Raw genomic sequence first — 274,429 nt, 5'->3', positions numbered from 1 at the left:
AGCATTTCACCCCTGATGTGATCCCCTTTTGCGACCTTCAAACAATGGGGAAGCCAGATTCACTTAACAATTGTGCAGTGATTCACTTAACTGTGGCGAGAAAGGTTGTAAAACTCACTTAACAAGTGTTTCATTTAGCAACATAAATTTTGAGGCTTAATTACCTGTATTAATACTTTCTATATTTTTCCCAAAAAGAGTCTGGAAATAAGCATAGACTGACAATATATAGATACATTATGCCTGCAAGTTTTTTTTTTCGAATTTCAATCCATGTTTATACTTCTAAACTACATCAGTTTAATACCTCAGTTATAGCATTTTCCTACAAAGAAGTAATAAAGCCACCACAGGGGGAAAAAACATAATAACCATAATCAGCAATGTGAAGTGTACACAGTAAAACAATTCCTTCCAAATAGCAAGAAATAGCAAAAGCTAGATTTTAAAATTGGCACAAATGTTTGTTTTTTCTCTTAAATATTTGGGAAAATAAAGGTCTTTACCTGAGGCCAGGTACTTTGTGATTTCAGCCCCGCACATCTACTGGTATGTCAACTACTACCAGAAACATGTATCGATAATGACTTATTTTTGGTCAGTGACAAAGTCAAGAAGATGGCTACATTCTGGCATTTTAAAGTTTGATCTAGACACGTAAGAAGAAGAAGATTTCAGTTCACTACTACAAATTGTCCATTCAGCATTCTAATTAAGTTTGCATCTCCCAAGTACTTTTGTGTCCACATGGAAACCACTTCTGAACTTCATGCTTGATGTGGAAAAGAATGAAACATTGACTTTGGGTTTTGCAGATTAGATTGATAGATCTTTATAGAAATGACTTGTTCATACTATTGTGGAAAAGCAAAAAGCTGTGATTTGATGCTAATGCCTTATTCTACTGCAATAGAGAGAGTTGGAAGATAATGCTGCTTTTTCTTTTCTTTTCCCTACTCTCCTCGCTTTTCTTTCCCCTTCCCCCTCACTGCTGTTTTGTTTACTTTTATATTTTGTATGTTATAATATAGTACAATTTAATAAAAATGTTTTTTTTAAACGTGTACCTTTCCCTTGACTATCACTTTGCATGTACTGTAATGGCCATTAAAGGTACCATTTCTCCTTGTCCCAATAATGTCCAGCTGTGTCTATTCCACGCCACATTGTACGGCAGGAGGATTATTCCACTTTCCATATAATAGTTCTTTACAAGCTGATTTGAATATAAAACCAATTCACTTCTCCATGAGAATTGCCTGCATATGACTTAGCTGGAATATTATAAATAACAAATTGCACTTGTTTTATCAGTACCCGATAATACTTGTTGAACATTTCATTTTTAATCTCACTTTTTGGACATGTAACTATTAAATAGCAGAACAAGCTAAAGTTAAAGGCAGCAATAAAATATGATTGTTTTACAACAGTGGTATCAGCAGTTGAGGCAGGCATACATGGAAACAGGCTTTTGAATCTTTAAGAAGGAAGTCCGCTTTACACCAGGGGTGTCAAACTCGATTTCATTGAAGGTCACATCAGGGTTGTGTTTGACCTTGGACTGCTGGGGTGTGTATGTGGCAGGGGGTGGGCATGGATGGTAGGCATGAGCAGGGTGGGCATTTGACACAGGCTCAAGATGCATTTTTTGCCCTTCTTTCTTTCCACAGTTCTTTACTATAACTATTTTCCTATCTCTTCTATCAGATATTACTAGCAAACATTTGTTACTTATTCCACTAATTTTTTTTATTTATAAATTCATACTCCATTGTTTAATAGTAAATTGCTTTTCCAGGCAAAAAACTATTTATACTATTGTATTTTTATTATTCAACTAATAATAAAAAGACAATAGCATAAATGACATGATAATGCAAGATCTGACAGCAGAGGTAAATTTCCAAGATAGGACATAGAAATGGCTGTCAATTATAGATTGTTGATTGTAGATTAAATGGACCCTAACCCTAACCCTCCAGTATGTAAATCTGGCATTAAACTGTAGTAGTAACATAGGATGTTGCTTGTTTTCTGTCCATATCAGGCAGTTACCTGAGGCCACATAATTGTAATCCAGTCCTCCTGCAGCACTCTGCTGGCCAACAACGGGCCACGTAGAAACCTTGTGTGACCCGTTTTCATCCGGCAGGGTGCTGCTGGAAGTTGTGGAGGTCAAAAATGCACCATTGGGGCCAGCAGAGTGTTGCAGGAGGTCGTGGAGGCTGAAAATGGGCCAGGGGGGACACACACAGCCCACCCCCGGCCTGTTTTGGCCAGCAGAAGCACCGCGGGCCATTCCGTTGATATTTCCAGGCTAGCCTCATGGGCCAGATTTAAGCACCACGCTGGCCGGATACTGCCTGTGGGCCTTGACTTTGACACCCCTGTTCTACAATGAAACTTTGGAAAACTAGCACGTTTCTTAAGAATTCGGAAAGGAATATCCTTTCCTTGTGCCCCTGCAAGTACCTGAGCAGTTGCTAAAATGAAGCAATTCTGAAAGATATGTTCATTATGTATTGCTTGCTAAAACGGTTCTACCACAAAACCGCGGACGACAAAATCGCGGTCGACGAAAGCGCGTATGTGACGTCATCACAGCGCGACGAAAAAGATCGAAAAAGATCGAAAAATGTAAAAATAAAGCTAAAACCTTCCCCTAACCCCCCCAAACCTAACCCTAAACCTAACCCTAAACCTAACCCTTAAGCTAACCCTAAACCTAACCCTAAACCTAACCCTAAACCTAACCCTTAACGTAACGAAAAACCTAACGCTAACCCTTAACCTAACGCTAAATGTAACGCTAACGCTCTAACCCTAACCCTAACCCTTAACCTAACCCTAACCCTAACCCTTAACCTAACCCTTACCTTTATGTGAATCGGCTTGCTGTAATTTAATTTTTATTTCAATTTTTCGATGTTTTTCGTCGCGTTGTGATGACGTCACATACGCGATTTCGTCGACCGCGCTTTTGTGGAACGCGCTTTTGATGGGTCACGGTCTCTTAGATCATGTACCAGGATAGCTTTTACTGGAGGGGAGAAATACAGGCTTAGATTCCAGCAAGACAGAATGGTTGTTGATTCAGAAGCCTGTGGACTCTGATAGGTTTCACTTTTGGTCCTGCATTGGTTTATTCCTCTATCCAAAACGAGTTCACAATTTGGGGGTGGGAGGAGTCTGAGATGGTCCTGTTCAACTCAATGCTAAATAAGCAGATAAAAGCTCTAGCTGGGAGATACTTTGTACAGTTCCATCCTGCTGCCAATTTTGGACAATTCCTAGACTAAGAAGTACTGTTGCCACTAACTCATGCCTGTGTCATCTTTTATTTGACTATTGCTGTCAGAATAGAATAGAATAACAGTGTTGGAAGCGATCCTGGAGGTCTTCTAGTCATACCCCCTGGTCAGGCAGGAAACACTATACCATTTCAGACAAATGGTCCAATCCCTTCTTAAAAACTTCCAGTGTCAGAGCATTCACAACTTCTGGAGGCTAATTGTTCCATTGATTAATTGTTCCAACTGTCAGGAAATTTCTCCTTCATTCTACATTGCTTCTATCCTTGAAGATCAGCTGTATTCTGCAGCTACTGCAAAATTAGAGGCATCTACAGTTACCATCCCTGTGTTCAAAATGGCAGGCATCATCTCTTGTTTACACCTATCATTTTGAACCCAGTGACCATCAATGGGGACACGCCTATTTGGAATGCAGCATTCCGAGTATTAAAGAATTTACTGCATTATGTTTGTATTATATTTGTACTATGGCAGCTGCACAGGCTTCCAGTGGGTTTTTAGGAGCAATTGCTCTCTTTATAGCTTAAGATATGGCTAACTTTGAGACCACTTTCTCTTAGTAGCTTCTGTCCAACTGGAATTTAAGAGAGATGGCTTTCTGTGGGTTCCAACCTGTAGGTAATGTCCTCATCAGGGACTGAGGAAGAGCCTTACAAGGGTGTCCCTCTCCTATGAAAAGATAAGGATGACGCTATTCAGAGATAAGGATTGCACTATTCCAACCAGTGTCAAGAAAAATGTTAAGAAATAGCTCTTTTGGAGTGTCTTTGTGATAATTGTAGATAATAACTCTTGGGGTAAGTTGCTGATTGGATTTTATATATATTGTATGTTTGACCGTATTAAGGTACTGAGGAACTGTAAATTGGCCAGAGTTGCTTTGATTGGAGTAGCATATAAGTTAATGAAATGAATAAATGTTCATATTGCTTATGAAGGCGATTCAAAGACCACTCTAATGAAAAAAAATAAGACCATCCATGTCTTCTAATTGCTTCTAACTGGAGCAAAGGTGATACAGGAAGTTCAGTTTCACATGTGATGGCATCTAATACCTTTCTAGCAAAAGCATTTTCTCCTGCCTTTTTTGGTAATTCTGGATGTATCTGAAATGGAGCATTATACTATTAGAGTATGATTGAACTCTTTTCAGTAAAAGTCTATCAGTAATCTGTCAGGCAGGGAATTGCTGCAAGGAAATTGCATGTTTGGACTGTAATCAGCCATTGTTATAATATATTATCGTCTAAATATTAGGCTCAATTCACTGGCATTTCTTTGAAAATGTACTTTAATAATATATTATACACATTTCTTATTTCATACAAGCATTACTCTGTGAAAACAAAGTTATAATGACAACTCTTATTAAAGGATTATATACAGTAAATAGAACAGATTTTAATTTTTGATTGTTTGATCCACCAGTATAAATTCTGGCTTCCATATATGTCAAAGTCATGTCACACATGTAGACATAGCAATATAAATAACTACATGTATTTATTGTATCACAATTCAGTCAGCATAAATGAAACAACTGTGATTTTATACTTGAAATGCAATTAGGAAAATTTGAAACATAAATTATTATACCTTGAACTTCCTTTACTCATGTTCAGTTTTGATCTGAGTCATTCTTTCTCTCTTGTTCCCTTTCTATCTTCTGGGTGAGATATTTTGATCTTTGTCATATGTATGGATATAAAATGAATGTCTTGTTGATATCAAATTCTTTCTTTTCTCAGGATGGAACAGAGGTGGGTTGCTCCTGGTTTGGCCCAGATCAGGGAAACCGTCAGCGGGAGGCTCCGCCCACCCATCCAGAGGCTTCTGTGCATGCGCAGAAGTGCAAGTGTGCCTGAACCGGTAGTAAAAAAAATTGGCAACCCACCACTGGGATGGAAGACCTCTACCTACAGTATCCTCCATTTCCATTTATGAAGATCAGTAGAAGGCAAGTTTATGGATTTTTTTTGTGCATGGAAGCTGCAGCATTGATCGGCATGCACTAGTAGAACAGACTCACCTCTTTCACTCATTTTTTTCAACTTCTGATGCCATTCAGAAGTACATAACTGCACGTATTTTCTTGGAAAATGTTAGGAAAATGCAACCTGGATTGTTATTCGATAAGGTGTATACAAGGTGTCAACGGAAACCAGGAGAAATTCCTCCTTCTCTCCAAACTGGTTTCCTGTTTATTATTTTGTTGCACATGTGTGCTATCTTGTTGCCAAAAAATGAGAGTCTCATTATAACAGTCTGTCAGTTCTATACCAAGAGGATTCATGTCTTCTCTACTCATGACTGTTATTTAATTATTTGTCAGATTTAGGTACTACCCAACTCACTTTCACTTTTATCATCTTATAGAAATAAAAATCAAGAAGTCTATCTGAAGTAAAATCCTTTTCTTTAATATTTTGAAATATTATCTCTATATATATTTCTAATTTTCAGCCGATAGATTCAATTTCAGGTCCATTTTTGATTTTAAAAAAAATAAAACTCATAAGAACATGAAAATACAACCTAAAATGAAATGAGCAACATTTATGATAGCATCATATTTGAAGTTTAAGTTCTGCCCGAAGTCTTTTTGGCAATGGCTACCTAAAATTTAGAAATATGATTTCTAGACACCACCACCAACTAAAATATCTTCCCAATTACGCCAACATAATAAACTATACATAGAAAAGCAATAAAACTGCCAGAATTTTTATGATAAAAAGGCATGAACACACGACCTTCACCCCAAAAGAGATGATGTCAAAAGTGTGGGAGTTAATCAAATTATTGAAACTGACACAGCCTGCAAAATCAATCTTCCAAGTAAATGTAAGACATAAATTTCAATCTGTACCAGCTACTGAAGAATGAGATAGGATTTAAGACAGCAAGAATTGCTGTGCTTATAGATGTAAGGACAAAAATGTCAACTTGGCTGATTATGTATATATAACAAGCAGATATTTGTTTATTGGCTGAATTTATGTTCCACATTCTTGTTTTTCTTATTAACAATAAAAAGAACTTAATTAAAATGCAATGGAAGCACAATTAAAATGCTATTAAATCACAGTGAAGAATAAAAACAAAAGTAATCAGCATCCTCCGTTGCCAAGTTAGCACTAAAAATTTACTCACGTATCAAAGGCATCTCTAAATGAACTATTTCTGGCTGTTGGTAGAAGAATAACAGAAAAAGGGAAGCCTGAGCTGCTTTCATTAGAAATTCCAAAGCTTAGCAGCAGCCATCTAAAAGTTCTCTAAGGACGATATGCTTAAAGAAGTGCTTTCTTAAGAACTTAAATCTTGTATAGAATTGTGAGGGGAAAACACCATCTTAGAGCGCAAGATCTCAGGTCACATAGAGCTTAACTAGCACTTTAAATTACATTTAAACTGTGTTAAGAAGTTCTGCAGTACTTTAGATTTTGGAAGTCATATACTTTTTTTAGAATGTGTATATTCTCCCTGCACAAAAACTCTTTATCTTATTGATCTGAATTTTTTTTTCCACTTTAGGGACTACTCTTGTTGCAAGATTCTTTATTTTCTCTTCAAACAATGAAATTATCACTTTAAAGATTTTAAAGCTAGGTTGCTCGAAACACCCCCCACAGATTTTTATTCGATTTGGCACACATTGTATCTCAACTGTATTTAATATATCCTATATTTGAAAATTGTTATGAAGTTTCAATAAACTCATTCCAAGCAAATTTACCTGAGGTTCTAACGTCAGATATTTTGGTTGAATTGTGTGTGCATACAGACTATGTACATTATTAGTGAAACAATAAACATAAAAGCAACTGAATGGTGTGTGTGTGTGTGTGTACACATACAGGTAAATCACAGAACATCAACTTAAAAAACCTATAATTATTTATTCATTTCTTTTTTTATTCATAAATATCAAGAGAAAGTTAGTATGAACCTCTCCAGAGGAACTAATATGGGTTTACCAGTAGTAATTTAAAGAAATTAAAATTGTTTTTGATCTTAACATTTTGAAAATAAAGAGGGGATAATTATTTATCTTTCCCCAGGGCTGAATGTCTAAAAAAAATTGTTAGTTTTCCTTCTATGGGTAACATTCAGGAGATGACCATCGAATATATATGTATTAAAGCTACTTGGCAAATGAACCTTGTTGATATGTTGATAGCATAAAACTATAAAGTCTCTTACAAGCAGCCTCATCTGTTTTTCAGGACTTTGTATATCAGTGAGTTTGAAACTATTATAGGATTTTTCCTTTTAGCTTTGCATTTTTATTCTTAATTTTAGTGAAGCATGGTTCATTGTCTCTGAAGTTGATGCTGTGGTTGCCTTTTTTATAATTCCTTCCTTCCTTCCTTCCTTCCTTCCTTCCTCCCTCCCTCCCTCCCTCCCTCCCTCCCTCCCTCCCTCCCTCCCCAAGGGAAAATGTTTAGGATTCTTCAGGAAAAAACATAACATTTAATCACTGAACACTAGAGGGAACTAGAAGGAACTACAGATTACAATTACAGGAGAAGAACTTTCAAACTTTCATTAATAATATAGAATGAAGCAAAATATTTTAACATTGCATATATTGAAACAATAGTGAAGTTATTTTTAGAGTGTCTGCCTCTATAGATAGATTATGTTTAAAATATGTTGTGGAAAAGGAGCAGGTTTTACTTGACAAGATTGCAATTGATTTGAAAGTGGATTTAAAAATAGCAGGCTACAAAAATGACATGACAAAAGATGTTGCACTGGACATAGAAAAGAAACCAACGAAGGCAATAATTAAAAGGAATGTTCAAATTATAAACCAAGAAGATGACCTGGGTAATTTTTTAATATTGGATTTACAAAAGAGACCTTTTAAAGCTTTGAAGAATATTGTGAGAAGGGAGAAAGAAAAAATGAAAAGAACATGTTTTTAGAACATTATTTGCAGAAAGTAAAGAGCAAGTTTTTTAAAAGTAAAATGAAGGAATATAAAGTTTAATCAAGGTTGATCACCTCTGATCAAGGTTAAAATATGTATACTCTTATCTATGTTAATCCTAAATGTACTTTTACTGATCAGGACTGAAACGATAAGGCTTTGAAAATTTGTTTATAGATTACTATTAAAAAAAAGATGCTGATACTACTCAATTCCAGAGCAACCCTGAGAGATTCACAATACAAAAACAAATAAGGTAAATGTTCCCCTTGCACATATGTGCTAGTTGTTCCCGACTCTAGGAGGTGGTGCTCATCTCCGTTTCAAAGCTGAAGAGCCAGTGCTGTCCGAAGATGTCTCCGTGGTCATGTGGCTGGCATGACCAAAGGCTGAAGGCACATGTTACCTTCAATGTATGCTGTTACCTTCCCACCAAAGGTGGTTCTTATTTTTCTACTTGCATTTTTACATGCTTTTGAACTGCTAGGTTAGCAGAAACTGGGACAAGTAATGGGAGCTCACTTCATTACATGGTGCTAGGTATTCAAACAGCTGAACTGCCAACCTTTCTGATCGACAAGTTCCATGTCTCAACCACTGAGCCACCACGTCCCTACAAAAACAAATAATAGAACACTGGAAGAAATGGCAACCTTGACAACTAATATCAACGCATATATCCAACACCTCTAACAAAGAGGTAACCCAAGGACTCAGACAACCACCATGTCTTTAAAAACCTCACAAGTATCATGAGGGTAGAAACCATATCATTTCGGAGGTCAAGCATTGTGACAACAAAGCACTCTTCCTAGATCTCAAAAGATGATATTGTTTGATGGAAAGGGCTCAATGTTGACTACCTTGACAGCCTTTACAGAAATTTCAGGAGCTAGGTGATCCCTTAAATAATTGACCATGTGCAACGTAGAGCTTTATAGCTGATAAATTCAACATCTTGAATTGCCCCTGGAAGAATACTGGCAGCTAGTGCACCTCATGAAGCAGCAGTTTCACACAGATATGCCAAGGCAGGCAAATCACCCTCACACCACTGTTGCCAGTTGCAGCTACCAAATGGTCTTCAGGGAAAAGTGTAGAGTGCATTGCAGTAGTCAAACCATGAGGTGACCAGAATGTGAGGAAATGTCTTGACATAATTGTTTATAACTGGACTATATTTCTCCTCATAATAACACATAAATGTACCAGAATAACAATTTATGCATGCAACAAGTGAATATAGTTCACCTGGGGTTTTAGTCATAAAATTACCTCAGGGTTAGAGGCAGAGAAATCATATGCTAGGTTATATTTGTTTTCAAAATACACTGTATGATGTAGTGGCTCTAAAGGAGATTTAGACTATTTCAGAGTAAATACCTCATTTTCATTTTAAAGAAGAATTCAAGAGCATGATAGATGTATTATTATATGTAAATTTTCCCCAACAGTGGAAAAGAAGAGACAAGCCTAATTTAACTTGCACAGTTAAGAATGGGAAGGAAGTTCTAAAATTCTAAAATCCTAGAATGCTGGTGAAAAAATAGATTTTTCCTTTTTTATCTAATACAATATACTGGGAACAAGCCTGATAGGAGAAGAATATTTCAAGCATATCCTCAGAAATGCAAGCCATCATAACCTTTATTTTGCTGTTAAACATGAACTCTCTCTCTTTCACACACACACTTCCTTCTTTTTCTTTATTATAGGAAGACCAAGTGAGAAGGAGAAATATGAACAGATTGAGAAAGTTCCTTAAATGACTGACTAAATATTGGACATAGTTAATTATTAAGCATAATAATTTCCTTGTTATGGATTTACTATAGAAATATATTTTTGAGACTTTTGATCACACCAAAAGAAGCTAAATAACTTTTCACATTCAATATGAAGATTTTAACCTGCAATCTAATGTTATCCCATCCTGTTTCTGCCCTGAAAATTAGGAATACATGGCTTGGCTGAACAGTCAATTTCAACAATGCATTGAATGGGCCATCTAGGTTTCATGCATTGTCTAAATTATTTTTCTATTATGAAAATTCCTATTACTATTGTATAAAGAAAACAGATTACATTTTATAATATTTCATAATCTAGTGCTCAAAAACTAGATAACTAAATAAAGCAATGGCACAAATTATCCACCATACTAAATAAACTGAAAAAGATAAGGAAATGCATAATGGTTGTGCATGTAATACCATTGTTTATGAAACAAACAAAAACAAATGTGTCAGCAGATGGCCAGCCCGGATAAATAAATAAGAAAGGCTAGAGTTTAAGTTTGAGAATGAACAATAGCCTTAGAAGAATGCATATTACCCCTTTTGACCAGACTTCCATTCAGGAAACCCAAGACATAATACTGTTGTCCTGTATCCTGTCCTCTATCTAAGGGCATTGATTCAGTTCCACTTAATCATGCTGGCCATTCTTTCCTGTACATGTTGTGGGTTATAGACACCAAACAGTTACAATAGGAAAAGTTTTTTAACCGAGGACTCGTTTACATGGTTTGAAAAAGAAAGAAAAACTCCAAGGTGAATATTTGGAATACGAGACAGCATGGCCAATTTAAGATGCTTCATAGAAAAAGAGACCAATATTTCACCTATTGTCTAAACTGACAGTGGTTTTCCAGGTTTTGCAGCAGAGATCCTTTCTAACAGCTTATGGGGATTGAATCTAAAAGCTTTGACATGCAAAATGTGTACTCTTGTCTGCTGAACTAAATCCATAACAATGTGTGGGATTTTGGCTTCTCGTTTTACTTTATCAATCATATTCATTCAATGATTCTGTGCTATTGACCTTTTTTTATGTTAAAGCAAAGTCAAACATTGCTCTTCAAGAAGACCAGACAAAGCTTTTGTGGAGGTAAAGTTTGGCACAAAATATTGTAACTCCTATATTTTTATTTCATTTATTTTAAATGTACTACAACATTCTTTTATCCAGAAAAATTGCAGTGTTGCTTACAAATATATAGATCTGGTAGCCAACTAATGGTTATGCCACCAGGTCTGGAATACATGATGGAGCCCATGGGATACTTGTGGTGATAGCTATGATTTTTTTACTTCACTGCTAATTTCTATTTATAGTACTATTTGTTATCTAATGTTTTTAATTGTGGTTTCCCACCCAGAATCAAGAAGTTGAGATGGACATCCATGTAAATTGAAATAAATGAACCAATCCAAACAGTCTTATATCCATCTTTTTAAAAAGTAACCTTTTTCAGTGGTTTGCTAACCAGGACATATTAATTGGCGAGAAAAGAGTATCTTTTCCCAGAGGGAGTACGCTATTGAACTTCTTTGAAATTTTATTTTTTAGGTAGCACAAAGTATAGCATCCCATCCCCTCTCTTACCAGGGTCAGGAAGTAGATGCCAATGAGATGCTCTGGAAAATAAGTGGTGGCAACAGGAATTAGCAAACTACTACTCCAAAATAAGCAGCAGGCTGGCATGTGAGTATATAAAACACTTCTGGGAGAGGAAGCTAGAAATCTTTAGCTTTCTACCCCACAAGCTCATCAGCACTGATAGAAACATTATACTTTAATGCAGGAGTGGGTTCTGGCAGTCACTACTGCCAGTTCGCTTGTGCGAATAAAAAATGTTCTGCACATGCGCAGAAGCAAAAACCAAGATGGCGCCTATGGCGCCACCAGGAGAACCAGTGCAGGGTCGTGGCAGGCATGGGTTGCTGCTGGTTTCAGCGACCCAGGCCGCCAAACTACTACCGGTTTGGCCAAACCAATCCAAACCGGTAGGAACCCACCACTGCTGTAATGGGAAAACATGTGTTGCTGCAGATGAAGGGTTCTGCTATATTTTATAATGATCATCCATATTATTAATCAGATAAAAGGCAAAGATTAAGATTCCCTTCTCTCTTACTTGATTTAAGAACAACTTATTTGGTGTTTTAAGGAAGAGCAGATTGACTGCATTTAACATGCTTTTCCAAAGCACTAAAAGAACTCCTAGCTAGAGATAGTGGAAATTCAATCACAGAAGTGGTGATAATTTGAATGTAAAAGCAGCCATTTTAAACTTATCTGCCTACATACATAGGGCTATATTAAGTATATAATGCAAAAAGGTGAGCAGAAACCTGATAGTACAATGTATAATTTAGCTTTAGCTTGCATGCTAGCCATTTTAAATGAAATGCATTCTTTTGTTGTAAGTAATGAGTTCACCTTTTTTTTCTGCATAGTAACGTTGGCATCTTTTGGTGAAAATAATATATAATCATTTCAGAGCGGAAGGAAAATGATGGACCATATTCTCGCCTCCATTGTAGACAGCAGAGCAAGACGATGCTATTTTTATGTTTCCTAGCAGGAAGAAAGAGAGGAAAAACGATCAGAGACTGTTTTCCTGAGCTAAACAAAACAATGCATAATGTTGTTTTATAAAGAACTGTGTTTCCATAAATGTTCATATCAGCAAAAATGATGCATATATTTGCTGGGTACACATTCGTCAATAAGCACTGCAATATATTTTCCCCAAAGGTATAAAAGCAATATTTGTTTTGCATAAATTACTGTACTAATTTCTTCTACAGGCAAATAACTTGCTTTTAACTTGAAGCACGTTTCACTTTCACATCCTAATATGCTTCTCTGTCTGAAGAATAAACAATCAAGTAAAATTAGATTGAATTAACAAAGAAATCTCCTATTTCATTTAATACATAAAAAAGCATTGAAGTGAAATACAGGTTGTATTAACCTACAGGTTGCGTGTGATATGCACGTGTACCCTTAATATAATCCCTGTGTGAGGAACATATTACCATATTTTACTAGCAGCAATGAAATCCTAAGTAGGATGTGATGGCTAGGCAACAATTTTGTATTTACCATTATGTGTATGTTAGGACTACTTGTGCTTTAAAATCTTCCCTGATGTGAGTCCTGGTGCTGTGTGACAAGATCCCTTTTATTGAATAAGGTTTTTAATTACATTCAGAGTATAATACCCTCATTGTGACAACTAGGAATGAAATCAGCTTCTTTGTTCAATGTACTAACAACAGAAAAACAAAAACGTTACATCCCAAGGAGATGGCCTGGCTCAGATTGAGGAAAACTAAAAACAAGAAGAGCATTTTCAAAAGTCTCATTCTACACAGGGAATTTCCAAGGTGTATAGGGATATTGGCAGTCTTAGAGAAAATGGAAGTGCATAGACTAACCTTCTTTTATATGCTGTAATTGGTTCCTGCATAAAAAAATAATCCTCCCTTATGTAAACTACAAGAACCTGGTGTTAAAAAGGAAAAACAATAATAAACTTCCCTTTCTTAATGGGATGGGCTTTCTCTGTCATTATTTACTTATATGTATTGAAGGCATTAGAGATTCTTCCAACTAAGAATTGGAGTTCTCTCCAAGCAACATGGCAAGAGAACTAGTATGTTGCAGGTTGTGGAATTAAGTGGTTTACACAGCAGTTCCTGAATCTCATGTAATCGCTTCCTTCCTTTTATATATCCTGCATTACAACATGAGTTCAAGTCCTGCCTTAGTTATAAATAAGTAAATAAATAGCAATGGCATTTAGACTTATATACCGCTTCACAGTGTTTTACAGCCCTCTCTAAGTGGTTTACAGAATCAGCATATTGTCCCCAACAATCTGGGTCTTCATTTTACCAATCTCAGAAGGATGGAAGGTTTTGTGAAACAAACAAACAAATACACACACAATTCAGAATCAACACCTTCAGCTTTCCAGTGTAACAAGGAATCAAGGAATCCTACCAGTAATTCTACTTTATGCCTACCAGGAATTCTGACTTGCTAATACCAAACATGCCACCTTATAGCTGGTTCCCACAACCTACAAAGGTAGACTTATTTTGCGCCATACAGAGAACCCCAAACAGCCCAGTCCATTTTAATTGAGTCAAGCATATGGTACAAGCCCAGCCAATATCTCTTCATCTCTAACCAGAGCTGATAATTAATTTTTATATAAAATTTGGCATCATCCCACTTTTCTAATTCATATATATTACCCAGAGCCACTAACGAGTCTTAAAATCAATACAAGGTTTTAAAAGCTTAGAAAGCTTAGACAAAGCTATTACTAACATAATAAATTCTTGATTCGGGAACAGGGATTAAGATAATGAATTGCTACATAGTGGTTACTGCTTTTCACACTAAATAAATTATTTACTGCTTTTCACACTAAATAAAATGCCTGTATTAATTTGTGCTAAGCAAGCCCCATTAACTGCATAATGATCTATGGTTAGAATAAAACATCCATTTGAACATCTGGCATATTCTCATTTGCAAAAGAGACAATTGTTTCATCTGCTGCCACATTCTATAAATGTTTATTTGGTCAGAGTCCAGAATATTTTTGGAGCACTACTCTCCTTAAATTTTCACAGAAGACAGGTTAAACCTAAATTTTATTATTACTGCTATGCCTAATTTCAATATTACAAATCCCATAACTGCATAATCTTAACTAACTTGTAGAATGAATAGGTCTCCTGTTCATTCCAGTCTTGCATAGAAAACATTGTAATTTATGTGTAAAAAATGTTTCATGCCAATAGGCACATTTGGAAGTTTAGAATAGAATATGTTTTGGACAGTCTGAAAGAATGGCTGTTCTAAGACTTCACTTATTCACAATATGGATTCAGTTTGGGTGTGGCCAAGACCAACACTAGAGGGCTAAAATTAAACTTTATACAGTGCTAATATTCCATATATAAGGAAGTTCCTATTGCTCAAATAAAGCTTAGTTTAAACAGGAAGTCTCTTATTAATTGACCAGACTTAATAAACAAAGTTACTTGAAAGCTCTGGAGGAGCCTAAATCTGCACATCATTGGTTCATCCATAGAAGTCAACAAAGAATAATATTGTGCTGACATTCTGATAACTGGAGTCAAGGATTCCACTACTTCTTTCACTGGGAGATGGCTTTCTTGGGTACCTACTCATTAATTAAAATCCAAAAGATGGTATCTGAGGGAATTCTTGCAATAGACTTTTGATTTGTATTTCAATCAGAAGGAATGGAAAACTAGGGGAACTGCAGAGTGAAGGAAATAAAATCAGCAGGAAAAAATTAAGCAAAGCAAGCAAATAATCAGAAATTTGCAGAAACACCAGCCTAGAAAATTCTAAGGCAAACTTTTTCTTATGGGGAAAAAACCTGGGGGAGGCTGAAAAATAGATTTTATTAGTTTTAATATTCCTATAAAACAATTAAGTATTCAAAAGAAGCACTGATATTTCAATGGAAAGCTTTAGCATGTGATGAATGATAGTGCATTTAAACCAATACGGTTGAAAATACTGAACTGGGATTGCACTATGCCGATAGACCATAAAAGCTGACCAAAATCTTACAGCTATAATTCAGTTCTTGTCTGCTGTGCTCCTTTCCCATTCACCTTGCCTATATGCTCCTCAATGCTTTTAGAAAAGAGTATGATGTTATATGAATCTAATTCACTGTTATGGATTTATCAATAAAATTGCAAGGCTGTAAAAAGCACATTTGAAGAGCATGAGTTAAGTTCCATCCAATACATGCAATGCAAAGTACATCCTCTGAGAGGACATTTTTATTCTCTAGTTCTGCTATTAAATAGTCTATGACAATTTGATGCCAAATCAACATTTCTGCACCTTTCAGAATTTAAAATCTAGTAAGAAATAAAATAATGGCTAATTTTCCATCAGGGATACCTGCCTACGAATGTAGCAGGCCCCGAAACACTTTCTCTACAGCTAAATTTACTATTTTAAAACCGTTTTTTTTTCTGGAAGGAGCATTAAAACAAAGAAAAAACTGAGGCTTTCAATAGCAACATTCATTTATAAGTCTGGTTGTTTATTTCCAGATTTTATCATCCAAGCAATACTGTTCGATTGTGATTAATTATGTTTTATTTTCTTGTTAATTATAAGGCAAAATAATGTGGGATATATGACCAATGGGGGAGGAAACCAGTGACATCTAGTGGCAAAGGTTGGGGGTGATGAGATTAACAAGCTTTGTAAACTTTCAGTACTAGAGCATTTTAAAAAGTAGATTACAGCAGTGTTTTTCAACCTTTTTTGTGCAAAGGCACACTTTTTTCATGAAAAAAATCACGAGGCACACCACCATTAGAAAATGTTAAAAAATTTTAACTCTGTGCCTATATTGACTATATATAAAGTGTTTTTCCCACGGCACACCTTACACTATGTCACGGCACACTAGTGTGCCGCGGCACAGTGGTTGAAAAACACTGGATTACAGTATATTGTGCAGTCCAGTTCTGGCTATATGATGCATTATTCATTCATTTCCCTTTACTAACTCTTAGGGTTTAATGTGAGTATGACTTTCAAAACTGACATGTGTATCTTCAAAGAGGACCAGGATGACATGCATCATTTCCCCCTCCTTTTAAAAAAAATCTTCCTAAGAACCCTGCATAAGTAATTAGCTTCATGGTTGCATAAAATTCTAATCAATACAGAACCAGAATGCTTACTATTATTGTTATTGAAATTATCACTATCACCACCACGGTCGTCTATATGCTGCTTTCACCTACAGGTAGTCCTCGATTTTTTCAAACTACCCGAAAAAAGGAACTTATGATTCCTATCCAAAGTACCAACAGTTGTCCCACTCCTGTGGTCACACAACAGCAATTCAGGCACTTGGCAACATGACTGCATTGACAGCTGCTTGCAGTGTCCCGTGGTCCCGTGACCATGTTTTGCCAAAAAACATCACTTATTTCCAGTTTTCAGCAAAATTATGCCATAGCAAACAATTTCATTTAATGACTGTGGCATTCACTTTATGATAGACACAATCAATCAATCAAAAGCTACATTTTAGATTGCTCATTTCAAATCAGTTTGAAAGATCTTCAGCGACTTTAAGAGAGCTTTTCTAAGTGATCAATTTGCTAACCAGATGCACTGTCATAGCCAATGTTTCTACAATGACCTTCTCTTAATATACCTGTTTCAAAGAGTTCAATAACAAATAGTAGTACACTGAAAGAACAAAGAAGGGAAAGCATGGATGCACCACTGCTTCCAGAGGTCCTTCCAGAGGTAATCTACAAATGTAACCAATGTCTTTTCAATCTAATATAAATATAATATCTAATATATTTATATCTAATATAAAATTCATTTATCTAATCCAAAGTTCTTTGGAATAGAATTACACCAGAGGTGGTATTCTGCCAGTTCACCCTGGTTTGGGCGAACTGGTAGTGGCAGCAGTGGAAGCTTCTGCCCACCTGCCCAGATGTCACGCACTGTACATGTGGAGAAGCACCCTGAGCAAGCTCCCAGTTCCAAACCACTAGTGAAGACTACTGGAGCATTTCATGCCTGAAGTACACCCACCTTTTCAACAATGTTATATTAAAAGGAAAGGAAGAATCCTTTTCTCTTAAGGAAGAGTTGACCACTGGTACAACCCAATCACATGTCACCTCTTGTAAAACTTTAGCTAGCAGGGAGAGATGGATCTCATATTACAAGCTAGCAATTCTGAAAATCCTGCCCACTACTTTGGAAGTAATACATTTTTCCCAGACAGCCAAGCTAAACTGAACTTCAGTTATCTGCATGGGACCTGCTTCAAAGTCAGAGTCCAATTTATAAACTCAGAATAGCCACACCATGATCAGATATTTGAGCCATTACTCCAAGAGCAAGGCAGAAGCCAACTATGAAGCTTTACATGCCTTTCACACGGTGGTGGAATTCAAATATTTTTACTACCGGTTCTGTGGGTGTGGCTTGGTGGGCGTGGTGTGGCTTGGTGGGCGTGACAGGGAAAGGATACCGTAAAATCTCCATTCCCTTCCCACTCCAGGGGAAGGTTACTGCAAAATCCCCATTTTCTCCTGATCAGCTAGGACTCAGGAGGCAGAGAATAGATGGGGGTGGGACTAGTCAGAAGTGCTATTTACCGATTCTCCGAACTACTCAAAATTTCATCTTCCGGTTCTCCAGAACTGGTCAGAATCTGCTGAATACTACTTCTGCTTTCACACTCATAAATCCTGCTTGTTACCAGAACCAGCTTTAAAGGAGAAGAAAGAATGTTTAATGGGTTTCCTTTTCTTTTCTAAAAAATAGAGCTGAAAAGCACTGTTTTCCAAATGAGGACACCATAGTAATGAGCAGTTTATGAGAGTGGAAAAGAAGAAAACTCTTTTGTATGAGTGGATATAGAAATATGATTGATACATCTGCACCAGTAAAATGAACCCCAAGGTTCAACAAGTATCTAGTGGGACATTTTTTTAGAGGCACATTTCAGTACCTTGGAATTTGTTTTAGTTAACTTAAAAAAAAATCAGAATGTCTACTAGGTCCCTGAAGGACATTTTGAACTTTCATGGCAGAACAACCAATACGAATATGCTATAAGCATTAAATATGTATTTTTTTTGTTCTGCCTGAATACAATCAAGGAATTTATCTTTTAGCCCAAGGGTTTGGGGCGTTGTTGTTTTTTCAGACAGAGAACCATGTGAAGTCATGAGATAATGTACAGCTTCTAGTTCAGAAAATTAATAAATCATGCATTTAAGCTATGAAAATATATTGCCATCTAGTATTATAAAGGTGATGTTCAACAAGCACATTGGGGCTTTCCATCAGTTATCTCAATCACATAGACCCCAGATCTTTTTAGAGGATTTCTCTCTAGGGAACCAGTACCAATTGGATCCCCAGGTGGAAAGTAATAATAATTTCCTCAACAGAATGCCACCATTGAATACAAACCAAGCTATTTTGATTTGGAAATGAAGCTTGTAAACCCACCAATCAATTTAACTCAATTTGGTGTCTGGCAAATATAGTATAGGGCAGCTCCCTAAAAATGCTTGCCTTCCTCTTGTCAGATTAAAGAAATTCTTTACATAATCTCCTCGAAGTCTGTTTAATGTCCTAAAGAAATCTACACAAGTAGTCTTTCACAGTGGATCAATCTTAATGAATTTCAAGATGCCAAAAATTATAAAAAAAGAATGCCACATTATACAGGTCATTTAAAGAAATGGAAAGGGAAATACAATCTGGGTGTTCTTTTTTTTTTCTTGCAAAGGAACTGAATTTAAAACAGTGTTTTAACAAAGGAAAGCCCAGTCCTTTAGGTAGTTTTTGAACTAATTGCATTCTTGATTTATTTCAGGGGAAAACACAAATAAAACTTGCATGTGAATAATTTCAAAAATACTTCCTGCACAGATTATAAAAAAAAACTTTGAAATATATAAAATGCTGATGCCGAGACAGTGAGAAGATGAAATAAGTATAACATGAGACACTTTTGTTCAAACAAATAAGTTTCAAAGCTTCTCTTACATTGGAAAACTTTCTGTTCTGTAACTTAGAATCTGTAGATTAAAATGTTTATATTAAGGTATATCATACATAGGATCAATATCAGAAAATTTCATAGTTTTAATGCCTATTCTCTTACTCTTTTCAGACACACTCTATGCCTAAAAAATAAGCCATATATTTATATGTGGTATAAATCTATACCATTCCAATGTCACTTTTCTAATTCTTGTTCTTTTTGAAAAATTTAAGAGCTAGCTTTTCTCTGTTTTTTTTAATTGGAGAATATTTTAATTTGCACAAAAGGAAAAAAGTGTTTCCTGAAAATGTATTTTCAAAAGATAAATGAAAAACATATGACATTTTGACATTAAAATCCTCTACTCATTTAAGAGGATTTTATAAATCCTCAATATAAAACTAGCATATCAGAAAGAACACAAAATATAACTATCACCAACTTTTAAAGTGACTCCAAGCCATTTCACATATTACAGAATGCGGTGTGAAGATGCTTCCCAACATATCTCATTATGCCTCAAAAGGAAATAATGGTGCTGTATGTAACAAGGGCTAAGGAAGAACTTTCAAGGAACCAGTGTTGAAAGAGGTCACATAAGCAATTGCATTGCAAAAGCTGGACATACAAAATACGCTTGAAGGCATTTACAATTCCATTTCTTCAAGTATGTAAAAGCACCTCAATAAATACAGTGTTTAACATTTCTTCTCAGATTGGTTCTCATTCACAATAAAGTACAGGGAATGGTAGCTATGGTAATTGTGGCAGCAATACCTATTCTGAATACTAAAGACTAATATAGCATTAACATTAGGAAGCCCTCAAAAGTAGCCACTGCCTACATTAGGAAGCCTTCAAAAGTAGCCACTGGCCTTGAGCACATGCATGCACACACAAACACACAGGTGCAATCCAATCAGAATGCTATAGTGCTGCAGCACTTTTTTGTATGACTTAATTAGGACTGAGGAACCCCATCATAATCATGGCCAAGGTGCATATGGTCTTCTCAGAAACATCAAGTGCTTTTGCAGTTGCCTTTTCTTTGCTTACAGACACCAAGAGGGCTACACAGATTTGTGATCTTTAAATTAAGTTTAAACTCCCTTCAATGGCTTGCACTACAACTTCCGGAAGCCCTCACAAACAGTGATCTAAGATTTGGGGCGGTTCAGTCAGTGCATCCAGAGGGCACTAGCACGTCGTCTCCTTCCTCGAATTCCCCTGCAAACTCAATTCATTCACCCAGCAGCTCTAAGCCACTTTCCAAGCCGGTTAGCAATAGACTACAACTCCCAGACTGCAAAGCAGCATCAGACCTTGCCACGTGACTCAAATTATTTTCTCTTCTTCCAGTGATATTTCGTCTCGAATCACATGGGAAGGGAAATATGGCTGCATTGGATAGGGAAGTGTTTGCCTCGCTTCAGTTCTTACTGAAAGTAAGTGTGTACTTATTTTAATATGGGGAAAGCAGGATGCCGTGGAACAGCGATCAGCTGCAATCGTTTTGCTCTAAAGCACATTTAAGTGACAGAGCACAGAAATGCTCATGCTTATGATTTGTATCCGTGCTTCTTATTAACAAAGTGATGTCTAGTTTTATTCTCCCTTTCACAATTGCCAGGTGAGGCAGGGACATGGGTAAAAAAGAAAGCACTTTCCCTTCTTTTAGGCATCTATAAATCTAAGCCTAAAACGTTCCGTCAATAACACATTAATTAAAATATATATAAGAGGTTTTAATCAGATTATTATCTAAACGTCATGAGGTAAATAATGATGGGGAACAAAGCAAAATCAAACCTGGTCTCTTTCCTCTACAACATCCAACTTCACTCTCCCTTCAAAAGATATTATTTGTTCACTCTCGCAGTCAAGAAGTACATAGTTGTTATATCAAAATACAAGTTACCAGATGCCTTAGGATGGATCAATATGTTGCACACCGTCACCCAACATTGTAGGTTGGGATTATTGAGAGCTGACTGCATCTCAGAGCTATTCCTGTGCCATTTCTTAGACATTTATCTAAGATGTATTTCTAGACTTATTGTTCTTTGCCTTGACTTTTTTGTGTTGCCTTTATTTTCAACTTCCATTCTTGATGATAGTGTTTCAGAAAGAAAGCTCTAAATTCAAAACCCCAGAAAACTTTCTTCTATTTCATGTGAGGGAACTGATGTGTCTACAATGCAGACATTTAGGTTTCTAGAACTTGTCGCATCATCATCATCATCATCATCATCATCATCATTATTATTATACAATTGTATCACAGCGGCCAGTTGTTTTGCCGGATTTGGCATTGGTTCCTAGTCGGGCCCCACCCAGGGGCCTAGGACGTCGTAACGTATTTTCGTAATATGCGTGCAGATCCAAGCAGTGCGGCTTTTTGCATTTGACTGATGGTGATTTTGTCAATTTTTAACTGTTTTAAATGTAATTCCAGTGCTTTTGGAATAGCACCCAGTGTGCCAATTACCACTGGAATTACCACTGCTGGTTTATGCCATAGTCGTTGAATTTCGATTTTTAAGTCCTGGTATTTTGCGATTTTTTCATGTTCCTTCTCAGCGACCCTGCTATCACCTGGTATTGCGATGTCTATGATTGTGACCTTATTTTTCTCAACCAATGTGATGTCTGGTGTATTATGCGCCAGTATTTTGTCTGTTTGTATGCAAAAATCCCACAAGATCTTGACCATCTGATTTTCGGTGACTTTTTCAGGCTGATGTTCCCACCAGTTTGTTGCTGTTTTAATATTAAAATTTTTGCACAAATTCCAATGGATCATTTGCACTACTGAATTGTGCCGCAATTTATAATCAGTCTGTGCAATTTTTTTACAGCAGCTGAGTATGTGATGATGATGATGATGATAATAATAATCATCATCATCATCATCATCATTATTATTATATTATTTGTGAAGCATCACTATTTCTTTCTCTCCTTCAAAGGCTCCTTCAAAGAATGTTGTTCGGCAGTTATGCCAAGAGTGCTTTTCTAGTTCAGGAATTATCTCTGAAAAGCTCACTGAAAGTACCTGCTCCAATCTCTCAGTAACTCCCAATGAAGCAAATCAGGTAAGCCACTGAAGTATATTCAATATTCTATGAATTCTTAAAGATACACAGTATTATACAGAAGAAAAGCATTTGTTTACAGCATTTGATTCAGAACTTCTGAAGCGAATGAGAAGTACCCTAAGTTATATAATGGTGGTGGTGGTGATTAAAGAGCAAGGATAAAATATAAAAGCCTAATAGGGAATTGGATGGACATAGATTACATAAATTGATGTGCATGTGTTCTTTAAAAAATGTGTAGAAGGCAAAAGAAGAAATGCTTTGTTAAATGCAATGTGAAATCCTTTATCTCTGTCATTTTTCTTGTAGTTAATACAGTCTTTGCATAACCTTACAAGGCACATCGTTTACCATGGCCTAACGTCGCAAGAAGAAATCCTCTCTCTCTTTCCAGAAGGATTTCACCAGAATCTTAAAAATCTTGTAACCAAGATACTCCTGGAAAATGTGTATGTTTCAAGTTTCTAACTTTGGGCACAGACAAAGGGGTTCAGTTTGAGGCTTATGATAGATCAGTGATGACAAAACGTTTTGGCACTGAGTGCTGAAAAGGGAGCACACGCTCATGCGCTTTGCATGTGCTCATTGGGAACAGAATGCGGAAGAGGAACTGCCCAGGGTCATGCGCATGCTGGAAAATGAACTTCATTTTGGTGCACACTTCCGTTTTCGGCGCATGCACTTCCGGTTTTGGTGCACATGCACGTACAATGATCAGCTGGCCAGCGCACATGTGCATGCCAGAAAACAAGATCAGCTCTTCAGTTTTTGTCACTGCTGCACATGCGAAGGCCAGCTAATTGTCGCATGCGCATGTGCCCTAGAAACCTGGAAGAGCAGGAGCAAGAACAGGGCGCGCGTGCCAGGCAACATGGGTATGTGTGCAACTTCAGGTACGTGTGCCATAGGTTCACCATTATAGTGATAAACCATGGCTTAAGAAAGTTAACTGAGATTTGATAGGTCAAGCAATTGTTATGGCTATATATATATATATATATATATATATATATATATATATATATATATATATATATATATATATATATATATATATATATATATATATATATCTGAAAAATGAAAAAAGTAAAAAACTCCACTTAATGGTTTTTTATATGGTATCAGTCTAAACTGAAATTATAGGCAAATCTCATGACTATAACTTTGAAATCTAACTGACTAGCTGCTACATATCTATCTAGACCCATGGTGTCAAGAATCTGCCAATGTTTTCAGCAACCACACATTATTTTGAAGCACACACCCACAGGTATTGTTTGTCACATATGGGAAGCGCTTCTGTTTCCATACCAAAATACATCGAAAAAGGAAACCTAATAACTTCAAATAATTCCCCATCATTCCAGTTATATGCATCATCACATGTATGCGAAAGATATAATTTGAGGGTGACACATTCTGGCCATAGCTTCTTATGCTAGTCTTTCTCAGAATGTTGCCCTTAAGATATGTTGGTTCTCTGAGTTTTAGATTTCCTGCCAGCATAGCAATTTACACATTTTAGATTTTATTATAAGATTCTGTATTTGTCTATTTCAGGTCATGTAGCCGTGGTTGAGCAACTGGATATGATCTTTATAGTAAATTGGCCATAGTTATTTAGATTTCATGTCATTGCCAAGTTGCCCTTTCTTTTTGGGTGATTGTTTGTCACAGCATAACTCTGATTTTCCAGCTACAATATTGCCAGATGAAGGCAGATAAAAGCAACTTGTCACTCTCAATGAACAAGAGACATTTGCAATTACTGAGCAAAAGAAATAATCTTGCAGACTGTCAGCTGTTGAAGCTGTAAGTGACACTGAAGTCCAATATACATTAGATCCCTTCAGATTTCCTGGCAACAAAAACGTAGTTTGTGGAGTGAAAATGGTTTTGTGGAATCTATTGCTGCTTCCTGCTACTATTCTGCCTTGCAAAGACAATTATATTTTTTTAAAATATTTTCTTTCCTCTTTTTAGCACCACCTGGAGAAATGAAGCACAAGCCAGTCAAAGTGAGTAGCAGGATACCGTGTTTCCCCAAAAATAAGACAGGGTCTTATTTTCTTTTGACCCCTGAAATAAGCGCTTGGGCTTATTTTCAGGGAGGTCTTATTATTTTTGAGGTGCAGAAGGTGGCAAGCATGGTCACCTCATGGCTGCTGCTGTGTTGCAATATTATGGGGGTGGGCTTATTTTTGGGGGACGGCTTATTTTAGCACATGCGCTCAAAAGTCCGATTGGGCTTATTATCCAGGAAGATCTTATTTTCAGGGAAACAGGGTATGTCTTGGGATAATTCTGTGTTTTCCCAAATATAAAACAAGGTCTCATTTTCTTTTGCCCCCCCTCCCCCCAAATAAGCACTTGGCCTTATTTTCGGGGAGGTCTTATTTTTTTGAGGTGCAGTAGAAGGCGAGCGTGGTTATCTCATGGCTACTGTTGATTTGCAATATTTTCAAAAAGGGCTTATTTTGGGGGGAGGGCTTATTTTAGCGCTTGCGCTCAAAAGCCTGATTGGGCTTATTATCCGGGAAGATTTTATTTTCATTGAAACAGGGTTGCTAGATATATAATATCACACTTCTATAGTATAGCACGTCTGCATTTAATTTCACACATTTGAGTTTAGGGCTATTGCACATAAAGAATGTGCCTAGCATAGAAATTGTTTCCTAGATTATGTCTAAAGCAGCGGTTCTTAACCTGTGGGTTGTGACCCCTTTGGGGGTCGAAGGACCTTTTCACAGGTGTCAGTAAGACCATTGGAACTCTAAACTTTAGACTCCCCCTCACATTCCTCGAAATCCCCCGCGGATGGGCTCTGGAGTTATCGCTGGCCGCACAGAGTTCCATGCTCTGTGGAAAACATAGGTGCGCACGTACACACCATACAATTACAGCCTCGGAGACTTTGTAATGCGGGAACTTGTTTTCACTCACCCCGGCTTCTGCAGAAGCTGCCCTCCGAAGCTCTCCGAAGCCCTCCGAGGGTACTGCCAGGTACTTTTAACAGTGAGTGATTAAGTGAATGAATGAGTGAGACAGGCAGACCAGGGATGGGTTGCTCTCTCTTCTCTGATTTGAATGCGAGCGGGCGTTTAGTGGCCCGCCTTCTTTGCTAGTTCAGGTGGGTGGAGAAAGGAGGCATGTAATAGTCGATGGCGAAGTTGCTCCTCTTCGCGCTTGGTGGCAGGGGTGTTTTCTCTGCCTGCCCGAATGAGCGAAGGAAGTGCTGGCCCCAAACCGCTCGCTCACTCGCATTCAAACTAGCCCCCCCTCCTGTCTTTCGGCATGGAATGTCTGGAGGGGGCGGGAGGTTCTTTCCAAAGACTGGCTTCTTTCCTTCCCTCCTGCGGCTGGAAAACAGACATTTTAAAGGTGGCGCAGAAACAGTCCTGGGCAGTCAGTTCCGGCTCTCCCTTCCCCAAGCATGTCCTGTTGCTGTTGGAGCGGCTTTTGCTGAATCTGGCATGGCGGCGATGGCAAGAAGCGGCTGCCAGCGAAGCTCTCAGCGATGCACTGGATTCAGCAAAAGCGGCTCCAGCAACAGTGGGACCAATGGGGGGTGGGAAATCCATGTAGAGGAAGGAAAACCCATGCATTCCCCACCCCTTCCATTGGAAACAAAGCAACTGTCAAGAGAGAAGAGGGAAGTGCATGCCACGTGTGCTTGTGCAGCAGCCGAATAACAGGAGGCAAGGTGACCACAATGTGTGTGTGAGTGAGAGAGACAGACAGACAGACAGACAGAGAGATGCACAGAGAGAGAGGAAGGGATGGGAGAGACAGACACACACAGAGAGACAGAGATACAGAGAGAGAATTACAGAGAGAGACAGAGAAAGAGGAAGGGACTGGCAATGAAAATAATTTTATGGTTGGGGGTCACCACAACATGAGGAACTGTATTAAAGGGTCACGGCATTAGGAAGGTTGAGAACACTGGTCTAAAGCAAACCTCAACAACTTTTGCCATTGGAAGAGTCATGAATTCTTGTAGTATTTCTTCTAGTGTTATGCTCAACGCAGAAATTAATAAGAAATATTAAATCAAATAAATGAAAGGCATAAAATAAGAAAATGAAGCAAATGTACACCAACACTATTTACTATATAGTACTTCACACCAACACTGTTCACCGTGCTTCTCCACAACTGTCTTGCAAACCATATTTATTTTCATTACATTAATATACCACCACATGTATTGTTTTATTTCCCTTTAAATTCTCTTTCTTTTGAAGATTTCACTCCATCCATTCTGCTATTCATCCCCGTCCTATTCTATTAAACAGATCATCTCAGTATATTTATATATTCATTGAGCAACCGTTCACTTTTGATCCTATTCTTGTTTTACCATATTCACTAATTAATTTCCACTGCGTCCTATTTTTATTTTCTGAAATATCCAACTCTCACTTAACAAAGTGGACAGAAGCATACTCTTCTATTCTGCCATTCTGACTTATTGTAATATTCATTCCTTGGAACAGATCTTATATTACCCATTATCAGTATTTGATCTTCTTAAATTATTTCTGTCCACTTTCCTGTCTTTAATAAATATCCTAGGAAGGGCCACAAGATTCATCAAGTTGCTCAGTTTTTATCTTTTATAATTTGCAATCACTCCTTCCTTTTTCCCTGTAAGATTCTACATTTTTGTTTTTTGATGTATTAATTTTCAGATGTACACTCTGCATTACATCATATAGCCTAAGGTTCCCTACAGATCATTTTAGTTTCAACATACAAGGCAGTGGTAGTATACAAAAATATGTACATGCTCATGTTTCTAACCAACACGCTCCAATATTTCTACAAACATTCCTTATGTATTTATCCATAAATGCATTAAACAACAAAGGACACATTGCATGTCCTCATCTTAATCCTTGTTCATTGCTGAATTATTTTTAAGCATTACATTTATTCTCATGCATGCTTTATTTCCATTAGGTGTTGCTCTGGGCACATGCAGGAATCAGCCTTTAGTTCCATTTTCAGCCAAATATTTGATAATGCAAGTTTATTCATATTATCATACATTTGACCAAATCCATAAACACAGTAAGATTTTATTTCTCTTACTGATGCATTTCCCAATGGCTATTCTCACATGGGATTGATAAATGTGCTGGAAATATTCCTCCATGAGCCAATACTTAATAAAGGCTTTTCTATATTTAGCAGGGGTGAGAACTCTCATTATTAAATCATTGTTGGTTTATGAAAAGATTTTTTTTTTCTTAGTATGCATTAAAATGATATTAGTATTAAAATGGCATTCAATTTCTTTCATTATTGTGTATATTTTCTCCTGCCTAATTCTTGTAGATGGCAATACATTGACAATCCAGGAAAATGCAATAGTGGATATGACTTCAACACCACACTTTTGTTTAACAAGAAATGAAATGCATTGTTTCCTACAAGGAAGTTATTTTTACAAAAATGTTGTAAATGTACAAAAATGCTGTTTTATGAATGTCAATATTAACAGAGAGGTACTATGTTTTTTGAATTAGAGATTTTGATTCTTGGTTCATATTGAACATTTCTAAACCCAGGGAAATTTCAGAGGGTTATACAAAGTCAGTTGGTGGTTTATCTATTTTAATATTATTAAAGACAAAACAATGTTTAAAGTATGCAAATGTATTTTACTGCCAGTATGTAATGACTGATAGCTCCTTTGTTCAGATGTTGTGTATCTAAAAGCTTCTCCCCCCTCCCCCCCACCCGTCTTTCATACTTGCCTCATTTCCTTCCTTCTCACCAGGATCCTTTTATGTGTTATTAAATACTGAGTCGTGATGGTCTTTTGATCAAACTTTTTGACCCCTGAATGAAACTGTGACATGGTGTGCTAATAATTATTTGCAAGAAGGACATAAAAACAGATGGGAGGGAAGCAGTTTAAATTAGCAAGTGAGTCATGAATTGGGACACGCATGAAACAGAGACCAGTTTTGCTACAAATTCAGGGAAAAGGTTATCACTTTCTAGAGAATCTGCTGTATTTGAGATCAGTCATGGTTCTCCTAGGTTGGAAATGAAACAAAACCTAGTAAGTAGAGCAACTCTGTCTGATCTGATAAGATATTGCCATGCAGGCAAAGTGGCAGATGTCTGGGAGAAAATTGTTTATTGAATATTACAACCATGGTGAAATTAAATGCCAATGAGTAGACTGGATATTTGTAATGCCACTCCAGACAAGGAGAAAACTAGAGATTTCCCACAATGCTCCATACATTAACTCCTTGTGAGAAGGCCACGGTGGATTTAAGAGTTCTGGGAAATGTGGGAATAGCCATCTTTTTGCTCAAACTATGGTCAACACTTAAAAAGGACGTAAGTTGAGGACTATCTGTATAAGAATTCTACCCATGGGAAAATGCTTTTGATTTGAATTCTCTTTAAAAAAACATAATAGGGTGAGATGTTGAATATGGGACAGAATAGGAAGAAACTAAAGATTACAAGTTAAGGGTAAACACTTTTGACTTACTAGTACAGAATGGAGCAAAATATTTTAATTGTTGGACATATTGAAGAATATTTTTGAATAATTGGTCCACACGTTTATTTTAAGAATGTCTGCCTCTATACATAGACTGTGTTTAAAAGATGTTATGGAAGAAAAACACGTACTGTTCTTGTCAGTCTCAAGTTTAGATTGAGACTGATCTGAATGTAAGTTTTAGAAATAACAGGCTACAACAATAAGATGGAAAAGGTTCTACACAGGGCTTACAAAAAAAAATTGGCAGATGTCTTAATAAAAGGTACACAAATAACAAATAAAGAGTGTTGAATAGTTTTCCTATTGTAGAAGGAAAGGGACAAAAAAGTGAAAGGAAATCAAGTTGTAGGACATTATTTGAAATGACTAAAGATTAACATTGTTAAAAATAAAATGAAGGTATATAAAATATACCTTTATTTCATCAAAATTAAAATAGATATGTTTCTATGTCTGGTTATTCTAAATCGATTTTAGCTGATCAGCACTAAAGTGGTGAAGCTTTAAAGATTTGTTCATAGATAACGTGCTATACGGGAAGAAGAGAAAATTTGTTCTATTTTAACAGAAAGTAATAAGTTACTAAAATTGTTTATAGTTGTGATGAAGGGAGATGTAATTTCTTTATATATTTCTTTTCTTTTTATTTACTATTTTTCTTTGTTTTTATTTTCTGCACTTTATTTTTTATTTTTATGCTTTTATTTTACATTAGTTTTTAATCTGTGTAATTGCAATTTTTAATAACAAACACACAAACATAGACATCGCATGGACATAGTGTACATTGAGAATATTCAGACAATATTTGCCAAAGTAGGATGAACAAACAGATGAATGGGCTCTCACAGAAAAAGGAGAACCCGTTCTTTAGTAAAAACCATTTAATGCATCACTTTTATAAATAAATAAATGGGATGTGGTTATAAGTCAATTGTAGTGCAAAACAATAGAAATGTTCTGTGGGCAGACAAGACAAAGTGATTACTTAGAAGAATTAATTATTTTGAGCTGGTTTTCTAATGTAAAGCTGTACATCTTTATTAAATGTATGTGAGAGGCAAAGGCCCAGGGTGAATACAGGAGGAAAACATATTTTCCCCCTCCTCCCCCCCTCATCCTTACCCCGCCCCTTGAGAATACTTAATGGATAAGAGAAAAATTATATCCACTTCCTCCATTTTTTGAGGAAAATTTAGATCTTCAGCACAATTGATAGCTTTTCCAGCCATAGTGTGAGACATTTATGACTAGATTACACTAGGCAATGGTCGTTAGCTTTAAATGGAAATTAGATATTAGACTTTTGTAATGGTGGTAAATAACAATTTTACCAATGAACATTGTATAAACTTTGATCCAGCCTCATTCTTAGAAGATTCAGCTTTAAATATAGGTGTGCAAAATGTTTCAGATTCTAAATTCTTTGAGCTTGAGATGACACTTGTTTGAATTGCCTCTTTTCACCTTATTGGAAGTGTTTGAAACACGAAAACACCTCAGTTCTGAGTTTGAAATGAAGTCATTGCAAGGTCTGAATACTTCTGAAATGATTGGGAAATTGTTTTGCACTTAAATTGGGACATTTTGAGCCTGAAACATTTTGATTTTGAACTGCTTTACGAACCTGTCATTTTAAGTATACTTCTTTGGAAGCAATTCACATTGAGGTGAATTGGATTCCTTTGCAGCGAGTATGTTTAGGTATTCTGAAGGAATATCTAGGGTTTCTTGCACTGTAAGCATCTGTGCTATTGCTGGGGTGGGTGTGTTTTTGTTTGTTTTTGTTTTGTACCTTGACTTCATTAGTTCTAGTCTGCTACAAATAAGGTCAGGAGCCTCTTCCAGAGTCATCCATCAAATAGAACTGTCCCTGGGGCTCTAACAAATAGATGAGGCATATGAAGGTTGCTATCCTATACACATGCCATGCATCAGCATGCTTTTGTTTGCAGGCACCAAAACTGCAGTTGTGTTTTTTCTATTAATTGCCTTTTGGAACAGTCTTGATCTTTGGCTGCCAAGTGAGCTGATGGTGGCTGCCTCTTTCTCAGGAATATTGAAACTGTAGACCAGTAGAGCTGAAGCAGTTTCTACGTGTGAGCTAGTTTACAGGTTGATTAAGCCAGACTTGGATGGAAGAAGATGGATGGATGAAGAATGCAATCTTTCTGTGTATTTATAGTCTATTTTTAAATATTGTCTGATGTGACATTCATAACACTCGGAAATGTAACCATCAGGATTATTTCTAGGTTCTGCTCAGGTGCAGAGTTTTGTAATCCTTGTGGAATTTGGAATGGCAATTACCTTATTAGAAAGCTAGGTTTCTAATTAGATTTAAATGAATCTCAGTTGAATTAAAACAAATCAGGGTAGGGCTTTACAGGAAATTAACAAACAGAATAGTTTACCACAATCTAATCCTTATTACTTAGAGTTAAGACTACAACTGCCTTCTACTGTGCTTTTGACGTGCTTTGCTTCTGGTCACACTGTAATCCATTATTATTTTTCTGACATGTAAAGATCCAATCAAAATGGATGACACAGTCTAGGTTCTCCCATTCCTCTGGGAACATACTGTAATGAGTCGAGTTCTTGTGGGTTTTTTTTTTAAGATGTCAGAAGGGAAGGTTTATCTAAACTTTGAGCCTTTCATGACAAATTGAACTGTCCTCAGTTCAGCCTTTTTTAATAACTTGTCAGTCTTGTCAGAATTATGAGGCGGTACCCTTTCTGAGGTAACAAGCCCATATACTGTAGAGTGATCAATACAGAGAAAACAGTTTTAAGTTTTTGAAACCAATAACAAATATTTAGAAATCAACTCTATAGAGATATATAAAACAAAAAAAATGTGGATATTCTGAACAAAATTGTTAAACTGTTCAGGGCCAAATATGGATTTTGCATCAGAATTAAAAAAGAATTCTGTAATTAGAGTCAATAAAATAAGTAAATATAAATGGGAACCGCAATATAAATCCCATGCCTTGGCCTATTGACAGGAAAAAAAAGAATTCCATTGTTACTGAGCCAGTATAGTTTTCATTGAACTGTTTTCTTTCATTCTCTCTTTCTTTTCTTCTTTCCCTCCTTCCTTCCCCCCCCCTCTCTCTCTTCCATGCATTCAGAAAATTCTTGTCTAGATTGAACAAAAGACAAAAGAGTCACCATATATATGATACAGAGCCACAGAAGATAAATATAACTTTCCAGAAATGGAAAGAGAAAATAGCAAATTATATTTCTTCATTCTAGATTTCCCCCCTTATATTTGTTTTCTAGAGCCATAAGGGTAGGGGAGGCTATTTTAACAAGTTTTCGTCTGCCCCTGGATTATTGATAGTCTATAATATGAGTGGTCAGCCTGCTGTCCTCTAAATTTTGTTGGACTAAAGTTTATCCCCCAATTCATTGCCATTGGTTAATGGGAATTGGATGAAAACCCAGAAAGGTACCTTAGTGCCTAGGCATCTTGTAAAGTAATTTATCTTATTACAAGTAGTAGGATACAAAACCTACAAAGTGCTACTTTGTAAATAACAATTCTCCATATCTTTGACATTAAAATAATGGTTGCATTCTTGCATAATAATGTAAGCCACTCTACATATAAGAGCAGAAAAACAGGCGCAGCAGTATGATTGTGCAATAAATCTGTCTAATATTGAACGAAGCTATTGATCTGCCGTTCTTTATTTAGTAATATATACTGTCATGTCTAGCAGCTTTTAAGATTTCTGGCAAGGATCTTTTCTAAATCTTTAACTGAAAATCCACTTAGGGAATGATGAATATGAGACTCCATACATATGGCTGCCAACAAATTAGGGGACTGGAGGCTAAAACATATGAAGAACTGTTGCAGGAACTGGGTATGTCTAGTTTAAGAGAAAGACTACAGGAGACATGATAGCAGTGTCCCAATATCTCAGGGGTTGCCACAAAGAAGAGGGAGTCAAACTATTCTCCAAGGCACCTTGGAGGACAAGAAGCAATGGATGGAAACTAATCAAGGATTGAAGCAATTTAGAACTAAGGAGAAATTTCCTGACAGTTAGTACAATTAATCAGTGGAACAACTTGCCTCCAGAAGTTGTGAATGCTCCAACACAGGAAGTTTTTAAGAAGATGTTGGATAACCATTCGACTGAAGTGGCATAGGTTTCCTGCCTAGGCAGGGGGTTGGATTAGAAGACCTCCAAGGTCCCTTCCAACTCTGTTATTATTAAGTTGTCTGATTGGTTGACTCTTATCCACTTACAAACTTACTCTCTAGGGTTTAACGCAAATGTTTTCCATATCACGTTTGTAATCATTTTAACTGGTCTGGAGGTACCAATTAAACCCAGACCTTGTATATGTAGAAAATCCATTATGCCCACCAAGAAATAGATGGGATCAATCTTGCCAAACCTGGTGCTCTCTGCTTGTCTTGGGTATGGCCAGTGCCGGAAGATTATGGATTTTGTAGGTAAATATATTTAAAAGTGATAAATTGAGAAAAGTGTGTTCTGCTGTTGAGCTAAATAAGTTAATCTGAAAATATACTTATTTTCATGAAGCATATTAACGTAAGTGCTCGACCTCTAGAAAGAAGTTGGTGAACTTCAGCTTTTATCTTGGTAAACCTTTGAAGAATTCTAGGATTGTTTAGCAAACCTGGTGGTGGTTGATGGTGATTTTCAAAAACAGAAGTGTCTTCTGATAGGTACAGTTCAGACTTGAATGTATTCAATCAGTGATTCCATTCTATGTCCTTTCAATTTTCAGTTTCCCTCCCAAGGCTAGTAGATATGGATTGGAGAGTGGATATCAAGACATCTTCAGACAATATCAGCAAAATGGCTATTCCTACCTGCCTGCTACAACTGAAGGTATTGTCAGATGGATTTTCATGCATTGTTATTTGTTTGTTCTTAAAAAGAGATACATAGTATTTTCTTCCTATGAAAATACACACATAACCACACACACACACTGTCAAATGGTCCAGGCCCGGACCAGGGAGAAGTCGAACAAATACACAGGAGACACAGGAGTTCAGGAATCCAGGCTTTACTTTTCCTTACGAGAACACAATACACAGATCCGTACAGAGTCAGTGTGGGGACCTGTCACCTCCAAGCATGTTTTATGGCCTGGGGCCATGCCCACTAACCGACCTGCCACGGCTGCTGGCAAGCAAGCATCCGGCCACTGGCAGCCAACATCCGGTAGCGCGGGCCCCAGGTCATCGGCAAAGTCTAAAGTGTAAAGTCCTGGGAGGCAGGGTGTCCACGAAGGCAAACATCTGCGATGATGGCAACTATGGTGTGCTGCTACCAGAAGCCCTGATGCTGCCTCGGCCCACGTTGCCGGCATTCCCATGACTCCCACTATCCATTGGCATGGCCGGAGCCGCCTGGGAGACCGCCTGCTTCCCGGTGTCATTGTGGTGTGCTCACCGGCGGTGGCAGTTCCTAAAGCACAATGCACCCAGTTGATGGACAACCAGCCACCACTGAAGCTGCCATCACTGAAGCTGCCATCGCTCCTCTCCCTGCTGAAGAAACCGCCACCATGCCCCCCCCCATCACCACCACCACCCCAGATATGGTGAGCCCCAAAGTGGGACTACACACACACACACACACACACACACACACACACACACACACACACACAGAGTATATTTCAGATCATAGTATTTTATGAATAAATAACATAGAGCAAGTTGAACCAGTCTCAGAGTACTGCCCATGACTGTGGGCCACGCATCCAGGTATAAAGAGTTCCCCAACTTATGTTTTTATGTATAAATGAATTTAATTAATCTTTATTTATTTCTTTTATTTATTTGCTGCCCATTTCATTTCATAACAACTCTGGGTGGCTTATAGCATTAAAAGCATCAAAATCAAAACCAGTAAATATTTATAAAACAATAAAAATAGAAATTACAATCAAGAACAATTATAGTAAAAGATGGGAGGAAAGGAGGATGATGCACGGGATGAGGGAGGTGGGATTGCTTGTGTAAGTTGATTTTCCTGTGTGTCAGTTCTCACACTACAAGCATCTACAAAATGTGGCTGTCAGTTTTGCAGCCAATGCATAAATTGTGTATATAAGTCAGGACTTGCATAACTTGAAGATGTGTCGTAATCATCAGCCTTACCACCGCCTCATCTCATTATACAGGCATTAAACCACTGGTTGCCTTCTATAAGTAAAATCTATTCTAATGAGAGTCAACTGGTGCCTGGAATTTAAATTTTGTGGAAAATTTATGAGGACGAATCTCCATTTGTATGCTGTTCTTCCCATTGAAATTCTTCCCTAAGCAGACAGGGAAAATACGATAATGGTGGCCACTTAGGCAGGTTGCATGGAGAGCTTTCATAAGCTGCATAAAGGTGCAAATTGCGTAAACATTTGTAAAGGTTTGTGAGTGAAGTTAGGTTCCATGTAGGTCTATACAGGCCCCGATTAAATTATAAATGTCTTAATAAATGTCTGAGTCCTAAGACTGGTCTGAGGGTGGAACGGTGTAGTCTCTGCCAAGCTACAGTACACCAATGGGAAGACTGCTCCTCTGGGTAGTTGTATACTGTGCAGGACAGTGATAACAGTATAATTTCCTAGGGCTGTTTTTCATTTCCTCTGGTTAGTTTCCAGTTGGCACTAAAAAAAATGCAAAACCCACATGACCAGAGGAAGGGGCAGAAAGTGAAAAAATAGTATGTCTGAAGTGGTTTTGTCATACACCACATATATGAGCTGGAGAACTTGTCATTAAGTGAGGCACTTAACCACACCCAGTTTTACTTTTTTTGCATGGTCATTAAGCCAGCCACTATGGTTAGTCAGTGAGACATCATGTGACCTTGACTTATGATCTTCCCTGCTGGCTTACCCACTGACTTTGCTTGTTGGAAAATGGCTGAGAAGATCACAAGTGTTAACCATATGGCCACAGGATGCTGTTACCATAGCAACAAATGCCAGGCAATAGCAGCAGACTTATATACCGCTCCATAGTGCTTTACAGTCCTCTCTAATGGGCTTATAGAGTCAGCAAATTGTCAACAGTAGCTCCTCATTTTACCGACCTCAGAAGGATGGAAGGCTGAGTTAACTTTGAGCCCTATCATGATTGAATTCCAGGCTGTGGGCAGAGTTAGCCTGCAATATTACATTCTAACCACTGCACCACCAGGGCACCGAATCACAATCATATAACTGCAGGATGCTGCAGTGGTAGTAAGTGCAAGGATCGATTGTAAGTTACTTTTTTCACTACCATCCTAACTTTGAGTAGTCACTAAATATAAATGGTTGTTAAGCAAGAACTACCTGTGGTATCTTCAGAAAACATAAATAGGTCCAGAAAGCTACATTCAGGTTTCCTAAATCGTAACAATGTAAAAAAATTTGAATGATTGATTTGATTTGATTTGATTTATTTGGCTTGTATGCCGCCCTATTCCCGGAAGACTCAGGGCGGCTAACAATAAAAAGGGGAGGGGGTACAAAAATAAAAACACCATATGCTAGCTTCACCTCAACCTTCCTATTAATTTGGAAGTTCTCAAGGGTCATTGTACTCATGTTAGATTTCATATCTTGTTCACTGTGGTAATTGAAAATACTGTAAGCATACTCAGCAAATCTCTGAATGTGGTTATTATATCGCTCGGGACTTAACAAAGTTTAAGTTAATTGTCCTAAATACTAGCTTAAATCAATAGGATTTTGGATAGGAATGGGACTTCTCACATTGACTTCAGTGGAATATGTGTCACCAAGGCAGGATCACTCATACTGTTTACATATTACCATCTCTATGATTATGACTTATGAAGAAGCACTTACTCAATGATTAACAGCTACTGCAATGATACTGTTTTGCATTACAATGAAACCACATTCAGACAAAACCAGAATATATATGGCAGCCTGACAAGGAAAGAGAAACCAGCTGTTTGGCTTCTTCTAAGAAATTTGTCTAGCTTTTTTGAAGCAGGATTAAATTAAACCCAAATGGAGGGAGCATGAGCAGTAAGTAAAGACAATGAACCTTTGAGCTCTCTGACCTACACCCCAGAACTATGTATCTTATCTGTTTTTGAAGAATATGCAATAATGAACAACTCATATGTGCCTAGAGGGTAGATTGCTTTTCTATTTACAGTAGGACGACTAAAAAATCTGGTTTTCTTTCAGATTCAAGAAGATGCTGGCTTGTGTGGGAATGACTTTGCAACCTCTGCATTAACAGTAGAGCTGAACAAACAAACATTGGACACTATGCTGGATGGTCTAGGGAGGATTCGGGATCAGCTTTCTACGATTGCAAATAAATAATACTCCAAGTAAAAAAAAAACCTTCTGCATCAGTCATTAGTATGCATAAAAGTATTTTCTTTCTAACTCCAATATGTTATTTCATAAGGATTCATTTAGCTGTTCTATTTTGTTTCACCCCCTCAAGGGCTAAACAGAGTTTTAATAATCTAGATACTTTCCAAGAAGATTGTGTTCTGGGTGCGCTGCCTAAGATAAGCTTATAATGTCACTCAGGCCCTCAGTTTGCATCTATTGCTACAGAAGTTCATAGCTGTGGTTAATAGGAAAGTTTTAAGAAGAAAAAGGAGCAGCGAGTGAAGCAGATTATTTACGTGGACTCAAATTGTACCACTAGAAACACAAATGCAGCTAATAGACCAGCTTCCAATTCACACATTTGAAAAGGATGTGCTGAAGAGCATGTCACCAGAGACATTTCATCTTCACTGATGCATCATTTTTGACACAGGACAATTGTGACGCAGTGTCTTTTGTCATTGCAGAATGTCATTTTTCAGTAAGCCAATTCCTGTTTTATGATAAATAACTCCAAACTTTGTAATAACAAAAAAAGAAACAAAGAAAAGTATCACCTCATATTGACTTTTAACAGGAATTGAGAGTCCTTGCAATTTGATGATACTAAATAAGATTCCTAACAGCAATTCTAGGTTCCTGTAGCAACAGTATCATTGTCAACTCTGAAGTGAACCTGGCTGGGGCCATTTTGGAGGCTTCAGGGTTGCCACAATGTGAAGAAAGGGTAAACAGTGGGAAAATGGTTAGATTGGGGGGGGGGGGGGGTTTGTAGCCAAAACAAAATAATTTCCTGTGGGAAACAAGGACATTCAAACAGATGACTGGAAGAAGGAGGGGTGAAGTAACCAAGACAACTGGCCAACTGATTGGACAAGGTGACTGATTGTTTGGGGAAAGAGGGAAAGTTTCATTTTTAATCAGGTAAAAACTGCGGGAAATTTCAGAGTCGGTTTTCACCAGCTTGTGCCAATATGTTATCTCCGATAAAACTGTTCTTTGAGGAACCTGTCTGACTTGGAATTCAGCTTTCTATGGGGATATTACTTGGAACGTTGACAGTCATTGCAGCATATATGAAATATTAAGATTTCATTAAAATGCATACCTTCTAACAACTGGATGTTATTTATTTTCATTTATTTTAAGCAAATTATTTTTCTCTCAAAGGTGCCATGAGAATAGATCTATTTTGCATTTTTTTGTTTTATTAAGGCTTAAAGTTAATGTTATGTTTTCTCGATATTTTCAATTATCCAATTTCATGCTGTGATTATTTTTCTTTATGAACACCCACATGGTGAGTGAGAATACCTGGCTAGTTTCCATTCTGGTATCTTTCAGATGTGATTCAACTTACATGAACTTTTTCCAACTTTGTAACCTTAAGAAAATCTGGAAAGACACCTGGATGCATATGGATGGTAGGATTGAAGCTAGCAAGGCAGGAACCAGCACAGTTTGGTCCAGTCAGATTTATCGGAGCAGAGGAATTCCAATCTCAAGTGTGGAATAGTCTGTTGATTCAAGTGGATGGGAAGAAAAGGTTTAAGATTTAAATCCCAAATCAGATATAAAAAGGGTTTTAATTTCTGATTTTCAGCAGGTAGATGTTCTGCATATGGTTTTTTTCTTTTCTTATCAATAATAATGATGCCTAGAACTATCAGGTTTGTGAGCCTTTTACCATTACTCAATTCTTGAATGCAGAGTTAAGTTTCCAGAAAAGTAGAGATGTCTAACCATGCCTCACCTGAGGTTTGAATTGGTAGCAGAATTGATAAATTTGAGATGATCAGGAATTGGAACTGGAGCATAAGTTCAACATCCATTGGACATAGTTCCCACTGATTTCAATGATAAATCAATAGAAGTTTGTGGTGGTGCAGTGGTTAGTACTGCAGTTAACTCACTGCTCACTCCAGGAATTTGATCCTGAGTGGCTCAAGGTTGACTCAGCCTTCCATCCTTCCAAGGTCAGTAAAATGAGGACCCACATTGTTGGGGACAACTCTCTCTCCCTCCCTCTCTCTCTCCCTCTCTCTCTCCCTCCCTCCCTCTCTCTCTCTCCTTCCCTCCCTCCCTCCCTCCGTCCCACCCTAACTCTAACCCTAACCTTGATTGGGATAATCTTCCATGTGTTTCCTCCTTTGTTTTTAATCATCAGAATGCTGGTAACATTGTCCATTGTCTTGCCTTCCACTGAGCCCTAAAAATATCTGTTGCGTGCATTTTGATCACATAATGCTGAATCCCTTGATTTCTAGCACTTAAGCTGGCATTGTTGAAATGCTAAAATATTTCTTTCAGACCTGGAAAGGCAATTGCTCCCTGTCCAGTTACCATAGTGATCATCATACCTCTCATCCCAAAACAAAAATAATGTCTCGCCTATCAGTTCATATCAGAAGTTACAAAAAAAAAAAAAAAAAGCAAGAAAGTGTATTGTTCACATTTCCTTCTTTTTCTCCTGGGTTGTATACTAGTCCGTCATTTTTAATGACTAATCAATCCTGGCTTTTAAAAGGTATTTTTGTTAAAATTTAGAAAAGCAAACAAAATGTATAAACATAACCATCCTGACATCCTGAAATTAAACATGTGAATGCAATGTCTCCTTGCATTGCACCATGATATCATCCTAATGTTTTATTGTTTAATAATACTTTCCTCTAGCCTCCTAATACATCACGTATATACGTCTCAATATTTATAACTGTTGTGTAAGTGACGGTATTGAGAAATAATGCCTGAGGACAATTATGTGGCAGATCTGAAGCATGAACTTTTTTTTTTTTGTTCCAAGCTCTTGGCTATGATTTATCTTGTTAGGTCTAGCAGAAAATCATTTTATATACCACAGTGAGCTGTTTTATATAACATTAAATCGTGGGTCCTTCTAATTCAGTCATCTCTGCAATAGTTCTCAAGATATTGAGGCTAAATGCAAGTGTTTGCTTGCAGGGCATAGCCTTGACTGGGTGATATTTGTTCTGCTAGAAATGAGCCAATGGAATAATCTGATCCTCTTCTTTGATGTTTACTCAGCTGTATACCTTTTAATAGGAAGCCTCAGTTGCTAAGTCTTAAGTGTTGAAAAGCAGGTATATGTTTGCCTGAGATGCTTTTTTTTAATTCTTACATTTTGCTGTCTTCAGCTGAAATCCTTCCCATTGGCATTCAGGACGTTAATCCTGTGCTATTAATTACCCTAATTTTCCTGCATCCTCTCGTTGAGGGCAGTTTTGTATATAAAATGGTTGGCTGATTTATTTTCTGCAAGGCCTTCTGAGGCTGGAATTGCTCGAGTTTTATTGACTAACCGTCTCCCACTCCATGTAACTTGATTAAGGTTTAATAATTCAGCTGCCAATCGGCTTGAAGCTTTCCAGCACCACGTTGCAGATTCTGACCACCAGACTGGCAAATTCCACTTCTCCCCAAGCCGTGTGGCTGCTATCTGTATCTTGAGGCAAATTTAGTGTTGGCTAATGATGCTAATATGTGGTGTTTATGTGGCATCTATTCAACTACTATTAAGGCAACTATACAAATGGGGAAGCTAGATTTGTCTGAATATCAGGTGGAGAATCAAGATACCTCTCACAGTGAACCCATGGAGAGTGCCAGCATGCTGGCTGGGGAATTCTAGAAGTTGAAGTCCATGCAATTTAAAGTTGCCAAGGTTGAGAAACATTGCCTTGGAGAACCTTTGCATTGGCCTGACTCATTCAGAAGTGAATGATGTTCTTTTCTTTCAACAACTTCCCTTGCAGAATGTGGAAGTATGCCTTCTAATACAGAAGTGGACAACATGGACCTCCTGAGATTCCTGGATTACAGCTGCCATGATCCCTCACCTTAAGTTTGCTGGGGACAGCAGAGGAATTGGCGTGCAGTCACTTCTGGAGAGCCATACTTTGTCCATCCCTGTTTTAATAGGACACTCAATTGGAATTTTTAAGGTCTAAAAAAATGAAAAGATACATTCTCAAGTTCTGCAGAATTTATCCCCCGCACGTTAGCCTTTGACCTAAACATTATACACAAACCTGTATATTATGGTATCAATTATAAGAGGCTATTGTCTTGGGTGGAATGCTATCAGGAGAGCAAATATGTTTAATCATTAGTCCTTTGGCATTTATTTTTTTGCTCAAAACCACCAGGTTTCTTTAATATATATGTGTGTGTGTGTGTGTGTGTGTATGTATATGTGTATATGTATGTGTGTGTGTGTATATATATATGTGTGTGTGTGTGCGTGTGTATGTATGGGAAAAAACCAGTACCAGAGCATATTGTGTGGCAGCAAAATTCTGCTTATTCCTAGATTCAAGATAATCATAGTTTGAAGCTGCTCTTATAGAAAGGATGTCCTCCCTTCTGACCATTGACCTAGAACAAGTAGTGGTTATGCTGGGGTTTAGCAAATGAATGACACAACACTCCCTTTTTCATGAGGAAATATGTGGGCTGACTTCATTGTGCCATAGCATGTTAATATTATGCAGATTGTCGATATCAAGTATTTTGCTTCTACGTTTATATCAACAAATCATTAAAGTTTAGGGTTGAATGCTTTAAAGAACTTGATCTTCAAGGAACTGCCGTAAAAAAGCTAGGAAAGTATCAGGAGAATATAAAAAAAAAACCTCAGTAGAAAAGTATTGGTGCTTTCTCAGCTTGCTTGCAAACATTTCATTATTTGACTAGGTAACATGAATGTGGTTTGCTCTCTATTTACCTATAGTAGCTTTCTCTGCCAGTGTTCGTGGGATGACAGCATGGAATTTTCCTCGAAGATTCCTTTATTATAATATTGTTTTCTGCTGGACTGGCTGTTCGACTGTCTGTTTGCTTAGGAGTTCCTTGAGTTTCCTGTAAGCTTGGCATTCAGACAAATCATCCATCAATAGACACATAGAGATAAACCACATTTACACACCATTCAAAAAAGAGAATAAGAAAGCTAAGGAAACAAAAAGATCAGAATATAACTTATCCAACAGCCTACACTCAGATAAGCAAGGATTTACACCAGACAAATAAGCAGAAATACTCTAATCAAGGAACCATCAAGGAAAAACCACCCACGAACACTGCCAGGGCAAGCTACTGTATATAAACAAACCACATTCATTACTACTGTTGATGTTACCTAATCAGTTAATGAAATGTCTGCAAGCAAACAAGCTCAGAGAGCACCAAGAATTCCACAATCTCAAAAATATCCCTGTAATGACAGAAACATGACACTCTGAAAAAGTAGCTTGGCATATGTTTTCATGATTCTGATTCAGAAACAGAAATACTTAAGTTTGACATTAAACAGTTCAGAAGGGCCCTGGGTAGATGGAGACAGGCATGCTTTCATGAGAAACACCTCAGGCCTAATTCTTGACATCTCCAGGCTGACAAATTCCTGTCAAAAAGCCAAGAATTGTAGATCTGGAAAATACTGATGTCACAGTCCACACAGCCATAGGTTGAGCAGTGAGAATAAGTGAAGCCCAAATGGACAGGGTGAAAAGTAAAGCACCCATTTTTCTCCTATGTCTTCAAATAACACATTCTCCATCAATTCAATTTTTTTCTTCTCTTATCCATATGTTCCATTTGTCCATATGCAAACATTTAGCCTGCCTTTCACGCAGCCTCACACATATACTTTCCTTCTAGTATTTCCTGAATATCAGGTTCCATTTACAGTGGTCTGACTGCAGAACAATGACAAGATGATCTTTCTATAAAATTTCTATCTCCCAACTGTTGTGATTTCCACTCGAGATCTTTATCAGGATGCTAGCAAGAGATAGGCAGGTATACTGTTTTTAGAAAAGACAGAAAGAGTTATCTTGCAGCGAGATGGGTAGTCAACAAATGTAATAAATACAAATAAAATAATTTATCCTGAACAGTAATTTCAGCTTAGGGTCTGTGTCACATACTGCTGTTTCCCATTTTCCAAAATGAAAAGTTTTATCACTATCTTTAAAAGGTAATGAGTCTTACCATTGGTCAAGGAGAGAAGATGGCTCAAAAAGGGGGAAAAAAAGACCAAGACTGAAACTAGAAGTGATGTAGAGAATCCATGAGGAAAGGCAATCCTCTTTTCTTTGAAAAAAAAATCAATAGCAGCCACTACATATGGCAGTTGGGAGAAGTGTTTTTCTATGTGAAAGTATTCCCACAAGCTGTACAGCTATTGATGTTAGGGAGGGAGAGAATATGACGGAAAGCTTAATTGTTTTCATGTTCTGCTTTGTCAACCCTTTCAAGAAAAAAGATTCCTCAAGAATTATTGGAACTTTATTAATATAGATTATAGTAAGGGAATTTTTAAAATTTCATCAGTGTTTTATTTCCCTCCCTCCTTATACCCAAGAGAGTTAAACCAGTCAGTTTAAGCTGATTTCTAATGTGTTCTTCTTGCCCTGGACTTAAATCATTTTTGTAACTACTGTTGCATAGTTTCTCTGGAGTCATCTTCATGGTTCCTTGCCTGCTTGTGCCCTTCTCAGAACCAGCTGACTATTAGCTAGGAGAAGACACAAATTAAATCTTCGTTGGATCTATCATGTTATATATCTTATCTAGTTTGATCTAAAATTAGAATAAGTTCATACTTGACATTTTCATAATTGGTAGAAATCACTTTTGTGTTAATTGATACCTACACACACACAGTTTATTTTGGAGGGAGACTTTACTTAAGTTCCATATGTGGATGGTCTGTCTATGGTTCAATTTTAAGAAGGAAAGTTCATGTAATCGTATCATAGCTACAAATCTTATAGATCTCTTCTTAGAATCTTGCCATTCAATTAAGTCTCACTTGTAAATATTCTCATAGAAATGGATAAGCCTAATTGTGGAAGCTGAGGAGGGGAAATCAAAGTAGTTTTCCAAGTCGCCATCCAGGTTTTTACCAGAAGATGGCCTCATTGCATTCCTAATTTTATTGTGTTGTCTCAGAAAGTCTAGACTTCCCTCCGAAAAGGCAATAAAGCTGTCACATATCTTTCCTTCATTCAAACCACTTTGGAATTCAGAAACAAGAACAAAACATAATTGACTTTTCCACTTATTTAAAAGGCCTTTTCTTCTTTCCATCTGGCTGGAGGAAGAGATAAGTAAGGTGTTCCCATGAATGTAACAAACAGTTTCAAAAGAGCACCTGGTTGTCAATTGACAATTTTGTTTAAAGGAAAAAAAGAGACTGGCCAAATTCACATCTTCCTAGTAATGCTCCAACCTCAGTTCAGATGCCACAGGAGTTGATCTTGGCTACTACAACTCAGCAATGTGGTAAGATAGTTAAAAGTGAATTACATCCTTGGGGGGGGGGGGAACCCCTTCGATTTAATAAAAGGTGCCAATTTATATATTATCTGTGTAGATGGTGGAAGAAATGTCCTTATGGGTTCATTTCCAAGTGGGGAAGAAGACACTGGATTCATGGAAGTTGCTTGGAAAGAAGGTTTATTGATGGTGGACAGGACCACATCAATGGTGGGTTTGTAATTTTTTTCCTACCAGTTTGCTCGTGTGAAAAAGTATCCAGGTGGGTGGGTGGAGCCTCCCACCACCGCTATTACCGGTTCACCCGATCAGGGCTGAACCGGCAGCAACCCACCTCTGGACCACATGGTTTGAGGTCCTGGGGAAAAAGGGGGTCACATTCCTTGAAGATCTTGAAGAAAAAGGACAGAGATGCTGAGAGTCCCTGGGTTTTATGCCCTGTCTGGGCTCCACCTTAGAGTTTCCTGTTCCTGTCCAAGTCAAGTATCCCATTGGCTGGCAGTGAGAGAAGGTCTTAGCAAACTTTGTAGGCTGTCTGTTTTTGAGTTCCAAGCTTGGTTGAGCTGTTGGTGGGTGATGATGTAATGAAAAAGGGGATTTCTATTATGGCTCTGCCTGAAGTAGCTAGATCTTTGTTATGTAGCATAGACTGCCTCAATGGGCCTTAATGGCCCATTGACAAAGGTGGGTGGTGGTGGTAGGAAGCTGAAGGGAGCTGCTTTGTCTTTAAAACATGTTTCTACTTTTCTCATCCAGGGAATTATAATACTCCACCCCCTTAACATTTCCCAAAATATTCCTCTCTAAGAGAGGGAGGGGTGGCTGCTAACTTCCCACAATGGGAAAGTAATACCGAGATTTAGTTTTCACAAATTGTGATTGTCAAGCTACAGAGATGGGTTTCTAATGTCCAGGGAGCATCTAACATAGACAAAGGTCTTTCCCTTTTTCTGCAGAAAAGAGACATGGATATTGTATCAAAAACCAAGGAGTTTTCTTACAGAGAAGCAAAACAGCCCTGAGGGCAGCTGTGTTTGTTAGTACAAAATAATGATTTTGGGTGAACACATATTCATCACATTCACAAACGTGTTTTTCCCAGTTTACATACACAAACACGGTGGAGAGAATAGGCTACAAACAGTCCAGAGAGATGCAAAAAAATCCACACAGTATGTATGATCTACATATATTGATGTATGATCAATAATAAATAATCATGCATTATCAGTAATATATTATCAATAATAAACACTTACAAATATTGTATTGTGTTTTCTTTTCCTGATAAGGGATTTGCTCTGACCATTGAATGACGGTCATGGAATGCTTTATTAGTCGAAAAGAAAAGACTGAAATTGGTATAGCCAACCACAAAATCTTGAGAGAGACCTTTCTGTGGGCTTCTCCTCCCTCTCTCTCTCTCCCCTCTCTCCTGAAAGAAAGAAGGAAAACATGCAGAGGTGGAACAGAGAGTGGCACAACAATGCCAAAATATAATTATGTTGGGTGTGAGGTGGGTTTGGGGGAGGAATCCCATCAACTTCGCTTGGAGGGGCAAGCTTAGCATTACCTATCCACCAGCAGCCTTTTCTGGAAGGAGCTGAAAGGTGGGGGGGGGGCAGCAGTGGTAGGATCCTCCCAGTTTAATAACTGGTTCATTGATTGCACTATTTGCTATGCATGTGTGTGTAGTTTGAAGAAATCCTCACTTCTGGGTTTCTTCGGAGGAGTAACATAGCTGATTCACGTGGCAATCTACGCACAAATCAGCTGAGAAGATAAAGGTAGGAAAATAATGTGGGCAGGCTAGTGGGCCCATCTGATCATCGGGGTGAACTGATTAGCTCCCAGCTGATCGTTGGAGCTACCGGTTCGCCCAAACCAGTCTGAACCGGTAGAATCCCACTCCCTGGGGGACAGGCATCTGATGGCTGCAGAGACCAAAGGTAAAGTGGTTAAAGAGACATTTTAACCCATCTTTAAAAAAATTAAAATATTTTGACTGGTTTCCAACATTGTAGAGTTAGCAAACTCTCTTATTTAGGCTGAATCCTAAAGAGAGATCACTGCTTCTCCCCCCCCCCTTTAAAAGCAGAAAAACATGTCCTCTTCTTCCATTTCTTCCGTGAAAATATTTGCCTCCCAACAGATTTCTGGGAATGAAAAGTCTCATTTCTCCTTGGTCTCATCATTTTTGGGGCTGCGTGGCAATGAGACTAACCACAGATTCATCTTCTGGGTCATTTGTTTCTCAGGTAGACAGTACCCCTTTATGCCGAGGAGACAGTGAAAATTTAGGACCAGCTACCAGCCACAGAATTATAATAGCATCCATTAAGGTGGTTCAGTGAAATCTGTCAGAGGTTCTGCTCGTAATTTAAAAGTAATAACTCAGCCCTGCAAATAAGATTCAGGAAGCAGTATGTATGCTTTAACAACAACGAGTGGCAAAAAACATTGTCTAACAGGAATTAGGTTTGACAGGTCCCCATGGAAATGTATAGAAGCTGCAAGCTGGAGTAAAATGTTCTGTGGTTAAAATAACCAGAGACAGAAGAATGATAAGCTAACTGGAAGCCAAGAGTACCCCAATTTTTCTTTTTCTATGAAATTTAAGCTTTGCTGGATAATATTAGATGCATTTGTTCTCTAAAAACTGATATTCAGAGACATGCTGCTTCCAATATGCAGCTAATATGCAATTATCATAACCATTATCATTTCTATGCCATTTCATCCTCAAAAATTGATGTAGTTTGAACTAAGGGAAAGTGGCAGGTTCAAGGTCATCATAATAAAAATGGGGATTTGAATCTAGCCTGTTGCTTTAATCCAATGTTTTTCAAACTTGGCAACTTTCAGGTAAACAGACTTCAACTCCCAGAATTCCCTAGCTAGCATACAAAGTTTTGGGGTACTTTACACTATCACAATACTGTTGAAATTATGCCTCTAAATTGCCTCTAATCCTTTTGAAAAGCAGAGAAATAGAGATGACATCATCACATGGTATATTTATGGAAATGTCTAGAGTGAATTGGTAGAGCTCTAAAATGAGATATTCATATCTGAAATTCCCCTAGAATAGCAGAAAGAATGTGAAATGTTTTGAATTATAGCATATAATGCTATTGTTATGACAACTAGAAATAAAATCAGCTCCTTTGTTCAGGGTAGCAATAAGAGAAAAATAATGTATAAAATTACCTTCATTCCAAGGAGATTCTTTTGTTTGACTGAGACGGAGAAAGATAAAACAAGATTTTCCAAAGTTCCTGCTTCAAATGCTGCTTGGATTTCAAACCAGATATACAGAACAAACACTTCTTGGGCTGGGAATAGTTCGTTTCTTTCCCATTTTTGTATTCAGGGTTTTGAAGTATTTTGTCTACTTTTTCTTTCTCTGTGCCACAGAGAGCTGGTGCAGAAGAGAAAAATATGAATTCAGAAAATGTTTCTATGGTGCTGTATACAGTCAGTCAGCCTCTGCTTTTTTCAGATTTTATAGTTAGTTACCTTAGTTACCCCCCCCTAAAATTATTTCTTGACCTTCCAACCCTCCTGCTTCCTTCCCTTTGTATGTTTCTCTGCTACCCCATCATACTCAGTGGTTACCAGCTACCTCTGATTATTGCTGTTGTTTTAATTTACTTTTTTGCCTGACATGGACCAGGAAATATAACAATGGCTTTGCCAGCCCTTAGAAAGAAAGTGTGCTTCAAATACAGATGCCATGCCAGAGCAACGATCAGGGGGCTGGTTCTGGAATCTGCAGAGTTAAGGATGTTAACATTGATAAATGAACTTTAAATCAAAATAAATCTCATTTGTTGCAGCTGGAGGAAGGAGTCGAGATACACGCAGCCATCTGTTTCTTAAGCAAGAAATCCCCCCCACCCACCTAAGCACAGATGGCCATATTCCCATGTAAAGCAACAGCAGTGTGAAAATCTCTAGGCATAGGTTTCCACCCATTGATTTCCTATGATTTTATTTACCATTTTGGCTTTGGAATGAATTTAACAAAAGAGCATGCAGCTTTCTCTGGAGGCCAAGGAAGGAAAATGTTGTTTCTAATCAAGGAAATATACTTTTAAAGGATACTGGAAGAATATTACAGACTGGATACAGATTATAGAAATCCAGGGCATTAATTGGAAATAGGGATATTGAAGGAATAATACTTTCTCTTGGGGGAAATTGTAAATTGGAAACTGCCTTCTACCATTCGATTTACAGTTGTATTGAGTATGCTGACTAGGTTTTATCAGCAATTTTCCTTTAAGTGGACACGCTAAGGAGTTTCTGCATACAAAGCATTGTTCTACTACTGAATGTCAGCCTTCATCCGTAACAGGAGTGGTGGAAAGAATTATAATCAAGAGGCTCCATTGTATTTAATATGTGGACCTGGAGAGAGGAAAAAAATTAAACTTATCCATTTGTGACGTTTCGCTAAACTAGATAATGAATAGTTTCAGGCCACATTAATGCAAAGTACTATGGAGAATACTATTTTGTCTTAGTGATATGGGTTGATGCTTATCCTTTAAGTGAAAGCACAACCCTCTGAATTTTCTTCTGATTGAATGGAATTTATTCTCTAGGACTATAATTGCAGTCTAAGGATTCTATTAGCATAGACTCCATGTGTTCACGATGCTCAAATATGATAGAGCACAGGGAGCTACAATCTGTGTGTGTGTGTGTATATGCTGGTCTTGTATTCGGGTCTTTTCCCATGTAAGATTGAGATTGTCTTGGCAACATTTCGGCAAGGTCTCACTCGCCATCTTCAGGCTGGGTTTTGGGCTTTAAGTGTGGTCGGAGCTTCCATCTTTCTATAAATCTTGGTGGGGTTGTGTGGAGTGCTGGCTTTGTTTCAGTAAGTGGAATGATTGGTTATGTGGTTGAATCATGATTGGTAGATTGGTGCTGATTGGTGCTGACTGTGTGTCCCTTGTTGTTTCACATAACTGCCTGGGTGGTGGATGGGGCTCATTTGTTGATTAGGGCTGGTTTCCAGATGTCTGGTAGGTGAGAGGTATCATCATGTTTATTCATGTTGTGGGGGTGTTTCTCTATTTCGATAGCTTCCATAATTATTCTCTTGCTGAAGTGTTCAGTTTTGGTTCCTTCAAAATTAATTTCATGTCCTGTAGCTTTAAGGTTCTGGAAAAGGAAGGAAGTTTTTTCTTTTTTTTTCTTACTGCGTTCTTGTGTTCCGCGATGCATGCATTTATTCTCCTGTTTGTTTGTCCTATCTATGTTGCAGGGCAGATTTTGCATGGTATTTTGTAACTCCATCTATAATGTTCCATGTATAAGTTTGCGATGACAGGCAAGAGGCGGGATCCCATGGGTGCTCCTTCTATCTGTTTGTATCTTTGTCCATTATGGCTGAAGTATGTATTGGTTAGGCAATGGTTAATCAGGTCCAGGATATGTTTAGGGGGGGTTGTGTTTGTTCTGGATAGCTGTCAAGGCTTCTTTAATAGGCACTTGGTGAAGAGGGATATGATATTGAAGCTCACGAATAGGTCGCTGGGTTGTAGGTTTTGTTTCTTTATTGTTTCTATGAAGTGGAGTGAGTTTTGTACATGTGAGGTGATGGATTCTGTGTAGGGTTGGAGTTTTTTGCGAGGAATTTGGCAAGATTTTGTAGAGGTGAGCCTATAGAGCTGACTATGGGTCTGAGTGGTGTTCCTTCTTTGTGTGTCTTGGGGAGGCCATAGAGTTTGGGGCATCTGGAAGATTTCTCTCTGACAGAACCCTCGCCACAGCTGAAACCAATGCCCTTTCCAGAGGATTCAACTTTGTAGTCGCCCCTAAATGCATCCCCACTGAAGACATAATATGCGGAGTTGAAGCTACACTCACCAAAATCAACCCAGGTGAAGCTAATAAAATCAGACTTGCAGTCACCAACATCCTTTGCTCCAATAATCCACCCTGAAGCAACTTACAACAACAAGAAGAAAAAGCACTCACCAACCTGAGGAAAGACAACAACATAATCATTCTCCCAGCAGATAAGGGTAACACCACAGTGGTGATGAACATGTCTGACTACCAAGCCAAACTATCCAACCTACTCCAAGACTCTGCTTACAAACATCTAAACACAAACCCCACCACCTACCTGGAAAAAAACATCAAATCCAAAATAAAAGCCTATCCCATCAGTGAAGAGATCCAGCAAAGAACCATCCCCAGAGAGAAATCTTCCAGATGCACCCAACTCTATGGCTTTCCCATAAAATTAATTTTGAAGGAACCAGGTTAATCTCCAAAACTGAATACTTCAACAAGAGAATAATTATGGAAGCTATCAAAATAGAGAAACACTCCCACAACATGAATAAACGTGATGATACCTCTCACCTACCAGACATCTGGAAACCAGCCCTAGTCAACAAACGAGCCCCACCCACCACCCAGGCTGTTACAACACGAAACAACAATGGACACCCAGCCAGCACCAATCAGCACCAATCTACCAATCATGATACAACCACATAATCAATCATTCCACTTACTGAAACAAAGCCTGCACTCCACACACACCCATCCAGATTTATAGAAAGACAGCATCTCCGAACACGCTTTAAGCCTAAAGCCCAGCCTGAAGATGGTGAGTGAGACCTCGCTGAAACGTTGCCAAGACAATCTCAATCTTACACGGGAAAAGACCAGAATACAACAAGACCAGCATATATGTTGCATTTGTGCTGATAAATAAATAAATCAGCACAAATGCAACACAAATGTATTAAGGCAACATTTTAAAAAATGGGTTTCTGTCTGAATGGCTCCTAGGATGATCCGAAAGATAGAAAAGGGAAGCAGTATGCTCCTTCCCATATTTGGGCATACCAGGGTTGTGACACAACACACACACACACATATACATACACAAATATACACAATACATATACACAATACCTATACCTATACCTATGTATGTATGTATGCATGCATGCATGCAGAGCAAATACACAAAATGTGAGCTATCACAAATCAGGAAAAAATTGATTTCATTTGATTTACTCAATAGTTAAATCAGTCAGATATGAACAATATGATTGCTTGCCTTGTATATAATAATTTGCAATCAATCTATCTATCCCTCTATGAATCTATCAATCTACCTACCTACTTACCTACCTATCATATATATCTATCTACAATTTGAGGGCCATTTTTGGTATCCTTGCAGCCTATACCTAAAGATTTGTGAAAAAGTTAATTTCTGGCACAGGAACTTAAAATTATATCCCTTGGGTATATAAAAGTGGATCTGAACATTGTCTGACTTTGGTTTCAAAGCTCACTCTTTTATTTCTTGATCATAGAAAAGATTAGGAAAATGTTTGAAAGATCACATTTCTGCTATTAGTACTGTCATTCTGTTCAGAGGCTGGAAGTCGGAATTTCCATCTTAAGCCTTGAGGTTTGAGGAGACAATGGGAAATGTAGATCAACTTAACAGTCATACAACATGCTTAGCTCTCATATTTGGCTGAGAGGAGGTTCACATTTTGTTTGTAATTAGTTCCTGCTTTATTATTTCATTACTATCAAAGGACATCTTAATTAATTTATTTTTCTATGGAGACTAAAGATCTAGCCATTCTGAACGACAAATATATGAACAATTTGATAAGCTCATTATGCCTCTCTCTGTTGATTTGGTCCTGGGAGACCCAAAGTTTATCAGTGCCTGAAAAACTGTTTGACTTTCAGATAAACAAAAAATGATCAGTCACGGTTCTTGAGTAAAACAGACAAGGCAGTGTGGAAGAAAACCTAAATTTCAAGCTGTGTCTGTTGAAAGGATGGCCATGCTGTTGGATTGAAGGGTTTAAGTGGCTGCAGTCACAGGTGCTCCACTATCCAGCTGCACAACAACCTGGATGAGTTCTCCAATTTCATTCCCTGCTGTGGGATCAACCAAAACAGCCATCAGCCTCCCATTTTGTCTGATTAATGCAATAGTGAGCCTTCTGCACTTCCCAGAGGAACCCAGGCATGTTGTGTTTTGTACTTTTATAAACATTTTTGTAAAGCAGCTCAGAGCTTTACAAAATCATTTGCCTGTAGCTGAGGAAAAAGACAATGGTGCCAGATGTAAAAAGGGTCTGGGAGTGAATAATAAAGGATCTTATTACACATGCCTATTGCTATTTAACAAGAGGGTTGCCACACTGGTTTATTTCTTTCCCACAGGCTTCACATCTAGTGTTACCAGAACTATTTTGGATGTATTTGGTGAATTCTGTGGGTAAAGCAAGCTAATGTGTTCCAGCATTTCCAATATAGAAGGACTGGTTCCCTATATATGGCAACCAGTGGTGGGATTAATTTTTTTTTTACTATTGTTTCTGTGGGCGTGGCTTGGTGGGGGTGCCATGGCTTGGTGGGCATGGTAGGGGAAGGATACTATAAAATCCCCATTCCCTTCCCACTCCAGGTAGGGGAAGGTTTCTGCAAAATCCCCATTTCCTCTTGATCAGCTGGAGGCAGAGAATAGATGGGGGGCAGAGCCAGTCAGAGGTAGCATTTACTGGTTCTCTGAACTACTCAAAATTTCTGCTACCAGTACTCCAGAACTGATGAGAACCTGCTGAATACCACTTCTGATTGCAGTGCTTCCACAGTTTCACAGACAAATTATTTATACTTTCCTGGTAGCAATCATGTCATAATTCTTAAGCAGTGGTAGCACATATGTCGTTACTTTTTAAAATAGCATAATGTTAAGAATAAATATGTTTAAATTTTCAAACCTAAGAGAGTCTTTCACACCTTTTAATATAGCATATAGCTTAGAGAATTACATTAAAAGTCTATATTAGGTAACACGCATACTGTTTCAAGAGTAAGGAAGAGGAAAACCTTTGTAGACTGCTATCCTGGGGTCCTTCAGAAAGCTTCTGAGGTCCGTAGGCTATTTAAAAGCTTTCTTTGGGGGAGCTGAAAGAGCTGCTTGGGAGGGAAAGATCCATTCTCAGAAACTCTCAAACTGCTGGAAACTTCACAGCCTTTGGTTTGTCAACTGCAGAACTTAACACAGAGAAAACTTTTTGTGGGAGAATCACAGGTAGCTTGGAAGCACAATTTCTGAAGACTTCCCATTCTCCCTGCATGCTTCAACTTAACTGCAAATCTGCATCAGGCTAAGAGCTTAATTTCTTCCCATGTCAATTAGTGAGGGGGATTTTGAAAGAGAAAAGAAAGACAGCCAGGAAAAAGGAGGGGGGAACTGCCTTAGTAAAATACCACTCCTTTCTTCCCCACCTAGTATGAGAGTTTTGGATCTAGCGTATCAGCTGCATTCAGGTCTGTCAAAACATGATGGGATTGCATATTGCAAAGATTTTCCTCAATTGCTGCAGAATATTTCCATAAATTCATTTGCAGTGATATAGAAGGAAAGCTAAGAAACCCAATCTAAAGTCCAACAATGCAGCGATGCATTAAAAAGAAATGAAACCATCAAGGATCTGAAGAATTTGCAAACCAATCTGCTTCTTATGAAGTTCCTCTGAAAGTCTGGGTTGAAACTGCTGACTAGCAATAGCAATAGCAATAGCAATAGCAGTAGACTTATATACCGCTTCATAGGCCTTTCAGGCCTCTCTAAGCGGTTTACAGAGAGTCAGCATATTGCCCCCAACAATCTGGGTCCTCATTTTACCCACCTCGGAAGGATGGAAGGCTGAGTCAACCCTGAGCCGGTGAGATTTGAACCGCTGACCTGCTGATCTAGCAGTAGCCTGCAGTGCTGCTTTTAACCACTGCGCCACCTTGGCTCTTTCTATTTCCAACTTATAGCAACAGGGTGGTAGTTATTTGCCAGGGAAGCTTATAGTATCAATTTTAGAAATGGATTTTAGTTCTAGGCAAAATTCCAGCCTTTTTTTTTTTGCTTGACCCTTAACCCCTAATGGCTTGAGTCCAACTTGCCTAAAGGACTTCTCATCTCATGCTCAGAGAAAGTCATAGCTTTCTATTCTATGTGTTTCTCTAGGGTACTTAAGGACTCATTGTAATCCCAAGACAGTTTTACATTTTTAAAATAATCAAAATATTAGTAAAACCAATATAAAAACCCAAACCTTTTAAAAGGTAAAACAAGCTTCCAATGTATCCTGAGGCATCCGGGTACATAACTCATTTAAGGCAGAGGGTTGCATTTGGTTTTTGAATGGCCTATCAGAAGCTCTATTCCAATAAGAAGGCAGAATCAGAAAATAGAATGAGCTAAACCAGGGGTGTCAAACAGGTGGCCCACGGGCTGGAAGCATCACGCTCAGGCCACACCCACCCCAGCTGCACAAAGGGAAAAAATGTTGTGAAGCATCACATGATGGCAACGTGATGCCATGAGATTGACACCCGTGAGCTAAACCAAAAAACCCCAAATTTATTTGGTTTACATTAAACTTAAATTGAATAAACACAGTTAATATACCCTGTTTCCCTGAAAATAAGACCTTCCCGGATAATAAGCCCAATTGGACTTTTGAGCACATGGGCTAAAATAAGCCCTTTCCTAAAATATTTAACCACATATGGTCCCCACCATTTCCTGAAGGAGAAGATGTCCCACATGCCCCACATGCTCCTGCCATCCACATGGAATGCCATTGTGGACGTTCCATGTGAATCCTATCTCCCGCGCCCCTTCTCTTAGTGGAGGCCGCAAAAAGAGTGGCAGGCCCAGCAATGCTAGGGCTGGCAAGAGTGAGACAGAAACAGAACTCCCGGCCCTCACTGGATCAGCTGATCTGTGGGCCAAAGTTAAAGGGCCTCTTGCACCTCAAAAATAATAAGCTCTCCCCCAAAATAAGGCCAAGTGCTAATTTCAGGGAGTCAAAAGAAAATAAGACTCTTTCTTATTTTCGGGGAAACACGATAATGGTGAAACCTCAGTTGAACAAGCTAGAGTGGGGAGAGAAGGATACCTATTCTTTCCAACTCCCTGTTAAACTAAAAAGTATGTCTCATTTATATGAGGATGACTTGATACAAATCATGCCATTTATGTAATTTGTGTAGTGATATCATTACGTAAATAGCAAAGATAATTGGTTCATTGCCTGCGAAGTCTGTTATACAGAAGTCCAGTCATAAAGATCTTACTATTCTGCTTGCATTACTGGAGGGAAAAGTTACTTTCTGTTATATTAACAAGGATTTCCCTTTAAGCTAGCCTCGCCACAGCCCTGTGGCTCAAAATGGACAGGGAAAAAGTGACTAGCTTAAAATAAGAACTAAATATTCAGTTTTGTGTGTCAATTTGAACCTGAGTCTACCTAGTCTTTTCTGAAGACACACAAAGCCGTACTGGTTCCCAGGGAGCCTAAGGAATGTCTAAAGTTTTATAATAGCATTCATAGATGAGGCTATTTTTCTTGTTTTGTTCAGCTTGGCAGCCCTCAAAAGGAGTGGAGAGAAAAATCAGTGTTTGAGAACCTGTGGAGCAAGCAAGTTAGTCATGGTGGAAGCAGTTTCTTCAAAAATAACAAGTTCTTCTTGGAATTGAACTGGGAGATGCACTGGTAATCATCTTGAGTGCAGCTGTGCTTGCATCGTGATAGGCAATTTCATCAAAGGAAAGAACTTATCTGATATTGTGTTCTGAAAATTGATTCTAACTGAACCAGGGCATGTGGCTGCATAGTGTTAAATTATTTGTCATGGTATAGCAGAAAACCTGATCCAGTAATAGGAGTGCCTTGATAAACGTTGTTCAAATGAATGGCAGCAGATTCTTCATCTGATAAAAAACAAAGGAAAGCAAGGAAACTGATTAGACTGCTACTCTTAAAGGAAAATTTGCAAAGTATTTTATTTTTTAAAAAGGTCCGTCTACTTCCATATGTGAATTCTAAATATTGGGGGTTAGGGTTAGAGTTCACTGCCATTTTTTTCCTTCAGATGTCTTCTAAAGGACCTAACCCTAAACCCCAATTATTTTTTTAAAAAAAGGATATTTAGAGCAGGGCTCACCAACCTTTTAGACCTCAGGGACCACTAAATTCATAATTTTAAATCCTGTGGACCACTAATATGATCTACCTAATGACTGACTGGGTGGGTGTGGCTAGGTGGCCATGTGACTGGGTGGCCGTGGCCAATTCAATGTTAATCACATCAAGGGGTGCCTCTACTTGCCCTTCCTCTCCTAGCCACTCCTCGCCTCCCCACCTGGGCTCCTTGGTGCCCCAACAGAAAACAGTTGTTGAAGCTAAGCAACCATCATGAGAAAGAGTTGGCAAAACAGCTGGCTCAGTTCAAATTGGATATGACTGAGAAGGAGGCTCAGCAGAAGCACCTCACTGAGCATTATGAGCATAGGCTTTCCAAGCAGAGGGAAGACCTGCAGGAGTGGAAGGCCAAGTACTGGTGCCTGGAAGCTCAGCAGGTTGAGATGGTCAGCCAGTTCCAGGCCACTATACATTCCCACTGGAACAAGACCCTCCAGCTCTTTGCCACCAGCAGCACATCCCTCCAGTCTTCACCCAAAGCACCACACCAGGATGCCAAAGCAGACCCCAAGTTGGAATTTCTGCCCCCCTCTGCCCCACACCAAAAGACCCCAAAGGGGGAGACTCTCTGCAGCAACACAAACATCCATTGCACGTTTCTGGCCCAGATGCCGTAGTTCGAGGACCCCTGATTTAGTGCAATATAAAAAATACAAATATTTTTTCTGTGGATCATCAAAATGTTCTTGCAGACCACTATGGACCACTAGTTGGTGACCGCTGGTTTACAGGGTGCGTGGAAAGTCAGACTGCAGGAATTACACATAAATAAGCAGTTTCAATACCATTATCAATGACACTTGGAAGAGTTTGCTTTTCAAAATTCTACTAGGTAGAATGTTTCAAAAAATGCAGAACCAATTTAGTCAGAGATTGAAGCTCTTTTTTCTGTGTGCATCATAGATGCAATAAGTGTGTGAAGAAAACTGGCCCTTATTAAATATGCTTTTGTGATGCTGGCTCATTCACATGTGTGGAAAGGCTTCTCAAGGCAAATACAACTGAACATGTATTGGCGCTCTACATATTTCCAGAAGGACACAAACTGAATGTTTTTGCATCATTGTCAATCATGCTCTATAAATATTTTGCTCTAGTTCTAGACAACATTTTGAATTGCCTACATGGGGATATTTACTGACCGCATCAATTTATGGAACCTCATTTTTCACTCTGAGAATGCCTGAGTACTGAATGGTAAAAGGAAAAAAAACCTGGTATATCTATATATCTACATACCCATCTGCCTGCCTGATAAAAAGGAGTTTTGAGATTAATTAAGTTTTGTTTTCACAACTCATCTATCCTACATTCCAGATTGCATATTTTATCCATAAGTATTGTTTTGTTATTGGCCGAAACCTTTCACTATCCATAGGAATAATACTGTATCTCTGTGCCTTTAAAAATACAATATATAGTTTAAGGAGTTTCTCCAGACCCAAGGGCTTCAGGCTTCAGTGGAATTGTAGCTATAGCTTTAGCATCATGTGAGGAGAAATTTCTCAGGCTTGAATCATGATCTTGTTGGGAATAAACAGGATGCCTGCAGCCGAAGCTCTCTGAAAAAGCAATTTGTCAGGGCTCATCAAAGTGAGGGTGCTGAGCTGAAAGGCCTCATAAATCGGAAGCTGAGATATTGAGCCAATGACCAGTGAGAAGGCATCAGACCAGACCTTAAAGTCAAAGTCAAGAAGTCAACTAAAAATCCAAGCAATTGGTGTGAGGTTGAACACTTGGAGGTTAGAGGGTGTTGAATAGAAAGATAAATGAAACTTCTCCTTGAATATAAGTTGAGGGTCAGAGCGGAATTTCAAGTGAAAAAGCGTTGTGCTGTATTTCACCCACACATGATCGTTTACTATCCCATAGACTGCAGTGAATAAAATAGCATTTTTCTGTATGAAATAACAAAACAAAACGTTTGTTCAAATGTGTGTGAACATTTAGGTATATTTGCATGCATTCTTAACATAATCATAATCATCATTAGCCATTGTCTATCCATTGCAGGATGAAGGCCTCTTCCACATGTTTCCAACCAATACAGTCCTAAGCTTTCTTTTGACAAATGGATCCACAATACTTGCTAATGTTCTCAATTCATCCTGTATTTGGATCTCTTTTGTGGATGCTTTTTATCAGGTGTGATCCATTGCAGGACTGCCTTGGTCCATTTGCCATCAGTTCTTCTTGCTATGTGGCCCACCCATTTCCATTTCAATTCTTTTACTCTCTTGATGATATCATATACTTTCGTTTGTTCTCTAATCCATGTGTGGACCTTTCTATCATTTCTTGTAATGCTGAGCATGTATCTTTCCATGGCTCTTTGCACCACTCATAGCTTTTGTATTGATTGTGAGGTTAGTGTCCATGTTTCACTGGTATATGTTAGAGCAGATAGCACACACTGATCTAAAACTTTTCTCTTCATGCATAGGGGGAAGTTGTTCTTGAAAATTATGCTTGCTAAATGCATGTCAACCACATTTAACATACCGTTTTTATTTATATATATATTTAAACATAACCTAGCTCTTTTTCAGGTTTATTTTTTAAATGGTCAAATGGTTCTCCTGCTTTGTGCAGCTCTTGAATGTCTTTGTAGCTTTTCTGGATCTTGTGAAAAGAGAACAACATCGACTGCAAATCTTAAGTAATTTAAATAAGTTATTTAAATAATAATGGATTTTTATTCCATCTTTTGCCCAGTTTATTGAAAAATACTTCTTCAAGGCAGGCTGAGAAAATTATAGGTATATTGTATCACCTTGTCATATATTTCATTCTATGTTGATTTCTACTTTAAGCTCATTAAGGCAAATTGTTGCCATTGTTTTTTCATATATTGATTGTAATAAGTTTATGCAAGCAGTGTCTATGCCTTGGTTGAAAAATGCATTAATTATTGCTTGCTGGAATATTGAGTCAAACACCTTTTTGTAGTCAATGAAAGCCATGCACAGAGGCATGGTGTACCCATCGTGCCTTTCAATGACTTGCTGAACAACCTAGATATGAGCCAAGGTGGCGCAGTGGTTAAATGCAGCACTGCAGGCTACTGCTAGATCAGCAGTTCAGCGGTTCAAATCTCACCGGCTCAGGGTTGACTCAGCCTTCCATCCTTCCGAGGTGGGTAAAATGAGGACCCAGATTGTTGGGGGAAATATGCTGACTCTCTGTAAACCGCTTAGAGAGGGCTGAAAGCCCTATGAAGCGGTATATAAGTCTACTGCTATTGCTATTGCTACTGCTATGTGATCCATTGTGCTGTAGCCACTTCTGAAACTTGCTTGCTCTTTTGGCTGTGCATCATTTAATATTCTCAATATTCTTTTTGCTATTATCTGGGTGAAAACCTTGTATATGCCGGAAAGAAGACTTATTGAGCGATAGTTCTTTAAATCACCTTGGGCTATTACAAATACTATAAAGTCACAAATAAATAATTAGATGGATTAAGCATACAGTTTTTGTTCAAACTTTGTTTGTTAATGACAAACTACACAATCTGGATCTTGAAAAACACCCAAAACTATTCTGTTTTCCCCAGACCATGGTTTGTCTACCAAGCTTTAATTTCTCTGAAGCAAATATTGTTGTATCACAATAAGTATCATGTTGTAAATTGATTTCCCAATTTTAAGTCTTTCAAATAAATTTCACTTTCAATTCATCTAAATCAGTGTGGGCAATGCCTCTTATAGTTTCAATATTCTGTATTTACTCTAGATTAGTATTAAAATTATCCATCGATCCATCCATTCATCCTCCCAACCAATCAACCAACCAATTTACATGGCTACCCATGTATCAATGGAACCCTTACTGTAATTGTGTAGTTCTTGTTTCTCTTATCTTACCCAAGTGGATGGAGCTTGTAAGTTCTACTGCACAGGTTGATAATGATTATATTTTTGCCCCACATTTATATATATATTGGTCAATTAAAGTTGGCAAACATGTCAAACATTTCTGCTTCCTATTTCTCTAAAATGCTGAGGAGGATAGGTCTGAAAGTTACCCAGCTGACTTTCGTGACTAAAGTAACTAGAATTCATTGTCTAGGCTTCCAAGTCAGCATCTTAATCACTTCACCAAACAGCTAAGATTACCTGTTCCCTGATCCCTAAAGCAATCCTTTATTCATGTAGGGAAGCCTGTAGAAGTTTAGTTGGTGCAACGGATGCTATCCTTTGGTATTTATTTAGTTAATTTAATTGTTCTTATTTATAGCAATAAAGGAAATGCCAGAGCTTTATTGCAAAAGGCACCAGCTCTCTCTTGAGCTTATAATGCTGCTTATCTATAATTTGTAGAATCAAAGTCCATATTAATATTTTGTTTTAAAGCCACTGACCTTTTAAAATTTATACTTTGAGTAAATAGGGTTTTTTGATCTAAGTGTTTTTTTTTAATATGACTTCATGTGCTGCAAACTGGAACAACAAATAGGAATATAATAGCATTCTCTCACTTTTCTGCTTCATATTATGGCTCATAAAATCAGCTCTTCCTATTCCTAGGAAGGGCACGAGATGCAAGTCTTTTCCCACTTCTTGAATCTGGGTCTCTTTCTCCCAGAGTGGTGAGTTGTGCAGGCTTCCCTTTGCGAGTAATTGCATAAGAAAATAATGCAAAGCAGCCTTTTCCCCATTGCATGCCCTTCCTTAAATCCTTTCACAGATGTGAACTAGTGTGGAGTGAAGAGTAAGAAAAGCTCATTACACATGCTTCAAAGCATTTCCTCCACATGTGTGACATGAGCCTTGAATGACATCCTTTGATCGTGCAAATATGCATATATTTATTGTAAACATTTATACTGTGTACATAATATAAATGGATATCCATAACATCCTGTTTTCTCTATACATTTCTTTGGTCAAGAAGTCTATAGTAGGCATTTATTTTCGAGTTTTAGGGTGTACTTTGCCATGATGACACTCAAAAAATTATATTGTCTTTCAGACAGATAGAATGAGAGAGAGAAAGAGAGATGTATACCAACTCATACTGGACAGGTGCAGTAGATTATGGTCCATAACATCCAGTGGCAAGACTTTTATCTTGCAGTAGATTGATTCAGGCTAATAATCATTATTCCATACCTTTCCAGAAAAAAATATCCAGTTCTTCCACTACCTATCTTTTACCCTTTTTTGCCATCAAAAAGCCTGATTATAATAGTCAAGCCAATCAACTGTCAGGCTATTTTTATTGTTTTGTTCTTATTGATGATCAGGTGAATATTTCATTCATACTCTTTTGTTCATTTATAGTGGATCATCCATAAGTCACTTGTCCTAAATTTTGAGCTTCAATGTTATGCCCTTATTCATAGAAATAACATCCCTCCTGTTTTTTTTAATGCAAGTCATATTGCAATATCATGGAGTCATACAGTAGACTAACCTGTGGCTTTGTAGTATAAGATTTTTTTATTAGCTCATAATCTAATTTATCTGGGAATATTCTTCCTTCATTTTCAATTTGTTTTGAGAGAGATTAATCCTGTAACCAGATATAGCATCAGGACTTGAAGCAGCAATCCAATTCACCTTTAATCTAGAAATTATGTGCACTGTACACAGAAAGATTTTCCTTATAATAAACAAGAAACTTATATATGATGATATTAATAACTTTGTTCTTTATTTAAGGTTCTTAATCTTGTTCACTTGAAGTCTCTCAAAAGCAGATCCTTCTTTTAATCAAAATAAAGCAACAATCTAAATGAAATCATCTTGAAGCTATGTAAAGGGCAAAGATTTGATGGTCATTTAACAGATTATTATTTTATCTTTCATGCCATAGAATAACATTTTTTTTCTATACAAGGAACATAAGCAACTTGGCTACTCTTGGACTCAGTACATTTTCACTTGATGTTATGGGCATAGAATAAGATGGAAACTATGTTTTTTTTTTCCCTGCACCATGAAACAGAATATCTTTCTATGGCCTTGGGCTCTACTCAGAAATCTGTATTAGACTGATCAGGTCTGCAGAAAGGGACTTCTTAGAAATGATGCTTGAAATGAGAAACATTATCCCTATATAAATTTGCCTGGGAGCAATTTTCACAGTTACTTCTGCACCTCTTAGTTGTATTGGGTGGTGAGGGCTGCTTCACCCATGAGATGCTTGTTGCTTTTTTACTGAAGTGACTGTGAATATCATTGTTCCCTTTAGCTGTGTACTGTGTACTGATTCAGAGCCCTGTTACTGAAAAGCAGATTTAGCAGACATAACCTATTTGTATTTATTAGAGGAATACAATTAATTAACTTTAAATGTTCTAAGTACGGAGATTTGGATATGCAAAAGGAGAAATGGCTGCTTTTGCACTTTGAGTTACACTTGAAAAAAGGAAAAGCAATAACAATAACAGTGTTGGAAGGGACCTTTGAGATCTTCTAGTTCAGCCCCCTGCTCAGGCAAGAGACCCTATACAATTTCAGCCAAATGGTTGTTCAATCTCTTCTTTAAAACTTCCAGTTTTGGCACAGCCACAACTTCTGGAGGCAAGCCATCCCACTAATTAATTGTTCTACCTGGTTTCCAAATGGGTTGTGGGGTGAGGGACAGAATGGGTTGGGAAAAAATGCAAGGAAGATCAATAGTAATCAATGAAGCTGAAAGCCAAGCAAAATTTAGCCTAGTAAGTTTTACAAAAGCACCTAGTGGAATTACCAGTAGTTTATGCTTCAGTGTGTTGTCAACTCAAAACAATGGAATTCAGTTCCTACATAAATATCATGGCCACGTTAACACTGGATAAAACCATATTTCTTTTTTTGGTGGGGGGGAGAGCCACATCTCTATGTGTTTAGGATTGATAAATGTGTTATATCTCTGTGAATGTATGCAAGAAACAAAGAGTTTAGAAGGGTTTCAAAGGAAGAAAGACAATGTGTTTTTATAAATAATCCAAAATGAAAAAGGGAAGGGTTTTTATAATGTATATTGTACTTGTGTGGGATATGATGTTTGTTTTGTGTGAACTTAGAGATGAATTATTTTGAGTGATCTTGCTCTTTGAAGGAATAACATTGATAAACTTAAAAAATCTGTTTTAGAATTTAGAAGTGATTTTGAGGAAATTATTCCATTTCTATAAAAAAAGCTTTTGTTGGATTTTGATATTCAAGATGTATGCTCATATTCTACCCATCCCAAACTGTTTTTCCTCTTCAGAACAAGTATTCATATCTCACACCTGCAGCATAACCATTCTCTCCCCACACACACCGCACATGCCAGGTAGATAATTCTCAGAACCTCATACATGGTCATTGGCTGCAAGAAGTTAATGTTCCCTACCAAATGTGATGCTGATGTTAACTAATCGGGCTAAAATGCCCTAGGTTTTTCAACAATGACTAGAAATTCTACTCTCACAGAATGCTATAGAACATTGATCCCATCTTCTTGAATAAAGGAATTGTACCATACATAACAAAAAAGGCAGCATTTGCCAATAGCAGCAGTCTGCCGGGTCACTGCAGGGGAAAATTACTTCTTCCTCTGTGTATTCTGGGACAATGTGTTGCTTCCTGAGTCCACCATGTCCACACCTTGAGTTCATTGGCCTCTATTCTACTCAGTGCTGGGTGGGCTTAGAAATAAACACTTGACAAGTTCACAGCCTGAGGTGGAATTGCTGTTTTATCACTCAGTCCTCAGTATCAGAGCATTGGCCTTTGAAAATAATCCAGTTCATCTTCCCAGCTTGCTCTCTTCTTTTTGTCTCAATAGGTCCTTTTTCATGCCTTGTTAGCACAATTTCAGCTGGTTTGAAGAATGCTTTGAAGGGCAGGCCCGCCACTGGAACCTACATGGCTATCCTTTGATGTTAATCCCAGCTTTATGTTTCTACATAACATTATTATGGACAGGCTGGTGATCTCTCATCACCTGGCAGCATCATTACTGAGCAAGTAATGCCATCAATAATGCTGCGATTCCTGCAGTTTTCCTTTCAGTTCATGGTTGAGAAGTTTAAGAGGATAAATGGGGTAAGAGGTTGCTTGTTTGTTACTTTTCCAGTGCTATGCTGGCTGGGAGATTATGGGAGCTTGGGTCTTAATATATTTAGCATTCAGTGGAGGAGGCAAATTCACACATCCTGACTTCTAGTTGTTGTATTTGATATTTTAAATTTTATATCATATAATATGCCTATTTTAATCACAATTCTTCTGACATAATAAACAAACTTCCAGTAAGTTGAAAAGGATTTTGTTCTTGGAGCTGAAGGGAAAAATACTATTTTTGTGTAAACTTATTTATACAGGATAAATGAACATGACCATTTGCAATTCTCTTCAGGAGTGGGTTCTGGCAGGCACTACTGCCGGGTTGCTCATGTGTGCGTCATGTGCGTGCGCGCATCCGCAGTACAGTTAAAATTGTTCTGCGCATGCACAGACCCAAAAAACAAGATGGAAGTGTCTATGGCACCGTCCAGAGAACCGGTTCGGCATTGTGGGAGGCCTAGGTCACTGCCTGTTCCAGTGACCCAGGCCACCAAACCACTACTGGTTCGGCTGAATCGATCGGAACCAGTAGGAACCCACCACTGACACTCACACACACACTCTCTCTCTCTCTCTCTCTCCCTCTCCCTCTCTCCCTCTCTCTCCCTCTCTCCCTCCCTCCCAGAGAACAGAATTGGTCTTACTAGCAATAATAATAATTGGTCAAGTAAAGAACTTATTTTTAATCATTCAGATTTTGTTAAAATTTTTGGACTTTGGCTCAACTTTATTTAAGAATTTCAGATCCATTCCAGTCTCAATTATAACAAGACCTTTTCTTTCTGGCCTTAGGGCAACACAACAATATGTCACACCTATTCCTTAGCCCACTTCCTTAGCACTTAGCAATAGCACTTAGACTTATATACCATCTCATTTATGCTTTACAGCATTCTTTGAGTGGTTTACAAATTCAGCATATTTCCCCCAACAATCTGAGTCCTCATTCTACCTTCCAGATTGTGGGCAGAGTAAGCCCGCAACTCTGCATTATAATCACTGTGCCACTTTATTCTACTTCAAGATGTGAATGATCGCATTTGTTTATTTTACAAGGTTCCACTATCCTGAACAACTGCACAATCAGAAAACTTGATAGGTGATATTTTCTTTATCATTGTGTCTAATTATCAGAAAGCCATATTTCCTGTTTTATTTTTACCTCTCAAGTCCTCATTGATGTATTGTTCATGAAATAGCACCTTTAAAGTAAATCATGCCACAGGCGAATAGAAATTAAGCTAGGTTTCAAGCTGGAGAGCAACATATCTATCAATCTGTACCAGGATGTGGTTAAAAAGGATAAAATAATAGCTACAATAGTGCAATAAAAGTTCTGTTTTTATATTCTTTGGGCAAACTTTGCATTATCCTGGTCACCTATAGTTTAACACTTTTATGACTACACTCCATGAACACCCCTAACTGATTTTCATTTTTCCAATTTTAAATTCAAATACCTTCCATTTACCATTTTCGAAAATGCTTCCCAATTTTTATGTGTTAATTTATTTTTTCCAAGATTACTCATTTTTATATAAACTATTTCCTATGTGATTATTTTTCATTTCCTGTGAGTATTCTTTAATTTAAACTTTCCTAACATACGCCTTTTAAAAGAGGTACCTGTATAATCAAACTAATTTTAAAAATTGCTCCTTTGTATTTTCCACATTGATCTAGAAATGTAAACCTGACCGGACCACAGAGCAATCATATATAGAATATTCTTGATGTAATAACAACCTTGTTAACACATTTTTAAAATTTAAAAATGTTAATAGAAACAAATATTCTTATCAGAAGTCATCGTTCAAGGAAATAGGACACCAAATCTAATCCGGATTTTGATGGATTTTTACAAATTGATTCTTTAAAACTCTGCATACAAACTGGAATACCCAAAGAAGCTGAATTAAAAATGTATCTGGAGAAATATTGGATACAAAAATCCAAATATTTATAATTTCTAGTTTTAAAAAATCTATTTCTTTTAGTGAGATAATTAAAATAGACTTTCTTTGACCTACAGAAAAAAGCTGCTATCATGTTCAAATGCTATTTCTTTGTTTTGTGTCCTCTAACCTTCTACAGAACTGTTGTAGTGATAGTCTCCATTTTGGCTACACAAAGAAAACAGCACCATAATAGAGTCAAAAATAAAATCACATCACTGTGGTAATCCTGTTCTATTAAACATCCATTTACAGTTATTCCTATCTTCCATGTTTTGTCATTTAGCCAGCTTCCTATCCACAGAAAAACTTATTCTCTTACCCACAACTAAGTCTTAATTAGCGACTTTATCAGCAGCTTTTTGAAAGCCCAAAGACACTTTCACCTGGATAATTGCTATATTTTTGCCTGCTCACACACTGAAGTAATGTTTGCAGCTCCCTGTAGCACTCTGTCCAGGATTGCAGATGGCAAAGGGGATAGAAAGGATTAGAGAAATATCTACAGTGGTGTTTCCCAACCTGGGCAACTTTAAGTTGTGTGGAATTCAACTTCCAGAATGCCATAGCCAGCATCGTGGGGGAGGAATTCTGGGAGTTGAACTTCACACATCTTCTTTGTTGTTAAGGTTGAGGAACATTGGCCTACCGGATTCGCTAGAAGAAGAAAAATGTCTTCTTGATCCTGGGCAATGTCATTGAGGCCAGGATGGCAGGGCAATATATTTCACAGGCCTAACTCAATTCAGGAAGTGGGCTGTGGTGGTAAGGCCAAGAATGGGTTAGGCATCTCTATGTTGATAGCCCAAGTCCTTGGTTACAAAACCCTGTGTGTTGTGGTAGGCACTCAGTCCAGCAGGTATTAGATCAGCTTCTTTATGTTCCTTAGTGATAGCTGCTGGAACAGAACCCCTTTCTGTTGCAATCCTGAATGTGTACAACTTTTGCCACCCTTGCTTGCAATCCCCCTCCTCCCCACTGGCAAGCTTTAACAAAGGATTTGCTGTGTACACCATTAAGAGCTAGGGTACTGCAGTGGTTAGAATGCAGTACTGCAGGCAACTTCTGCTGACTGCTGGCTGACTGCAATTTGACAGTTCAAATCTCACCAGACTCAAGGTTGACTCAGCTTTCCCTCCTTCCGAGATCGGTAAAATGAGGACCCAGATTGTTGGGGGCAAAATGCTGACTCTGTAAGCCTCATAGGGAGGGCTGTAAAGCACTATGAAGCGGTATATAAGTCTAAGTGCTGTTGCTATTAAGTGTACAATCTATCTCTTCCCTGGTCAAAAGAAATTTTCAACTAACAGTTGAAATTTTCAACAGTTTTCCTGCACTAGAAGTTTTGTGATTCTTCTATGGTTTTGCAAGATTCCTTTCAAGTGCATGTTTTGTTTCTTCTAATTCTAATAGGTTCATTTATTTTTGCAGTTACCTGCTGTGGGTTATCTTTGCTGGGTGTTATGTGGTATACACATTTGTAAAATCAATCAGTTAATGTTGTTTCCTATCCTTTCACATTGCTCTGTGAACTTCTGCATTCAGGCTGGAATGACACAAGAGCTTTTGGTGTTGGCACAATCAGGAATGATGCAGGTGGGCAGAGTTGGCAGTAGCAGCAGATATGGGATAATTGTGGTTATCAGAGATTAGAGGAGAGATGTTTGTGGAGGCCCCAGAATGGCAGGAGGTTCACTTTTCTGGCAACCAACCCCCTTACACTGACTCAGCTTCTTAGGAACTACCTTCAATTGTAAACGTGAAAGTCCTTGGGATCTCAAAAGATGCCTGTAGATGAAACATTCTGCAGTTCTTCAGATCCTATTTCTCAACTCTACCCCCTCCATCCCACACACACATATACAATTATAACCAAACATTGGTTTTCAAATGACTATCTAAAAGCCATAGCTATGGAAATAGGCTCAAAAGGTGTGAGTGAGATGATTGCTTCAACTGATAATTTGGCAATGAAAACTGGTTCCTTCCATCTTTCTCTTGTGAGGTGTAGCCTCCAATTCTTTCCCCTCCATGCTGTTTAAAATATTCAGTGTATGCAGCCCCTTTGAATCCTTTTGTCTTGACTTCTGGACAAGGTTAGTGTTAGATCGCGTAATGAATAGGCAGACACAGGCTAACGGTAACAACAGCTCTTTATTAAGTACACAAGTGAGAACAATCCAGCGAAGGTTGAGTCTGACAGCAGCCCTTTTATAGGGAACTGTCAGACGCTTCGACCAATAGGATTAAACCTCTGTCCCCGCCGGAACAGAGGACCTTGGTAGAAACCACTGTTGTTAAAGCAAGTATCTAACAGTTAGTATGTCTAATAAGCAATTCCAGTGATTATAATTTTAAATTGCAGCATATTATAACAAAAGAGTAGAAAGAAACAACATTTGGACAGCTGGTCTAAGAAACTTGTTCTTAATAACCACATGTGTGCTTCTGATTTGGTACCAAATTATCTTCTTTCTTTTTAATTTGCTCATTAGATCAAAAACTGGCACAAAAATAGCATAAGCCTCACTAACTGGACCGTTCTCTGTAGTTGTTTCCAAGTCTGGATCTATGCAGGGTTTGTTGCTTAGGAAACATAGTAGACAGATCAGAGGATGTCGATTCTGTCAAGAGAAAAGCACTATAACATCTCATGTAACTTCTACTGACAGCGACAGCCTCAAACCTAAAGGGGATTGAGGGCAAAGAACTAATTTTGCAATGGGATGATATCCAGTTTTTCTATTATTATGCTGGGTCAGAAGATCGCTCTTTGTCAAAACTAGCTTTGGTCCTAGGGAAAAGAGCTGGATAAAAATGTGCAGAAAGAAACAGTGTGGATTTTTACAAACAGAGAAAAAATGAGAGAAAGGCAAGTAGGGGTGATGAAAAAATGAAAAGGCATGCCATTATTTCTACACTCCACAAGGCAGCTTGCCAACTCAGGCAAGGCTGCTTTGTTGTCATTTATAAGAGCTTCTTAAATAGAAATCCAACTCAGCTATGTTATTACTATATTCACACACATGTATGTGTATATGTGTCTAAATCTATATAATCTACATCTACTGAATATCACATCTATCATCTATTATCTATCCATTCATCCATCCATCCATCCATCCATCCATCCATCCATCCATCCATCCATCCATCCATCCATCCATCTATCTATCTATCTATCTATCTATCTATCTATCTATCTATCTATCTATCTATCTATCTATCATCTGTCATCTATATTTTATCATATATCTGTCTATCCAACCAACCAACCATTATATAACTAACTTCTTTAAAGTGAGTATTTCATGCTCTGGCCATTTTATGTTTTTTATGTTGAATTCCCAAGACAACTTTCATACTGATCAGATGCTGATGACCAAAATATTAGGATTTTTCTTAAATGGCATTCTTGCTCAGACCAGTCCTGAGCTAAGACCAAATTTCTCCAACATGATGCCCTCCAGATTGGTTGGGCTATATTCGTCGAAATTCTTAGCCAACAAGAAAGATGAAATTTTAGAGAGCATCAGTTTAGAGAAGGCTTACCTGAACTTCGGTTTGTCCCCATTCTCTCTAAAACAAAACATCGAGTTCTACTTACCTAGTCTGTATTAGGCTGATTAGAAATTCTAGCCAACATCTGAAGGGTTCCAGGTGAGAAATACTACATAAAATACCTTTTTCGAAATAGCATTTGGAAACAGGCCCAAAATTGGTATTAGGCCTTTTTAAAATGAAAAAAGCAACAATCCTGCTTTACAAAATAACCCAGCTATAGAACTATAAGCAGGAAGAAATATATTGTCGGTATGATGCATTACATGGAGAAGCAGTCTTGTTTGGTTTGCTTGGATGCATTACTTCTGCTGAATCTGTTCAGCCTTTGAAATCTTATGGAAGACAAGCAACAGCTTTATACTCCTGGGCTCTTGACCTAAGATAAAGGAGAAAGGCTCACAGGGTAATTTTGCACCAGTCATTTGTTCGCAGACCAACCTGATCCAGAGGACTTTTGAAAGGAGAAAGGTGTGCTATGGACACAGCCTTGAACTGCTTGAGGAAAGATGGAGAGGAAAATAATCTAACAAGTAAATAAATTTGAAAACTATGGAGGCCACAAAAAAAATCTAAGATTATGTTGGGTTTGACAGCCAATTTACCAAAATTCTTCAGGCAAGTCATCTATTTGCCATCAGAATGAATCAAGGAAAGAGTAGCCTATCAATCATTTTCACAATGTATTTCAGAGAAAGAGACCAATGTATTGGAGAAGGGTTGGGTGGCAGGAATAGGAGCATGGCGACACACACACACCCAGAAGTAGGCAAGAAAAAGACCTGGGAAATTTCCATCTAAATTTTAAGAGCATGCAGACCAGATATTCTCCACGGCTAACAAACAAAAAAGAAACTTTTTTTCCTTTCTTTGTTAAAACAGCAGCCTTATCTCTAAAAGCTAATATTTGGTGATGGAATTTGGCTGTTCGGTAATAAAGGCCAAGCATTTTTCTTTCCTGGAAAAACCATTAACCTTTTTTTCCCCTGAGAGAAAAGTGTTAAAAAAGGAAGAATTAAGATGATGTTCCATTGGAAATGATACAACTATTTTGAATGTGTTCAAGCATTGGGCTTATTTTTCTAATTTTGGGAAACAATGATTGACCTTCCAGTCTCATTTCCAGGTACTCTTCTCTGTCCCCCAGCTTTCTTTGCAGCTAAACCCCAGCAGTATAGATAGTCATCATAGTGTCCACAATTAGGATCTGAAAGTTGGTTATTAAGAAAAGCTTAATGATTATTAAACAATCCAGGAGAATGATTAGATGTTTTGTCAAGGTACCTGACTTCCCTGGCTCAGCTGATAAGGGAGGAGAGCTTGTAGCTTAGAGGTTATTATAACTGCCCAACATGTAAAATAGCCCAAGTTCAAATTCCAGTAATGGTATGGCTAGCTGGGGAGAGCTAAAAGCTTGAAATAGATCTATGCTAGTCTCCCTTCATTTATTTATCAGATACACACATACACATACATACACACACACACACAGCTGATAAATAAATAAATAAATAAATGTGTGTGTGTGTGTGTTAGTGTTATAATTGCCATAGAATTATATATAGTTATAATATATAGCTATAAACAAATCCATGACATGGCTCCTAATCTTTATAACATACTCGTTCCAGTATTAATACTCCTACAAGTATTGAAATTTGCAAATAAGAGTTTGAAACATTAACATTGCTTTTTCCCCCAGTCCTGTGCAAGAGGACAAAACATGTACACAAAACAGATGTGAGAACATAGATCTCACAATATCCAATTGTCAAGAAATTTGTTTCCCCTTTCCTTTCTAACATAAATAGAAGCTCTTTCTCCATCAGATGAATCATATAAGATTTTGTTTTGTTTTCTGTTTCTAATAGATCATCTCTGCCAAGGAACTTTCACTGAAACAGAAGCACCTTTAAAACTAATTAAGGACAAACAAAACATTGGTTTTCCTTAGATATATAGTGTAGTGCTTCCTCCGACAGAACAAAACTTTCACAATTATTTCCCCTGCTCCCAAATTGCTCTATTTAGCCATGACCATGAACTAAGTCAATTATAACTAGGGGTGAGTTACACATGCACTATATATTACCTTAAGTGGCAGAGTCAAACATCTCTGAAATAAAGATGGTTGACTTTGCCACTTAGAGTAAAATAAACTGAGAATAGAATTAAGGCTCTGAATATCCCTCTGAAAATAACAAAGCCCAATTCTTTCCTAAATATTTGCTTAACACTGGATTCTCTAATAGCAGGCCAAGTAAGCTGCTGTAGGAGCAGGATAAGGACAGAGAAGCTGTCCTCTATTATCAAGCTACAGAGAAGCCATGATTCTATGCTAACTGTTAAATGGCATTGGTCTTGTGCTCCCTTTGTTCACTTCCTTAATCCAAAATCAGCACATTCCCCATTCTGGAACTCAATTCAGAATTTTAAAAACAACAAAACTTCTTAATTGACTGAATTTCTAACTGCAATTTTGTTCTTCTTTTCTGATTTGACTGATGGTCTGAATGAGTCCATATTACAATACAATATAATACAATAGCAGAATTGGAAGGGACCTTGGAGGTCTTCTAGTCCAACCCCCTACCTAGGCAGGAAACCCTATACCATTCCAGACAAATGACTCTCCAATATCTTTTTTTAAAGATTTTTTTTATTTTTGAATAAACACAAACAGACAACACACACACACATAACACAAAACCATCTTCCATTACAAATTGTAGAAAGTGTGTCAATTGGTTACAAAAACTTCTGTGCATCCCTTCCAGTCATCACCTACAATTCATATCAAAGCATATATTTTAAATCAAATATATTTATATATTTATTTTTGAAGATGGAAACCACATCAGCTCTTTTCCAGTCCTCTGGCAGTTCCCTGGTACTCCAGGATTTCTGAAAGATGTAGTTCAGTGGTTCTGAGATCTCATCTGCCAGTTCCTTCAGAACCCTGGGGTGTAATACATCCAGTCCTAGTGATTTGAACTCATATAGGGTAGACAGGTGCTCACTTACAATTTTCTTCCCTATTTCAATTTGTGTTCCTAATCTGATTTTTGTGGTGCTGTTTTTGATAGGTTGGACTGTTTTATCCCTTTGTGTAAAGACAGATGCAAAAAATGAGTTAAATAGTTCTGCTTTTTCCATGTTGCTTGTCACCTTGTCACTTTCTCCCAGCAATGGACCAATTGTTTCCTTAATCTTTTCCTTGTTTTTAATATGTTGGAAGAAGCTTTTTTGTTATTTTTTACTTTTGTGGCAAGCCTTTCTTCATTGTGAGTCTTAGCTTTCCTTACTTCATCTTTACAGGCTCGGGCTATTTGCTGATATTCTGCCTTAGTTACTGTATGTCCTCCTCTTTCCACTTTTTATACTTAACTTTTTTGTCTTTCAATTTGTCAGAAAGTTCTTTATGCAGCCATGCTGGTTTCTTTTGGGAGCCGTTATTTTTCTTCTTCATTGGTATTGTGCTACACTGACCTTTTGTAATCTCATTTTTCAAAATTTCCCAAGCTTCTTGAGTTGTTTTCCCCTTGAGGATTCTCATCCATGGAATTCTTCCCAAGCTCCTTCTAAGTTTATTTAAATTATCTCTCTTAAAATCCAAGACTCTAATTTGACTTTGTTCTACTACTTGTGTTTGCATAATGTTGAATTCCAATATTGCATGGTCACTTGCCCCCAGGGTTCCTATGGCTTCAACATCTTCTATAATTTCCTCTCTGTTAGTGAGAATTAAGTCTAATGTGGCCGATCCCCTTGTTCCCTTCAAAAGATCATCTAAAATACACACAGATATGCTTTGAGATTAATCTACAACTCTTACACTGCAAAAACATATGGAGTACACAACTTGATCAGGGTAAAGCAATAGATGCAATTTACGTAGACTTACGCAAAGACTTTGATTCAGTGATACATGACAAAATACTGTTAAAACTAAAATCTTATGGCATTTCTGGATCTCTACATAAGTTTATAGTTAAACAGGCAACAAATAGTCAAAATAGGGAGAGGCTTCTCAAACCCTGTACCAGTTAACAATGGTGTTCGCCAAGACAGGGTTTTAGACCCACACTCTTCATACTTTACATAAACGATATTTGTGATCATCTCAAAAGCAGCTGCATCCTCTTTGCTGATGATGTAAAAATATTCAACACCACCGACAATGCTGTTGTCCTTCAAAATGACCTTGACTCTGTGTCTGAATGGTCAAACAATTGGAAACTCCAAATCTCAAATGCTCTGTCTTACACATTGGCAAAAAACCCTCCAAACACCAAATACAAGCTAGGCAGATACGACCTTGTAGACGACCCCCACTCTATCAAGTACTCCTCTATCTTGGAGTACTCATATCAAATGATCTAAGTGCCAGAGCTCACTGTAACAGCATTGCCAAAAAGACAATAACCTAATCTTGCAAAGCTTTTTCTCCGATAATATTGTACTGCAAACTAGGGCATACAAAACCTTTGCTAGACCAACCCTTGAATACAGCTCCTCTGCCTGGAATTCACACTGTATATTGGACATTAACACAACTGAGCGAGTCCAGAGGTATTTCACAAGAAGAATACTCCACTCCTCTACTCGCAACAGAATAACTTATGCCACCAGCTCAAAATTTTGGGCTTGGACAACCTAGAACTACACCGCCAAAGATCTGACCTAAGCATAGTTCACAAAATTATCTGCTACAATGTCCTACCTGCCAACGACTACTTCAGCTTCAACCGCAATAATACACAAGTACACAATAGAGACAAACTCAAGGTAAACCACACCAAACTCAGTTGCAGAAAATACGACTTCAGCAACAGACTGGTCAATGCCTGGAATGCACCACCTGACTCTGTTGTAACATCCTCAATCCCCATAACTTTAACCTTAAACTGTCTACTGTTGACCGCCCCCAAGGTGGCGCAGTGGTTAAATGCAGCACTGCAGGCTACTGCTAGATCAGCAGGTCAGCGGTTCAAATCTCACCGGCTCAGGGTTGACTCAGCCTTCCATCCTTCCGAGGTGGGTAAAATGAGGACCCAGATTGTTGGGGGCAATATGCTGACTCTCTGTAAACCACTTAGAGAGGCCTGAAAGGCCTATGAAGCGGTATATAAGTCTACTGCTATTGATATTGATATTGATTCCTAAGAGGTCAGTAAGAGCATGCATAAGCGCACCAGCGTGCCTAATGTCCTTGTCCTAATGTCCCCATTTATTTGTCCCCATTTCCTGTGTTCTTACTCATGTTTATTCTTATTTCTGTTATCTTGTACATGAGTGACAAACTAAATAAATAAACAAAATAAAATATATACAGTTGGCTTGCGTGATGATGATGAAGCCTTTGTTTCCTGTTTGCAATTATGTGTTTTGAGTCCCTTCTTGCAATTTTCTCAATCTCCTATACTTTCCTCCTGTTTTAATTCCAAAACACTGGTTTGCTTTTAGTCCTATGGAAAAACAAAGTAGCTGGCACTTTGTGCATTTCAAAGCGCTGTTGTCAAAGTAACTGTGCTAAAATCTAGGTAGGTTTATTTATCTGCATTTTCCACTTGAAAAAGTACATTGGAAAGGATTTTTAGGCTGTCAAAAGTTATTCCTCTTCTTGCTGCTACCATATCAACTGCACTCCCTCCAACCTCTTGTTGAGGCCTGGATGTTGAGAAGCCTGGTGGTAGGCTTGCTTTTGGCCTTTTCAGCAGCCCATGGTGTGTATGATTAATGAGCAGTTTCTGGCAGATGCAGCTTATCTTGAGAAGACACAAAGGCAGTTGGTAAGCAGGCATGAAGTGTCCGTTTTTTCACTCACAGCCCCTCTGCTGAGCAGAGAAATGGAAGGCAGGCATTTTTCATGTCTCTACCACAGGACACAACCTCACACCTGCGATCTGAAAAAAGGCCTCTTTTCACTGAGCTCCAGGAAGAGGATTTTCAATTGCAGGGGGAAATTCAGCAGTCACCTTAGGAATGCAAATAGAAGGAACTGGAGAGCAAACATGCCTTGTGCGTTTTCAGATCTAGAGTCTGTAAAGAAAAAAAAACGGCATGGAAGACTCAAACTCATTTTATCGGTTTCTAAATAAAATTGTATGTGGCAGTGGGAGATGAGTGGTTGAAACAGAGTAGTTAGGAAATTGGGTGAAGTCGAAATTAGTTCTGTATGAAAATGAAAGTCACGTTTACTTTCATTTTCACTGAAAGCCACTTTTACACAAAGGTGCAGTTAAGAGGAGAATGGTTGCTTCTACACACAATATAACCTCACAAATTCTCGAGGGTTACTGGTACAATGGAAAGCTACTACCAAAAAGAGACCATTGTCAGACCGAGCACAACATTCTGTCTCTTCCTTTGAAATATAAAATCCTTATTCTGTTCAATCAGAAACCAAAAGAATCTGAAATTGTCAAACTCAATTAATATATGGGGATAGGATTCCAAAATGGGCTTTGATCTTGACATTGACTTTTCCCTGAATATGCATGGATCTTACAGCAAGCAAAAAATTAGAAAACCAGTTGCTACTTATTAGAAAGATTCATGGATGCAGCTTATTTTGAGAAGACATAAGTTTTAATGTGGTAAAAGAGAATTTGATAACTAGACAGATTATTTGGGTATTAAAGTTTCTTTACCATGTGGAATGGGAAAAAGGTATGATTACCCTTAAGATTAGTTGTTCTGTTTGCTTCACCTAACTAAAACAAATGAAACAGGATATTTGTACCAATACCCCCTGTGGGGAGGTAAATGAGTAATGAATGTCCTGTCTCTGTTTTGGAAGATTGTATATGAGGTCTACGTGACACAGGAAGGCCAGGTACTTTGGGATGATCGGTATGGTGGCTAAAAGTATAAAAGACTGTAAACAACTGCCCTTCGGGGTTCAGATTTTGCTTGATCAATCGCTACTGAACCTTTGTGCAAATAAACCTCTCCCTCTGACAAAGAGCCGGTCTTGTCTCATTTCTGCTACAGTGGGACAACATGTGTGGATCAGTGTGGCATCATTGTGGCCTACAGTGTCTGTAGAATCTGGAACAGGGCTACAAATATTCAACATTTTTGTTTGTTTGTTTGTTTCCTTTGGTAAGTGAACTTTGTGCATTAGGTCTGGTGTAAGTCTGAAACAACCATTTTAGTGTGTTAGTTTTAAAACTATGTAAAATCATGCAACCGAAAATAAATACTTTTTTGATGGGGTGATGGGGAGGTCAAGCATAATGAACAGCTTGAGGCAAACTATTATGCAGTAGTCTGAACTGACAGCAATCTGTTTCTGTGCAAAACAACCAGAGATTAAAGTGATGTTTTTACAAATGTCTAAAACAAAACTTCATTAATTTGTTAGTTTTACAGCATTGGAATTATACTGTCTTCACAGGAAAACTAGAAGCACCCAAAAGAAGAGCAATGCAAGCAATGCTGATCAGGGAAGTAAAAGTATTATTGCAACCTGCATACACATGCATGCATATATAAACATACAACAGACATGTCAGTATAACAGCACACAATGTGAGGCTAGCAAAATACATGCATCCTATCCCCCAAGTTTACAAATTATAACAAAACCTCCAATTCTTCCCCGTTGGGACTTTACTGATACTTTAATGCATATCAGATTATCAGCAAGCTGTTTTTAATAAAGATAAATGGCTTGTCTTTTGATTGATGAACACTGTGGTTAATGTAGCTTCTTGACCAACTGAAATTGTCAGACAAGATTAAGAGATACACCCATCACATGCTATGTCCTTGTCGGACTCAACTTTTTAAGCAAAACATATTTGGGATGCTAATAAAAAATAATTGAACTCATTAATATTTTACTTTTTTGTTGAAGCTTTATCCTATTTTTTCTCCTGGTCATCTACAGAATGGGTCATAAATTTCTCAACTGTCATTTGTTGCTTGAAGTCACAAAGGTCTTCAATTTTCACACACACAAAAGGCTTTAATTAGTGCAGAGAAGTGGAAGATTGAAGTGAAACGTTGCCCCTCGTCATCTTCTATTTCCATTTCTTTTTCTTCAGTGTAAAAATGAAAAAAAAAAACATTTTTAATGCCCAGACTGAAGCAAGCCTGCTGCTATGTGGAAGCTGCTACTACTCTGCTTAATACATTTCATTTGAATTTTTAAAGGAATAGAAAAATCTAAAAATTATTTCACTACTTTCTTCCCTTCCCCTTCTAGTCATCTTGCTTTTCCAATGTACTGTACAAGAGAAAGCTGTTGTTGTTCTGCACCACAAATATATTACTAAAGACCATTAATGACTAAATTTCAGTAACACGTATTCATTCGATCATTGAATTTCCCTACAACTGTTGTATAATATGTGGCCAATCTTATGTACCTATACATAAGACCTCTAGGGAAACTCAACCCTGTAGTTGAAATGGCAGAAATCTGCAAACGCTGTTACAGTTTTTAAGTTCAGAAAAATTGGATAATATTCTATTTCAAGAATATTTATTTTAGCAAAATAAAACATATGAAAACAGAAAAATCAAGGAATTAAAAAAAGAGTTAGGAAAAAACAAGGTTAGGAATGCAAAAAAGAAAAAGGAAGACTGGAAAAGAAACAACTTTCAGCTTTCTTTTATACAGATAGAAATAGAAAATATTTTAACTCTAAGATTAAGAATTGTGCATGGTTTTTCTATAATCATAAAATGTTGTAGTCACCCAATCCCAGAATTAAAGTTTCATTGGTTTGGTTTCAAGCAAAACATCCAAAAGTGGTTTCCAGGTAGAAAGAAAGTTAGATAAAGTCTTTAATCAAAAAGTCAATTTTGCTATCTCCACCATCTTCATTCTCCCATTGTAGAAATCTGTTAGTCCTTCCATCTTTATGCATACAAAAGTCCTCCTGTGGTTGTCATTTATCAAACCTAAAAGATAAATCTCTGGTTTTAATTGTTCATTCTACATTTATTCCATTTATTCTCTGAATTAAAGTACATGTCTTATCCCTATATTTCTTGGCTTTTTTACAGGTCCGCCAAAGATGATAAAAAGTATGTTAATATTGATGACATTTCCAACATATACTGGTAGTCCTCGATTTATGAGCACAAGTGAGCCCAACATTTCTGTTGTTAAGTGAGATACTTGTTAAATGAGTTTTGCCCCATTTTATGATATTTCTAGCCAAGATTGTTAAGTGAATCACTGCAGTTGATCAGTTAGTAACACGGTTGTTAAGGGAATCTGGCTACCCCATTGATTTTGCTTTTCAAAAGGTTGCAAAAGGGATCACATGACCCTGGAACATTGCAACGGTCATAAGTATGAACCAGTTGCCAAGCATCTGAAATTTGATCACATGATCATGGGGATGCTACAAAGGTCGTAAGTGTGAAAAATGGTCATAAATCACTTTTTTCAGTGCTGTTGTAACTTTGAACAATCATTAAGTGAATTGTTGTAAGTCAAAAACTACCCATATTTGATCCTAGGTAATAGTAATCAAGGTTAGAGTTAGAATTAGTGGCACCAATGTTACAAAAGATTAATAGAATCATATTTCATTAAAAAATGAGTGGGTGGGGGAGAAAGAATGTAAACTTTCCATTGTAACATGGGTGGTTTCATGAAAAATATTAATGGTGAAGATATAAAGTTAAGAAAATTGCAGGCACCATCTCAAAAAGACTTCTTGTAGAAAAATATACTAGAAAATTTGAGCAGGCCAAGGTCTCTTAACAAGGTACACATTCATTAGATTCCCAAAAGAAAATGCTCTCTATGGGTAATAAATTAGATTATCTTCATGTATAAACATAATGAAAATAATCTTAATGTAATATTTCTAGCTAAACCTGTTCCCTATGCCTGAGGTTAAATTCTTCCTTGCTTCCATGGATTGTTTCTCAAACTTCTTGTAGATTTTCCTTTATCGAAGGCTCAGAAAGTTATTTCCTAATCCCAGTATCCAACTTGTTCCTCTCCTGCCCAGATTGCTGCCTGCAATTTCCCAAAAAAATTTGTTTATACTTAGAGAGAAATTTGAGAGCTCCATTCTTTGACTGTGGGCTAAAACAACTTTCAAAAGAAGACCCTGCTTGCAACAGAAAGATGTACTCAGTGGTGGGATTCAGCCAATTTGCATCACTTCAGGAGAACCAGTTGTTAAATTACTTGAATCCCACCACTGGATGTACTGTATATTGCCTGTTTGGGGAAAACCACTTAACACTGTGAATGCCAGGGAAAGACATACAAGAAGTTCTTGCAGTATTAACATGGGAGAATTTGTGTGAACCTAGACTAAACATTAATATCTTACCATTATCCTATACTTCTAATATAGTAATTTAACATGTTATCAAAAGTCTAAAAATAAATGCCACTTCGTGCAAGCATGGAATTTGTTTGTTCACACCTGATAACTCTCCTCTCAATTTGTGAATGGTGCAAATGGAGGAGGAAGTTGATAATAGGTCTAATCATTATATATGATGGAATACCTATATGGAATACATGATTCTGCATTAGTTTGGACAGGTATTTACAACCTATTCAGCCTCTAAATGTTGCCAAGCTGCATCTTTCAGCTGCCTAAGAACTATAGCTATTGAACAAGAATACCGCAATTGGTATAGTTCAGGGCTTATGATATTTATTTCCAAGCAACTACAGTCTTTCTGCAGGGGAATCATCAAATGTAAAATTACTCACACTAGAACTCGTATCAAATTATAAATTTATGCACAGCTCGATTAAATGTTGCAATAGGGTCAGAGTAGCATTAGTTGTTTTGCTGTTCACAAAGGATTTTTTTTTTACCCTTACAAGAGCTGGATTCACGAGATTTGCTTCTGTACATTCATCATTTATATGAGAAAGTCTTTCCTCTAGGCATTTGTAATTATATGGTTATTTTAAAAGTTCAGATCAAATGCAACAATGAAAACAAGAAAAAAGAAAAATCATCAACTGCTAAATACGTAGGAAGCTTCTCGATCCCCAAGTTCTGAGAATGATGACCTCCCAATCACAAAATAACTGTAAAACTTAAATATTACTCATGTATATTACAAGTTTTTTTTAAAAAAAAAGCCAGTTTGGTGTAATGCAGGGGTGTCAAACTCTATTTCATTGAGAGTTGCATCAGGGTTGGGTTTGACCTCAGAGGGATTCATGGCCGGTGGGTGTGGCAAGCTTGACGTCACAGACGTCAGGGCCGCCTGTGGTGGTGCGAGTGCTCTGCCAGCCAAAACGGACTCCCAATCTCTGTTTTCAGCTGGCATAACCTCCTACAATCCTCTGCCCGAGAAAACAGAACATGGCCCTCCTGAGCTGTGTTTTCACTGGCAGAGAGTTGATGGAGGCTGTCCCAGGCGAAAATGGAGATTGGGAGCCTGTTTTCACTGGGAGATGCATCGTGAGATGGTCCTTTGCTGTTTCCATGCTGGCCAGATCTAAGGACCCTATGGGTCAGATCCAGCCCGCAAGACTTGAGTTTGATACCCCTGTTGTAATGGGTAAGGCATCTAGCTAGAAACCAGGAGACTGAATTCTAGTTCTGCTTTAGAAAACTAAGTTGCTTCTCTCCTTGATTAGTTTCCACCCATTGCTTCTTGTTCTACCCTCATGTGCTTTGGAGAATAGTTTGACACCCTCTTCTTTGTGGCAATCCCTAAGTATTGGAACACTGCTGGAAGTTATACTCAATTCTATCCAGCCACCAATACAAGAGATGTTATGGGCACATCAAATGCCAAGTACTAATGGCCATCCCAAATTGCTGTTGGGAATGGTGACCCATCCCCAGGGAACAGATTGAGTGAATTCTGGGATATTGGAATGTGAGAGAGAAATTAAGCAGAAAGGAAAGCTTCCATGAGTGAGCAGAAGTTGACTCACAAGTCATTGCCTATAACCCATGATTCTTTATAACAACAAAATAAGAATTCTCTCCCATTTTTAATTCAGCAACTTACTCATGGACATGAGTCAGATTTATGTGCTGAAAAATAATCTTTTTCCATGCAGCCATTTCAGATATTTTGAATCACCAAGGACTCAATCACAATACAATTTCTGTGTAAAAAGACTGTCAGGTGAAGTTAGCAAAAGATGAATCATTCAGATCATAAATGGTCGTATAAGTTGACCTTTCTAAGAAAGAGCACAGAAAAACACGAGGAAGCCATGGCCCTTCAGTTCTCCTCTCTGACGAAAAGGCAGCTGTTTGTTAAAGGGTGACATTAAAACACATTTTTCTGTGAAATCAGTTTCTGCTTTTTTTCTCTTTACACATTCTTGCGTGGAATTACAGGGCTACATACTGCCCTAGCTGAGACAGATCACCACCAGCAAAATCTTTGGCTGGAAATTCCATTCAGAGTTAAAAAGTGGTGCTATTATAGGAATTTTATAAAAAGGAAATGACCTACAAATCCAATGGAATGCAATGCTCTTGAAAATGGTATGTTTTTCATTTTGTTCAGCTTTCTTAATAATGTTTTGATTCTGTGTGACCCGTCTTTATGCACCTGATAAATTATTCACTGGTGGAATTTATGGCTTTAGTGAACTCTTAAGAGAAAACTCTGCATGCCTTGTCTAATCTAAGCCACTCCTCTGCACATCCCCCAATACTAACACAGCTTAGTTGAAATATTAATGCAACCTATCTCAGTACCTGAATATCCTCTGGGAGGCCTCAGTTACAAGCATGCCAATGACTCCCATTTCTGACTTCTCAGTCTATTAAATATTATAATTAAACTTAACTACAAAGCATGATACTATAATGTGCCTGCAATATCAGCAACTTTATTTTTAAAAGTTGATTTACTGTGTGTTTGTTTGTTTGTTTGTTTGTTTATATCACTATTTAAAAAAAATAAATAACTCAAGGTGACTACCATACTAATACTCAGTCCTCTTATTTTCCTATAGCAAGAATCCTGTGAGGTGAATTGGACTGAGAGTGACTGAGCCAAGGTCACCCTCCTGACTCTCATGCCTAAAGCAGAATTCACAGTGTCCTGGATTAAAATCTGCATCCTCAGGAACCTAAGAAAAAATGTGAATAGATCCCAATGCCAGCCATTTCCATTGTTCCCAGAACTTGGTTTACCATTTAGTTAGGTTAAAATTGATATCCGTGAATTTTGATCATTGAACATTTTATTAATCCCAAGAAATTAGGCTACATAATAACCTTTATTTATAATTATTAGAATTAATATCCACACAAGTTAAACAATGCCTCCCCCTTTTATTTTCTGCAATGTGGCAGATGTTTAAACAGGCAGCCTTTTCAATAGCAAACCCTTCCTTTCATTCTAAAAAAATCAGTGGTGTGAGCTTGCAATCCTAACCTCGCTTACTTGGAATAAAACTTCATTGAATTTAGTACAAATAAAGGAGAATATTTGTAAGATTGAAATGAGGGGTCCTTGATGCCCTCACAGCTTGGTTGTTTTCTTGCCTATGTTTAATTACACACATTAGGTAACATAATCAGTGCTGGTCTAGTGAACTAGCACTGATGATGTTACCTAGTTTGGTAATGAAATGTCTTCAAGAAAACAACCAAGCTTAGAGAGCACCATGGTCATCTCATTGAGTCCAGTAGATATTTAGGTAGACATACATAGGATCTTCTGAAAAGAAAAAAGATTCATCAAAGAAGCTTATTTTCTACAAAATACCTTTTAAGATGGTGTAGCTGTCGTTTCCTTCCATAGCATTTTCCCTTGGCCACCATTTCCATTTAATCATATCAAACTAACGAATGAAATTTCTGTGGGTTGCCACTGAAATTTGTTGCAACAGAAGAATCAATGTTCAGCAGTCATAGGTTCGTGTTGTGGCCCAGAAAGTGCCGTTGGAGCTGCACCAGACTCCGACAGCGAGGGCCCCTCTGAGTCGGCTATGGAGGATGTGGAGGATCCTGGACAGTGTTCTGACTCCGAGCAGGGCGCAGAGAGGCTGGTTGGCCATCAGGAGGCACCTTGGACTAGTGGGGAGGAGACAAGGGAGAGTGAGCCGGAAGCCAGTAGTGAGTTATTCCTGGATGCACGCCATCGAAGAGCTACTAGGCGTGAGGAACAATTACGCAATTACAGTAGGTGGTTGTACTCAGCTGGTGGTCATTAGGCTCCTCTCCAGACTATAAAAAGCTACTGGTACACAGGCGCCTCTTTGCAGAAGTCAACACAGGATTGAATGTTGGAGGACATTACTGGGAGCTTGGCATGCTCGATTGCTGCCAAGTCTTCTTTGTGTTTATTGCTGCCTGAGTTTGTCTGAGTTGCTGCCAAGGTCCTTATCTGTTTGTTCTGCTTGGCTTTCAGCCACTGACGTCTTGGTGGCTTGCTATTAAAGTACATTCCAGTTAAGCTTGTCTCGGCATTCGTTACTGGATGGAGGAGGGAGTCAGAACAAGCTCGCATCAGTCTTTGCATGGCATATCAAGAACCACATTTCAAAGTTGAACAGAGCTTGGACTCGTTTTGGGAAGGTAGGCGAAGAGTTGAAAGGAGGAAAAGGGATTCCGTTGGCTTCAAGGCACCTATATGCCTCTTAACTTCCTAGAATATGAAACAAAGTCTCTTTTGGCCTCTCCTATTCTAGGGACTATAATATGACAACCAATATGGTGCATGTTTGCACACTTATTTTAGGATAATTTATTGCAGGAGACTGCATAGGCCTTAGGAATAATTTTTGTCTATTGCAGTGACTTTGTTTTGCCAATGTTATTGGATGACTTTCAGGTTTTTTATTTTTAATGTAAGCAAATGCTAATGATTACTTAATTAGCTATTGCTAGAATCCATTCAAACAATTGGTAAGCTACAAGGAGTATAAACTGCTTTCAGTGAGATAGGATGACACAGTGGTGCTGACACAATCAATTTAGAATTGCAGGCCATAAATTAGAATATTCCTGCATAATTTCTTATGCGCTCTTGACTCTGCTTTAGTTTAGGGTTGTTCTGTACAAATGGGATACAAATTTAAATTTTAATAGTAATAATTATAGTTAATCATTGGAATAGCTCAATAGATACCAGAATAAAGACCCATTCCCTCAAAAGCATACAATTTAGTACATTTAGCATCAACAGCTCAGCAACAACAGGAGGCAAATAATTAGCTGCAGTGTGTAAAAATATAGGCAATTCTTATAAGCATCTGCATGTAGTTAAGTCCAACACCACTGAGAAAGTTATATTAATATCAATGAAGCAGCATTAACAGCATTCTAGTTCATTTGCAGCAACACTAGTTTGGCATGGTCTCTTGTGCAGGAAAATATTCTAGAGATGTTTTCAGAACCGATGAAATAATCCTCACTTCTGTACCAATCAGCTCTGCATCTAATGAAATGGTAGAAATAACACAACCTACATTCTGCCATCTACTTCAGTAGGATTTCCTGTAACCTTCAATTGGGTAGAATTGGAAAGTAAAGAGTGACAATTATTAAACCAAGGCAATTCAAATGGATTAATTTACAGAATGCCGGGATTCATAATTCCCATGGGGATGAAATTTTGGAAAGGGTAGCGGCTTCAGCACCACCGCACTTTCTGACTACACTTGCGAGAAACCAATCAATTGTATGATGCAAAGAAGATGGAATATGGTACCCTCACCCTATTACCTACATCTCTCTGGTTCCTACATATAGCAATAGCAGTAGACTTATATACCGCTTCATAGGCCTTTCAGGCCTCTCTAAGCGGTTTACAGAGAGTCAGCATATTGCCCCCAACAATCTGGGTCCTCATTTTACCCACCTCGGAAGGATGGAAGGCTGAGTCAACGCTGAGCCGGTGAGATTTGAACCGCTGACCTGCTGATCTAGCAGTAGCCTGCAGTGCTGCATTTAACCACTGCGCCACCTTGGCTCTAACAGACGCCTACATCATCTGTCAGAAAAGCCTGATGGACAAGCAGTGATTGGATACTTTAGAACAAAAGTTCTGAAACCTCTTAACAGTGGTGGGTAGTCACTGAACAATGAGGAAGTTAAGTCTGAGGCTTGCTGGTGAAATAGAGCTGGCTGGGGATGCGGGGGATTGATGGATGAGCCCTCTTACTCTCTGGAGGGAGGGGGCCCTTAGGGATACTGTATATGTGGAGTGGGGATGTAGTTTTCCTCATGGTCCACAACTCCCCTTGCTCCCTGACCTTTCAGCAAAGTGACAAGCAATTCCATGTGTCATCCAGGATGGAGGAGGATTTGTTATTTCTAAGCTCCCTGCTACCTTTCCACAAACAATTGCAATGGGGAAACCAAAAGAAGTCATTCCTGCCCCCTGCTGCTATTATCGTTCATCATCATCATCATCATCATGTTAATCTTTGGTGAGATTCACAGCCTTTGGGGCTGGTTGGTAGCTCAACAGCTCGAGTCCTAACCAAGGACCTAGGAACTGTTAAGGTAGCATCAGAGGATATAAGCTGTTCCAAGTAGGGTGGTTTTTTGTAGAATCAGAATGTTCAAGTCTGATAAATTTAAAATTTCCAAATAGTGAAGTAGCCCTTTAGGTTTTGCTCCAAGGGCTCCAATTACAATCGGGACAACACACAATTTCTTTTTCCACAGTCACTCAACTTCAATTTGCAAGTCCCAGTACTTTGTGGTTTATGATTATGATTGTGATTGCGATTGTTATTGTTATTATCACAACAGAATTGTATCACAGCAGCCAGTTGTTTCACAAGATTTGGCATTGATTACTAGTCGGGCCCCACACAGGGGCCTAGTATGTCGTAACGTATTTTCGTAATCCAAGATCCAAGCAGTGCGGCTTTTTGCATTTGACTAATGGTGATTTTGTCATTTTTTAACTGTTTTAAATGTAATTCCAGTGCTTTTGGAATAGCACCCAGTGTGCCCATTACCACTGGAATTACCACTGCTGGTTTGTGCCATAGTCGTTGAATTTCAATTTTTAAGTCCTGGTATTTTGCGATTTTTTCATGTTCCTTCACGACGACCCTGCTATCACCTGGTATTGCAATGTCTATGATTGTGACCTTATTTTTCTCAACCAGTGTGATGTCTGGTGTATTATGTGCCAGTATTTTGTCTGTTTGTATGCGAAAATCCCACAAGATCTTGACCATCTGATTTTCGGTGACTTTTTCAGGCTGATGTTCCCACCAGTTTGTTGCTGTTTTAATATTATAATTTTTGCACAAATTCCAATGGATCATTTGTGCTACTGAATTGTGCCGCAATTTATAATCAGTCTGCATGATTTTTTTAGAGCAGCTGAGTATGTGATCAACAGTTTCATCAGCTTCTTTGCAAAGTCTGCATTTGGCATCATCAGAGGATTTTTCGATTTTGGCCTTAATGGCATTTGTGCGGATAGCTTGTTCTTGTGCAGCCAGGATTAGTGACTCTGTTTCTTTCTTTAATGTACCTGTTGTTAACCATAACCAAGTTTGTTCACTGTCCACTTTATCTTTTATTTTTTCCAGAAATTGGTCATGCAATGCTTTGTTCTGCCAACTCTCCATTCTTGATTTTATCACATCTTTACCTGTATTCTTGTTTCGTCTGTTGGGCCTTCAGTAGTTTTTTGTTCTTTACTTCAATTAATAGATGTTCTTGACTTTCTTTTAAATAATCAGCCAATGCACCTGATTTTCGAGGCAGGTAGAGTCTATCAGTATCACCACATGGATGTAAACTGTAGTGCATTGTCATTAGTTTCCTGGTTTTTCGGTCCAAAATGTCCAAATCAGCTTGTGTCCAGTTAACTATACCAGCTGTGTATCTTATAACTGGTTTGCCCAGGTATTTATGGCATTGATTGTATTTCCACCATTCAATTTAGATTTCAAAATTTTGCTAACTCTGTTGGTGTATTATATTATTATTATTATTATACAATTGTATCACAGCGGCCAGTTGTTTCGCCGGATTTGGCATTGGTTACTAGTCGGGCCCCACCCAGGGGCCTAGGACGTCGTAACGTATTTTCGTAATATGCGTGCAGATCCAAGCAGTGCGGCTTTTTGCATTTGACTGATGGTGATTTTGTCAATTTTTAACTGTTTTAAATGTAATTCAGTTAAAAATTGACAAAATCACCATCAGTCAAATGCAAAAAGCCTAAAGTTTAGCCAAATATTGACCTCAGGTTCACCAATCTTGTAGTCACCCATGTCCTCCTTATATTTGAAGATAGGAAGAATATTCTTTGCAAACCACTCATACTAAGCCCTCCATGTTTTCTGAAAGATCACAGAAATAACCTTTAAGATGATAGTCCTCCTCCCTCCTTCTTTCTTTCCTTAAAAAAAAAAAAAAACTAACTTTAGCTACAAGGAAAGTTATAAGCCATTTTGTTGCTTTTAACTTCTCTTAAGATCCCAGTTTTCTTTTGTACTTTCTTTAGCCTTTTCTCTATTTTTTCGGATATTAGAACGACTTGGTAGTATCCGTCTTTCGTAATTACATCCATCTTCCATTTCCTATATATGTTGCAAAGTCCATATGCATTTATAATCATCTCCCTAGCTGACCCCCATTTTTCATCTATTGGAATGGTAGAAGATTGTATTTCTAGTGTCTTATGTTTGTGAAGTTCTTAACCCCTCCTGAGCTACTTTGTTCTGTGGATTTCAATCCATGCTTTTCAGCCTAATACTCCTCTGAAGTTTGTTGAAATAAGCTCTCTTGAAATCTAGTATGCATATATAAATCATACTATGCTCCAGTTGCAACTCAATATGGTGCCATGGCTTTCCTTAAGGTTCCATTCCTTTGTTTCAGCCAATTCTTTGCTGCTACTCCATAGGATACAAAGAGTGCTATCAAATATATGCAATTTTCTGCAATTTTGCTTCATCCCTTGTATGTAATATTTGCAGTAGTAAGTTTATACTAAGAACCTAAGGGATAACTGATATAGTCCCAGATCTGTGTGAAGTTAATAGTTCACAGTATGTCGGATGCTAGGTTAGACAATTATAAAATAGTAGTAAAATCCAGTCCAAGCTCAGCATGTAGTGCTCAGTTTATCACTAATTATACTTTTACAAAAATGGATGGAGTGAAACAGAGAAAATAATGTTGGACTGATCTAATGATTCCCACTGGGAATAATTACATTAACATTGCTTTGTAACTTCTTTGACTTTTTGATACTTGACTATTCTTACATGCAGTGAGAGATCCTAGTGGCAGGCCAAAGATCCAAAAGGAATATGGCTGCCATCTAGTTTGTAAATAAGAGCTCAGGCTTCCTAATTTGTTAGCAGCTCCCATTGATGAAAGAGCCCAGAAGGAGCAACCAGGTTTTTCATTTGCATTGACCTAGTCCTAGTGTAAATAAATAAATAAATAAATCCACGTTACCTCACAAAGGTTGTATAAAAGCAATTTTATTTCATTTAAGTTTCTGAAAAAAAGGGTGCTAGTGAATGGTGACCTGCATTATTTTTGTAAAACAATTTATAAAAGAATTGGTAAAAATGCATACAATATACATATGGGGGGGGGGGGTTTGAACAAATGACAGCCATTCCATTGTTCTTGTAGGATCAGTCATACTTAGGCTATAGCAGTAGATTTATATACCGCTTCATAGGCCTTTCAGGCCTCTCTAAGCGGTTTACAGAGAGTCAGCATATTGCCCCCAACAATCTGGGTCCTCAGGCTGAGAGGATATCTGATCACTGCTAGAACGTTTATAATAGCCATCAGATTGAATATGGTAGTTTATCTATCTGAAAGCCAATAGTCCTTCCCTTCCCTTTCCTTCCTTCCTTCCTTCCTTCCTTCCTTCCTTCCTTTTTCCTTCATTACCTTTCCTTTCCTTACCTTTCCTTTTCTTCTTTCCTTCTTTCCTTCCTTTTTTCCTATACTGTATATAGCATTTATCCTGCAACTTTCCCCTACTAGCACCATCCAATTAGCTTCATTGATAAGGGTGGTTAAACCAGAATCTTCCCCATCATAATCTACAATAGCTCTGCCAATAGTCCTATCCAACTTCACAGTTTGATTTATTGGTTCTGAAACCCTGATTCCATCATGCCCATTCCTCTCAGTTCCTCTGTATCATGAGGTATACATTTTGCTTCTCCTCCATGCCAATATTTTATTTAGCTAAAATATATACTAATTCAGCCCTCACCCCCCCCAAACAATAATGTTTAGAGACCATAACAAACAGGAAACATGTTCATCGCTTCTGCTAATAGAAAGATGGCATGTTTCAGTATTTTATGGAGAGAAAGAGAGAGAGTACTAGAAGGCTGAGTTGAATGACATTTCAAAAGTGAACTTCCCTGTCTCACCAATGGCCTAAACAGCCACAGAAAATATAAATGGGACAGAACCAAATATTCAGACTGTTGCCACCAAAATTAAAGAGTGCAACTGAAATCCCAAACACTTTGTTCGACTCCCCACAACAAGTCAGGTAGTTAAGGGAAGATCTAAAACACAATGACATCACACAACAGACCCAAGCATTCTGATTTTTTCTTTCTTTCCCTTTTCAAAAGTGGTCAAGTCAACCTTGTTTGGGGCATTTTGATAAGATTCTATAATTGCATCCTCAGACTTTTCACTGTGATTAAATAGATTATTACTTTCCCCCAGTATTGAAACATCACTTTGTGCAACTTTAAAGAACCCTAGCCTTTGAAGAGATACTTAATTGAAGGAGCTGTGAATGTTCCTTATGAAAGCTCTCATTTGATTTACTAACAATCAATAAGCCCATCTTTCCAGAACATCCAACGCATCAAAGCCTGTGGACTCATTGGCCCCCTGACTGATAGGTAATCTAGCCTGAAAGATTGTATCGATTGTTAGCAGCTCTCCAGACAGAGCTTGTATCGGTCATTGATATGCAATGACCAGCTTCTGGTTACGGATATGAATTGTTACAGAGGGAGCATTCAGCAGGTCTAGTATGCAAGTGAGATTTTTTAAAATGAAACAGTATTGATAAACGACATGTCTCAGAGTGAATATGGATCCTGGAGATGATGGCCACAGACACTCATCAAAGAAAATCTTTGAATTCTATTGAGGAAAATTGCAGAACGAAAGCACATCAATGGCAAATGGCAAGGAGGGGAAATGGACAATCTTTGGGGAAATAGCCTTAAAAGAGGAAATAGAGTTTAAGCAGTTCTGAAGAAAGAGCTACAAATACACCCTGTGGGGAGAAGGGTGTCTAACAGCAGCCTGCCCAGCATAGTTTTAGGGGAGAAAGCAGGTTCAGTGCAGGTTTTTAATAGGCGTTTTTTGCCATGGAGGACAGAAAAAGTGTGAGTTTTGAAAAGTTGTGCAGGCACAACATTTGGGATCAAATTCTGAGAAAAAGGAAAGAGGAAGTAAGAAGTCAGTCTATATACTGCATAATAGACAGAGGAGAAAAGAGAGAATCCTGTGCTTGTTTTGCAGTCTCAAAGAGCTAAATTCCAATCTGTTAAGGAAACCATGCTTGCCAGGAGAGATAAAGCTCAGAGCTGCTGCTGAGCCCTTTGAGTGACATGAACTAAAGATGGAAAGAAGATCTCCAAAAAAAAAAAGTGGTTGTTCTTAGCTAGGTATTTCTCTTTCTGATTGGCTGAGGAAAAGTGAGTGTTCAGATATAGTTTTGGCCTAATGGCTTTTATTGTTTAGAGCACAGGTGTCAAACTTGTGGCATCTTATTGCCATCACGTGACATTTCATGACATTTTTTACCTTCCCGGAGCTGGGGTGGGCATGGCCTGTATGTGATGCATCTGGCCCATGGGATGGCAATTTGATACCCCTGATTTAGAGGGAAATCTGAGATCTTTCTCTCAACCTAAGTATCCAAGATTTCCCAATCTTGCAGTTCTACTTGGGACTCCTTGTAATATTCTTTTTTCTTTTCAAGATGATGATCCTTGTAAACCAATTCAACTTTCCAATGAAGTCCCCGCATGCTTGCTGCATCTGCCTAAATGGAGATTTTATCTGTTCAACAGCACTAAGCAAAAAGCTATATCTATATAGGGGAGAATTAGAGAAAGAGAAGGGGTGCCATGCAGAAATATTATTTTCAATGCTGTCATGCAAGGAATGCTTTCCTCCTGTTTGGAATGGGGATTTAAGGGAGGAAAATCTCCCAGGACCAGCTGAAGGGCAGGTTTGTGATATATTTGGGAACTTCATTTCAATGTATTGTAACACAAAAATGGGAATATAAACATGGAATCATTGGTGAATTTTTGGTGTTTTGAAAACTCCCATCTATTACTACCTTCTATCTCAACATGCTTCCTTGATGGAGTTGCTCATCTATGTAACATTAGTAAGTTCCTCTAATCAAGTTTATATTGCAGTAGTATTCTATCAAGCAAGCAAAATCTGCTGTTTAGAGAGGATGGGGAAAATCAACCTCCTAACTCATTTCTAACCATATAATTAGTCTTCAGGAACAGTTGTCTTGCAGAGGAGGCTTAGAGTTCTCAGGGGGACAACCAAGGCTGAGAGGAAATAATGAGACTAAAATGGTCCTCATGCTAGAATACTTATTTTCCCATACCCAGGTCTTAATAATAGCCCACATGCATTTGTTTTATCTCTAGCTGTGTGATGAGGCTGCAAATCAGCAACAGCCACTTGCATTTGAATGGAGAGACAGCTGGGAGCAGCTTCTGAAGCAGCTGTAAAAGCTTCTTACAAACAGAGCCAAGGGAGAGGGCATTGTGAATGCAATGTTCAAAGGGGAAGGGCTTTGATTTTTATAGCCATCATCTCTGGGTACCAGTTGTAGATGGCTATTATAGCAGCAGAAGATGTGGCTGCTATAATAATTTGAAAGCAGGCACTTCCAACTCTATGAGTCTATGACAGGGGTGTCAATGGCACATCGTGATGTGATGTATCACAACTTTCCCCCCTTCATTAAACTGGGGCTAGGCATGACCAGCGAGTGATGCATCCAGCCCGCGGGCTGCAGGTTTGACACCCCTGGTGTATGACCTCTCCAAAGTCCATACAAGTTGCAGTACAACTCTTCTGTAGGCTATCCATAGCCTAAGAGACCACAAAGCCTCTACCTTATGAAAAGATAGGATTTCCAAAGTATTGAGCAAAGGGGTAAAAAATAAAAATCCCAATTACAATTTATTACAGCAGCTATCAGGTTAATTTAATATCTGTACAACATGCTTAACCTGCTTGCATCCTGGCTAGACTTTAAGCCAGTTTAAGAAAACTCTGTCTTGATCGATACGCTTCAGCAGTTACTTGCCAGTCTCGACTACATTGTCTCCCACGAAGAACTTCCTCTCCTGTTGTGCCCTCTCAATTTCCAATACAAAGAAATCAATCATTTTCTTTTCAATGTGCAAATCTGTCAACTCTGAAGCTGGCCTGACCAAGGCCATCTTGGAAGCTTCAGTGTAGCCACAATGGTGATGACAGATAGGGAGGGGGAGAGTAGAGATAGTTGGAAGTTCTGTAGCCAAAACAAGATAGTTTCCCTTGAGAACCAAGGATGTTCCCATAGGTGGCGGAAGAGAGGAGGAATGAAGTTTCCAAGCAACTGGACAGCACCTTGATTGGGCCATGTGACTGATTGTTTGGGGAAAGGGGAAAACTTTTACTTTAATTAGGTGAAAATCGCTGAAATCTTTAGAGTCAGTTTTCACCAGTTTGTACCAGTATGATATATCCAATAGACCTGTTCTTTGGGGAACCTGCTTGCCTCGGAGTTCTGTTTGCTATGGGTGTATTACTTGGAACTTTGACACTTACCTGACATATGAAAAATTTATATGCACAAAGTTAAAGAATCATAATGCACATGTATACAGTCAAGACAATCTGTGTAAAGCAAAAATGCTTTCTTGCATTTCCTCATCTTTGACGTCATAAGGTCTGTCATAAAAAAACAGCTTAGAAACAGTAGTAGTGTTGACTCCAGGAGACAAGTCCCTGCAGTTTTGTTGGGAATGTAGTGGTTATACTATTGTATGATATGCAGACCATTACAAATGGAAAACCAGCAGAAATACTTTTTAATAACCATTTTCCCCCGGACCTAGTTTAGTTTTTAACCCAAGCCGCTTTATCCATTAATTTACAATTTTTATGAAAGCTCAGTGGAAAGGTAGGTAGCCAGAGGAAAAACAACAATACTGCTACAAAGTACTATGAGAGTAATTTTCTGCATGACAGTTAAGTATTATAACCATTGTACTATTCTAACATTAGTGGCAACAGTAGCCATAGCAGACACTACAGGGCCACAATTCATGATCAGAGATGAGAGAATGTTTCTATCTCTGTGCTGATGAAGGAGCAGGGGTTTAAGTGCCATAGGCAAACCACAGATTAACATTTGAATCCATATTAGTTGGACCACTCCTATTTTGGTATAGAACCAGAAAACACAGGCAGATTGCATTAATGATGAGTTGGGGACAACATCATTTGAAGAGTTGTTTGAAAGCAGATGGGTGGCATATAAATTTAATAGATAAATAATAAGCATAGTATCTTTCTAGCCTGTAGAAACTGTGAGTATACTCACAACATGGTTAAGCTTAAGACAATGAAAATGCAAGTGGAAACCTATTATTCACTGGTTCACTGGAGTAATATTTGGTTAGTCTTTTAGTCTAACCAAACTCATAGGAGGATAACATTGTGTAGAACAGAAGAAGCATGTATCCTAGTCATTCTAAGGAAAAGGCAGGCTACACATGCATGAAATAAACAAAGTCACTGAAACATTCTTCTCCATTTCTATTTCTGCAAATAGAAAACTACAAACAGCATATTAGTTCAGCTTTAAAAAATTCAGATTCACTGTGACTAAATTATAACTCAACTATAAAAAATTATAACTCAACTAGAAAAAAAGAGTGTTTACTGTGCAAGTAAAACTACAAAAAAAAATCCTCCTTATTTTATTGCAGTGTTTTCCACAAACTATTTAATTTTAAAGTCACCAGTAAAAACATTTCTTGTCCTGATGTATGGCAAATGCTAAAAATAGCCAAGAATGGAAAATTTATCTATTCCTAATAAAAGCTTGATTCTGACAGGTATCATTAGCAGTGCTTAAATGTTAATAATGGAAAAAGGTCCAAGCAGCTTTAGATTATTCTAAGATAAAATACTGCACATGGAAAGTCAGAATTGAGAAAATAGATGTTTCTTCAATTGTTTTGCATTAATAAGATTTGTTTGCATATTTATTTATTTGGAAATCAATCCTGAACGAAGTGGTGCAAAACAAAAACAAAACAAAATGAAACACCCTCCAAAATAATCCAGTGAACTATGACAAAATCTTTTATTTATTTTATTTATTTATTTAATTTGTTGAACATGTACTAGACAACATGTGTACAGTATAAGCATGGACACGAACAAAGAATGAGTACAAGTAAATGGGGACAGTAGGACAGGATGGTAGGCACGATGGTGTGCTTATGCATGCCCCCTTTTACTGACTTCTTAGGAATGGGGTGAAGTCCATGGTAGACAGTGTAAGGTTGAAGCTGTGGGGGTTAGAGGATGTAACAATGGAGTCAAGTAGAGAATTCCAGGCATTGTTGCTGAAGTCGTATTTTTTGCAATCAAGTTTGGAGCGGTTTACCTTGAGTTTGTAGCTATTGTTTGCCTGTGTATTATTGAGGTTGAAGAAATCATTGACAGGGAAGATGTTGTAGCAGACAATTTTGTGTACTACACTTAGGTCAGACTGTAGGTAGTGTAGTTATCCAAGCCCAAAATTTTAAGCTTGGTGACATAAGTTATTCTGTTGTGAGCAGAGGAGTGGAGTACTCTTCTCATGAAATACCTCTGGACTTGTTCAATTGTGTTAATGTCCAATGTACAGTGTGGATTCCAGACAGATGAGCTCGATTTTTGCTGATCTTTCAGTAATGTAGTACAGGTCATAATAAGAAAGTACTTAAAATTGGCAAGCAATCAGAAAATATTTTCCATAAACGATAATAATTAAAAAGGTTCCTGTAGATTGTTTTGTTGATTCTGCTGCTCATTGCAAGAAACCATGATTAAAGCATCCCAAACAGAATCCATTGAGTTTTAACATCTCCAGCAAAGACAGTGTTCACATTTCCTAAGATAGTGCACGCCATCTTTGAGGAGCTCATACGCTTATAAATTTTTCCCAAAGACCTACCAAAATTCTACTTTCTTGTAATTTAAAGCCATCATTTCTTTATTTCTTGAACAACAATATACCAATTATGAAATACTTTTCGATACATGAACACAATTATCATTCCTCTCTATAGCTTTCTTTCTCCAGGCTATACATATCTAATGATTCTAGCCATTTCTTGCATATTTTTCCTTCAATAGGCTTCTCACTTTGATTTCTCTCATTTAGAAACATTCCAGTTTGTTAATGATCTAATGTAGTATTCTATATGTAGTTAGTCCAGTAAGAACAGAGAGGATCAATTATTTATCCTGCTCCTGAAAGTACCCTTCTAATAATGAGCCTATGATTGCCTTTGCTTCTTTTTGATGCTGCATCACATTGTTAGCTCAAATACAACTGTGATCCACCAAGGCATCCTTTCCCCCCTCCACGTATATCTTACATAATCATCCCCCACCTACAGTAATATCTTTTATTGTATGATTTTCCTACCCCCCAAAAATGTTTTGTCCCTGTTGAAATTTATCTTTCAGACTAGTGGCCCAGTTTGTCAAATTGTTTCTGAATCTTGATACTGTCCTTTAAAGTACCTACTTCTGTGACATCTCCAAATTTAATAATTGTATTTTATAGTTGCTCATTCAAACCATGTGTAAATAAATTGAATGATATAGAATCCAGTCATGCAGTCGTGAAGACTTCCAATTTGATACACTAAAGTATACTTGCTGGACATGATTGTTGAATCAAATATGCATATATCAACTGGCAGTAATATTTTATCTTTTATTCTAGAATATCATGAGAGACTCATTTGGCTGAATTGAAAAATGTCATATGTTCTTCCCATTCCCATAATAATGTTTACTTGTTGAGGGAGAGTGAGAAGATTGGTTTTGCTTGGCTTGTTCTTTATAAGTCCATGTTAGCTCAAGAATGCAATTCTTTCCTAAATATTTATACCCTGACTGCTTATCAATCTTGTAACTATATTAATTGAGAAATCTGCAGTTAATTTTCTCCCTTTTTTTAAAATAGGAAGAACATTTCCCTTTTTTTAAACTTCTAACATTATATCTTCTTCTGTTATTTCTTAAAGAATGCCAAAAGGAGATCTGAGTTCATGAGATTTGTCAAGATTCTTGGATGTCTATGCTTTGATCCTAAATACTTCAGTTTATAAAGGTGATCCCTTACCTTAGGTTATCTCTTCCTCCTTGTTTTAATTGTTATGTTTGGGTCCCTTTAAATGTAGTTCTCCTCTGAAGCAAAGTAGGAGTTAAGGAATTCTGCCCTTTATCCATAATCCGTTACCAGCTTTCAATTGCCTTAAAGCAATAGACCCACCCTTTCTTTTATTTCCTCCCTTTTAATAATGACATAACCAAAAGAGTGCCTTTTGATGCTTCTAGCTTTTCTGTGAGCTGCACTCTTTTGTGCCTCACCCCTTCTGACTTCCTTGCTGCAGATGCTAGCTAGTTGCTAGTATGCTTCTTTGCTGATTATACTTTAGTTATATGCCTAACTATAACTATAACTCTATAACTCTTAGCTTCTTCATAAACTTCTAATGCATTCACAATAGTTCCTAAACTGACCTACATTTTAATTCTCATTAGAACAGTGCAGTTTTATAGTAATTGTACTATAGATCTGATAAATTCCTAACTCCCTTTGTCCTGAGATTTTCTATTAAAACCTTGTTGAAATCTATTTTCCTAACTAGTATAAACCTCTGTTCCATTTTTTCTTTCTGCAGTAGCTTGAAAATAAGGAGGAGGTGATCACTTCCTCCTTAGATCTCCTCTGTTTTTCATTCTATAACGTAAAGTAGTAGTTAGTACTCACAGGATCTAAAATCAGTCTGGAAACAAATCTCACTATCATTAACCATAGCAATAGCAATAGTTAGACTTATATACTGCTTCATAGGGCTTTCAGCCCTCTCTAAGCAGTTTACAGAGTCAGCATAATGCCCCCAACAACAATCCAGGTCCTCATTTTACCCACCTCGGAAGGATGGAAGGCTGAGTCAACCTTGAGCCTGGTGGGATTTGAACAGCCGAACTGCTGAACTGCAGTCAGCTGAAGTAGCCTGCAATGCTGCATTTAACCACTGCGCCACCTTGGCTCTTGATCTGACTGTTTGAGCAGGGAGGGGAAAAAGATTAGAATTGAATGGGTTACTGACAATTCTTAAATCATGATTGTGTAATTGGGCACCTGAATTTATTCAATGTCTGAAACTATTTTAGCAACAGCCTGGTGACCTAGTTAGAATTGATCCAATTTATTTGGAAAGCATTTTTAAAAAAATGCCAGATGGGAGTCAATTCTTATTATTGGACTTTCATCATCTGAACATGCATCACTTTATCATGGTGGTGGAAAACCTGCAAGGGATAACACTAGGAAAAAACAGCCCATCTTCCTGTCCTCATTAGAAGCTCATATGTTACCATAACTGCTGTTATGTCCCTCATGAGCAATTTGCATTGGACTTGGAATTGATGCTGTTAGGTTACATTCTTTAATGGCAAAAGACAGCTGCACAAGGATTAAGCCTACGAATTGTCATCACTGAATAAAGGATGTTTTGATCTGCCAAGGGACCACTAATCTAAAAAATGGTTAAAATAAGATTTAAGGGAAGCTTACATGAGACTAAGCGCATCCAGGCATATGTAAATGATTTTTTGTTTTTTGAAAAGTACAATATTTTTTATTCCACCGGCTGCTTTTCCCTACTTTAAAAGAATATCAGAAGAGATTCTTTTAAAAATGAGCTGTAATTTTCAACATGAACCTAACAAAATATGTCAACAAAAGAGATGAGAGGGAGAAGGAAAGCATAGAGGAGAACTCTAAATGCATTGTTGCTGGTAACTATTTACTGATGTAAACAGACCACTTGGAATCCAGTCAATATCTACCTTGAATGACAATTACAAAGTGTGTAATTAGCAATGGAGTGTACATAATGGAGAAGGTGCACTCTCAAAAAAACGTTGGAGGCATCCGAGAGATGCACTGGTGAATAATGATGAATCACTTCCCTTAAGGACATGTCTATTGTAGCAGCTTATTTACAACATCTCAGGGTTTTGAAATAACTGCTCCCCAATTGGTGTTCTAAACAATTCTACAAAGTGTCTTTAAATTGCATGTGATAATTCCTATAATTATTGCAATGAAGAAAACATGGTTAAGCAGTATATAGAAATAATTTTCTCCTGCTGTTGGACAGGACAGATTGTTCTGGAAAGAGACAGATGAATAAATAGAAGCTGGGGGTGGGGGCATTTCTAAACAGAGTCTGGAGAGAGAAAGAGAGAGCGGGGAAAGAGAAAGAGAAAAAACAAACCATGCACACATCTTTTAGGGCATGAACAATTGTCCAGTCACCCAACTCTACCTCAAATTAAGAGATTACAGGGTCATAAAAAGGAAGTTTTAAGTGACACAGACACAAGGAAGCCTTGAAGGAGAACCCCAGAATGGATAGGATTATTGAGGCCATTGGCTCATTGCCAGAAACTAAGCATCCCTGACAGAAGCTGTCTAGACTTTGCTTGAATACAAACAATTGAAAGGACCTCACCACCTCTCTTGGAATTGGTTCCACTGTCAATCTGATGTGTTAAGAAGGGTCCCTCCACAACAATTGGAATCTGCCTTCTTCTAACATGTCTTCATCATTCTGTATCTTTCCCCATGAAGGAGAGAGAGCACATCTTGATCTTGCAGGTATTTGAAGAATGTTATCGTATCTCCTGTCAACCTTCTCTTTTCTAGACTAAACATGCCTAGCTCCTTCTTCAAACTGTAGGATTTAGTTTCTAGTCCTTGTTTAACTTTTTTGAAGCTGTTCTACTTTCTCTGAATACTTCCTCAAGTATGAAACCCAAAATTGGATATAAAATAGGATCTAACCAGTATAAAGTTTTGCTTCTCATTATTTGGAAACTATTTCTGAGGGTGCAGCTTAAGATAGCATTTCCCCCTTTTTCTTTTTGCAGCCTCTTCACGGTGCTGATTCATTTAGCTTGTGTTCAATTACTATTTCAAGATTAGAGTACAATGACTAAGTCAGTTATTCCTTATTTTATACCTGTGGGTTTGGTTTCTATTTCATAAGTGGAGAGATTTGAATGTATCTTCATTAAGTATCATATTATTTTAAGCCCTTTTCTATTGTTAGACTTCCTGCCAGACTTGGCAGTAAATCTTGATTCTCCAGATACTTAACTCCATATTCAGAGCCTTGCTTATAGCACAAGTTTATAGATACTATATGGATAAATAAATACTTTTGTTTCAAATAAATTATACATAATCAGTTCTGCCTCTTGCAGAACACAAACTTAGTTTTTCTATGCATATTCCAAGATTTAAATCATAGATGTTTTCAACTCAACAAAAAATTGCCCTTTCTCTATCTGGCCTTGAGACTGGGAGCCAAACCAACCAGAGTAGGTTCTGATTAATTTGATAACAAGATAATAAGGTTTCTGCCTTACTAGATTCAGCCCTTACTGCTATCAAGAGAGTTTCAATTTTATTTCAATTTTTTTGGAGTATTAGCTATCTCATCCAGTTTATTGTATAATATTTGATAATCATTTTTTAATGTCTTCATTCAGCGAACTAAAATGGCAAGGAGAGTTTAGAATTTAATCTTGTGTCATACCACTCTGTAGCTGACTTTTATGATGAATGATTTTCAAGACAATTAGGTATCCCACTTAATTGTTAATTGCTACCCGTGGGCTGAATCCTTGACTAGAGCTGCCTTCCAAAAGAAGCTAAAAACAGCCCTTCTGGGAGAATGTCAGGATCTTAGTTTATGTTATACGTTTATATTTTTTGATTTTTTTATTCTGAAAACAGATGCTTTAATTGTTCCAATACTCCTGTAATGCGATAAGAATTTTGTAGGACTGCATCAGGGTGTAAATATACTAATAAAATTAAGGGGACAGCTGAATTGCTATGAAGCCTGATTCAACTACTTTGGTAATCAAAATGCCAGCTTGTCAAATGATTTGCTGAAATCAGGAGATTATTAAAGCGTGTTCATTTATATTAAATTATATTTCTATTTTCCAGCCATCTGATAATTCACAAGATCCTTCAAATGTCATAATCCAAACATTGGCTAAGTAATCTGGCAGTTATTTTTGTATCTTATAAGTCATCTGGCCATAGAGCCTCGTTTTTATTTTGGTATTCGTGCTGGGAGCTCATTGAGGTCCAGCAGCCAGAATTTAGCTATAACAAAGCCATGTTGCCTAGGGTGCATCACGAGGAGGCACTTAGGTTCCCTGGATCCCTGCAAGAACTACATCATCTCAAGGGCACTGCTGTCCAATGGCTAAATGATATCTGGCTGTGTAGGCTTCACCATTCTAGTAATTGTTCATACATAATTTAATTTTATTCATGGTTTGTATTGTACATTTTAAAAATAATTCACTGTTTTGGTGTTTTATAGTTGGATACACATTTTACATGCTGTTTTTGTGAATTTTATGCATTAGTGCTGTATTCTGTTATGCCACATGAAATGAAATAAAATGAATCTGGCCATAGATATTTAACCTCATTCAAAATATTATAAAATGTACCATAAATATGTTTCTATTGCTCTCAACTTCTAATTTAGTCACTTCATTCTTCACAGTTTTTAAACAAAATAATTATTTTATTTTTTGGGAGGGGAATGCTAAACCTAAATGGGAACTGAGCAGCTTTGCTTTTATTATCTGTTAGGATTTACAGCTTCACTGAGCAATTGGAATACTGCTTTTTTCTTGTTATTTTGAACTTGCCTTAAGAAGCTCTTTCTGTTCTTTCCATACTTGAGTTTTAGTTTTCCTGAAGCCCTCTTCTTAGTTTCAGGCTACATGTATCTCCTGTCCCTTGGTGCAGGGTGGGCTTCAAAAATTTCAGCAATGGGTTCTCTGCCTGGTTACTGGGTGGGCATGGCCTAGTTGGCCTCCTGCACCACAGTGGGGGGGGGGGCATGTTTTCGCCTTCCCCAGGCTCCAGAGGCTTTCCTCAAGCCTCTGGTAGGGTGAATACTCCAGAGGCTAGAAACAAGCCCATTTCTGGCCTCCTGGAAGTTCTGAGAGGCCCATTTTTCCCTCTCCCTGAACCTCCCTGCAGCCCTGCACTTACTTCACATCCAAAATGCACCATGTGGAGACTCCTGGGAGGGGTGCGACAGGCTGGGAGGGGTGGGGTGGGTGGGGCCAGCCAGGATTGGGATCTGGAGGTTCTCCAAACCAACTAAAACGTTAGCTACGAGTCCTCCCGAACCCGGGTGAACCCCACCCCTGCCTTGGTGACTTAGTTCTCTTTCCATTTCCATCTTCTATACATCTTTTCCTACCCTCTCCCCATATTTTTTCTTACTAAACTTTTTTGGAACTAAAGAAACAAGTTTGTATTGTCCCTTTAGATAATCATTGTGGGAACCCAAATTAAAATATCAGAGATGGATTGCTGACTAGACTATGCTTGAACACATTCGGAAGAAGTCCACTGCCTTTTGGGCTGATTAGTTTGATTGTTCAACAACTCTTAGTGTTAGGATTTCCCCAGTGATATTCTGTCAGAACATCTTTTCCTATAACTGCACTCTGTTACAAAACAGAGTGTAGTTATAGGAGATCTTGAACATGAAACCTTTGTAGGCATTTGAAGATTGCTATCGTATGATCCTCAGTTGTCATTTCCCAAGGCTAAACATACCATACTCTAAAATGCCTTGTTGCCAGCAACACAAGTCATGCATTTGCAGGAACTGGGGATGTCTAGTTTAATAGAAAGAAGGACTAGGAGAGACATGATAGCAGTGTTCCAATTTCTCAGGGGTTGCCACAAAGAAGAGGGAGTCAAACTATTTTCCAAGCCACCTGAGGGTAGAACAAGAAGCAATGGGTGGAAACTAATCAAGGAGAGAAACAAATTAGAACTGAGGAGAAATTTCCTGACAGTTAGAACCATTAATCAGTGGAACAGAAGTTGTGAATGCCCCAACATTGGAAGTCTTTAAGATGATATTGGATAGCCATTTGTCTGAAACGGTATAGGGTTTCCTGCCTAGGCAGGGGGTTGGACTAGAAGACCTCCAAGGTCCCTTCCAACTCTGCTATTGTATTGTATTGTATTTCTGAGAAGTAAGAGTTGATTTTTTCAAGAGATGTTGGAATAAAGTCTCCCATGACTGCCTAGATTGGAAAATCTGCAATTTGGCTTTAAAAGCACCACCTACATTTTATATTTTATCCGGCACGTTATAGCAGATGTTAGCAACTTTATTGTCTTTATTCATGTCTCTATTTATTTTAACCAAGACAACTTTTATAGCAGTAAAATCCATTCAGATGGATTTGGGAGCAGGAGTGCATAATTTTAAAATGTGGTGCTACTCTTTCTCCTTTTCTATTTTTACTGGGTTTTTAAAATAAATTGTATCCTTCATCTGCTATATTCCAATTATGGGATTCACCCCACTAGGTGTGTTTCTGTTATATTATTATATCATTTGCTTTCATACTTTAAAATCATATTGCTTATTTTCCATACTCTGAGAAAGAAGGCACAGAAAACAAAAGCCATGAAGTTTATGAGATATTATTTCCTCTCATTTTTCACTGTTTTTAATAACGCTTCATTATAGAAACAGTCTGATTTCCTTCTAGGTACTTAATGCTTTATCTTCAGAGCATTTGTCTGCACTAACCACAGGAGTCAGTTTAAGCCCCTTAATCAGACTTGCTATCTTTTGGCTAACACATTTTTATCAATCCTTCTCAGATGCAGCTTATTTCGTGCCATAGGTGGAAGACATATTGGGAAGAAGAGTTTCCCAGGGCAGAAATGCTAAGAATGTCAGTGATGAACTGCCTCCTAGCATTTTGCATGAAAAAAAAATATAAAGCTGGATTTCCTTTTAAGTGGTGGGAAAGTCTGAGAGGAAAAGATGTCTAGTTTTAAACTTAAATGAATATAAGAAGCTGAAACTTCATACTCTCAGAGAGAAAATGATGTGTTTGTTCTCTTAGATTTAGAAGGTTACCTGACTCTAAAGTATCTCTGGGCGGATTATATAATTTAAAAAAAAAACAAGAAAAAGAGAAAAAGACATATACATCCAGACAAAAGCATCAGTACATTACCACAGAAAATCTGCCAGGGGAAAAACAAACATCAATCTCAGACCTGGGAGTAAAGCCAAGTTTTCAGATTGGGAGTCACACAAATTTCTGAGAAGTTGGTGTTTCAGAGGACTGGCATTGCAACCTAGAAGTCATACTTCTGTGATCCTAAGTAGATGATATTTTTTAACTGAGGGAACTCGAAGGGCAGAAACTACAGGAGACTAGTGGCCCTCAAATAACTAGGCCCTATGTCATTAAAAGCTTTACAGGGAACAATCTGGATTGTTCCAATCAGAAACCAACCAGAAGTCTCTCAAGGTGCACATAGCATCAGATAGGTAACTGCTTCCCCAACAAAGGCCAAAGATTAAAAATTCTGACATCTATGGAATCTGAACAGCTATATCAATTTGTTCTTGGCAGCTCCCCATCCAGACCTGAACAGCCTCAGGACATTGACAGCATCACTTGAACGGCTTGGGTTTGAGATATACAATCAGGTATCACCTGCATATTGATGATACTGCTCCCCAAATTAATGGATGACCTAAGTGGTTTAAGTTAGGTATTAACCAGCAGAGGTGAAAGGGTTGAGCCCTGAGGCATCCAAAAGTGAGGGACAATGGGAATAACCTCAGTATTCAACCAACCTCACAGAAGTCTTCCCGTGGGAAAAATAGGAGGCAAGAGTATTATGTATGTTTGCTGTTTTCAGTTGGCAATATACAGCAGCCCCCCAACTCCCAGGTCATGGCCCAAAACTGAGCTGTGGCCCATTCAGAACTAGGCCTCACAAATGGCGGGCTCTCAACGCAGCTCCATTAGTGCGAATGGCAGGCGCTCATGTGCGTGGTTGGCTCTCACATAGAACCATCCCCTCTCCCCTACCCCATCTGCTGGGCTGCCAAGATGGAAAGGTTGGGGATTTCTGATATACAAATACACACATACAAAGAAACAGACGTACACAAACACAGAAAACAGTACTATGGTAGATGGTATGGAAAGCGACTAAGATAATGCACCACCTCATCTCAGCTCCATCAAAAGTTATCAATAAGGAGGACCAATGCTGTCCCAACAGTCCATACCCTGACCAGAAACCTGATTGAAATAGCTATTCATCTTTCTTCAATAGTGCTTTATATATTCCTTTTGACATTTCACTTCCTGGAATTCCTTAGAAAAGCAAGGTCTATTGGACAGGGCCAGACAGGAGTAATGTGGTCTAAGACCTACAGGTCACAATCAATTCTAGACTCACCCAAGGCCTCAGCTGAAGGAAGGAAGATTCCCCATTTTGGCTTTCCTCAATAGGTCATCTTTAAGTCAACTCTTTTGCATAGTTAATATCCTATCTGATTTCAAAAGAGGCTATAATAATCATCTTGCTAGTCTAATTGTGCTGTACCTTCTTATATTTCTGTGAATTAGGGGGGTGCACATTCTGCTCATTTGGAACACTGAGATACTGCAATGATTAATAGAGAATAGTGGTTGCCCTTCGCCCATTGGCCACCCCCCTGAGTTACAACTGATACAAAATCTAAAACCTGAGTAGAATATTTATGAAGCCGGATCCTATTCTAGCCTATCCACTTTTCAGTTATATATGCTACATTGATAATCTCATTTACAATAAAATCATGAATGAGAATGGATTTATTACAAACTGATCTGACATCCATAAGCAACAGCTGAAGCCTAGGGCTGCCACAGTCCTCTTCCAGGAATGGATACCAAGAGCCATGTATGAGGATCTATAACTTGTCATCTCCTAGTGTCCTGACTCCCATCATACTGACTTCCTGGCTTACAAAAGGAGACTGGACAACATTTGGCTGAAATGGTATAGGATTTCCTGCTCCAACAGAGGACAAGAAGACCTCCCCAGGTCCCTTGCAACGCTATTATTCTATGTTCTATGCCCATCACAAGAGACATGGTGGCTCATTGGCTAAGACACTGAGCTTGTCGATCAGAAAGGTCGGCAGTTTGGCAGTTCAAATTCTTAGTGCTGCGTAACAGCGTGAGCTCTCATTACTTGTCCCATCTTCTGCCAACCTAGCAGTTTGAAAGCATGTAAAAATGCAAGTAGAAAAATAGGAACCACCTTTGGTGGCTCTTTGGCTTTGAAATGGAGATGAATACTGCCCCCTAGAGTCAGGAAAGATTAGCATATACCATATTTTTCAGAGTATAAGACACACCTTTTTTTCCCTCAAAAAGAGGGGAAGGCAGGGGAAGTCAGAAATGGGTGAAAAATGAGTCGTTTTTTGCTCCATTTTGCCCCCCTCCCATCCCCAGGAGCACTCTATAAGCCTCCTAAAGGCTGTGCATGCCCCCTTTTTTTGACAAAAATGGGCCTTTTTTGTTCTTTTTGTGGGGTCTCACCCCCAGGAGAACTCTACAAGCCTCCTAAAGGCTATTCATGCCCTTTTTCTGGAAAAAAAAACCCAGACCAATTTTCACAAAAAATGGGCCATTTTTGGGAGGTGTGCATCAAAATCTTGGTGCATCTTATACTCCGATGTGTCTTATACTCTGAAAAATATGGTATGTGTGAGGGGAACATTTACCTTTACCTATGCCCATCACATTCTCCATGGTATTGCCTACCTCCCCTGCCTCCTGATTCCCTCCTATTCCCCAGTTCCCACATATTGGTTAATTCTAGATTTTGTCTGCTTGGTATTTCTTAATCTATTTTACTTCACATATAATACATTCACCGACAGTAGGTCAAACCTCTACCCTTCATCCAAGACAACTATAATATAAGCAACATTTATTTTCTTTTCAAATGGGATGATCTGCTATATAATTACACAGTATTCTTTCAGTGCTCTGCTTATATTCAGGTTCACATACTCTAAGAAAGTCTCTTGATTAATTCAAACTTCTAACAGGAAATGAAAAGATACAGTTAGAAAAAGGGGTTTATTTTAAGAGTCCAAATCCAAGTATTTCAATAGAAATATACAGCTTAAAGGCATTGTATTGTATTGTAGAAAGGACAATGATTTGAATGAACACAAATGTAATAATGTAATAAAACAGTACCTCAGGGTCACACAAAACATTACTTTAAATATATAACTGCTATTGCCTTTTACTTAAAAAGCACTATGTACCTCAGTCCAAGTAAAACTCCCTCAAAAAAAAAAAAAAAAAAGAAAGAAATATCTGTCATGTTTGTTGCTATTTCAGTGTCAGATTAGATCAGATGAGTTAAAATGCCCATTCAATCTTCCCAATAATGACTACGAGTCCTATACTTGTTTGGGTAAAAATAAAGAAAGAAACAGAAATCATCTTGCTGTCACACTTTTAAAACCATTGGATTCTTATTTCGCTATTTTAGAGTTATACAAATAACACTCAAACAGTAATAATTGTAAAAGCTGATTCACACCATTCCAAAATGTACCAATGTTAAAGATAAAGCATGTGGTATGTAAGAGATGTGCATATATAGGAAGAACTGCGGTATCTGCCTCCACCTCATACTTACAATGTAAATAATGGAGCATAGGAAATAAGCATGTTACATAAAGAATGAATCAGTCCTATGATTTCTCAATAAGGAAATACTACCATGCTCTGACACTATTTTTTATAAAACGTTTCAGTCTCGTAGTATGAAAGATATTCCCTAATAGGTCTAATAAGGTCTGCAAACTGATATATGAATTCCAAGGCACTCAGAATCTCTCTCAAAGGTACATACATGCAGAGAGAGAGGAAATGGAACATTTGTAATCTTCTCTTTTACAATGAGAAACTCAAAGCATGCCCAGACTAAATATATTTTGCAGACAATCAGAAAACTGCATTTTGATGCCTAAACCATCTAAAGCTCCTCCTTCATCTGTGTGTGTGTGTGTGTGTGTGTGTGTGTGTGTGTGAGAGAGAGAGAGAGAGAGAGAGAGAGAGAGAGAGAGAGAGAGAGACCTGTCAAAATAGGTATCCAAATAAGCCACCAAATTGTTATATTACACTTATGCAAGATAGAATGCTAAAATCTGGTTCACACAACCCATAAGATACACATACTAATTACAAAAGAATACAAGGTAGTTTTTTGATTCTTCACTATGAAGAAGAATACTGGAATCAGGCACATTGTGATAGACAGATGACTATGAGAGCCTTGTTCAATCAGGCTGTAGGGTTATGTTGTCTCATATTCGGGATCACAGAAACAGAACGATTTGGGAATCTCAAATCTGGACTGGAAGGATATAAGTATATAAGGCACACTGGCTATGATTCAGGGAGAAAGCAAATGGCCATAAATAAGGGTAGACCTTGGTGGCCTGATCTTCCATGAACCTGCCCAGCCCTCTTTAAAGCCATCCAAATTGCTGCTGTTACTCACTGTTGGCAGCAAATTCCATAGATCAAATACCTGCTGTATAAGAGAGTAATTCATTCTGATGATCCTAAATTGCCCTACATTTTGTGTCTCAAGTTCTAACATGGAGAAAGGGAGAAAACTTCTCTCCAATCACTTACCTATATTGTGAATGTGATTTTGTAGAGTTCAACACTATTTCCTTTATCCTCCTTCATTTCAAGCTATAGTTTCTTCTTGCTGGGAAGCAATTCTAGTCCCCAAATCATTTCAATTGCCCTTTTTTTTTTTGCCTTTTATAGCTTTGCATCATTTTAAGATTTTGGTTGAGAAGAACCACAAACAATATTCCAACTGTAATCACAACATGGATAAGGACACTAGGATTCCAGAAATTCTATTTCAGTTCCCTTTCTAATGATTCCAAAGATGGAATTCCTTTTCATTTAATTTTCTTTTGTAACAGCAGCTGCATACTGAGTTGGTATCTTTACTGAACCACCCACCATGACTCTAAGATCTGTCTCCTAGTCAGTAGCTGTCAGCTAAAATTCCATTACTGTTTAGGTGGCTTAAAATCCTTTTTACCCTATCCATCAAAAATTATATTAATTTTTCTTACTGAAGTAATAAGAAGTTACTCCATAGGAGAGCTTGTGATTTAAACACAACATCATTTAAACCGTATAGATGATATTTCCGACGACCCTTCAGAATTTTATTTTTCTATTGAAAGAGCTGGACTTCAAGATGCCATCAGCAATACAGTTCAATATTTGCATTAATGCAAGTCTCATTTACTATTATTTTTATATACATTCTTACAATCATAAATAAGAAATTTTTAAAAAGCAATAAAGATCATTTCAAACACAGACATGTTTTGAGACACATATGTATGTATCAGTGGTGAGTTTCCATTATTTTTACTACTGGTTCACTCATGTGTGCAACGCTTCTGAGCATGCACATAAGCATCTGGGTGGGTGAGCCTCCCGCTGCTGCTTAATCCGGGCCAAACCAGGAGCAACCCACCTCTGGCATGTATATATGTTTAATTTCAGTACATGAATTCTAGTAAAGTCCTGATGTGCTTTAACAGCATGTTATAACAGAGAGGAAGTGAAAATGAATTGTTCTCAATTGCTTCAACCTTCATAATTCAGTAGTTAAATCTAGCAAGACTGAGGCCACTGGCACCTTTTCTTGCTCATTCTCCCTTGAAATGATTGAAGGAAGTTGTTTAATGGTAATGCACATAGCTCTTGTTCCTTTCACAGAAACACTTGCGATCATCAAGTAGAAAAAGGCCAAATGATTTGGGACTTTTTAATGTTGGTACAAGTTCAAGCAGACAGCCATAAAAATGTGCATAAATAATTGTTTACAGTTTTCAGACAGGAACTGAATTGATCAGAGAGTCACTTGGCTCAGATGTAATTTCACGCAGCGTACTGTGATGCTCCATACCAGTAAAAAGGTTTCTTGATGGACTGCTGTCCAAAGTCTCTGGACCTCTTGTCTCTGAAGCATCTGTGCTTACCACACTTCCAGTTCGAGAACGATATGGAGGAAGATCTAAATGATTCCGGGATCCTATTTCTGAGGAATATGGAGGTGGAGGAAGATCGAACCACGGGGGTCTGCTGCAAAGTATAAATTAGATGTCAAGTTACCAGATGTATGAAATAAACAGCATATGAATTTTACTTCAACAAGTTATAAAGACACAAATGACAAGTTATAAAGACACAAATAGACCACTCACTCATCTTATGTTCTCTGCCACCCAGGGGTGAAATGCTACCAGTTCGCGCGACCAGTAGGGACGATTTTCATTGGTTCCGCAAACCATTAGTAAAAAAAAAGGTTCCAAAGATCACACAGCTCAGCTATGAGCCGCGTAATCATTGGAAACTCCCCCCCCCCCACTTTTAAAAGCATTTTCCTCCTGCCTATTCACCTGAACTGGCAGGAAAAAAATGCTTTAAAAAGCGAGGGGGGGGTGGAAGCTTCCAACAATTGTGTGGATCAGCTGTGAGCCGCGCAATCATCAGAACCTTTTTTTCACGTTTTAAAGAATATTTTTACTACCTATTCACCCGAATCGGTAGTAAAAAAATGCTTTAAAAAGGGAGAGGAAAAGTTCTCACGATCGCACGGCACAACTGAACCTTTTTTTCCACTTCTTAAAGCATTTTGTACTACTGGTTCAGGTGAATATAATAAAAAGTGCTTTAAAAATAAAAAAGGTGGTAATGTCCACCCAGTCACATGACCCCCCAACCAAACCATGCCCACCAAGCCATGCCCAGAGAACCGGTGGCAAAAAAAATTTATATTTCACCACTGTCACCATCCCATTTGTGTCATCCAGAAGGCCATTCTGATGAATTTAAGAATGAAAATTACCATTTTATCCCTCAGATGCTTCAAATCTTTGAAAATCTAGGGGACAAACCTTCAGTTTATCCTGTAATACCATTGTCTTTGAGTGACATTACTTGCAGCTTCCAACTGATCAGGGGAGAGTGTTCTATTCCTTGATCCTGGGACAATGTCCCAGTTCAAGTTACCATATCACAATACAGATGCATACAAATGTTCACTACTTGAATGGCCAAATCATAATAGAACTGACTTGATGGGTTGACTTTTGATAAGTAACTTTTGTTCAGAAGCCAGAAATATCGATTCAGCCTGTACTCAGTACTGCTTGCCCCCAGTATTATTGAACTGCAATTTTTGAAGTTACTGGAAGAGAAAAATAATGAGTTGGTTAAATTTTAGGAATTTTACTTTATGGTATGTAGTCCCTGGTATATTACTCCAAGGCCAATTACAACTGTCAGCTCAGGGAAATTGCACATACCGGTAGGTGATGGTGGACAAAACTAAGACTCAGGAATCCACCAAGACTCAGGCTTCTCAAGATATATTCTGGCATCTCACAAATATACTACAATTGTGTATACGTAACTATGTGTTATTTTGTGGGAAGTTGACCGTACTTTGCATTGGAAACAATAAGGAGGGGTAGAGAAATTCTGTTTAGAAATCTTGTATCTCACAAGATATACTTAGAATGGCTTCTCCCCACATGAAAACATAAAGTGATTTGTGTTTTTTGCAATAGATAGTGGGACAAAACTGAAGACATATTAGACGTCGATCAACATTACACAAGTCGCAGCCACCCATCCCTATTATCACCACTGAAATCAATAAGAATCTTAGTAGCAAAACCAAGAAATTAATGGACTGGCTTCATATGTTTAAAAAAAAAAACCCCTACAATTTAGTTCCCATAATCGATTGCAGACAAATATATTGAATTGGGATCTGTTGTTGATAGAGACTTCTCATTGATTTTCAAGTGCTACATCTTAAAAGCTTGGGGAGTTAAATTAAATTCTGTATAATGCATATATGCCTCACTTAGTGATAAATTATTAGTTGCCATGGTTTCACATTAAGCCCCCCTCTTTCGGGAGAGGGGGGCAGAAACACTATAAATGTATTTTTAATTTTCCTCAATGGATCCAGATCTTCCTCTCAATATATTATCCCCAATATATTGTTACTAAGAAATACAACTGATTGTCTCTTTAGTGGAAATTATGATCAGTTTGTAAGAATTTCGTGCACATCAAGAGATGCTATTAATACTGAAATACAATTTGCCCATTTATTCAAAGACAAGCTTTTTAAAAATTAAATTTGCTTTAAATTATTTATAGTGATTAAGCAGCTCCCAAACAATACCAATGAAATGCAGAAATGCCCACTATATGTCACATTGGAAGATAAAGTTTGGAAGTGTGTGTGTGTGTGTGTGTGTGTTCTTCCTCCAGCCAACAATGACAATACTAGCCCGACATTCAGTATGGTTTTTTTAGAGCTCTGTTACTCACTATCCTGGAAAGCTTGTACATATCTGCCAAAGTGATCTTTTCATGGGATAAAAATGGCAAAAATTCTGTTGGCTAAAAAGCATCTTGAGTAGGGCACAAAAGGGGGCATTAACTGAAAATGGCCTCTATACTGAATAAACTCCAATTCATTCTTATAAGCTAAATTAGGAATTATGACTTCACATTATTTCCATGACATACTTCAATTCTAAAAGAATCATTTTTGAAATCAGAGGATAGAAAGATTTCTGTCAGCAGAACCTTAAAGTGGATTCCTGTACTGAGGAGGACATTATGCTCGGTGGTGAAGTTCAAACTGCAGCAATTGTGACTTGCCTTAATGGCTGTAAATAGTCAGGCAGGAAATTTGGGCATAAATATTGAAGCAGTTTATGAGGCATCAACCCAGTAAAATCAATGCTAATGAAGCAAGGGTGCAGTTGTTAAAAGAAGCTATCATGAAACAGAAGCATTGAGTATACAAAAAACCCAAACAGAACAAAGGGTTTAAAGCACAGGAGAAACTTCACTAGTTACACTATTGAAACGTACCTTTGATCTAGCACAGCTTCTGAATAAGATGGTGGTGAATCTAAATCTGGCGGTCTATGATAGCCCTGGGTAGACATATACTGGACCCCATTGTTAACATTATAGGTGACATTGCACTGATGTGGATGATCAAGGACGACGAGACGAGACAGGAGGACAGGATGCTGCAGTCGATGTACGGGAAGTGTCATGAGGTTGTTGCGTTTTCGCTGATGGTGCAAAATTAGGGCCAGGAGTGCCACCACCAACACAAAAATAGCAGAGCTGCCAATGATTGCATAGGTAACGCTGGGATAGAAGATCAGCTGAGGCTCTGTTGTCACGTAATTTTGATTGCTGTCAGTTTCTGCAAATGAGAAGAAAAAGAGAGCGATACAATTAATCTCTGTGAATGAAATGCCACGCTTTTCAATATATGTCTTTTCTGCCAATTTAACACCACTTCCTAGGCTTTTCATCAAGGTTTGTTCTTGGTTTAGAAAGTGTGGAAAATTGGCTTCTCAAAAACAAAATAAGCATCGATTAACTTCAATTGCATATCCCCCCACCCTGCCTGCTTTGGAAGTTTCTCTTTGGAACTGACACTCTTACTGACTATGGAGGAAACGAAAACTCAATACAAAGATAATTTTCTCTTTCCTTTATCAACCTTTGTGATTTAGCTTTCAGTAAACAGTTGAATTTAGAGACTCATATCTGTTTCCATGGTCTAAAACAGGGGTGTCAAACTCACGACGACACCTTGTCATCACGTGATGTGTCGCAACTTCCTCTCTTCACTAAACTGGGGGTGGCCGTGGCCAGTGTGTGATGTATCTGGCCTCTGGGCCACAAGTTTGACAGCCCTGGTCTAAAATTTAGGCAAGAATTCAAATCTCAGGCACCTGATTTACAGAAATCTCAAGCCCATTTACCTACCACCTGCCTATTGTATAATTTCAGAATCCAGTTGCCTGAAGTGATTCTTCACAAAGAAGTATAGGCAATGAAATACACAACTATTCATATTTCTGCATTATATATTGGTTCTGATTATGCAGCACCAAGCTGTTATTACTTTCCCCAAAAGAAATAATATGCTGCATCGTAAAAACAAAACAAGATCTGAAAACTGCATCAAGTTATTAAAAAATTGGCAGGTTGTTATTTTTAGCAAAACCAAGAGCCTGTAGAAGAAAATAATTATAAAAGATTAAATTTGCAATTTTTTTTTCCACTGTAGAGTATTGAGGCAAGAGGTATACCAGGCTACCAATTTCTTTTATTAAACCCCTTTTAATATGCTGATAAGCAACAGTTTGCATGGCATAGATCTTGGAAGTTGACAACACATAATAATTAGAAATCTAGACACCCATGATAATATAACAATTGAAAGCAGTATTCTGAAATTCAGCAAACGTATATCCTAAAATCAAAATCTATCTTCTTTCCCAGTTTGGATATTACAGCCCTACAACGCCTTACATATTAAAATGCAAGCTGCCTATTCTATGATACTTATAAAAGAGATCCAAGTCAGACAAAACTGCAGATTTTAAATTAATTTATTTATACTTAATATTTCTAGCTCTATGTTAATTATATTCAGAGACCTCTATTTTGATAATACTTGGCTTGCCAGCTGAGAAGGAATGGAAGAAGAGGGCAATTATAGTCATAGATTGTTCTACCATACTTGAGAACCACCAGTGTCAAACTTGATTGTGTCGCGGGCCAGATTGTGACAAAGTGTGACGTTATTTGCCTTTGTGAAGCCAGGATGTGTGTGACATATCTGGTCCATGGGCCCCCAGTTTGACAGGCATGTATTAAACCATAGCTCTAAAATATTATTCCTGAAGGAGGGCCCTGAAGGAAACCAACATCTCTTGATCTCGATATTCTCCTTTGATATGAAATGATTTTAATAAATTGCATTTTTGTGTGCAAGTCATCTCAGCAACTCCATTGGGTTTACTGCCTGTAATCTTAGTAGCACATTACATCTGAAAATCAGGACAGGACAGGTCAGGAGACTTGGAATCATGTTTACAATAAGAACCATCTTAATGAACAAAGTTTAATTAACAAATAGGAACAGTATCTACAATGGCTGAATGCATATGACTAGGAATAGAGTCTATAATTACTTAGACCATCACCAATACTAGTGACAAAATTAATTTTACTTGGAGGCTTATATGATGACCAAGAATGTCAGAATCAGCAGCAGTGAAGATTTGATAAGCAGCATACATGATAGACAAGTGTGAATAATGCTGAATAATAGACTGAATACAATAATTATATATACTATGGCCTATATTCAAATTATTGCTTGGTCATGCCACTGCAACTGGATGATCCTGAGACAGTCCTGACTGCCACACTAAGTCATTGTGAAAATAAAGGGTGTATGTGTGTGTGAAGGGGAGGGAAGAAGTTATAAATGCAGCTTAAACCTTAAAGCGTGGGATACAACGATACACAATGTAGCAGGGTTTTTTGATGGACATAATCAAAGTTATTAAGAATATCAGAGCTTCAAAAAAGAATATATACTGTCCAAATACCCCCAATCGGAACAAAATTAGATTCTCACAAACAAAATTAGAGCTGTGGTAGTGCAGCGGTTAAAATTGCAGAATTGCAGCTAATTCTGCCAACTGCCAGCAGTTCAACTCTCACCAGCTCAAGGTTGACTCAGCCTTCCATCCTTCCGAGGTTGGTAAAATGAGAACCCAGCACTTCAATATCATATTTACATTCTGAGAGGATGTAAAATATAATGACCCTTAGGTGGTTTCAGAAAATGATAAAAAATAAAATGGTTAAGATTGCTGATTAAAATATGATCCAATACCTGTAAAGTCCAAATTCCCCCTTTTGTTGTTTCATGAAACAATAACATAATAAGACATTCCAGAAGCCAGCAATATCCAGAGAAATGAAGCAACAATCCACAGCTCTATGCTAAATGGTTAGTAGGCTGAAAATCATTATCAGTCAATAAAGATTCTGAACATCAAATCTCTTCAAGTATTAGTGGCCACTGATGAAAAGAAAATCTGTGGAAAAGCAACCAAGGATTTACACACTGAAGACATCATCTGGGCCTTTGTTTTATACTTGAGGCAGAGGATTACACAATTAAAATGTTTAGAAGCAGCCTTATTTCTTAACATGTGCAATGTTTCCTAGTTACAGACTCTTAATTCACAAGAGTGAAGTGAATGGTTGTACAGCTCATTTTGGCAATTGCTTAGCACTGCAGGATGATTGCACACTAACTCATCAAATAAAGGCCCAGAACTTCACCTCTCACCTTCTCTCCTTTTTATTTCTCACAACACTGTATAATTATCTCGAGTGCTTCTTCTGTCCCAGTTTCAGTGCCCTCCCCCAAAAGGGGGGGGATGAATAGAATCAGCAACTTGTGATAGTAAGCCAAGATCACATTAACATTAAGCTGCTGTTTTAAAATTAATTCTATGAGCTGTACAAGCTTCTGATCCATTGGCCACATTGCATAAAATAGTTTGATGTCTTCAAATCAGATAACCCTTTGTTTCTTGTCAGGAACTGAATGCCCCTCCGGACAATCACTGAGGGCTATATACCAATAATGGATTGTGATAAAGTAATTTGCAAATAGTCCTTATGACTTATGACCACAACTAAGCCCACAATTTCTGTTCCTAAGTGTTAAGGGTCAAGTGTTAAGTTATTAAGTGAGTTTTGTCCCATTTTAGAACTCTCTTGCCACAGTAGTTAAGTGAATCCCTGCAGATGTTAAATTACTAACATGGTTTTGAAGTGAATCTGGTTTCCCCATTGCCTTTAATTGTCCAAAGGTCACAAAAAGTGATTACATGATCCCGGGACACTGTAGGTGTCATAAATATGAGTCAGTTGCTAAGAGTCCAAATTTTGATCACATGACCATGGGGAAGCTGAAAAACAGTCATAACTCATTTTTTTTCAGTGCCACTGTTACTTTGAACAGTCACTAAGAAAATGGTTGTAAGTTGAGGACTATCTGTAGAGGGTAGAACCAGAGCCAAAAATGTCTGAAATTCCTTTTCTATCTTTCTTTGACAAACTGTTCCCTAGTTTCCAAACAACAGATGCCAAGAAATCAATGGAAAAATTGGATCAGAGGTCTGACATGATCAGTCATAGATCTTTGAAATTAGGTCGAGATTCTGTTGGGTTTCAAAGATTGCAGCTTGCTGGCTCCTGACTTAATTGATTGATCAATACAAAAATATGTTGTGAGACAGCTAAGGTCCAGACAGCATCATCATCAGCACAGGGGATGCAGTCATCTTAATTCTCCAAAGTTGCACTTCAAAAGAAGTCTATCCTGGCTTTTATGTTGCAGCATCCATAGCGGGTCATGATAAGATCAAACTGACAACATAGAATCATGAAGTCATCATGCAAATGACACGATTATCTAATTTCAATGTAATGGCTGACACAAATGTGTAAGCAATCTATTTGAGAAATATCATAATGGTATTTGCTGTTATTTGCTGCCATGACAGTTATGATTTGTTCATCATTGGCTAGATGCTGACATTAGTCTACAACCTGCATGAATACTTCTTTAATATAGATAATCCAGAAAATGCCATGATTAATTGAGGAATTATAATTAGTTCTCCCAGGTCCATATAATTCTCTACTGAGATGCACAGATGGCTGTAATAGCTTTACAAATGACATAGTTATTATCTGGAGAATACCAAAATGCAAATTCATCAGTGTGCAAGGTTTTCTTGCTGTCACTCTGGAAAGAGGTAGGCCTTAAAAATGTACACAGGGAGCAGCAACATTTGTCTAACATGCAAAACTAATACTGTGCAACAAATAACAACAGTGAAAAAACTTCTTTGCAAGAAATTAAATGGAAAAGTTAATCTTCCCATTTATTAGCCGTCACCAGTAAATATTTACTCCCTCAATTATTTAATCCATATATCCTACAGCAAGGAAGTCTGGCAGAGATCATGAGAATACTAGAAGAATCAGCAGGCGCCAGAAGGTTTAATTATTTTCTGTCTACTGAATATGCCCCATTCCCCACCTCATATCCCTTCAGCAAATGCAGCCCGTAGATATGTATTTGACAAAATGGTAATAGGTCAATGCCTGCCCTAGAAATCGTCTGTCCTGAAAGAATAACACTTCATGTCCCATGGATATTTTGAGTGCTAGTATTAGCCAGAAAAAGCAGTTTAAATAATAGGAAGATACTATATTAGTACAGGCGCTACTGGCTCAGAGTGGAGGAAAAGCAGAAGGTTAATAAGATTCAGTTACCGTCCACTGGTTTAATAAGTGTGTGAGTCAAGATGCACTTGCAAAAAATATGCTAGTTTAAGTGCAAATTAGATGTACAGCGTAAAGTGTATTTTAATCCACTCTAAAATGTAGCATAATCACAGAAAATTGCCTATCTTTTAAGTACTAGTCTGAAAAAAATATGCTAGTACAACATCTAGCACCCTATATAAATTGCTTTAGTGATGATCATTCTTGTAAAAAAAATGCTCAAAGGAAAAGATACTATCTTTTCCTTTGAAAGAGGAAATATGCTTTTCCTTTTCCTGATACAATTTCCTTCTCTTAAAAGATAGGTCTGCAATATTATATGTACCAAGGATATGACCAAGGATGAAAACTCAGACTAGAAAGCAAAACAAAATAAGAATTGGTAAAAAAAATGAACTGCCCCTCCCCCCCCAACCCCCACCATGGGCTGAATCACTGGGAGAAGTCATGTAGAAGTTTGGCTAAACTCCTAACAGAATACTTTTTGCCACCAGGCTGGAAATTTTGGCCTTAGACAACTTAGAACTATTCCACCTTCAGTCTGACCTAAGCGTAGTACATAAAATTATCTGCTACAATGTTCTACCTGTCAATGACTACTTTGGCTTCAACCTCAATAATACGTGGGCAAACAATAGATACAAGCTTAAGGTAAATCGCTCCAAACTTGACTGAAGAAAATACGACTTCAGCAACAGAGTGATCAATGCCTGGAATGCACTATCTGACTCTGTGGTTTCTTCCCCAAACCCCCAAAATTTTAACCTTAGACTGTCTACTGTCAACCTCACTCCATTCCTAAGAGGTCTGTAAGGGGCGTGCATAAACACACTAAAGTGCCTATCCTAATGTCCCCATTTATCCATTTTATGTATTCATAATCATGTTTATATTTATCTTATTGTCATAAGTTTGTCATACAGTTTATAGTATACCTCTTCCTCCACTGTAGTATGCCAAAAAAGTTGCAATATCTAAAAAGCTATATCTGGAGGAATTTTAGGACTCATCATAGTACATTATTATGTAATATAATTCAGATAAGATAGGTACTATTTAAAAAAAAACACCTTTCATGGCGTGTTTCCTCATTGTGATAAGGGTCCTGAGCATCCCAAATACTATAATCTACACTACTGGGAGTATACACTCCCAGAAGTGTCACCCATGATGGGCAGATTAAAAAAGGGATGTATCTAGATAAATGACACTGAAGAATGAAATGTAAGGAAAATCAAAATGACATTTAGAACCAGGCTGATATCCACAATACCAGTAAATGAGTCCCTAAAGAGAGATGGTATCCAATAAAATACTGGGAAAAAGCAGAGGATAACTATGAGTAGCCCTGATGTTTTGATCTGAACAGATCAAAGCCAAGCTATCCATCTGCTAATGCAACAGAAAACACAGAAGTCTGATGTTACAAAGATTTTAGTCTCCAAAATGTCAAAACCATCAACCAAGGCAAATCTGATCTAACCACAGCAGACATATCAAAAAAGAACACTAATATTCCAGAAATCAGAGATTGAAATGAACTTGAATGGATTGTTTCATATCAGAGGAACATCAGATCTGCTTTGGACAATTGTGGAGAATCATATTCTGGGGAGAAGAAAATCATAGGCGAACTGAAATAGCAATGATGAGTTTCTGTAATCAGTTATAATAAACACTAACATTAACTAAAAGTATCAAAGTCAATGTCGAATACAACCCGCTCAGTGATGGGATTCAACAATTTTACTACCAGTTCTGTGGGCGTGGCTTGGTGGGGGTAGGGTGGCTTGGTGAGCATGGCAGAGGAAGGATACTATAAAATCTCCATTACCTCCCCACTCCAGGGGAAGGTTATTGCAAAATCCCCATTCCCTCCCAATCAGCTGGAACTCAGGAGGCAGAAAATAGATGGAGGTTGGGCCAGTCAGAAGTGGTATTTTTCGGTTCTCCGAACTACTCAAAATTTTCGCTACTGGTTCTCCAGAACTGATCAGAACCCGCTGAATACCACTGCTGAACCTGCACCCTCAATGATAAAATGGGGAGGGGGGGGCACAGTATGAATGAATTTCATTTGCATCCAAGGCAGGCCAATAGCTGCTCAAAGACCTTCAACCACAAGATAGGTGACATAGATTTAATAAGTAAAACAATCAAACAGACAAACAAACAAATAATAAAAGTATTAGAATAATTTAACCATGGATGCAGAGAAAGTGAAAGCTGAAGTTCTAAAACAATTTTTAACACCTTGCTGAAAAAGTACAGTTATCATTAAGGATGTAAAAAACAAGAGACAAAATAGAGTGGTCTGCAGATATGCTGAATATAGCTAAAAATAAAAATAAAGAACAAAAATCAGGACAAACTGAAGATTATTTACCAAACTAAAAAGTTTTCAGTTTTCTTACAGAGAAGAGCAAGAAGAGGTAAAAATTTATATTTATAACTGAGTACAATCAAAAAAATCAAGCCATTTATTTAAGAAAATTTACATTAAATCAAAGAAATTTGATTTTGGACACCCTAAAAGACAACGTAAGCAAAATCTATTAGACAAAAGATGTAATAAGAAGAATTGGTGAGAGAATATAGAAACTGTTAAGAACTGATTTCTAAATCAAGTATGAATATGAAGATATGATCACTGAACTAGGGCCAGACATTCTGAAAGTTAAATGGGCCCTAAAATATTGCTAACAATGAAGCTGCAGAATTAATAAAATACCAGCCAGACTTTTTTAAAATCTTAAGAAAGTATGCATTTAAAATGCTATTTGCTGTCTTTAAAAAGTATGAAAAGAACAGTAAATGGCCAAAGAACCAGAAAAGAGCAGTTGTTATTCTGATACCAAAAAGGGCAGTTCTACAGAGCGTTTGAACTACTGAGAAATTGCACAATCTAGTAAGAAAAAGTTCAAGAGATTACTGTCAATTTTAAAATCCTTGGAATGACAATCGCCAGATTTACAAGCTGGATTCAATAGAGGCAAAGAGTCCAAATTCACATTATTACCGGGAGGAACTGATGGATTAACACAAGAAAAGACACAAGAGGAACCTTGAAAATCTATATGCTTTATTGATTATACTAAAGATTGTTTTGACCACAATAAATTGTGGATAGCTTTTAAAAACCTGGAAATACTAGCCCACCTCATTAATAACAATCGGAATGGAACAAAGAACAACTACATAGTTCAAAACAGCAAATTGTGGCCCAAAATTGCATTCTAGCACCTAGTTTATTTAATTTACATGAAAACTATATCATGAGAAATGAGAAGGTATACAAAGTGGGATTTAAACTTCTGGAAATAGCATCAACAACCTTAAATGTACTATGATGTATGACTTTGTAAGTCATGACATGATATGACTTTATAAGTATGTAATATATAAGAAATGTCTTGATTGTAAAAGTGGGAGAGTAAGAAAATAGAGGTTGACAGAAGACTTAAGTGGCTAGAAACTATCCCCGATAACTTACAGTACATGAATTTAAAGAACCAGTTGCTGACAGGCACACCTAATGCAATGTACCAGAACTGGAAGTGACTGAACAATGAAACAGCAACTGCGAGATAAATCTGCAGATGAGAACAGAGTGTGCAGCTAGGTCTGAATGAAACTTCACTGCTTTGAAACACCACATTCACAGTTTGAATATTCTCATCTCTCTTATCAGATAACATTGCTTAGCAGATGACATTGCTTAAGGACTCTCACTTCCCCTGAGTGCCCCATGTCATATGAAAGAGACAAGGTTTAGAGAACTGACACTATTGTTTACTAAGTTAGATAACATCTTTTTCTGGCAATTAGCATAAGGTTAGAGAAAATTTCTTATGTGCATAGTACAATCCATTGCTATCAGTCTGTTATTGAAGCCAAAGCAGACACATAATAATTAAGAAAGAACTGTTCAGTATCCTCAGCTCAGATGAAAACATGGCACATTATATAAATAAAAAATATTTAGGCAACTGGAGAATATTGTAACTCTTATAAACATTCTTGAAAAAGATTCAGGAATTCTTCTTCTTTTCTGAAAAAGCTTCTTGAATGAGAAGTGAAATGTCTTCGAGGAAAAACAAAGTCCAGATGTCTTTTGAAAAAGCACCTTTGGGAAAACCATGACTTGGAGGACTGAGAATCTCCAAAGACACTTCTGAAAATATTTATTATAAAGCCTAATTACAAAGACAGATAAAATTAAATAAAATAAATAATACTATGCCAATTAATTTATTTTCTTAGAAACCATTATAAGAAACATATCCACAATTTACTGAACACCGCTTAACAGGAAAAGTTTAACAGGTATATCTTAATCCACTTTAAAATGAAATTAGCAAAACCTTTTTAATTTAAGTGGCCTCAATCTGTGTAGTATAAAGCTCCTATTATTGCAAACAAATCACTGGATTAGTCAGGTAATACCAATTGCTGTCCTGTCTACTTTTGAATCTCAGATGTATTTAGCAATTATTAAACCGAAGGAAAAAAATAATAACTCCTTCTGATATCATGGAAATTGGCATTATTGTTCTACCTCGCTAGGCAAGATTTGTAAGACAATGGCATAATTCAGAGTTCTAGGTAGTACCAATATCCTTAACTATTGAAAACCATCTCTGTTTCTATTGGCAAATCAATTACTTGAAACCTGCCAATAGTAGTACTACCTAACAAACTTTCTTTGATTTGTCACTCTGTTTTAGAATGGTTTCATTTATTTGTTATTTCTTGGCACATACCTGACAATGGTTGCTATTGGATTGATTAGCAGTAGAGTCATTCAAGTTCCTCTGTGTTGGCATACCCAAATAAGTAATGCAAACTGTAGATGCTGCTAATTATATACTTAATTCATATCAGTATTAATTTTTATGAAAGTGTGTAGCAAAACTGGCACTAACTTTTCATTTGGTATGTACTGAAGTATGATTAATTATGCACTGATAGCAAAGCCCCCTTTCTCTAATATATTTTCATTTTGCTATTTAAATATACAAATAAAATATTAGAAAAACCACCAACAGTTTAATGTACAGCATCATTATCCGTTAAAAGAAAAGGATTCTGTTACAAATCAGGCTCAAAATGGCTTCTGTTTTAAACAGTAAAGAAAGTATTTTTACAAGTTTAACTCAATGCCAAGTTCATTATATTTCTTAGACTCAATTTGCAATTCCATAAATTTTAAAACTTTACAAGCAAATCATAGGTGCATAAAAATACTTGCCTTTGGAAATAATATGTAAAGATAACTTGGAATTCTTTTATAGATGGCTTCAGTGAAGCATCTCTGGCAGTAAATCAAGATATTACAATACCTGGGACTCCATCCAAGTTCTGTATTCCCCATTTGACATACACACTGCATGAAAATGCAGTCTCACTTCAGTGAGTTTTTAGAGGAATAAATTAAGCAAAAGATTATTTTAATTACAGAATGGAAAAGAATGGCTTCACTTGGCAGGAAGTTTATTTTTATTCTTCTTTGCTGACTCTGAAAACTTGATTGAAGCAAATATATTCAAGATTGCCCTCTTGCAGAGAAATGATTTCTTTTTTTTCTTTTTGCCATAAAATTTGCTTGACATCATGAAGGCAGTATGTTGAGTCAGGTGGATCTTTGATTCAGATAAACAGCCTATTTTGTGTGAGAGGTCTTAAGGAAAATAATTCACACACATGCAACAGACCAGTAAAGTCTATGGCTCTTGCAAACTGAATTCAGAGGTTGGGTTCCCACAATTAATAGGTTTTTACTTGTAGAAATAAATAGGTTGGGTTTAAGCAATGCACTAAGCCATTACCAGAGGTGGTATTCAGTTCTGACAGGTTTTGGAGAACCGGTAGCAGAAATTTTGAGTAGTTCAGAGAACCGGCAAATACGTTGTATGCCCACTCCCACCCTCGACTGATTTTATTTTGTTGCCCTGAACAGGAGAACTGAACTGGAAAGCAGGTTAGTGGGGTGGGAAGGGAATGGGGATTTTGCAGTACCCTTCCCCTGCCATGCCCACAAAGCCACGTCCACCAAGCCATGCCATGCCCACCAAGCCATGCCCACAGAACTAGTAGTAAAAAAAATTGAATCCCACCACTGGCCATTATCCATGTTTAAACACAGTGACTGATTCATACAACAATATAAACTACCAATTCTCAAACCCTAGATTAAGATTCCTGGGAGATGGTTCACAAGCAATTTGTGGGGTGTCACATCTTTAAAAAAAAACAGATTTGAGCAGGCAAAACAATTACATATTCATTTCTTGAATAAACGAGACTCCAATAAAACTATTTTTCTTTGAAAATAAGTAAAATAGATACGTCTTTTTATGTATTTATGAATAATTATTCCATGTCAATATCTGTTACTACTGTAGATATTTGGTATATACTGTGTGTACCCCATGGACCATTTATTATATAGATTACATTAAATTGCCAAAGAAAATTTGCTTGACATCATGAAGGCAGTATGTTGAGTCAGGTGGATCTTTGATTCAGATTACAAAGAAAATTGCCATTTTCTTTTAAACATCCTTACTTTTTGCATGCAAGGCCTTCAGATATTCCTAAGTACAACATAACATTATCTCCGAAATTCTAATGTGATGATCTCATATTGGGCCTGACCTCTGGTACAGTAAGAATATCTATATTAATTCCACTGGATGCTTTAGAGAAATCAACATATTTACATTGTAGTCAAATCCACTCACTCATTTGAAAACAGAGGGTTTGATTTACCAGACTTCAAATTGTGCCGTCAGGCATACGAATTAACTTCTGTATATTTTTGGGAATGAAAATGAGATTGAATATGTACCACTCTAGGAAAAACCAGTGTTATTACTTTTAACCTTTGAAATCCTGGCAAATGGCTATAATTATAGTCAATATTTAACTGTAACCCCAGCATTAAAGACAGATAGACCTATTTGAATGGTACTGAAAAAAAACTTAATGTTGAATTCCTGTTTTCTTGAGAAATTGATTCTCTGGAGTAATCCTCATTTAAACATTGTGGATAAAAGTTTTTTTGTGGGGGAGACCTGGGCTGAAAGTGGGATTATAACCCTACATGATTAGTTAACAAATAATTTATTGCTAATTAGAGTATAAATCTTTTGAAGCAATATAACCTACCTAAAACTGCCGAATGGCAACAAATTCAATCAAAGCAATTGTTATGTTCCCAGTTTGGATCTAACGCATTGGCAGCCTCAGAAATTCCTATGTTTCTGTGCATTTATAGTTGTTGGTTTTTCCAAAGATAAAAGGAACAATTCAATTTTATTAATAAATGAAGAATCTTACAAAAATACACAGTGATGATTTATAAGAAGTCTGGAATATCATCACAATCAGATTCCAGAAATGAAGGAAGGAAATTTGGGATAACGAATATTTCTGGTAATCTACAGGATGCTTTCCTATCAATTCTGAGAAACTAAAGACTCTATACAGTGTTCTTTATAATCTATCCCTCTGACATACTGATTCTGAACTAATATATCTTTTCCTTCTTGTCTTACTAAGTAACTGGACTTACAGAACAATTACATACGTTGTCTCCTAGAGATTATAGAGCAATAGGCTTACATTTGCAGATGCTATAATAGGTGGAAAATAAATAATATTTCTCCAGTTTTACAATTGTTCATCCTTGTTTAGTTGAGCCTAGGTAATAGCTTGAACCATAAAAAAATCTGTAACCAACTTTTTTAATATTCAGAAGATTTTTTTCCTCCTCATTTATGCAAAGTAAATGTCACTGATTTAATAGAGAATGTTTCCAGAAGCATAACTCCTATAGCTATTAACTGAAAGCTCACTGATGCCTTAGAAAGACAGCTCCAGGCAATCAAAATAATGGTTTGATTTGCAATGACAATTTATCAAAGGAAAGTTGTATGTTTGTATTATAAAATTAGGAAGAGGGGGAGGGAGGAGGAGGAGGAGGAGGAGGAGGAGGAGGAGGAGGAGGAGGAGAAGAAGAAGAAGAAGAAGAAGAAGAAGAAGAAGAAGAAGAAGAAGAAGAAGAAGAAGAAGAAACCGTATTTTTAAATAAGGTGAAGCTTTTTAAATGTTGAATGATTGTAGGATCTGATCTACTATCTGAGATGGAATGAGGTAAAAATGAACACTACTTGTTATTTATTTATTAGATATGGAGGTTGCCTGACTCCAGAATGATTCTGAAAAGCTTTCAGTTTGAAAACAGAAAAATGAAAGAGAAAAAATCTGAAGTAAGTGGACTGGTATATCCCATACAGCAAACATAAAAAAAACAAATAAAAGCAAAACAAAGCTCTGCAAACATCCTATCCCAAGTTCTGGGAAATGAGGTACATTTTAAAATATTTCTGGACCTCACAGGGAACGAGACAGTTTTCTCAGGGGAGGGAATATTACTCCAGAAGATACATAAAGTTTATTATTAAGCATCATTGAAGAGCTCAATCCAGCATGGGACATGCCACCACCTTCTCAACAACCTTCCCCAGAAAGGGGAGGTTGGAGACCGGGCGATAGTTGTTAAGGACAGCTGGATCCAAGGATGGTTTCTTCAGGAGGGGTCTCACCACCGCCGCTTTCAGTGCGGCGGGGAAGTTCCCCTCCCGAAGGGAGGCGGTTACAACCGCCTGGATCCAGCCTCGTGTCACCTCACTGCAGTTAGAAACCAGCCATGAGGGACACGGATCCAGAACACAGGTGGAGGAACTTACAGCTCTCATGGCCCCGGGGATGTGGACAAGGCCATGAGAGCTGTAAGTTCCTCCACCTGTGTTCTGGATCCGTGTCCCTCATGGCTGGTTTCTAACTGCAGTGAGGTGACACGAGGCTGGATCCAGGCGGTTGTAACCGCCTCCCTTCGGGAGGGGAACTTCCCCGCCGCACTGAAAGCGGCGGTGGTGAGACCCCTCCTGAAGAAACCATCCTTGGATCCAGCTGTCCTTAACAACTATCGCCCGGTCTCCAACCTCCCCTTTCTGGGGAAGGTTGTTGAGAAGGTGGTGGCCTTCCAGCTCCAACGGTCCTTGGAGGAAGCAGACTATCTAAACCCCTTCCAGTCAGGCTTCAGACCCGGTTACAGCACAGAAACCGCTTTGGTCGCATTGATGGATGATCTTTGGAGAGCCAGAGATGAAGGACATCCCTCCATCCTGGTCCTCCTTGACCTCTCAGCGGCTTTCGATACCATCGACCATGGTATCCTTCTGCGACGACTGCGGGAGGTGGGAGTGGGAGGCACCGTGTTACGGTGGTTCTCCTCCTACCTCTCGGACAGGTCGCAGTCGGTGTTAGTGGGAGGGCAGAGATCGTCCCCAAGGCCCCTAAAATATGGGGTGCCGCAGGGTTCGGTGTTATCCCCCCTACTATTTAACATCTACATGAAACCGCTGGGAGAGATCATCCGCAGGCACGGGATCAGATACCATCAATATGCGGACGATACTCAATTGTATCTGTCCGCCCCGTGCCAAATCAATGAAGCGGTTGACGTGATGGACCGGGGGCTTGAAGCCGTCATGGACTGGATGAGGATTAACAAGCTTGTGCTCAACCCAGAAAAGACCGAGTGGCTGTTGTGTTTTCCTCCCAAAGATTTGGCCAATAATCCAACACTCAGGCTGGGGGGTCAAATTTTACACCCCTCAGAGAGGGTCCGCAACTTGGGAGTCCTCCTGGATCCACAGCTGTCATTCGACCATCATATAGCGGCTGTGACCAGGGGGGCATTCGCCCAGGTACGCCTGGTGCGCCAGTTGCGACCCTACCTGAATCGGGAGGCCCTCACAACAGTCACTCGGGCCCTTGTGACCTCTAGGCTGGAATACTGCAACGTGCTCTACATGGGGCTGCCCTTGAGGAGCATCCGGCGACTTCAGCTAGTACAGAACGCAGCCGCGCGAGTGATTGCGGGTGCACCCCGATTCACCCGCATTACACCTATCCTCCGCGAGCTGCGCTGGCTACCTGTCGATCTCCGGATGCGCTTCAAGGTGCTATTGATCACCCATAAAGCCCTACATGGCAGTGGATCTGGATACTTGAGAGACCGCCTTCTGCCAATTACCTCCCTACGACCTATAAGATCTCATAGATTAGGCCTCCTCCGCATTCCATCGGCCAGCCAGTGTCGGCTGGCAACCACAAGGAGGAGGGCCTTCTCAGCAGTGGCCCCGACCCTTTGGAACGAGCTCCCCGTAGAGATTCGTACCCTCTCCACCGTCCAAGCCTTCCGCACAGCCTTGAAGAACTGGCTCGCCCGTCAGGCCTGGGGATAAGGATTCCTACCCCGCCCGAATGTTGTATGCATGTTGTTCATTATTTTATTATGTGTTGTTGTCTCAATGTTGTATTTCCCCCTTCCCTGGTTTTCTGTGAGCCGCCCTGAGTCCCCTCAGGGAAAAGGGCGGCCTACAAATGCAAATAAAACCTCTAAAACCTCTAAACATCTCCACCTAACATCCAGCCATCAAAACACTAAAGGAGAAAAAATGTGAAACAGACCTAATACAGGTAGTCCTCAATTTTTGACAATTGAGCCCAAAAGCTCTGTTGCTAAGGGAGACAATTGTTAAGTGAATTTTGCTTCATTTTGCAATCTTCCTTGCCACAGTTGTTAAGTGAATCCCTGCAGTTGTTATGTTAGTAACACAGTTGTTAAGTGAATCTGGCATCTTCATTGACTTTGCATGTCACAAGGTTGCAAAAGGGGATCCCATGACCCTGGGACACTGCAACCGTCAAAAAAACAGAATTGTTGCCAACAGCATCTGAATTTTGAACATGTCCCCACTTTTTCAAAGCTGTTTTAACTTCAAACGGTCACAAAATGAAGACTACCTGTAAAAAGGAAAACACATATTTATGTGAAAATGGGATAGTGAGGAGAGGTTGTTAGTTAGGAGACCCAGTTAGTTTGAAAAGGAAAATGCCCCAAAGCCAGGCACCTTTTCCCATGGTTTCAAACAAACATGGACAGAAACAGCCTTTCTGTTCTTCCCAACGCAATGATCTCTTTCTTCATCTCCATCCTGGTGCTTCCCCCCCCCCCTGCTCTTTATTTGCTGATTCTGCTCAAAGGAGGGAAGGCAATGCTTGTGTTGTCTATTTGAATAGAGAGAATAGTGGGTGCATGAAAATAAAATGTCACAAAGTTAAGTGCAAATTCTAATTACTATACAGGGAAACGTTTGACGTTTTGACACTTTATAGGAAGATCAGGTAATTTTCTAAACAGAATACCTTATTTTATAGGCAATTCATTTGAAATCATACTTAGTAATTCAGTTAATAGGTTTTTGTCCTGACCTTGCTTTTTGGGGGTGGGAAGATACTTTTTATCAGGCACACAGGCTGTATCCTCTCAAGGCAAGTAAACTCAGCAACAGAAATCATTTGGAATTTTGGAAGGATCATTAGTCTGTGTGTGTGTGTGTGTGTGTGTGTGTGTGTGTGTGTGTGTGTGTGTGTACAAAAAAGAAGCATAGATCGAAATATAAAATTATGAACACTTGAAAACTCCAAGCCAATGCTTGGCATCCACATACTGTTTATCTAGAAATGCCAAGTCTTATCTGAACCCAGTCCCGAAGAGTTCGCAACCCCATACATGTGCGCGCGGCGACGCAGGCGCATGCGCACACACACACACAGGGAGAGAAAGCATGTGTGTGTGTGTGTGTGTGTATGAGAGGGAGGGAGGGAGAAAGAGGGAGGGAGAGAGAGAGAGAGAGGGAGGGAGAGAGACTCTCTCTCCCTGTGTGTGTGTGTGTGTGTGTGTGTGTGTGTGTGTGTGTGTGTGTGTGTGTGTGAATGTATGAGGTGGAGAACTCTTCAGGATTGGGTTCAGATAAGATTTGGCACCACTAGGTTAACAATATGTGGACGCCAAGCTTTGACTTGGAGTTTTCAAGTGTTCATAATTTTATATTTCGATCTATGCTTCTTTTTTGAAATAAACTTATATTAAACTTAGGGGTATATTCTTTTTGGGTAAATATGTTTTAGTATAAATGGTAAAGATTCCCCTTGCACTAGTCACTACCAACTCTAGGGGGCGGTGCTCATCTCCGTTTCAAAGTCGAAGAGCCAGCACTGTCCAAAGACGTCTCCATGGTCATGTGGTTGGCATGTTTTAGTATATTTATGCCAATATAAAAATTATAATAAATTCAGATCTAGTCCAAAAGTATTTCCAAGCTATTTGGATTTGAGAAACTTAATTACTTATATCAGTTCAATTTAGCTCACCACTACTGTATTGATGGCATTATTCACTAAGACTTCAGATAAAATTTCCAAAAGCATTGGAATATGTGCACACACGTATATACTCTAACTCTTCTGGCTTTGGACAACTGCACAATCACAGCAATGCATATTTCTTTCTGTATTATCAAATAAATATGTTCATTATTCTTATATACAAACAGCCAATGCATATTGTATATACTAGGAATAATAAGTAAGCTATTTAATTTTGAAAGAGCTCCCACAAAGAAGCCAGGTAGTGCAGTAGAGGAACAGAAAAGGGCTCAGGAAATGATATATAGCCCTAGGGAGCTCTTTTGTAGAAAATGGAACATGAAAAGTTAATTTTCAAATCTTGGCACAGAATTTATTTTCCTGAAAATTTCACAATAATTTTAACGAGATTAGAACAACAAAACAAAAATCAGCCTTCAAAACTAAGCCAGCTAAAAGTTTAATTAAACACAACTGCTTGCTGTGCTTGCCTTTCCAAGCTAACTCATGCATATTCATCACCATAATTACAGCAGTAAAATAAATAAATAAAACACCACAACTAATTATGCCAAACTCTTTATTTTATATACATGCTTGGAATTTTTTTTAAAACATAATTCATATTGAAATTAATTGCAAGTTGGCTGATTTTTGCATTTTGTCCTTCCACGTTTATTTAAAGTTTGGGGTTTTTCCCCAAGTGATACACAAGGGTTTATCCCAGGAAAACACTGAACACTAAAACATGTTCTAATTATAATGATGCCATAAATGTTATGTTCTAAACTTCAGCTCTTGGATGAGTTTTTGCCACCCTAATATATTATACATAACCCATGATGTTTCATATTCCTCTTCCAGTGAGACCCCCTTGTTAAAAAAAGTGACAGCATAGTCCTGGTTGCTCAAATTGGGATCCTTGGATTTATTCCTTTCCGATATTAGCTGGGAATTCTGAAGTATCTGGAAGTCATTAGATTTAAAAAACAGACTCATTTGGACCTTGCTATGTACTTTAAAAAAAGTAATTCTGGATCTTCAAATGAATCATCACGGAAGTTAATCCATTTTTAAGATACACACATATTCTATCACCAGCAATGAAATGTAACTTTTTACCTATTTTTTATCTTTCAGTCACAAGACTTAATACAGGTCTACATCAGCAAATCTGCAATGACATATATTATTGTAGTTAGGGGAAAAAATAACTCCAGTATCAGTAGAATCCCTGAGTCATTTAAATTACAATTACGCTTATGGACCATTATTAAAGTAGCAGTTGCGCAAACTGACTGTGATGACATGGAAAAATGAGATGCAAAGCAAAAACCAATTCTTCATCTTTAATAAAGATGCAGTGCGTATAGATTTACCTATTCAATGTAAATAGATGCATTAGAAAAATGGCTTGTTAACGATTACACATAACATAACAGGAGGTACATTTTGTAAAAAAATTCTTCGCTGGCTATTAATTGATAGATTCAGTTCAGAAAGCCATTTTAGTTGTTCTTCCAACCAACAATTCTATCTGCTGCCTCCACACTCTGACAGCTTCTACACACCACTGTTTATGTTGGAGATGAAGTCTGAAATAAAGACACTCTCCTCTACTTATCTCCACATTTAGAAACTTTCATCTTCTAAGTGAAGCATGGAGCACACCCTAGGTATTCCACTTCAAACCCAACATACAAACAGAGCAAGCAACAAAATTCAAATAGTTGGACAAGATTCAAAAAGTTGAATCCTGCACATTCCTTTATTGAAATGAACCCTAAATAGGAAATGGAGAACAGAACAGATCTAGAACCCAAGGAATCTCTCTGGAAGTTTTTGTTTGTATAGCCCAGAATATTCATACTGAAAACTGAATATTGTTGATGGTCATGTGAAAACACAATGTCATCATTTTTATCACCAGCAATTCAGTCATGCCACTGCCAATCCCCAGCCACTCTATGGATCAGCACTCTCCATTCTTGGATTGGACACAGCACTTGATACAAAAGATCATAAAGTGGGGCGAAACTCAATAAATGTTTCACTTAGCAACATAACTTTTGGGATTACCATGTCCCTGAATTGGTTCTCCCTGTAGCGCCTTAAGCGCTGCCATATTGTTCTTTGCTTCTGTGCATGTGCAGAGCAATTTTAGTTAGTCTCTGCCGGAACCCACCCGACATTCCCCCAAAATACACATAGATGTAGCAGAGTCTGGTTGTATAATCATCTCTCGTGCTCCTTCCTGCTGTTATATTTTAGAAACATCCTGAATTGTTAAACTGTCTAGACAGTAAACAAAGAACAACATATATAATAATACTTCATTGTCAACAACTTTTAAGTAGTTGGTCTTAGGGGAGTTCACCACTAAATCAGTTTGAAAATCATGTCTACAGAGCAAGAATAGTAGATAGGCTTTCTCCTTTATATTCAATAGTTGAAAAAACAGCATCCTTCATTTGTTTTTATCATCAGAGCTTTCCGACTTGATCCAAAAGGAAAAAGCATCAAAAAGCTGATGATCTGAATGTATTCCTTATCCTTTAAAAACTTAGTTGCATAGTGTGCAGTTATTTTCACAATCACTGTCCACAAGCCCTGTAACTTCCATTTTAAACTTATCATTAGACACATTATACAGAGAGAAATTGCAAGACTAATTCTCACACAAGTTCCCACCATAAATCCAAGAACAGTAGAATCAAACTAGAATCAACACATTATCCAGGGGCTATGTTAATTTAATTATAATGCTCATAAAAATAACAAGAATATCTTATTCTTCCAAGAAGCAAACATTATAATATTCCTTTCCAAATGTTAATTTGGAATGACCCATGATTCCATTAAATATTGGGTATTAAAATGTTATCTGTACAGTACTGACAATTAATTCAAAAAGAGAAAAAAGTTAATTGCTGAACTCAAAAGAATCTACAAGTTTTTCTTAAACAATTGAATAATTTTTTTCCAAGAACGTAAAATAATGAGTTTGGATACTTAGAAAAAAATGTTTTCTTCATCAGAGTGGCTGTTAACTGGCGAATGCAAATAATAATTGATCTGGGTGTGCTAAAGGACCAATTGCTCATCACTGCTTTGTGCTATTGGGAACTATAGTTTAACAATATCTAGAATGGAGCAGATGGTTCAGCTAGTCCCTGAACTAGAAGACTGATCTTTCCAACTGCTCCCACAGACTGTGTTAAATTTTATTTTAATAATAAGAAAGATGAAAAAATAGTTGTCAGAGAAATATATTCTTGGATAGTCCCTAATAAGGGAAGACATCATTAGTGAGGTTGAATTGAATAGTTTGCTCTTTTTTCACCCAATTACTAGCTGTGCTTTTTATATATAGCAAAGTTATCATCTACATATCTGATTCATATTTTGGGTTGTATTTTTTTCTGGAAGTACTATGGCTTCTTGATGTTGCGTAATGATCTCCGCTATAAGTTCTGAAAGCAGTGATCCCATAAGTATGCCTTTAATTTGTTTGTCCATAAAATTGGAAGTATATGGTTAGGCAGAGGTTTATGAGATCCATAATCTTGGGAGTTTCGATCTTTGTATATTTTATTAAGTCATATGTACTGTGGAACAATGGATTCTTTGGCTAATTTTGGATCTAAGGACATGAACAAGGCTGTGATATCAGATGAGACCATGATTTTGTCTTCATATATAGCTAGGATGGTTTGAAGGCGCTGCAGTGGAGAGTTGATGGAGTTTTTGCTTCCTCTTGTGAGGTGTCTCTTGCACAAAGTTTGCTCTTTGTGATACTTTGAGTAGCAGCTAAAAGTCACAAGTCTTAATTCTTCCTTTCAAACTGGGCATTTTATCTATCCACAGAGAATAACATTGGCCAAAAACATATTTCACTTAATCTCATTTGGATTATTACTTCTTAAAGCATTTACATAGCCCTACCCATGTCATCATGTAGTCACATCGCCACCAATTGGATAAACTACTATTCCTTAGGAAGTAATGACTGATTTTATTTATAGCCTGTTAAACCAACAGGAATATGCAGATGTTAAAAGTGAAAACACATCATCAGTGGAAGCCACTAAATTTTATTACAAATCTAAGCCAATAGAGAATTGATGCTAGAATGTTAGTACAGCACATTCTTTGTTTAATGAACCTCAGTTTAGTGGATTTTGGACACAATGGGCATATTATCCATTTGGACTTCATCCCTATTAAATCAAGGATTTATCTCTTAAATCAAGATTTTATTAGTAATTATGCTTTTTTTTTTTTGCCCGCGGCAAATTACATACATTGATGTGGATTACATGTTAAATTTTAATGAGCATTCCCAACCCTTCAAACCGCCTGTTAAATCAGTATTTTATTATATTAGTGTTAGACATTCTCATTGTGAACTAAATAGAAAACTAGTATTTCCCGCTTTCCTTCTTACTCTCTTATTCTGTTCCATGGTGCTCTCATCACAAATATTTTCAACGGTGACCAGCTATTGTCATCTAGTAGTGAAAATAGCTTTTAGAAACCCATCTATTCATCTGTGTTTACCCCATTATCTTGAATAAGGAGGATTTACATCTGGGAGATGTCAGCATCTGAACAAATTTTCCATTAGACAAGCCTCAACATGAAATATAAACTGCAAAGATTCCATTCAGAAATTAACATCTTGCCTATAATTTGATAGCTTCCGTTCATAATGGTTGTTTTTTTTTCATCTCCACATGACTGGATTAATATAAACTCCTTTTATGAATTATATAACGATAGAATGAACAACTGTATTCTAAATAATTCTGCAGTAAAGATTAGGTAAACAATTCTAAACAGTCATGTGCATAAACAATTAAATCACAGGTCACCGACATGAACAAAGTCAGTTAAGGTATAACTCAAAAGTAAGCATAAATCTGTAAAAATCACCATGAATATTTTCTATCACTCTGAAGTTTGGCTAGAAGAGAAATAATTGATTAGTTTCACTTTTCATTGCTTTTCACATCTGTACATCATTAGAACCAATGTCAATCTTTTGGTTCTGTGACACGATTCTCTGATTTGAACTGGAGAAAAATATGGAAACAGAAAGATTTGAGAAAGGCCAACATACAGGAAATTTCTATCGGCTGACCTTTTATAACAATGCTTATGAATCTGCCATTGGGTTATACTGTATCAATCAAAATCTGAAAGCTAATAAAGCAATCTTTATGAGAGTACAGATTTTAAGGAAAAAATAATGGAATGTCTGAATCCTGTTATCTGGGAGGAGTTTGAGCAGGTTGAACAATTATGATTGTGAGCTTAGCCAGTTGTGTTCTCCTGGTTGGTTATGGCCAAACTGGGAGATAGAATATGGTTGGGTCTTTAATATCTACATGAAACTGCTGGGTGAGGTTATCTGATGGGACAGAGCCCATCTTAACTCAGGGTAATTCTGGGTGGCTTACAATCATTAAAAATGGGGATCCTCATGGACTCATATCTCCTGCTTGATATGGCAGCCATAACTAGGAAAATCTTTGCAAGGATTTTCCTTGTGTACCAATTGCATACTTCTCCTGCACCAGGATACCTTGCTCATGGTTGTCACACTTTCCTTATTTCCCATTTGGATTACTGCAATGTGCTTTACATATGGTTGCCCTTAAAGATCACTTGAAAGTTACCATTGGTCCAGAATGCAGCAGCACATACAATATTGGATGTGCCTACATTCACTCACATTATACTTCTATTGTGCAAGCTGCACTGGCTTCCAATTTCTTCCCAGGTGAAATTCAAAGAGCTGATTATATCATCTGTGTGACCCTGGCCCTGTTTATTTGTTAGACTGCATCTCTCTAAGTTTGTCTGCCCTTCCCACTAGATCAAGTAAGCTAAGCATGCTCCAGATCCCTTCTTATAAATCTTACCGCCTACTGTGACCTTGGAAGTGTGCCTTTTCTGTAGCTACTCCTACTTGTACAGCACTCTCAAATCTCTTTCAGACTCTCAGAAGACCACCAAAACCTGAATTTTTTTTACCAAAGTGTTGGGGTAGGATATAACACCATAGAAAGAATGATGTTTGTGGCTAATTGAAGCTTGTTGCAGGACATCATGAGGGATTAATTAAAGTGCAAGGCTTCTGTTTTTATTTGATCACTTTATTGTTTTATAGATAGGTATAATTGGATAGGTATAGATAGGTATAATTGGTTATACTGTTGTTATGAGTTTCCCTGAATTGTTTAAGATGAGTGGTCATACAAATATTTCAAATAAATAAAATAAATATAGTAAGCTACTTGCTTAGCTCAGCAAGAGGCATTTTCATTAATAAATTTATTCAAATAAAAAGAAATGGAATTTCCTCTGATCTATCAAGCAACTCTAGACTGGTTTCAGTGGAGAAAGGTGTATGTGAGAATGTAGCATTTTTTCAAAGTATATAGATCAGAATGAAACTAGTGCTTCATTCAATTCTTCATTATCGTATTAAAATGTATTGTATTCTTGTGCTTTAGTTTGAACCAAAAATAAATGTTATTCTAGCCTTGCTTATGTGTTAATGTTAATTTTAGTTATTCATTTAAATACCAAAGGAGTCCTCCAAATAGGTCTCTCTCTCTCTCTTTGAAGAAAGTCTTTTTCTTTAGGTTTTACATGTCTGTCTGTGTTTGTGTGTGTCTGTGTGTATTTTCATACAAAATTGTCATGCTCTTCACTGTTGGGGTAAGCAAGGATATTTAGAGTGCAGAAAAGTTGTGAGAAAAAGTAAGGCAAGTAGATTAAAAGAATGATATAAAAAGATAGAAGGTAATGAAAACTAGTTTAGACCAACACCGTTGTTTATCTCCATACCTTACTATCCTTGCAACTTTTTTCTGTTCCCATTATGTCCATAAACCCTTTTCATACTTCATACTACTGCTTTTTGTTTTTTTAATCTTCTCACTTAACTGTCACCAATAACAGCAGGGGACCTGAAGAAATGGTATTTTTGGTTCATTTTAAATGATCTACATAACATCAATTGTATCCTGACAAGCTTTAGATAATTAACAGTGAAATCTGCACAGGGTGAGTATTTGCGCGTATGTGTCAAAACATAATTTTTATTTTATTTATTATGCTCAGTTTATTCCCATCTCCTAAAAATAGGGTGATTATTATTTATTCTTGGCAATGGGAATCAACCTCATTTAATTTTCTCGGTGAGCCAAGTTTAATGACATAGTTAAATTGTTTAAACAGTGCTGGTCCTTTAACCACATTTGTTTCTCATTTCCATCTTCCTTTTATAAATATTGATCATGGTGTATAAGGAGACTTAAGCTTAGAATATTATGAGATGGAATATTAGATGCATTTATGTTGTGTCTAGTCTTTTAAAAAGTTTTTGATTTTAGAATCTTTGAAAAAAAAGAAGAAAATCACTCCAAACATTCATGTGGGAGAACAATAATATTGACTTCTTCTTAAATTGGAGACCCTCCAGGTATGTTGGGATGGCAGGTCACATGAATACTTATTATCATATATTTCACATGTGCCTGCAATCACTTAAAGAGATGTTAGTAATGCCTCTTTGATTAGTTTGCTTTAAATTAACCAGCCTACGACCCCTGCAAGAGCCCCTGAACCACAACACAGTGCAAATTTCTTCACAGTGAGAAGTCCAGTCCCAGCTTGGCTCTGTAGCATGAGGCAAAGCGGGATCTTAACAACATGCCCTAGGTTTGGGAAGCAATACATGTTTTATGCCATGCTGCTGGGTGGACTAGGGCTGGCTTTGCGTCGTGCAGTGGCTCAGGGCTTCTTGCTGCCAGAACGGTGGTGCATCAAGGAGTCCCTGAGCTACAGTCTATTCTTTCTCTGGCCTCCCTGTGCACACAAACATATCCTCATCTGCATCCTCTTTCCTCCGCCTCCCTGAGCTTGTGTGCACTGCAACAACTCCCAATATACAGGTAGCCTGCACCAAGTTTCCCAGGGTCTCCTCCCCCTGGCCCCCATGGCACCACCACACACCTTGCCTGGATTTTATATGCTTCTGTTTAATTATCCACATGATTGGAGTTACAATGCCAACCATGACTGCCAGGATTGCCATTGATAAGCAATAACGTCATGTACTATCATGCTTTAAGACCGCATCGCTTAGCAATGGAAATTCCTAAATGTGATCGTAATTCAAGGACTAACTGTATGATCAATATTAGAATTATATTTATATATATATTATGGTTCATATGGTTCATATTAATTGTAGTGGTAGCTATGCACCTTAAAGTAACACATTACAAAATTATATTATAACTATAATATAATACTGGTTACCTGGGGACCATTCAAAGTTATTGCTAGACCTTCCAAAAGATACTTATCACCAGTTTCAGAGTCAAAGCTGCTACATTGCCCCTGGATCAATCAGCCTTGTGATTGACAACAGAAATTCTGCAGCACACTCTCCTGCCCTTCCCCCCATCCTGCCTTGTCAGGTCCCCAGAGGCACTCATCTTATTCCACCCCCCCAGGTTCAACATGCTTCTCCCCACATTGGTCACCACTCACTCACTTACCTTGGAAAGATCCATAGAGCTCAGGAGGTTGGGGTAGGCTAGGCCATTCCACTGCTGGGCCACATGGCACAATCATACAAGTGGCTGTGTTTTTCTAAGTGCAGCCACAAACTGCTTCAACCTACCAAAGGCAATCTGTGCTCAACGTAATGACCTGTGCATTCATTTAACGATTGCATTGGGGAGAGCAGGAATGGAGGATCATTAAGCGAGGCAGTTCACTTAACAGCCATCCCAACTTTTGACCATAACGGGCAGGGTCTATTATCATAACTCAAGGACTACCTGTAGCATATAATACTTTTAATGATGATATGAGGAGCACACTAATTGAGTTCTAGTTCCTTGCGGAGCCTTGTTAAAATTAATGTCTATAAGTATGAAAGTGCAACGCAGCATTTTATATTATGTCTAGAAATTAATCACAATTTAGTACTGCTTTCAGTAGTCATTCTGAACAATCTCAATTCATTCTTAGAAACAATTAGTTTGGACTTTTTCTGAAAGATTTTAAAACTGAATAGTTTGTGTGTGTGTGTGTGTGTGTGTGTAAGTAAATATAAATAGTCATGGCATGGATTCACAAAACCCTTCATCATAATTATCATCCATATACTGCTTAGAAATTCCTTAGTGGACTGTGTTGCTTTAACACTGGAATATGGAAAGCAGCAAATTAGAATTATCCTACATGTAAATTTACTGTGCAGAAGTATGGAAATGAGTTAATGATTTATTGTTTGCAGGCTACTATAAAACTCAATAATTGTACAGTCCTGTTGTTTCCACTTGGCCTTTTCAGATAAGAAAAGTATGTACTTCAAGGTAACATTTCTGACTCCATTAGTTTTGATTTTTCAGCTTGACTAATAACTTGCTTGAAAGAAGGGTTCAAGAAAAATTGCACAAATGCAATTTTAGGGTGAGACTGCTTATCACTTTTTCATTTCCAAAACTTTGTTCCAGAAATGTAAGTTTTTTTAACTGAATAGTCTTATGATTATACACATAAAAGATACACACAATATTATATAAACAAAAGACCCTATTTTTTTTAAAAAAAATAATGAATTGTAGAAATCGTAACAAAGCACTTGTACACCATCCTAAAGTCAATAAAGCCTTAAGGTGTAAAAGAAGCCCATCTGTTCTTTTTCAGCCAAGATATGATTCTCTGTCACTGCCAGATGATGCTCTTCAATTTTATGCACTTCAGTAATTAATTCTTCCAGTTGAAAATGAAGCTATGATTTGCAGAAAACTGGCAAAGAAAAATATCCAATATAAAAATCTTAATACTTTCTGTAATTTTACTATGCAATTATAACTGTACTTTAGCTTGTTATTAAAAGAGTGCTGAAGATTGTACTGGCACAGAGAAAATATATTCGAAGAGTCTTTTCCTCATTTTAATGTCTGTTCCCTTTTTAAAAATTCTGATCCCCTCCTCTTTCCTTCTTATTAGCACTTATTTGCTGTTAAGGCTTTCTTTCTTGTGAAGGTATAACACCATGTTAATAAGACTGAGCTTTTATTTTATGCTGTAGAGCCATGTTCTCTAATCTGGTGCCCCCAAACTATGAAGAATTTCAGTTCTCATTCTTTACTTTGGTTTAAAATAGCTGTTAGATGATATCTATCTATCTATCTATCTATCTATCTATCTATCTATCTATCTATCTATCTATCTATCTATCTATCATCTATCTATCTATCTATCTATCTATCTATCTATCATCTATCTATCTATCATCTATCTATCTATCATCTATTGTGTCTGTCTATCTATCTATCTATCTATCTATCTATCTATCTATCTATCTATCTATCTATCTATCCATCCATCCATCCATCCATCCATCCATCCATCTACTATCCATCTGTCTGTCTGTCTGTCCTTCTGTCTCTCCCTCCCCAGGAAGGTCATGAGCACGGACTCTTCATTTTTAATCTGATAACTAGAAAATGATACATTTTATTTTGGCCAGTCTTCTTCCATATCAAATTTATATTGCTTTGTTGTCTCATCTGGTTGGAATATTCTGTTTTAAATGAACAACTGGCTGTTTTCTTAGCTTTTTTATTTCAAAGACTAGAATTGTAAGTTTCCATTTGTGATTCTGAACTTAAAGGACACTTGTAAATTAGATTTTTTTTCACACTCTCTCAATCCGTTTTAAGGAGATTATATTATAGAAATTTTTTCCCCTAGAATATGATTGTTCAAGATTTTCCTTCAAAAGGCAAGTATGGAGATGCAACTGATTATCTTTATTTACTTGTAGTATAAAATACAGCAAGTGATTTCCCATTCTGATTCAATCATTTTCACTATCTGTACTGCTGTCAATTGAATATACACCATTTTGAAAAGGCAAAAGGGAAGTAACTCTGAATGTATTTCACAGTAAGTAAATGGAAATGCCGAATCATTTCTTATGCACACTGGATAACTGAGAAAGCTAAAGAATACCAAAAAGAAGTCACTATGTGCTCCACTGATTACAGAAAGTCCTTTGGTTGATTGTGTCAAGCTGCAGAATATGCTTAGAAAAATGAGATTTTATTGTCTTCATGAAATGCCTACCTACACATCAGAAAGCCACAATACATGGCTTTAAAATGGGAGAGAGAAATGTCAATAACTACTGTGCTATGTTGATGACTTTTCTATGAAAGCTGAAACTGCAAAAAAAAAACCTGAAAAATCTTTTAATAAAAGAGTCAAATAATCCAGTGGAAAAAAATGAGTTGAACATTATATATAAAGGGTTCACCAACAAATGCACGCTTGACAAATGCGCGCTGACAAAACCGCACCGTGATGAAACAAACAACATTCTGCGACACGAAACAACATTATAACCCTAACCCTAGCCCCTAATGTTGTTTTCGCGTCACAGTATGTTGTTTTTTTCATCACGGCGCGGTTTCATCGGCGCGGTTTTGTCGTCGTGCATTTGTCAGGCATGCATTTGTTGGGTCACGAATATAAAGAAGATTAAAATGATGACCTCTGTTACAACAACCAAACAATGATAATACAGGTGATCTTTGACTTACAACAATCCACTTAGTGACCGTTCAAAGTTACAATGGCACTGAAAAAAGTCACGTATGACAGTTTTCACATTTATGACTGTTGCAGTGTCTTGGGATCATGTGATCATCTTTTTTCAACTTTCTGATAAGCAAAGTCAATTGGGAAACCGGATTCATTTAATAATCACATAATTTAACAACTGCAGTGATTCACTTAACAAATGTGGCAGGAAAAGTCTTAAAATGGGACAAAACTCACTTAACAAATTTCTCACTTAGCAACATAAAGTTTGGGCTCAATGGTCACAAGTTGAGGACTACTATATTGATGTACTAGATACATTCTGCTTTTTAGGATCAACCATCAACAGAAAAGGAATAAGCAGTCAAGTATCTGCACACTTGGTAAAATAGTCACAAAGGCTTTGGATATGTTTATACCTACAAAGAACAGAATAGTGCAAGTCCTGGTATTCCCTGGGATACTTTATTGGAACAAAAGTTGGATTTTAAAGAAGCAGCAGAGAAAGAATGGATAGCCAAAAAAAATAAAGAGATGGATGAAACAAATCAATTTTGGAGTTCTTACCCGAATGAATACTCAATCCAGCACATAACATCAGTATGTAAAGTTGGCTTGCATATCCTGGCTTATTTGTAACCCATTAACCACAGTTTCTCTATAATAAACCCATTTTCTAACTAGGTTTTCCATCTGCGTCAATGAAAAGGATGCTAACAACGTGACTGTGTCTGAAATTCATTTTCATCTTAGTTTAATAGGCCAAGATTTATAATCCATAATAGGTGAACAACACTGTAAACCTCTGTAAACAATTTTAATGAAAAACCTATTTAAACTGAATGATAATGGAGAATGGTATGTCTTAATATACTAATCATATTACAGACAATACTAATAATACCATTACATCTGCAAAACATTGATTAAAAGCTCGGTTTTAAATTAAAATTTATAGGACACCATGAATACATCACAAGCTGCAGCCTCAGCTCCATAATGTGATGAAAACTTATAGGTTAAACATCCAGATTTAAAAGCATTATGGAAATTTATTTTCACTTGCCTATTTATAAATAGGCATCTCCCACAAAATATCATGAAAGTACTTTTAAACTTAGTTTCACAGGAAGAATATTTTTATATTGTATAAGAGACATACTAAAAATACATCAGTAAAATTATATTTGAAGGTTAAAGCTACATTCAAAATGTGTAACAAGCTTCAAAAATTGTAAAAAAATGACTACAATAAACACCATTACAAGTATTCTGCCATCCCAAACATCTCATATAAAGTGAAAAAAATCAGAGATGACTTTAAAAATGCTTCATTCTTTGGTATTTTCTGCAAGTGGTACTCATCAATCTATACTATATCAGAGGGCTGAAAGACACAACTAGAATATAAAGGACATCCTATCTTTTCTATACGAAAACCTAGTATGGGAATAACATTAAACAGTTATTCAGTTATTAAGATAACTATTTGAGATACATAACAGAAATGTTACAACTTTCATAACCAGAGGCATCAACATTTATCTTCATAGAAGGATGATTACATGAACATCAGTTTGACTGGTTTATCTATGGAATTTTCAGCAGCTCTGCTGCTTTCCCATTTTGCACATTAATTTTAAGTATTGAAGGATTTAAACAAAAAAGTATCTGAAAGTTGTAATTATAACAGTGCTGTGCTAACACCACAGACAGGATGATACATGACAATTCACATACAAAATAACAATAGCAACAGCACTTAGACTTATATACTGCTACCACAGCTCTTTACAGCGCTCTCTGGGCGGTTAGCACCATTGGCAAATTGCCCCAACAATCTGGGTCATTTTACTAACCTCGGAATAATGGAAAGCTGAGTCAATCTTGAGCTCATCAGGATCGAACGCCTGGCTGTGGGCAAAGTTAACCTGCATTCTAAGCATTGCACCACGAGGGTTCATAATATAATCAAAATATCTATAATCTGCTGATTATCTGCAGATAACCAAATTCTCTGATGGTATGGATTTCCCTAGTAAGTTGTCCACCCCAATAAACTTTGGACTTAGTATAGTCCTGCAATAACAAGCTAGTTCTCACATAAGAAAATACTGCACCTGGTAATAAAATTCGGATGATATATAAAAAATCCTTTCTCATCCCTTTGGACAGTCTGTGTCTTCCTCAATCTCAGGTCTTCTACCAGAGGCCTGGGTATTTGAGGGTTCTGCTCGATACCTTAGCTGTTCCTAGCATTGTAACCTTCTGGACAGAAAGTTATGGTATTTTTCCTTGGATATTTGGAGCCACACTCACAGTTTAGGATTCACAGTCCTGAGTGTTCCTACCTCTACTGGGCCCACTTTGTCCTCTACTTTTCATATCTTATCTAGTTCCTCATTCAGATCCTGGTACATCACCAACTTCTCATACTCCTCCTTCCTGATCCCATTTTATCAAAAGGGTAGAAAACCTACAAAAATCTTGTGCTACAGTTTGAGTTGCTTTTATTTTTGTGCCAGGGAATAGAACAATCTGAAAGGAGGTTGGTGACTCAGGAAAATCATCACTGTGAGGAGAGAAAAAAAATGCAAGGTATACAAAAAGCAGAGCCAGCTCCTATACCAACCATTTGTATCCAACACTAGCTGGGAGGGATAGAGATGATAGATAGATAGATAGATAGATAGATAGATAGATAGATAGATAGATAGATAGATAGATAGATAGATAGATAGACAGACAGACAGACAGACAGACAGACAGACAGACAGACAGACAGACAGACAGACAGACAGACAGACAGGAGTCCTGAAGGCCATCTTTTTCTTTGCATTTATAGGGTTGCCACACTTAGTGCTGTGGGAAAGTGGGAGGGAGGTTACATGGAGTTGATAGTTATTTAGCAATAACAACATTCTTCTCTCTGAGAGTCATTTCATTTCATTGATTTTCATTTTATTGGTCTTGGATGCCGAACCCTGCGGCACCCCATAATTGAGGGGCCTAGGGGTCAACCTCTGCCCTCCGACCAACACCGACTGCGACCTGTCCGAGAGGTAGGAGGAGAACCACCGAAGGACGGTGCCTCCCACTCCCACCTCTCGCAACCATCGCAGAAGGATACCATGGCCGATGGTATCGAAGGCCGCTGAGAGGTCAAGGAGCACAAGGATAGAGGGGTGACCCCTATCCCTGGCTCGCCAGAGGTCATCAATCAGTGCGACCAAAGCAGTTTCCGTGCTGTAACCAGGCCTGAAACCCGACTGAAAGGGATCCAGATAATCGGTTTCATCCAAGGACCGTCAGAGTTGAGAGGCCACCACTTTCTCAACAACCTTCCCAACAAAGGGCAGGTTGGAGACTGGACGATAGTTGCTCAAAATGGCTGGGTCCAGAGATGGTTTCTTCAGGAGGGGTCTCACCACCGCATCCTTTAGGAGGAGCGGGAAAATTCCCTCCCGGAGAGAGGTGTTGACTATCGTCCGGATCCAGCTGCGTGTCACCTCACTGCTGGTCGAGACCAGCCAGGAGGGGCACGGGTCCAGTATACAGGTGGAAGCACTCACCGCTCCCAAGGCCTTGTCCACTTCCTCAGGAGAGACAAGTTGAAACTCAATCCATGAAATATGCTCAAGACCTTCCCCCGGTACCTCGGCTGGTACCGTGCAATTGGAGTCCAGCTCTGTCCGAATCCGAGCGACTTTATCTGTTAAATACTGAACAAATTCCTCAGCTCTACCTTGTAAAGGGTCATCTGCATCCCTCCCTTTCAAGAGGGAGCGGGTTATTCTAAACAAGGCGGCTGGGCGCGATTCAGCGGATGCAATAAGGGCTGCAAAATGCAAACATTTCGCCGCCCGTATTGCCACGAGATAGGCTCTAATAAAGGCTCTCATCAGTGCTCGGTCTGACTCAGATTTACTGGCCCTCCAGCGGCGCTCTAGGCGTCTCTTTTGGCGCTTCATCTCCCGGAGTTCCTTGGTAAACCAAGGGGCGCTCCTGGATCCGCTGCCTTGGAGAGGTCGCAAAGGCGCAATCCGGTTTAGAGCCCCCGCCGTAGCTGTATTCCAGGCAGCGACTAAGGACTCCACCGGATTGTGGACAAGAGTGTCAGGTATTTCTCCAAGTGCCGTCTGAAATCCCGTAGGGTCAATCAGGCGCCTGGGGCGGAACCACCTAATCGGTTCCCCCTCCCTACAGTGGGAGATTGGTTTCCGAAAGTCAAGCCTCAGTAGGAAGTGATCAGACCATGACAAGGGCAAGGTCTTAATGCCCTTCAACTCTAGATCACGTCTCCACTGCTCCGAGAGGAATACGAGGTCAAGCGTGTGACCCGCTGAATGAGTCGAACCCCAAATTACTTGGGTCAAGTCCATGGCTGTCATGGAAGCCATGAACTCCTGCGCCCCGTCAGAGTGTTCACCGAGTGTAGGCAGGTTGAAATCCCCCAGAACCATAAGCCTGGAGAACTCTACCGCCAACTCTGCTACTGACTCGAGGAGCGAGGGGAGGGCTGTTGCAACACTGTTGGGAGGTAGGTACGTTAGCAACAAACCCACTTGACCTCCAAGGTCCAACTTCATCAGCAGGGACTCATACCCGACAAGCTCCGGAGCAGGGATCCTACGAGGAACTAAAGACCTTCGGACGATGGCCGCCACTCCCCCATCCCTTCTCTGGGGTCGAGGCTGATGAAGCACCTGAAATCCTTCTGGGCACATTTCAGTGAGGGGGACTCCTCCCTCCGGGCCCAGCCAGGTTTCAGTAATACATGCCAGGTCTGCCCCGTCTAAAATTAGGTCCCGGACGAGGGGAGCTTTGTGGACCACAGACCTGGCATTTAGCAACAACAGCCTGAGACCAGGGCCCTGACAGTTCTTGCCTTCTGGCCCTGGAGTGGAACTAGCAGGGCCGGAAGGAGGGATCTCTGTGACGTAGCAAACCCTCCTTCCCCGGTAATGGCTAGCCCTGAAGTCCCCGTCGTACCTGCCTCTCCCCATAGTGACCGTAATGCTCCGGCCCACCCCCGCGCCCGTAGACCCCATATCCCCTCCCGCAGCCTCCGCTCCATCCAGCAGGCGATTTATGTCATTCCAGGACAGGAGGTAGGCCTGGGCCCTCTACCACTTCTGCAATAGCACTCAGTGGAGGAGGCACCAGGCTGTACTCTCAGTCCTCTCATACATACACAGCCACTCATCCATGCATTCCCCACGTAAGTCAATTAAAACACAAAAAATACAGCAATAATGAAGTTAAAAAGTGGGTACAGACATCAACCAGGCATACCATTCACACCGCATTCCTAAAATTTATGGAGCACTGAGCAAGTGTAATTTAAATAGTAAATGGTGAGGGGAGGAAAGGGAGAGCTGCTCCGTCCCTCTCCCTTCCTCCAAGTCCCAACAAAGGCACCCAAAGGCACAACAGAGTCAAGGATGTTCAGCCTGCACCTGGAGAGGTATAATTGGGAGGCATCTCCAGTTGGGACAGTGGATTGATTGGACCATGTGATGGACTTGTGGATGCAGGGGAAGGGACTTTGACTTTCCTTTGGGTGAAGAAAACCCGGGATCTTTCAGATTCAGGTTGTGCCAATATGACATCTCTAATAAAATGGATCTTTGAGGAAATGCCTTACTCAGTTGGGGATGTTACTTGGAACCCTGACATTTAGATATAAACAGAGACAGACAGACAAACAGACAGATATAGATAGATCTAAAAATAAAAAGGAAAAAGAAAGAAAACACAGTTTTTAGTTGCTCTCAATAAGACAATCAGGCAGGGTTTTTGAAGATATTGTTCAATCTTTGTAATCGTTTGAATTTGTAATTGATCATTGAAAGGATACACCAAGAGCCGAGGTGGCGCAGTGGTTAAATGCAGCACTGCAGGCTACTTCGGCTGACTGCAGTTCTGCAGGTCGGCTGTTCAAATCTCACCGGCTCAAGGTTGACTCAGCCTTTCATCCTCCCGAGGTGGGTAAAATGAGGACCCGGATTGTTGTTGGGGGCAATATGCTGACTCTGTAAACCACTTAGAGAGGGCTGAAAGCCCTATGAAGCGGTATATAAGTCTAACTGCTATTGCTATTGCTATAATATGAAAACCAATTTTCTTAAAACATGAAAAGGCTGCCTAAACAGACCAGCTTACAGTGCTTGTGAAATGTAAACAGGTAGTCCTTGCTTACCAAGTGCCTTGTTTAACTGCTGTTCAAAGTTATGACATGTAAACACTCCCCCCAGATTTGAAACTAATCCTTGCATTTATGACTGTTGCAGTCTCCTGCTTTCACATGACTGCCATTTGTGTGCTTCACAACCAACTTCCCACAGTTAATGGAGACTGCAGAAATAAAATCGCAACTGGCAGTAATATTATGTCTCATTTAACCAGGGAGCATTTGGCTTAGCAATGGAATTGCCAGTCTCACTAAAGGACTGCCTATAAACTAAAAAAAATCAAGAAAGAAAGGAAAAGAGAGATTAATACTGTCATCAGGTCAAGAATGCCAACATCTCTTGTGAGGTTTGAAGGTGATTCCAAATTTCATTCCTTAACACAGGCACTTGCATCAGACTCTTCCAACGCTGCTCTAATCAACAGCAGTGATCCCTGGGCCACAGACTGGGAATATTTATAGCAATAGTTAGGCTTATATACCGCTTCATAGGGCTTTCAGCCCTCTCTAAGCGGTTTACAGAGTCAGCATATTGCCCCCAACAACAATCTGGGTCCTCATTTTACCCACCTCGGAAGGATGGAAGGCTGAGTCAACCTTGAGCCTGGTGGGATTTGAACAGCCAAACTGCTGAACTGAAGTCAGCTGAAGTAGCCTGCAGTGCTGCATTTAACCACTGCGCCACCTCGGCTCCTAAATCCTTTGGTAGAATAAACATAAAATTTTAAAAATGTGGTTTATACTTGATTAAACTCATCCCTTTTCTGCACCGAACGAATATCTACTGAAGCTATTTCATAATATCTATGTACTGTTTATAAAAGAACAATATCTACTGTATGCTTTAGTTTTCTTATTTTTCACATTTATTTACTGATTTCCCAAGTTTTAATAACTTCTACAAATCCGGAACTGTTAATATCAATAGCGCAGCAACAAATAATGCTTTATACTGCCAGTGTTCACATTTCTTTCAGCAAAAGATTACTTCGAGTCCCAATAGTCTTTTTTCACCTTTCTTCTTCTCAAGCTTTGTATAATTACAGCTTTTCTTTTAAGCCTGAAATTACTGGAATTATATTTTCATTTCTTACAATTTACTATGCCTCAGTGTCATCAAAGGTATCTGTATGAACATTGTCAACAACAAAATCCACAAGTGTATTAGATTAAGAAGCATTACAAGGACAACAGGAAGTCAAATCTTAGTGATGTAATGCCAAGAAATAATAACTTTTCTTTCTTTGTACAGATTTGTACTTTATATTGTTTTAATATCTCAAACAGCACATTTTTAATGCATCTTAATTTGATTAGATGATTGGGATTTTTATTTTTGCCATTTGTTGCCAGATGTACAGCACATAATAGCTGCTTCCAAGCACAAATATGAAGTTTTCTACTTCTTGTTATTATTGTTGAATAATAAAAACTTGAATACAAAATATTTTACTTTTCTATGAGGAACGAGGGACTTCTATTATTATCCCCCAAAGAGAATAAATAAAACAACCGGATTTTATCCTGATTTTTATTTGTTGATAATAATATAAAACATATGGCTTTGCTATGCTGGCCATAAGAGAAACTAAAACAAAAAATCCATATTTGGGTAATATATTGAGTAGGTATAGTGATGCCATAGAACAATGATGGTGAACTTTTTATCCACCGAGTGCCAAACTGCACATGCATGCGTAGACATGCGCATGTGCGCAGAAGAGACCCGAAGACCAGCTGGCTGGAAAGAGGTGGGGCATCCCAACACCGGCAGCACGGCAAGAGGTAAGGTCTTTTTTCCCTTCAGCTTCTATTTCGTCATTTACAGGGAAACAGAAGCTCACGAAAGACACACCGTGGAGATCTGACAGAGAGGGCTCTGCGTGCCATAGGCTCACCATCATGGCCATAGAAGAATGTTAAATATATTTTAGTGGAGTGTAGTTCTTTTAAGGGTTTCTTAGGAGCCCTGGTGGTGCAGCGGTTAGAATGCAGTATTACATTCTAACAGTATTGCAGGCTAACTCTGCCTACAACCCAGAGTTTGATCCTGATCCAAACAGCCTTCCATTGTTTGGAGGTCAGTAAAATGAGGGCCCAGATTGCTGAAGGAAATATACTGAAGTTGTAAACCAAACAGAGAGTGCTTTAAAGCAATATGAGGGCAGTATGTAAGTTTAAGGACTATTACTATTGTTATTCTTTTTCCGCAATGAGCCTAGGCTATTTGTTGACGCTCTGTATACACAAGATTCACGGTAGACTTTCTAAGTTTAATTAAAGATCTGGTAATCCCCTACAAGTTTTGGATGTTTTATTTTTATACAACCTAGTATGATATAAGATAGAGATCATGTTTATTTAAAGTATGTTGCTAAGATGCATCTCAAGGACAATTACCTAGAAGGAGGAGAGTTTGTGAAGATTGATAGAATGTCCTTGGCTGCTGCTCAACAGATTAGGAGTTATGGATTTTAAGCATAGCACTGATATGAAACTATATAATCAAAATATTACTGGGGATGATGAATGAGTATTTAAAAGTAAAAAAAGGAGCAAAACAGCACAACACTTGTGAATTACAATGTAGACCTGGAGCATGGAATGGTGCTATACATCTGCTGGTTTCTCTACATGGAAAAAAATCACAAACAATTTAACTATATAAACTGCAAAAATACTTTTAAATTTAATTTTTTAAACAATTATTACCCTTTCTGAAAAAAAGAGACACTGAAAAGCAATCATAGCTTCAAAAGCATGTAATATCATTTCAGCAATTATTCATATCAATTTGGTTAGCAATACTAACCAAAAAGTGATCTATTCATATATGACATTAAAATCATAGATAACTCCTCCTAAAAGAATTCCAAACCCAAAGTGTTCACTGCTACATGTAGAGATAGAAAGTAACTGAAAGAGAGCCTTATTTTATGCTCTGAGTTCTTAGGAGGTCTTCATCAAATATGATAATACTAAACTTTATCATCTGTTGAGTGATAATGAAAACTGCAATCAGGGGTTCGGCACACAATTTGCAAACCAGTTGTTAAATATGTCTGAAGAGGCAGGGAATGGAGGAAGACTAGATGTCTCTTTCATCTCCTGCTAACTGGAACAAGCCTGCACATGTTTTCACATTTATCAGTAATTCTTCATCAGTAGGGCACAGGATAATAAAGCAACAAAATACATTTTATCATTATCTTATTCAAAGACTCTCCCTTATCCAAAGGTCTCCCCACACAAATTTAGGGATGACGAAGAGATCTGTTCCTCTGCTGGTTATACTGTAGGCCTGCCTTTTGTTTTCCAAACCAGGCAGATGTTTATTCACAACTTGATAACCTGTATGTTTCAAAATTAGAATATAAGCGGAATATAAATGTCCTCCTACCAAGGACATTAAAAAAAAACACAGAATAATCCTTTTGGAGCTTCAGATAGTCTAATCAATCTCCTAAAAATATCCATCTCAAATCTCTCCCTCATCAGATGGTAGTAGTAATATGAAAGAAGATGGGAGAGTAAGAGGAAGGCCCTAGAACAGGGAGAGAGTTATAAGAAAATATGTGTATATGTGTATAATTGTAGCTTGGAATTGTATAAGAAAGAATTATATGATTTGGGCAAGTGTAGGAATGGTCTAATAAGCTTTGCAACCACCTTTTCAAAATAGCCAATCCAGAAATCCAGATTGCCACCAATAGTAATAAGGGAAGGGGGGAATTCCTGGCAAGTGACAGTAGTATGAGCAATGACATATAAATAGAAGACAAATTAAGATTATAGAAATACCACTAACAACCAAAGAGAATTATTATCAACCTAACTCAGCTACTAGCAAAAGTTCAGACAGTTGACAATAGGTAGATAACGGCAAAGGTATTATTCCAGGATGGCATTTGTCTCCATTGCTTTTCTACCAGATTATGGGTGATGACGTGAGGAAACAGAGCTCTCCAAAATAGTCAATAAATTGCTCTCAATTCTCAGAAATTAAATGATCATTTTTGTTCATATTCTTGAACATAAAAAGGACATTTGGGCTCTTGATGGAAGTAAAAAGACTGAAGCAAAAAAATAATAATATAAAAACCTTTGAGCACCCTTTTAAAAAAGAGACCTTTTTTTTAGAAATATGAATAAAGCTTTAATGTGCTCAGCACTTGAGAAATAATGTGGAATAGAAATGGGCAAATCACAGAAAACATTGCACATCTTGAGATTTTGGAAGAGTTCCAAGACGATGGATTCACCTTGGCAGGCTCCATCTGGGTGCCTTAAAATAGTCCAGATAATCTGAAACAGGAAGATGAAAGGAACATTTTCCCCAGTTTGGCAGAGTTTGTGTTGACAAAGCTACTGTAGAATTGTCTGAATCTTTCAATGTGGGTAGCTGGAACTTTAAACTTTATATTTATAAAAAAATATGGGAAATATTCTGGTGACGAGGAAGGGCAAATAAATTCCTTCTGAAAATTGTCATAAAAAATTTAAAGAGCCCATTTGAGTTTCAGATAAGGGATAGTGTCATTTAGTAGGGAAATATAGTCAGGTCACAAAATCAGACGGGTCGTAAGATCTGTGCCTTTTCTATAATTAAAATATCAGCATAAATAAACAATTTGGCAGATCACTAAAGCAGCTATTCATCTTTAAACAGCCGTGGAAAATCTTCAGGCCTTCCAAATTATAATGACTGGGAGTTAGATATTAGACATTCTTGGCCCAGTGAATATGTAGGTTATGCATCTGAAACCAACTCATTATTCAACACTTAAGGGGAATGCAAAGGAGAAGCCAAATAAAGTTGCAGAGATTTTTGATAGTCACTAGGGGTGAGTATCAGAAAATCTATTATGTACTTATAAACTAGTTCAAAATATAATAGCCCACCATCATTGGCTTCCATCTTTACTGAGGGTTCTACAGTCTGAGTGAGGAAGAAGCAGACATAGAAATATTAGTGATAACCCCCTTATGCAAAACACAAACATGCTGTACTTTCATTCTGAATTGAATCAGCCAAGATTTCACACTGATTTTCTTCTCTGAGACTACACAGCCCATAGCAACAAACTTCTCATGTAACTGATTGTGTTATGCAGACTTTTAATAATCAAATCTTACTCTCACACTTTGGAATCACTGCAATTACGAAGAATTTTTCCTATCTGAAGATTATAGAAAGACAAGAGTTGAATAAATCAACTAATTCCTTAATCGATCTGTTCAATCATTAAAATATTTTTCTATTCATTTAGTAAGACATAGTTCTTTTGAGCACTTTATTAAGAGGACAGATGAAAAGTGTAACTAAGATAGACAAAGAGAATTTTTTTTTTGAAAAGACTAAGCCTACTTGTGGATGAATGGAAAATCAACAAATGAATGAAGACTGAGTGGAATAATATGCTTTTAAGAATGTTTTAGATGTGTGTTCTAAGGAAACCACATGCATGAAGAGAAACGTTTTAGAGATAAGCAAACTTGGAAAAAACATTAAAAAAAATAGACAACACAAAATAAAATTTCCCTCTTGTCCAGACAGCACTGATCAGCGTAATCAGGGACATTAGAATTTTGCAGGGCTATAATTGTACATGGTTTCCCAATCATTACCTGATGTATTTTTGTAATAATAATTAGCAAATATATTACACAAAGAAGACATAGCTAAGGTTTTGCTATATATACTTAAAAAAAGATGACAAATCTTCAAATGCATTTGTGAGATTTTAAAGCAGCAAAATTCCCCTTTCAGTCTCACTGCATATTCATCTTAATGATATATATCAAACTCATTTCTTCATTTTTTTGAAATCTATTCATCAATATTTCATCGCAACAAGTATGTAAAATAATTTACATTTGGTTGTTGGGCCTACTACCAGTCGGAGAAACAGTTTTAAGACTTGTTCAAAAGAAAAGCCAATCAGTAAAGAGTAGTGCATAAGACACAAAAGGAACAGGGAAGTAAGTGATGAAAAGGAGAGAGGCATCAGTAGACAGTGAGAACTGCCTAAAATGCATTTTACACTTTTTTATTACAAGGCAAAGATCACTTTTCCACAGACCTAATTACTCTGGAGAGCCTTAAAATCCCAGCAAAAATAATTTTGCTGGCTTTTTCACAGCGATTTTCTGACTGAGTTGTGAAGTGAAAAGAAATGCTAAGTGCGGGCAAATCCCTATAGAAATTTTCCTAGCACCAGCTATTAAGCTGTGGCAAGATAATTTAGGAACTCTTGAATTGTATACTCTCTAGTCTTACAGTAACCAAATTTGTTCAGAACTGCACTCTTCCTGAAGCTTCCATAGTGTGAGAAAATGAGTTTGCTGTTAGCTGCAAAAGGTAAGCTATTTTCTGATTTCAAGACTTTTGCTGAATTCATACATGTAATTTATTTATGGCATAATGTATAAATAAATAAATGTATTGTCAATAACTCTTGACAATAGAGGGTTTTGTAGAGGATAATTTATGATTTCATGTTATTTGTGAACTAATTTCACTGCGGCTACTATGAAGAAAATAATTAAAGGTTTACTGCAATGTGCAAAACCTTTGTCACAGGATGTAGTATTTTAAATTTAATCAAGGTAGAAGATTAAAATCTATGTTTGAAATAGTTCTTTAATCCTAGAATAAGTATGTTAAGAAATTTAGCATATATATCTGAGAGTAAAGGAAACATAATTTGTATATGGATACCATAGTAATACATTTAGAATAATGAATATTTTGATTATTTTAGTGATGCAAGCACATTATCAGATTTATCTGAACTGGAATGGATCTACTAAACCAGCTATGATGACAGAGACTAATTATTTAAGAATTAGTAGTAGTCATTTCAATTTCAGTTATTATTCAAAAGTAGGTACATCAATCAATCAGTCTTGTTCTAAGAAAAAAAAACTTTATAGAGCAGAATGAGAAGGAGATTGTGTGAAAAATGAAATAAAATGTTATAAAGAAATCATTGTACCTGCTCCTTATAAAGTAATTTAGATTCAACAAATATTAATAAAATAAATAGCAATAGCAGTTAGACTTATATACCGCTTCATAGGGCTTTCAGCCCTCTCTAAGCGGTTTACAGAGTCAGCATATTGCCCCCCAACAACAATCCGGGTCCTCATTTTACCCACCTCGGAAGGATGGAAGGCTGAGTCAACCCTGAGCCGGTGAGATTTGAACAGCCGAACTGCAGAACTGCAGTCAGCTGAAGTAGCCTGCAGTGCTGCATTTAACCACTGCGCCACCCCGGCATAAAGCTTTAGGATCCAACAAAACCCTCTCTGTTTCAGTCTTTTAAAAGTAACTTGCTTTCCTTTTAAACAATATATTAAATAGTTATCCAATATACCAGTGGTGAAATTCAATTTTTTTTACTACTGGTTCTGTGGGTGTGGCTTGGTGGACATGGTGTGGTTTGGTGGGCATGGCAGGGGAAGGATACTGTAAAATCTCCATTCCCACCCCACTCTGGGGCCAGCTGAAGGTGGCATTTGCCAGTTCTCTGAACTATTCAAAATTTCCACTACCGGTACTCCAAACCATTCAAAATTTCCACTACCGGTTCTCCAGAACCTGTCAGAACCTGCTGGATTTCACCTCTGCAATACACTTAAAACAAGACAGATTTATTTTAAGAAACAAAAAAATATCTAGTGACCTAACTTAAATCTGACCTTAGCAATGCCCAAGTGCAATTAGCTTTTTTTCAACGACTCAGAGCTCAGATTTTCTACTAAATTCCAAGTACTATTTATATTTTCTTTACAGTGCCAATGTTGCAGAAAATGACAGGCTTTAGACTTCTCAGGATACAGGAAAAGTTTATTTGGCAGCCAGGTTCAGGTTCACAATGGCTAACATTGCAAATTCTGAACAACCTTCATCATCAAAGCACGTGTTCTTATACATTCTCAAAAGCATCGCATCACGGAAATACTTAACTCATTTCTTATTGGTTATTTTGGGGGGAAAGCTTTATAAGTAGATGAGGGTCTTACTTCTCCTTTTGTTACAGGTATGGACCACGTGTCATTAACGAACTTTATCTGAACCTTGTGGTTTGGACTTTTGACATAGGGATGTTGGCTAGAACATCTTGTGGTTAGAGGCTGATGACATTTCCTTTAAGCAGACTTCTAACTGTCCCTTTTATGCCATGTCTTCTTTCCTATATTTTTAATCCATATTTTATTCTAATTCAGAATGTTGATGAACTGTCATATGTATTCTTATAAACAGAAGAAATTAAACATATTACAAAGAATACATTCAGAGTTTGGGAGCAATCTTGGATGAGGTTCTGTTGATGAGGCCTAAGTGATTTCCATGGCTAAAGTGACTAGTTGTGTCAAGTAGAAGGAATCAGGAGCCAAGGCAGTTCAAATGAATATAGATATCAACTTTGAAATGGTTTGCGTTTGTTGCAGCCATTTTCTTCATTTCTCAGCTTGACACACTTTGAGAGGGAGAGCTTCGGAATGTCAGAACAGACATTAACAACTTACTATCTCGTGGGAACCAAGATCATTCCAACAAGTGCTGGAAGAGATTACCAAGGAGACACCAGAACACCCAATTGGACAATGTATCACGTGACAAGGAGGGAGGGAGAGAGCTGTCTGTTCTTTAATTATACTGAAAACATGGGAAATAGCCAGAGCTGGTTTTGCATTTCAAACGTGCCAAAATGATGTACTCAATAAAGTAGTTCTTTTGAAAAAGCCAAACATCTCAGATTGGTTGGTTCATTACTCGGACAACAGGTTTATTGCATGCTTTCTACACTCTCTACAAGAATATGAACTACAAGGGGCCAAAGCAAATTGGCGGTATATAAGAGTCAACAGAAACAAGGTGGGTTGGACTTAGATCTCTTGTGGGCATGAAAGGACTTGAGACCAATTATTCACTTGACCCCCTGTTTTGGACTCAGTTTTATCATTTCCTGTAAGTTGGACTATATTGAGATACAAATATAAATGTAAAAATATACAATTAAAAGCAGTTGAATCTGTCTTAGGTGAAGACAATTTTATGGTATTTGAATTGTTTTCTCTCCCTTTTTTTCTGAAGTCCACAATATTGATGTTTTTCAAGTATCTTAAATGCTGTTGTTTCATGTTCCCAACTCTTCAACAAAACCTGCGTTTTATTAGATTGTTTATTTGTCATGATGCTTTTATAGTTTATAAACTGATTGCACTTGTATATGAATGAATTAATATATAAATAAAGCAATATATCATTTTAATTTTAACTGAAGAAGAGTACAACTTAATTCAATCTTCAGTTAAGGAAGTTGGAAAAGATAGTGGACTACCCTACAAAGAACAGGGCTAAATGTTTTAAACCATAGTTTGCCTTGCTTTGTTCTAAGAAAAAAGAGAAGTTTCTAGTTTTGCTTATTACATCCATCTTTGCCTACTAGAGATTTTAAAACACAATGAATGAGCCTGCTGATCCTCCAACTCATGAGAAAGGGTAACTCTTCCCAAAATTGCCTGAGCAAGTTTTACCAGATATAAGATACATTATATCTCTACAAAGAACAAGTGAGAATAATCTGCCTAAACTCACGAACTGAAATTGAATAGGGAACGTGAAGTTTGTGGTGTTCTTTAAAGAGAAGAAGAAACTATCCTAATAGAATTATAAGCTATCTAGCCTTCACACAGTTTTGACTTTAAGGCAGAGAAGAAAGCATTCTTCTTGCTCCTCTTCCTCCTTCTACAAAGCGTTCAGCCTGTACTTGCAGTTCTGTGCCAATACTTATGAAATGCACAAGTGAGAGGTGGGGTATTTTGTCAATGATACTGCCCCGATTTTTCATATACTGAATTCCTACTTTCATAAAAGTCTATGCATCTACACTTGAATGCACACCAAGACATACAGACTGTGTATAAGATACATAAGAAACAGGATCATTAGTAAAACAAGGCAAACCTCCAAAGAGTACTCAATAATAAGCCCAAGTGCTGATTCATACTGTACATACTGGCTTCTTTTGGTATTCTTTGTTTTTTTTTAAAATTATCCAGCATGCATCAGCAATAAGTTGCTTGTATCCGCTCTAATTCACTATCCGAGACCAGCTTTTTTTTTAACCATGTTAGCTACAAATGTTCTTTTATGTCCTGGTGGATTATACTCTGAAACAAAGCAGTAGCTGCAAACTATGTTTGTTTTCTGAAAATCTATATACCGTATTTTTTTGGAGTATAAGATGCACCTTTTTTCTTCAAAAAAGAGGCTGAAAATCTGGTGTGTCTTGTAATTCGAATACAGCATCTTTTTTGCCCCCTTCACCAAAATGGCCGTGCCAAGCCTTATGGATGCTTTCAGACAGATCCTGGGGGCTGGGGAGGCCAGAAATGAGCAAAAAATGGGCCATTTTGTGCCCCCCCCAGCCCTCAGCAGAACTCTATAAGCCTCCATAAGGCTATGCATGCAATTTTTGGGGCAAAAAACAGCCCATTTTCATGAAAAAGGGGCCTTTTTTTGCTCTTTTTTGCCCCCCCCCCGAGCACTCTGCAAGCCCCACCAAGGCTATTCATGCCTTTTATTTGAAAAAAAAAATGGCCCATTTTCACGAAAAATGGGCCGTTTTGGGGAGGTTTGCACAGTGCAAAAACTTTTTCCCCCTTTTCAGAAAGCTCTTTAGTTAGAGTGATTGATGAGAATTACACTGATCAAGTGCTGTGCCAGCAGAAACAAGTCTTAGGTGCTGCAGGTTGTCAGTGATTTCCTTCTCCAGCATATGGTGGATAAATACACCTGGAAACATCTACCTACCTACCTACTCTCTCTCTCTCTCTCCCTACCTACTGTATTTCTCTCTCTCTCTCTCTCTCTCCCCCTCTCTCTCTCCCCCTCCCCCTCTATCTACTTACCTACCTACTCTCTCTCCCTACCTATCTACTTATTTTTCTCTCTCTCTCCCTCTCTCTCCCTACCTACTTTTTTTTAAAAATTGCCTCTTCAAAACCTTGCTGCGTCTTATACTCCGGTGCATCTTATACTTCAAAAAATATCTTAAATCTTGTTAATCTACAGAAGGATGTCTTTAAAAAAATTGAGGTACATTAAAATCAGGAGCTGGGCCACTTCAACATTTAAGTGAATTTTGCAACTATTTTTATAAAGTGTCTGCTATGTGGAAAAATTTGCCTGTTCACAGAAGGCTGCTGAGTTAGACACAGTTAATCATAAATAATCCATTTACTAGATGAAAATTGGTGAAGTTCTTCTGTATCCGCTCTAATCCGCTATCCGAGACCAGCTTTTTTTAAACCACTTTAGCTACAAATGTTATTTTATGTCCTGGTGGATTATACTCTGAAACAAAGCCACTATGTTTGTTTTCTGAAAATCTGTATACATCCTGTGAAGGACTCAGAGGGACTTCTGAAAATAAAAAAACATACTGGAGGTAGTCTAAGTCAATTCAATTTTCCTTTGTTTATAAATAAAATAATCAGGTAATATTGTATTTTTTTCAGCTGGAGCAGAGAATTTGGAAGATTCGAAATAGATTACCTGCAGATAATTTGGGCTGATTAGCAAAGAAATGAACATTAATCACTGTGCTTTCATCTTGTGTATGTAGAAGAAAAAGGAAATGATCTTGCAATAAAATCAGAGGCTCTCACTTTTATACCCTCATGTTAATAGTTTCATTGTCACAGCTAATATGATAAATAACTGGAAGTAAAAGGGAAATGTAATAGCTTTATAGCTTTGGTTATAAGATTCTCCTTTGAAGAAAACAAGCTCCCTTTCAGAAAGAAATCTGTAGCTAATAGATTGTTCTGCTAATGCACTCAATTCCTATGGGTGGTTCATATTACAATTCAAAGACCAGGTTAATTCCAGTTAGGATTCTCATAATAATAATAAAAAAATATATTTAAAATAAATAAAAAATGAGAAGTTAGAATGCACTTTCAATGGAATGTATACTGGATTTAAACTATTTAATTACATCAAATTGTTTCAAAAGAGTTGGAATACTTCTACAATATGCAAGAGGTTATATTAACTCTAGCTGCACTAATGAAGAGATCATCAATACACTTAGCATGGATATTGATATTCCCTGGCAGGAACAGAGAAACTACCATTAAAGAAGAGCAGGGAAACTAGTATTGCAGCAGCTATAAAGCCCACTTATCCTAATGAATTATCTGAATAACAAAGGACATGATTTTCTCAGCACAAATTGGAGTACAGGGTACTCCAGCATAATCAGAGACAACCCTATTCTGATTTGTCTAATCTATGATTCATTTTTCCCCTACCACAATATTTACATTAGAGTAAAAGCATAACCATTTTAACTAGATCCGGGACTACTACGCCCGAGAAAGGAAGATTTAACTATTTTTTCCCCAGACATTTCTCTTCCCAAGTTCAAATCTACATGAAATATTTTTCTAAGGACCTTTAATTGATTTTGTGTGGAAGGAGGAATACATGTTGTGGATTCTGAATTGGCACCTATGAAGTTATAAAAAAATGTTCAGGTTTATTAAGAACCTAAGCCATGGATTCCAAAGAGCAGGCTTGGTCATCATTTCAGTCCCTCTTTGGAGCAAGTCAAAAATGTGCTGCTTCCAGTGCCGCCAATATCAATCCAAGAAAAGGACAATTGTTGGACTAGAAGACCTCCAAGGTCACTTCCAACTCGGTTATTCTATATTCTCTTGAGTAAGTCTTCAAGTCACCTAAGGATATCTATGCATCGATTTCAAAAGAAACCTTTCTTTCTTATCAATAATGGTATCAGGTACTCACTAAATCCTAAATACATTATGATTAGAATTCTAATCTGATTAGAAGTCAGTTTGATATAGTGATTAAAGCATTGGGATAGAAATCAGGAATCTGAGAGTTCAAGGCCCACCTTCAGGTGACCTTGGATAAGTTACTTTCTTTCGGTCCTAGGAAGGAGGCAATGGCAAACCACTTCTGAAAAATCTTAGAACTAAGGAACAAATGGTAAAGGCCTCCTACTACCAGGTGGTTCACTGAGAAGGTGGGATGGCCTCTGTAGCAGCTCCCCTTTTCTGGAATTGCTTAATTTCTGGAATATGGATGGCCTCACCCTTACAGCCTTCCGTAAACAGATAAAAAAGCCCCTCTTCTGGAGAGCCTTTGGGAATTAATTATAAACAAGTCACAGTTTGTTTCTTATTCTTAGTAACTATTATAATTCCAATTTTGTACCATGTTTTAATATGTAAATTCTGCATGTTGCCTTGAATCCAGCTGGTTTCAGAATCAGATAAATATTCCCATACCAGTTTTTATAATTTGCTTCAAAAATTTAAAATTTCTTTTCTTCTTCTCAATGTTTCTCATCATGCCTCTGCAATGTTAATACAATGATGCTGTATGAAGATCTTATATTTAAATTTTATTTCCTGCTATAGGCTGCTGTCTTGCAGTTATGGGTTTGCAGTCCTACAGGATGGGAGCCAAGTTCCCCCAACCAGATCTACGAGGCCTGTAACCCTCCTTTCTTCAGCCTAGTATTCTACTTTGCAGAATTTTCCTTGCAAAGTCATTGCTCTCCACTTCCCCAAACATAATAGAATTTAATTGGATTTTAATTGTGTTTCCAAGATAATTTATTTTCTTCTTTCTTTTAACAAAATAAGTTGAAAAAAATGTTATGAAACAAAATTTGTCCTAATAAATAAGTTGCTAGACTCAGTGAAACAACCATAGGAAGCCAACAGCTATTCATCACTATCAGCACATGATGACCAGAACTGCATTAGCACAAATTAGTGTAATACATTAACATGGATTAAAATCCTCTTGGGTTTTATTTGGTGTCAAATCTGGTGCAATGAAAAGTCTGAACTTACATCCTTACGTAGATGACTTTACCTCTCAGCATGCTGTTTTAAAAGGTTCTCTTATATGAAGAACAAATAGCTCATTCAATTTTTTTCTCTATGGAATAATAATCTGATAACTACAGTAGCTAGTTTTGGGGTTTGGGTCTTTGCCAATTGCATCTTGATTCAGGCCACAAAACTTTCTTCAAAGGAAATCTATCTTAATTCTTTCAGAATAAGTGTATATGTATTAAAAGGTTGAAAGCACCAGAGGATGAATCAGGCATTAATAAAAAGTATATACTATGTATTTCAGTGAAAGGAATAATATATGTAGGAGCAAATTATTGTTATTTTCTATTAATAATACCACTTAAGGCAATCAATTCTACTTTATATAATTTTGTTTAAAATGTATTAAATTGCATATAGCAATTCTAAGTATACAAAAAAAGAAACCAAAGACAGGGTCACAATAGATATAATGCAGATTTGACGACAGTAATAAATAGTTCAGGACATGTGGGGGCACCATTATGTAATGATACATAATAATACATAATGATATGTATTTATCAAGTGCCCAAAATAATTTTCAGAAATTTGAAAAATCTCATAATGATGTATATAATTTTGGAAAAGTGGTCAGCATCTAAAGCCTTTTATATATTTTGGTGCTCATGTGAATTAAAATTGTATGAAATTATATAATGCCCAATTTTCCTATCTTATATAAGAAATGCAGAATCCAACAGAAGTGATAACCCCATTTGGATATTCAGGTCATCTCTGGAAACAAATCAGCACTTTCTTTTACCTTCATGACGAAGCAGATAATTATAAAACCTAAGAAAAACCCCTGTCTTTTGGGAGACTAAGCTGAGTTATAACAAAGGACACCATAAAGGAACATTTTTAATTCAAAAGTTTGCTTATTTGTTAATTATACTGATTTAATGTAATCAATGCTCACCCATCTTGTGACTGAAAACAGTTGCATTGGAATCCTGTAACAAAGCTTTAAAATCGAGTAGACAATTTCTGGAAACTGATACACAATAGCATGCATCTCTATAAATGCTCAAACTGTAAAATACTTGTATAATAGTCTATTGAATGTTTTTTAATTACTAAGTCATCAAATGTGCTATTTAAGTGCTTCACATTTTGTAGCAATGTCCCTAAAAACAATAAATTCACTTAAAATACAAACATTTTATTGTGGTATAGTGAAGAACAACAGGCAAGATAATAAGTTATAGGAGAAATTACTTCCAGCTGACAAAAATTTTTAGAAGCTGCTTCTGGGCACCAGATGCTATAACTATGCTATTTGTAGCTAGTAAAATATGCAGAATCACATATTTGCTTTAATTAAGCATTTGGTGTCATTTAATTTGTGTCTATCTTAAGCATTTTCTTGTTTTCTTTTGTCTGTTTTTAACTATTAAGTTAAAGATTTAAATTGGTTTGAATTAAGATAAGCACAACAACTACAAGTTAAGTTTTAGTGTACGTCCTATGTAAATAATAAGCCAAGACCAGACACAATAAAGAGAAATAGCAGAATTGGGTTAAGAGGAAGCAGTCCAAGCAATTTCTAACCTTCTGAATGTAAAAAAGACTTAAATTGGCTTAAATTAAATGTAATATACTTACATAGTCTTAGTGGAAGGAAAACTGTGCTAAAACCTACGTCCAGTTTAGAAAAATGAAACTAAGCATGTGGGCTCTTATTTTCCTAATTTTCAATTACACACTAGAAATATTTATTAAACTCAGTTTTACACTGAAATGAAAATTATATTGCAAATTTATGCTTACAGATAAAATTGAAGAATTATAATCTGGCACTTCTAAAATGTTAGCAAGTGCTTGGCTCTAAATGCAATTAAAACTCTGTTGTATTTCCAGCAATGAAGGCACTCAAGATGTACTTGGATAATATTGGATGACTATCTAAAATTTGATTGCATTGAGAAACTGATCATTTGCAATAATCCTTTTTTCGAAATGGGCAGGGGGCAATACAGACTGAAAATGGGACTGTTACTCCTGCTCAATAGCCATAGCACTTAGACTTGTATACCGCTTCACAATGTTTACAGCTCTCTCTAAGTGGTTTTACAGAGTCGGCACATTGCCACGAATAATCTGGGTCCTCATTTTATCCACCTCGGAAAGATGAAAGGCTGAGTCAACCTTGAGACTGGTGAGATCTGAACTGCCAAACTGCTGGCAGCCAGTGATCAGCAGAAGTAGCTTGCAGTACTGCACTTTAACCACTGTGCCACCACGGCTCATCTCAATGTGTTTGAAAATGAATAAAAAGAATATACTTTACCAAAAGTATTCTTTGAACTAAAAAAGGAGCACTAATATTTTAATTTTTCCTCAAACGACAGTCTCAACCAGGTCTTGCTAATTTTCACATCAGTTCACACTGTTTTGGTTTATTATTCATGAAGTGAAATATTAATGGGAACGAATTGTCAAACCAGTAGAAGTAGTTGCTTTTCTGTTATTATTAAATTAGTGTGCAACACCAAGGACAAAGGATTTCTGTTATTGCCATCTGCTGATAGTGTATCACAGTCTTATTCTGAATTCAAATTTAGAAAGTACTAGAACTTTAAATGTCACTGTGTCATATTGAATGTGCATAGGTCTGTCCTGGATTTTGGGATCAGATCCAAACTGTATTCTAATTTAAAATACAGCATATCAAAGACCTAAAATTCTGTTTTTTAATATGTAAAAAGGTAAAAGTGTCTCTGCAATGCCAGCAGTGTCTGAAAATGATTCTATGGTCATGTGGCCAGCATGACATCACATCGCAGCACAGAGTCTACAGCGCAACACGCAACCTTCCCACTGAAGTGATGCCTATTTATCTACTTGCATGTTTACATACTGATGAACTGCTAGCTTGGCATGAACGGAGGCAAGTGACAGGAGCTCACTCCATCATGTGGTGGTAGGACTCAAACTGCTGGACCTTCTCTAGCATCTATTAAGGCACTGAGCCCCTATGGCTCTCTTTTAATGTGCAGGAACAATAAAATATTTGAATTATCCTGCTTTGAGTGACTTTTGCATATAACTTAGCTCTGTACACTTCTATATTTCATATAAGTGGCAATATGAAAGAAAATCTCTCTCCCTAACCTATGGTAGCCCTCAACTTACAATCATAATGGAATCTAGACTTTCCATTGTAAATCATTACTGACCTAATTTTATGACTTTTTTCAAGCAATCATAAAGCAAATACATTGGTTGTTAAGTGAACACAGTGGTCATTAAGCAAATTCATTCTCTCCTATGGGTGTTTTTTGCCAGAAATCAACAAAAAACATTGTAATTTGCAGTCATGTGACTAGGGAACACTGCAACTAGCTATAAAGCTAAAGCCACCATCAGAACAATGGAATAGGATCATGATTAACTTTTTGGAGAGCCCATTATAACTTAAACCAGTCATTAAATGAGGATTACCTTTGCATTTGTCCACGTAGAAAAGATATTCTGAAGAAAATATTCTGATTGGTATTCCTCAGTAAAAATGAAAATAAAGCCAGTCTTACCCTTTGAATTGTTTATGCTGATTTTTTCTGTTTTTTTGCTTCCAACTGTTTAGTAATTATTAATCCATTAGAGGACTTTTATCCATTATGTTATTATATTTTGATAAAGAATAAGATGGGCAGTAGCAAGGGAAGGAGGGAAGGAACCGGTATTTAATGGCCAAGATTTAGGATAAAAAAAGGCTTTAATCGATATGATTTTTTATTTCATCTCTGTTATGATCAAGCATTAAATACAGAGCATGGTCACAAACAATGAACCCATAAGTGATAGGAGAGAAGAATATTTAAGATGCAAAGCACAATGAGGGTATCAGAGATATGAAATTTCCAGTGCATTTGTGAAACCGGATTAGAAATGAAAGCAGAACGACTTACCTAAGCAAATAAGATGCATATCACTTGGTGGCTCTTTATAAAGTCTTATCTGATTTATTTTTTCTATTAGTAGGAGCCCAGACAACTACTGGTTCAAATGCCATCATACTGTATATCTTTTAATGGATCATTTATCTCTTCTACCTTATGGAATTGAAACTTTGTTATAAACAGAAGATTGACAATGGAGATTAGAGTACCAGTCTCAATAGAATGGGTTTAAAAGCCCAACAAAATTTCAGAAAAAAATTGAGTAGAAGAATGAGAAGCTAATCAAGAGGAAAATGCATAGTAACAGAACATGTAAACCAAAAATTAATGAGGCTTGAAGATCAACAATACTACTCTTAAACCAATAACTTCTTTATTGTGATATTGCCAAGCTTCAGCAGACTGCAAGCATCAGTCAGTAAAGAAACATGCAAGGCAACAATAAAATTAAAATTAGTTTACAGTAGCAAAAAGAATGAAGAGGTTTTTTTACAAACATTTATATATAGAATCCCACCATAAAAAGTTAAAATAGCATCTTGTTTTAGTGTTTATCTGAAGCAGATTTTAAAATAATCTATATATGGCAAATGCCCAAGAAATCAGGATGTAGTTATAGAATTCATCGTAAGATTAAGGAAACAGTTTGAAAACATAGTGTGGGATTCTTGGGAAGACAAAGCGAATCCCAAGAGTGATGTGGAATGCAAAAATATTTTAAAGATAAAACTGGATTTGAAAAAAAGGAAGTGAAAAATAGAAATGTAAAATAGTTTAACTTATCTCCCAGTTATGACACCAACTATAATGACTCTTTCTAAACAAAATCATCTGTAGGATATAATAGTGGGGCTTTTTGGAATGTTATTATCTAAATACTGTATGTCCAAAAGTAATAAAAATATGCATTATTAATAAAAGGCAATATAACATCTACTTCTGGTAGAGTTCTGAGCTGTGATATATTCTTCTGAAAAGAATATTTTGTTTTAGGCAGGATGATAGAAGAGATTAGAAAGGATGTTGTTAATGTATTAGAATAAAATAAATAAAATAAATATGAGAAAAGTGACATTGAAATGGTATCAGTTTAAGTAACTGTCATTAGTCTATTCTTGCAGCAAAGTAGCAATAACTGAAGGACTCCATAGGGAAAGAAACTGGTCTTTCCATAGCATCTTACTGATTTTAAGCCATTTATTGTTAATAATTCCTAGAAAATCTAATCATAATAGACTGTATTCATAATACAATGGTACAAACCACAAATAGAAACCTAAATGCCTACATTAATTGAATGTTCTGTGTTCTGTGTTCTGTGTGCGTGGCTTGGTGGGCATGGCATAGCTTTGTGGGCATGACAGGGGAAGGATACTGTAAAAATCTCAATTCACACCCCACTCCAAGGGAAGGTTACTACAAAATCCCCATTCTCTCCTGATCAGCTGGTACTCGGGAAGCAGAGAATAGATGGGGGCGGGGCCAGTCAGAGGTGGTATGTACCGATTTTCCGAAATACTCAAAATTTCCACTACCAGTTCTCCAGAAATGGTCAAAACCTGCTGAACACTACTTCTGGTGAGGGGGGTGGTACTTTCAAAATACTCATGAAATTATTTTTGCAAGGCTATAATAGTTATCATTTTTCTACATTTAGCACTGATTACTATATTGAAAACTACTTTAAAAATATAAGCAAAGCAATTGTACTTTCCGACATTGTCTTCTATAGTTTCTCTCCATTCTGACAACGAGCAGAACCAACCTGCTCCACATCCCATCCATTAAACAATGTTATCTGATGGGACCTAGGAAATATGCTTTCTTTTTTGCAGCATCTGGTTTCTGGAACAACATCATCACAGAGATTGATTTGTCCCCACCATGACCTTGTTTAAGAGCTCTTTAAAACATGGTTCATTGCCTAGGTTTGGTGTTATAGTTAGCATTGGACCCCTTACAATTAAAGTGGTTCTTGTTAGATATTGTTGGAAGATTTTATCTCAGTGCTTCTTGCTCTTTTGTCTGTATATTTAATTGTTTTAATAGTGTATACCATCTAGCATCACATACCAGACAGCCTAAATAAACAAAGGGCTTGGGATAGTATTTAATGTATTTAATTTATCCTTTAGTCCTTTATTCTTATATCCTTTATTTTTAATAAAGGAGCCATGGTGGCACAGTCATTAGAATGCAGTACTGCAGGCTAACTCACTGCTCACTGCCAGCAGTTCAATCCTGACTGGCTCAAGGTTGACTCAGTCTTCCTACCTTCTGAGGTTGGTAAAATCAGGATCCAGATTGTTGTGGGCAATATGCTGACTCTGTAAACCGCTTATAGAGGATTGTAAAGCACTATAAAGCAATATATAAGTCTAAGTGCTATTGTTATTTCAATAACTTGTCAGAATGATAAATATTTATTTAATTGTTTAATGAGTTCTGAGTAACTTTCCTTCTTATCATTGCCCTTACTGTATCAACCGTTGTCTATCAATTTTTCTATATATATAATCATACGATTGTCTATATAAATGGATGTTACATAAATCACTTGACCTGTATCTTTCAACTGGAAAAAGGTTAGACTAGCTAAAAGTCTTTTTTTTAATCCTGTGATACATAAAAGCAAAATTCTAGGCCATGAAGTTCAAGATCTTAAACTAGGTCTTCATTAAATTAAAAATACTCTTGTTACAAGATTGTTCTAAAATGCCTAGAGATTGCTGTCTGCAATAAAAGATAGGCAGCAGTTATTTTTAAGAATGATAGAGAAGAATCCATATAAATCTGGGCATTTCTGTATGCTTGTGTGAAAAATTAATAAGACTGCATTTTGTACTCTCCCTCCAAATCCATCATTTCCCATTTTCTCATTTCTTTTTCAATATGATTGGCCTATTGCTGATACAACTGTACAGTAAATATGAAATCCCTAGTTCTTTCTAGGCATTTTCCAATCACACAAAGTTTCTGAGCTAACAATTTCTATAACCATGAATGCTGACCAACTCTGGCATACTTGATGTTATTGTTTGAAACTGGAACATTTTGTAAACTCCTTACGTGTAGCACTTAGGAAACTACTAAAATGCTACAAAAATATCCAGCACTATACTATATTACTTCTACAAAACAAGATATTCTATTATTCCTTTAAGTATTGCTAGGATAGGAAGAATGTCCATTTATTTATTTATTTATTTATTTATTTATTTATTTATTTATTTATTTATTTATTTATTTATTATTTATTATTTATTATTTATTATTTATTATTTATTATTTATTATTTATTATTTATTTATTTATTTATTTATTTATTTATTTATTTATTTATTTATTTATTTATTTATTTATTTATTTATTTATTTATTTATTTATTTATTTATTTATTTATTTATTTATTTATTTATAGAATTGATATGCTACTCATCCTAACTTCAATTCTTGTAGTCCTTAACACAGTGATGGTTAACCTTTTGGGCGCAAAGTGCCCAAACTGGAAGGTTCATGTGTGCTCATGCACGCATGCACCAGAGCACTGGAAACCTGATGACCAGCTGGCCGGTGCGCATGCACACCTCAGAAACCCAATGACCAGCTGGCTGAGCTGAGACAATGGTGTGCATGCCCACAGAGAGCGCTCTGTGTGCCACCTCTGTCACTCATGCCACAGGTTCGCCATCACTGCCTTAACAGCTACAGTTGTTATCATTTTCAAAAAGTGTATATATTTTACTTTAAAAAAGGGATGCATAAAACCCACTGACCCCAAAATGTAATAATCATAACCAAAAATTATATGAAGTTGTCTTTTTCCTCTCCGAAGCAGTCACCCCATACTTTACCACATGGGTTTCCAACCTTTTGGCTTGCCTAGGCTACAAGAGGAATTTTATTGGGCCACATGTAAATATATATACTATAGTTAATGTACATAAATCACAGAATGTTAAAAGTTTATGATCTTGTGGGGCTGCATGTGCCCTGTGGGATGCACACACCCACTTTAGAAATTAAATTAAAAATAACGCAAAGATGTACAAGACTCCCTTGTTTAGAAACTTCTTAATACTACTTGTATAATACAAAAAAGACTTCACACAATAAAAGCCAAATCCCTCCCTCCTCCCCACCAATGGCACAATGTTAATTAAGAACAGGCACCTCAGTGTGAAAACCATGTTTTCAATTCCATACTTACCATGAGAGTTTCCGCAGCTTTCTTCATCGCTGTTGTCCTGGCAGTTATTTTGGTTGTCACACATAAAGCTTTTATCAATGCACAGGCCATTCCTACAGTGAAATCGGTCAGTAGAACACAGCAAAGGATTTGCTGCTGTGGAAACAAAAGCATATTTTATTCAAACTTGCAATATCGCTTTGATAGACATTATTCCCAAGAGCACTTCCATTCCATCTGTGCTTTAAATTTTTAACTGAGAGTCTTTTCTTTCCTCTGAACACTGTACTGAGCCCAGTTTAGAAGCAGATGAATTGTGAGAGGGACAGTTTAATTTGGCTCGTGTATTAGTGAATCAAAGATAGAAAATTTATAAAGGATTTATAAAGGATTTGGCCAATGAAATATTTTTCTGAAAAGACAGAAAGGTAATTTGACTGAAAGCAAACTCATACTTAACCCTAAATTTAAGCACAGCTTCTAGTGCTATTGTATTAGTGGAACTCTAAGCCAGAAAGAATAATAAACTTAAGAGCATAGCATAAATTCCTTGTTTTGACCTCTGGAAAGTGACACAGAAGTTAAGAAAACACTGAACAAAGTGCATACACAAATAAGGATGTGTAAGAGTATAAAAGGAGGAAGATGCTGAAGGCGCAGGTGCTATTTGACATTAACAGCACACCTCCTCCTTTCTTGCACATGATTCAAACAGAAATTATTTTACAAACCTTGATGTAGAAATGTGTCAGTGAGTTGAATGTGTAAATGATGTGCGATGCTAAATCTGTAACCTCTAGAAATGAATGTCTTAAGTTGTATTAGATCGTGATTTAGTAAAAGGAAAGGTTCTTTTTGTCTCTAAAAATGATTTAAAAATAAATGCTATGGTTATAAGACTTCAGAAAGACGAATGCCTCCAAGGAAGAACTGTATGGTGATATGCTTCAAAAATCCAAGGCATGTTTGATAACTATTAAACCAAAGTCTTAGCTAAAACAGGCATATATAAATTGAATTTTAAATATAGAATAATCTCCTACTGAAGAACGGGAAATTATGCGCTGATTTCAACCATATGTGGAGAACTACATATTATATTCTTCTGTACTACTTTAGGTCTGCTTTAAAACAGTCTAAAGGCTGAATTTCTACTAGCATTTTCTTTTGTATATAGGCACATATGCATTCATACAACTTTCTTCTAGGATGAGAGCATTTCAGCTGTTCAAGGGCTACAAAGATGTGGGTATGTGCATACCTTCAAGTCAGTCTTGACTCCTAGTGACAGCCTCAATAAGTCCCTCACTTTCTTGGCAAGATTTTGGGGGGGAAATTACTTGTCTCCTTTCTAGGTTGAGAAGGTATGATTGGCCCAAAGACAGCCAGTCTCTAGGCTCTCAATTTCTAGGCTGATATCTTAGCAACTACACCAAACTGCCCTTCCAGAAAGATATGTACAACAGTGGTGAACAGCCACTGTTCTCTTCTACTCGCTCTTGATCTCAACAAAGAGCCACTTTCCAAGCTGACAATAGTTATCTGTAGTAGGGATCCTAATTCTACATATGATTGCTTCCATATTGAATATAACCAATATTTTAAATGTTGTTCTGCAATGACTCTTTTTGTGACTAAACTATATCATTTGTTTGTCAAACAAACAGTAACAAGCAACATAAAGTGCCTCCTTTAACAGCCTTCAAATTTTCTACAGTTTTAGGATTGTTAAGAGATGCAGCCTGATTCTAAAGCAAGACATCTTGGTCTTATAGAAGCATTCAGAGATTGACTTTGACTCATAGAAAAGTATATCACATTTTTTAATATGGAAAGAAATGAGATGGAAAATTGTTTTCTGTTGTTATCCTCTCTGTCATTATTATATGTCAAATGCATCAAATTATTTCAAGTTTCAGGAGAATTGAATTTTCCATCATACAATTATTGTACTTAGGAAACTGACACTTCATGCAGACACCATCAGACAAAAACTCAGTGGTGCTATTCAACCGGCTCTATTTGATTCAGGTGAACCGGTAATGGTGGGGGTGGGAGGCTCCGCCCATCCACCTAGAAGTCATTATGTCCCATTTTTGATGCTCTGCGCATGCGTGGAAGGTCCTGTGCTAACATTTGCGAACCGGTAGCAAAGGTAAGTTGATTTCACCCTTGAAAAATCTGTTTTACTACTCAATTTGTTTTTTGGGAGGTAAAACATCCACTTGCAGTAATTTTTATTGTTACCTATATTCTAATATTGCAAGTACAATAAAACTTCAATGTAGTAGGAAGAGGTCTGAAGATTTGTCAAACCCCAGGTTTCTGTCTTCACCATTTTTTTCCTTTCTCTTCTGGGAACTTCTGTCATGAGCAGTTCCAACTTAGAGGACTTTGAGGAGTCCATTCTGGATTAGCCTGAAGGAGCTCAAGAGAATTAAAGCACCTGAGTTTGATTCACCTGGAAGGTTTCAGAAACAACTGTGCCTATTGTCAGAAGACACCTATTTTTAAAGCATGCCACATGTAATGAGAACAAATTAATGGTATTTGGCATGTCTCTTTGCACTCCCAGTTTTGCTTAGTTTCACCAACATGGGATGTATTTAAGATCCACTGATAGTATGATTTCCCTCATTGGCGGGAATTGCTCACCCATCCTAAAATCTTGATATTTATGTTCCTGAAACTGTCACCTTGAATCTGGGCAAACTGATGACAGAGTATTGTGGACCATGGCCTAACTATGATTCCACACTTGATACTCACTTTGGTGTGGAAACTGTTTACAGGTAAACTTCCATGTGATTGTCACTGCTGGGCAGGTGGATTACAAATAAAATAATGCAATGAAATGAAATGGTAGAATGATATATGTAAGGAACTATTATTGAGGATAGCAAAGTGTTTCAAATTCCAGAGGATTTAAACTCACATTGCCAATTATGCTGTCAGGACATTTGCTCTGCTCAAAAGGGCCTGCTTTAATCCTACTGGAAACATTTTAAGATTGAAATAACTCGCCTTGCTCCTTTTTCTGTTTATTTTACAGAAACAGGCACAGTATTGTTAGTCTTCTATAGTTATCAGGTTACACAGATCACTTTTACATCAGATCAAATTTACATCATCCTATTCTTCTGTCTCTCTTATAAACCTAACTCATAAACTCATCAAGCTTTACTCAGCAGCATACAAAGTTCACCATATACTGATTGTCAGTTAAGCAGGTGTGACTCATGCCGAACGATTACATTGCTGTCTCTAGTTGTCAGTTTTGTACCTGATATTGCTCAACTTAATTTTATTTTTCCTTAGATAGTATATTATCTCACTATATTTTACTCATCTCCTGAATTTTAACTAATAATTAATTTTAGTTAACTTATGGTTTTTCTTAGTTATTAATTTTATGACAGCTTTATAACTTTTACCTTACCACTTCAATTCAGTAATCACTGTCCTTACAAATTGTAAGCAAATGAACTTCAATGTTGTCATTACTGGTTCCACAAAGTCTTGGTTTTTAATTAATTGTATTTGTTAACCATACAGCATTTACCAGTGACAGCATAAAAATAAACCAGATATACAAGTAATAATAATGTTGCACCAAAAATATAGATGTATGGAAGAATGTTCATGAATCAAAGCAACTGAAGCTAAAAGTTATTGGAAAAAGGTTTTAGGAATACAAATGAAGGAAATATGTTTTCTGACCCTTCAAAAATATATTCTATAATATGGGGGCTGCTATGGTAATATTGCTGATACAAGACAGAACAATGAACATATTATATTATATTGTATTGTTTAGTTCAAAATGAGGACACTTTGAACTCAGAACACTACCAGAATGGTCAGAACACTCTTACCATATTTAGAACAACCGTCTTGAAGTTGAAATGACTTATGAAATGTTTCACACATCCACTAAAAATTACTGCAGGTCTTGGTTCCTCTTGTTAACTTACCAAAAAAGGATCTCATCTATCAAATATTCTTTTAAAGTAGCAACTCTGCGCTCTCTTCTAGCAAGAGATTGTATCCCCAAAATATTAAATGCGACTAAATCACAGTCAAACCCTCTGCCTTTTTTCCCCTTGCAGCTGCAACGCACAATTATTTAGGTCACAGCATTATGAGATCTATTCAACCACCTGCAAAAAAAAATAACTTTTATAGCTAGCTGCAGGAAAGAACATAGCGCTGGAAGTTTTTCTTTTGTAACTTCCTCCTTATCAGAAAATGAGAGAAGGCGATAGCTAAAAAATTCATGATAGTATGCTAACCTCAGCTTAAGAATTCATCGGAACTGGAGAGCTAACAGCTGGAAGCCTTGTTTTCTGTATCAGTTCCCCATTACATAACAGGTGTTTCATGTTTACATCAGTTTTCCTAATTCTGGTTACCATGTTTATTACATACAGAGCTTCCACAAAAGAGATTTCATACTTTTCTTGGAATTTACCAATAGCAATAGCACTTAGGTTTATATACTGCTTCATAGTGCTTTTACAGCCCTCTCTAAGTGGTTTACAGAGTCAGCAAATTGCCCCCAACAATCTGGGTCCTCGTTTTAACCACCTCAGAAGTATGGAAGGTTGAGTCAACCTTGAGCCTGGTGAGATACAATCTACCAAACTGCAGTTAGCAGTCAGCTGAAGTTGCCTGCAATACTCCACTTTAATTACTGCGCCACCTTGGCTCACTAACATTTAGATGCAAATGTTGTGTAAAATGGTTTTCATTTTGCTGGATTCCTCCTAGAGTAGTATAGTAGATGACAAGCTGGACTTGGATAGGGAAGAGGGAGATAAGATTCAAATCTTTTCTTCAAGTTTACTGGGTTCCCAGCCCAATTTACCTAACAGGACTATTTCTGTGGGATAAAAATAGGAGAACTCCTCTCCCTTCAACCCTACTGACATCACAAAAGATGGAATGTAAGTGAAATTAATCAAGCAAGTCTTCCAATGGATAGTTTTCAATATTTATCAAGTTTTGTGCAATATTTCTTTTAGATATACCTTTTAGGCAATGGTACAAATGATGCAACTTGCTCATTTAAGTAATAGATACTTACTACAATTTTCTTCATCACTACCATCAGGACAATCCTCAAAACCATTGCATCGAAAACGGCCAATGATGCAATGAATTCCACTGGAACATGGGAAGAAGGTGGACCCACATTTAGATCTTGCTTTTGCTGGGGAAGAAGAAGTGAAATTTTTATGATTATAAAACAAAGCTGTCAAAAATAGTCACAAACATCTCAGATTTGTCTACTTGACAAAGCTCAATAGAAATGTTTTACAACCTGGCCAAGAGTTTGATGTAATCTTTATTTCTGCTTGGTTGACCGGTGATGTAGTTCTGAAAACAATTGTCATTGTGGAGTCTTTGGTGCTCTCTGAACTTGGTTGTTTGCTTGCAGACATTTCATTACCCAATTAAATATCATCATCAGTGCAAGTGAGTGTGGGACTTGCTCCCCATTGATATTCAGTAGCTTGGTCTGGTGGTGTTGGTCAAGTAGTTCCTTGATTAGGATATTGATTTCTGCCTGTTTTTTGTCTGCTGCTTGTTAGACATGTGTCCTGGTCTTTTTGTTTTCTTCTTAATATTTCTGTTGTCTCTTGAAAGGGTGTACATATGGTTTATCTTTATGTACTTATTGATGGCTGATTTATTAACCAATTATCAGCTGATAGTTGATTAGATTGTTGGCAACTGAATGCCAAGTTTATAGGAAGTTCCTAAAATTTTTGGATTTAGTTTGATTTAGAATGCTCACAGTGTCTAGTTATCCCATACTCAATAGCATTGATGATGTTACCTAATTGGGTAATGAAACATCTGCAAGCAAGCAACTGTAAGAATGTTGTATCTTATTATTTAAGACCTTACAAAATTTTCAGTTCATAGAAATTAAGCATTCATGCATTACTAGCATTAATATATGAACTAGTTATTAGCAGGCCATACGCATTCTGATATCCATACTTGGTACTGTTTTCTAGAGGTATGAGGAGAAGCCAACCTTTTTGTGAATTACACAGCTAAAAGAAGATCCTCTGGCAATTGTGTAGGAATCTTTGCCTGCTCTATACCTCAAGAAAAACTGGATCTTTGTAACTTTATGCCCAAGTCAGGGGAGAAAAAACCTCTGGCCATTCAAATTTCCAATGCCTGCCTTTCTGTCATATGGGAAATTGTGTGTGAGAGAGAGGGGGGATGAAGGGAGGGAAAGAATGTTTAATAAATCCCATTTCTATATAGCCATAAACACACTTAAATTTTGTTCATTTTGCTTTTGCATGCAAAACAATATTTACAATTCTTCATTGCAACATTCATTTTCTATGATATTTTTAGACTTCTGATTAACAGTAGTAATTCAAAGATAAAATTTGCACAGACCAATTCACAAATCAAGGCACATTAATGAATCACTATAAACAATGTATCTTTCCTGAAATATGAATTCTCTAAAAAAACAATATGCTAATATTTTATTGCTTGTTATCATTCCATGGTGTTTCAAACTCATATATTTCTCTAAGCTTCTGAACTGAGATTTATTTTGCAGAGCTTTTAGTTTCTTTGACTGGGTCTTTTTAGCATAAACTCACTATTAGATATTAATCTACTTAGATAAGTTGGATGTAATTTAAAAATTGAGATTTCCATTGTAAGTACACAAAGGTTAGAAATTGGTTATGCACATATTTAAACTCTCCAAAGCCATAATCAGAGAGCCAATTTGCAGCTATGGCACTGAATACTGCAAAAGATCCAGAGTGTAGTACACTGGTAAATGGTTTTCTCATGCCAATGATGCCCAAGGTAATGAATATTTTAGGAGTGACTCCATTTCATACACCAATACCTCCATTTAACCCATCCCTATGGGATTCTATAAAATTAATGACAGTGATTTTATAATTTTATGAGCCCTCAGAACTTAACATCCAGTATCAAACCATCACTTTGCAATGCTAAACTCACTCATGGTATTATAATTTTAAACATGATCATGTCCTCAGATAAGAGGTTTTAGGATAGAATTGTACTGAAGATTTTAAATTCCTTATCTGTCCAAACACTCATCCATTCAAATTTGTATTTATTGGGCATGGCCTTTGCCCAGCACTCTATTCAATGATAATGACACTTGTATATTTTTATATACAAGTGACATTATGTACACAAGTGAAGCTGAAAATTTTCTTTAGGTTAGGGGGGAGGCTAAGTATTTTTTTGCTAAATCAAGTTTAGGGTACACAGTGGTTTTATCTGTTTTGGCATTCACGATAGTTTTAGCAGAGCCAGGGAGAATTTAGTAATCATAAAAGATTACCAAATAACAAAAGTTGTTCTGCTCTGCAAAATAATACTGAATTGTATATGAACAAGTAGTTCATTATATAAAAGATGTTATAAAGCAGAAACCAGAGCAACTTTTAGATTATGACAACAAAATGAAGAAACTAAAATCCAAAACCAAAAATAAGTAGTACAATTCCTTTATAGAAAACACTTACTATACATGCATTAGCTGAGGCTTACAGCATCAAACAAATATCAAGTAAGTGCCACTAAATATTAAGGAATGTATCAAAATTTAGGGAAGAGGGTTCCAAGGATATTTATTTATTTATTTATTATTAAAATTTATATGCCGCCCAATCCTGAAGGACTCCGGGCGGCTTACAAAGAAGGAAGAGAAGAAAAAAAATAAAAGATAGTTTAAAACACAACACATGCATTCGTTATAATCGGGGCTGGACCTCAACAATGAGGTCAACAGCCCCAGGCCTGCCGGAACAGCCAGGTTTTAACAGCTTTTCTGAAGGCCATGAGAGTGGGTGAGGTCTGGATCTCTGGGGGTAGCTGATTCCAAAGGGCCGGAGCAGCCACAGAGAAGGCTCTCCTCTGGGGACCCGCCAGCCGACACTGTCTGGCTGACGGCATCTGAGGGAGGCCCAATCTGTGGGATCTTACCGGCCGCTGGGAGGTATGTGGCAGTAGGCGGTCTCGCAGGTATGCTGGCCCTAAGCCATGTAGAGCTTTAAAGGTAATAACCAACACCTTGAATTGCAACCAGAGACCAATTGGTAGCCAGTGCAGCTCGCGGAGGATAGGTGTAACGTGGGCGTACTTCGGTACACCCAATATCACTCACACAGCCGCATTCTGGACTAGCTGCAGTCTCCGAACGCTTTTCAAGGGTAGCCCCATGTAGAGCGTGTTGCAATAATAGCTTTAAAGAGACAGAAAATAAGCTATCAACATGGTACTACTGTGTTTCTGTACTACTGGCCTTATTTTCAGGGAGGTCTTTTTATTTTTGAGGTGCAGGAGGCAGCAAGCGTGGTCACCTCATAGCTGCTGCTGTGTTGCAATATTTTGAGGAGGGCTTATTTTGGGGGAAGGGCTTATTTTCAGGTGAGGGCTTAGCCGAGGTGGTGCAGTAGTTAGGGTGCAGTACTGCAGGCCACTTCAGCTGACTGTTATCTGCAGTTCAGCGGTTCTAATCTCACCGGCTCAAGGTTGACTCAGCCTTCCATCCTTCCGAGGTGGGTGAAATGAGGACCCAGACTGTGGGGGTGATATGCTGACTCTGTAAACCGCTTATAAAGGGCTGAAAGCCCTATGAAACGGTATATATGTCTAACTGCTATTGCTATTACCATTTTAGCCCATGCACTCAACAGTCCAATTGGGCTTATTATCGGGAGAGGTCTTATTTTTGTGGAAACAGAGTAGTAGTGAAAAATCCTTAAAGAAAACACATTTAAAAGCTTCTTCCAAATGATAAGAAAATAGAATTATGAATAAGAACATGTCTGTTACATTGAGCTTTGCTGCAGTCTTACTGTGTATGTATTTGTGTTTGTGTATGTGTGTTTCTAGACATTGACTCTTAGTGTAAGCAGGGTTTTAAACAAATCATTGTTGCAAAAGCCGACAAACCTTCCAAGGCTCTATTCATACATTAACCCTCTTCTTAATAGGTTCATTTCTCAACTATGGAATTCAAACATAAATCTCTCCTTGGAGCTATCCATCCTATTTTCCAGAAACAACTAAAGTACATATGCAAAGCAATATTGGGAAGAGAAAGTTTATTTTTATTAGATTATTATAAATCTCAGGAGCAATAAATATATTTGCTGCTTGCTTCAGAAAAAGGGAGCAGGATTTCACACTTCATGGGATAAATTATTTATACATGAGTAAGTTTGTAAGAAAAAAGTAAGGGATAAAGGTGTAGAGACAGGAACCATAAGTTTTTACACTAGGATAAATCTTTATGTTAAAAATGGCTGAGTTGAACCCTTTTGCCCTTATTTATTTCTGTGGTTGGATATTCTATATTTTTATCTTTAATAGGAAAACTAATTTTAAAATGTCATCGTGAGTATTCTGTTGAGTCAACCAATTCCTAAATAAGGCATCAGTATTTTCAATGTCAACATGTTCAGCCAATATCTGTAGAAGACTGACAAGGAAATTGTTAGAATGTTCCCATTTTCCAATGGATGGTCTAGTAAAGTAACAAATAATAAATTACTAAAGTGATTGACTAAAGCAATGTATCAGTATTCTCCATATTCTCTGTATCAGTTATAGTGTTCTCATTCAACTCAATTCAACATTAACATGACATCATCAGATGGTTTCGAAATATATTTTTTTTAAGTTCTTGGTAGACCATCAAATCCAATAATGTTCTAAGGCGGCATTCCCCTATATGAACCCCTACAGCCTTGAACTTCAGAATCTATACCTCAAATACCGTATCTAGAGGTTGGAGAAAAGTTGCTTTGGTAGGCATTTTGGATTGGAATCATCATCAGTCACAGCCAACACAGGAAGTCATTGTGGGTTTATAATTGTAAACATTTTGAAGGCCTAAGGCTGTCTGTATTTGACAAGGATTGAGATACATGACAGCTATACTTATATGACTAGTACATTTATGTCTATGCACTAGCAGATTTATAACACAAGGCCAGAAACCATTAGGAGAAAGGAACAATAAAAGCATTTCAGGGGTGGGTTGCTGCTGGTTTGCTTCACCAGATGGGTGGTGCGCATGTGTACACAGTTACCTGTGAATTGTTCTGCTCATGCGCAGAACATGAAAAAATGACTGAAAAACAAGCCGGCAATGGTAGCGGAGACCAGGGAACCAGTTCGGGCACATTGTTACTGGTTTGGCGACCCAGTACCAATTTCCACCAGCAGTTCGCCTGAACCGCCATGAACTGGTAGCAATCCACCTCTGAAGAATTTATAACAAAGTGATACTGTACTATCATTTACTGTCTTAACATATCATATACTAAGGGAATAAAGAGAAAGACTAGTTCAAATACTATTATTATTTAATGCATTTTAATTCTATTTTCTAATAAAAAGCATATTAATTATAAGCAAACTATAAATAATTTAATAATATATTTAAAACAACATACATACAACACAACACACAGGAAAAAAAGAGAGGACAAGAAAAACCAAAGGGGGGAAAAATGCATTTTACATAAAAATAGAGAAAGCCTGTAAAAAAGTATAGATTAACAGGAAAGCCCTAAAAAAAATGCTATTTGTTAATTCAGATATCATGCTCTTCAACCATAGCTACTCCATGGCTTGGACTGCTTTTTCATAAGTAGAAAGCTTCAATTGTCACTTCTTTTTTTACTATCAGCTGTTTCTGGGTGATTATGATTTCTAAGTGAAATATCAGAACAATAATATACACACCCCACATATTTCAACAGTAATTAAAAGAACACTAATGTGGCAGCTGAAACTTTTAAAGAATTGCAAATGCTATTTTAACTCCAGATCCATTAAATCTAGGAGAGATGGAGATTATAACTTCTTTGGAATTGTTTGAAACTCTCTTGCATTACATAAAATATTATACCACTTCTGAATTTCAATCATTAAAAGCTACGATTGTTACAATTATTCTAAGGCAGGCATCCCCAACCTGTGAGCCACAGCATATTGGCCACCGGACAGCATGAATAGCTGGCCAGTGTATGCGCATATGCACTGGGCCACTCATTCAAGTGTTGCTGCAAGCATCACAGGCACAAATGGCCCACTTGCATGGGCTCTTGCAACCCCATTCTCACAAGTATTGTGGGTGCTCGCGGCCCGCTTGCCCGGGCACTCACCCCACTCGCATGAGGAACAGTTGTTCACAGATGTACATATGTGCCTGCCCCCCCCGCAAAACTATCCTCTTTTCCCCCCCTCCCCAGGCTGCCAACTCTATTCTAAGATGCCTTATATAGGAGCATGCTGAAGTTAAAATAAACAAAAAGGGATTAATCAGGTGAAGGGCAACTATAAAAAATATTTTACTTATTAAATTTATAGAGGTGCACATAATTCCTTACTGCACCTTGTATTCATACACATATATGAATATAGATCAATGTTAAGGAAAGTCAGTATTTACTGGCATTTATGGGGGGGGGAAATCATACGTGGGATGTTTTCATTATTGTTAGAGTGGTACAAATTGCAGATTAAATCTGTTTAATAAATTGATTTTGGTACTAATCAATACAAAAGCCTATTGAAGTCAAATTTCTGATATACTTTTTTTACAGTTATCCCAATCAGCAGGATCATCTGAATAGAAAGAAAGTATGGTTTATTTTTATACATGGAATCATTTTTGCATGCAAGCTCATCCCATATTTGGAGCTTTATGAATTTTAAAATATAGTTGTAGCCTTTCAAATGGAGGTGCATGTTTGCTAGAATGAGTAACTTAAATCCTAAAGTTTTTTTTTTTTTAAAGCAACTAACCAATCAGAAACTCATGTTCCCTCACCTGGGTTTTTATTTAGAATAATGAACAGAATAAACATGGTTAGTTGCATTTCAAAATATATCAGTGATATAGTAATCATGATTAATAAATCTTTTAAGCTTCTTGTCCTGGTATGCAGAAATTAGTGATTCAGAAAAATATTTTAAATCGCAGTTGCTTTCTTTGAATAAGGAAATGGATTTTGATAGGATGCAGATTAAAATACTAGAAAATAGCAACAGCAATAGCAATAGCAGTTAGACTTATATACCGCTTCAGAGGGCTTTCAGCCCTCTCTAAGCAGTTTACAATGTGGGCATACTGCCCCCAACAATCTGGGTCCTCATTTTACCCACCTCGGAAGGATGAAAGGCTGAGTCAACCCTGAGCCGGTGAGATTTGAACAGCCGAACTGCAGAACTGCAGTCAGCTGAAGTAGCCTGCAGTGCTGCATTTAACCACTGCGCCACCTCGGCTCTCATCCCTTGGTAACGTTTTATTAACTTTATCTTTATTAATTGGATTAAATATGGCATTCAAAATTATTGCATTTACATTGAAAATTGGATGTTCCAAATCTGCATCTTTGAACTTATTTAATTAAACAGAGAAAAGGCATATCAATATTATTTTGCATGGGGAAAGTTTAATATTCAATTTTATTTATTTCTAAATAGATATTTTGCCATGTTTGTGTTGCTTTTTTGGTGTTTGTTACATTAAGAGAGAAAACAGGAAGAAAAAAAGGGAAGGGCACTTCATCACAGATGAATGTTAGGAAATACAGAGAACAGCATTTGAAATCTTGCTTTCTTCACCCAGTAGACAATAAAACCATTTTTAAAATCATGAACAAATTATTCAATATACTGATGAAACAATCTTTTCTACCGGTGATTTATTTTGTGTGTACTTATGCAAGTTATGTCCTGTTTGGCAACATTTCCTCATAATAAGTTGTTTTCCTTCTAATATATGAACATTACATCGTTAACTTGGTGTACAATGAAACCTATTATTACATTTCAGTTCAAATAAAAGAAATCTTTATTTTTAAAATTATACTTTTACACATAGTTTTCCAGCAACAAGCTATTAAAATGTAAGGCTCCTTTCAAGTGCATCTCTTAATACAATTATTATAAGTTTATTTGAAAAAAATGTGTTCACCTAAAAATCAAGAGTCTTAAGCTAAAAGAATCCATCATTCTTGTTAAATAGTACAAATGTTCTGGGTATTTTATTCTCCAAAATATATTAGTAAATCTATCAGTTTCATAAGATACGTATTAAGAGCAAACATTGAGTGAGAAATAATCACTGGAAGACAATTACTTTGTACTATTAACCATTTCCTCAACCAAATGCCCTCCAGATCATTGGATATCAACTCCCATAACCTCAAAGGTAATATTGGCTGAAATAATGGAAGCTGAATTCAAAATATATAGAGAATACCAAACTAGAAAGCAAACCAGTACATCAAAATATGGCCTGAGGTTATACCTCCTTAAGTACCAAACAAAACAAGGGTAGGCTCCATTATAAGCATCACTCTTAACTGGAAAGATAACTAATGCCTTGACGGATCACAGCTTAATTAAATTTTATATATTTGGCAACAGCCATTTGCAGAATAATTTTGATATCCAAGTTGCAGCTCTGCTGGCTGGAGAATTCTGGGAGTTGAAGTCCACAAGTCTTAAAGTTGCCAAGTTTGGGAACCACTGGGGTAGCAGAATATTTCTTATTGTTTTTTCTATATGGCTGTCCAAAACTAATTCCAGCAACGTTACTGAAATTATTTACTGGAACCCAACATTTGCTGTTGATAAATAATTCCTGCCAAATCAGCATAAGAGTCTTGATACACTATATTGCCAAAAGTATTCACTCACCTGCCTTTACTCGCATATGAACTTACTGTAAGTGACATCCCATCCCTAATCCATAGGGTTCAATATGACGTCGGTCCACCCTTTGCAGCCATAACAGCTTCAACTCTTCTGGGAAGGTTGTCCACAAGGTTTAGGAGTGTGTTTATGGGAATTTTTCCAGAAGCACATTTGTGAGGTCACACACTGATGTTGGCGGGTTTATGTGGCCTACCACTTCATGGCTGAATTGTTGTCGTTCCCAAACACTTCCACATTCTTCTAATACAGCTGGCAGTTGACTGGAATATTTAGGAGCGAGGAAATTTCACGACTGGATTTGTTGCACAGGTGGCATCCTATCACAGTTCCACGCTGGAATTCACTGAGCTCCTGAGAGCGACCCATTCTTTCACAAATGTTTGTAAAAACAGTCTGCATGCCTAGGTACTTGATTTTATACATCTGTGGCCATGAAAGTGTTTGGAACACCTGATTCTGATTATTTGGATGGGTGAACAAATACTTTTGGCAATATAGTGTATATCTTGGTCCTTCAGATACTTATGATCTAGGTACTGTAAAGCATCTTACAATAAACTTGTCTTTTAGACTATATGGAACCAGGCAGACAGTTTTGTTGGCAACAGGATGAGAATGATCTGTTAATGCCTTCTTCTATGATGGTTTTTAAAAAAAAATAATACTCCCCAGTCTAGCATATAACCTAGTACTTTGGTAGTTTTCCTTTCCAACCAAAGTACTGCCATTTACCAAAATTCTGTAAGATCTACTAATTTAAATATATTTCATAATATTAAACATCAGGACAATTCCTATGAAAAAGACATCCATTTTGTTTTGTACATTTATTCAGAGATCAGCAAATAAATAAGAAAACAAGTAAGCCTCTTAAAACATTGGTTATGCATAAATTGGCAGCAAAACAATAATGGTTGCCTAGTTTTTTGTAACTCATATATATAGCATCTTTTTCTAGTTTAACTTTTCTACAACTTCAATATTATGAATCTGTGACTAGCAAGAATCAATGTTCTAAAATATGCCACATAAATGAACTGGCAATAGGATAATTAAAATTCAAAATAGAAGTCATAACAGTTTTTACAGACAAACTGTTGCATATTCAATATGCAAATACCAGCTGCGACCTGATTGGTTGGTCGTTTTGACAGTTGGTCTGAGTGCTAGTATAAATACCCTGACAGTTGCAGGGAACGTTTGAATCGCTTGTCACCTGTGTTATAATAAAGATCTGACTTGCACATGGCTCCTGCGTGTCAATTCCCTCACAACAACAACCCACACGTTTACAATACAAACAAAAGCAGCTTAAAAAGGTCTATGATTCTGACTAAAGATATCTTTTCTGTGGGTCCCATAATTTCCCCCTACACTGTATATATTCATGTATAAGTTTATTCATAAATAAGCTGATACTCAGATTTTTAACCAAAATACCATGAATAATGGGCCATCTGCAAATAATCCAATCCTCAAAATTTTAGTTATGTTTTGATTTTCACAATTGGCTTATCTGAAGATGGCACATTTTCCATCCTATTTTGGTTCAAAACATGAAGGTCTACATATATGCAGATGGCCTTATATGTGAATATCCACTGAATATATAGTACATTTAAAAAGATGAGAGAAAAATCTAACATATAAGCTTGTAGATAAGCCGGCCCCATTTAGGGAATGTCTTTTGGCATTAAAAAACTTCTCGGGTTATCTGTGAGTATATATGGTAAATTAAAATCGGATACACAAAAAAGCATTTTTTGAAGGATTAAATTTTAATACGTTTCTATAGCATCTAGTAAAGGGACCTGTAATTGGTAATATGTGACTTGACTTTAAGAAATATATCATCAGGGTTGTTTGGAGCTGAATATAGATTATTTTTCTGCAATAGTGAAGAAGCTAGTTTAGAATCTTCCCTTTCGAATAGAGTAAAAATGATGGAAAGATTTAAACAGCCTTTTGACTCTGCCATTTTTTCCCCCACACATTCAGTGCTTTCTGAAGCTTCTAGGGGTTAAAAAAATGAGCAAAGGGAAAAATATAAATGATTGCATGTCATGTCTGGTTTAGCCCTAAGCTTCACATCTGTTTCTATCTCCTTAACTCTGCTAAAAACAGATGTCTGTTAACTTCAAACATTCCACCCTAATAGCACAAGTAGTTTAAACAAGAGCTGGGAAATTTTTTTGAGCCAACTGAAAAACCATCCACTCTTTGCCATACTGTTAGCATATCCCATTACAGAATTTGGCCTCTTGTCTGTAAAGAAATCATATTGTAAGTGGTGTTATGGTCAAATGATCCAGATAGCAGCTCTGTCTCTGCAGAGACACATTAAGGGTTGGAATTTGAAAATTTTCACCTATTAATTTGATTTTCAAAGACAATATGGGTGAACTAAATATGGTAATTTTGACTTGGAGAGTTTGCCCCTAAATGAGAAACTTTTTATTTTTGGTATAATCATTGAGAAGGAATTATAACTGAATTGATAAAAATTTCATGAAAGCAGAAATTCAAGACAATTTCAAGTATGATTCAAGGACTATTCTGATACGTCCTTTTTTATTAAATCGAAAGAACTGTCTCATGACTCAAAAAGAGTGTATAGGTAGATCCAACATCCCAACACAACACTCCTGTTCACACTACTAACAATCCTAGGTGCTTGCCTGTCTTCTAATTCTCTCTCTCTTTCTCCCTCTCCCTCCCTCCCTCCCTCCCTCTCTCTCTCTCTCACACACACACAAACACACACAAAATCAGTAATATATTTATGTTAGCAGGTTTACGTGGCTTTTAAAATGAGAACTAAAAAATTCCAATGTGAAGTGAATTTCTGTTGCTTATTTCTCACAAATGCCCAAGCTGACTGAAATTCCAAAAGTTACAGTTCCCAACACATCTGGAAGAGAATCAGGTTAAAAATGCTTTATTTACAATAGCTTTCTCTAAATGATGGTTGTAGCCCTTTGTTTATAGTTGCAGTTTTTCTTCTCTCACAAGATTTTTTTGTTCTTTTTCTTCACAGCTTCTGTGACCACATTAACATGTGTTCTCTCTCTCTCTCTCTCTCTCTTTCTCTTGCGTGCCCTGCCCCCTGTGCATACATGTGTGACCTCCCCATGCTCCCCCTGCCCCCTGCGCATGCAACCCTGAGCCCCATTTTGGGTCTAGTAGACTTCCCTGAAGCCTCCTGGGATCAAAAACAGGGTGCGCCACACACCCTGCCCTGGCACATGCGCACATGCCTCCCATATGTGCCCTGCCCCTGCGTGGCAAAGACACAAAAATCAGCTGGCTGGCGGGAGGTGTGTGTGCATGCCACCTGTGGCATGCGTGCCATAGGTTCGCCATCACGGCTGTAGGCTTACCATTTTATCTGGGAAGCAAAAAACAAAATTTAAAAATGAACTAAATTTATAGGTTGATAAGAGTAAAGTCTGAAATTACTTCATTCTGTTAATTATTTCCCTGTTGACAGTGTCACAATATCACATTAGTGTTATTAAACAGGGAATAGGAAAGAAAAATTACTGTCTTTAAGTGTTAACATTTTTAGTTTTCATGCTTATATATGTTTTAAAGTTTGCCTGGGGCTCAAAATTCAGTGCAAAAAGACAGGTTTTTTGGGGGGGGGAACCCAGTTCTTTTATGACTTATTATGAATTCATCTATATGTAGCAGAAACACAATCAGCTTCCAAAGGCTGCAGTATCTAAGAGAATCATTGCAAATTGCATAGTCCAGTGCTTGTCAATTAACAGGAAACTGGAAACAGTTTTCTTAGCGTTTGTTCTTGCTAAAGAGAGTCAATCAAGTCTATCTTACTGTCACTTATCTAAAAATAGATGTATTAATGCATGTCAACGGTATATCTTTATTTTAAACTATTTATAAGATTTTCTAGAAGCTTATATCTCAGACTAATTAAATTCAATTAGTTCGCTAATAATAACTTTCTCGCTAGCAAATCCCATACCCGCTCAGAAAAGCAAAACAAAGAGAACAAGCATTTTTTTTAAGATTCCTGAAATATTTTTCAAATTTTAATTTTATGACCCTACAACCTCAAAATGAGAAAGTTTTGTGAAGAAAATAATTTTGTTGATCAATGATGGTGTATGTTAAATGTTTTTTCTATTAGTATTATTTACAATAATCCATAAAATCTGGAGAAAATTCATGGGACACAGCTAAAAGACTCACTTTGTATCTTAAAAAGTAGTTATGGAGTACATACTTTATAATTAACTTCAAAATCAATTTTATATATCACTATAAAAAGATCAACATTTTGTACTTTATGAACCTGATTAAGATGTCTGACTAGGACATGCTTTTTAGGAATCTTCAATATATTTCCATCAGTTATTTGTTTGTTTACTACCACTATTTTTATAAAGATTTTCTATAAAGTATTAAGTCTAAATATATAAATCCAACATTCACACAAGAGGATGGCACTTATAGTTAGTAGTACTTGTGGTGGTGCTACCATATTTATTTTTGTGATTTCTAATCCTGACAATTACACATAAACAGCATAATTCAAGATATTCAGTCTATGGCAATTAATAAAACCAATGCTGAAAAATCCCTTAATAACTTCTGTAATCATTTATTAACAATTTTTCATTGATAACTTTGAATTTATCACCTGGTAAAATATTCTTTCAGAAACTAAATTAAAAACAAAAATATGAAATAGTCATCAAAGATGCAGTACACTGGTCAAAACCAGCTATTCTTGTCTTCAAAATAAATATTCTCTCTAAGATACATTTAATTTCCATGTGAAAAAAATTCCACACTATTTTTTACAAATTTGTTTTTTAAAGAACTGTTCTACAGAAACAAGCAAAATTGTAGTTGTTTTCATAACATTTGAAAAATATGATTTGATTTCAAAAAGCTCCAGTAACATACTACTTTTCTTGTTGCTAGCTTATAATTATTATTAGGGTTCATCGCACAATCAGCCAGATGTTTAAACTGAATTTGACATTGTTATCTACCCTATCAACTACTTCCCAATTATGAGATAGGCAGGTGTTGCTTAATCTTGTTAAAGGTATCACTGCAAGACTAAAGTTGCAGCAAAAGTTTGAAAAATTGGGCACAACTCACTTAACAACCAATTAACAACAGATTTCAGAAGAAAGTGTGGATTGTCTCTGTTGATTAGATGCACAGTTTATCAAAAGTCTTGGTTACTGCTTGGAATAAATACTGCTTGACACAGAGGCATGGGCATGGAGTGGGGGGTGGGTTTGAATAGCCAGCATGGTGTGAGCCTATAGGGATGGAAGAGCATAGATGGGTGAGAGAGACTTACCCCACAACTTGCAAGTTGCAACCTTCCCCCATTAAGTTTCCAGGGAAGCAGACAGGGAAAGTAACAAAGGAGAATAATGTGATCAGAGGCACTACAACCAGTTGTGTGAACCAATTGCCAAGCATGCAGAACAGTCACATGGCCATGTAGTAAAAGTACAAGCAGAACTCCAAGGATCAGTTATAACCACTATTCATTCAGCACTGTTGTAACTTTTAACAGTCACTAAGTGAATGGTGGTAAGTTAAGGACTGCCTGTATTAGTCAGCCTACAATACTGGATTCTTAAGAGGCAGGCCTGATCAGGGGTTCCAAACTCACCTAGAGCTCTCTAAGACATTTTCTGAAGTTTGCAACAATACCTTGTAGGTCCCAAGGCCAATGTTTGGGAAAGCCAAGTTACTGATTGTTACACAGACCTGCAGTCTGGGCTGTAGAAAATACTTTAGGAAGAGGAACTGACCAACAATGGCAATTACACAGTACATCTTGGCCTTACACAGATCTCCTGACAAACATTAAGAATTGGTCTTTATAGTTAGCATCTCAGTTTTTCTTGCATAAGCAGCATTGTCCTTCAGGACTACATGCCCGCCTGTTCTTACAGTACATAACAGGTGTTGAGACAGAGGAGAATTAAGACCATTCCTTCATCCATGTGAAAGTACCCACCAGGAAGATGGTGGGCACCATCCCAAATAGAGAGGAAACATATTCTCCATATTTTGCTACTCACAAGAAACTGTTCTGATGCTTGCAATTTTTCCTCTTTAATCTCCCCTTAAACCATTCCTAGTAGGATTTGGTTTCAAGATCCTTTGCCATCTAAGCAGCAAAGTTAGTTTAAACTTCAGTACTAAAAAAAAGTTTAAGAACAACCCATGGTACATTGTTAATGTCTGTCTGTGTGTAGACATGTCTTTTTTGTCCCTTGTGGATCCTTGGTTCCCCCCTCCCCCGCTTTGCTGTTTCTTGTTCTACTATGTTTTTAATGTTGTATGCTACCCAGAGCTGATATTGAGTTAGGTTACAAATTTGATAAATATTTTTCAACTCACTAAAGACTTTTACATCAATATAATAAAACAAATTCAGTGTTGTGCAGCCCTCAGGCTAATAAACGAATCCTCATGTGGTTCCCATGACAAAACCTTTGGGCTAGATAAAGAGCAGTTTCTATAAAGGTGCAATCAATTCTTTCAAACCTTATTCCTATCACATCTTGGCCTCCAGAAACATCTTAAAATTTTATACCATATACAAAATAAACTGCACATAAAGGTCATAATGAAATTTACTGCAGGAAACAAAGCTGTACTTAGCACCTTTTCTCATAAAATGGGAGGGAGGGACAGTGGGAGGGAGAGTCGTAAAGAAAGATGGGTCTGACATCAAGTAAACAGGAGAAACCTGTAGATGCTCCATATAAAATAATCTCTACGTTTCCTCACTTTCCAGGAGGAACACTGGAAAAACTGGCTTTGACACAAGCTGGATTATTAACATTCATAAAAAGGTATGTTAAATGGATACTTAGACATGAGGTTAAATACAACAGTCCATATATTTCATGGTATTCCAAATAGATATTGTTCAAGGTATTTAAACATAACTTGGGGCTAATTATTACTGTTTTACAACATAAGCCGCTATTGGAAAACAAAAGGTTAGAAAAGCATCCAAGATCTTTATTAAATCAAACCAAACAATTACTTTTGTGTGGCCAATTTTATATCCTTAAAACATCATACTTGAGAATGTAGAAGTTGAATTTTAACACCATGACCAAATTTTCATCTAGCTCTATATGTGCAAAAGATGATGGGATTTGTTTTTGCATTTACTGTTGATCTTATCCTGACAATGTTGTGCATCTAATTAGCACCATAAATATGATAATCTTCTGCATGTACTGTAAATTGCACAATATAATAAAATCTACTGCACCAAAATTCTAAGAAAACAAAACCTGTTCTAGATGGATACAATACCAATGGAAGATGTGAATGCTGTTGCCTGGGAGGTAGTCTTTAAATCAAAAAGGTGAAGGCATTATGCCACAAATCAAGAGAAAATCTTGAAAGTTGTTAGCAAAAAAGAGTACCTTCAACAAAGAGCTGCTACACCACATTACTTTATTAGCACAGCAGGATGACTAAAGACAACATACACTTTACTTTAAGGCAATGTTTTTTCTCCCTATACCGAAGACCTGGAAAATGTGTGCAAGATTTAAAAAATAAAGCAGTTTTAAAGTTCTAAATGTAAAGCAACAGAAATACAGAATTTTGCTGAGTTACAGAAATGAACAAAGATGAGTTATAATGGTGTTCTTTGATGAATGGCAAAGACTCTAGCTTTGTGGTAGAATATATGCAGAGGTGGTATTCAGCAGGTTTTGACCAGTTCTGAAGAACTGGTAGCAGAAATTTTGAGTAGTTTGGAGAACTGGTAAATACCACTTCTGACTGGGCCCGCCCCCATGTATTCTCTGTGTCCTGAGTTGCAGGGAGGAAATGAGGATTTTGTAGTAACCTTCTTCTAAAGTGGGATGGAAATTGAGATTTTACAGTATCCTTCACCTGGAATGGGGTGGGAATAGAGATTTTACAGGATCCCTCCCCTGCCACACCCATCAAGCTAAGTTATGGTACACCACCAAGCCACGCCCACTGAACTAGTAGTAAAAAAATTTGAATCCCACTGAATATATGCTTTGTCAATAGAGGGCCCCATATTCAACCCAAATATTGTGTTTTGGCTTATTGCCCTTTGCATTGTTTTCCCAAAGAGCAGACTATTCTCCTTTGAGAATTATGTAGCATTGTGCTAAATTATTATTACAATTTCCATCTTGACTTCCTACACTGTTCTCTTCACATATCAAAATCTACTGTTTCATTCCAATAATTCTTTAGACTATCAAGAAGGGTTTCTGATATCAGTTCAATTTATTAGGTAACTGAATGGGAATAGTAGACAGTAAATTATGAACACATTTCTTCTAATCATTTGAATCTGTATCCTTCCTTTCATATTTCTATTCCACTTAGCTAAAATTTTAACTGGATGCTATTTTATCATTCTTTTTTTTCAAAATGAAGTGATGACGGGAAAGAGAGCAAGCAATGTTTTAGTAATTGGGTTGTGATAAACAAGAATACAATAACTAGGGTTGACAAATTGCCCTAAGAAAGGCAAGACATACTCTTGTCAAAAATCTCCTTTCCCTACCGCTCTACAGCGAGTCTTAATGCATGAATAGCTGCTCACAAACTTAAATTTCTTTTTCATCCCTCAGTTTTCAACATGGTAAAAATACACTGGGGAATATGGCTAGGAACAGCTATACATACCTACCATAGTACAATTAATATGTACTTTTTCATTTCTCATATAAATTTGGGAATCGGAAAAAAATATTGTGAGAAAATTGTGACGTTGATACAATTGTCAAATATTTGATTTATTACATTAACATCTGTGATACTTAGTATTATTCTGATTTTTCCATTAACAGATACAATTAGACTTCCAGTTGTGAAGGTAAGCAGACTAATGGTTAAGTTTACTGCAGTGAGAAGAACTGTGTGTGTATTCTTAGATTTTATGTTGAATCTGAACCTGGCTACATGGAGTATTGGATTTACATAGCATTTAAGTAAAAGGTAGAATCATATGTTCCTCAGTGACATCTGCTTGTTCCAGATTTTGGGGTATTTATACTGTCGTCAACAAAAAAAGATATAGATTCTTTATGTATACTGAGAGCATATGCACCAACGACAAATTCCTTGTGTGTCCAATCACACTTGGCCAATAAAGAATTCTATTCTGTTCTGTTCTATTCTATTCTATTCTATTCTCTTCCACAAATTCATCAAGTCCTGGCTATATCTTTAGGCCTAGGAATTTCAGTGGACTGGTGAAATTCTCATATGGCTTCATTAATGTGGTTAATACTCCCTTTCTAGTGCCTTGTGGTATTTTATAATAGTGATTGGTTTATATGAAGGTGAAAGTTAGTTCTTTAAGCTTGTGGGTTGGTTTCCGAACATTTCGTTACCAGACTATGTAACGCCTTCAGTGGAGTTTAGGGGATATCAGTGTCAGTGTTCTCTTTATAAGGGCTTCAAGAGTGTGCCTTGACATGGCCCAGGTTTATTCCATCAACAGAAACATTGACCAACCTATGAACCCCTCAGAATCTAAATCAACCACACAACAAACCAGAGACAGCATCAACTTTAACCAACACATGCAACTCCCCCCCACCAGTTCATCTCCCAATGACGCTGACCTAATGTAACCTCCCTATCACAAGACCCGTCACAAGATACTAACTGATGGCTCACACCATAAGACCCATCATAAGATCTTCATTTGACACACCCATACCTGAAGCTCTAATAAACAGAAGAACACTGACACTTACATCCCTTAAACTCTGCTGAAGATGTTACCTAGCCTGGTAACGAAATGTTCAGAAACCAACCCACAAGGTCAGAGAACGAACCTTCACCCTCATCCTACACCTGAGCTACAGATATTTGCCACTATTGTAAACTGTTTTATATTTGTAACAATGATTGTTTTATATATTTATTGTTTTGGTTAATTTTTGAACACTACCCAGAGTCATTTTTTGTGAGATGGGCACTCATATAAATGTAATAAATAAATAATAAATATTTTTTTTCAGGTTCCAATTTTATATCTGTAATAAAGAAATGTACAAATACTTCCATGCTTATAATTTGCCATGAAGAATGAAGCATAAGACAATTAGCTCATTTTGGCTGGCTGTCCTAATGTGTAAATATAATGATCATAAACACAAAGATAAGTGAAACTGGACACTGGGTGTCACTGTTGATTTACAGACAAATTTCTGAAAGCACATGGAACTAACAAAAAAGGCTCTTCCCACCTAACACCCCCCCCCCCCCCCATAAAGTGTGTGTGGGTGAATGTGTTGGGGGGAGGGATAATCAGATATGTCTGGTTATTTGGTGAAACTTTAAATTTGTCTGTTATCTTTTCAGGCAGTAAGCAAGGATGATATGCCATACTTTGAAAATATACCATCTGCTGCTTGTTAGTTGACAAAAGCATCAACCTATCAATTCTCTAAGTAACTGTTGCTCGTTAGCCGACAAAAGCTACTTTCAATGCTCACATATTACTTTCAATGCTTACATATTATTCAATTATTTTAGACAGATGAAGATTACAGTTGATTAGGGCAGGGAATAAAAAAACCTCCAAGAGCTCAAAGAGAAATTAAATATGGCAGCACAGTCAGAATCTAGCTCCCGGTGAAGTTGATGACAAGACTCACCTTCTAAACACAGTGTGATTTACAACAGGGAGTCTGGAGAAAGAAACCACCTAGTGTTTCATAGTTATTTATTAGCAAACATTATAAACTAAATGATGTAGCACTATTTCTGAAGATATTCAACATTTTAAACAGAAAAAAACCCTCAGAAAAACAGAATAACAGAGTTGGAAGGGACCTTGGAGGTCTTCCAGTCCAACCCCTGCTTAGGCAGGAAACCCTACACCACTTCAGACAAATGGTTATCCAATATCTTCTTAAAAACTTCCGGTGTTGGAGCATTTACAACTTCTGGAGACAAGTTATTCCACTGATTAATTGTTCTAACTGTCATGAAATTTCTCCTTAGTTCTAGGTTGCTTCTCTCCTTGATTAGTTTCTTGTCCTGCCCTCAGGTGCTTTGGAGAATAGCTTGACTCCCTCTTCTTTGTAGCAGCCCCTGAGATATTGGAACACTGCTATCATGTCAGCCCTAGTCCTTCTTTTCATTAAACTAGACATACCCAGTCCCTGCAACCGTTCTTCATATATTTTAGCCTCCAGTCCCCTAATCATCTTTGTTGCTCTTCTCTGAACTCTTTCTAGAGTCTCCACATCTTTTTTACATTGTGGCGACCAAACTGGATGTGGCCTTACATTTTAAATCTTTTTCCTCAAGGCTGATGATTTCCTTCTTTCATACTTTCTGATTTTTGTTTGCATGGTACATACAGACTCACAGAGTTTCCAGCAGTTCTGAAGATTGGATCCCTTCCTTCCCCTCATTTACTACTAATGAATTCAGCATGAATGGATAAATGCCTAATTGGCATGTCCATAATGGACCTTAAAGCAAAAACAGTTCCAACAATCTATTTGTCATTTCTTTGAAAGATTGTAAATGTTAAAATTATTTCCACTCTTCCATAAAAGAGTTAAAATTATTTCCACTTCCATAAAAGAGGTGGAAGTGTTCCAGGCCACGCATTTTCATATTTCTAAAAATAGTTTTCATAACATATAAAGCAATAATTAGGATTATATGCTTTCATGACTTCTTTGTTACAAGCAGCTACCTCAACATGTACACAGAAAAGATAGGAAAATATCTATTTTAATGAGTACCAGGAGATACTAAAACAGATTAAATAGTAATATGGGAAATACAGAGAACTATGCACCCAATCACTGAAGATGTGTGCTAACCAATATGAATATCCATAAAGAGATACTATCTGTTATATCATCTTTTTATTTTAAAAAAAATATCCTGTCTCTGTTATATCACCTTTTTATTTTTTAAAAAATATCCTGTCTCTCCCTGGTGTGGTAACCACACGTTGGACAAAGAGAGACCTTTATACTGAGAATATCTGTAGCTCAGGATTGAACAGTGGAGTCCTTGGTGCTCTCTGAACGTGGTGATTTCCTTGCAGAAGTTTCATTACCAAACTAGGTATCAGCATCAGCATCAGTATGATCAAGGGCTTTCCATCTTTCTGAGGTTGGTAAAATGAGGACCTAGATTGTTGGGGGCAATATGCTGACTCTATAAACCACTTAAAGAGGGCTGTAAAGCACTGTGCACTGTGAAGCTGTATATGTGTGCTATTGCTATCATCATCATCATCATCATCATCATCATCATCAATGATGATACATAGTTTGATAATGAAACATCTGCAAGAAAACCACCAAACTCAGAGAGACCCCATGGGAAACTTATAGACTGTAATTTCTTGAATAAAATAATATGATTATGAATATTTACTGTAAATATTTGAAGGCATGTAAATTATTTTATGGTTACCATTTGGATATTTCTCAAAACATCATGTACAGAATACCATACATTAGAAAAGACTAACTACTAATGAGACTTAAACTTGATTTAATTAAGAATCCTTTTTCCAGATATAAAACCTTATATAAGACTTCAACACTTATCAACGTGTTTAACAGATAGGTTAGAGTACAAAAAAAAGTTTAAATTTACTCCGAAGGATTTCATTTTTCATGAATGAATTGAAAATAATGCTGCAGAGTTCTGTATTGTTTAAAGTCATGCTAAAATATCTAGTTCAAGAACAGGGCACAGAAATTTTACATTTATTTATTTATTTAATTGACTTATATGCCACCTGAGTCATAAAAGTGACTCACAGCAGGTGCAGATTTAAATATTTGTGCAGTCATATAAGCTACTTTTAAAATTAGATTTTCTAAATAAAGTACGAAACAAAAAGGATCTTGCACACTGTACACTTGATATTTTATACAATTAAGGAAATGTTAGGTGAGAATGACCTTGAGGAACAAGAAGAAGAGATGCTTCTTAGGAAGCAATTAGATAGAAGGGGGAGGAGCCCCTATTGCCTTAACAGTCAGAGGAAGAAACTTAAGAACCAGCTCAAATTGATCAGGCAAGTGGCAGCAGATTTATACCTTCAGATTTACAAGATTATGCTAATATAGGGTTCAAAGCAAAGTTGTGTTTTCTGTCTGGTTTGCCTGGGAGAACTGACAATTAAGTATAGCTGCATGCCAACATTATTTTGTAATACTGATGCATAGAAAAATATTCAAAGGAAGAGAATGTATATAGTTCAGGGTTGAACTCTGGAGTCCTTGGTTCTCTCTGAGCTTGTTTGCTTGGTTGTTTGCTTGCAGATGTTTCACTACCCAGCTAGATAATATCACCAGTCACACTTCAAACAAACCTCTTCTTATGAGCACTCCACTGTATTCATCAATAGAAAATTGGATACATAGGTTCTGAGTTAGCATATGTGTTCTAGATACAACCAGGCCTAGTTAAATTAGAGATAAATAACTTTTTTTGGTCCAGGATTCATATTTTTTTCCTAAAGTTCCATCTTCTGAATGAATAAGTCCCTGTTCCATTTTTTTCAGAGCTCTAGAGTCTAAACTATAAGTAAAATAGTGAATGACTGACTGAATGGAAGTGATTATACTGAATATATTGAATCTATTTTTACAATGCAGTGTTAAGAGTAATTGGTGTCAATTATGATTAGAGGATACGGAATATAGCTGTGATGCCCAGGTGATATTTCTGAAATAGTATCTATGGACCTGGACCCACCCCTCTCTCTCCCTCCCTCCCTCTCTCTCCCTCTCTCTCAGAAGGGGGGGAGGGAGGGGGGCAGAGGATAACCATATACAAAACTGAGCTTCCTTACCTGTGGTACACAGATCTGAAATGCTCTTTTCCAATTGGAGACTACAACCAGAGTATTCATATTTAACAAGTTTTATGGGCATCTTTTTCACTATATTCATTCTTTTTTGTCATGTGGACTTATTTTTTCCTTCACTTATTTGTTATAAATCTTTACAGTTCTTATCATTCATTCCATTTTCAAAGGAAAATTAAGTCACCCTTATAAATGGAGACAGATTTCATATAAAAAGAAAAATACAGTCTGCAGCCCATCACAGTAACTTGAACCAGAACCTATAAATGTAGTCTTTTATTTTTCCCTCTTTGTTTCTTTTACCTCCTCTGTCAATATAGGATAGCACAGGAAATGAATCACCTGCTCAAAGGTTCTTTTCCCTTCACTCTTGTTCAAATTTATTCATGAATTTTGATATTGCTACTAAGCAAAGATAAGGAAAGATGAAAAAAGAACAGGATGATTACCTCTGCATGGGTGAAATAAAAATGACCTAGCTAAAATATTTCAATAATCTAATCCATCTTGGAAAGAAAAGAAAGAACATACTGTACGAACATCAGTTAAGCACCCCAAGATTTAAGCTGATTCCACTGAAGAAATTTATGAACTGGGGTTTTACAACTGTTTAAGATTTTATCAGCAGTTACAGTGTTTTCCCTCCCACCAGAATTTTACTGCATTCCATTTTATTCTCTGTGACAAAATAATATCCTGAATGTAGTTTGTGACCACTGCCAAGCCACTGCTGAGTCATTCATAAACAAAACATAAATTCTGTTTGAAACACTTCATTAATTCTCTATTTGCATGAGGGTGATATCATGCAATAAAGGAAATAACAAAGTTATATGAAAACAGAAGTAAAAAGCCTCTTGTGTGATATGTGTATGTACAAAATTTGCCTTTTTATGTATGTATGTGTGTGTGTGTGTATATATAACTATATATATATAACTATATAACTATATATATATAACTATATATATATAACTATATATATATAACTATATATATATAACTATATATATATAACTATATATATATATAACTATATAACTATAACTATATATAGGTAGGTAGGTAGGTAGGTAGGTAGGTAGGTAGGTAGGTAGGTAGGTAGGTAGAGGCAAATTTTTATCATATGTTTATGGGGATGCTGCAACAGTCATAAATGTGAAAAACAGTCATAAGTGACTTTTTTCAGTGTCGTTGAAACGTCAAATGGTCACTGAATGAATAGTTGTAAGTTGAGGATTAAATGATGGTTGCATATAAACAGGATGCATTTACGGTCTGGGTAGGAAGGAGCAGACTTAGGCTAAACTCTAGCTTTTGGAATAACAGCTTTCTGATTCCAAAGTTGGTTCATCTATAGTTATGGAAGGGGTCAACCCCACCTATGTAGAACTAGTTAACAGTCTGGTGGTTCTCCTGGACTTGAGCAACTGGTAAGACCATGCCTAGGTAGCCTATGCACAATTACATCTTATGCCTTAATTGAAAATTTACTGGAGATCATGTCTTTTGCCTACCTCGTAACTGTACTGCCCCAATTCACTCCCTCTGAAACCACCTGGAAGCATAAACTGGTTCAGCATCTACTAGCCAGGGTAGAATGATGGCTACATTTAGATTTGTCCAAGTAACACTGTTAGTCCAGAAGCTGCACTGATGTCAGTCAGCTTCTGATTTAATACAAAATGTTGCAAATCACCTTTAAAGTCCATCCTGGTCAACTCTAAGGGCTGCTCCAAATTGAATCTGTCCATACTACAACATTTGGGAGAATCCTTATTGAAGGTCTTGTTACTTCTCAGTGCTATAGGATACCTTTGTCTGTCTCCCTTCCTATCAATCATCCCTGAGATGCATTGAATTATATACAATAGGTTTAAGCTTCACTATTCAAAGTTTAGTATACTCACGGCATTCCTTCTCATCACTTTCATCAAAGCAGTCTGGCAGCCCATCACACTGCCAGGCTCCTGGGATACAGCGTCCATTACTGCACATGAAGTTTCCAGGAATATTACATTCATTTGTGAAATTATTCCAAGGTAAGAGTTGACTTTCTGCAACCCAGAAAAGATAAAATAAAAAGAAGGTCAGCAGAAATGATTTTTGCATCTGAACCAATGTTGCTGGGAGACAAAAACATATATATTTGAAAGAAAGATGGAAAGAGCAGAAAATTAGCATTTAGATCTATTGATCTGTCCTTTCTTAAATCGATATTTTGAAATTCCCATTTTTTCTATGCTTTACAGGAAGCTATTACATTCTATCATTCAAAAATTGTATATCTCTGAATAATAACATGAGTTGGGAAAACTGGATACTTATTTAGATGCAACTAAGTCTTTGAAATTGAATAACATGCAAACTATTTGTCAGACCTGGAAGCCTTTTTTTTTTTTTTTTTTTTTTTGATTTCAGGCTTGCCACACTTTCTACTGTGGGAAAACAGGAGGGGGGATTATACACAGTCTGTGTGATGTGTAGCCATAACAACATTCTTTCTCAGAAAGTCAAGGTTGCTTTGTCTCTGCACCTGGACGGATGTGGATGGGAAGAATTTTTCTTCATGGCAATGAAGGATTGGCCCATGTGATAGATTTGTGGGTGTTGGGCCAGGGGCTTGAATTTTCATATGGGTGGGAAAATAATAATATGTAGTTTCCAAATTAATTCAAGGTGAAATTCAGAGAGATTTCTTATATCAAGGTACAAATCTTGTACCTTCTGAACCAGAACAGTTAAAAAAAATCCCTTCTCTTTAAGCTCTGACACTTCCTAAAGTTTATTTTCATCATGGTTGCTGTAGAAAGAAGTTCATTTCCAGGGCAAAGAAAATAATTACCATGGGCACCTTGCCCATTAGATTGCATTTTAAAAGATTTTTATTAAATCAATATAATTCGCAGATTGCCAAATACAGTAAGTTATTTAACTGAACATAAATAAACAGAGCTGGCAGGCTGCAAAAAGCTACAGACATCTACTTTACAAATGTATCTGAGTCCTATTTTATCCTCATAGGATTCTTAGAAAATAAACGACTAATGCCTGAAACCCAACTCTTTGTAGTCACAATGAAGGCAAAAAATAAAAAAAAGATAAATTGGTAGAAAGTACCATATCAGGGTAATAGAAATGGCAGGCAACTTTGCCTTAGATAATTAAATGTTTTGATAGCATGGAATCAGTCCAAAGACATCATTTTGTTATACCACCCATTTGTGGTACAATTTGCTTTCTAAATTTCAAATATGTGATTAACCCAAAACATTACCTATCAATTGTCTATCAGAAAGACTACTGAACATTGACTATCTCAAGTGTTAACTTTCTCTCATTCACATCAATATGATGAATTAAATTTCAGTGAATTTACTGAAGCTTGTAAACATTGTGCAGAAGTCACTATGACACTGAGAGAGTACAGATCTCTTATCTGTCCACTGATTGACTCTGTGCCAGACATAATCACTCAGCCTGACCTACTTCGAAGACTGTTCTAAGAGTGTACTGGGATAACCCTAAGTACACTACACAGAGTCCCTTTAAAGGAAGCTGATATACTAATATAATAAACAGATATTTAATCAAACAGCTCAGGTTCTCCAGGAATCAAAAATATAACAAAGGCATATTATACATCCTATTTGCATTCACCTATATTATGCACAATTGATATATTTGATAGAATATATCACAGAATATATAACACACACATTCATTATACTTAAGTACAATGCTATGTATGTATAAAATGTTCACACTTTGTTAATAATTTAGATCACTGTCAGTCTTCACTCAGGCCCAGCAGTAAATCCTTATCTTCCCCAAACTAACAAGCCATAGGCATCCTTGAGAAAGGTGGAAAGGATACAACACATACTGCAATGTCATGACACAAACTCCACCTCTTATGTGCTTCTGTGGCGAGTCACTGTGCAGTTCTCACTGATTAAGACAGGTGTGTAGTTTCCCTCAAGGACAGAGTGTTGTCTATTTGTCAACTGCGTGAAAAGCATTAAATAGACAGCTAAAAGGCTGCCTTAGGTTCTTGGGTTAATTGAGACACCTGTGAGCAAGCATATCTGCCTTCTAGTAAAGATATTTATCAGGAAAAAGAATTTTGGTTGTTTGTGCTTTGTGTGTCCTTGTGCGCTAGAGGTGCTATACAGTAGGGTGAATAGGGTGATCAGGGTGGTTGAAGTCACAGGATGAAAGCAGGGCAACAGAGCCTGAGAGAGGATCCCCAGAGGAAAGGAATATGGTTCATTTTGCTTGCAGAACAAGCAAAATTGGACAGGAAAATCTAATTTTCAGCAGACTGACTGGAGAAATGAAGCTACATTGGAGGCACAGCAAAGTGTGACCAAGATGTTTACTTTTCAGGACATTCAGAAAAAAAAAACATAGATTATGTTTTTCTCTCTCTAGGCCAGAAACACAAAAGTGAAAATAAAGCAAAGCAGCCTTTGGAAGAGGTTAACCTAACCAAACAGTGATTAAATTTTACAACAGCATAGAAAGAAAGCCTGAAACAGTTGAAGACCTGCAAGGATCTTCTGTAGTTGATAGTATATTACATTACTTAAACTAGGACCACTTTATATAAGCACAGGTTATTTATTTTATTTACACTGTAAACTAAAAAAAAAATCACTTTATTTTACAAAAGAAGACTGCCTGAGGGCTTGGAAAAGTTCTTTTCCTTTCCCATCCTCTGACAATCATAATACAGGTACCAAGGGTGAACTTTGAATCATGATATCAGAATGCAAAGTTTCAGCATTTTGGCGTCATCATGGTGAGTCTGTGAAAGTTTACTCCCTTCACCCTGAAAGAGAATCTGCATTATTAAAAACAAGGAGGAAGATCTATTTGATGCAGAAAATCTGCCTATCAAACACAAAATTCAAATCCAACATACCTGTCAACTCCCTAATTTAAAATTCCACCACCACCCCTCTTTTAAATCAATTGGCCTAGTGGCTAAGGTGCTGGCCTAGAAACCAGGAGGCTGTCAGTTCTAGTCTCACCTTAGACCTGAAAATCAGCTGGATGTCTTTGGACCAGTCATTTTCTCTCAAACCCAACTCACTTTACTGGGTAGTTGTTGTAGGAAGAAAATAAGAAGAGGAAAGAATATCAGATATGTTTGCTGTCTTGAGATGTTTATAAAATAATAAAGGAGGGATGCAAATCTACTAAATAAGTAAATAGACTTTTGGACATTATTTTCTCAATCTGGAAAATAGCAGGCAATTGCTCAATATTAAAAGTATCCAAAGCAATATTTAGTCCACCTGCCAGCTTCACCCCTTATAAACACAATCTAAAGACATCTGTTGCAAACAAAAGAATAGCTATTGAAGATTCCCATAGGAGTTGCTAATCCCTTTGACTAATTCTAATCCTTATGCCTGCCACCATTTACACTGATATTTTATTATACCCAAGTCTAAGAAGAGATAATTACAAAAACTAGTCAACAAAAATCAATATAATTCAATTTGTTTGGACAACAGAGGGATCCTTCAACTTTCATCCTAGCGTATGTAATGCTTTAAAATCTGTAATCCAAAACTAATAAAAACACCATATTAATTTCTACAATTCTTTGTTTTAATAACCACAGCAAATGTCACCAAAATGATTGTTTCAAGATTAAATCATTGAGATGAAGAATGAGATAAAATTAACTGCATGTTACCTCCCCGCAGAACAGGAAGAACAATCCTGTATCATTCAAAAGACGAATTAATTTATCAATGAATACATTTTTTTAATTATAGAAAGTTTATGCAAATGTATCAATTGTTAAGGTGCCAAAAACATCTTATTTATGCTGCAAAAGATTAACGTGGCTACCCTTCTGCATAAAGAAATATAGTTGGTAAAAATAAAATCTCCTTTGAATAGAGCTTGACATGTTCGTGTAATTTTCTTGTCAATACAGAAAATTGACTTTTATTACTAGAGCTTTCAGGTCCTTGGAATTTTTAGCTAACAGAGTAGTGCTTATTGGTATTTCTTCAATTTTAAAACCATTTTCTTTTGATCAACTTAGTGCTTTAACTATTACTTTAACTACAAGCTTTTGTTTGTTTATGGTATTTTCTACATAACTACGTAACAACCCACCTCACCCTGCAGTTCTATCAATTTAAGTACATTTGATACTATCAGCCTTGAAGAGAAATATATTTGCTTAAATTAAAACATTCCAATCATAAGGAAGGAATATGTTCATACTACAGAGTTCGTTTTTAGTAGAAGATACATAGCTGAAGAGCTAAATCATTGAGTACAACTGTCTGCAACAGTTCACACCATTAGTCCTTCTGATTAAAAATGATTTCATTCTTTTTAGCAACAAGTTAGAATCATTCTAGAGATCAATGTATTTTTCCACAAAAGTAATAACTGTTCCACAAAACTTCTTTCCAGAAACTGTGGGTCATATCTAAGTGATTCCCTATTATTTGAAAATGTTTTCTCCACCATGAGTTTTCTTCCAAGATAAGTAACAACTGTAACACCTATAGCAGTGATGGCAAATCTTTTTGGCACTGAGCGCCCAAACCAGAACACAAACGCATGCGCGCGGAGGAAACCCAAAGTCAGCTGGTCTTTGAGTTTCCGGTGCTCCAGTGCACATAAAGACCAACTAGCCCGCGTGCATTCGCATGGCGGAAACCAGAAGAGCAGCTGATGACAGTGCATGTGCCCATAGAGAGGACTCTGCATGCCACTTCTGGCACGCCTGCCATAGGTTCACCATGGCGAACCTATAGTCTGTGAACTTAGGAGGTTTCCTAGTTTATTAATGAAATGTCTGCAAGAAAACCACCAAGCTCAGAGAACACCAAGGACCCCATAGTTCAATCTTGAGTTACAAATATTCTCTTATTTATGTAAATTAATTTAATTATGTATAGTTGTTCTACAACACTAAGTCATACAATATTTTGGTTGTTGGGTTGTTTGGGCTTAACAATGACATAAAAACCGTAACTTTCTAACACTCCCCACCCAAACATACTACACTTTGCTTCCAATGTACTTTTGCTACAACATGACCTAAGTTGTAAGACTGAACGAGCAAAGAAGCATTTCTTTATTCATAGAAATACAGGCAGTCTTCAACTTACAACAGTTCATTTAGTGACTGTTGAAAGTTACACCGGCACTGAAAAAAGTGACTTATGACTGTTTTTCACACTTACAACCATTTTAACATCCCCATGGTTAGGTAGTCAAAATTCAGACGCTTAGCAACTGACTCATATTTATGACAGTTGCAGTTTCCTGGGGTCATGTAACCCCATTTTGCAGTTTTCTAACAAGCAAAGTCAATGGAAAAGCCAGATTCACTTAACCACCATGTTGGTAACTTAACATTTATAGTGATTCACTTAACAACTGTGGCAAGAAAAGTCATAAAATGGAGCAAACTCCCTTAACAAATGTGTCACTTAGCAACAGAAATTTTAGGCTCAATTGCAGTTATAAGTCAAAGACTACCTGTAAAGAAGGTATAAGCTAGGGACTCTGTTTTATTTCAATATAATTGTCAGCCTCTGCTTTGCTATCGCTTCGGCTGCCATGAAACGGGGAGGGAGGGCATGGTATTTGGGAGGGGTTACTCATTGTGCTGGAGGAAGGTTCTGGAGTTCACCGGCTGATCGGACTACGCATGCGTGGGTGTTTCCCGCCAGGACTAACGGCACCGACATTCCATCTTTGTGATGCCTTTTGAAGTTATCTCACACCTGACACTTGGAAGAATTATGATTGGACTGGAACTGTGATGCCAAGGGGTGGGGAATGGGCTATTCTATATATCAATTGCTTTCGCACCTAAATAATCAGACTTCGCTTCGCTATGCCTTTAATCATTCTTACTTAGTAAAAGTACACTTGATTTCCACACATGGAGTCTTGTGGTCTTTCTTTCCTAATTAATTAATGGAGAGGTGCTGACAGTAAGCGAAGTCTCATCAACACCCTACCAGGAGAATACAATCTTCCGTGGGGGGTGAAAACTACAAGAAGAAACAGAGAAAATGTCTTCGCACGCCAGCGATGAAGAAATTGAAAAAGAGACTGCTGATTTATCATTACCCGAGAAGATGGCTGAGCTGGAAATAGCGGGCCCTGCGATCCCCCCCTCCATTGGTCCTTGTCTGTGGGACAAAGAGAAGATAGTGCAAGCTGGGATGCTGGCGTTACCAGAAGAAAACATCAGGAGAGGCCGTTTGAAGCGGGGGCCGAATGAAGATCCCGAGAAAGAGGTCAGCCGGAGAACTTGGAACAGAGGTACTCTAGCCAAAGATTTGGGGAGGGTGAAGAGGTCGAGGGGGGATGGGAGCAAGAAAACCCACATGCAGCTTCACCCCCCCAGCCAGGGGTGCTGCCAGGCCAGGGGCCCCACCCCCCAGAAGACGCAGAATGGCTAAAGTCCCCCCCCCTTTAACTGTAAAGTATGATGAAAATCCTAAGAAGCTGGGGTTTTTCATTATGCAAGTTTATAACTTCATGGAAATTTATGGGCCCGATTTTGAATCAGATGCCATGAGAGTGCGGATGGTGTTGCTTGCTTTGGAGGACGAGGCGGCTGATTGGTGGATGGGTTTGCACCAAACCAACTCCCCCCTCCTCAGGAATTTTGATGCGTTTATGACTACATTCAAGAGACGATTTGATGACCCCCTAACTGAGAAACGGGGTAAACTGAAATTTATGACCCTCATACAAGGAGATAGACCGGTGACTCAGTACATTCAGGAATTTCAACACCTTTGTAATTATATGAGAGGATGGGGTGAAGAAGCCCTTTTGGATAAGTTTGCTTTGGGCTTGAATGAAGACATTTATCAACAATGTGTTAATCGCCACCTTCCTAAGCGCGTTGCAGTTTGGTATGAAAATGCAGCTGATATTGAGCTTGATTTAATTAGACTCCGATGTGCAAAGGAAGAGAGGGAGAAAGAGAGAGAAAGAGCAGCGAAATCAGTCAGTATAAAAAGTAAGCAGACATATATGCAAAAACTGACACTGACTAACATCACAGATTTATCAGTTGTTGATTTAAAAAAAGACAAAAAATGTCTGGACTATGGATGTGGCACTACTTGCAAACAGCAAAATAGAAGAAAACGAACCGAGGAAAATCGTACAAAGACCTGCAAATAAAAGTAGAATGACAGTGGCAAAAGAAAGCAAAAATAGTACCAAGTGGCACTTTGAGTGCAATTCTAAAACATCTTAAGCCCTATAGAACACCACTGACATTGAAAAAATCACCATCAATTGTAAAAGGCAGCTTGTGAAAATAATTGCAGAGACCTGCTCCCACAGGATGTGCCGTAGTGCACACGAAACAATGAAAGTGCATGGGATGTGGAAAACAGGATAAATGACTCATAAAAGTAACTGGCCATAGCCAGCTCTGGCCCTAAGTGATAACATTGTATGCTAATGAGTGTAATAAGAATAAAAGGGAGTTTCGGACTCTGTTCTGAGCTCTCATCCCGAGACATTTTGCCTGCGTGTCTTATTCCTCATGAGAAACCACCACAGCAGCTTTACGTGGAACAGCTTCCATCCTGCAGCAATACCCTTACCAAACAATTCCAAGTCATTGGGAAGGACTTGATAGGTGGATAAAAAATGCCAAATCCAGTCTAAACATCTAATTGACTGCCCTACTTGTACAATAATACAGTAACAATATCACAAAGCTTTGGACAGCAGTTAGAAAATCTGATAAAATTTCCATGTGTCAATTACAAAAAGCTACACTGCTTGGATCTGCACATATGTTACCCCAAAACATTATGATATCCTAGATTCTTGGGAAGAACTCGATTCAATGAAGGCCAACACCAACTAAAGAACTGTGGTTATCACCTTGTTATATAAATAATAATAATTTACTAAATGTGTATGCTACCCAAGTGTTAGTGACTCTGATTTATCAGTGTTCTCTCTCATCCTAGGATTAAAAACAGGTTTTTTAGTAACATACCAGCTAGGTATTTAGAAAACTCCATAAAATTTAACTTCATAACTTCCTCTGGATTGTGCCATATACCTTCCAGTTTTATTCACTGGTAAATGACTGTTTCATTATTCCTAGGAAATGGATAAAATATTACAAAGCTTGTTCCAGGAACTGCTACAAATGCTGAATAGCAAATCAAGATTATGAATGGAAGCAAGTATGCCTCCCCTGTGCTATCGCAGTCTGTATTTATAAAATCAGCTAGACAGGTACAGGAATCGCTTACCACAAAATGTACTGTGATTAATCCCACCCAAACATGGCATGATTAGGCTTTACAACTGGGTAGTCTTGGTAAAATCCCTCGCCTTAAATTTTATGCTGTCTTCACAACAGCTGTTAGTTCTGCTTGGAAGATATAAAAATAAATATGCAGAGAAAGCTCACGGGGCTTCTTTAATAGCTAAGAGAAAATAGAGAACATGTGTCATCTGAAAAACAAAGTTTGGGTGGAACACGTGCATAGTACCAAACAAATAAAAGCCAACGTTTGGAGAAGCAGAGAAAGTTGATTTCTTTACTAAATCAAAAACTGGCTCCATGTGGTTTCTTGAAAATAATAGCTCTGCTCCAAAAGTACATAAAACTGACATTAAGAGCAAGAAACTGTATAAAGGTTCTAAGTATTCAGGGAACAGGGACTTCCCGATAATAGTGCAGTTCCCGTATTTGTACTATATGAGCCTCTGTAAAAGAATGGGATGGGAAAGAAAAGTTAATGGGCATCTTGCAGAAAGCATGATAGTACTGAGAAACAGCAAGTAAGAAAGGAACTCAAAATATTCCAACCTTGGTTCTATTCATTTTATTTATCTAAACATTTATATAGTCATCCATCTTATGTAAAACTCCCAAACAATAATTAAACACTGATAATAAAACAATGTAACACATGTATCTATTAAAACCATAAATGTTAAAATATGACATAAAATTAAATGTCCAATATAGAGTCTTACATGACATCTTTTCACACACACACCCTGACTCTATTCCATTGCTTGGAGGGGGGAGCCAAATTGGAACTGCTTTTTTGGAATGCTAGGCGGGTAGAGACCAGCTAGACTTCAAGGGGAAGGGTGTTGCAATAGGGCAGAAGCTCTCACAGAAAAGGCACACCTCCTAGATACCATAAAATGGCATTATTTAAGGGAGGGGAAAGAAGCATGCCCAGTCTATCTGAATGGGTAGGATAGGTAGATATCCTTAGGGAGATATAATCCTGCAGAAAATCTGACCTTTTGCCACATAATAAAGGTAGTAAAGTTTTAAAGGTAATAAACAGCATCTTGAATTGCACCCAGAAGAAAATCAGGAGTCAGGTGTTTGTTTAGTATACAATGAGGCAAAGAGAAACTTGGACAAGCTTTGGATGAGCTTTTAATTGTCTATTATTCCATCTACACAGTAAATGATGTTCATGCCATGCCTGTTTCTTGACAAGGCTTACTTTGAAGGAATGACAGCCTCATTATAACTCCAAGAAGAGCTATTTTATCCCTATTCTGGAATATTTAGAAATACCTATAAAGAAAGACGCTTCAAACAAGACTTGTTATTCTCAAAAAGGAAAATCTGTCCTTTTTGAGAATAGGAAGAGAACTGGAAGGGATTCTTGGTTTCTTCTTAATTTCTGGAGAACTGTCAGCATTTCAGTATGAGAAATTCTGAAGATTATAGATGTTTGTCACATGGCAAGCACAGAAACATGGAAAAATCCTCATAATTTATTCTCTTCTATGTTAATTAAGAACAGAAGGGAAAAATCTTGTGAGACAGAATAACAGAACATTCAGTTACTGGATAACACAAATGAGCACAGTCTGATTGATGGTTCTTTGTATTGGGATCTGTCTGGAAAAACCAAACTCAGATTGGTTGGCAGTTGCCTATGCACTCTATATTAATAAACTAGGAATACCAGCCGAAGGGCAAGGCCTGGTTCTGGGAGTGCTGCCCCAGGTAGCTGAACCTGAGAAACCTCCTGTAATCCCTAATGATAGGAATGTGTAAATAGGCCTCTGAGGGGTCTATAAAAGTGCGGAAGTCTCCCTGTCTGATTCCCTCCAAGATGGAGTGGAGGGAATGTATTTTGAACCTCCTGTAACGATTGAAGCAGTCCCGCCACTTCAGATCCAGAATTGCCCTCCATCCCCGATGTCTTGGGGATTACGAAAGGGATAGTGTAATGCCCTTGGCCCTCCTGTCTAGAGGCACTGGCTGGATGGCTCCATGTCCAGCAGGAGTTGTATAGCTGCATCAGTAATCTCCGTGCCGGGTTATTTGAAACCGGGCAGCTCTGGAAAAACCCCAGGGGTTTAGACAGGAGTTCCAGAGCCGGACTGTGCCTCATGGTGTTCTGAACTTATTTATCTGATGAGGCACGGTCGCAGCAGTCGGTGAAGTATGCCAACCGCCCCCCTGGGGGGGGGGGTGACTCGGTTCTGGCCTTAGTTTTTGCGGGAGGGGCACCCCCCCGCCACATCCTCCACTCCCTCGGAAGGGCTGCTTCTGCTGCCTGCCCCTCTGCTACCCATCTTGGCATCTCTGCCTGCCGGAAGAGCCTCCTAGTAATGCCTGGCACCTGAGTACCCCGCCCCTGAACCCCTGAAGGGATCATAACCCCAGAAGGAGGACCCGAAGTCTTGTCCCCGGGAACAGGGCCGTCTGGAGTAAGGCACCGTCCTGAACTGTCCCCTCTTAGGGGCTGTGGGGAGACCCTTCCTCTAGTCCTTATCCTCGACCAGATAGGGGTCCAGAGCGGGTCCAAAAAGGACATCTCCTGTGAAAGGAGTGGATGCTAGGCGCCACCTGTGGTGAACCTCCGCCTGCCACTGTCTCAGCCACAGCAGTCTGTGAGATGCAACAGTGGAGCAATTGCCCTGGAGGCAAGCCTGGCTGCAGACAATGAGGCATCCGCCACAGATTGGATGACCGCCCCCAGCTTATTGATGTCCTGGTGCGCTCTGACCTCAGTAATGGGGATACGTTGTTGCAGCTCCTGCAGCCAGAGCAGAGGAGACCTGTTGAACAATGAGGCGGTGGTGGCGGCCTTCACCGCCCAGGCGGCTGCCTGATGCCTCTTCGTGAGGCCCGCCTTCCTGTCTTCCCACGTCAGAGCCTGCTCAGGTTCCCCTGGCAAAATCAGGGGTGTTGCAGAGCCAAAGCCGAGGCGCCCCTGGTGGGTGGGATAGCACCCCCTCCATGTCTTGATCCACATTGAAAAAGGCCTTGTCTGTGGATGTGAGCATGGGAGAGGCCCCTTGGCACTTGACCGATTCAAAAAGGCCCTGGGAGTTGGCATTATGTCGGTCTCAATGGCCTGCTCCTCAAACCTGGTTTCCGCAGAAAACCCCTGCTGCTGAGGCGGTGCCTGTGCTGCTCTGTTCCCAAGCCTGGCGGCTGCTTAACCCTTAAAAAGGAGGGATTTATATAACAAAGGCTGGAACAATCCGGTGAAGGTCAGCTTGGGGGGGGGGGCAAGCCTATGTCATCGGATAGGTCATCCTCCCTGACTTCCCCCTCCTCACAATCCAGCTCACTCTCCTCCCGTGATAAGGCTGAGGAGCTAAAGCTGTCCTCCCCCTGTGTTTCCAGCCCTTCAGGTATCCTAGGAGAGGATGCCACTGAAGCAGCATTTGAGGCTGCTGCAGCAATGTCAGGCATTGCTGGAAGCCCTTCATCATTATGTCTGAAAATTGGGGGCCCCTGTGGGAGCTTGCTGGCTGGGGGCCCCTGCCTGTCTGGGGGGGGGGGTTGGCAGAGGCTGATCTCAGGGAGGCAGCATGGGGGAGGGGGATTGCCACGTCTGAGGGAGACCCCAAGGACTAGGGGTGTCAAAGGGGATTCTTGCCTGCAAATGGTTGTCTCCCCTGCAGTCCCACCTGCTGTGGGGCCTCCAGGAGCCTTTCTTTTCTTTCCCTGGCATGGGATGGATTTGAGGCCACTTGCCCTCTTGCAAATCTGTTCCAGTCTTTAATGCCTCCTCCTTTCTTATTTAGATGGCTTGGGAGGCTTGTGACCCCCCCTGCTTTCAGCTCTGCCCTGGGGGAGAGGTGCTTCTTTTTGTCTCTGCCTTTCCTCCCCCCCGCCTGCTTCCAGCTCTGCCCTGGGGGAGAGGTGCTTCTTTTTGTCTCTGCCTTTCCTCCTCCCCCTTCTCTGGGCCGCCTGAGGGGTGGTCACTAACCTGGTGGGACTGCCGGCTGTTGTTGCCAGTACCTGTGTCCTGCCAGTCTCCTGTTGCCTCTGGGCGCCGCCATCTTGGAACACATGGTCCCTTATGGCTTCAAGATGGCGCCTTTGCCAGGAAATGAAGGCGCCCCTTTTGAATCTTCTGGCTGGACGGCTTCTGCTCCGAAGAGCTGCGCGCGTCTCTGCTGCCGTTTTCTTCACTTCCCATGCCGCTGGAGTCCTTGCTCTGCCCGTGAGCCCCCTCCAATGAGGTGGGTCACGTACCAATGGGGCGGGCACTCCGCATTTGCAAGGCTCCCTTCCAGGGGGCGGGGGGGCTCCGCGCCGTCCTAGCCTGTCCCTTCTCACGATCCGCGGCTCTTGGGGAATTTTCCGGCGCTGCTGGCGTCCTTGCAGCCGGGTGTGCCTGCCAGAGGCTTCTGCCCTCTGTCTCCTGCTCACCCAGCAAATTCCTTTCTGAGTGTTGCTTGTCTCACTCAGAAGCCTGGGCGGCGGGCCGCCCCCTGAGGGGCTTTTGGCCGATCCTTACAGTCCAGGGAGTTGCCAGCTCGCCTGGGATGCTGTAGGAGGGAGACACTGGAATTTTCCTTCCTTTTCTTTCTTGAATATCTTTGACCTGTTGGAGATCTAGGATGGTCAACCGTCCATTTGAGTGGACTGAGTCTAAAACTGGGCGGAGCCTGGTGGACCAGAGGCTTATACCAAGAGCTCTGATGACTCAGTCCAATCAACGAGAGGATAAAGTCAACCCATCCTGGATACTCCTCCCCCTCACTATGGAGAATATTGATATTTACCTGCTATAGTCACAGACAAAAAAATATACAAACTGAACTGGGATAACTCCTCCAATTATGACCTCCAGACAAGGGAAACTGAGTCCTGATTAAATCCCAAAGGGAAACTTACATTATAAATAATTCAAGATTCATATAAGCAGCACATTTTATTAAACTTGTACTGATAATCACATATCCAAATTATAACTTCCTCCCATTTGTCACACAGGAACGTATCTTGGAAATCCTTGTGATCAATTTAAGTACATATGATTGTGTAATGGTTATGATTAGCATTGATCATACACAAGAACATTATTCCTTTTATATATTGAACAGAATCTATGAAACAAAGAGGATACTGGGGAAGTTCAACCATTCTTTTTTAGTAATTACTACAAAATATATCATATATAAAAAATAAAAGAATACTAACAGAAAAAACTGGGAAATATTTGTCACAAGGATTAGACAAAAATGACTTCTATCTTATATCTTAACAAGTCTTGGACATTTATGATAATGAGCAAGATGATCTATAAAAACTTTTAGTATCAAAAAAGAGGTCATCAAAAACTAGAAATGTAATTTCCAAATCTTGATTGGAAGCACGTTCAAGTTAAAAATATCCTAATGTTAGAAAATAAAATGAGTAAAATAAAAACACAAAAATTACAGATGGTATTGGCGAAGTAACTTTCCTACATTCTTAAGAATCTTGGTAGATTTTAAATACATACAGTATCTTCAATGCATTTTATTCTGTTTACTGGCTCCATTGATTTCTGTAATGGTTACATGGCTGTATTTTAATGCCATTGTAGTCTATAAATGAAGTCATACTGGATGAGAAGTTCCACTAGTGCAGCTAGGCAGCTGCCAGTATTTTAGAAGGAAAAGGAAAGAGGAACCAAAACAACAAAATATTCTAACCATGCAAAGGAACAGAAAGGATTACTGAAGAATGACAAGAGATATTGAATACATGATTTTTAAAAACTGCTTTTATCCGGATAAAATACAGCCTAGGCTGCATATTTTTGTATGATCTGTGTAAAAGTAAATGGAACCTGGAAGGAAATTGGACAGAATTATGTTAGCACCAAACAGAAACAGGATATGCATGGGATATGAAGCTTTACTCAGAAACATATGGCCACTCATCACAACCCTTATGTAATTCAACTGCTGGGTGTCTGGGCTACCAACCGCAAAAAGGCACAGGAGAACAAAAGTTTTACAGATTCCCTAGATTGAAATATCTGAAAAGGAGTAAAGAGGTATTACAATCTAAGACAGTGATGGCTAATCTTTTTCTAGATGTGCCAAAATTGTGTGCATGCGCACACCCACTTGCACATGCATGCACACACACCCCGCCTATGCATGTGTGAGTGACCCCTGGGCATGTGCGCACGACCCCCCCCCCCCATGTGGGGAGGAGTTTTCACTCTTCCTAGCTTCTGGAGGGTTTCCTGAAGCTTGGGGAGGCCAAAAACAGCCTCCCCTGGCCCTCCGGAGAGCCTCCAGGGAGGCCGTTTTTCACCACCCGAGGTTTAAGGAAAGCCTCCGGAGCCTGGGGAGGGTGAAAACTGGCCCAAGAGCCCAACCGGAAGTTTGGAAACACGTGCCGCAGCTGAAGGCTGCCGTGCCAGCAAATATGGCTCTGCATGCCACATGTGGCATGCGTGCCATAGGTTTGCCATCATGGACCTAAGAGGAGAGTAAAATGCAAGAAAATGCAACAGAAACTAAGAAATGGCAGAAGATTATACTAGGAATAAGAAAATAATGATTACAAACATAACAACAGCATAAAAGCAGACTCACATGTAAGATGTATGAAGTTGACCAGCAAGAGGGTCAGTCCAAAGCTGGGCAGGTAGGTAGAGTACTTTACTCATGAGAAATCTGGCCATAAGAAGAGGAGTGTTTCAATATCATAGATAAATTTTGTTAGGGCAGCCTCAGTGCTTATGGTTGGAATAACTTTTATCTTGGAAACCATGAGACATGTTATAGGAGAACAGTCATTACTTTTTAGGAGAGCATGAATTGAGCTGAATAGGAATACATAATTATGCCTTTTGTTTTTAAAGAAAATGGAATTAAACCAGTCAAACATTCAAGACTTTTTTTAACAGTACAAAAATGTATCTTATGGAAAGTCCTCATTTAGTTACTGCAATTGATTCCAAGAAAATGGTCACTGAGCAAATGCAGAGAGATGCTGCAAAAGTTGCTGGTTGTTGCCGTCTCATTCAAATAAATCTTTCTCATGTAATATCCTGTGCCCAACCCTGTATTTTCTCCCCCAACCCAAATGACACAACATTTGCTTTAACAAGGTATCTCTTTCTGAGCTGCTTTTGTCTATGGCACAGCATTTCCCTAAAATATGCTGACTGTAAGTTAACAAGCTCAGTTCTGTGATTTCATTCGTCCATTAAAAGCCCCCTTGCTGGCTGCAACTACTGCCTGAAACTGACAAGACCTAAATCAGTTTCATCCTCAAGACTTTGGTTGTCCCAAATGCACTTTGGTCAGAAAATGTTTTTTTTTAATTATAATTTATTACTCTCATATTTGTGCATAGTTGCTACTTAAAGCAGACTACTGTTATATTCTAAATTTGGAAACATTTCAAAGATAAGGAATATTTCCCCTTGCAGCCAACTGCACATCTCCAAATCCTACTTATTATCACAAATTGCCATCACAAAAATGAACTCTTTAACAGCTCAGTGGAAATTAGGAAATATTTTTTTAAAAAATATTATGCAAGTTGCATTACTAATTTGTTGATAAATACAGGGCTGTTTTATTTTCATGCTAGTGATCTTGATTCTTTTTGCATATTAAGTATTAAATAATCACCTTAAAAAGCATAGTTAGTTTGGTCCAGTATGTGGAATTTACCATATCTCAATTACCATGAGAATTTTTTTCTTTCTGTTCTACTTTAGTGACTCTTCATAGGAAATGAAGTAATTACTGAGTGGAACATATAACCAAATGCAAGTAATTAGGGTCATTTTATTTGAAAAAAGTGACATGACCAAAAAGAACTTTCAAACTTTAAGAAGGAAGCAGATTTCTGACATACAGAAGAAATCAGTAATGTTTCCTTTCCTTAATATATATTCTGGGCCACTAAAATTAACAAGTCCAATAAAAAACCTACTATTTTACAAATAATTCTAGAATATTAAAATTAGTTTTCATGTATAAAAAGACAATTCAATATTTATGAAAGGAGAACCTAGATAGCTCTTTGAAGATGGAAGATGCTACCGAAATTAAATCTGAACACAGACAGATTGGGGAAATCAAGCTTATTCAGTAGATATGATGATGACAATATTTATTTTGCACATTGTTTCAACACACATGATCCTTTTCCTAAGGACTGATGACCACACTATACTCTGTTCCAAAGTGATATGATAGACCCCCTTAGTAGTAAATTAATTACACATTTACAAAACATTTAGCAAAGTTGCTCATGTTACAAATTAATTTTACATAGGAGGCATCTCCATTAGTGAACTGTCCAGAACGTGTTCTACTTACTTTAATTATTTAGTATTATATTATTGGGGATCTGTTCAACTTTCAGGGTTTTATTAAAGTATTTAATACAGTGTTTATATGTTTTAAGAATGCAGACTTCCTAAGGAGACTTGCAATATGAAATATATATTCCCATACCTATATAACATTCCTAAAATAATAAATAAGATTTACATATATTCTGAGCAAGTTTAAACAAGTTAAACCCAATGCTTACCCAAAATGACATATATAATTTAAAATATACTTTCAGGTGAAAGCTAAAGAAAATAGAAATTTAATGTTTTAAAGGTTAACTCTTAGTCTTTGAATTGGCCTGGAAATGCAGCAGTAATGTATACAGTTCTAAAGACGTTAAGTAATAAATGTCAGGGTTTATTGGAATATTTTAGGTTCAAACGAGAAAAAGTTGCTTCGAAACAGATGGGACACTCATGTAATGTACTATACATCAACGATTCCTTAAAGCAGCTGCATCTTTTCTCAAGATCATACACATCCATGCTAGGCAGCTGAAATTTAGTCCCAAGAAAAGAGGCATTGGTTTAAGGAATCACCAAGACTGTTGCATTTTTATGTCCTATTATCTTCATTATTTTTTTATTCAATAATAAACTGACAATATTCCTGTGAGTTGCCAAAACTTTCTACCATATTAACTCATCCATGTTCCAAAACACTTTTTCACTTTCTAAACAGAAGTACTGCACAGCCCCATACCTACCACTCTATTGTCAACAAGGACTCAAATGTGGCTATATTCTATTAAATGAAGCCCAAATAGCCTACTATAAACTATTCTAGGTATAACAAGTATTAAGTCTACTTATCAGACTTAATTAGTATTAAGTCTACTTTTAAGCTAGGCTCACTGGACTACTCTTCAGCGCTAATCCTGATGTCATGCACTAATGTTAGTTTCATGCCCATGGTTGACTAAGTAGGAAATTATACATGTTAGCAAATCTTTACTGGATCTTCATGTAACCCAGTCAATCACTACTGCCACATCCAACTTAAAATTCCAAGGAATCTGATGCTGGAAAGCCTGTTTCTGATATATAATTGATGGAAACTTCAGGAATTGGTGTAATCAAGCAATGAGCAGATGAGGAGGCAGTCAAGTGACAAGGATCCTAGTCCTAGGCAGCATCCCGCCCCAAGATACACTATGCACATCAGAGGGCAGATAAATGACACGGTGTGGCTCCTTGCCTCTCAAGAAGATCTTCATCTCTATTGAGTTCCTGTCTGTCAACTGTCCTCTAAAAGGGAACTACTCACTAGCTCATCTCCTTTGGGAACAACTGATTCTACCTGGACTTTACATGGTCAAAACATTACAGTTCTTATCTTTTGAAACATTATCTTCTGAATCTGTATCACAGCGCCCTACTTGTGAATGTTTAAATCCTAAGAACATGATTTGAATATGTTTTTTGATGCTGACTTGGCCTTTCAATAGGACTCTTTGTAGACAAGCTTTTTCATGCTGGGGAAGAGATAGTTGGGTCCCACTTATATACCTGAATGTGAGAAATGTATACACAAATATTGTGAAAATGTAGCTTGCTCAGTGGTTGGAGAAATAAAATAAACATGTTGTGATCCTCTGATTTATGTTTGCAAATAAAATGGTAGAACTGTTAAACTATGTTTTGCAAGCCTCAAACTTCAAGGCATAGGAACACGAAAAGCAAATATAGAAGGATTGCAAAGCTAGTACAATGAATAAGAACACTTGCTCCATAACTAACAAATGGTTCAAATAAAAGCATAGACATGTGACATTTTTAAGAGTTGTTCCCATGATAAATGAAGGATACATTGCAAAGTTCCTAACTAGAGAATGAGCCATTAAGATTCTACAATTACAAATTGAATTCCAAAAGGCACTCAACTATTCCCACAGGTGCTCAAAAAGGCTTTTGCAGTATAAGATCATTAATATTCTATTCATAACTGTAAGTTCTTGTTTTAAAAGCATCTACAATGAACCAGGTAAACGTAGTTTCATCAGTAGTAACTGGTTGAAAATGCAAGATTAGTTGTATCAAACAATACATTTTTATTTATTATATCATATTTCCACAAAATCTGAACCATAGTCCTTCCTTTGATTACATTACGTTACAAACTTATTGCATATCTTCAAGCCCCAGAGTAGTCATCAATATCAATGGCTATATAATAGCTATATAATTGTACAGTAGATTGCACAAATCAGCTTGTTATTCAAATAATACTGATTTCTGATAAATTGTAAATTTTACTTACTAATGAATGCCACATAATACAAATTATTTTAAGAATAAATTTACAAAATTACATTAACATATGATGCTTTTCTCTAGGTCAGTGTTTCTTAAAACTGAGATCCTAGGAATCCTATTGATCACCAAGGATCTGCAAAATCAAAATTATTTTCTAGCTCATGTTGAAAAATAATAAAAGATTACAATCCCATCAAACAATATTGAAAAGCAGTAGCAGCAGCAAATGTCAATTTTAATTTTCACTACAGCATACACAGATAAATACAACCCATACAAACAAAAGGCACTTTTGAGGTCCCCCATAATATGTAAACATGAGAAGGAATCTTCAGACAGAAAAAGTTTAAGAAACACTAATCTAGATCAATTCATTTTACAACTACAAGTCTATGACTTGGAGGTCTGAAAATATTTTCCCCCTGTCCTTTAGCTTGTTCTCCTGGGAAAAACAGAAAATAAATCTACACCACATCTATGGAGGTTCTCAATCATCCAGGTCATGTTTGTCCCAAAGGTGGTTTTCCAAAAGGCAGCTGGACTTTCTTGGATTTCTTCCTTGAAAATGTTTCACGTTTCTTCCAGTAAGAACTGAAGAAGCTTCTTGGGTGAGAAGTGAAACATTTTCAAGGGGAAAAAAATCACGAAAATACAGTTGCTTTTTGGAACTGGGACAAAATCTACACATTTCTAGCTCATGTGGAATTATCAGGCAATTTATGAGAGTTGACCCAACACAGAATGGGAAAAACGGTATTAAATATCACGGTTTCTCTCTCTCTCTCTCTCTCTCTCACACACACACACACACACACACATCCTACCCCCTCTCAATAGATTAATATGTTAGATTAATATATTTATCTTGAATTCAAATAATTTTATACTTTATATATTGGGAGGAAAGAAAAACAAGGTACACAACTAAAAGGCATTTTCTTCTTTTTTGTTGCCAGAAAGACACAGCAGTTGGTACAAGTAGCATGCTAAAATAATAGCATTCCAATAAATCATTGTCAGGTCTCTGGAAAATAACATAACTTGTACTTAGTTTTTGCAAACACTGACTCCCTCATTTCTTTAATGTGCTGCATTCGGCATTTTTCCTCTCAAATAAAAAGCAACTCAGTTATTTCCTGCTTGGATTAGATTTCAATTGTTTTTGCAGCAAATCAATAACATTTGCATTTTGTCAATGGAAACAAAACTTGCCCAGATATGCAGCAGAAATTATATTGAATAATATTATACCACTTTAGTGTCATAGGAATTTAATTTTACTTTATCTCCTTCATTTACTCATCACAACAAAAACCTTAGTTGAAAGTAAATATTTATCTCCATTATAAAAGAGCTTATACTCAGCTAATGCAGATGGAAAATAAATGTGTACCGTCATCAAAGATATTTTCCGGTGACAGAGTAAGAAAGAATAAGAACGACTTTTATTGTGTGGCACAAGTGACAAATACAACCCACAAAATGGACACAAAAAAGGTGTGTGTGTGTGCATGCGCATACATACATACATACGTACATACATACATATATATGTAGGTCTCTAGTTGTTCGGGTTTTCTCCCGCGTAGAATTGGAGATGTCTTGGCGACGTTTCGACGAAGTCTCATTCGTCATCTTCAGGCTGCTTCAGACTACTTCAGGTTTGGTGTTTCCAGGACCACTCCTACTCTACTCCTGGAAACACCAAACCTGAAGTAGTCTGAAGCAGCCTGAAGATGACGAATGAGACTTCGTCGAAACGTCGCCAAGACATCTCCAATTCTACGCGGGAGAAAACCCGAACAACTAGAGACCTACATACTAACACCCGCGAAAACCTCAGAATATATATATATATATATATATATATATATATATATATATATATATATATATATATATATATATATATATATATATATATATATATATATATATATATAAACACTACTATTGTCTTGCTATTTACAAGAATACAATACACTGGTTTGCAATATATGTGAGGCTCAAATTATGTCACTTTAACAGAGGGAAAAGGTGTCAGGTATATTACAGTCACTGATAACCTAACTAAATAATGTCTCTCAAAAAGTATAATAAATTGCAGATGATTAACCATGGCACTCCATGAAGCATATATAGTATGCAATTATTCTAGACTATGTAAGCTACTTGTACACACTTATAAATCCTAAATGTAATTTTTCAGTTAATAATTTTACAACTTTTGGGGACGGGGTGTAAGCCAAATTAAAACAGGAACATTTCTCCAATGTGTGGGTGTGTAAAACCATAGAAGCTATTAAATTTTCATGGGTTAAATTCTTTGTCTTCTGTACATATAAAAAGATATATAAAATAAAGCCATAAAAAATGAACAAATTAAATCACTCATATCAAGAATTTTTAAAGTACAAGATAGACAGGCAGACAGACAGATATAAAATACAATCATGGTTTCTATAATACTCTTTCTAAATATTTGAAAAGGTTTACGTGGATCTCAATTATACAGCAAGTTCTTAAAATGAGGCATTATTAGCAAAACTGGTGACTGACAGATTAAAGACTTAATTTTAATTTATTAGTTATCTGATGTTACTATTCAAACAAATAAAAACATTTTTTAAAAAAATTCTCAAGCTGTTTGATGAGTTGATATCAATGGAAATGAGAAAAGGTTTGTCATTTATCTTGGTGGTTTACAAGAAGTCAGGCTACCCTGTTTAGGCTGAAAAATGTTTAAAATCACCTGATACCAACATATAGAAAATTATCTTCATTACTGTCTTGTGGTTGGCTGTAGTTTTGTGTTTTAGATATGGTAGTCCTATAATAAAATGATAAAATGAACCTAGGGTAAAACTTAAGAGTTTTACTTTTATTAAAAAATGAATTATTAATAAAAGATGATGCTTTCTTCAGATTTCTTCAGCTTCCTTTAGTCATGTGGACTACAGCTTCCAGAATTTCCAAAGCACCTTAATATTCAGTTCACAAAACTGATAGACAATAAATTTGACTGGAACGGCCATTGGCTTACCTGAAGGGTCCTTTTATGTGTGCTGCGAAGGAGAGTCCAAGCATGGGTTAAATACAGCCAATCTGCCCAGGGCTGAATTGAAACTTTAAGCCACGCCTCTGGTGCCGGCTATTCCTCAAATTTTCTTCAATGAAGGCGTGGACAATGCGCACTGAGAAGTTCAGGAACAAAGTCAAAAGTCAAAGTCAAAACAAGTATCCATCGTTCCGCAAAACCATATGACAACTGGCGGAGCAGACCCCAGGGTGGGGTTGGACTCTTCTTCACAGCACACAGAAAAGGCCCCTTCGGGGAAGCCAATGGTCATTTTCCTGGGTGCTGCTCTGGAGAATCCAAGCATGGGACATACCCAAGCTAAATGTCACTAGGGCGGGAAGCAGAAGCATCCAGGGTCTCTTCGCTGGTATGAATGCTCTGGAGAACTCGCCTTCCAAATTCCCCTCCACAGAGGCGAATTTGTCCAGTCTGTAGTGTCGAACAAAGGGAGATAAGGAAGTCCACATTGCAGCTTTGCAGATCTCCTCTATCGGTGCCTGAGTAACCCAGGCCACCATGGTGGCGGCACCTCTCATAGAATGAGTGGTGATATGGCGTGACACCGGGATAGATTGAAGAATGTGGGCCAAGGTGATGCAGGCCCGTAGCCAACGACCGATGGTCTGAGAAGAAACTTTGCGGCCCTGGGAGGCTGGTTGAAACACGACAAAAAGTGATTCAGTGACGGAAGGCAGCCGTGCATTTGATGTACTTATGTATCGCTCTACAAACATCAAGCATATGCCACTTTTTCTCCTTGGGATGTTTGGGGTGTGGACAAAAATCCGGAAGTATGATCTCCTGGGCCTGGTGAACCCAAGAATTGATCTTGGGTATAAATGCCGGGTCCAAACGGAGGATTACTCTGTCAGGTTGAACCAACCACAAGTCCTCGCGAATTGACAGAGCTGCCAATTCGGAAATTCGCCGTGCAGACGTGATGGCAATCAAAAAGGCAGTCTTAAATGTCAGATGTTTGAGACTGGCTGAACGGAGGGGCTCAAAGGGCAGGGCAATGAGATCCCATAACACTACATTGAGATCTCATGAGGAGTACCTGTGAACAACTGGAGGCCTCAGGTTGGTTGCACCCCATAGGAAATTGCGGATGATGGGATGATGCCCAAGGGAAGAGTAGTCGTCTACCGTCAAAAACGTGGACAAGGCCACCACCTGCCATGTAAGAGTGTTAGGGGCTAGGCCCTGGTCAAGTCCATCTTTTAAGAAATCCAAGATCTGGGAAATCATAGCCATAGTAGCCTCAGCCTCGTGCTCTCTGCACCAGTTGTCGAAGGCCTTCCACGTGGCGTCATATATTCTGGTTGTAGAAGGCTACCTGGATGCCTGAATGGTGTGAATGACCTTGATGGAAAGACTACCCTTACTTAGGAGGTCTCTCTCAAGTGCCAGATGGCTAGTTGTAGCCACTGGGGCTCTGGATGTTGAAGTGCCCCCTGACTGAGAGAGACCTCGTGCCGGGAAATCCGCCGAGGAGGGTTGACAGAAAGACTCACCAGGTTAGAGAACCAGGTCCTTCTGGGCCATTAGGGAGCCATGAGCAGAATTTACGCCTCCTCTAACAGAGTTTTCCGAATCACCCTGGTAAGAAGAGGCAACAGGGGGATATATATGTATATGTATGGCCACGGAGAGTGGAGAGCGTTCACGCCCTCGGCTTGCGTGGCGTGGAACCTGGAGAAGAACCTGCGGAGGTGTATATTCTCTGGGGAGGCAAACAGGTCGACCAGAGGATGGCTGAACCTCTGAGACAACTGGGGGAACAGGTCCGGGTGCAGGCACCACTCCGAGTGATCGACTGTGGCCCTGCTCAGACAGTCCGCCTTGATGTTGTGGACCCCGGAGATGTGCTCCGCTTGGATGGAGCACAGGTGTTTTTCTGCCCACCTTCCCAGGCAATCTGATTCCTCCATCAGGGACCTAGAGTGGGTGCCCCTTGGCAGTTTATGTGCGTCTTTGTGGCCACATTGTCCATTAGGATTCTCACGGGACGTCCCTTGATGTGGTCTGGAAAGTGAATGAGTGCGAGCCGCACTGCTCTCAATTCCAACCAGTTAATGCTGTAGGACGCTTTGGGTGGTGACCAACTGCCCTGCGCAATCGGGTTGTGGAGATGAGCACCCCAGCCGAATAGACTGGCATCTGTCATGATGGTAAGACATCTGGCTCTTGGAAGAGGGTGCCCTTTGCCAGTACGGGGGACAACCACCACTGGAGAGACTGACGTACCTTCAGAGAGACTCGAACCAGCTGTTGAGAGTTGCTCATGTTGGCCCTCTGGTAGGGCAGGAGGAGCCATTGTAGGTGTCACGAATGAAGGCATACCCAAGGAACTATTGACAGGCACGAAATCATCTTGCCAAGGAGTTGTGACAGCTGCACCACCAATACCTCACTCTCTAATGTTGGAAGATCCTGATCAGGTTGAACCCCGGGCAAGTGATCCCCAGGGGAAGCAGGCCCGGCTGTCTGGGCCTGTAGTTGAGCCCTAGAAAATTGCTTCTTTAAGGCCTTTTGGCATCTGATGGCATCTCTGTCTAGGCCCGAACTCTGCTTAGTCTCCTGCCTAGAGTAAGGCTTGCTTACTCTAATGGCCTCCCTGGCTGCCTTGCCAGTCTGTCTGGTACCAGCCCTGCTAGTACCAGACCAACCTGCTGCTCCTCAGGGGCCCCGTCTTCCATGATTAAATGTGGGGATGTAAGGCCTGAAAGGAAACTTTCCCCCTCTCACCAACTCAGACAAACAGCCTTAGCACTCGGGTGCAGAGGCACTGAAGGCAAGGGCAAGTAAAGCTCAGCAGTCCTTTGATTCTGAAGGAGAATGGTGCGAGCTCCAAGCTCCCAGCACTCACGCAGGTCAATTAATGTGGGACACGATCACGTGGGCCACCAACTTCCGCTGCTACCCTCAGTATGATGGAGAAGCTGTGAGTAGGCAAACCTGCCAGAAATCCGGACAGGAAGGCTTCTAATGGCAACCTGCAATAGACAGGCAATCAGGCTGCTGTAGCTGCTTTTCGCAGCAAAAGTAGGTCAACAAAATGGCAGCCAGAACTTTTGCCCTCTCAAAATGACTGCCACCATGTGCAATCCTCTCAAAATGGCCACTGCCACATGGGACCCACCTAAAATGGCCACCCGCATACACCAGAGAGCTCTGAGGCTCCGTGCCAACAGCCGGCTCACCCAGAAGCATAGTCAGCAGCAACGGAGGGCTCAGTGGGGATATAATTGCAGCGGAATCACTGCGATCGCGCTAGCATCGGCACTCCTACCCATGCACCTTCCCCAACAGCTGCCTGCAGCCTCACGGTGCCTGAGCGAATCCAGGACACCAGAGAGGCTGAAATTTATTTTATTTTCCTTTCTTGTGTTTAAAATTAACTTTCCAAAGGGTAAGGACCTTCTTTTTGTAAATGCTAATATTTTGTGACACACTGTCAAATGAACTTGGCAAGATGGTTGCACTAATTATTACACCAAGTGAAAATATATCGCTTTGTTTTGGATTCTTAAGGAAGAGAGTCACTGTACTATGGTACATTATTTGAGCCAGGAGCTATCTTAATTGTTTGAAGTTTTTCTCCCCCTAATATACGAATTATTAAATTCTGTTTACAATCTATGACTGACATATGGTAGAAGAACATGATGTACCTATCTCACCATGCGTATTCATCCCAATCTGTTCTGAAGTGCATGATCTTTGTGTTGGGTAACAGAAAACACATTTTAGGCAAGTAAATAATCCTTTGTTCCAAGTATGCAGTTCAGAATCAGTAATTGTTTATATTAGCAGATGTCTCCTCTTATGCAACATGCGTCTGAGCTATTAAGATGTCAAATATAAGGGAATACCAAGCAGTTAAAAAGCTTCTTCCACAAGAGACACTGCATTAATAATTCAACTATTAATGGACATGTAACTAGAGTATTTTTCTTAATGGACAACAGCAGAGCCCACACCCTATGTATGCAGCATACCCTTCTTCTGATTTCACTTTTCATTTAAAGCAAAAGCATTTTACCAGGAAAGCAAGTAGTACTAACATTTGAAAACCACAAGGCTTGAACTGTTGAGAGTGCCTTAGAATAAGAAATTGTACTATGATGAATGTGTAGAGTTTAAAGAATAAACATAATTTGTAAAGTTGAAGTGGAAAATGATAAATGGTTATACATTTGTCCACGTCATTTAAACAATCTCTTTCTGTCCCAATGCACACACTCAGTAATACAATATTATACATAGTAACATTGGAATTTCGTATTTTTTACTTTGACTAATCTATATTGGTATTTTTTATTTGAGAAATTAACATATAGCATGTTATCTCATCACATTCATATTTTATCCTGAAATGTTTCTGATGAACTTCTCAATAAAATTTAGGTGCAGCAGTCAGATAATGAAGATAAAATATTAAACTAGATTTTTATGCAGCACCTAATATTAATTTTAAAAAATTAAAGGGCTTTTAATTATGAACAATTTTACTGTTCTTAGACTACTAATCTGAAAAAGAATATGGATGGCACTTACATGCATTGGTGCTTAAAAGTTAGTGAACTCATTTACATTTTTAACATTTCTACATAAATATCTTCTCTCCACGAAAGTTGTAAAACTAGATGAAGAGAACTCAATTAAACTAATCAGTCCAAAACATGTATTTATTTATTAAATTTATATGCCCCCTATTGTCCTACCACATGACTCTTGATAAACTTTATACTTGTTCTTTTATTTATTGAGGAAAATGATCTAATCTACATTATTTGTGTGTGGAGAAAGCATGTAAACTTTTTGCTTTCAGTACCTTGCATTGGGCAGCAGTAATTTGCAACTGAAGATTTCTGATCATTATCAGTCCTGCACGTCAGCTCGGAAGAACCTGAACTGGGCAGTTTATACAAGGAACACTTCCACATCCTTGAGTTGAAGGTATTCTGTAAGGAGGAATTTGCTAATTACAGAATACCTTAAACTCAAGGATGCAAGTCTTCCTTGTATAAACTGCCCATTTCAGTTCCTTCTACACCATTTCTATAGGATTACGATCAGAATATGACTTGGTCATTCCAAAACATCAACTTTCTTCTGCTTTAATCATTCTTTAGTTTACGACTTCTGTGTTTTGGGTTGTTGTCTTGCGGCATGATCTACTTTCTCTTGAGCTTCAATTCACAGACAGATACCCTAACATTTTCCTATAGGACTTGGGGATACAATTCAGAATATATAGCTTCATCCTGAAGTATTACACACTTTACTTCCTGCTGTGATCTTGGTTGGCTGACCATTCTTGAGAGCATAACAATTATGCTGAGTTGCCTCTATTTGTACACAATTTGCTTGACAGTGGCAGTATATAATAGCTTTCCCACAGCTGTCTTATACTGCTCATTTCTTGCCAACTTGTTTTGTTTTCCTCTTACGTTCAGTACCCAATTTCCATAGTTATACAGGTCCTCCTTGCTTAACCACCATTCCTACAACTATTCAAATCTATAGTGGCACTGAACAAAATGGTAGTTACGGCCAGTCCCCACAGTTATAGCACCTCATGGTCATAAGATCCAAATTTAGGCACTTGGCAGCCACGTTTACAATCACAGGGTCACTTTCTCCTCACTCACCTATTCCCCTCCCCCATTTCTACCCTTTTGGCCACCTTGCACTCCACTGCATCTGACTCTCCCAACCTGGGCTCTCCTGGTCTTTCTGCCCTGTGCTCCAGTCTTCTACTGCTCTGGCCTCCTGCTAGACCTTAGTTGTCTTTTTTCTCTCACTGCTAATGAGGCATACCCAGCTTGATCTCTTTCTGGCCATTCTACACCATCTCCTCTTATCCAGTGTTCAATAAGCTTTTGGAAAAGCTGCATTCAGTTTGGGTTATTACTTGACGAGAATATAGCATGTATTAGTACTGCAGATGCAAAACAATCCAGATCCAATATGAAAGACATAAATGGTAAAGTGCACTATGTGAAGGACTTACAAATAAAGGAGCATCACAAACTGAAGTACTACCCCACTGTAGGGTGCAGACACATTTACCAAGCCATTGCCCAGTACTGGTTTTCTCAGCTTGAGAAATGCATTGGGGCTCAGTGGAGTCATGCACAACATTACAACTGATTAAAGTGCACAGTTCAGTGCATAGAACTGATGAGAAAGAGTGAAAAGGGATACATCATCCCCCTTTACCAAATTGTTTCCTTCATAATGCAAAATAAAGGAAGAAACTCCTGGTGTTCTACTTCCATCTTTTTTCTGCTGCCATTATTTACATAGTAGAGTTAAAACCTTGACTAATCAAAGGCCAGTCCCTTTTGAGATTGTCCATTCAAATTATGCACAGTAATTTTTCAATTTTTTCCAATGGCCCTGGAAAGTTTTGTGCCTTTTGATATATTGATACATACAGTATATGTAAATAATGTAAAATTCGTGCATGTTGTTTATGTCTTTCCCTTTCTCTGTTCTTGACTGCCTTTTGTCTCAATTTGCCAGTAAAATGTTTCTGATGTTTGCTGATGTTTAACAAATAAACAACAAACTATCTTTTTGCTAGCTGCATTGAGTGGTATGTGTGCTTGGCTTTGAAATGGATACAGAGAATATGGAATCTTACTTGGTGTAAAGTAAACTGGAAATTATCCATAGTATTTTTCAAACAGAAACAAGCAGAAAAATATTGGGTGGGGATTATCTTTTAGTATGGTTTATGTCACATATTATGATTACATTCTTACAAACCTATAGAATTTAACTTTATTTAGTAATAAATATGGCCAAGGCTGATTTTGATCATGTGTACGTTCCAAGTCAAACTAAAGCAGAAGACAAAACCAAAACACTCTCTAGGATACAGAGATAAGCATATATGCCATTTTCAAGATGAATGCCAGAATCACTTTGAAATCCTGAACTTCATTGAGAGGGAATCAGAGGAACTGTGGAATGAAATTGAATAAGTTAAGAAAAAAAATACTGCTGGAGATGACAAAACAGCGGAAAGAAAACTCTATACCAGAACAAAAGTGGAAGGAATGAGACAAAGCTGTATACTCTTCTCCTTATTTATTCAACTTATACTGAGGAACAGAAGATGGAAAAATGAGAGTGGTTTTCTAAGTAAAGGAAGAAATATCAACTATGCTGAGACACTATTCTAATAGCTGAAAATGCAAATTATCTGCAAGTTCTACTACAATTTGCTTGACAGTGGCAGTATATAATAGCTTTCCCACAGCTGTCTTATACTGCTCATTTCTTGCCAACTTGTTTTGTTTTCCTCTTACGTTCAGTACCCAATTTCCATAGTTATACAGGTCCTCCTTGCTTAACCACCATTCCTACAACTATTCAAATCTATAGTGGCACTGAACAAAATGGTAGTTACGGCCAGTCCCCACAGTTATAGCACCTCATGGTCATAAGATCCAAATTTAGGCACTTGGCAGCCACGTTTACAATCACAGGGTCACTTTCTCCTCACTCACCTATTCCCCTCCCCCATTTCTACCCTTTTGGCCACCTTGCACTCCACTGCATCTGACTCTCCCAACCTGGGCTCTCCTGGTCTTTCTGCCCTGTGCTCCAGTCTTCTACTGCTCTGGCCTCCTGCTAGACCTTAGTTGTCTTTTTTCTCTCACTGCTAATGAGGCATACCCAGCTTGATCTCTTTCTGGCCATTCTACACCATCTCCTCTTATCCAGTGTTCAATAAGCTTTTGGAAAAGCTGCATTCAGTTTGGGTTATTACTTGACGAGAATATAGCATGTATTAGTACTGCAGATGCAAAACAATCCAGATCCAATATGAAAGACATAAATGGTAAAGTGCACTATGTGAAGGACTTACAAATAAAGGAGCATCACAAACTGAAGTACTACCCCACTGTAGGGTGCAGACACATTTACCAAGCCATTGCCCAGTACTGGTTTTCTCAGCTTGAGAAATGCATTGGGGCTCAGTGGAGTCATGCACAACATTACAACTGATTAAAGTGCACAGTTCAGTGCATAGAACTGATGAGAAAGAGTGAAAAGGGATACATCATCCCCCTTTACCAAATTGTTTCCTTCATAATGCAAAATAAAGGAAGAAACTCCTGGTGTTCTACTTCCATCTTTTTTCTGCTGCCATTATTTACATAGTAGAGTTAAAACCTTGACTAATCAAAGGCCAGTCCCTTTTGAGATTGTCCATTCAAATTATGCACAGTAATTTTTCAATTTTTTCCAATGGCCCTGGAAAGTTTTGTGCCTTTTGATATATTGATACATACAGTATATGTAAATAATGTAAAATTCGTGCATGTTGTTTATGTCTTTCCCTTTCTCTGTTCTTGACTGCCTTTTGTCTCAATTTGCCAGTAAAATGTTTCTGATGTTTGCTGATGTTTAACAAATAAACAACAAACTATCTTTTTGCTAGCTGCATTGAGTGGTATGTGTGCTTGGCTTTGAAATGGATACAGAGAATATGGAATCTTACTTGGTGTAAAGTAAACTGGAAATTATCCATAGTATTTTTCAAACAGAAACAAGCAGAAAAATATTGGGTGGGGATTATCTTTTAGTATGGTTTATGTCACATATTATGATTACATTCTTACAAACCTATAGAATTTAACTTTATTTAGTAATAAATATGGCCAAGGCTGATTTTGATCATGTGTACGTTCCAAGTCAAACTAAAGCAGAAGACAAAACCAAAACACTCTCTAGGATACAGAGATAAGCATATATGCCATTTTCAAGATGAATGCCAGAATCACTTTGAAATCCTGAACTTCATTGAGAGGGAATCAGAGGAACTGTGGAATGAAATTGAATAAGTTAAGAAAAAAAATACTGCTGGAGATGACAAAACAGCGGAAAGAAAACTCTATACCAGAACAAAAGTGGAAGGAATGAGACAAAGCTGTATACTCTTCTCCTTATTTATTCAACTTATACTGAGGAACAGAAGATGGAAAAATGAGAGTGGTTTTCTAAGTAAAGGAAGAAATATCAACTATGCTGAGACACTATTCTAATAGCTGAAAATGCAAATTATCTGCAAGTTCTACTAATTAAAGTCAAGAGTACAGTAAAGAACAGGACTAAGATTAAAGAAAGTATTAACAACAGGCATAACAACAACCAACCTTAAAATTGACAATGAAGATAACAGAATGGTAGGAAAATTCTGCCTTATAGAATTAATTATCAATACTAAAAGAAGCAGCAGTCAAAAAATGTCCAAGATTAGCATTTGACAAAAGGCTTTGGAAAAGATATTCAAATGCTGCAATATGTCCTTGCTTACAAATGCAAGCAATGGTTTTCCTGAAAACTCTACAGAAGAAAAAAGGAGTGTGAAGAAGCAAGATAGAAAAAGTATTGATGTTTTGAACTTTCGGGTTGGAGAATATTTCCAAGAATAACATGGATAGCCAAGAAAACAAATAAAAGGATCATAAAAGGGGTTGATCCAGAGTCCTTACTCAAAGCAAAAATGACTGAGCTCAAATTATATTGTGGATAGAGGATACTAAAACCTATCTTTCTGGAAGAGTTTATAATGCTGGGAAAAATGGAACACAAGAGAACAACCAGCAGCAAGATGGATAGACTGAATTACAGCCATAGTGAGTACATTTGTTGGAAGATATGAAAAACCAGATTGGAGGCAGATTGCCCTGGAGAAAATCTATCTACTATATCTGATCACTAAGAGTTAACATCAACTTGATGGCACATCAAGTGCTAGATCTATCTGAAATTTTATTCCAAAACCTCAGGAACTTTGATTGCCTTTTATCTGTTTCTACCATATCCTATTATGCCTTTAGCCGCAGCTTCCAAGTAAGAAGTTCCCAGAGGTTATAACCAAAATGACTGACTACTTTCAATGCAGCACCTTCTGTCCATGACTGAGTAGGTTGTCTATAGCTCATTATAATCAGACAACTACACCAATAATAAATCATATACAAGCCAATAAATATTTGCAATTGTAGAGCAAACAACAGCCACATACATGCTGCACAGCCTGGGAACTCTTAATAGTTGGTTATATTATTTTTCTTCTTTAAGCTGATACAATTTTTATTTTTAAAAAGAATACTGAAAGTGGGTCATGAAATACAATAATCATCTGTATTCCAGAACACATTAAGAAATCTAATTTCAAGAAAAGGCTTAACAAAATCAAACATATTAATTTCCACAGCTTTTTTCCCCGACTATAGGATACTGTTGCATACCATTTCTAAATATTCCGCAATACCCATTGCCAGAGATGTAGAAATCTGGAGTATGTCAGAACAGAAATCGCCACCATAATCTAGTTTGCCAATTAGTTGCAACAGCTATACTAAACATTTTGTTCCAGACTAATGTAACACTACAAATAAACATTTTCCCTGCCCTCAAACATTCAAAAAAAATCTATGAGTTACAAACATAAACCAGACACATATATTCATCTATACCATAATCCTAGGAAATGCCCACACCTAAAACATTCCCACGCCTAGAAGTGGCATGACTGGACTTTGTTTAGCCCACCAAGCAATCAAATTTTACAAACTATTTAAGTTATAACAACCAGTCAAAATAAAACCAGAGTCAAAAGTACATAGTCTCTCAGTGAGTAGTTCTGCTTCTTTCAAACTCTGACTTTTTTACAAACTCATGGATTGGCAGAGCCATATAAGAGATTATTGAAAAATCATGTTTATATTACTAATGAAGTGGCCCTATCTTCCGTATCACAGACTGATAGCTACATGTTTTTAATTGGGTCACCATTACAAAACATATAAAAAGCTGGAGCAGGCAGAAAAGTTCCATGTCTTTTTCTACCAAGGATGCATTCCCTAAGTGTCTAAAGCATTTCTCTTTCTACACAAAATATGCGCATTTTTAGAATTTTTTTTGTCTTTAGAAATAATGACACAGAACTTTATTTCAATATGTCTTAAAGATGTCAGCTTTTATCTCTTTTTCCTATGTAAATTACTGCCATGCCATATCCTTAAGTTTCAATACCTTGTTTGTGTTTAGGAGGAAATATCCAACATTATATATTCACACAACCAAATACTTGCAAATGTCTGGGGCTGCTAAATAATACAAATGTATCACTAACATTTCTTTAGGATGCATCACTTTTATTTTGCATGATGTCATAATGATTTTGTGAATCCTGAAACATGTTTAAAATAATTATATTTTTAGTATTCTAGATATTGAGTTCTTGTCTGCTACTTTACTCTTGATTGTGACAGTCATGAATGGAAATGAAAATCTGCCACCATTGTTGATAGTTTGACCCTCCAACATACAGATTATTAAAGAACTATAAGAATTATGGACAGTAACTAATTCAATCGTTACAAAGGCCAAAGTATACATCTTGTTAAAAGTAGAAACAATTTAATTACCCTTGACTTGCCAAAAAGGGCAAATTTTATCAAGCGTGCAAAGAGGATAAGAAATCTATTTCCATAATAAGTGTTTCATAAACCAAGTTGTATTTATCATGACAGGTGTGACTGCAAATTAAAGAGCCTTTAGCATTCATTGTGGAAGGTAGACAGCATTTCCACATTCCAGCTACACTTATTAACAATTTGTTGACAAATTTATACCACTTCATCCAGTACATTTTTTTATTTATTCATCTTCATTTTGTTTACTGGTTACTGCCTATAATTGGAATAAGGAAAAAATAGGAAATGTGATTCTAGGTTGGTTTTGGTCATTCTTGAGTCCTGGACACATCCCCACTGTTTTCATGGCAAATTTTGGAAATGTTTTGTGCTTGCCCTTCTTTCTAGGGCTGAGAGAGAGAGAGAGAAACAGAAAGAGACTGACCCAAAATCACACAGCTGTGTTTGTGCACAAAGCACGAATTCACAATTTCCTGGTTCCTAGCATGCTGGTTGGGGAATTCTGGAAATTGGTCTACAAATCTTAAAGTTGCTGAGATTGAGAAATACTGCTTTACTGTATACTTCCATGTCAGAAGCACTGAAGCTCTTTAACCATGACAACAACCTAACTCCCAGGTAAAATTAGGTTAATTATTACTGTAAACACATTGCTCACTGAAAGGAAACTTGGCATTTTTCAGCCAAGAAAACAGTTAATAAATTATACAAGCAAACAAGCTCCCTGCAGAACCTGAGTTAGCATTTCAAAATCCTGTCAAAGCAATAAAAGCTAGTGCTTAAAATTCTCTCATAAAGTCTGATTCAGCTAATAATTATCCAACGCAACAAATATTTCTGATAAAGTTGCTTCAAAAGTACTGAAAGGATAGTGCCCCAAGACACATCAGGGCTCCTAGCCAAGTCAGAGGTCAGAGTGCCCACTGAAGAAATTTACTAAAAAATGTAAAAATATCTTCATGCGCAAAGAAATTAGGAATATTCTGGAAATAACTTCTAATTAGTGTGTGTATTCTGGTAAAATTTGTACAGAACTTTTAAATAAAATAATAAGCTTGGCATCCTGGATAAGATATAAAAATATTTATTAAATCACTTACTGAAGCAAGCCTAAAAATCTCAGCTGTTTACAGTAATGAAACAGATTCAAACAGAAAATGAAGCATTAGTTAAAAAAATAAAATTAGCTCATTGTAAATTCATGAAACCCAAACACCATAGTATTATCATCCAGTTTATGGTCCATGCATATGCTGCCCTATGGAGCAGTATAAATGCAGCAAACACATTTAACATGTTTATTAGATATGCCAAACTAATCACATGCTTAAGCAAAATATGCAAATAAATAAAACTAATTAACATATTTATCCCTTGTCAAGGGGAAAAGTTAATCTCTTGTTTATTTTTTTAAATAAATTTTCTAATGACTATAGCCCAAGCAGAGTTCAACTATTTAGACTTATTATCCATCATTACCCTCACTGATGAATACTGAAGTATATAATGCTTAATCAAAGGAATCTCACACACACATACATACATACATACATAATAAATATATATATATATTTATTAGTAAAGTCTTAAACCTATGTGTCCTTGGCCATATGCAAGAACTTGTTATCATTCTTCAGTTTAACAGTAAATTGAAAATATATATATAGCTTCCATCATCTGTCAATCGGCTCATCACCAGAGTCCATCACGACAGAAACCCAATATTTTTACTGTTGCCTTTGTTATATTTGTGGTTTTTTTTTTTTTTTTTTAAATTTATAAAAAAAAACACACACACCATATATATATATATATATATATATATATATATATATATATATGTATGTATGTATGTATGTATGTATGTATGTATGTATGTATGTCTGTCTGTCTGTCTGTCTGTCTGTCTGTCTGTCTGTCTGTCTGTCTGTCTGTCTGTCTGTCTGTCTGTCTCTAGTTGTTCGGGTTTTCTCCCGCGTAGAATTGGAGATGTCTTGGCGACTACTCCTGGAAACACCAAACCTGAAGTAGTCTGAAGCAGCCTGAAGATGACGAATGAGACTTCGTCGAAACGTCGCCAAGACATCTCCAATTCTACGCGGGAGAAAACCCGAACAACTAGAGACCTACATACTAACACCCGTGAAAACCTCAGAAAACATATATATATATATGTTTTTTATTTGTGCTGATTTAAAAAACCACATATATAACAAAGGCAACAGTAAAAATATTGTGTTTCTGTCGTGATGGACTCTTGTGACGAGCCGATTGACAGATGATGGAAGCAGTTAGCTTCCTCCCATAATTGGGGCTTACCAGGGGTTGTGAATATATATATATATATATATATATATATATATATATATATATATATATATATATATATATATATATATATATATATATATATATATATATATATATATATATATATATATATATATATATATTCAATTTACTGTTAAACTGAAGAATGATAACAAGTTCTTGCATATGGCCAAGGACACATAGGTTTAAGACTTTACTAATATTTACTTTTGTTATATATGCAAATGTTCCCTGTTACCAGCTCTCTGACTGGCTGGTCATTTGACAGTTGCTTTGGGCTCGAGTATAAATACCCTGACAGTTGCAGGGACGTTTTGAATCGCTTGTCACCTAATAATAAACATCTTACTCTCTGATTCCATGGCTCCTGCGTCTTTCCCTCACAAACATATTCAACAACTTTATTAAGATACTAAACATTAAACAGTTTCACATAAATTTGCAAAACACATACAGATACATATATTCTGAAAATTTATGTGAAAATGTGTGTGTATTGTGTATGCCTCCAAAGAAAACAATGTGAAAGTACAAAGATCAAGAAAATACAACTTTCACCTGCTATTTTATTTTTAAAGCACAGACTTCAGTACCTTCTTCAGGTTGCTAGTTGATTTGCAGTTTATCAATAAAACAATGAGAAGACTCTCTCAGCGCAAATGACAGTATGATTTTGTCAGATTCATAGTGTGTGATGGCCCAAGACTTTTTAAATGAAATATTCGCGCAGATGGTTCTAATTATCACTTTTATTGAGTTGAGTAAGCTTAGGGGCATTTTTCCCACCCAGGCACACTGCATGTTGGATGACTTGTTTATAAAATAAATTAAACAAACAGAATACTCTTATTATTTGTTCACCCAGAGTTCCTTCATCGATGGGTACTACATCAAGTTCTGATAACATTCAGTGCCAACTTTTGCAAAAAAAAATATCATAAAATCCCAACGAACACATATTTCTTAAGATGATTATATCTTGCAAGTTGTGGGAAAAACAGTTTATCTTTGGAAGAGAAAGAAACTATCACTGTTCTATTTCAGTTTCATCACTATTCATTCATATTACCTATGCTTTATTTCACCTGAAACATAAGACTTGAAGGATATATCCAGTGGTACTGTTGCCCTTGACACTAACATAAACCCTGTTAATCCAATCCTGAATTCAGAAACTAATACACAGCTATTGTAACCATTACATAATTTAATTTATATTCCAAACATGCATTGCTGTGGCCCAGTCTGGGGGTAGTGGGGCGGCAGGTGGATGCTGCCGTTGGTCAGGACTCGGGGCTGCTGGGCCAGGCAAGCCTGGTTGAGGAGACGGCGCTGGGTCTGTTGGCCTCATGGAAGTTGTTGAGCATCTCCTTGGAGAAGCTGTGCTCGGGCTCCCCCAAATCGGTGGCCCAGGAAAGTGAGATGTCCAGGATCTCGAAGGAGAAGGGGCCCCCCAGCCCTGCTGCACCTCAGGCTGACACCACCACCGCTGGATCACTGTGAGGGGGGGTAGAGAGCGCATGCGGCCGGCCGGGCTGAGGAGACGCTCTGCCTCCGCCTCTTCTGGATGTCCGCTGGGCTGGCTGGGCGTAGGCCGGCTTAAGGGCGGGGGAGGCGGCCGAGGGATGGCGCAGGTGGCACTATGCTGCAGACAGCAAAGGCCCGGCAGGAGGGGAGGGGAGAGAGGGGAGGCCGAAGGGCTTCGGCTCCCCTTGGCGGAAATGGCCGAAGCTCGTCAGAGGAGGGGCGGAAAGGGGAAAGGGCAGCCCAGCCACACATATAAAGGGACCATCGGGACGAAGCTGGAGAGAGGCCAAACTGTTCCGAATATACTATACTCACTAAATGAACGCTATGGTAAACAACACAGCTCAATTCCAATGCAATGTCACACGAAATAATTAAATCAAAATGAAAATAAATCAAAATCTATGAAAATTCAATATAACAATGCAATTGGAAACATTGAAATGGAATCATGAAATATTTAGTATAGCATGTGTTGCTTTTACGTCCACCAGATGGCGCTGGTTTTCAAAAAAACATGTTTTTACAAAAAAATCATGTCACAGGTGTGACATCTATATAATATACATATATAAAAACATTCGCGTATTCGAATGCAACATTGTGTCAAAATTTCAAAGCAATCGGTGAAGAACTTTAGGAGATTAGCAATTTTGAACAAACAACCATTACATTTTTATTTATATAGATTTCTATTTACAGTAGTAGAAAGATAGTAGAAGTCATACAGTAATACATTCTATAAATTCCTTGGGAGCCAGGTAATGTTCCCTTATTTTCAACGTCTAAAGGATTCAGGGCAGTGGTGGAATTCAATTTGTTTTACTACCAGTTCTGTGGGTGTGGCTTTGTGGGCATGGTGTGGCTTTTTGGCCATGGCTTTGTGGGCGTGGACGGGGAAGGATACAGCAAAATCCCCATTCCCTCCCCGCTTTCGAGTTCCGTTCTTCTGTTCAGGGCAACAAAAGAAGATCACCTGGGATGCAGCGGGGCGGGGCCAGCCTATTTGCTGGTTCTCCAAGCTACTCAAAATTTCCACTACCGGCTCCCCAGAACCTGTAAGAACTGGCTGAATACCACCTCTGTTCAGGGTTTGCAAGAAATGTATTCTTCTAAAAGCCACATGAGAGAAGAGAATCTGTTTTGATTTACATATTCAGCTAAATCATAAGGGTTAAAATTTGGTTGGGTCTTGTACTCCTTTAGTATTTTCTTTAGTGGAAAGAAATTTATAACACTTAATATTCTGACAACCAAAAACATTATCAGAAGGTTATACCACTTAATATTCTGACAACCAAAAACATTACCAGAAAAATCAATCTGCTAGAAATTTCCTCCTGTCAGACTATGCATGAATGACTTTTCACAGAATACTCCCACTGCTAAAAGTATTTACCACATAATTGTCTGGACATACTGATCAGATTAAAGTTAATGGCTGAAATAAACTAATGACTGTATTCCCTTCTAAGAATCATTATTTCAGAGTGAGGAAGCAAGGTTCAACAGCAATATAGAACATTTTCCAACAGTAAGAAAGATGACCAGCCCAAATTCTATTAATGACAGATGATGCTATTCTGAAAATTTTCCCATGGTCTATTTAAGTTGAAGGTCAGTGGGCAATTGAGGTACAGTTATGGTAAGAGTATTCTAAAGCTTCAATACAGTAGAATGCATTTCAATGTAACCATAATTTATGGTTCTTTTTTTTCACCAAGGAAGTTTCTAAGTCTAAACTTTTCATACATCTCAAGCTCAACTGAAACAGCTATTAGATTAAGTTTTAATACATTGGTTTTACTAATGAAATACTGTACATATTTGCTAAAAAGAAGATACTACTAAAAAGAAAAAAAACCAATGATAAAACAAAGGCTTACAAAAAAATGGAAAATTCATTTTACTGAGTATTGAAAATGCCCTTGTCTACAAGTGCCATTTTAGTACCAAAAACATGTATGATTTACATACAATCAACACGTATAGGCACTCTACAAGATGTAGTCTTATTTATTTATGTTTTTTCATTAATAACAAAAAAGAACAAAACAAAAATAATATGCTAGTGACAAATACTATTGTCAGAAAGGAGAAAAATGGGGGGAGGAAGCGCTTTAACAAAAAAAGTGGATAAATATAAAAAAGAAAAAAGAAAAAATATGTCATTATAGCAATAAACAGTTCTAATTCTGTTTATATTTGTCTAATGGAAATATTATTCAAGTACAAATATATTTTAATACATTCATACAGCTATATTTTTTAAACCCACTGCATTCTGTTTAAAGGAGTTCTGTTTAAAGTTCATTATATGTAAATTTCTATATTTCTATACAAAGTCTTTGCATGTAGACAATCTACTCGTAACTTGAAAGTGCAATCTTCTCTTCAATATATTGACTAAGTGGACATATATTTATTTTCCCAATGCTACAATACCAATCTTTTAGCCAGAGTAAGAGCAGGGAGACTTTATTTACAGTGTCCAATTGTAAACTTCCATCCGCGAGGATATAGTTCAAAAGAATTTATCTTCTGAAACATTTAGCTTGAGTCGCACAATCACATTTATAGAATCCATTACTTTCTTGCAAAACTTTTTAAGATTGTGGAACTATATATTTTAAAGAAGTATTATCCTTATTATACTTCCAAAAAAATGCTGCTTTTGACAGTCCTTTCATATACAAATGTAATAATAATCTAAAAAATTCTAAATATTATTTTTCTTCTGTAAGTTGTAATTTGCGGTCTATTGACAATCTTGTATAGAAGTTAAGACAGACACCCTTCCATTGCCAGGAAATATAGGAAGGACCTCCATAAGATATACTTATTGGATACCCAAATATTGAACATACATATGTTTTATAAAGTATTTATTTATCTTTATGCACTATTTGTACTTTTACACAGTTAATGGATTAATAGATCACAGTAAACATGGTTTGTATGATTATGGCTTAGTGAGATATGTGAATTGAACAATAGTTCGTATAATAGTATGATATAATTTATGATGTGTAACTCCAGTAACTGGCTATGAACATTTTTAACTTGTGGGGACATTAGAAAAATAATGTTTTTGAACTCCAGAATTTATTTATAGTAAACCAGATGTCACAATCATTTTTAGTCTTTATGATGCTACAAGGTTGTTTTTTTGCAATGAATTACAATGTGTTACCAAAATTAACATTGCAAATTTGTTTATTACTGTCATATCTGATGATTTAAAAGCCTAGGCTTCAAGTTGAAAAAAGTTCTCTTCTAAATGTCAGCTATTCATGCATCCAGAATTAATCAATATTAACTTGGAACTAGGTCAATATATGTCTACTACATTGCCCTGTTTGCATGGGAAAAAAATAGAGAAGATTTGCTTCTTTTCCATTTTAAAATTAAACAAAAAACATTCTTTTAAAACCCCAAAGACCAATGTCTTTTACTCCAAAGCAAGTATTTTCTATTTGGCTGATCAGCAGGGTAAAAATAAAAATAAAAAACATGGATTAATTTTTAATTTAAAATTTATTTTAAAGTTATCAGTTGAGAATTTTTTATCTGAACAATAATTTAAAATATTTCTTTTTAAAACCTATATAGCTAAAATATGCAATAATAATAACTACATCTTATTATACTCTATTTGCTAATATGGAGATGAAAGATGAATTAATAGGTTTGGGAAGTAACCTCATTTAAAACTGCAAAGAGCAATAAATGACAAATCCCCCACCCTGTTTATCGGAGGTGTGGTTTAAGCTCCTTCCACCTTAAGGCGTTGAAAAGATTAGCCAGTGACTCACTGTTGCCTGGAGAATGTCTATGAGGGTTCCTTTAATATCCCTGCCAAGATCCTGGAGCAAGTCATGGGAGCTCACCCCGCCATTCAGCAGTACTTGGGTCTCAAATGTGGGCTTGCTAATCTCCAACTAGCAACCTAACTACATGAGACACCATGCTCCAATAAATGCCAACTGAAATTGCAGGAAATGAGTTCACCAGCCTGGATGTCAATGCAAGGGATCCGGGGGTGGGTGGGTGGGGAATGGAAGATCCAGTAAGCAATGAGAACAAGAGCCGAGGTGGCGCAGTGGTTAAATGCAGCACTGCAGGCTACTTCAGCTGACTGCAGTTCTGTAGTTCGGCTTTTCAAATCCCACCGGCTCAGGGTTGACTCAGCCTTCCATCCTTCCGAGGTGGGTAAAATGAGGACCCAGATTGTTGTTGGGGGCAATATGCTGACTCTGTAAACCGCTTAGAGAGGGCTGAAAGCCCCATGAAGCGGTATATAAGTCTAACTGCTACTGCTATTGCTAAGGCATTCTTGCTATTTTGAAGGTCTGAGAAATACATTTCTGGTTCTGAAATGCATATTTTATTAACTAAAATCCAATTACGACAGCAAGGATCACATTTGGAAATAATGATATGAAGTTCCTATACTTGTAGCTACAGAATTAAGTGAATAAAATGATAATGGTACAACAAAAAAGTGCAAAGTCAGGTTGCCTGAGTAAAATATTGCTTGTTCCTGCTTTGAAGATACTGAAGGGAACATGTCTAACTATGTAGGACCATCAGGTTAGTAAATATATTTTATCTTTCAGCTGTATTTTCAGCTGTCTTCTCTAGTCATAATTTTTGAATAAGTTACTACCTAAAATATCAAGTGTTAATAAAAATATACATATTATTATTATTATGCTGCAGTAATTTAACACAGGTAAACAATTAGGCAGATAATTTTTGTATGGGTAGTCCTTGGCTTACAATGCCAATCAGGACTGGAATTGTCTTTGCCAAGAAATATGGTCATAAAGCCTTGGTGGCAAAGTGGTTAGAATGAAGTACTGAAGGCTACTTCTGCTGACTGCTGTTTGCCTGCAATTTTGCAGTTCAAATCCCAACAGGCTCTCAAGGTTAACTCAGCCTTCCATCCTTCCAAGATGGGTAAAATGAGGACCTGGATTGTTGGGGGCAATAGGCTGACTCTGTAAACCACTTAGAGAAGGCTGTAAAGCACTGTAAAGCGGTATAAGTGCTATTGCTTTTGCTAAAGTGTAATGTCACATGACTGCCACTTAGCGATGGAAAGTCTGGCAGTTCCAGTTGCCATTAAGTGATAACTGTGTGGGTCTTTAAGTGAGGAGCTCCCATGACTGCAACATCCAATTACCTGCCAGCTTCCCAACTGACTTACTTTGTGAGAAGTTGGCAGGAAATCGCGATCGCATGACTGCTGCTTGCTACAACTTCACAATCATGAGCCAGGCATCCAGATCGCAATCGCATGATTACAGGGATGCTGCAATGGCCAGAACTATGAGAAACCCATTGTAATTACAATTCATTCATTGCAACTTTGAATGTTCCTTGAACAACTGTTTGCCACCTGAGGATTTCCTGTACTGTTCCACTTTTATTAGTGTATATACTCATTAGAGTGAAACATTCAATTAAGGACCCCTTTAACAAACATGGAATGTAACAAACTAAATCTGTTTACATTTCACCCTGAAGATTAATAGATAAGTCTATGGCATCCAGAATGTGTTTACTGTTACTTCTTCTGCACATACATTAATCTCAGCAAATTGTTAGTGTTTGTGTTCTCACACATAGTCTTGCTTTTGAAACTCACAAACTGTCTCATGCTTTTGGCAATCTCAGCAGTCGACCACTGCTTCAAAGATGGTGGGGGAGGGAGCTCTCAGAGACTATGTGCTTGCATCTCCTCTATTATAGTTCAATAATAAAGTGGCTGAAAAAAGAGAACAAATAAATTTAAGAGTAAGTCAGAAGTTGGACTTGATTGCAGCAGTAGTCTCAAGATTCTGACACCTGTTTGTGAAGAGTACAGGGGGTAAGAAAGAAAATGTATTCAATATTCCTAAGGCAAAAAAAAAGACGAAGAAGTGTGTCTTGAAATATGATGTAGATGCTATCAGGAACTCTACTGAAACTGGAGCATAAGAACATGAAAACTCTGCAAGAAAACTGTGAAAATTGCAAAAATCAATACTGGAACAAATAGTGATGAACTGGCTTAGGCAGAAACATTTTTGAGGTGTTACTACACACTAACTAAGATCAGCAGAAGCTAATACAATGTTCAACCACACTAGCAAGAGCAAATAGCATTTAGGCTTATATATTGTCCAATAGCACTTTACAGCCCTCTTTAGGCAGTTTACAATGTAGAAGCATTATTTGTGTATTGCCCTAATAATCTGGGTCCTCATTTTACCAATCTTGGGAAGATGGAAGGTTAAGTCAACCTTAAGCCCTGTCAGGATCAAATGCCAGGCTGTGGGCATAGTTTTTCTGCAATAATTCACTTTAACCACTGCACCACTAGGGCTCTGATTTCAGTCTCAAAGCTTACAATAAATAGCTCTAAAAAAAGTTTTAGAATGCCCATGGCACTTTGAACAAGCAAACATTTGGTGAATTTTTATGCCAACTGCAAAACCATTTGAGAAAAGTTAAATAAATTCATCAAAAATTAAACCCTGACACTACTCCAACTATTCAATGCCAACAAGACTGGTTTGATCTGACACCATCACTGAGAATACTCAGGGGGATTTAACTATGAAGAATCAATTGCAGGGAGAAAGTACTACAAGACAGAATGTCATTGTTAATGCAAACACCAGTGAATTTCAGAATTAAGATCAGTCATAGTAAGCCCATTACACCATCCAAAAATTGTGAAATATATCATGTATCAATTTCCAATCATTTATTGCAGGGCTTTCAAATTCCCGGCCTGCGGGCTGGATATGGTACGCACTGGCCACACCCACGCCTGGTTTAGTGAAAGGAGGGGGAGTCCTGATAAACTTTGCCTTCTGGAAGTGACAATAAATCAGGTGTGTCAAACTCACATCACAGCAGCTGCTGTGACGCTGCTGTGATGTGAGTTTGACACACCTGATTTATTGTAACTTGCAGAAGGCAAAGTTTATGCCATCATTTGTTTAAGTTTAGTTCTTCAGCCACCTTGTACCAAATATTATACTGTTTCAAATTTATACACTGAGAATACAACCTAAGAACACAAGGGCTCCAAGTGATTCATGAGAAATGAAAAATTGAATAGCATGTTTTTGTCACCAAAATATAGCATTATTCATCCAGCCAACTAAAATATTTTACACGAAGACATTATTTTAGGAGAAATGATTGTGTTGGAGGATATGTGCAATAGACTCAGAAGAAATCGACATGCCCTACATGACCTCAACATCAACTACAAATTGAAGTCAGCAGTCTTCAACTTCACTGTAATTTGGAAAGTAGTTTAAATTAAAACATTAGCAAATGGCTGGAAAAAAATGCTCTGTGACATAGAAGTGGATCTGCAATTTTAAAAATTTGAAATCAGCAACTTCCACAGACCATAAAAAAAAAACCTGTGAAGACAAGCATGTAAAGATGATGTCTTCCAATACTAGAGGAGAACAAAGATGACCAAAGATATCAAGTGATGACAGGATGACAGTTAACTTTAGAGGCCATTGCAGTAAAGAAGAACAAGAGCAACAGGGATGAAGAAGAACAACTCCAATCCCCAAAATAAAGTTAGCAGTGTTGAGGTCAATCTGAATGATGTAGTATCTTAATTTGAGTCCTCCTGTGGTCTTGAAGTCCAGTTTTATTCCTCTAATTTACTTGCTCAACAGGATATAATCATACAAAAGCAGTGTGCTTCCTAGAGTTGGCATTTAGATGAAGCCAACTGCTAAAGATAAGTGTTTTAAGCAAAACAATTTATGCAATTTTACATATGCTGAATGTAAAGTTAAGAATAGGCACAGGTCCTTTTCTCATATATTGAATAAGTTACTTAAAGTAATTTTCTCATATATGACTGACTCTTGGCTTATGTTCGATATTCAGACTTAATGGATTTTCAGATTTAACAGACACCCAAACAAGTATGTATACACAAGTAATACATACATATGCTAACTTCATTTACTTTTGTTTAGGTGTGTGAATCCATATGAAAGATTCGTATGTCTACCTGCTCTGCACTTTTCCCAACATCATCTTTCGTATATACCACTTTAAAGTTATCAATGAATTTCCATTTTTGTCATCTGAGTCAGAAATATTAGTTTGTCGCTGAGAGCTGCAAAGGGAAAAAGAAACTCAATCATGGAAGAAAAAAGGCTTTATTTCATCAGTTACTTGGGCAGAAGTATCTTCTGGGCATATATAGAGATGCTCAGAAGATCTCAGAAGCAAAAGCAAACCTCTGACAGGCTGCAGCTGCTTCTTGGCTTTGAGGAACAATTCATAGACGTACATTGCTTGAGGAAAGCACATCATGAAATGATTTGCACAGACTTACTAAGTCCTTTCATAAAAATTCATCATACGTTTTATTTTAAAGCTTATGTAAAGTACACAAAGGGAGTAAGGAATAGGAAGCAAAGAAATTAAACACATGAAATATACATAATTAAATTTAGTTGGCACCAACACTGTTTGCTATTCCTGCATATCGACTGTATAATCCTGTACATTGTCCTTACTTCTACCTCATATGTACATTGCTTCATAAGTTGACTTGAAATCTTCAAAATATTCTTTCTTTCTGAAGTTCTCATCACCTCTACCCACTCATAACTTTATTGGTGTTCCTTTTCTCCTTTATCCACTCTGTATTCTTCATATGTTATTTCATTCAATTGTCAATTGTCATTCTTTCTGTACCACCAACTTAATTAAATATACTGGTTACTCATTTTTTTTTGTTACTAGTTCCTATTTACTCACCATCCATCTCTTGAAACCATCTCTTCTTTTTCCATCACACACATTTATAATGCCACTTCTACTGCATACAACTTACTTTGATATTTCCCCTGATATACATAATCTCACCACTATGACCAAGTGGCAAAAGCAAACCTATGATAGCAATTTTTGCTACTTTTGATAAGCATTAATTTCTCAGAATAGAGTATATATTACTTACTGTCAGGAATTGCACCTTAAAATGTCTCCATCCATTTCATAATTCTTGATTTTTATTAAACATTCTAGCAAGTGAGGTACCTAAATTCATCTACTTGATCTGGTTTTTCACTATTTTTAAATGATTTGTAGTACTTAACTTTATTTTATTTTGTCTTCGTTACATTAATTTTTAGATCTATTCTCTTCATTGCATCCTATACCTCATCAAGTATTTGCTGCAAATTATACAGGCTCCCAAAGGAGGAACCAAACAAGTATTTGCATTTTCACATTCCCAACAGACACACACCTCCAACCCTAACAAGCAGTCCTTGAATAGTGAAACTTCTGAATCTTCTTTCTATTGAATTTGGACATAAGAGAGGAAGTTTTATTTGAGACTTCACTCCAAACAATCAACAAAGTCTGGTGTTTCCAAAGCAGTATGGACAATTGACATCATTTATATTATTTGCATTTTGTTAAATATTCAATGCATGCACATGCATTCTCTACTTCCAACATACAGCTCTTTTATCTCATTTGGCAACCTCTTCTAAGTTCATATTCATGCAAAACATTTCCAAGTTCATGTCAAATCATATATTTATCTAAATAAAAAATGAGCAAGAAACTAACTTTGTTACACTCATATATTTCTTAGTGATAATAACAGTGTCTTTCTGATTATCAAGCACAGATGGTGTCTTAATGTAATCATTAAACAAGACACACAGAGTATCCATAAGTAAATCATATACATACTTTAATAATTCTTCAGTAATATAATCTACATCTGCAGTTTTAATATTTTTCAACACTCACAGCTTTTATGACTTCCTTTTACTCATTTTTTCTTGGATATTAACATTTTTATCATCTGTTTCAATGCCACTCTTTACTATCACTATCATTCCTATAAACATTTCTGATCTCAAACCATTATGCTGCTTTTATTTTGAATGCCATTTGTTTAGCCCTTTTGCAATGTTCATGTTTTATTTCCATCAACATTATTCAGCTTTTCTCTCCATCTTTCAAACTTAATGCTCTTTGCTCTTTCTGTCTTATTCTTTGCAATGATCATTTTCTCACTATGCACATTATATTTCTTGCAGTAATAATTGTCATATGTATTTTTCTCATTTCCAGCCAGTCACCAGTCATATTCATTCTTGGATCTCCCAATCATTTATTTTCTACATTGTCTCATTAACAATTCATTCATGTCCACCCAATGCAATCATTTTTTCTAGATTGCATTCATGCAGAATATTGTATATTTTCCTCAAAGGTCTTCTCTTGCTCTTTGTTTATTTAATTTATATGCCACTCATCTCGCCATTTATCTGGGATAACATGCAACAATTCACTGAGATAACATGCAACTACTACCAATCAATGGAGTCACATCCCAAATGATACTATTTCATATTTCCAGTAATACTTAAGCATAGACCTTCACTACCACGTGTATATTTATCATTCCATAGGAGAAGATCACCTTCATTTAAATCTATACATTGTTCCTTTCTCTTACAGTCAGACACATTTTAATTAATTTCATACATGTCCTTGATTCTTCTTACATTCCAAGTTGCAATCTTCCATAATCCATTGTCTCATACAAATGGGTGACTTCTGTCTTTCATCAGGGTTTTAATCAGTAGAGGCAATCATCTACCATTTTTGGTAAGATTCAGAAGGCACAAATGCTTAATTGCACTTTTGCCTTATGCAACATCCTTTGTCAGCAATAGCATAGCACCAATAAATATGGGCATATTTAGGGTAGAATGCTCCTAAGCAAAAAAAAAAGCCAGCCTGCAAACTAGCACTGCTACCTTACAGACTGCTTGACAACATACTTTGTCCTTAATCCACCTAGTAGCAATAGCAATAGGACTTATATACCACTTCATAGTGCTTTACAGCCATATCAAGCAGTTTAGAGAGTCAACATATTGTCTCCCCCCCCCAAAAAAAAATCTGGTTCCTCATTTTATTGCCCTCGGAAGGATGGAAGGCTGAGTCAATCTTAAGCTGCTAAAAATCAAACTCCTGGAGTGAGCAGTGAGTTAACCCACAGTACTGCATTCTAACCACTGCGCCACAACAGCTCTAGGGGATAGTCATAGGGGGTACATGCAATGTATTGACAGATGACTCATTCCTCTCTCCTACACAAAAAAACAACAAGTAAGATAAACTGCAATGATTGTTTATTGAAGACAATATCCAATATCTTGGAAACAAGTGATGAAGCAATTTTAAAAGTGATAAACTACATTACCACAATGCCAAAAAAACAGCATGGAGGAAATTTGTGTAATTTTGCTTTCTTGATTATTATAATTCACAATGTACTGGATTTTATGCATTTGTGATACTTTGGGGGGAATATATACTTTATACAAATAAGATAACAAACTATAACTTGACAGAACTCATCACAATAGGATAGAACTTGCAGATTTTTGGAGAGATTGCTCACATCATAATTTCCTGACTCAGGCATGTAAGTAAGCACACTTTTATTAAGGAGGCTGTTACAAATTACATTATGAATGTCATAAATAATTGGAATATGCTAGCACAGAATTTATTTACAATCTTCCAAAACACAGTTTGAGAGTTCACTTACATGCTGCCAAAAATGTGTATAAACAATATAAATAATTGGATTTCAAACAGATTTCCATAGTTACTTTCCTCAATTTCTACAACATAAACACAACCATGGAATCTTGTAACTGATATTTCCAAAAACATTTAGGTTATACTGTTTTTCAGTGAAGCTCCTACTGTTGGTAGTTATCTGGAAAATATTAGCTATGCCAACTTTTCTAAATCTTACTTACTATACGTATATCATATCTTTCTTCAAAATAGCTCAAGGGAGCACACATTGTCCCATCTTTCATCTTATCCTTTGAACATTAACCTATGAAGTAGATTCCAGTACTTACATCATAGGTTCTCAAAATTATCAGAATAGTTATATAAAAGGAAGTGGAAGTTTACATAGATATTTTGTCAGGATACCAATAAACAGGTTATTGATCTTGACAGGTAAGATCCTGCCAAGAAATTATTAGCATTTGATTATCTAGACATTTTTATTTTTTTCATATTCTTACCAACTATAAAAGTCAATTAGGTATTTGACAATATTATTTATTTATTTACAGGTGGTCCTCAACATACAACCATAATTGGGACTGGAAATACAGTTGTAAGTAGTTACTTTGAGGCTTCCACATGAGCGGAAGTAATTTTCTGGCTTTTTCCCCCCACACTGATCATTAACTGAATGCCACAGTTAAGTGAATATTGCGATTATACAATACAATAGCAGAGTTGGAAGGGACCTTGTAGGTCTTCTAGTCCAACCCCCTGCCTAGGCAGGAAACCTTATACCATTTCATACAAATGGCTATCCAACATCTTCTTAAAGACTTCCAGTGTTGGGGCATTCACAACTTCTGGAGGCAAGCTGTTCCACTGATTAATTGTTCTAACTGTCAGGAAATTTCTCCTCAATTCTAAGTTGCTTCTCTCCTTGATTAGTTTCCACCCATTGCTTCTTATTCTACCCTCAGGTGTCTTGGGAAATAGTTTGACTCCCTCTTCTTTGTGGCAACCCCTGAGATAATGGAACACTGCTATCATGTCCCCCCTAGTCCTTCTTTCTATTAAACTAGACATACCCAGTTCCTGCAACCGTTCTTCATATGTTTTAGTCTCCAGTTCCCTAATCATCTTTGTTGCTCTTCTCTGCACTCTTTCTAGAGTCTCCACATCTTTTCTACATCATGGCGACCAAAACTGGTCGGCACGATGCAAATACCAGTCACTAAATAAAGCAAAAGCAGTCATTTGCAAAAGCAAATAAAACTAATCAAATGGATGGATGGTTTTTTTTTGCCATAAAATGGCCCAAAACATCACAAATCATGGTTAAGTGACTGTGGAACACCATAATGGGCTACAAATTGAACCCGCCCGACGTGTGATCATGTGACTGCAGGGAGGCACATAGCACAACCATTTACAACAGCCAGAGATGCTATATAACTTTTAGCAATAATAACGCAACTCTCTAATTTTAACAATGCTGGTAGGGATCCTGAGATTTGTATTTATGATATCAAATTACAGAACACTTAATAGTTTTCCAATGAGGCCAATTATCTAATTAATTAGCACATTTCAAATCCAGTGGATGTCATGCTCCTGGCATGAATAGTCATCAAGGAAGTTGACAATTCAAGTTATTTCATGAAACTGAGTAATAAGAGATTTAAAACTAGCATGAAGAAATATTTTTTCTATGCAGTCTGTAACCAATACATTCCCATGTTGCTTGCTAATTTAGATTACCTCAAAAAGAAACTACTGTATAGACATTATTAGATAATATGTCTATCAATGTCTACTATTTTAATGACTTTATGCTTCCTCCAAACATGGGAGGTGGACATGGGGTCTATATTTACTAAGTGTGTGGGAGCAACATGGGAGAGGAGAGTTGCTTTGATCAGTTGTTATGGGCTTTTTTTGACATCTGAAGGACTACCCTATGAGATGAAATAGCAATAGCACTTAGACTTATATACCACTTCACAGTGCTTTTGCAGTCCTCTCTAAGTAGTTTACAGAGTTAGCATATTGTCCCCAACAATCTGGGTCCTTATTTTACTCACTTCAAAAAGATGGAAAGCTGAGACAACCTTGAGCGGGTGAGATTTGAACTGCAGCTAGCAGTCAGCTGAAGTAGCTTGCAGTACTGTACTTCAACCACTGCGCCACCTCAGCTCTGGTTAGGTGGCCCTCGGCCTGATCCAGCAAGACTATTCTCAAGAAAGGAAGCAAGAATGAGATAGTACAAAGACTGATTCTAAGGAAATACATAAAATATTGCCATCATTTAGGTTTAAAAAGTCTCTCACAGCATATTAAAAATGAAAATAAATTCTCCAGTGCTAATTAAGTAAATGCCAACTCTAACATAAAAGGCTGTATTTTCATTTGCACGGGCTTAGCACAGGCAATAGCAATTAGCCTTATTTACCACTCCATAATACTTTATAACACTCTCTGGGCAGTTCACAATATCAGCATTTTTTGCACATTGTTCCAAACAATCTGGGTCCTCATTCTACCAACCTCAAAAAGATGGAAAGCTGAGTCAATCTTGAGCCCCTTCAGGATTGAACTTCAGGCTCTGGACAGACTTAGCAATACTTCATTATAACTACTGTGCCACCAGGGCTCTGCTTAATCGAAACAATAAATTGTAATTTGTATGATTTAAAATATTATCTTAAATATTGTGATATAAACTAGAATTCATTTGATATTATTTTATTTGTAGTTGCCAATTACTCTTTCCTGTCATTGCTAATATGCCAGTCTTAAAAATGAAATTTATGAATAACTCAGTATCAAGAAGGAAACCAATCCAACAGAGAAGCTAGTAAATACAAAAGGCTTGCTAATAATATAAACATATGCACACAATACAGACAAAATTCTGTTCATAAGTTCAAGTAGAAAGAAGTTCAATATAAACAATAACTAGAACCATTAATGAAAGAACTAAGCTTGTCTTAATTTGAGATCTTGTGATTTGAGATCTTAAGGCATGTTTCTTTGTAAAGTCATTAGTACCTTCCAGTACATTTCTTAAAGAAGTTAGTAGCATTTAAAAAGAAAGCTATAGATTTAAATGAGGATCAAGAACCTCCCATGAATCAAGAATTCATGGACTATTTTAATGACCTACAGATAGTCCTTGACTTACGACTGGTTGCTTAGCAATTGTTCAAAGTTCCAGCGAACAACCCCCCTCCCGAGAGATACTAACAATCTGGTTTCAAAATTCTCATGGATACCCCCATCTCCATTGGTCATATGATCACATTTTGGATGCTAAAAAGCCAGCTCACATTTACAGACATCTGAAGCATCTTTCAGTCATGTGACTACGATTTACTATGGTTTTGCTGGAAATCAGCATTTACTTCTGGTTTTTGGTAAAAACACCCCATAGCAAACAATGGCTTCACTTTTCTTTTCATCACTGTTTCCTGATTTTTATATTCAAGTGTAAAAAAATAAAGTAAAAAAAAGAGTTTATTGCTTGTCTGAGTTTGAATTTTCTTACATAATTTCACTCAGCGTGTAGCAATTACCAATTAATAATAAATGTTGGGATGAAACAGAATACAAACCATGATGATTAGTAACCAATTTAGGAAATCTACAAAATTATTTATCTCAATAATAGACCCTCCTTAATGTAGTGCATTTAATCAGCTTTAATGTTAATGTATTAGGTCACTGCTTTGCTGATAGACCTTTAATCTAGAATTACTAAAAGAGATCTATGAAGAATTGTACTGCCATTTATTCCAGAGAGGTTTTAAAACAAAATTACTTTGCTTTTTAATATTGCTCCCTGCTCAGTTAGCAGAAAGGAATTTTGAAGACCTTTTTTACTTATTTGTGCTTTTACTTCACTTTCTTTTAATTTCAGAAATCTATTGTGGTAACTGTTCAGTAGCAAGCGATAAGCAGTTAGCTTAGTAGGTGATAAAATAAATGAAACATATTTTCAATAAGGTTGAACAGTTGTGGTCAATACCATCAAAAAATTATTCTTCCTGTTGGAAAAACAAACTTAATGATGCTTAAAGAAACATCATCATGGCAAAAGACTTTAATGCAATCTCACATTCTGCTGCTTTCTTCGTTGCCGTTGATCATAACTATATTAAGTCATTACAGCTTGTTTCCGGCAGAAATGTGCATTGCTTCTGATTCAAAGAAAAAAAATACATTTCAGAACTCATGGGGACACACATATAGCACCTATACATCTTTTCCAGGAGGCAGAATGCAAAAGCTTTGTGTTCCTTGGAAAACGCAAAGTTGTTTACAGTTGTGCCTCCATGCACTCTATGCACACAGTTGTGCCTCCAGGCACTTAACAGCATCAAACAGTCCCAGACCTAAACAAGAGATAGAAGAAATTTGGTTCACTTAAACTGAACCAATAAATGTTCCTGGCATATGAACTGGTCACAATTTTCATTGATTTCCTCTGCCACATTGGACTGGACTACCTTCCAATTAGAAACTGATGACAGTTTGAAGCAGTTGATACACTGCAACCACTTCCCATACAAAGATTTTGGAGAGGTCCAGGAAACTGAGGGGGGAAAAAAACATAGCCTTTACAACTCTATTGTCAAAACCTATACAAAGAACACCTCTTTCTTAGACAATGACAACCAGTCGTTTAAGCAGAAACTGAATAGATTATTGAAAGTGGCTGACAGCAGTAGTAACATGAGATTCATTAAAGACAGATTGATGTATAATAGTGATGGTGAACCATTTCGGCACAGAGTGCCCAAACTGGAAAGGTGTGTGTGCCAGAGCACTGGAAACTTGAAGACCAGCTGGATGGTATGCACACCTGGTTTTCAGGTTTCCGGCTTGCATGAACATGCTGGAAACCAGAAGAGCAGCTGGCAACAGCGCATGTGCCCACAGAAAGGGCTCTGTGTGCCACCTTTGGCACGCATGACTAGGTTTGCCATCATGGATGTATAACTTGATCTATAATTGTTATAGTAGAAATCAGTGAACACAGTATTTGTATCATACTGTTATCAAAGAAATAAACTTTAAGAACATTTAAGTTATCAATTACTCTGAAAATATATCTTTGAAGTGAAATTAAGAAACATAATCAATAGCATGTAAAGTTTATAGCAGGGAAAGTTGATACAACAACAACAATGGAATTGTAACCACAAAATAAAGGCCATTTGCATTGATGTAAGCTCTTTAAGGCAGTCCACACAAGGAAATCAAAATCATGAATATTAACACTACCTTTATTATCAGGATCTTACAATTCTAAAAGCCCTCCCCTCCTGCCTTTACATCTCAGAGGACTAGGGAAGGTTAATCTTCAGATTACATTTCTAGCTTGGACAGAGATTTCATTTATCAGACCCTGATTGCAGCTCTTCCTCCTATTTCTCAAGGTTATGCTCACAGGCCAAGACAAGAAAAGATCAACAGACAACAGGTGATATTCACATGAAACAAGAAAATGCTCAGTATTCTGTGAAAGGCAATGTTTTAAACTTCTCAGAGGAGTGGACAATTTCTGGCTTTTTTGCTAGGCCATTTTTAAAGCTTAAATATTCTTTGAATTAAAATGTTTGTCCACTTTTTGTTTCTACTCAAGCAATAACACATTGTTAACATGAATTAAAAAGCTACTTAAAATAATTCAGTGTTATCTAAAAGAATATAACAAAGCATAACATTTTCACTGAAAATGCTAAAAGAAATCTAGGCAAGTGTTCAGGAAAATAAAATACTTTGTGCCTATAGAATGTAAACATGTAACAAAGATTTTAAAATCTTGCATGACCTTCTCACTAAGTATGAGAATTGTAATCCTTTGAATATACATATGTATATGATCTGGACTTTTAATATCAGAATGCGTGTTGGATGAATATGAGATATTAACATTTTATATTAATGTTTGTAGGTGAACCAACAACAGAGAAATTTAAGAAGAAACTGGACAACCATTTGTCCAGAATGATACAGATACAGAATGATGCAGGTGGTTGGCTAGAACAGTGGTCCCCAACCTTTTTATCGCCGCGGACCAGTCAGCCTTTGATAATTTTACCGTGGCCCGCTGAGCGCGTCGATGACCAGCGCTAGTAGCGTAGCCTTGCGCAGGCGCAGTTCAGTATGGCTAGCGTAGATAGCGTAGCAAAAACTGCGCCTACGCAAGGCTACGCTACTAGCGCTGTCTACGCTAGCCCTACGTAGCTGCGCAGGCGCTCTTAGGTTTTTTTCAGGAATCGGCCGGCCGCTGCAGCGATCATGGCCCCCGGCCGCTGCAGCGATCATGGCCCCCGGCCACTGCAGCGATCATGGCCCCCGGCCGCTGCGCGGCCCGGTGCCAGGAACTCCACGGCCCGGCACCGGTCCGCGGACCGGGGGTTGGGGATCACTGGGCTAGAAGACCTCCAAGGATTCTTCCAACTTGGTTATTCTGTTAAATTCTGAAGTATATTAAAAAAAAACAACCCTGGTGTGTGCTAATATTAACATAAAGTTCAACTGGTTGGGAACCAAACAGAATTTAAGATTTAAAAAAAAATCTATGAATTAAATAGCATCAGTACATTTTTCTTAGTTTATTGGCCATATTAATTAAAGCATGCTTCAGCAGTCATCATTGCCGCTATAAATTAGGGTGGCTCATAATTCTAAGTTTAATAATGTCAAACCCTTCAGTTTGGCATAATTCAAATGCTCCCCGACATTACTAGATCATCTCCAGTATCCAGTTCTTGATTTTCTGTAATGTGGGTTCTCTGGGTGAATGTAAGAGGGGCTGGGAGGGGGAGTTTTATTGCTTAAAAATAATGGGATAAAATTTTCCTACTTCGCATTACTGAATCAGCTGTTCTGATTTTTCAGCTTAGAAGCAAATATTAGAGATACAAGAAATGTAATATTGGCAAATATCCTGTTTTCTCCTCAAGAAATGTCACTAACTTTGAGCTTGTACAAAAGTACATCAGGATAAAATTTGCTGTTTTAAAATTTGCTCCCGGCAAACCCTCTCTGGTAGCAAATATGGGTAGTTCAGAGTTGCTATCCTATATCAATGGATTTTGTCAAATTCCGAAAACTCAAAACAACGCAGTCTGTATCTTGTCATGGGAACAAAGCTAGCAAATGATACTGTACCTATTTAGGGTTGGATAAGGAGAAGATTTGGTGGATTCATTGGTTTCTCTGCCCTTGCACTTTGTGTCACCAGCCACTAATTATTCTTCTTAAGGGACTTAAAGATGAAGCCGATAAAGAATATTCACTGTCCTGTTTGTGCACAAGCATTTTGCAAGTACTGTTGAAAATAAACTCTCATATCAAAAATCTTTTGGGCACAAGTTTATGCCTTCTTTGGGCTGAACACTACTCCAGAGGAGTACTAAATCCATTTTCAATAGTAGCCTAAAACAACCTGCATAAAGTGTTACAAAGATTGGTACCATGCAGCTACCATTACCATCACCACTGGTGGATCAAATGCTGTTCAAATTAATCCAGGTCCCCCAGATGAGGATCAACTGAGAGATCTGATGGGAACTTGAGACGACCTTGGTTTGGGAGAAAAACCTCAGATGGTGGAGGGTATGGGGCCTGGTCACACCAGATTAAAGTAGTCAATAAGTGTCAGAGTGATCCCTGACTGCGCCACTAAATGAATGGTCAATGAAGTATATAAGATTGGCAAAAGGTGCCAAGATGCAGAGGGAAATACAACTTTTACAATGTGCAACTAAGGACTAGGGATCAGATGAACTCATCATCACAGATTTATTTCAGCTATCGTTTGACACAAGTTCAATGTGTGGATGCAGAACCATCCAAACTTTTTCAGAAATCAAATTAATTAACTGTGACCTGTTTTTTCAAGGCCGAAGAATATACACTGCTACAGAAATTAGAGTAACTACCAACCAGGCAAAGAGAGATGTCCACAACCTCAGAAACATTAATGAAAAGCTAATAGTCCTTAAAGTCAGAGCTGCCTAGGGCAGCATGAGTTTTTCCCCTAAAATAATACAGGGCTCCAATTTAAGGCCAGTAGGGTTTAATTTAAGTGTTGGGCAGGGGAATGGGGAGTGGTAGGACAGGAGTCACAGAGTGGCCTTATAGGTGAAAGGGGGGAGACATGTAAATTTAATAAATAAATAAAACAAATAAAGGCACTTTGGAACGCTTAAAAGGGAGAGGGGGGGAGAAAAAGCTTTCTGACAACTTTTTATTTACGTTGCTATTATTATGTTTTTACTAGCAAGAAGTTCACACTTTCTTTTTAGGGTGGGACTTGGGGGCTTGTCAAAACAAACTGGCCTATCAGAAAAGCCAGAAATTGTCCGCTCCCTAAAGAAGGGGCTAATAATAACATTTCAACAGAATCTCCCGACCAAAGGAACAGGGAGGGAACAAGGCTGCCCACTCCACTCTGTCCAACCTGCTCTGAAGGACGGCTAAGCAACTTTTCCACGCGCGCACACGCACACCAGACCAGCAAAGCGACTGCAGCGCCATGTAAACACTCCTGCGACGCAAACCGGCCCAACTAAGCGGCGTTGCTCGGGTTTATCTAGGCGACCCTAACGCGAGCCTTCCCCGCCCCTCCCCTGCAAATGCGCTCCGGTGTTACAAAGGCAACCAACTTTGTGCTTTTTTTGTTTTTTACTTCCCGCCCTCCGGCTAAGAGCGATACAAAGCAAGAAGGGGGCGGGAAGAAGAGGCGGCCCCGCGTCAAAGGCTCCATCCCGCTGTCCTAAGGCTTCCCTTCCCCCAGCATCTCCCCCTAGCTCGCCCCTCAAGCCCACGCCTCTTCCCCGCTGGAGCAGGCAGCTGTCCTCGCCCGCCTCTGCTCCCTTCATCCAGCTCCCACTCACCCGCCGAGCCCAGGAACAGCCATAGCAGCCACATTGCCGCCAGCGCAACAGCCGCTCTGCAAACTTTGGGGGGCTCTCCCGAGTGCCTCCGCCTCTCGGCCCGAGCCCGCCCAGGCCCAGGCTGCTGTGGTGGTGGTGGAGGAGGAGGAGAAGGAGGAGGGTCAGGGGGAGGCTCCCTTCCAGCCAGCCGGACCCTCACGCCCAGCCTGCCGCCTGCCTTCTCGTTCGCTCCCTCGCGTACACCCTCCTGAGTGTTTCTTGCCAAACCAAATGGCCACTGCGCCGCCCTCGCGACGTCCCGGAGCCCAGGCTGCTCCCGCCTTGCCCGAGGGTAGGAGTCGTTGCGACGGCTCACGCCTCCTCCTCGGAGCCCCTTCGCCCCGAGTGGAAAGTAGGTCCAGTGGAGCGCAGCCGGTAAAGCTGCACCAGCCTCTTAAATGCTTCAAATCCCCATTAAAACATCCCAGACAGATTGACGAACAGTTGGCTCCGCCGTCAAACTAATCTTACTTTTCTAACGTTCAAAGGGCTCTGCCTTCCTGTGACTTCATGGTGTATGTGGGCATCTGCCTTAAATCTTTTTAGCCAGCTATTTTAATTATTTTGTCTTTGTTGAGAGATTTCTAGCTGTTCTGGTATAGTTTTTTTGTTTTGTTTTCTGAGCAATTTAGTGTCTTTTGGATTGTTGAGAGATGATGTAAAATAAAATAAAATCATAAAAATCCTGGCTATATTCGAGCAGACCTGAGGAGTCACCAGCAAATTTGCAGGAGTTGCCACTTGATCTCTGTGATGCCCCCTTGGAAGAAGCCTAAGAAGGAGAAAGGTGAAACTAGACAGGAGTAAATCTATTCTAACTCATTTCTAGGACACCTCAGACACAGAAAGAGATTGTTTTTCCTGCACTTTTTATTCTTTCTTCCCATCCTGTTCTCTTTCTCTAGGTTTAGCTTGTTTTAATTTTTATTAAGAATTTTAATTATAAGTAATTTTTTTAAAAAATCAAAAAATATTTTAGTCCAGGTCTGGACATTGCGTTTTAGGAAGGGCCATGATATCCAGAGAACAACCATGATGATAACAGGTCTGAAAAGGGAAAAATCTTATTTTTAGCTGTTGGTGTTGCCTTGGGTCTCAAGGAAGAGCAAGCTGGAAATATTTTTTTAGGTGTTCTTGCCAAAGGCATCCAGACAAAGCTTGTTCCAAACCTGGCTTACATACATATGAGCCACATTATCACTTGGTGGCACAGTGGGACCCCTTTCAGATTTTTGTTTTTAGATGCCTTCAAGTCAGTTTTTGACTCCAGGGAACCACCTGAAAAAATCCCTGTAATTTTGGAAGTAGTTTGCCATTCCTATGGATCACATTTATGCCTAAAGTGGGACTTCATCATCTCTTAATATCTACCCTGGTGCATTAATCAGCACACTAAATTGGCTCTTTCAGAATGCAGTCTGAGAATTTAATTTAGTGGTGTAGTGTCGTATAAATAAATGTATCGTGTTAGAAGGTCCTGACACAGCAAAGTTTGGAAAGCTCAGTTGTTCATATTTATTAAAACACAGTAGGATTTACTTTGAGTAAATACACAGAGAATTAATTCATTTGAAGCAGGAGAGTATGAATACAATATTGCGCTTTTCCACTATTCATCTGATCTCATCTGCCAAAAGCGTATTTGCTATCTGTTGATCTCTCATTTATTTTCCTGGTATCTCTTGCTGACAGCCAAGATTATTTTTTTCAGTGCAATTAATCTGAAATTTCTTGGTGGATTTTCAGTCTTTCTAAGCAGTCAACGTTCTCTAGCTCCATTGGCAAGATATATGATACATATTGACAAGCACAACTTCCACTGGAATAGGTCACACTGCATGTTCAATTATAACTGTATTTAAACTGATATTTAAAATATCAGAAATCAAAGAATTCATTTAAAATCTAGCGATTTGAGCAATGAATTTGCTTGCAACGAAGCAGTACTTGTGCACATTTTTCTTTAATAAATGTTAAAATAGGTGTTTACATATATACTTGATAATTTGGAAAATTTGTAAATTATGCCTATTGTAAATTTATTCCTATTTTTTGTAGCACATATGTACTATATATAATATCGGGAGACTGGAGGTAGTCCTAAACATACAACAGTTCATTTAGTGACTGTTCAAAGTTACAACGGCATTGACAAAAGTGACTTATGACCATTTTTCACACTTGCAATCATAGCAGCATTCCTATGATCAAGTATTCAAAATTGGCAACTACTCATATTTATGACAGTTCAGGTGTTCTGAAGTCATGAAACCTTCTGTGACCTTTTGATGAGCAGAGTCAGTGCGGAAGCCAGATTCACTAATGAGATTTACTCATATTACTGACTTAACAACTGCAGTGATTCACTTAACATCTGTGTCAAGAAAGGTAATAAAATGGGACAAAACTCATTTAACAACTGTATTGCTTAGCAACAAAAATTTGGGCTCAATTGTGATCATGTCAAGGACTACCTGTATTGATTTTCAGAGGTGTTACAATTAAAATATGAAGTGTTACTGCCCATGATAGAAGTGTTTGTTTTTCTAGCATTGGTGAACAGGATTTACTTTTTCTGTCCCAGATCGAAGCGATACACCACAAACAATAATGGCACTTCTATACAGAGTTATTTCCTGAGGGAATCAGGAATACATTCAGTACTTGCATGAAACTACAAAATAACTTTATTCCAAGAATGTAGTTGTTTCCATAATAGCCTAAAGCTGCCAACTGATTTTTAAAACTGTTATCTACTAATCTGCAAAAAACAAAATTAATAATAATAATAATAATTCTGGGTGCAAGTTGAACTCTTGTAATTCATTTTTAATATAGTCAACCATGAAACTTGTGTTCTAGAGATTTATTGGTGAGGATTTCATATAATTTTAAAGGATGAATGTTTTTTATATTATTTTAATGTGTTTTTTTCTAAATAGCTTGAGTGAAGCTTTAATCATCAATCATTACATTTCAAGTGTATGCAATTAATGGCAGCTAATTGCTGTTCACTGCAGAATTTAGCACCAAAAATATATTCTGATAATTAAGAGGTTTGCTTGAAAAAAGTTTAGTTGGAAAATTTTGTGAACAAAAAGATGGTGTCCAATGTGATATGTGGATATTTACAAGTTTTGCTTGTTTTTAAATGCCTTTCTTAATTCTAAATAGTTTAACAACTAATGCCATTTAGATATAGTATTTCTATGTACAATGTGATTAAAAGTAAAATGCAGTGAAAGAGGGAATTTTTACACATATCTGAGCCTATTTTTCCCATGAAATCTCCTACTGGTAGCATTTGTGCTTCTATCAAGATCCTTTTGCCACAGGCTTACATGCTGTTGGTCAGCAGAAAGAATTAGTAGGATTAATACAGTAGTACAAAAAGGACTGATATGGAGACAGCTTGGCTGTGGTATTGCTTGGAAACAGATGCTTCCCCGTTGATAGGAATTTCCACGTCATCCCACACTACACCTCCTCACTTTGCCACCCAGGCTAAAATGAGAGAGAGAGAGAGAGAAAGAAAGAAAAGCTTTTAGACTTCCTTGCACGGTGATTCAGTGGGGTAAGCATGCTGCCAAATGGGGGCTAATGGTTGCACTAGTTAGCTAGAGGGAGCTCAGCCCCAGCAACTGATTGGATAGCTGCTGATCATCCTGAATCATTTTGATGGTTTTGAGAGAAGGGTAAAACTGGTTGCTGGCATGAAAGAGCTCAAATGATTCATCTTGCAGTGTAGCAAGTCTATTCATCTTGTATATTCGTTCCATTGTTCTAAAATTGCACTTGTTTATAGAATTAATATTTTGTGTGTTGACTCAAATTATACATCGGCCATCTGCCTCTCAGTTTTATCTTTCTGCCACTGGAATAGCACATGCAATTAAGTCACAATATCTAGTTTCAATATCTATAATATGACTCAGAACTACACATATTTTCTGGCTTGAACACTTAAGTACCCTGGGCTGATTGTGCACTTTTAAATGAAACTCCTTTATCAATACTGTAAAATATCTCTTCCATTCTTTTCTGTTCCATGGAACAGATGGATGGAGCTGTGCATATAATTTTACTGCTTTATACCTGTGCAATTCCAGGGAAATAATTGTAAGTTGCTTTGAACTTTGCAAGTAGGTGGATGGCCAAGCAGGTGTTTCCACTTACTGCTGCAGCTTGTAATGAACAGAAAATGAAAGTGTACATATTCCTATAGGATCATGGCTACATGTACAAAAAAAATGTTTTATGTCCGCCTACCCCCACTGCCCACAAGCATGTGTCTTTTTAAAGCATTAACCCTTGAGGAAGAACAAGTTGATTTCCATTTCTGCTTTTTTCCTCTAAGTTGTATAAATAAATCCTTTAAATCTGGCCAGTTCAAATATTTTTCATTTCTATCATCTTTGAGAATGAAATTGTAAACATCTTTGTTTACCAGCAGCATATAGTATGTTACTGTAGATTGGATTAACAATGCCCCTATAATACATATTCATGTAATAGTTGGTTTTTGTATCCCAAGCAAAAAAAAAAAGTAACTGTTAACTGTTAGTTACTATTTTTTTTTTACTTGGAATACAAAAACCAACTACTGGTTCCAATACATAATGAATATGTATTGCAGTGGTATTGTTAATCTAATCTAATATGTTGCATGTAACTTTATGTTTTGTCAGTTCAATATTATATAATAATGAAAATCATTTTTGATTAAACCAAGAACCTTTAAAAGCAAATTTGAAAATATCAATATTACAGAAAAACACTTTTCAAAAATCATGGGATTTTCTTATTTTTGCTTTTGCTGATCCACGATCAACCAGATGGCTTTGTGTCTGTGGACTAGAACTCACACTCCTGGTTTCTAGCTGATGCCTTTACCACTATACCAAAGCAGTTCTTTTCTAAATGTACTTTTTAAATTTACCTTTCCAATATTTACCTTTTTCCCTACATCTCTCCTGAACATGTTTGTTCCAGTGCTCTCCTCTCTCCTTTTTAGCTATGATTGTTAAACCCTGGTTTATTTAATGGTTAAATAATTATCAGTTAATCCACAATAGATTAGATTCAGCCACAATATACTGAGCCAAAATACAAACAAAAAAATCATATTTTTATTTGCTTTATAAACCCAGCTTCCGCTCTCTCTCCACATAGATATCTCTCACCAGTCCCATGTACAGTTAATCTTATTGGAAGTCCCCCAAGTTCATGTAATAGCTTCACTAGACATTAATTGGAAATAATTCTGCTGATTTATTTTAATTTCTTTTTGCTGTTTTCATTTCTTAAATGACTATTTTACTTAAATAACCAGGTCACAAATAAATAAGTGTGTGGAAAATACATAGGTGAAAAATGAGTTTGCAAATTTATTGGATATCTTACCCAGGATCAGGATTGCTGGGTACAGAAAGTGTAAAGACAAAAATCTTTAAAATAATAATATATTCCAGCATTTTATAAATGCCTGGCTCCGAGAAAGGCATTCATTAATCATTTAAAATTCTGCGAGAATATGATTATGATTTTGGAAATTTTGGCAGGCTTTAAATTCACAGGGGTGAAATTCAATTGGGTGACCCAATAAATTGTTCTGATTAAAGGAAGGAGCATCCCAATGTAAAGTATGGACTGGGCTGACTACAAAGTTGACTCTTGGAGAAGCCAATTAACCGATGATATAGAGAATTCCCCCTGAAATGTTATAGCAGTTCTTCATTTTTATTTCATTTTATTTTACAAAAAAGGCTGCTAGTACATATGAATTAAATTATAAATTGAATTTTAAAACAAGTTTAATGATGGAATTCTATCCTATCTGCAATTAAGGCTTTTCAAGGCAATCTGGTTGTCTTGTCCCATGAATCACAGCTATAAAAATATTGTGGACGCCGTACTGTCAAAAATTCTGCAGGTCCATTTTTGTCACAATGAGTTCATAATATTTCATTCTGGGTAGAAAGAGAAAAGGATCCCATTAAAGGCCTCAAGCTTAATTACACACAATTGATTTCTGGTTCAGGCTGACAGTCTGCTGAGCTTTTTGACACCGAATGGCAATTTTTTCTCCAGATGAAGGAGAAGGTTAGATGAGAAAATTTGAAGTTGTAGACATTACCTTCCTACTTTTACTTCTCTTGTTTGTTTGTTTTTAAGGTCAAAGATAACAGCAAAAAGAAAATTCTCTTCAAAGGTTTATTTAACTCATATGATTGGTTATTTTGTGGAACATTGCACTAGGCAGCTCACAACAACAATAAAAATATACAACCAAGCACCTGATCCATAGTCCCCAATCTACCATTTGAATCAATGTTTAGGGTTCCATTAAACTCTATTTCAGCACCTGTGAAATCTCTAATCTTGCAGTTTCCGAGTATTAGAAACTTTTTACTTTGTCCAGATTTGATGCCTAGCCTTTCTCTTTAATAGAGGCGAGGAAACACATAGCTGTCCTATGCCAAATGGCTCTTGTTTCTGTCAAATGAGATAGTTGAAATGGTTATATTGCCTTTTCTTTTACAAATTATAGTTGTATTACTTTTTCACAGAACTTTGTTCTTTCTGTTACTTCTGTTTTAATAAATTCTTCTGACAGGTTAAATAAATGTTATGTTTCCTTCTTCCTTTCTGACTGCAATATTGATATCGCATCTAAAATTGCCAAATTTTGTGTCATGGATTGTAAAATTAGGGGACAGCGGGTTTAATCTACATAATTAATTGCAAGAGAAATGCTGGATTTTTAAAACAGTTGTTTGAACATTATAATCATATTGTACTATTTTATAATTGTTTTGATTATATTTTATTGTGCTGGCCACAGGCCATAGTAAATGACTGCTAACAGTTTGACCAAGCTTCTTCTAAATCCATCTAATTTATCTATATTCCTTTAAAGGTCAGCACTCAGAAGACAGTATTATAAATGTGATTGAATAATAACAAAATAAACTGGAATCATTTGTGTGCCTTGGACATTGATGCTGTTCATGCATACTAAATTTTCATGTGCATTTTGCATTTACTTACCACTAATGATTCATTTTTAGTTTATGATTTACCATAATTACAACAGACTTTTACGTGCCCAGTCAAATATCCTGTGATACATATTTCTTCGCTTATTTATTCTGGCTAATACAGAATTTTGCATTTGTTGAATTTTATTTTGTTAATTTCACCCCAATTTTCTATCCTAAAGTCATTTTGCATTTTTCTTCCATTGTTCCCATCTTTATGCTTATTTATTTTTTGGTCCCCCACAAATATGATAAATTGTTGGAAAAACGCTGATGGATACTGAGTGCAAGAAAGAATTCTACAAAATCCCTCTTAAAACATGAATTTGATGAGAAGCTATTAATTTACACATTTCAAGTACAGTTTTCCAAACTGCTTTGAATCCACCAGTCGACATTTCATCAATTTGCTAATCAAATATTAAGGGTTATTGTCAAACCTTTCACTACATGTAAGATTAGTTACATCCATAGTACCTTTTGGTCTATTAAATTATGCTGTGAGTTTTTTTGTTTTTTTTTAGTAAAATACTACTCTGTATTGTTAGTGACAAACCAATGCCAGTTTCAATCAATCATTGCAATGTTACCAACATACTTATAATTTCCTTATTATTTATCTGATTAGAGTTCCTATGATTAAAGTCAAATTGCTTCATCTATATTTTTTCTGATCATCCATTTTCCAATTTTTTGAAAACTGGGACAAGATTTTGATTCTCTTTCCACCTTCAGAAATAGCAATGAGGGGATAGAGGAAGAAAGAGGAGGGGGGGGGGTCCAACAAAAGGAAGGCACAATTCAACTTTGTCAACACCATAATAGCAGATTATTTCACCAGGGATATGCTAATGATATGTCCAGTTGCAACCTGAGATTTTAATTCAGGATTATTTTCATTCCCACAGGAATATTTTACATTTCTAGGGATTGAAACTGGATTTTTTTTAAAAGAGCTAATGTTATAAGAAAATTATACTTACTGCATATATTTGTTTTATTTGTCTACTTTCTAGTGCAATTATTCATAAGAGGAGTCAGTTCAAAATGCTAATGGATTGGTGTAACATTCCTTGCTGTTGCCATTCATATTATCAGTTCTGTGCCATAAGAAGAGAACTGTCTGCTCAACAGGTCATTACAGGTAGTCCTTGATTTACAACCATTCATTTAGTGACTGTTCAAAGTTACAGTGGCACCGAAAAAAAGTAATTTGTGCCTGGCTTTTACACTTATGACTGTTGCAGTGTCCCATGTTCACATGATCAAAATTTGTGCACTTCATAACTAGCATGTATTTATGACAGTTGTATTGTCCTGAGGTCAAATGGCCATCATTTGTAACCTTCCCAGCTGGCTTCTGACAAGCAAAGCCAATGAGGGAAACCAGATCTGCTTACCAACCTTATGATTCACTTAACAAGTACAATGATTCACTGAACAATTATGGCAAAAAAAAGCTCATTGGATCATTGCTCACTTAACAACAGACTTACTTAGCAACAGAAATTTGGGACGCAATTGTGATCATAAGTCAACTACTACCTGTATAGCTATTACAATTGATTGTATTCTTTATTGGAAGGATTTCTAGGAACGTGACCCGACAAAACCGCGAATAACAAAACCGCACTGACTAAACCGCGTTGCTAAAACCGCGATGTCATCAACGCGCCGACAACAGCACGCCGACAGAAGCGCGATTTAAGTTAAGGTAAGGGTTAGGGTTAGGTTTAGGGTTAGGTTTAGGGTTAGGGTTACAGCGCGCTTCTGTCGGCGCTCTGTTGTCGGCGCGCTTCAGCGCTCATTCATCGGCGCGCTTTAGAACTCATGGTTTTGTCACCGCGGTTTAGTCAGGCGCGCTTTTGTCGTTCGCCCTTTTGTGGGTGAACCTCTAGGAAGAACTGAAGGAAGGAAAAATTTCTACAAATGTGATTTCATGTATTTCTGTGCATAGTTCTGTTAAATCAGGTATGTGGGTATAATTCTATTGTTTTATATTCAGTGGGCATATAGAAGCCTATAACAAATACTCATTCATCCGCCAAATAATTATTGTATCCCAGCAATCAACAGCATTCATAAGTGGGGTGGGGTGGGGTGGGGTGGGGTGGGGGTGTTCAAAGTTGTTCAGGATGACAGCCTTATGACAATTGTAGCTGTCATTTTCCCTTTCTTGAATTCTTTGTTCCATGGACATCCCTACCAACTATTTTTATTGGATGGAATTAAGTTAATTCTACATGTATTATTTTATATATATATTTTACTGCAATGGCATCCTAATCCTTATCCCCACCACCCTTACTTTTCCAAAAAGATCTCAGTATCTGCAATGTAAGCTTGTCATCTTTCTGATAAGTGGTAGGCTCCATAGAGCATTGATTATGTATAGAATACAACATAGTATAATAACAATGTGAACTTTTCAACAATTTCCAAGCTTCTATAATTAATTTAACTGATATTATTTATTTACTCAAAGATTTATAACGCTGCTCATCCCAGCATGATGACTCTGGGCAGCTAACAATACAGAAAACATAAAACAATGTGGTGTGAAAGTAATGCAATATAGTACAACTGAGGCTCTGAGCAAATTTATCCCATAATGCTATCCCATAACATACATACATTCTTAATTAGTGTTTGTCTTTTACTTACATGATTTAGCATTTTCAAACATGATCAGAATGGCCAAAGAGAATCCAGAATGGCAATCTGCAGCTTGAACAGCAAGAATGCCCAAAATATACAGAATCTAATGGCCAAATATACATATTTGGAAAAAAGAAATCAACCAACCAACCAACCAACCAACCAATCATTCATACTGTTATTCTCCAACCTCCGCTGCATTTTTACAAAATTAAATTGCATGTCATGAAACTATTCCTTCTTTCTAGTGTAGATGCTCATATTCACACTGTGTTTTTCCTCAAAAGTTAATACCAGCAACCCAAAGCCAGATCTTCCTGGTATTTTGGCTCCCATCAGTCTTAAGATAAAAAGTGTACTTCAAAATTTCTGAAGGAAAGGCTGCCTTATCACATTTTAGAGTGTTTTTCTTTGCCTCTTATCTGAATTATCATCAGGCTGAAAATAATGATTCCTGCAGTTGTTTTAGAGTCCAGTTTATGCATGTATTTGCTCTGCATTGGAGCACTTCCTGACACTGTTTCAGGACTTATGGCTAAGAATGAATATGTAGTCAAGCTGGAATGAGACATCCCATATAAGCGAGTTTGTGCAGAGCAAAATGTGAGAATATCTGCAGTTTCACTCTTGTTTATTGTCATGCTCTGGGAAAGGCCACAATACTTTGAAAGGTGGAAGGAAAGAGAAGAAGAGGGACTGGCAACAAGATGGATAGACTCAGTTACAGGGGAATGGGTGCAATCTTTGGAAGACCTGAATGATAATATTAGGGATCTATCTATCTGTCCTGAAAGATGATGTTAGACCTGAAAAATGATATTAGGGAACTATATGTCTATCTATATGGTCACTATAAATCAGCATTGACTTGATGGCTCATAATTAAAAAATTCTCAATGAGTAGAAATGTATCACAGCACACATCTGTTCTGAGAACATAGCTGCTCTTAACATTTAAGCTGCTCCCATTTCGTACTTATGCCAGCCTGACTCTAAACTGCCTTTTAAAAACTCCTATCTGGACTGAGATGCTTTGGCAATAGCTTAGAAGATATTTGATCCAGACAAAAGACTACCACATCCTCTCATTGGATGGTTCTACTGTGTCTTCTCATCTTTCTCTTCCAGGATAGTGACTGCCAATATTTTTTCTAAGTGTGGGTGGATCTAGATATATATACTTGGGAGTATATACTCTTAGCACATAAAATGTGATAGAGAACAAAATCCTATGTTCCCCTAGATCAGAATTAACTAGGTAATTAAAACCTTGATACAATGGCAAATCACATAAAATAGTAAGGGTATCTCATGTAAATATTCGATTTTGCATACTCCTGATCCCCAATATCTCATTTTTCTCTTTTGAGATTGAACAATTATAATAGCTATGCATCCATTGGATTTCCTTTGCTCCATATCATTTTGTCTAGTCTGAAGAAAAAGGGAATCTATAATGCAAAAGCTCCAATGCAGAGCAAATACATGCATAAACTGGACTATAATTTATCTCTGGCAGCTCTAATTTAAAAAAGAATGTTATTTACATAGTGCAGTAATTATTTATAAACTGCCCAAGTCTGTGAAAGTGGGTGTTGTGCAAATGATTAAATAAATAAATATAAATAAATATAAATCAATCAATCATTCAATCTATCAATCCTTCCATGGGTGTGTTTTTAATGAATGAACCTAATAAGGCATTTAGAGGACCTAATCAGAAAGTAGAACACTTGACATGCATTCCTTCTCAAGGTACTTTCAATTGTTCTGAAATGAATCACATCATTTTTCAACAACTTCTCCACACATCAGTAAGTATTGCAGATAATTTCCAAACAGTCATACAGCTTTCTACAAAGTACATTGTAGCACTGATAATACCTAGACTTACTTCCGGAATAGTTCTCCTATCAATATGCTCCATTAATATAAATGGGCTGTGAGTAAACTAGAAAAACTTTTCCTAGACTAAAATGTAATGAAGGTTAGTGATCAGACAGGAACATCCAGCAGCAGAGTGAAAGAAATCAATATCATGAATGGGCAGATCAATAAATTACCCTTTCAGTTAAAATAGAATATTACTTCAAAAATATCCATTAGTAGCGCTCTTGCCTTACAAATTACATATGAGAGATCAATACATATGTATGATAAGAAGCCCTTACAGTAGCTTAAAATCACTGGAGGTTTGGAGTTATTTACAGTCATACTTTACTGCATTTAGATTTTTAAGCAGATGCAAATTTACTGAAGCACATGTTTCTGGCTGAGGAAAAGCTATTAAAATCTCACAACAAATCCCTATTTTTAACACAGCCTAATATTAGAATACTCTTCCTAGCACAAGAGTATAAAAAATTAATGAATCGGTGATGATTGTCTTGGGATATTCTGTGTGCTTATGTCTGCATTTGTGAAAGAACAGGAAGCTATAATTGCACAGCAGTTCTAACAGTGTCAATTAGCTGCTTTGCTATTTCCATAGAGGAAAAAAGTTTCTATGGATTTTAGCTTTAGCTGAATATTTCTTTTGTCAATTTTTCTATAACAATACCCTTGGCATGTTGGATATACTAGCCTATTTACAGAAGTGCTTGCCTGTTCATTTATTACCCTTCATTGCTGTATGTAATTGAAAAAGAGAATGTCATATATTCTCAAAATTACAAGACCAAGGTATACCAGCCAAATACAGTATCAAATACCAGCCAAGAAGCACACATCTTGAAATATGGTACTTGAACAATCTTGGAGTTGTTTGTTGATATGGATGGCTATAAAAATCAAATAAATAAATAAAAATAAAATAAAGGTTGGTGGTGAACAACAGAAAATGCTGGAAGGGTGCTTGGTGGCTTCGTGAGCCTTTAAAGGCCCTTGAAGGACAATCGGAAGCAAAGTGTACCCAGAGAAAGGAGACCTAGCACTACTTAACTGGTAAACAGTAAGCAAAGAAAAATAGACCAGACATGTTCCTAAAAGTCACCCACATGGCATACAAAAACTTCAAAGATCAATAGACTCCAGGAGGTAAGCTTCTATTTAAATTGTGACAAGAATCAGAAGTTTAAAGAGGATGTACACTGATGAGCAATAATTTTCATCCTTTCCTCCTTTTGAGTTAGTGCAAATATGTACATTACGTATTATTGAGATGTTTTGGGCTATGCCTTCCAAGGGAGAAAAATAGCATATCTGATTTCTTAAATGAAAACCTGCTTCTTCCCCAGACCAATAACGATCTGCATACAAAAAAAGTGATACAAAGAATAAACAAGAGTTTAAACAACTATCTCTGACTCTGAGCTCTTGAGAATTTCATCTGTTTGCTAAAGAGATTCCAGCTCTTGTGTCACAGACAAGTCAAATTGAAATAGTCTATTTATAAACATTTCCCCCATTCATCCATCTCTGTGGGCATCATATCAGTGTTCAAGGTCCTTCCTTTTTATTTAGGATGAACAAAATAAATATTTTGAAACATATTGCTCATTAAAAGTGCTGTGTTAATTACTTTGCTATATAAATAATTAACGTGTCCTCCTTAACCCCTGTGTGCCTCTTTTACATGTTCATGCACTCTCTCAAATCTATGCAGCACCTTCCCTGTATCCCCAATGTACCGTGTTATTCTTTCCTTCACCCAGCAGCATCCACTTACCTGTCTGCCAATCTAAGACTGTTGACATCTTGCTAGCTTCCCTTTTTCTTTTGGAAAGCTGGTGGAGACCATTGGAAATTACAATCACATGGCCGTTGCTGACCTCAATAGCAATGCAGTGGCTCTGCAGTATGGCAGCACTGAAACACCCACAACTTTGCCAAATTTCAATTTGGATGCATTCTGTAAGTTAGTCCATTTGAGATCTCTTGGTTCAAAATGTATTGTCCTACAATTTATTATTTCACCCAATTGAAGATCACAATGAAACAGACATTAAAGTTTACATAGTATAGATTTTCCTGTTCCCTTTAAAAAATAATCTATAGTGATGACAGCAGAGCAATTTGTTTTCAATAACCAGTCTTCTGCTTGGTACTTTGACACTTATCTAACAAAATCTCAAACCAACACTAACATATTCAGGATTGTTATATGTGTTTCTGAGTTATGTATGCATCATCTCAAGTTCTGTCTTCATGATCATCACCACCACCACATTCATCATTATCACTGTCACTGTATCCTGAAAACAACCATGCATCTATTCATAGTTTCTTTACTCCAAAACCTTTAACAATTTCTTTAGCATAAAAAAAGAATGAAAAAAAAACCATAGCTCCAACCCATTCTACTAATTTCACTGAAATTTAACAAAGGATCTAAATTGCCTTGCAATTTCATTCCATTCTTCCTTTAAATAACACACATTGCAATAGTTGGCAAATTTCCCATTACCGGTCTTCCATTACTATTCACAAGGTTCCTGACTCCTCCATAATTTGAGCAAATGTCCAAGGAGCCTCTAAAGTGGTTTGAGTCTGAATGTGTATGAGGATTCTCAGTCATCCAGGTCATGGTTGTCCTAAAGATGCTTTTTCAAGAGGCAACTGGACTTTTTCGCTTTTCATCCAAGAAGCTTCTTCAGCTCTGGCTGAATGGTGGGGAATGAATTTGAGTCTGAACTGAATCTTTTCCCAATCACTGACAGGCTCAAATATAATCTTTGCTTGGCACATATTCCTTATGTATTTTTGTGCTCACATTGCTTTTTATGAATGCCTTTCTACATTGTCTCAGCATCCATTTAGTTAAGCAGCTGCTCTGAAGTATGATAAACAGACTATCTATTTAGCTAGTTATTTTTCTATTCTGCATAATGAAGCACATATAACTTAGAAGCCTGCTTCCTCCTGAAACAAAAAAACAGACAAGATCACGTTAACGGTCTTCAGACTTTTAGACCACAGGACTTCAACATGAACAGTTTAGACTGACTTTATAGAGAAAGAACAGTGTGCTGTATAGATCCTCCTATTATTTCCCCTGTGAGTTGTATATTTATTTAAAAAATGGGTATGCTCAATAACCAAAACGATTTTTCCCAAGTGGAACAGACATTTTACTCTACGCTTCCTCTACAAAGCTTGCAAGTAGTTAAGTGCTTCTTAACAGACACCCACTAATGGTTTTCACGAAGATCCAAGAATTTGAATTTTTGCCAGGCCAGCATAAAAGAGCCAGGATGTCATCAGACACAAGCATCACAATTGAGCTTGCATTAATAAATGTTAATGAAGTCTGGGGAGACAGGCTTTGCAATTTCTCTAGTGAGCTCAGCCAACCAGCTTTCCTACCTTCCTGTTACTGACATGGTGACTTGATGCACCCATATTAATCAGACCTGAGTTTCTTTCTTGTCATCATGTACCAAGGGGAGGGGAAGAGGAGATTACAATCAAGAAAAATCCACTCTATTAATTGTCATCATTTGGGATGAGGTATACACCAGACCTTAAAAAGAGATAAAACATGAAGGTCATTGGAAAATAAACTTTACTTTTGCAGCCTAGCCTCTTTATTCCCTTAAAGTAATTGTTAACACATTGAGAGATTCAAAAGTTGAAGTGAAAGATGTTTTGCCATACACTGTCCAAAAAGTGCTTCGTCCATTTTGCAGGTATTGAAAATCTTTGTTGTGTGTCTAAGTCACTGTAAATGGGACACAACATCTCATATCAGCAAGACTCAAGGCTGGACATATCAGGGGCATGATGGCCCTAAGCTGAAAAAAGATAATGTCACCAGCGGAAAGAATCTGATTTCAAAACTAGTAAAAAGATATCCAGCCGGAAGGAAAGGCTTGGATGTCACAGACACACCACGTTCCTTTCAGGCTGCTTCTACTCTTTGGTGCTTTTCTGAAACTAGTCTCTTGTCCTTTCAGTTTTCAGCCACTCTTCTGACACTCTGCATTTCATGTATGCCATGTAAAATTGCCATCAACAGAGAAGAGCAGTTCCCCACTTGCCACTTGTCACTGTCTTCTGCAATCTCATTTATGACAAAATGGTGACTGATGATC

At 37.5% G+C, this 274,429-nt stretch overlaps 2 protein-coding genes across 2 annotated transcripts; one reads left to right on the top strand and one right to left on the bottom strand.

The window, feature by feature from the left end:
- The first annotated feature begins 20,972 nt into the window (after positions 1–20,972).
- On the top strand, positions 20,973–38,787 carry COMMD9 (COMM domain containing 9). Its single transcript, XM_014072552.2, has 6 exons — positions 20,973–21,102; positions 22,627–22,752; positions 23,065–23,204; positions 24,742–24,776; positions 34,076–34,179; positions 37,511–38,787. The coding sequence occupies exons 1-6, from the start codon at positions 21,052–21,054 to the stop codon at positions 37,649–37,651; spliced, it is 597 nt and encodes a 198-aa protein (XP_013928027.2). The 5' UTR covers positions 20,973–21,051; the 3' UTR covers positions 37,652–38,787.
- A 69,056-nt stretch (positions 38,788–107,843) lies between these two features.
- LDLRAD3 (low density lipoprotein receptor class A domain containing 3) lies at positions 107,844–258,881 on the bottom strand. Its single transcript, XM_014076013.2, has 6 exons — positions 258,661–258,881; positions 200,762–200,908; positions 176,289–176,414; positions 171,224–171,358; positions 113,740–114,085; positions 107,844–110,919 (listed from the first exon to the last, which is right to left on the bottom strand). The coding sequence occupies exons 1-6, from the start codon at positions 258,692–258,694 to the stop codon at positions 110,667–110,669; spliced, it is 1,041 nt and encodes a 346-aa protein (XP_013931488.2). The 5' UTR covers positions 258,695–258,881; the 3' UTR covers positions 107,844–110,666.
- Positions 258,882–274,429: the final 15,548 nt, after the last annotated feature.

This window comes from Thamnophis sirtalis, unplaced genomic scaffold (genome assembly GCF_051295495.1).
Source record: "Thamnophis sirtalis isolate CommonGarterSnake01/CBP01778 unplaced genomic scaffold, rThaSir2_p1.2 scaffold_1, whole genome shotgun sequence".
In the NCBI taxonomy this organism is placed as follows: domain Eukaryota; kingdom Metazoa; phylum Chordata; class Lepidosauria; order Squamata; family Natricidae; genus Thamnophis; species Thamnophis sirtalis.
This window is presented reverse-complemented; position numbering and strand designations above follow the sequence as displayed.

Coding starts and splice junctions, on each gene's coding strand:
- LDLRAD3 (XM_014076013.2), bottom strand. CDS start 258,694: ATGTGGCTGCTATGGCTGTTCCTGGGCTCGGCGG. Junction 171,359..176,288: donor TAGTGATGAAGAAAATTGTA/GTAAGTATCTAT, acceptor TTGTTTCCACAG/CAGCAAATCCTTTGCTGTGT. Junction 114,086..171,223: donor AAGCTGCGGAAACTCTCATG/GTAAGTATGGAA, acceptor TCTCATTTGCAG/AAACTGACAGCAATCAAAAT.
- COMMD9 (XM_014072552.2), top strand. CDS start 21,052: ATGGCTGCATTGGATAGGGAAGTGTTTGCCTCGCTTCAGTTCTTACTG. Junction 23,205..24,741: donor AAGATACTCCTGGAAAATGT/GTATGTTTCAAG, acceptor TCCTCTTTTTAG/CACCACCTGGAGAAATGAAG. Junction 24,777..34,075: donor TGAAGCACAAGCCAGTCAAA/GTGAGTAGCAGG, acceptor TTCAATTTTCAG/TTTCCCTCCCAAGGCTAGTA.